Here is a 288,358-nt window from a genome sequence, read left to right on the forward strand (position 1 = left end):
TCCTGAGGCTTCAGTGTGTTAGTAGAACAGGTTTGTGAACTCAGCCCCAGGACCAGCTGGATGAGGGGACTCTTTTCTTTGCTCAGCTCTTGGCATTGCAGGGCTTGGTAATGATATGAGAGGGGGTCACTGTATTTTAGATGTTTCCAAAACTTACAGTGCCTTGCAAAAGTATTCATCCCCCTTGGCGTTTTTCCTATTTTGTTGCATTACAACCTGTAATTTAAATGGATTTTGCTATGAAGCCCCTAAATAAGATCTGGTGCAACCAATTACCTTCAGAAGTCACATAATTAGTTAAATAAAGTTAATGTGTGTGCAATCTAAGTGTCACATGATCTGTCACATGATCTCAATATATATACAACTGTTCTGAAAGGCCCCAGAGTCTGCAACACCGCTAAGCAAGGGGCACCACCAAGCAAGCGGCACCATGAAGACCAAGGAGCTCTCCAAACAGGTCAGGGACAGAGTTGTGGAGAAGTACAGATCAGGGTTGGGTTATAAATAAATATCAGAAATGTTGAACATCCCACGGAGCACCATTTAAATCCATTATTTTTTTTAAAATTGAAAGAATATGGCACCACAACAAGCCTGCCAAGAGAGGGCCGCCCACCAAAACTCACGGACCAGGCAAGGAGGGCATTAATCAGAGAGGCAACAAAGAGACCAAAGAAAACCCTGAAGGAGCTGCAAAGCTCCGTGGAAATTGGAGTATCTGTCCATAGGACCACTTTAAGCCATACACTCCACAGAGCTGGGCTTTACAGAAGAGTGGCCAGAAAAAAAGCCATTGCTGAAAAAAAATAAGCAAACACGTTTGGTGTTCGACAAAAGCCATGTGGGAGACACCCCAAACATATGGAAGAAGGTACTCTGGTCAGATGAGACAAAAATTTAGCTTTTTGGCCATCAAGGAAAACGTTATGTCTGGCGCAAACCCAACACCTCTCATCACCCCGAGAACACCATCTTGTTTTTCCAATCGGCAGGGACTGGGAAACTGGTCAGAATTGAAGGAATGATGGATGGCGCTAAATACAGGGACATTCTTGAGGGAAACCTGTTTCAGTCTTCCAGATATGTGAGACTGGGACAGAGGTTCACCTTCCAGCAGGACAATGACACTAAGCATACTGCTAAAGCAACACTCGAGTGGTTTAAGGGGAAACATTTAAATGTCTTGGAATGGCCTAGTCAAAGCCCAGACCTCAATCCAATTGAGAATCTGTGGTATGACTTAAAGATTGCTGTACACCAGCGGAACCCATCCAACTTGAAAGAGCTGGAGCAGTTTTGCCTTGAAGAATGGGCAAAAATCCCGGTGGCTAGATGTGCCAAGCTTATAGAGACATACCCCAAGAGACTTGCAGCTGTAATTGCTGCAAAAGGTGGCTCTACAAAGTATTGACTTTGGGGGGGGGGTGAATAGTTATGCACGCTCAAGTTTTAAATTTTTTGGTCTTTCTTGTTTGTTTCACAAAAAGTGGTAGGCATGTTGTGTAAATCAAATGATACAAAACCCCAAAAAATCAATTTTAATTCCAGGTTGTAAGGCAACAAAATAGGAAAATGCCAAGGGGGGTGAATACTTTCGCAAGCCATTGTAATTGCTCTTTTTTTGCATGTATTGTTTGTAGTTTTCCTCTGGACATGTAGGATAATCTTACAGAGCTCTGCATGCAGGGTTTCAATGGTGTGTTTGTCCCATTCGGTCAACCCCCCCCCCCTCATGATTTGGTTGGGTCTAATTGTGTTGCTGTCCTGGGGCTCTGTGGAGTCTGTTTGTGAACAGAGCCCCAGGACCAGCTCGCTTGGCGTTTATCCCATTCTCTCTGTCTGTAGCAGCCAGACTATGCAGCCTGTCTCAGAAAACAGTGCTTGCCTACTGAGGATGGAAAAGTACACTGAAAAAGATGAGTGCAGTTTTACAGGAGAATGTCAACACTGGTGGTGGTTGCACAGGTAAGGTAAGGAGAGATCATCTCTGAAGAACACACCATAACACTTAGTAAATAGAGAAGATTACTTCTACTACTAATCATTAAGATATTTGAGTAAAATGAATATGGTAAATTATGCTAATACAGCCAAATGTTTCCACATAATCCAAGCAATGGCAATCGTATTTTATGATTTAACACTATAACACATTGTAATGCAATGACTGGATTCTTTTATAGGAAGAAGAGTGAATACAGTACTTCTTTCATATGGAAAATGGAGCAACTACTTACCATGCAGCACTTAAACTGGTTCCCTCCTTTAGGGACAGTAGCCCTGCACGAAGTAGCACAAAAATTAACTTCAATTTCTACTCTGTAGACAGACAAATATTTGATGTGTTAATTCTAATCCGAAAACACCTAGATAGCCTTATCAGGATTTGTTGATGTTCTTGAGATCAGCTACAGACTCACTGGAAGAGAGTTTAGTGACATTTCCCAGGTGGCATGAGGACCTAGATTTTGAAAATACCAACCAATCAAATAGAAAGGGGGACAAAAGATGCGAATAGAGTTGAAGAAAAAAGTGCTCCACCCTCACAGACATCAAAACATTTTATAGGATAGATTTTTAAGTAGATGTTCAATCCAATAAAGAACAGACTTGATCAAATGTGTCAACCCTGCACAGGCCCTGACCACTTTGAAAATCAATGTACAGCAGTGCGGGCTGCTGAGGGGAGGACGGCTCATAATAATGGCTGGAATGGAGTCAATGGAGTGGTATCAACCACATGGAAACCACATCTTTGTATGATACCACTCCATTGACTCCATTCCAGCCATTATTATGAGCCGTCCTCCCCTCAGTAGTCTCTACTCATGTAGGAACTAGATATCTTAAAAATGTAGATAAGTGGAAGTTTTTATGACATCTGAATCCTCTTTTTAAAATGTTTTAGTGAATGCAAATAGGCTTCTACTGTACTGCCAAGATTTATTCAAAAGTAGTTCCTTTGTAGAGCATCAAGTTCTGCCCATCCTATGCTCATCTTGGCACCAGTAGACCATAGTTTATCCACACTAATCATAGATAATACCGGGCAAAATGCATTTAGAAGGCACTTCATTAGGTGACAATTCCAAAATTGTTGTAAAACAGTTACTGATCTGTTTTTAATGAAATATACTTGGCAGCTAATGCATAAACAGATGGCGATCTATTTATCAGGCCCATGTTTTGAGCTTTGCTATTTTCTCAATGTGTGAAACATGAAAAATTAACCTTTGTTGACACCAAGAAAGACTACTGTAGATTGCAGAAAAATTGCCCATGTTTCAAAATGTATACACTACCGTTCAAAAGTTTGGGGTCACTTAGAAATGTCCTTGTTTTCGAAAGAAAAGCAATTTTTGGTCCATTAAAATAACATCAAATTGATCAGAAATACAGTGTAGACATTGTTAATGTTGTAAATGGCTATTGTTGCTGGAAACGGCTGATAAAAAAAAAAAAAGGAATATCTACATAGGCGTGCAGAGGCCCATTATCAGCAACCATCAGTCCTGTGTTCCAAAGGCACGTTGTGTTTGCTAATTCAAGTTGATAATTTTAAAAGGCTAATTGATCATTAGAAAACCCTTTTGCAATTATGTTAGCACAGCTGAAAACTTGTGCTGATTTAAAGAAGCAATAAAACTGGCCTTCTTGAGACTAGTTGAGTATATGGAGCATCAGCAATTGTTCGATTGTGGTAGCTAACAGGTTAATGTTCAATTACAGGCTCAAAATGGCCAGAAACAAAGCACTGTCTTCTGAAACTCGTCAGTCTATTCCTGTTCTGAGAAATGAAGGCTATTCCATGTGAGAAATTGCCAAGAAACTGAAGATCTCGTACAACGCTGTGTACTACTCCCTTCACAGAACAGCGCAAACTGGCTCTAACCAGAATAGAAAGAGGAGTGGGAGGCCCCGGTGCACAACTGAGCAAGAGGACAAATACATTACAGTGTCTAGTTTGAGAAACAGACGCCTCACAGGTCCTCAACTGGCAGCTTCATTAAATAGTACCCGCAAAACACCAGTCTCAACGTCAACAGTGAAGACGCGACTCCGGGATGCTGACCTTCTAGGCAGAGTTGCAAAGAAAAAGCCATATCTCAGACTGGCCAATAAAAAGAAAAGATTAAGATGGGCAAAAGAACACAGACACCGGACGGAGGAAGATTGGAAAAAAATGTTATGGACAGACGAATCGAAGTTTGAGGTTTTCGGATCACAAAGAAGAACATTTGTGAGACGCAGACCAAATGAAAAGATGCTGGAAGAGTGCTTGATGCCATCTGTCAAGCATGGTGGAGGCAATGTGATGGTCTGGGGGTGCTTTGGTGGTGGTAAAGTGGGAGATTTGTACAGGGTAAAAGGGATCTTGAAGAGGGAAGGCTATCACTCCATTTTGCAACGCCATGCCATACCCTGTGGACGGCGCTTGATTAGAGCCAATTTCCTCCTACAACAGGACAATGACCCAAAGCACAGCTCCAAACTATGCAATAACTATTTAGGGAAGAAGCAGTCAGCTGGGATTCTGTCTATAATGGAGTGGCCAGCACAGTCACCGGATCTCAACCCTATTGAGCTGTTGTGGGAGAAGCTTGACCGTATGGTACGTAAGAAGTGCTCATCAAGCAAATCCAACATGTGGGAGGTGCTTCAGGATGCATGGGGTGAAATCTCTTGAGATTACCTCAACAAATTGACAACTAGAATGCCAAAGGTCTGCAAGGCTGTATTGCTGCAAATGGATGATTATTTTGATGAAAGCAAAGTTTGAAGGACACAATTATTATTTCTATTAAAAGTCATTTTCTAACCTTGTAAATGACTACATTTCCTATGCATTTTGCTATATTTACTATTCAAACTCATTTCATGTATGTTTTCATGGAAAACAAGGACATTTCTAAGTGACCCCAAACTTTTGAACGGTAGTGTACATCTAACAACATGTCTCAACTCCAATTGAATGGATTGAAGAGCTACTCCAAACTTTTTATGACTTATGTCGAATTTAAGTAACACATCATAAACAATTTTACTCATATAAAGAGTGTGGCTAATGGTAGGTAGCTAATGGTGTAGACAGATTACTTCAATACAGCCTTTGTGTAACTATTCAAGTAGGCTACATCACAGTCAACATGTCAGAGGATATTCATAAATATAAATTGACACAAACAGCTTAGCAGTAGCTACATTTAGGGAAGCAGTCTTACTGGATAAATTCTTCTCAGGCATTTCCTGGGGAGTAATCTGCTCTCACATTCCATTTGGGACATCGTTATCTGATGTATGAGGGTTTATATAGCTTCTCACAGAAACCAACATGTGCTTCTGGTTTAATAGTTAATTTGTTTTCTATAAATACATTACATTGTGGTCCAGAGATTTGTTGTATGTTCAACAAGGTGAGGGGTTAAAGGTCTCAATGATCGGAATTATGAAACAGATTGATGACTGTGACTCGATTTCCCTTTAAATTTAGCACTCAGCTTCTTTTTCAGTAAAAACACATTTCTAGATCCACTGTGTGTGGAGCCTTTAAAAATGGTAAAATAAATTTCTTTGTTGTAGCCCTGTTTCAGTAGTGGGAAACTTTGAAAGTCATCTACAAAACAGCTGCAAAAAAAACAGTTTTCTGAATGCTAGTCAGCATCTGAAATGATGCTGCGTGTGCTCATGAGGTCTGCATGTGTCTGTTTACTATTACAACCTCACTGGATGATCTCCTAGCAACAGTGGGCCATTGGGCCCTGAAAGGCATACAGGCAGTCAGTGGGCCAGCTTCCCTCCCAGGGGTAAAATCACAGCAGGCCAATGGCCCACAGTCCCCATGACAACACCTCAAACAATGTCTGAATGCACCAGTATCTTCAAATTTAAGGGAAGACAGGACATTGTACAAGCAACAAAGCACTCTAAAAATCATACTACAAGGTGGACAGCTCACATGATATCATGATGTTCAGCCCTCTGAAGGGCCAGGTATCGCAACAGATATGTTTGAATCATAGCACAGCTGTAACACATTTTTCACTAGGCCTATATACAGGTAACTGGCAAAATAAACACAAACATAAAGTTTCTTAATAGGGAGTTGGGCCATCACGAGCTGCCAGAACAGCTTCAATGTGCCTTAGAATAGATTCTACAAGTGTCTGGAACTATATTGGAGGTATGCGACACCATTCTTCCATGAGAAATTCCATAATTGGGTGTTTTGTTGATGGTGGAAAACAGTGTCTTTGGCACCACTCCAGAATCTCCTATAGGCTAAAGCCTTGTTCACACTGCAAGCCTTAATGCTCAAATCAGTTTTGTTTTTCAAATCCGTTTTGGACTACTGACTGCCCAAACAGCAAATTATAAGTGACCAAATCGGATGTGTGTGTGTTCAGACAGCAGTAATTTGCTGACAAGGCTACGCTAGTTGTCATAGTAACAACGGGTATGCGTGCAGTGGTGTAGGCTGATTGGTGGTGGTGCTCATGCTTCCTATCACTCAGAAGTTATGTAGCAAGCTAAGGTGACAATGTCTGCCATTTACGTTTCCCAGTTACTTTGAATGTTCAAAATCATAGTGTAAGAACACTTTTAAAGCCTTAAAGAATAAGATGATCCAACATTCAAGTCCTTTTTGGCTAGCCACAGCAGTCAACTAGCTAGCTAGGTAGCAGTTTAGCTTTATAACAAATTCACTAATTTGTTTGTAAACAATTAACAAGCTAGTTAGCTACCACATTTTTTGTCAAACTGTCAATATAGTAGCTATCAAGCAACAAGATATGCCAAATAAGTCTAAAAACCACTTGAGGGCAAATAAATTAGATCTGACCGTTCAGACAAGTCACATGGCCAGGAATCAGAAACCTACAAAGGTGATTTGAAATGTGGCTTGAAATATCTGATTCCATGTGCTTTTTGGTTGTTCAGACTGCAGGAAAATATGCAAATAAATAAGATGAGTCACTTCAAACTGCCAATGTGAACAGGGTTTTAGTGCTCAATTGGGTTGAGATCTAGTGACTGACACACACCCTTAAAACCCCCTATGCTCCTTTGAGACCCCTCTTTCAAAGTCACTGGCAGTGTCTGAATACCCATACTTGCGTCCTAAATAGTAGGCCTTTTGAGTATGTGGATTTGTTTTTAGTTTTATAGTATGTGACCTTTCGAAAACCGAGTATACTTTAAATGCCCGGATGTCATATTCATTATGGCTTTGACAGCAGCTGATAATCAGATATGGTGATGTGCTACCGATTATTAACCAACAACTCAATCGTGCATGACGCATTCTCAGTATTCGAAAATATAACGTTTTTCAGACTGTGCATTTTTGAAAATCGAGTATGGTTTAAATGCCGGGAAGTTATACTCACTTTTCCACAATGCATTGGAAGAGGTGGGTTGCGAGTGATAAGCCCAAGTTCTCTTCAAGTAGCCAAACAACAAAACTAGGCTACTTAATTGGGAAGATGCCGAAATAGCAAAGCTTCTGCAGTGGTGTTCAAATGTAGGCTAAGTAGTTTTTGTTCCCCTTAAAATGATCACGGGTAGGCCTATTGCATCGAAGGCTACATCTTTGAAAAAGGAAGCCAAAGTGGATTTCTGTTTTCTCATTGGAAGGTGTTTCTTGTTCTCTTGGCCTTCATCAGAGCTTTTAAACATCCTACAAACTGGGGCAGCTTGGTCTGACAAGAGAAAATCACAACTATTGTGAAGTCCTTGCTGAGAAACCACATGATCTAAATCACATCACTTAATTTGTGTGACAGAGGGTGGCAGTCAGAGCAAGCTTCAAACAGGAAGCTCACCCCGTGAAGAACATGGTAAGATCAGTGACATTATTTTTTTTCTGTTTTGATGTTAAGGTTATAAATAATGCACTGTGCGAAATTCTGATGTAAATGTGCATACTATGTATTGGTGCATCAAAATACATAAAGTTGCCAATATCATGTTTCAATTTTGTAATTGTCTTTTTTTTGTCCTGCTACCTAGCTAAAGTAGAGCAGCATGATGGAGTAGCTAAAGTGGAACAGTCTTAAAAGCTTTTCCAATGGAGGAAAGAGATCCCGTTTATATTAGGGAACCCCTGTACTTAGGTTAGGCAGGGCTATGGTTCTTCTAGTACTAAACTCAGCAAAAAAAGAAACGTCCTCTCACTGTCAACTGCGTTTACTTTCAGCAAACTTAACGTGTAAATATTTGTATGAACATAACATGAGTCAACAACTGAGACATAAACTGAACAAGTTCCACAAACATGTGACTAACAGAAATTGAATAATGTGTCCCTGAACAAAGGGGGGGGTCAAAATCAAAAGTAACAGTATCTGGTGTGGCCACTAGCTGCATTAAGTACTGCAGTGCATCTCCTCCTCATGGACTGCACCAGATTTGCCAGTTCTTGATGTGAGATGTTACCCCACTCTTCCACCAAGGCACCTGCAAGTTCCCAGACATTTCTGGGGGGAATGGCCCTAGCCCTCACCCTCCGATCCAACAGGTCCCAGATGTGCTCCATGGGATTGAGATCCGGGCTCGTCGCTGGCCATGGCAGAACACTGACATTCATGTCTTGCAGGATATCACGCACAGAACGAGCAGTATGGCTGGTGGCATTGTCATGCTGGAGGGTCATGTCAGGATGAGCCTGCAGGAAGGGTACCACATGAGGGAGGAGGATGTCTTCCCTGTAACGCACAGCGTTGAAATTGCCTGCAATGACAACAAGCTCAGTCCGATGATGCTGTGACACACCGCCCCAGACCATGACGGACCCTCCACCTCCAAATCGATCCCGCTCCAGAGTACAGGCCTCGTGTAACGCTCATTCCTTCGACGATAAATGCGAATCCGACCATCACTCCTGGTGAGACAAAACCGCAACTCGTCAGTGAAGAGCACTTTTTGCCAGTCCTGTCTGGTCCAGCGACAGTGGGTTTGTGCCCATAGGCGACGTTGTTGCCAGTGATGTCTGGTGAGGACCTGCCTTACAACAGGCCTACAAGCCCTTAGCCTTAGGCCTTAATGACCCTTCCACAGTTGCATGTTCATTAATTGTTTATGGTTCATTGAACAAGCATGGGAAACAGTGTTTAAACCCTTTACAATGAAGATCTGTGAAGTTATTTGGATTTTTACGAATTAACTTTGAAAGACAGGATCCTGAAAAGGGGACGTTTCTTTTTTTGCAGAGTTTATATCCTGCACATTTGTTCTTGTAGTACTGTTATTTGAGTGAATTCAGAAAAAGTGGGAGACCTTTTGCATTGCCGTCTTATGTAACCTCTTCAGACATTTATCCAACATACACTGCTCAAAAAAATAAAGGGAACACTAAAATAACACATCCTAGATCTGAATGAATGAAATAATCTTATTAAATACTTTTTCCTTTACATAGTTGAATGTGCTGACAACAAAATCACACAAATTATCAATGGAAATCAAATGTATCAACCCATGGAGGTCTGGATTTGGAGTCACCCTCAAAATTAAAGTGGAAAACCACACTACAGGCTGATCCAACTTTGATGTAATGTCCTTAAAACAAGTCAAAATGAGGCTCAGTAGTGTGTGTGGCCTCCACATGCCTGTATGACCTCCCTACAACGCCTGGGCATGCTCCTGATGAGGTGGCGGATGGTCTCCTGAGGGATCTCCTCCCAGACCTGGACTAAAGCATCCGCCAACTCCTGGACAGTCTGTGGTGCAACGTGGCGTTGGTGGATGGAGCGAGACATGATGTCCCAGATGTGCTCAATTGGATTCAGGTCTGGGGAACGGGCGGTCCATAGCATCAATGCCTTCCTCTTGCAGGAACTGCTGACACACTCCAGCCACATGAGGTCTAGCATTGTCTTGCATTAGGAGGAACCGAGGGCCAACCGCACCAGCATATGGTCTCACAAGGGGTCTGAGGATCTCATCTCGGTACCTAATGGCAGTCAGGCTACCTCTGGCGAGCACATGGAGGGCTGTGCGCCCCCCCAAAGAAATGCCACCCCACACCATGACTGACCCACCGCCAAACCGGTCATGCTGGAGGATGTTGCAGGCAGCAGAACGTTCTCCACGGCGTCTCCAGACTCTGTCACGTCTGTCACGTGCTCAGTGTGAACTTGCGTTCATCTGTGAAGAGCACAGGGTGCCAGTGGCGAATTTGCCAATCTTGGTGTTCTCTGGCAAATGCCAAACGTCCTGCACGGTGTTGGGCTGTAAGCACAACCCCCACCTGTGGACGTCGGGCCCTCATACCACCCTCATGGAGTCTGTTTCTGACCGTTTGTGCAGACACATGCACATTTGTGGCCTGCTGGAGGTCATTTTGCAGGGCTCTGGCAGTGCTCCTCCTTGCACAAAGGCGGAGGTAGCAGTCCTGCTGCTGGGTTGTTGCCCTCCTACGGCCTCCTCCATGTCTCCTGATGTACTGGCCTGTCTCCTGGTAGCGCCTCCATGCTCTGGACACTACGCTGACAGACACAGCAAACCTTCTTGCCACAGCTCGCATTGATGTGCCATCCTGGATGAGCTGCACTACCTGAGCCACTTGTGTGGGTTGTAGACTCCGTCTCATACTACCACTAGAGTGAAAGCACCGCCAGCATTCAAAAGTGACCAAAACATCAACCAGGAAGCATAGGAACTGAGAAGTGGTCTGTGGTCACCACCTGCAAAACCAGTCCTTTATTGGGGGTGTCTTGCTAATTGCCTATAATTTCCACCTCTTGTCTATTCCATTTGCACACCAGCATGTGGAATTTATTGTCAATCAGTGTTGCTTCCTAAGTGGATAGTTTGATATCACAGAAGTGTGATTGACTTGGAGTTACATTGTGTTGTTTAAGTGTTCCCTTTATTTTTTTGAGCAGTGTATTTGCCCAACGCATTATGCATTTCTGAAATCCTCAGATGTTGTCATTGGGGTAGAATTAGTACTATAATAATGGTGTCCCAGTTTATCTAACTTGCTGTCCCAGTCTACCAAATCCAAACTGAAAATATGGTTTTGACTCGGTGCACGCAAATGGGTGTGTCATGCCTCCTGTGAAAATGATATCAACATTTGTTTTTTGCGTGATTTTGGAAACATCTTGAGGATTTCAGAAATGTATAATTTGTTGGGCTAATATGTTGGATAGATGTCTAAAGAGGTTACAGAAGATGGTCAATGCAAAAAGTGTCCCACTTAATCCAAATACAGCGTATAGAGCCCCACAGTGGAGGTGTCATAATACCCATAAAACCTAGCGGTCAAACAGGGAAATGGAACAGGGAAAATTATTTTTCCCATAGGGAATTTTAGAAACACTTCAAATAAAGGCAGTGTTTCGTGTAGGCTTACCCTGGCGTGACGTTTTGATAACTATGAAAATCTCTCTTGGACAAGGTGACTTTTATCACTATATTAATCTCTATTTACTCTCAGATTTGAAAATGTTAATTAGCATCAAAGTAGACATAATGCAAGACTACAAATCCCTGCACATCATCTCTAGCTTATACCTTTGCTAACAGGTATTGTGTCAATTTAAAACTTGCACAAGACAGTTCACAGAATTGTCAATTTTAAAGAAATGTAACCAATTTATTCATTACTAAATTTAACATTAGATAGTTTCTTACCTTTGCCTCGATTCGGCAGTCTCGTCCAGCTAGGTTTATGGGTATTATGACTCTATTTAGTATGCTAATATGGGTATTCGGACAGGGTCACTGAGATCTCTTCTAGCCATTGTAGCCAAAATAATGGGCAACTACGCATTTGTATACATCACCCTAAGCATGATGGGACATTTTAATTGCTTAATTAACTCAGGAACCACACCTGTGTGGAAGCACCTGCTTTTAATATACTTTGTTTCCCTCATTTACTCAAGCGTTTCCTTTATTTTGGCAGTTACCTGTAGATCCTCTTGTCCTTTTTGCTGGCAGCCTCCCCTTTACTGCTAGGGAACTCATGAAATGCAGACATGAATCCCGAAACAAAGGTCAGTTGTGTTTCCTCTCAGAACGCCCTTTCACTCTCTGTTGTAAATCTCAGGTGCACTGTTAGCTCCATTACTCCATTGACTTAAGCTGGTTTCTCCTCTGAGATACAGTGGATTCCACTTATGAGGGTTTTCTTAGCAAAGCCTGCTGATAAGATCAGTCTTCACATTTTTTATGAATTCCAAGAATAGCTTCACCAAGGTACCATAAAGTGAGCCTTGTTGGTATTCAGCAAGTGAGAGATTACAGTAAAATGGACAGTGACTAGCGAGATCCTCAAGTAATTTAATTCAGATACATACATTAAATAATAATGTACAGTCTTTCGGCTAAAAAATTAACCAGATATGCCTCAATCCTTGTCTTTGGCTGCGTTTACACAGGCAGCCCAATTCTGATGTTTTTTCAACTAATTGGTCATTTGACCAATCACATCAGATCTTTTCACATCAGATATTTTTCAGAACTGATCTGATTGGTCAAAATACCAAAAAACATCACAATTGGGCTGCCTATGTAAACGCAGCCCATTGGACAGAGGCCCTCTGGAGTGAACTACTTTCCATGCCAGAACCACAGTTTGAAAAGGCCTGTTTTCTGTTAGAAAATTCTTAGTCATGTTATACAAATCTCTGAGGTCTTCATAGATTAAATCTTTGAAGTGTTTACTGATTATTTTCCTCAATGTTTCATATCTCTGCCAGAAATTATATTATATATACCATCAGTCAAACTTAAGACCACATCCAGATTTCCACTTTTGACTCCATGACTGGAAATATGCACCATAATTTGAGACTTTAATATTACATTACGTTAAGCAAATAATATATTCTATTAATTCTGAATATAGCAGTTCACTGTGTTATCCATGGGTTATTCACTAAGCCATTTTTTTTTTTTTTACATGATTTTGTCTACACTGTATTTTAAACATTATATACCATGTAACTATGTGGTTTAATGTCTTATTGAAAATTAACTTGTTGACAGTGGCCACTAATTCTTAGCCTATAGGGAGTGTGGCATAGTGTTAACTGGCCGGATGTGTCTGTCATATGGTGGTATGTTGCAGCTGGCAGTATGCAGTATTAGTGGAATGTGTGCTGTGTCCATGCACTGCATGCCTGAGCAGGAGAAGCTCATATGACCCCACCCCCCTGACCAATTCCAAATTCCACCTCAGAAGAGAAGGCGTAACTATGGTGATGACAGCAAACTTCTCTTCAGTTGATGGCAATTACAGTTCAGAAACATAAACTGTGGTTTGTCACCACCACAGATAGACCCAATCTATAACAGTAGATAAAACTTGACAGTGGTATTTGAGTTGTGGCCTGTGCACAGTTGGATAAGTATACAGTATTCAGAAGTTGGACATTAAAGGATGTCATGATGTTACTGGACAGAATGCAGCCTGATGGGTTTTCCTCAGAGAAGAAACGTTAAATGCTGCCATCTTCTGACAGAAAATGAAATGGCTGTGAACAAAAGGTGAGAGAGCAGAAATGTTCCGAAATAAAATCAGCACTATGATGATGGCAATGATAATCTCATGTCAAAATAGTAACTTTTTACAAATGTATACTGTGTAAGTGCCCTCGTTAATTAATATAATACCACACATTGTTTTTATTCCCAATTCAGGGAGGTCATTATGGACTAAAAGCGGGAATCAGATGGTACTTTCAAACACGTATTACAGTCTTGTTAACAAACACATAGTGGATTCAGGAAAATACTGCCACAGCTAGTGAGGCAAGATAAGATAGCCATTACTTTTACATTCCCATGTCTGTTTGTTACCAAGGCAACTCAAGGGAAAGACGAAGCAGTCTATGTAAGAAAAGTGATACTGTATTTAAACTCTATTTTATTTTCTCCATAGTCCCAGGCAGAGCTCAAACAGTCCATAAAGAAATTAGAAATTGAGTAGCCTGCTACTTCCAGGAGAAGAAATAGCATCTAAAGGTGAATAAAAATACATTCTATGGCCATTATAGCAGCCAAAGTATACTACAGAGCAGGCATAAGCAAATGTTATTCCCTGTCTGTCCTCACTTCCTGCTACATGACTTCACCGTATGGAGATCCAAATGTCACACTATACTCCTGCCTGCATGGCATACTAATATCCTGCAGCACAGAATTCCCCTGATGTGCTGACTGGCCATTTAAATCATGCTGTTTGGCACATCTGTCTTCAGCAGCTGCTGCCACTTGACTCCCCGGGTATAGCACATACACACCGTCTGGACCTTGGATATTGTATATGGGATACATCTGCAGGAGTGTGGAACCCTCCCCTCCTGCCAATCCAAAGACCCCATTGGGCTTGAGTTGCTTTTTCGGTGTTGTAGTCCGTGTGTGTTGAATGAGAACGACAGAGCCTGCAGCTAGCTACCGAAGGGCTCCTGTTTGATTGAACCAGAGTAATGTTAATGAGTGATTTTTGCTAAATTACAAAACTGGAATCTCTCTCGGGTTGCCAATTTAATAGCACCATAATTGTCCTGTGATCCACAGCTACCAGTGTGCCATTCCAATAGAGAATATTCCACTCCCATGGGCAGACTGCAGGTATTTTCTTACAGTGGATATAAAAGCATTTGACTGTTTCCTCCCACTCATTTTGCTGCAGTGCTGTCACTGTAGTGGCTGGCCTTCACAGCTCCTGTGCTGTTTATCGCTTGTCTGCATTGCTTTCTCACCCCCTCAACTCAGCAGCATCTCTCTGGTGGCCTTGGATTTAGTGTGTTTGTATAATCTACTGCAATCGAACCACCATAGTCATAATGGCTTTGTAGCCTACTCCAAAGTCTGCATTCTGGGGTGTCTGTCATTAAGGTGACAGACAACCCAGAACATTACCTCTGTTACATTCACCCCTACAGTTGAAGTCGGAAGTTTACATACACTTAGGTTGGACTCATTAACACTCGTTTTTCAACCACTCCACACATTTCTTGTTACAAACTATAGTTTTGGCAAGTCGGTTAGGACATCTACTTTGTGCATGACACAAGTAATTTTTCCAATAATTGTTTAGACAGATTATTTCACTTATAATTCACTGTATCACAATTCCAGTGGGTCAGAAGTTTACATACACTAAGTTCACTGTGCCTTTAAACAGCTTGGAAAATTCCAGAAAATGATGTCATGGCTTTAGAAGCTTCTGATAGGCTAATTGACATCATTTGAGTCAATTGGAGGTGTACCTGTGTATGAATTACAAGGCCTACCTTCAAACTCAGTGCCTCTTTGCTTGACATCGTGGGAAAATCAAAAGAAATCAGCCAAGAACTTTAAAAAAATTATTGTAGACCTCCACAAGTCTGGTTCATCCTTGGGAGCAATTTCCAAACGCCTGAAGGTACCATGTTCATCTGTACAAACAATAGTATGCAAGTATAAACACCATGAGACCACACAGCCGTCATAACGCTCAGGAAGGAGACGCGTTCTGTCTCCTAGAGATGAACGCACTTTGGTGCGAAAAGTGAAAATCAATTCCAGAACAACAGCAGAGGACTTGTGAAGATGCTGGAGGAAACCGGTACAAAAGTATCAATATCCACAGTAAAACGAGTCCTACAGTGAGGGGAAAAAAGTATTTGATCCCCTGCTGATTTTGTATGTTTGCCCACTGACTAAGACATGATCAGTCTATAATTTTAATGGTAGGTTTATTTGAACAGTGAGAGAATAACAACAACAAAATCCAGAAAAACGCATGTCAAAAATGTTATAAATTGATTTGCATTTTAATGAGGGAAATAAGTATTTGACCCCTCTGCAAAACATGACTTAGTACTTGGTGGCAAAACCCTTGTTGGCAATCAGAGGTCAGACGTTTCTTGTAGTTGGCCACCAGGTTTGCACACATCTCAGGAGGGATTTTGTTCCACTCCTCTTTGCAGATCTTCTCCAAGTCATTAAGGTTTCGAGGCTGACGTTTGGCAACTCGAACCTTCAGCTCCCTTCACAGATTTTCTATGGGATTAGGTCTGGAGACTGGCTAGGCCACTCCAGGACCTTAATGTGCTTCTTCTTGAGCCACTCCTTTGTTGCCTTGGCCGTGTGTTCTGGGTCATTGTCATGCTGGAATACCCATCCACGACCCATTTTCAATGCCCTGGCTGAGGGAAGGAGGTTCTCACCCAAGATTTGACGGTACATGGCCCCGTCCATCGTCCCTTTGATGCAGTGAAGTTGTCCTGTCCCCTTAGCAGAAAAACACCCCCAAAGCATAATGTTTCCACCTCCATGTTTGACAGTGGGGATGGTGTTCTTGGGGTCATAGGCAGCATTCCTCCTCCTCCAAACACGGCGAGTTGAGTTGATGCCAAAGAGCTCGATTTTGGTCTCATCTGACCACAACACTTTCACCCAGTTCTCCTCTGAATCATTCAGATGTTCATTGGCAAACTTCAGACGGCCCTGTATATGTGCTTTCTTGAGCAGGGGGACCTTGCGGGCGCTGCAGGATTTCAGTCCTTCACGGCGTAGTGTGTTACCAATTGTTTTCTTGGTGACTATGGTCCCAGCTGCCTTGAGATCATTGACAAGATCCTCCCATGTAGTTCTGGGCTGATTCCTCACCATTCTCATGATCATTACAACTCCACGAGGTGAGATCTTGCATGGAGCCCCAGGCCGAGGGAGATTGACAGTTCCTTTGTGTTTCTTCCATTTGCGAATAATCGCACCAACTGTTGTCACCTTCTCACCAAGCTGCTTGGCGATGGTCTTGTAGCCCATTCCAGCCTTGTGTAGGTCTACAATCTTGTCCCTGACATCCTTGGAGAGCTCTTTGGTCTTGGCCATGGTGGAGAGTTTGGAATCTGATTGATTGATTGCTTCTGTGGACAGGTGTCTTTTATACAGGTAACAAGCTGAGATTAGGAGCACTCCCTTTAAGAATGTGCTCCTAATCTCAGCTCATTACCTGTATAAAAGACACCTGGGAGCCAGAAATCTTTCTGATTTGAGAGGGGGTCAAATACTTATTTCCCTCATTAAAATGCAAATAAATGTATAACATTTTTGACATACGTTTTTCTGGATTCTTTTGTTGTTATTCTGTCTCTCACTGTTCAAATAAACCTACCATTAAAATTATAGACTGATCATTTCTTTGTCAGTACAAAATCAGCAGGGGATCAAATACTTTTTTCCCTCACTGTATATCGACATAACCTGAAAGGCCGCTCAGGAGGAAGAAGCCACTGCTCCAAAACTGCCATAAAAAAAGACAGACTACGGTTTGCAACTGCACATGGGGACAAAGATCGTACTTTTTGGAGAAATGTCCTCTGGTCTGATTAAACAAAAATAGAACTGTTTGGCCATAATGACCATCTTTATGTTTGGAGGAAAAAGGAGGAGCTTGCAAGCCGAAGAACACCATCCCAACCGTGAAGCAAGGGGGTGGCAGCATCATGCTGTGGGGGTGCTTTGCTGCAGGAGGGACTGGTGCACTTCACAAAATAGATTGCGTAATGAGGAAGGAAAATGATGTAGCTATATTGAACATCTCAAGACATCAGTCAGGAAGTTAAAGCTTGGTCTTCCAAATGGACAATGACCCCAAGCATACTTCCAAAGTTGTGGCATAATGGCTTAAGGACAACAAAGTCAAGGTATTGGAGTGGCCATCACAAAGCCCTGACCTCAATCCTATAGAAAATGTGTGGGCAGAACTGAAAAAGTGAGTGCGAGCAAGGAGGCCTACAAACCTGACTCAGTTACACCAGCTCTGTCAGGAGGAATGGGCCAAAATTCACCCAACTTATTGTGGGAAGCTTGTGGAAGGCTACCCAAAACGTTTGACCCAAGTTAAAGAATTTAAAGGCAATGCTACCAAATACTAATTGAGTGTATGTAAACTTCTGACCCACTGGGAATGTGATGAAATAAATAAAAGCTGAAATAAATAATTCTCTCTACTATTATTCTGACATTTCACTGTCTTAAAATAAAGTGGTGATCCTAACTGACCTAAGACTGAGAACTTTTACTAGGATTAAATGTCAGGAATTGTGAAACTGAGTTTAAATGTATTTGGCTAAGGTGTATGTAAACTTCTGACTTAAACTGTATTTACACCTTTCTTTGATCTCTTCCTCTCCCCATCAGCCCCAACATCTGACTGATATCAGCTCTCTGGTGATAGGAGTCAAGGCACCACTGTAACCAATTTCCATCTAACCTTGGTCGTCAGTGCTCGACACTCTTCTAGGTCCCAGGCAAGGTTTCACACCACAAAAGTCTGGCTTTAAAGGGGCAATCTGCAATTGAACAAAAATGTGGTCTTCACCCACTGCTTTTGGTAAACAGTTGAGGGATGGGGCTGCAGAAATATAAACATTATTTCATAGACAGAGCTTCAGATGCAAAGTCTGACCATCCATCATATCAAAATTATAGTTTTAACCATGTTTTGATGCTATACACTATACAGTGTTTGTTTACAATGACCTTGTTTACAAGCAAAATCTCCCAGGTCTTTATTATTTTTGGAAACCTGCCAAATGTACAGTTGTAACTCATAGCCTAAAAATTATCCTATAAATACTTTGTTTTTAGAATTTACCCCCATTCCAAATATTGTAATTTATTTTTAAAAATATATGCTTCAAAATGTTCCACTCAAGTCAACTATTACGTTAAAAAGATCACGAAAGGGCACCTGGCATGTTAGACAGCCGGAGCGAACAGGGGACGGTCAAATTCAACGATGCATTAAAGACCAGGAGCGAAAAGGGTATAGACCAATAAAAAGAGCTGCTGATGCAATTCTTCATTTCACCGGGTCTATGATCTCGCCGAAGATGGTGGCAGCGCACACCTCTGGCCATTCCTCTGCGTCTGCAGAATGGATTATTTGCCTTGATAAAAGGTAATTCCACATTTCTTTAAAATGTTTTTTGGAAACCAACTTCTGACTTTTCACAATACGCTATTTATTTGTAGGCATTTCCTTCCAATGGGATCAGTGAAGCATGTGTTTACTTGCCTTGCAGAATTAGGTTATCCTCCACATTGCCATATGTTGCCTAACTAGTGAATTTTATACATAGTTAGCCAGCGCAGCAGTGAATATCGCTAGGTTTATGCCTTTATAAATTGTCTTCATAAATATGTCGTATGAACCACCGCTCTAGGCTACGTTTTTATTTTCTACATCCAGCCCATTTATTCCTAAACACGATTTGAACTGACTCAGAGCGTGGATATTCATTCATTCCTCATTAGCTTTTTGCAATACTAGCTGATGATTCTGAAATAAAAAGTGTGTAAGTAGTTTTACATCAAATGTCACAAGGAGATCTACAAGAACCAGTTTACAAACACATACTGCTAAGGTCCCCACTGTTACTGCACCCCACGAAGTCTGAGTGACAAGGGAGCACCACTGGGTAAATGATTAGATGGAAATATCAGTCATTGAGTGTTGAATGTTCATACTATATTTATGACTGATACAGCAGGACTCGCCATGATGGTCACTTGACCATGGGATCGTCCCTCTACAAATCAATGTTTCTCTATTCCTACTTCTATTGCACTACTCTTCATACAGATTATAACCTTTGGTCAGAAATACATTAGTCATTTGATTCTTATTATCCAGTGAGATTTGTAAACGTTAAGTGAATACCTCCTGGACTCTGTGTGTTGGAACAGCATTGTAAAGGTGAAGAACCTGTCGGGAAAATAGAAAGGATATGTATTGAATCACCAAAGACCTCTATTAGGTGATACAGGTGGGAGGTTGTGGTGTTTCACTGTTGATTGCTCTAGAGTTTTAAACTTGCCATTCCAGCTTTGCCCAGAGTAATGATGCAAAGCTACCTTTCTGAAAGATGACTTCTAACACAGCGAGGAAAGGTGGGGGCGGGCATGGTTTATTCCCGCTGTTCTCCGGGCCCTCTAGCGGCTGCTCTGATTACTGAGCTGTGGATAAGGCTGCAGGAGACAGGAAGGAGAGAGGGCCCAGCGTGCCAGGAAACCTCCTTCTCTGTGGTCTCTCCATTCGGCACCATAACCTCAGAGAGGGAGAGAGAGTGCAAAGTGCATTAGCCACACGGCCATGAGACTCGGCTTGCCAGATGTGTTTACACAGTAAATGTCCCTTTGTCTGTAGAGAGGACTATGCACTTTAGGCAGTGCAGCTTAAAGGAGTTGCTTTTTGTGTGGCCTATCGTCACCTCCAGGCAAATATGACTCACCTTATGATGTAGACATTTGACATTTACAGTACAGACTTTTGATTAGATTTTGGTTGGTTGTATAATAAATTCGTCTGTCACTTTCCCCACCAAATGTAAGCACAAATACAATGTGAATGGCCAAATATAGCATTTCATATTTGCATTGTTCTACTCTTGCATTACATGTAACAGGAAGCAAAGGGCCTATACCAACTACCAAGACAGTTGGTAGTCTCTCAAATATTTATGATCCAATCCCATGGTTGGCTAGTAGGGTACGGAATAAGCAGCCATAATATGTCATGATGAAAAGATTTAACTCACATGATACAATTTGGGGCTGTTTCGGAAGGGAATGACAGGAAATGGGAATAGCTGAACATGCAACTGTGTCCCTCACATTTAGGAAGTATCTTCCTAAATCTACCTACAGGCATCTTGTTACACTTTTATCAGTGTGGGGAAGTTATCTCAACGCCAGGGAGTTGAAAGTGTGCCAGAAAAAAAAAATTCACCCCCAGGCTATACTGTAGCTCAGTGAAATATTCTGCCACTTTTACTGTGGCAAGTGACTCTACAAAGTAATGTGAAGGTAAAATAGTGGACCCTACAAGGTCTTGTCAGGGGGTGTGAAGCATCAGGAGTCAGACAGAATCACGTGCAAAATAGTTGTAGTGATTTACAGGTGCAGAAGGTGAGCTGGATCCATTAATATTTACAAGACTTTGATGAACACTGACATATAAACACAGACTTTCAAAATAACAGATAACTTAATGGCTTCTAAGGCAGATACCCTTCAAACTAGGCAGAGCATCTATAACTTTGACAGTGTCAATAATTCCTCAAATTGCTGAGGCTAAGAGAGCACTGGGACAACATGTCACTCCAGCCCTCCTTAAATGAGCACGCTGAACACTGGGATATTCCAAAATGCACCTAAACAGGTAAGCCTATTTAATCAATTAACATGAATTTCTCACTTAATAATGAATCCTTTTAAGTGGATTTCAATATCAATGGCCAATACATAATACATTCGAACATATCAGGACATAATATCACATCCACATTTAACAAATAAAGATATAAGAATATGCTTGAAAACGTTAGCAGACATTTGCAATCTGTTTTTGGCTCTAAACGAGAGGATATGAATGGAGTGGAATGTCCAAGGTGACAGGAGCTCTCCAGTGTCCAACGTCATACAGGGTTATTTTCCTAATTCTCTAATGTTGTGCTGAATAACTGACTGATGTGGTCCTCTGTAGCTCAATTGGTAGAGCATGGCGCTTGTAACGCCAGGGTAGTGGGTTCGATCCCCGGGACCACCCATACGTAAAAATGTATGCACACATGACTGTAAGTCGCTTTGGATAAAAGCGTCTGCTAAATGGCATATTATATTATATGTCCTCTCCATTTAGACCTGCTGAGCGCTCTGGGGAAGATGTGGACATCATCCTGGCCAGGCTGAAACGTGTGAAGGCCTTTGAGCGGTTCCACCCTAGCCTCCTACAACAGATATGCCTGTGTGGATACTACGAATGTCTGGAGAGAGGCATCACATGTAAGTCTTGCAATTACAGTGGGGAAAAAAAGTATTTAGTCAGCCACCAATTGTGCAAGTTCTCCCACTTAAAAAGATGAGAGAGGCCTGTAATTTCCATCATAGGTACACGTCAACTATGACAGACAAAATGAGGAAAAAAAATCCAGAAAACCATATTGTAGGAATTTTTATGAATTTATTTGCAAATTATGGTGGAAAATAAGTATTTGGTCAATAACAAAAGTTTCTCAATACTTTGTTATATACCCTTTGTTGGCAATGACACAGGTCAAACGTTTTCTGTAAGTCTTCACAAGGTTTTCACACACTGTTGCTGGTATTTTGGCCCATTCCTCCATGCAGATCTCCTCTAGAGCAGTAATGTTTTGGGGCTGTCGCTGGGCAACACAGACTTTCAACTCCCTCCAAAGATTTTCTATGGGGTTGAGATCTGGAGACTGGCTAGGCCACTCCAGGACCTTGAAATGCTTATTACGAAGCCACTTCTTCGTTACCCGGGCGGTGTGTTTGGGATCATTGTCATGCTGAAAGACCCAGCCACGTTTCATCTTCAATGCCCTTGCTGATGGAAGGAGGTTTTCACTCAAAATCTCACGATACATGGCCCCATTCATTCTTTCCTTTACACGGATCAGTCGTCCTGGTCCCTTTGCAGAAAAACAGCCCCAAAGCATGATGTTTCCACCCCCATGCTTCACAGTAGGTATGGTGTTCTTTGGATGCAACTCAACATTCTTTGTCCTCCAAACACGACCGAGTTGAGTTTTTTTTTCTATTTTGGTTTCATCTGACCATATGACATTCTCCCAATCCTCTTCTGGATCATCCAAATGCACTCTAGCAAACTTCAGACGGGCCTGGACATGTACTGGCTTAAGCAGGGGGACACGTCTGGCACTGCAGGATTTGAGTCCCTGGCGGCGTAGTGTGTTACTGATGGTAGGCTTTGTTACTTTGGTCCCAGCTCTCTGCAGGTCATTCACTAGGTCCCCCCGTGTGGTTCTGGGAGTTTTGCTCACCGTTCTTGTGATCATTTTGACCCCACGGGGGGAGATCTTGCGTGGAGCCCCAGATCGAGGGAGATTATCAGTGGTCTTGTATGTCTTCCATTTCCTAATAATTGCTCCCACAGTTGATTTATTCAAACCAAGCTGCTTACCTATTGCAGATTCAGTCTTCCCAGCCTGGTGCAGGTCTACAATTTTGTTTCTGGTGTCCTTTGACAGCTCTTTGGTCTTGGCCATAGTGGAGTTTGGAGTGTGACTGTTTGAGGTTGTGGACAGGTGTCTTTTATACTGATAACAAGTTCAAACAGGTGCCATTAATACAGGTAACGAGTGGAGGACAGAGGAGCCTCTTAAAGAAGAAGTTACAGGTCTGTGAGAGCCAGAAATCTTGCTTGTTTGTAGGTGACCAAATACTTATTTTCCACCATAATTTGCAAATAAATTCATAAAAAATCCTACAATGTGATTTTCTGGATTTATTTTTCTCCATTTGTCGGTCATAGTTGACGTGTACCTATGATGAAAATTACAGGCCTCTCTCATCTTTTTAAGTGGGAGAACTTGCACAATTGGTGGCTGACTAAATACTTTTTTTCCCCACTGTATGTTCGAAGACCAGTATGTTAGCAAGGCTCTTTCTCTGTGCATATCTAAAAATATGTTCTCACATCATGTCTTTTCTTCTCTAGTATACCGTCAAGGAGATATTGGTACCAGCTGGTATGCTGTCCTCTCTGGCTCACTTGATGTCAAAGTGTCAGAGACAGCAAATCATCAGGTAAGAAAGATTGAATATTCCTAGAATTATACCCCTTTAATGAAAAGCAATAGTATTTATTGAGTTGATGCCATAAACAGTCGATGGCATAAAAGATTGCAAATTAACAAGATTGCAAAACGAAACGCCATATTGAAACGACTTCCCTCACTTACTGTGAATTACTTTTCTGCGCAATATAAATCACTTGCCCCGTATCAAATCAATTCGTTGGTTCCAAAATAAATTGTACTATAGCTAAAGTTCATATTTCTTCATACAATCATTAGATACCAAATAAGATATGCGTATCAGAGGTGTGTCCACTTTCCTGCAAATAAATAATTGGTATTCCTTATGTATTGCCTGAGATGGGAGAAAATCTTTTCAATAGGCCTACCTTTAATTCTATTCGTTTTGATGGTCTCCTCTCACGTCAGAAAGGATGAACTGCTCTGTAACATGTGCATGAGGAGATCAAGATGCACATTAAACCTGGAGCTCATCTGAAGAGCCAACTAGAAAGGGCACTCTAGTTCACAATGATTTGTATCTGAGATTGCTAACCTTGGGGACACCAGGAGCCTTTTCCTATCATTACCAGTGCCCCGTATGTTCAAGTCTGCCTGGCCCTGTGTTGATTGGAGTGATTTTAGAAGCCCTCTGTCTAATGCAAGTGTTCAGAGCTGCTAGATTGCGCCCCACCATTGGGCATGATCTGATCACTGCCCATACCTAGCACTTTGAGTGCCTCTCAATGAGGCCCATTTTTAAGGGAATAAACACATTTGATTAGCATAGTCCTCCCTGTCTCCTCCTCTATTGAAAACCATGAGGAACCATCCAAGAAGAGATCATTTTCGGTGTCTGTTGTAGGATGCGGTTACGATTTGCACTCTGGGGATTGGGACAGCATTTGGGGAGTCGATCCTGGATAACACCCCTCGGCACGCCACCATTGTCACCCGGGAATTCAGTGAACTCCTCCGCATCGACCAGAGGGAGTTCAAGTCTCTGTGGGAGGTAAGCACCTCTGCAGTACTCCTCACTATTGTAGATTCATACTTTCAATACACCATCTAGTATGACTCACCCAGATAGTAGCTGTAGTTAAGTATCAGTGGACTGATAATACCCACACTGGAAATAATGAGGCTTTGTTGGGGTTCTTTGTCTGGGATTTTCTTTGATCTCTGCAAAATGAGCATGCAGACCTGTTGATAAGTTGTTTACCCTTTGAGGTGTGTCTCTGAGGCATTGGATTTGACTTGTGTTTATACACTGTGTATACATCACGTGACCAGGACATGAAAGCAGAAAGTAGACCACAAGAAATAGCCTTTTTATATATTTTAATTGGGATAGTATTTCTTCAGCCATAGTTGAAGCATCTGTTTACAGTTTCATTAGACCTTTTGACCACTAGGGGGAAGTGCAGAGTTATAGCGATTCAGTGCACTTCTTCATATTGTGTGGATACATTTACAATTGTGGTTAGGAGCCATTCTCCTCTTCAATTAGTCCAGGAAAAATAGTACCCCTGCGAAGATTCTTTGTCCATATCTGTGAAACATTGTTCCTTGTACTCAGGGCATAAGTATTCCATAGGAAATTATTTTGGAAGAGCAGTAATGATATCTGAATGTCCCACATGTTGGGTTAAGGAGGCATGAGGAGAAGAGTAAGGATGATGTCAGCAGCAGGTTAGACAGTTATATCCCTTGCCACTGTGTCCCTTCCTGCTCCACTAAGCTCCTATCCCCACCCTCCAACCCCCCAGCAGTACAGGAAGGCACTAAGGAGTGAGTTGGCCAGGATGGAGGTGCCACACTGTCCAGAGGCCCCTGTCTGTCCTGTCCTAATGGAGCCACTACATTGGCTTCCTGAGTGAGAGAGCTGGTTTCCTCTGAGAGCAGAGGGCAGGCAGGGGGCTGTTAGTGTTAAAGCCATGGACTGTATGTCACTCGTTGGTCCTCACTTGAACTGGAATCTGAGCCCTGTCTGGATGTAGCCTACTGTGTTTAGGCTGTGGACAACCACGTGGAAATACTACTATCTCTATCCAGAGGATAAGCTCTTCTGAAAGGTTGGTCTTAGATGAGCCTACCGAAAAAGGCTTTTAACTGCCAGACAGGAACATCATCATTGTGCATTTGCTGATGCTTCACTGATAGGGCATGTTTTTGTTCTGTGTTCAGATAATATTTTCTACCCACGGTTGCAGTTAGCTTTTTAGAGCTGGGATAAAAGGAGTACTGAGTGATATAATGACTGACTCGATATAGCTTTCAGTTTGATTTGAAGATGGTTTCAGCTCAGAACTTTGGATGAGTATGTCATTATGTTCAGGGATTTTGTTTCAAACGATTCAGCTTTACAATGATATCTATGCATGAATCTACTTGTTTGATGAGTTCAAACTTTTCAAATGGGAAGGAAGCTTGTGATGTTAGTGATGGTTAAACAACAGCTTGTCTCGGCATACAGCATTTTTGTCTGTTATGAACATTCTTTAGTGTCTAGAGATGTGTCCACATCTCCCCCACTATGATGTAAATGTTTTGTGTTTCATTGACTTTTTCCTATTACTAAAACAGCCAAGTCATTGGAGGTAGCAGCTCACATTGCAATGCTTAAAGAGATTATTTTGTACTTTTGTATACTTTTTAGCCAGTAGTTCTGAAAGTAGCACTCACGAGCCAAAAGTGGTCCCCCGAAATTGCGTACTATGTCATGTGCAGATACAGTATGTGCACCACATCATTGCTCTCTCTCTCTCTCCTGTGTCCACTGAGCCGTTGGTCCCGGCCCTGCAACCTCATTGGATAACGCTGGGCAGGCCTCTTGCTAGCTGTCACTAAAATGCGAGGGGCTGAAGCTCATTGGCTAGAACTTGACTTGCTAGGGGGCTGGCCCATGTGGGGGGAAATGTAGGGAAAATAGCGTGGCACAGCTTCAAGAAAACAGTTGCTTTCTAGCTAGGGATTTTGTGGCTAATTGAGGTAAGACAGTAATTCTGCTAATAGATTACTCATGTATGAACTACACATTGACACATCCAGCCCAAAGCTGGAGGTTTAAAAATACTTTCTTAGTTGCCAAAGTACTGGAGCTTGTCTTTAATTGCTGTCAATAGTGTTCAGTGAAAGCAATCTCCTTTGCTCCAGTCACACATGCCAATGACAGACCTTTGGTTCAGCAAAACATCACTCCATCATGGCTTTGTTGCTTGTTGTGCTGAGTTAGCTACAGTGAGTGGGAAAAGTATTTGGTCCCCTGCTGATTTTGTACGTTTGCCCACTGACAAAGACATGATCAGTCTATATTTTTAATGGTAGGTTTATTTGAACAGTGAGAGACAGAATAACAACAAAGAAATCCAGAAAAACGCATGTCAAAAATGTTATAAATTGATTTGCATTTTAATGAGGGAAATAAGTATTTCACCCCCTCTCAATCAGAAAGATTTCTGGCTCCCAGGTGTCTTTTATACAGGTAACGAGCTGAGATTAGGAGCACACTCTTAAAGGGAGTGCTCCTAATCTCAGCTTGTTACCTGTATAAAAGACACCTGTCCACAGAAGCAATCAATCAATCAGATTCCAAACGCTCCACCATGGCCAAGACCAAAGAGCTCTCCAAGGATGTCAGGGACAAGATTGTAGACCTACACAAGGATGGAATGGGCTACAAGACCATCGCCAAGCAGCTTGGTGAGAAGGTGACCACAGTTGGTGCGATTATTTGCAAATGGAAGAAACACAAAATAACTGTCAATCTCCCTCGGCCTGGGGCTCCATGCAAGATCTCACTTCGTGGAGTTGCAATGATCATGAGAACGGTGAGGAATCAGCCCAGAACTACATGGGAGGATCTTGTCAATGATCTCAAGGCAGCTGGGATCATAGTCACCAAGAAAACAATTGGTAACACACTACGCCGTGAAGGACTGAAATCCTGCAGCGCCCGCAAGGTCCCCCTGCTCAAGAAAGCACATATACAGGCCCGTCTGAAGTTTGCCAATGAACATCTGAATGATTCAGAGGAGAACTGGGTGAAAGTGTTGTGGTCAGATGAGACCAAAATCGAGCTCTTTGCCATCAACTCAACTCGCCGTGTTTGGAGGAGGAGGAATGCTGCCTATGACCCCAAGAACACCATCCCCACCATCAAACATGGAGGTGGAAACATTATGCTTTGGGGGTGTTTTTCTGTTAAGGGGACAGTACAAAGAGAGAAGATCTGCAAAAGGGAGTGGAACAAAATCCCTCCTGAGATGTGTGTAAACTTGGTGGCCAACTACAAGAAACGTCTGACCTCTGTGATTGCCAACAAGGGTTTTGCCACCAAGTACTAATTCATGTTTTGCAGAGGGGTCAAATACTTATTTCCCTCATTAAAATGCAAATCAATTCATAACATTTTTGACATGCATTTTTCTGGATTTTGTTGTTGTTATTCTGTCTCTCACTGTTCAAATTAACCTACCATTAAAATGTTAGACTGATCATGTCTTTGTCATTGGGAAAACAGCATGGGATCAAATACTTTTTTCCCTCACTGTATGTCACACAAGCTGTGAATGACTGAACGGCTATCAAAAGTGAACCCTGTGAGCTTTCCCGTTGACAAGCTTTAAATGAATTATGTTGTCAGCATGTTGTGTGGCCCTATACGTCTTTGGGTCGTATACTGTATGCTGTCACAGTATTTTGCTCATGATCACAGAACATAGATTGAGACCTGATTGAGTTCATCCCTTTCAGCTCTTTTGAGAATCTCCTCTCTCCTATGTGTCAAGGTGCTAGACACAACGTGTTATAGTATTATTCAGCCCTGCTTGTGCTTACCTGTGGAGCCTTGGTTTGAGATGGTCCAGGGGTGCCCATTTATTTCTGTCAGCCTTGCCGCAATTCAGAAAGTGCTCCTGATATCCTGTTACTAGCAGCACAGGGCTTTAGAAATTCTTAATTTTCTTAGTTGTTTATACCCTGCCTGTTTACGATATATCTCTTGTACTATGCTGTAATTGATTGTAAATGCAGACTAACTAACCAATTGGTCATGGGTGCACCTCAGCCACGCTCAAGGTCCTAAACAATATTATAACCGCGATCGGTAAGACAGTACTGCGCAGCCGTCTTCATCGACCTGGCCAAGGCTTTCGACTCTGTCAACCACCGCATTCTTATTGGCAGACTAAATAGCCTTGGTTTCTCTAATGACTGCCTCGCCTGGTTCACCAACTACTTCTCAGATAGAGTTAAATGTGTCAAATCGGAGGGCCTGTTGTCTGGACCTCTGGCTGTCTCTATGGGGGTGCCACAGGGTTCAATTCTCAGGCCGACTCTATTCTCTGTGTATATCAATGATGTCGCTCTTGCTGCTGGTGACGCTCGGATCCACCTCTATGCGGATGACACCATTTTGTATACATCTGGCCCTTCATTGGACACTGTTAACAAACCTCCAAACGAGCTTCAACGCCATACAACACTCCTTCCGTAGCCTCCAACTGCTCTTAAACACTAGTAAAACTAAATGCATGCTCTTCAACCGAACGCTGCTTGCACCCGCCCACCCGACTAGAATCACTACTCTCGGCGGGTCTGACCTAGAGTATGTGGACAACTACAAATACCTAGGTGTCTGGTTAGACTGTAAACTCTCCTTCCAAACTCACATTAAGCATCTCCAATCAAAAGTTAGATCTAGAATCGCCTTCCTATTTCGCAACAAAGCCTCCTTCACTCATGCTGCCAAACATGCCCTCGTAAAACTGACTATCCTACCGATCCTTGACTTCGGCGATGTAATTTACACTTAACTTATGTAATTTACTCCAACACTCTAGTCAGCAAATTGGATGTAGTCTATCACAGTGCCATCAGTGTTGTCACCAAAGCCCCATATACTACCCACCATTGTGACCTGTACGCTCTTGTTGGCTGGCCCTCACTACATATTCGTCGCCAAACCCACTGGCTCCAGGTCATCTATAAATCACTGCTAGGCAAATCCCTGTCTTATCTTAGCTCAATGGTCACCATAGCAACACCCACCCGTAGTCTGCGCTCCAGCAGGTATATCTCACTGGTCATCCCCAAAGCCAACACCTCCTTTGGCCGCCATTCCTTCCAGTTCTCTGCTGCCAATGACTGGAACGAACTGCAAAAATCTCTGAAGCTGGAGACTCTTATCTCCCTCACTAACTTTAAGCGTCAGTTGTCAGAGCAGCTTACCGATCACTGCACCTGTACACAGCCATTCTGAAATTAGCCCACCCAACTACCTCATCCCCATATTGTTATTTATTTTGCTAATTTGCACCCCAGTATCTCTATTTGCACATCATCTTTTGCACATCTATCATTCCAGTGTTAATTACGAAATTGTAACTATTCTTGCACTATGACCTATTTATTTATTGCCTTACCTCCATAACTTACTACATTCGCACACACTGTATATATATTTTCTGTTGTATTTTTGACTTTATGTTTTGTTTACCCCATATGTAACTCTGTGTTGTTGTTTTTATCGCACTGCTTTGCTTTATCTTGGCCAGGTCGCAGTTGTAAATGAGAACTTGTTCTCAACTGGCTTACCTGGTTAAATAAAGGTTAAATAACTGATAAAAAAATAAACTCCCTGCGGCATAGACAACCTGACTTCACATTGTGTGTTTTTCTGATTGAGTCAAACACAAAACTCATTAAAGGCGAAAGATCTCCCTCAGGCCATGACTTAAGAATTATTCAACAGCGTATTAGCTGTATTTAATTATTTGTCTGAAGAAACAAAGAGTAGCAGTTCCTTTAGGAGTAGCTCCTTTGGGAGTTGATGAACAGATAGATCTGTGAGAGAGAGAGGTCACGTTGAGGTGATGCTGACCGGAGTTGTCCTAACCCCAGGTCCATCCCCCGAGGAACAAGATGTTTAGGGTAAGGGAGGCCTTGACACGCACGAACATACACACAGACACACACAGACCTCCACCCACACAGATCTGAGATCTCTCTCCCTGCAGAAAGCAGAAAGTATTTGTGCTCAACACTCCTACAGACAGAGAACAGCACTGCCTGAATGAACTGGTGGGTATTATTCTTTATTCATAGTTGCCATGTTAAGTATTCAGAACACACTTTTCATCCAGTCTCTGACTTCAAAACATCACCAAAAAAAGTCCAGACAGTATGTGTATATTCACTTCAAATACTTTTCTACAAGTATTTTTACTGATGGCCTTTGCTCTCCGTTTGAACATCTTGCACCTTCAATCTTCTTCAAAGCGTTGCATCCGTCCATGCTGAAGTGAATGGGACACAAACCATTTGTGATTATGGTGTGATATACTGTCCCACTCGGCTTGACACTGAAGGTGGTGGTAGTCACGGAAATGTTGCTGGAACATGCAATGTTGGTTTTCTCTATTCCCTGACCCCCGCCTTAAACAACAACATCAACTGTCACTGCTATCAGACATGGCTCCTGCCCTGCACATCCGAGTCTGGCTTATGTTATTGGGAAAGGCAGGCATGTGCTTGTTTATTTAACAGATCAGACATGGACTGTGCTCTGCACACACAGCAACACTGGCTGAGGCTCCAATGACCTGATCATCAATGTACCCTACACTGTTCCCTGCTTCTGTCGGCCACCGAGATTGAAACAACACAATTGTGGTTTGTGCTTTGCTTTCTTGCACGACAGCACAATCTGGATCAGTAGCCTGTAGCCAGCAGATACCTGTCTCTGTTCCATGCGCTTGTGGTGCACATAGGATTCACTTTCATACCCAGGATTTTATTGTAGCCCACTTTGCTGTTTATATATATCTGTGCTGTAGGGTAGTGGGGAGACAGTGTTCAAAGGCATGCCTAGTTAGCATGTGTGCATGACAGGCGAGCCCATGCAGGGTTGAGGCGAGGCTCTGTTGGATGCAGGGCAGTGGGTGGGTGGTTGGCGGCCACTTTAAGCTCACTGGCTTTGGATGCTGACATGTAAAGTGTGAAATCATCCGCATACATAGGCAGTGTAAGACCAGTGGCCAAAATTATTTGTGTGTCTTACCGCATCTAAATGCCAGCAGACCCAAGTCCAACCACAGTCCTTCCCAGAGAACAGTGGATATACACAAGGAAAGAGCATGGAGATGATTGTATTAACAACACTTCTGTTTATTTCCTTATCCGTTCTCGCAGAGTCATTGCATAATAAAAAACTTTAGGACAATGATTTTCAACCTGGAAGAGAATCAGCTTTTCATGGCTGATTGTTCAATCAGATGGAATGATAAAAGATCAGAGGGATTACATCATCTGTAAATTCACAATCAGATGTGCACATTCATCACTCTCTCTCTCTCACTCACTCACACACACACACACACACACACACACACACACACACACACACACACACACACACACACACACACACTCTCCAGTGGATGATGTGCCAAGTAGAGAGGAGAATTGCTAAATCAACCAACTGGCACTCTCTCAGTTTTCTTGGTTGCATTTCATTGTTTTGCACTTAGTGGTGTTGTCGGGGCTTTGTGAATTGAATATGCATGCACTGCTATTACATGGGGAAACTAGAATAGAAATGGAGGGTATAGAATGACATATTTTGTTTATTCACTGTGGTCCATTATTTACTGCATTGTAGACTTCACAATTCATCATGCACTATTTCAGTCTCTGAAAATGTGGATGTAACCCAACATTATCTAATCAATTACTTTGTCACAAACAAAGTCTGTACAGAACTGTTCAAAATAGAGCTTTGCGTTTCCTGTCATGCCATATTCCTAATCTTTTGCAAACGCTTTATTGTAACCTCCCAGAGCGTTTGTGTCTAAAGCTGACTGAAAGTGTACTAAACCAATTTAGACAGCCCAGGCTTGGGGGTCACCCATCAAAGTGTGAATTTCGGGCCATTGAAAACCAAAAACAAGTTATGTGATTTACAATTATATGATTCTCTATGTCATCTTTTTCCAATCAATTCATGGTTATTTTGTTGTCTCCCAAAAAGTTTGTCGTGACAGACTGGGTGGCTCAGAGGCTGGGTATGAGGTGTCCACATTTACCAGAGGCTGGGTATGAGGTGTCCACATTTACCAGAGGCTGGGTATGAGGTGTCCACATTTACCAGAGGCTGGGTATGAGGTGTCCACATTTACCAGAGGCTGGGTATGAGGTGTCCACATTTACCAGAGGCTGGGTATGAGGTGTCCACATTTACCAGAGGCTGGGTATGAGGTGTCCACATTTACCAGAGGCTGGGTATGAGGTGTCCACATTTACCAGAGCTGCTCCACTAACACACATGCACCTGCTCACCTCCTTGCCTCTCCCCCTGTTTCACTCCAAACCAACTGACCGAGTGGTCATTTCACACAGACACCTTTCTGCAATTTCACTGTCTCTTTTTTAGCTGATTCATGGTTAACTTGGCTGCAGTCGAGCAGTTATGCAATACTGGCAATACTGTTCACACCCTGGGGCTTTGGTCTGTCCTCCCTGTCACATCAATCAATTGACACTTGTTATTACTATCTCACTGCTGTAGTGGGGGAGTTCCCCCTATGGCACTGAGTGTGGCTGGCCCCCCTCATTGTCCTCCAAATATTACTCTAATCTTCAATACATTTTTTGCAGTGGTCAGCCCTCAGATACTAACATATTTACAACCTGGGTAAATCCAACCAAATAGGGTCTAAGCTACAACATATGCAAATATGAAAAAAAATCGGCTTGCACACGTTTTTAGATAATTGCCGTTAAAGTCGCAATCAGCAGTTGAAACAATAACAAAGAGCCTTCCCCACGCCTGTGTCAGTAAAAAGCTGAAGTGATAGGGCTGGAGATATGTAACCACTCTCAAATTCATGGACAGAGCTATGGATGCATGGACTGACTATCCATGATATCAAAATTAGCGTTTTAATTATGTTTTTGAGGCTATAATTGTTTGTTTACATTTACTTTGTTTACAAACATTGGAGTGAAACAAGCTTATATTTTGGGTTCTGATGGGGTACGACAGTTGAACTAAGCTCATGAGGCATTTATAAGTACAAGTCTTCATGAATCAATCGGTACATTTCATTAATTTAGAAGTCCAAAAATTGATGAAGCAACTGCAGATTGCTCCTTTTAAAGGTCAAAACAAATTCAGAATTATTATAAATTACTTTGACAACCCTGTTTGTAAGCTTTTAAATGATATCAAACTCAACCGTTTATCTTTTCCAGTGATGAAGACATGGATGTCTCATGGTATGGTGTGGTATGCAAAATGGGTCAACTTTAAGCACCTTTATCTCTTGAATGTTTTGGCATTCAGGTCCAATAAGTCACTTTCTGACCACTTCTTCCATGGGCAAACATGTATGGAAAGTTTTGTTTAAATCAAAACGGATGCAGTCAAAAATGGATTGAATTCAAATGGATTTACCCACCTAACAATATTGTCAAAAACACTTATTTGTCTGTTGGCCAAAAGGCCAGAGTTAAAAGCTGCAGGCATGTTTGGCTCTAATCAGTTGGAAGGTCAAAGATTCCATCTGCCAACTGTCCTTGATGTAATGAAGAGAGGCTACGTAATAGAACCAGGAGTACTGAATGTACGGAACATTTTAGGGTCAGAACTCACTAAATAAAGGAGAAAGTATTCAGGGCCTCGAAAAGGATGTTCATTGTATGGCTCCTTGTTGCCCCTGAAGAATAGGATTGCTGAGTCCAAAAAGCAATTACTGCAGTTGGCTTTTTGCTTTGTTCTGGCTGTAATGTCACTTAATACCTTGCTGTAGGCCTAGTGTGCCTGGACAATACGAGACTGTCAGATTTGATTCGTTTCAACTGTAGGTTTGAACATGCAATTTTGAATAATTAATTTAATGAATGCCCTGCGTGGGAGATGACAAGATGGGTGCTGTTGAAGGTGTAACATTGAAGGGTAACTGCATGGAAGACAACAATTGTTGGTATCCTTTTGTGATACTATGATGAGTGTTTTCCCAAACCATTGTTCTAGTGTTATGTATTAACTTTGTATTCTTTGCAAGACTGGAGCGCACTTAAAATACATATCTGTGTGTTCTGTGTAAACATGACTTAATGGTTTAAATAATAGAGAAAAGCTCTCCTATGTCCCTGCCTGTTGGGACCACATGAGCAAGTTACAACTGTGTCTGCGCTGTGTGTGTGTGTGTAGTGTAGCTGTGTGCCGCTGCAATGGAGAGAGCGTCCGCTCATGAGTGCATGATGATTGGAGGAGTGGAGTAATCGCCTAGCAACTGCTGCGTGGGGGAAATCAGCTGGCTGGGAGGCAGGGACTCTACTGGGCACATGCAGGCTGGGCTCAACTCACTCTGCTCTGAGAGAGGGATGGAGGCTGGGGCACCAGGACTGGACCACACTGACAACCGGGGGATGTGGGGGAATTCAAACCAGTTACTGACACAGGGACTCTAAAAGGTGGATTCTACTACTGGGACTGTAGAATCATCTCATTAAGATAACTAGGCACTAACAGTCGTCTGTACATGGGACACTGTGAACACGTGTAGGTGAGTCTTGCTTTATCAAACCTTTGTGTAATGTTAATGTGGAGCTTAGAAATGGGATAAACTTCTAGACAATTAATACATTTTAATAAATGTTGAATAATGTGTATCTTGACGGATACAGAAACCTATCACAAGGATAAACATGCTTAACTTATAACTATAGTTATAACTTAAACTATAATGTTTGGGATAGTTTGCATGAAATGTCTCTGTTTGCTGAGAGCCTTAAGCTGCTTCCCCAAATAGTTTTCCAAGCAGCCTGAAGTCTGCCAGTCAGTGGAGGGTATGGACTAGTTAAGGAAATGTCTTGAGAGCAGGCAACGGTTTGTATTATGTATGTTATGTAATCTGGGGTGAATTATTCAACATACAACACCCATGCATAATGATGCTCAGAGTGCAAAATGTGCTCAAGCATGCAGGGCAGAGGAGGAGTGAGAACATGAGCTGTGAATGTAGTTATGTGACAGGTTGTTATATTTTTCATATTTCTAGACTTTGATTTGAAGATCCAGTACTACTGTAGATCCATATCATGCATATCATCACTATGATATTTGCAATGCATGTCAGCATTACTTTAGAAATGTTACTGTATGTTTTGACAAATGTTATTTTAGAAGCGTTTTAGTACTTTGAAGCATGCATTTATAGAAATAGTAACATAGAGAAGCCACAATGGTTGGAGAGGCGGAGCATGTGTGTGTATGTTTGTGAACAACAGTGTGCATCAGTGTAACAGAGTGGATGAGGCAGATCAGATAGTAGCTGCCCAGACCCCTCTTCCCCCCCAGAGAGAAAGAGAATAGATACAGCTGTCATTGCGTTGATAAAGCCTCGGTTTGTATGATGAGATAAATGATGTTTAGGATGAGTCACAGAGTAATAGTTGCACTCCTGTTATTATGAGTGTATTATTACATAGATGTGGGGCTTTTTAGGCCTGTCTTTATACTTGCGTCTTTATTTAATTGCATAGAAGAGTTTTTGGCACTATACGATGCAGTTGTATCTTTTATTTATGTAATCCGGGTTTGTGGGTTGGATTCTCTCCTCCACAGTAATTCACGTTCCCTTCTTCCAGATTCAAATCCCAGGAAACTTCCTGATCTGGTCCTAACATGTCCTCCAGTTCAGAGAACAGCAACAAAAAAAATCCTGTGCATGCCTTTAAATCCTTCCATTAACTCCAAGGAAATCCACTCTAACAATGCTTCTCATCACAACCTCCTAAACCTACTGCTATGATGGGATTACAAACTGTTTCATTATCTGGAGAAAATAATATCAGACAAAGAGTGAACTGTTTGACTTAAGCCTTTGTTTTGGCTGTTGCCTAGTTGTAAAACTGTCTTTAAAGACTTATTGACAGTGATTATCTCCATAGACTTTTGTAAGTCGCTCTGGATAAGAGCGTCTGCTAAATGATGTAAATGTAAATGTTGACTGCCTTTACTTTGAACGGTGACTACCAATCCTGTTGACTGCTTTAGTGGGGGTGAAGGCATCAGTGACTGTAACCCTTCTATGGTAACATTTTATTTTTATTTACTTTTGGCTATAGATAATTCAAACGAATTACTTTTTAATGTGAAAACAATTCAGCTTCTTGAAATGTTTAGCATCTTCTGAACTAACACTGTGGGATGGATAGATTTAGCATGTAATCCTACATCCTAACTTTTTGACCCCCATCTCCTCAATCTGATCTAGTCTAATTACTACTCCTAATGGACAGCGGGCAGGCAGCCTCTCTCAGTAAAGTGATACAGTAGGGCTGGCTAGGTAATCTAACATGATGATTAGGACACTTCCTTTGATGCTGTGGTAGGTGTGTCAGGCAGGCCATCAATGAAGCTCTGTTGACCTGTCATATCATGTTGCGTCAAATCTCTGCACACACATGGTTTGATGGTAGTCTTGTTGTGTAGCGCCACACATGTTCATATGAGTAACATTGATATCTATCTGGTGTGACTGAATGAGACTTGCGGTTAAAATAGAATAAAGTCATTTTGAAAGGTGCATAGCTTCCCACGCAATCGTTCAGTTGTTATGAAATATTGAAATACTGTTTTCTTGAGCAGCCATGCCTTTTGTGACCGCTTTACCTGCAACAGATGCTACAGTGCTTTGACCATTGTGTTGTTTTTCCAACCCTGATCACTCTACAGTAGCTAGTGTGTGTAAAAATGAATCGATATTATACATATAATCCCATGAGAGTTGAAGGAATGGAGGCTAATGTGAGACATCACTCTGATGGATTTTGCCGTTTTTAGTGCTCATTGTAATTACAGAGCTGAATCTCCGCTAATGGGATTTGGGCTAACTAATAGAATAAGGGGTTCGCGTGACAAGAAAGTTATCGAACAGTCTATTTTTCAGTTGTCCCACAACTCTTACTGTACTATTGTAAGATGGGCTGAGATATATAGTGTCTTAGTCAGCTGATGAATTCATTTTCACAGATGAAGAACAATCAAATATACATTATATTTGATGTAATTTTATATTCCTTTTTTCATTCAAGCATATTTCGTGTAGACTATAATAAGTCTGCCCTGACAAAAGGAATCATTGATAATGTATGATTGTTCCTCATCTGTATAGCTAGAGGCTTCATAAAGAAGCGAGTGCAGAGTACAGTAGGTCACAGGGGGAGAGTGTAGCCTTGTGAAAATGGAGCGTTTTCTGACACTCCTGCCATCAGCACTAATCCCCATCTAAAACAACACCCTTCTAAAACAAAAACCCCACCCACCATCTCTCCACACCCCACCCTCTCGCCATCAGTCAGCCAGTCCCTCAGGGGAGAGACTTATTGGTCCAGCAGGGTCATTTAAGTGTTGGAGGCGTCTCCTGTGCACTGAATGCTCATTTGTTGCTTAGTTTAAGTGCTCCTCTCAAGCCCAAGCCCTTTAATTGTCAACAAAGAAAGACGGGCATGTTTACAGTAACTGATCCTGAAGGCTTTTTTTCTGTGGCACTAATGTACATTGAATAATGAACCAAAAAAGCATGCTGTTATATAGGTTGTTCCACGAAATGAGTGCCCTTTGATATTTTAAGTAGAAATTGTGCAAAAATATAGAATTTTAAAAGCCTGTTATATTAAATGAAGTGCCCTTTAATATAAACCACATGGAAAATTCTATAAATCTGATTTTTAATATTAATAAAGACTTGCTAAAGTGCCAAAAGTCAGCATTTTGACATGTCCCTCTAAGCATCCTCTGTGACTTCTAGGAAGATTTTAACCTACTTAATCCCAGCATTTTTCCAAGTTTTCAACATCATTCTAAAGCCTTAGTTATTTTGTTGCTTTGACAGTCATTTCTGAAGAATATTATTTATTTCATGTGATTAGTGACTCATTTTAAGAAAAAACAACAACCTGTCCCTCATTTTACTTGCTTTGACTTTTTTTTCAAAGGAAACATTGAACATCTAATAAACATCATAGTGTAAAAGCAGGTGAGCTGGTTCTACTCTTTGACAATTTTCTGGTGTTTTGTGCTGGAAAACTGAGGTGAGTCGAGCATAACACGTCAACCCTGTTACCAATAGATTGACAGGCTAGAAATGTTAAAACATTTGTTGTTTTTTATAAAGCACCCCTCCCTGTTGCACACAACAACCTTCCATGCCCCGTGTCACAAGGGGATTATGGACGATTTAAGATGAAGTCGTCAACCCTGTTACGGTCAACCCTGTTACGGTCAAACCTGTTACTTTATTTGACACTTAATAGGCACTTACTGTAGTCATTTTTTATTTATTTAACCTCTTGAGATGGGAAAACAAGTTTTTTTAATGAAGTTGAACATGTGCTCTTTATGACAGAATGTAAACATTTGGTGAAATCAAACGTATTTTTTGTTACGCTAGTCAAAAGGCTCCTAATTGGTGGAACAGCCAATATGTGATGATTATGGTCAGTTCTAAGATTGAATACATGCTGATATACAATGTAAGTCTCATGGTTAAAGATAAAATTTTTGCTCATATTTCAGTAACTCTCAGAGGGCACAGAGTCAATTAGTGTTTTGGACTACATTAAGGGGAAATGCTTCTAAAATCAGAGGTCATTGAGACATTTTCAAAAGGCTTCTTAATTGAGCGAAAAAGCTGTTTGGCTCTGAGGGGATCTTAAAGTGATTAGCTGTGGGTAGAATTCAATTTAAAATTGACCTCTGGGAGCAAACTGCCATCTGGTAACACATGACTCTGTAGTTTGGGCTTTCATTAGGTCTGGAGTGACCAAAATATTATAAAAAGGATGTCAGGCAGCATTGATATGTTTGCTAAATGCTAAAACCAGCTTCTACGGAATCCCGCCCATCCTTTAGGCTCTTAGCCCATTGTATTATGCTTGTGTCCATTTACCTGTTTTTGGAAGTCCTTTAGCACATGCTGTTATAGGGTATTGATTTAACAGCAATCCATTCCAGGGATTTGGATGTGTTTGAATGATCACAATGGTTTTGTGAAGTGTATTATTGAGGAAATAACTCTAGCCAATCCAGTTAATATTAGTGAAATGGCATAAAGTACTTATCTAAATGACCCTTTCCTTGATTTTTAGTTTTTTTAGTTTTGTAGTTAAGGTCTAGTAAGGCACAGTACAAGCCTATAAAAGGTTAGCAGAAAGATAGAGACGCTCTCGTTTTATTCTACCAGACAAGCAGAGCTCTACCACACTGTCCTTGATATGGAAGCTTAACACATAGAATTACACATGCAAATGGTTTCATGCATGTTTGGATAATTGAAGTAATATTACTGTTAATGTTAATGTTCCTTTGACCCCTATAGGCCTGTACTGCATTGTCATGAGCTAAGATAAGGCATTTACAGTGACATGGGTATAATGTTTGTTACATAATAGTCCTGCTGCAAGGCACAGCTACAGTATAAGCCACTTATATCCTTATTGTCATGCTCTGATTCCTCAGAGGATCGCTCTACATGTAGGATGAGTGCACTAATGCTCACAGACGGATATGGGTTGAGGCGATGCCCAGTAGTAGGAGTCTGGGGAGCATATATAGATGGGCCTAATCTACAGTACACCAGAAAACCACAGGAACCAAACTGGAATATCAATGCAGTAAAAAGAGATCCAGACTAATTTTCAGAAGTTTGGATGCTTCCCTCTCGTGTGTGTGCCCTTACAAAAGAAACATGTCAAATTTGCATTTTCACATGTGAAATACCTTGAGCTTAAATTTCACACGTGAAACCATATTTTCACCTACAGTACCAGTCAAATGTTTGGACACACCTACTCATTCAAGGGTTTTTCTTTATTTTTACTACTTTCTACATTGTAGAATAATAGTGAAGATATCAAAACTATGAAATAACACATATGGAATCATGTAATAACCAAAAAAGTGTTAAACAAATCAAAATATATTTTATATTTGAGATTCTTCAAAGTAGCCTTGACAGATTTGCACACTCTTGGCATTCTCTCAACCAGCTTCATGAGGAATGCTTTTCCAACAGTCTTGAAGGAGTTCCCACGTATGCTGAGCACTTGTTGGCTGCTTTTCCTTCACTCTGCGGTCCAACTCATCCCAAACCATCTCAATTGGGTTGAGGTCGGGTGATTGTGGAGGCCAGGTCATCTGATGCAGCACTTCATCACTCTCCTTGGCCAAATAGCCCTTACACAGCCTGGAGGTGTGTTTTGGGTCATTGTCCTGTTGAAAAACAAATGATAGTCCCACTAAGCGCAAACCAGATGGGATGGCGTATCGCCGCAGAATGCAAAGCACTATCAGACCTCCTCCTCCATGCTTCACGGTGGGAACCACACATGCGGAGATAATCCGTTCACCTACGTGAGGGTGAATTCACGCAGTCTCCTCTGAACAGTTGATGTTGAGATGTGTCTCTTACTTGAACTCTGTGAAGCATTTATTTGGGCTGCAATCTGAGGTGTAGTTAACTCTAATGAACTTATCCTCTGCAGCAGAGGTAACTCTGGGTCTTCCTTTCCTATGGCGGTCCTCATGAGAGCCAGTTTCATCATAGCGCTTGATGGTTTCTGCGACTGCACTTGAAGAAACTTTCAAAGTTCTTGACATTTTCCGAATTGACTGACATTCATGTCTTAAAGTAATGATGGACTGTTGTTTCTTTTTGCTTATTTGAGCTGTTCTTGCCATAATTTGGTATTTTACCAAATAGGGCTATCTTCTGTATACCACCCCTACCTTGTCACAACACAACTGATTGGCTCAAACGCAATTCCACAAATTAACTTTTAAGAAGGCACACCTGTTAATTGAAATGCATTCCAGGTGACTACCTCATGAAGCTGGTTGAGAGAATGCCAAGAGTGTGCAAAGCTGTCATCAAGGCAAAGGGTGGCTACTTTGAAGAATCTCAAATATAAAATATATTTTGATTTGTTTAACACTTTTTTGGTTATTACATGATTCCATATGTGTTATTTCATAGTTTTGATATCTTCACTATTATTCTACAATGTAGAACATAGTAAAAATAAAGAAAACCTTGAATGAAAAATGTATGCGCTCACTAACTAAGTCGCTCTGGATAAGAGCGTCTGCTAAATGACTAAAATGTAAATGTAATGAGTAGATGTGTTTAAACTTGACTGGTACTATATATTACATTTAGAATTCACATGTTAACACCACCTTTTCACATGTGAGAAGAAAAACATGTTTCACCTCGCTTGTGAATTGTGGATTCACATGTTAAAAATGTTCACATGTTAGAATTAGATATATGCAGTTTCACGTGAAAAATGTTCACATGTAGAATTGCACGTTCACATGTGAAAATCAATCACATGACAATCTAAATTGCAGTTTCACATGTAAGAAATATTCACATGTGAAAGTCAAACTTTCACATGTGGAATTGCAAGTTGACATGTGGTGGTGAAATAGTGTTATTCTCCTCACATGTGAAAATCTGGTGTTACACATAGGGAATTACACATTCTGTAATTCCATTCTGTAAAAAGGTAACTTAGCCTACCTGAGTATAATAAAAAGTATGTTAAAAATAATATTTTTTTATTTCTGAGCCATCCATTCGGAGTGTTCCTGCTGCAGATGCACGCCTCTCTTCTTCATAAGTTGATCAGTGTTGGAAGAAACCCAGATGAAAAGAACAGAGATGCTAGGGCTCTCGGTCTCCTAATTGATCCCTTTTAACATGTTCAAATCAGTTAACTTTTTGTCATTTTTGTGCAATTAAAAACAAAAAAATCATATTGCCTGAAATCGTCCAAAATACACTGAAAACATCCAAATACATAATCTATACAGCTAAAAACAACAATGCGATGTCAAAAGAAGTTGACTTTGAGGTTAAAGAAAGTGTGTTTTAAAAATGTACCTGTTTTTGCTAACCTTTACTTTTGACAAAATCAAAACAGCAAATTATGAATTTGTGATTAATCGTGATTTATCAAAGCAAATCCTGCAATACATAATTTTTTTTATGTTGACATAATTGATATTAAAATGTGAAAACGCACATGTGAAAGTGTAGAGGTCATGGTTTCTCATGGTCACATGATGAGGTAATCCTGCCTGCGACTTCAAAATTAGTGTTTGCCCTCTTGGTCGAATGGTTAAGACGTTGACTTCTCCCGTTGGAGTCCTGGGTTCCAGCAGTTACAAAAGCACACATGTAAAACTAATAATATCACTTGTGAAATGTTGGGAAACCACGTGTCTGAGTCATGTGAAAAGGTGAATCTTCACACATGTCTGAAAACCACGTCTGACTCGTGAAAATGTCCCATGTTAATTTTTTTTATTCCTTTTTTATGTTACATTTTTCACGTGATTTGTTCACACGTGTCTGAAAACCACAATGTTTTTTCACGTGATATTAATTTTTTGTAAGGGTGTGTCTTTGTTGATTCTTGGTGTAATCTTTTGTAATTCCTTTTTATCTGTAAAGACCACAGATTAAGGGAATTTGATCAACTCTTGCCACACTGAGTCAATCTGCTCATCCCCAGTAATGACATCATTAGTCAAATAGAGCATGAAAAGCATAGATAGTTGAACATTTTACCATTTCCCACATCAATCCCTTACTATAGTTTTGGAAGCATGTTGTCCTGTATACCCGTCGGCTACTGTGGCCTACAGTAATAGGCTTTTACTTCAAATGAAGCTACATGAAACGTGTATTTTGTTCCTGTCCTTTGAAATGCACTGGTTTGTGAGATCAAGGCTCATTTAAATGAGGCTGCAGCAGTTGTAAAGCTTCTGAATACTCATAACTGCCAGCTGGGAGTCTCAGCTGTGTATTTACATAGTCCTCAATAGACACGTTGATTAAGAGAAGGGAGTATAAGGAGAGACGCATAATACTACAATCCGAATAATTCCATGGTTTAACATGACATAACCAGGTGACCGTAGTTCACAATTAATTACATCGTTATCTTGAATTGAATTGCATCGACACACTGTATAATAAACCTTGTAGTGTTGAGGATTTGGCTTGTGGCTTGTTCCACCATGTCTAATAATAAGACTGCTCTTCTGTCTCTCTGTAGAAATATCGTCAGTGCATGGCTGGACTGCTAGCCCCACCTTATGGAGTTATGGAAAGTGGTGGACCCAGCCCTGACAGTGAGTACAAGCTTACAAGCCTACAGTGCCATCAGTAATGTCAATCTACAATGCTCCTTACTGGCCTACCTCTTGCCTTTACTATGGAAAAAGCGATATCAGCAGTCTGAAAGTCAAGTCTAAGAAAAGGGGTAATTTCCCCTCAGATAAGGTTTTGAAGTGTAATAACTAATTATGTTTTTCCTGAGGGAAAAACATAATACACTCTTCTTACTGTACAAATCTCCCTCGGCGACTGATGACATTATGTAACTCACTCCTCAAGGAGATTCTAGTTGATACATATCTACATTCAACATAGCATTGAGTTTATGCATTAACATCTAAGTATATTTGTGAAAATGCACCAATTGTTGCAGAGAAATAAATACTGATGTATGGGATTTATTTTGTGTTGCCTTGGCTTTAAACTCAGACTTAATGTGTTACGAATGACTACGTATTTAAATGTTTTCATTCAGGAATGCCGAACAAAGAGAACATAAGTAGTACCAACTCTTTTGGATCCATCTCTAAACATCTGAATAAGGTACAGTAGAGTCTTCTGAATGCAAAAGTGAGACTTCATCATTACATATCATAATGACTTAGTTTCACCATCAAACATTGTCCACTATCATTATCCAAAATCATCCAAAAAGCACTGTGTGACTATGGGAGTAACCATGTAATATTGGCAACCCAGAGACAAAATCTAGCATAAATGACCAGCTACTCGTCTGGGTACGAGAGATTAGAACCACTTTATGTGAAGTGAATATCATCCAGATTGAAAACTGTTGTGAATGGAAGAGTGATAGTGGGTGGTAAAAGGATGGTTATTTCAACCTATTTACGTGCTGCTTACATGGGCCCTGATCTAACAACATCCTCTTTAGTTACCAGAAGCTCTAAATAAGTCTGGAATGTCGAGTTTGTTTAAAGTTTGACTAAATATAAACAAGGCAGCAGCTGAGACCTCACTTCCGTTTGTGTGCATCATGTCCTAAATAGTTCCCGTTCCACCTTAACTAAATTGTGACTTCCTTACCTCCATACAGATAACATGGTGCTATTCTGGGGTTTCATGATTTATTACGGCTTGGGCTTTGTTCCTGGTTTTTTTCCCAGACCAGCCAAAACATGTGCACTATATATAACTACAATGATAGTATAATTTTGTTGTTGTTTTTTACCGTGGAAGTTGTTAGCGAGGGTGTCAGTTGGGTATGGCCCAACACCAACAATTTAAAATGGGCTACTAAAATCATTCCAATCCTGATTTTATAAGCAAATGCAGTTCAGCAATATTAGCGGGCTGACTTTAGGACCATGCGAACGCCTGGGAGCGGGAGGGAAGGCTGGTTGAATGGCTGGCTGGCTTTATAGAGAGCGCATCTATACAGCTGTCACTTTGCCATACCCTAGGTTTAGCTGAAATGACACCCCTGGTTGATGGTGGTAAAGGCTACATCTTCACAAGGGCCTATTCTCTGTCATCATTGATAGGGAGGGAAATGTGACCATTCACTAAAGTCTGTATCGTGTGTCATACAATCTCAAATGTTCTTATCATCCTGTTCTTCATTTTGTGCTTTTATTTTGAAATCCATGATGTCTCCGTGTGTGTGTGTGTGCGTTTTCCAGTCATTGTCATTTCATTTTACTTTTCAGAAATCCTTCACAGAAAGCCCAGCCAAACCCCATCCTAAATCAATTTCTCAGGTAGTAAAGACCATCACACCAGTAGAGGCCATCTCTGTAGCTGTCCGTTGATCTCCTTCACTCTCCTCTATTATAAGGCTCTGCCTCTATTCCATCCTTCCTTCTTCTCCCCACAGGTCCCATCTGAGAAGATCATGCGAGCAGGGAAGGTTCTACGTGATGCCATCCTCTCCAGAGCTCCCCACATCATCCGAGACAGGAAGTACCACCTGAAGACATACAGGTGGGTTGGAATATCTCCTGTACCATGTACACCTGGTACACTCATATCACAGTACGTGTACATCTGTCTGTGGTTATGTGTGTATTGGTTATGTCTGTTTTTTGCTGTATGTATTTCCTGATGGGATGTGTATATCTCCTGCAGGCAATGCTGTGTGGGAACAGAGCTGGTTGACTGGCAGATGCAGCAGAGCTCCTGTGTTTACTCTCGCGTTCAAGCAGTGGGCATGTGGCAGGTGCTGCTGGAGGAAGGCGTTCTCAACCACGGTGAGCCAGAACAGTCCAGTAGACAGTACTAAGAGTAACCTCTCTGTCTGTGTGTGTGCATGTGAACGCCGGTCCATTTCTAAACCCTCTGTGTGTTCTGTCTGTTTGTTGGTTGCAGTGGACCAGGAGCTGACCTTCCAGGACAAGTATCTGTTCTACCGTTTCCTGGATGATGAGCAGGAGGACGCTCCCCTGCCCACTGAGGAGGAGACCAGGGAGAGCGATGAGGAGCTGCAGGATACCCTCGTCCTCCTCTCCCAGATCGGCCCTGACGCACACATGCGCATGATCCTGAGGAAACAGTAAGGACCAATCACAGAGATCGCCACCTGCGGGTAGGATGTATGCAGGTCTGGAAGGTTCGGGTTAGGAAAGATAAATAAGATATGTAAGCAAAGTGCAAAGCTGATGTGAAGGTCCTGTTCAAAGTGAATCAATTAGATTGTAACCAAGGTCAAATTATTTCCCCTTCCCCAGGCCAGGACAGAGGACAGCAGATGATTTGGAGATCATTTATGAGGAGCTGCTCCATATAAAAGCCTTATCGCACCTATCCACCACTGTGAGTGCAGATTCGGTTACATTCGTAACGCATTTTAGGCCTGTATATGATGTCAACCCTGTAACCTAGTTGTGTTTTCCCCCCTGCTTCTACAGGTAAAGAGGGAGTTAGCCGGAGTCCTGATCTTTGAATCCCATGCCAAAGCAGGAACAGTGTGTAAGTAGTTTAACACTGCCTCCATGACCAGAGTTCAACCACTTTAACTTCATAAACTTTGCACGCTATTCATTGATTTATAAATGCATTTTCTATATGGAGGCAGAAAGAAAATCCCGGATTATGTAGTAAATCCTTTGTGGTTTCTATTTCTGTAACTCATTGCATTGAGATGCATTCCTGGAGATGTTTTGTTGGAAAATATCAGTTTTGATATGTTATCATTTTCACTTACAGTGTTCAATCAAGGGGAGGAAGGCACATCGTGGTACATCATTCTAAAGGGCTCTGTAAACGTTGTCATTTATGGAAAGGTAAAATAAGATTGTTCAAATGTTATTTGAATCTCGCATCTCATACAATTCATCCCCATTTGATCAGTATTCAGCTAATCACTATAGCCAATTATAGAAAATATGAGAGTGGATAAATTACATAGCAGATGTAAAAGTATTGTATGCTGTCCCTTTAAGGCACAGACATTCTTTGTTTGCTTATTCTTGTCCTGTTTCACATAGGGGGTTGTTTGCACGCTGCATGAGGGAGATGACTTTGGGAAGCTTGCCCTGGTCAACGATGCCCCCCGCGCTGCCTCCATTGTCCTACGAGAGGATAACTGCCACTTCCTACGTGTGGACAAGGAGGACTTCAACCGGATCCTCAAAGTGAGTTATCTGGGGAAGTTCTGTTTGTCCTCAAAGAAGATAGCATGGCCCCCTACACCTCTCTGTCTACTAAGCTCAGTGAAATTCCACTTTATCTGTATTCAATGGTATAGTCTCACTCTATTGGTTGAGATTCGGTTCAACATTGCAGCTCCTAAATAAGAGAGGTGTAAACGTTCATCAGAATGATGCATACAATAACCAGTTGTATCAGTTAAGAGTCAAGTCCCCGTTTTCGTGTATAATGTATATATAATTGTTTTAATGATAGACTACTATCAACTTTGTGGTTCAATGGAGACAGTTGTTTGTAGGAGAGGTACAGTATAAACGCTAAAGCCAAACTGTCAGCTGTCAGTCTCTTAGTCCAAAGGCCGGCAGATGGCGATATTGAGACGTTTCCATCTTACCGTCCAAATGCATTGTATGCAGCCGGTAATACACTCGTATCCCCTGTGGACCGGTTCGTACCTAAAAATTCTCCATTCAGGCTGCAAAGGCGTTGATTTCCTCCTGAACCACCATGCTAAAGTGGTTAATACCTAGGAAGGAATGCTAGTCCCGGATGTTGCGTGTTGCGTTCAGCCAATCAGGTTGCAGCAGTCTGAATGCAGAGCGCAACATCAGGAAGTAGCATTAGCCACTAGCATGGTGGTGGAAAATGGTGTTTCATAAAGAAAGTACGCATTTTTCCCCCATTTTTTCCCTCCTTCTCGTCATTAAATCTAGTTCAGGAGGAAATCGATGCCTTTGCAGCCTGAATGGAGAATGTTTTAGGTATGAACCGGTCCACAGGGGATACGAGTGTATTACTGGCTGCATACAATGCATTTGGACGGTAAGATAAAACCATCAATACTAGATCAATATCGCCATCTGCCTGCGTTTGGGCTATCGGTCTCTCTACATTCTCCCTCCACAGCCTATTGTTTAGCCCCGCCCACGTGCAGCCTGCATTGGACTTTGATAGGACATCAGGGTCTTCATTGTGTGTACAGAAAAGCGGATGGATGATGGATATCTGTGTGATCCACAGAGGCAGACCCTCTGTATGAGGCTCATTGAGTCCTCCTCCTCCTCTGTAAATCTCCTGTTGGCTTTGGACTGATGGGCTGCTGGACAACACAGTTGCATCCCAAACTGCACCCTATTCCCTATAAAGTGCACTACCTGGTCAAAAGTAGTGCACTACATAGGGAATAGGGTGCCATTTGTGACTCAGACAAAATGCTGACCTCCCAGTCTCCCTGTCAGTTGTACAAGCAGACTAATCCACCATGCTTACAGTACCATAGTTCTGATGGGATGATGTAATGTAGTGCATCCTCTGCATGTCAACTACCAGATGCCACTTTAGAGTCGGAGAGAGAAGTCATCCCAACCATTTTGGGGGATGGTCTACTCTGCAGGATTTGCTACAGTACTATTCAGTCGGTAGTTACTTATTTATTCATTTTCAAAATCTTGTAATCCAGATAACAACCACTTGTAGTCATTAGGAATGGCATGTAATTTCATAATAAAACAAAACTACAGTACAATGATTTATGATGACATAATGATCAAGTGTGTGTGTTTGTGTTTGTGTTTGTGTGTCCAGGACGTGGAGGCCAACACGGTGCGTCTGAAAGAGCATTATCAGGATGTTCTGGTGCTGGAGAAGAGCCCCAGCAGCAGCAGCCAGGTTTCCACCCATGGCTCGACCACCACCTCCTCCTCCTCACACTACAAGTACTGAGCTAACTCTCTATCTGTGTCACCCAGTCATCCACTCACAATATGATTGAACTACTTTCTGTAGCAGCACTGTTCAATAGAGGTAGAGTTATATAGGAAGTTAAAGGGGACTGTGGGTTTGTGAGATAACCTCCCTCCCAACAGAAGAGAGTAATGTGTGTGATAATGTCTCTTGACGTTAGATTCATAAAGGGGAGTGAGGTTAGTGTGAGATACTCTCTTGAAATGTTGCACAGAGTGAGTGTAAAAAGTGGGTGAGTTTGTGAGAGACCCTCGGCTAAAGGTGTATAGTAGTGTGGATCTGGTGACTGCGAGGCTGCAGACGTGTGTTAGCTACTAGCTAGTCTTAATGGCGGCTGCTGTCAGTGACCGCGGCTGCAGTAATGGAGAGAGACACATTAATGGTAATGACAGAGAGATGGGCTCCCGGGGAGAAGGCAGGCCCCGCGGGTCACAATCACTCCATCAGGGTAGGCCTCTAATCAACTACAGCGCCAGTCACATATGAAGAGTGTGAGGGTGTCAAGCTCCTCTCCTTCCCACGTAGAGTGCCTGGCACACACCGACTGCGTCCCAAATGGCATCCTTTTCCCTACTTTTTTTTTTAGCAGGACCCTTTGGGGAATAGGGTGCCATTTGGGACGCACACACCTTGTCCTCTGTCTCCCCTGAACTAGCCAATCACAACAAGCCTGGCTGTAGCGTGTTGATTCTTATGGTCGAGTGGTGGTCTCTTCCTCTGTTTTACCTATGGAGAGGCTTCCACACCTTCTCTCACCCAGCCAGCCCACTATAACCTACAGCAGTGGTCAGGACCTCTTTGACTGTTGTTTGGATTATTATCTAATGTAGTAATCACAGTCAGGGACACAGGTCATTGAAGTGTGGAATATGAACAGTAGTGAGCACTAGCAGGAAACCTGTCTTGATTAATGAAGTAGGTGATTGATTGACACTGCCATTCTAGATACACTGTGATGTCAGGGACACCAGAGAAGATTCTAGAGCACTTCCTGGAAATGATGCGACTGGACTCTCACCTCAACGAATCAGGTAGAGTAGTGCACTCTGTCCCTCCAATAACATATCTTGCCACTGTGGACCGTTGTATTTCTGTGTAGGGACCAGGTGACCATTATTTCAACCCTATGTGATATTGACTGTAATGTCGATGGATGTGTTGTGTTCATCATGGCTGTGTGTTTAGATTGTCTCCTCTGTATCATCTGAGAGAGCGAGAGCATCCATCCTCCATGCTGCTGCTGACCTGTTTGTTCATGTCTATAATTAGCAGCGCATCACAGGGCTGATCTAATTACACTTGGTTGTGTGGGCTCCTGGCTGCTTTCATGTCCCAGCCGTCCGCGGTGACAGAGCCAGCAGCCATGTGTGATCAGGCCTGTAGTACTGTCAGCCTGATGGCCTGGTCTGGCACCCTTTCATCTGACATCACAGGTGCACCTCTTCCTCTCTCTCTCTGTCTCTCTTCCGCTCTCTCTCTTTCTCTCTCGCGCTCTCTCTCGCGCTCTCTCTCGCACACTCGCCCGCTCTCTCAATCTCTCTCTCTGTCTCTGTCTGCCCAGACCCAGCTCTGGACGACTTTGTACTCATGCACTGCGTCTTCATCCCTAACAGTCAGCTGTGTCCGGTGCTCATGGCCCAATATCCTTTCAGTCACTGAAAATAGCAAATTATGAGCATATAGGATCATGATCTAGGATCAGGTCCACCATGTCCAAATAATCATATTCATTGTGACTTAAATGGCTAAACTGATCCTGAATCAGCACTCTTACTCTGAGACGCTTGCTACAAACGGCCCCTGGACTAAGATGGGAGTCAGTGAATATGTAGCGCCTATGTGTTTCTGTCCTTAACTGCCCTGCACCTACCATGCTGAGGCGTCCCAGGGCTCAGAACAGGAGCGTCTGGACTACACCATGAACAACAAGAGGAGGGTGATCAGGCTGGTGCTGCAGTGGGCCTCAGTACATGGAGATCACCTGCAGGAAGAGGATGCCTCACTAGCCTTCCTAGAGGTCAGTGGATGCATCCCAAATACCACCCTATTCACTATATAGTGCATAGGGCCCTGGTCAAAATGAGTGCTCTATAAAGGGAATAGGTTGCCATTTCGGATGTAACCAGTGTCTTCCTCACAAACCTTTATTAATAGGCACACTTATTCAGCTTGTTGCTTAAAAACTTACTATTTGCTGTAATAGTGTAGTATTAGTGATTTACCATTTGATAATCCAAATTAGTTTGGGCTCATTAATCTCTCCTCATTGAGAGTGCGTTGTGTGTTGCAGGAGTTCTTTGTGTCTGTATCTGATGATGCCAGGGAGATTCCTGCTCTGAAAGATCAACTCCCAGAGTTAGAGAAGATAGTTAAAAACAAGTAAGTGTATAAATGTATTGTTACTGCGTTGTACTTATCTTTAGTGTCCCCGGTTTTAGCATGGTGTAATCTCATTTTGTTTACCTTCTCAGCTCTGATGTTGCCAGATCCTCTCAAAAAAAGGTATGTGACCCAGCTATGACCCAAGCACTGCAGTCATATTCTGTAGTTTTGTTTTCATTGTCAGCACGAGCTACATTCCCCCCCCCCCCCATGGATTTGTTGTCATGATGTTGAACCAACACACTTCTATGTTGAACCAACACACTTCTATGTCTGTCTTGTTCTGTTCCAGCACAAAGTCCTGTTGAGGCAGTTCAGCATGGGGGATGAGAAGCTGCAGAAACGACAGGCCATCAAGAGTAATGATGAGAGTAAGTATGGCATAGTGCAGGGTTTTCCAACAGCGGCCCGAGGGAAGTATTTGGCCCACGTGTGTATATATATATATATATATATATATCAAAATAATACTCCCCATGGGAAATATATATACAGTATATATATATATATATATATATATATATATATGTGTGTGTACACTGCTCAAAAAAATAAAGGGAACACTAAAATAACACATCCTAAATCTGAATGAATTAAATAATCTTATTAAATACTTTTTTCTTTGCATAGTTGAATGTGCTGACAACAAAATCACACAAAAATTATCAATGGAAATCAAATGTATCAACCCATGGAGGTCTGGATTTGGAGTCACCCTCAAAATTAAAGTGGAAAACCACACTACAGGCTGATCCAACTTTGATGTAATGTCCTTAAAACAAGTCAAAATGAGGCTCAGTAGTGTGTGTGGCCTCCACGTGCCTGTATGACCTCCCTACAACGCCTGGGCATGCTCCTGATGAGGTGGCGGATGGTCTCCTGAGGGATCTCCTCCCAGACCTGGACTAAAGCATCCGCCAACTCCTGGACAGTCTGTGGTGCAACGTGGCGTTGGTGGATGGAGTGAGACATGATGTCCCAGATGTGCTCAATTGGATTCAGGTCTGGGGAATGGGCGGGCCAGTCCATAGCATCAATGCCTTCCTCTTGCAGGAACTGCTGACACACTCCAGCCACATGAGGTCTAGCATTGTCTTGCATTAGGAGGAACCCAGGGCCAACCGCACCAGCATATGGTCTCACAAGGGGGTCTGAGGATCTCGTCTCGGTACCTAATGGCAGTCAGGCTACCTCTGGCGAGCACATGGAGGGCTGTGCGGCCCCCCAAAGAAATGCCACCCCCACACCATGACTGACTCACCGCCAAACCGGTCATGCTGGAGGATGTTGCAGGCAGCAGAACGTTCTCCACGGCGTCTCCAGACTCTGTCACGTCTGTCACATGTGCTCAGTGTGAACCTGCTTTCATCTGTGAAGAGCACAGGGCGCCAGTGGCGAATTTGCCAATCTTGGTATTCTCTGGCAAATGCCAAACGTCCTGCACGGTGTTGGGCTGTAAGCACAACCCCCCACCTGTGGACGTCGGGCCTTCATACCACCCTCATGGAGTCTGTTTCTGACCGTTTGAGCAGACACATGCACATTTGTGGCCTGCTGGAGGTCATTTTGCAGGGCTCTGGCAGTGCTCCTCCTGCTCCTCCTTGCACAAAGGCGGAGGTAGCAGTCCTGCTGCTGGGTTGTTGCCCTCCTACAGCCTCCTCCACGTCTCCTGATGTACTGGCCTGTCTCCTGGTAGCGCCTCCATGCTCTGGACACTACGCCGACAGACACAGCAAACCTTCTTGCCACAGCTCGCATTGATGTGCCATCCTGGATGAGCTGCACTACCTGAGCCACTTGTGTGGGTTGTAGACTCCGTCTCATGCTACCACTAGAGTGAAAGCACCGCCAGCATTCAAAAGTGACCAAAACATCAGCCAGGAAGCATAGGAACTGAGAAGTGGTCTGTGGTCACCACCTGCAAAACCAGTCCTTTATTGGGGGTGTCTTGCTAATTGCCTATCATTTCCACCTGTTGTCTATTCCATTTGCACAACAGCATGTGATATTTATTGTCAATCAGTGTTGCTTCCTAAGTGGACAGTTTGATTTCACAGAAGTGTGATTGACTTGGAGTTACATTGTGTTGTTTAAGTGTTCCCTTTATTTTTTTGAGCAGTGTGTATATATATATATATATATATACAGTGGGGAGAACAAGTATTTGATACACTGACGATTTTGCAGGTTTTCCTACTTACAAAGCATGTAGAGAGACGGAATCTAAAACAAAAATCCAGAAAATCACATTGTATGATTTTTAAGTAATTAATTTGCATTTTATTGCATGACATAAGTATTTGATCACCTACCAACCAGTAAGAATTCCGGCTCTCACAGACCTGTTAGTTTTTCTTTAAGAAGCCCTCCTGTTCTCCACTCATTACCTGTATTAACTGCACCTGTTTGAACTTGGTACCTGTATAAAAGACACCTGTCCACACACTCAATCAAACAGACTCCAACCTCTCCACAATGGCCAAGACCAGAGAGCTGTGTAAGGACATCAGGTATACAATTGTAGACCTGCACAAGGCTGGGATGGGCTACAGGACAATAGGCAAGCAGCTTGGTGAGAAGGCAACAACTGTTGGCGCAATTATTAGAAAATGGAAGAAGTTCAAGATGACGGTCAATCACCCTCGGTCTGGGGCTCCATGCAAGATCTCACCTCGTGGGGCATCAATGATCATGAAGAAGGTGAGGGATCAGCCCAGAACTACATGGCAGGACCTGGTCAATGACCTGAAGAGAGCTGGGACCACAGTCTCAAAGAAAACCATTAGTAACACACTACGCCGTAATTTATTAAAATCCTGCAGCGCACGCAAGGTCCCCCTGCTCAAGCCAGCGCATGTCCAGGCCTGTCTGAAGTTTGCCAATGACCATCTGGATGATCCAGAGGAGGAATGGGAGAAGGTAATGTGGTCTGATGAGACAAAAATATAGCTTTTTGGTCTAAACTCCACTCGCCGTGTTTGGAGGAAGAAGAAGGATGAGTACAACCCCAAGAACACCATCCCAACCGTGAAGCATGGAGGTGGAAACATAATTCTTTGGGGATGCTTTTCTGCAAAGGGGACAGGACGACTGCACCGTATTGAGGGGAGGATGGATGGGGCCATGTATCGCGAGATCTTGGCCAACAACCTCCTTCCCTCAGTAAGAGCATTGAAGATGGGTCGTGGCTGGGTCTTCCAGCATGACAACGACCCGAAACACACAGCCAGGACAACTAAGGAGTGGTTCTGTAAGAAGCATCTCAAGGTCCTGGAGTGGCCTAGCCAGTCTCCAGACCTGAACCCAATAGAAAATATTTGGAGGGAGCTGAAAGTCCGTATTGCCCAGTGACAGCCCCGAAACCTGAAGGATCTGGAGAAGGTCTGTATGGAGGAGTGGGCCAAAATCCCTGCTGCAGTGTGTGCAAACCTGGTCAAGACCTACAGGAAACGTATGATCTCTGTAATTGCAAACAAAGGTTTCTGTACCAAAAAGTTCTGCTTTTCTGATGTATCAAATACTTATGTCATGCAATAAAATGCAAATTAATTACTTAAAAATCATACAATGTGATTTTCTGGATTTTTGTTTTAGATTCCGTCTCTCACAGTTGAAGTGTACCTATGATAAAAATTACAGACCTCTACATGCTTTGTAAGTAGGAAAACCTGCAAAATCGTCAGTGTATCAAATACTTGTTCTCCCCACTGTATATATATATATATATATATATATATATATATTGTGACGTCACGAGAGGCTACACAGCTTTCAGCGGGATTGCTCAAGTAGTGCAAGGAGACAAGGTTCAAACAAAACAAGGATTTTATTATAGGTCTTGGGAAATTAACGAAAATATAACAAAATTCTGTTCTCTTGTGGCTCTTTAAGGGTTAACAGTTCAGGGATGTCTCTTCCACATCCAAAATCATAATTCTCACTCGCTCAGATAACTTTTCCCCAGCCTTACTGTAGTCCACGTTGCAGCTAGTGGCCAACCCAGCAAAAAGTCCTTCCAAATGTCTCTCACGTATTTCCACAGGTGCATATATCCAAAGGTGAGTATTTCCCAAAGGTAAGTATCTCCAAATCCTTATATTCCTCATGGAAGTGGACGTGCAGCACTCTTGTCCTCCCGAGAGCCCAGGTTGGAGACTGTGTCTCTTCACCCCCCACACACTCCCTCAGGGTGTCTCTTCCCTTCCCAAACCTTCAGCTCATCAGCTCCTCATTTGTTTCAGCTGCGTGGGAAGATTGGCCATAGAGGGGTGGAGTTCCCGACCATACCAGCAGATGGAGCCATAGCTGTCTGGGTTTGCAGCCACCTCAGGGGGATGTAACGTCCCTCCAGGACACAGCCTCTCGTGACATCACACATCCCCCTCCTCGGGACCGACGTCCTCGTCGGGTAAAGGCAGCGAAGAAGGCATCACGCCGGGAGAGGGCGTCCGCATTGCCGTGGTGCTTGCCAGCCTGCTCTCTCTTCAACTCCTCCACCTCTAGGACCAGGGACTCAGCCTCCTGTTGTCTCTCCTTGAGTTTCTTACTGAACGCATCAGCCTTGGTTTTAGCAGAGTTTAGCTTCTGTTGAGCAGCTTTCAGTTCCTTCTCTCTCTCTGCCTCCGCATTCTTCATCCTGTTCTCCAACACCTTGTACTTCTCCTCTGCCTTCTTCTGGACCTCCTTACTACTGCGCAGGGTCTCCTCACACTCCTCGATGGTCCTGCGCAGCCTCTCCAGCTCCTCCTGTTGCTTAGGGAAGGAGCTCTGTTGGAGTTTAGCCTGGAGGATATCTAACTCTTCTGTCTTCATGTCTAACTGTTGCTTTAACAAACGATACCTCTCAGCGGTCCCCTTCAGACCAGACAGTTCTTTGTCCAGATTCTGTAGCTCCGTCTCTGTGTCGGTCTGGGCACCTGCCATCCCTATCAGAGCCCGGGCGGGAATGAGTAACTCGGAGGATTGCACCGGAGCCTTCCCAGGATGAGTCTTGCCTCTCCGCTTCCGAGGTACTCGGGGTTATCCTCTCCTGAGACTCTCTCCAGAGTGGGTAAAAGGCTGGGCAGTCTCGTCCAATTAGGACAGGGACGGGGAGGGAATCAACCACCCCCGCCCGTCGTGTGTATGGTTCCCCGTGTGCTGGTCATTGTAAGTTCAGTAATGGGGTATTCTCTGGTGTCCCCATGGACACAGGAAACTGGGAGGACTTTCCCCGGGGTCAGACACGTTGGGCCCACCAAATCCTTACGCACCAGGGTGGCCCGGCTACCAGAATCCAGTAAGGCCTCCACATCATGGTGATTCACAGTTACCGGGCAGGTGGGGGGTCGATCTGGGCCGCCATCTACGACTCCCAAGAGCGAGGCAAACGGTGTGTGGGTGCTGAGCTGGAGGACTCCGCAGTGGGCATAGGTTCATCGGCTGGTTTCCCACACTGCCAGGAGATATGTCCCATCTCCCCACACCGGTAACACTGTCGAGTTTCCCCCTCCTGGTGTACTCTTCTTGGACCCGCCTGGTTTCTGGCTCCCCTGGAGCCGGGATAAGTCCTGACGTGGCTGGGTTCGAGACCTTGGGGTCCTTTGGACGGGTTCTTCCCATTTGTGGTGGGGGCCGCACTCCTGGGGTCTTTTTCGGGAAGCATTCAGCATCTCCGCTGTGGCCTGGTACTTTTCCACAGCTTCCACGGTCAGATCAGCCGTGGTCAAGGCCTGTTGACTGATGAACCGTTTTGCCTCATAAGGCAGGGCGCGTAGGTAACGATCCACCACAACGGCCTCCACCACCGCCGCTGCTGTATTCCTCTGCGGATCCAGCCATTTCCTTGCGATTCGGACAAGTTCATGCATCTGCGCCCGAGGAGGTTGGTCTGGTTGGAAGGTCCAGCTGTGAAAGCGCTGGGCCATACCAAACTTTGTGAGTCCATATCTGCTGAGGATCTCAGACTTCAGGCATCATAGTCAGTAACCTGGTCAGGGCCCAGGTCCCGGACAGCATTCAGCGATTCCCCGGTTAGAAAGGGGGCTAACAGACCAACCCACTGTTGCTTGGGCCAGGCTTCCCTAGTGGCCGTGGCCTCAAATGCATGCAGGTATGCCTCAATGTCATCGGTAGCTCCCATCTTAGATATAAAGTCACTTGCCTTTATTGGGCGGGTATTTTGGACAACCCTCTGTCTCTGCAACTGCAATTCCTCTGCCTTTAGAAGGTTGGCTTTCTTTTGCTCCTCCAAGAGAGCCACGTTTGCTTGCATCTGGGCTTGCTGGCCAGCAACAAGGGCTTTCAATATGTCCTCCATTTCAGTCGGGCGGGGGAGCCCTACGGCCAACTTGGAAAACTGGGTGATCAAACCTTCGGTATCCTCCTCTGACATGCACTATTAACGCTGAGCGTGCCCGCATTCTCCACCATCTGTGACGTCACGAGAGGCTACACAGCTTTCAGCGGGATTGCTCAAGTAGTGCAAGGAGACAAGGTTCAAACAAAACAAGGATTTTATTATAGGTCTTGGGAAATTAACGAAAATATAACAAAATTCTGTTCTCTTGTGGCTCTTTAAGGGTTAACAGTTCAGGGATGTCTCTTCCACATCCAAAATCATAATTCTCACTCGCTCAGATAACTTTTCCCCAGCCTTACTGTAGTCCACGTTGCAGCTAGTGGCCAACCCAGCAAAAAGTCCTTCCAAATGTCTCTCACGTATTTCCACAGGTGCATATATCCAAAGGTGAGTATTTCCCAAAGGTAAGTATCTCCAAATCCTTATATTCCTCATGGAAGTGGACGTGCAGCACTCTTGTCCTCCCGAGAGCCCAGGTTGGAGACTGTGTCTCTTCACCCCCACACACTCCCCTCAGGGTGTCTCTTCCCCTTCCCAAACCTTCAGCTCATCAGCTCCTCATTTGTTTCAGCTGCGTGGGAAGATTGGCCATAGAGGGGTGGAGTTCCCGACCATACCAGCAGATGGAGCCATAGCTGTCTGGGTTTGCAGCCACCTCAGGGGATGTAACGTCCCTCCAGGACACAGCCTCTCGTGACATCACAAATATATATATATATATATATATATATATATATATATATATATATATATATATATATATATATATACAGTCATGTGAAAAAGTAAGTTCCTCCCCTGGACAGTTGTCTTTTTCTTTACATATTTGGACACATGAATATGTAATCTTCACTTCAACCCTATTGGCAGATAAAGGTAACCTAATTTAACTCATGACACTGAAAGATTATGCTTTGCAATCATTTATTCATCAAAAATCAACAGAAATGCAATTCCATAGTGCGGAAAAAATAAGTACACCCCAAGCTTCAATAGCTTGTGTTGCCCCCTTTGGCTGAAATAACTTCATGTAGACGTTTCTTGTAACTGTCTATCAGTCCCTTACATTGACTGGGAGGAATTTTTGCCCACTCTTCTTTACAGTACTGCTTCAACTGTGTCATGTTGGAGGGTTTTCTTGCATGCACGGCCCGCTTCAAGTCCCCCCACAGCATTTCGATAGGATTGAGATCTGGGCTTTGACTCGGCCATTCCATAACCCTCCATTTCTTATTTTTGAGGCATTCTGTTGTAGCTTTGCTTTTGTGTTTTGGATCATTGTCCTGTTGCAAGATCTATGTTCGGTTCAGCTTCAGATTTTTGACAGATGGCCTCACATTCTCCTTAAGAATTCTCTGGTACAATATATAATTCATGGTTGACTCAATAATGGCAAGTTGACCAGGCCCTGAGGCAGCAAAGCAGCCCCAAACCATAATGCCACCGCCTCCATGCTTTACGGTTGGTATGAGGTTAGTCTGTTCAAAGGCAGTGTTTCGTTTTTGCCAAACATGGCGTCTGGCATTGCGGCCAAACAACTCCACCTTTGACTCATCTGTCCAGAGCACATTGTTCCTGTAGTTTTGGTCTTTACCCAGGTGTTGTCTTGCAAACGTCAGTCGTGTCTTGATATTCTTTTTTGAGAGCAGAGGCTTCTTCCTTCCTGACCTCCCATGTAGGCCAAGTTTGTGCAGTGGTGGAAAAAGTACCCAATTGTCATACTCAAGTAAAAGTGAAAGTCACCCAGTAAAATACTACTTGAGTAAAAGTCAAAAAGTATTTGGTTTTAAATATACTTAAGTACCAAAAGTAAATGCAATTGCTAAAATATACTTAAGTATCAAAAGTAAATGTATAAATAATTTCAAATCCCTTATATTAAGCAAACCAGACGGCACCATTTTCTTGTTTTTTAAATTTACGGATAGCCGTGTTGGGCACACTCCAACACTCAGACATCATTTACAAACGAAGCATTTGTGCTTATTGAGTCCGCCAGATCAGAGGCAGTAGGGATTACCTACTGTAAAGTAAAGTACAGATACCCCAAAAAACTACTTAAGTAGTACTTTAAAGTATTTTTACTTAAGTACTTTACACCACTGAGTTTGTGCAGTCTCTTTCTGACAGTTGACTCATGCACTTCGACATTGATTGTGGCAAGAGAGGCCTGTAGATCCCTTGATGTTACCCTGGGGTTCTTAGACTTCTATGAGCATCTTTCGGTCAGCTCTTGGGCTGAATTTGGTGGGACGACCTGTCCTAGGTAGATTGCCAGTGTAGGTATTTTGATCTTGGCATGATGTGTTACCACACACCCATATGGTTAAGCCCAAACCAGACCACGTTTCTAATCTTTATGGAAGGCTAAGTTTCTCTCTAATGATTTTCGAATCATTTGCATCTGTTTTGGTGCACCTGATTCTAATTATATTCATTTTATGTGATGGTAAAGGTAGGGGTGTACTAACTTTTTCCGCATAAGGAAAAGGCATTTCTGTTTATTTTAATTGCATAACATTTTCAAAGTTTTTTTTTTTTTTGTGATTTGTTAAATTTGGTTACCTTTATCAATGAATGTGGTGGGAATTTAGCTCAAATATCCATGTGTCCAAATATGTAGAAAAAAAAAAAAAAAATCCAGCGGGTGTACTTACTTTTTCACATGACTATATATATATATATATATATATATATATATATTGTGGAGTACAGCAGGTCAGCCACCAGGGGGAGTCTTGTCGAGGCCTGGTAACAGATGGAGTATACATCACGAGGCAGTGGCTCCATCTGCTGGATGTGCCAGGTCTCGACGGGCTCCCCAGACAGGACTAATTGGGGCTGATTGGGAGCTGGTGAGTAATTAAGGGTGGATTGCTCACCAGCTGTGCAAGGCCCATAAAGCTGCCAGAAGGGCAGCACACGAGGGAGGACTGGGGGAAGTAAGGTAACTTCCGGGTAGTTGGAGACGGTATCCTGGAGAGGGTCTCATGGGGGAGACCTAACCTTTTCTTTTGATTATTTTATTAATAAACAACATGGAAGACTACTGTCGCAGCTGCCAGGAGTGTCATCTCACAGCCCCGAAAGCACACTTCCGAAACCCTCTGGTCCCCCTGCCGATCATCGGGGTGCCCTTTGAACGCATCGCCATGGAAATAGTGGGACCCCTGGTAAAGACTGCACGAGGACACAGGTACATCTTGGTAATAGTAGACTATGCCACCCGGTATCCCGAGGTCATTCCCCTACGGGCGGCGGTATCCAAGGGAATTGCCCAGGAGCTGTTCCACCTCTTTAGCCGGGTGGGCATCCCGAACGAGATCCTGACAGACCAAGGTACAGAGTTTATGTCCCGCCTCATGAAAGAGTTGTGTGCCCTCATGCAGATCAAGGAGATCCGGACCTCCGTTTTTCACCCGCAGACGGATGGGCTCGGCAAGCCCTTTAACAAAACGCTCAAACAGATGCTGCGGAAGGTTATCGAGCAGGACGGGAAGAACTGGGACCAGCTGCTACCCCACCTAATGTTCTCAATCCGAGAAGTACCCCAATCCTCCACTGGGTTCTCCCCGTTTGAAGTCCTCTACGGAGGCCACGTGGCCTACTGGACCTCACCAAGGAGGTGTGGGAAGCTCAACCGACCCCCTTACGCAGCGTGGTAGAGCACGTGGAGACGATGCAGGAGCGGATGACAGCCATATGGCCAGTCGTGAGGGAGCATATGGAGAAGGCCCAACGCGCCCAAGCCCAGGTCTACAATCGGGGAGCTCCCGAGAATTCCAGGTGGGAGACAGGGTGTTGGTGTTGATCCCAATGGCCGAAAGCAAGTTCCTGGCAACATGGCACGGACCATACGAGGTGGTCGAGAAACTGGGACCTGTCAACTACCGCGTACGGCAACCGGGGAGACGGAAACCTCAAGAGATTTACCACGTGAACCTGTTGAAGAAGTGGCACGAGAGGACAGCCTTGGCCGTGTTATGGTCGGGACCCAGGACGCCAACGGTACCAGTGGTGGTCCCGAGTAGTGAGGACCTCGACCCGGCCCAGAAGCAAGAGCTCCGGGAGCTTGTTGATCGGAACACGCAGTGTTCTCAGAGAAGCCGGGCCGCACGACCCTCATTGAACACCACATCAGTACCCGCCCGGGGAAACGGTAAGAAAGAGGCCGTATCGAATTCCGGAGGCCCGACGGAAGGCCGTGAAACAAGAAGTGGAGGCTATGCTGAGGATGGGGGTTGTTGAAGAGTCCCGCAGTGCATGGTGCAGCCCCATCGTGTTGGTGCCCAAACCGGACGGTAGCCTCCGCTTCTGTAATGATTTCCGGGGTGTGAACGACATAAGCGTATTCGACGCCTACCCCATGCCGAGGGTGGACGAGCTAATCGACCGATTGGGAAAGGTCCGGTACATCGGCACCCTTGACCTGACCAAAGGATATTGGCAGGTACCATTGGCAGCCTCCTCCCGGGAGAAGACTGCGTTCTCGACACCAGGCGGTCTGTACCAGTACCGGGTGCTCCCGTTCGGTCTCCACGGAGCCCCACCCACATTCCAGTGACTGATGAACAGAGTGCTTCGACCCCACCAGCAGTACGCAGCGGCCTATCTGGATGATATCATCATCAACAGCCAAGGTTGGGAGGAGCACCTGACGCACCTCCAGGCAGTGCTGGACGCGTTCAGACAAGCCGGGTTGACCGCAAATCCCAAGAAATGCAAGCTAGAGTTCGAGGAGGTGGAGTACCTGGGGTATTTGATCGGACGTGGGAATGTCAAGCCCCAGGAGAGGAAGGTTCACGCGGTACGTGACTGGCCCGTTCCACGCACCAAGACACAGGTCAAGTCCTTCCTGGGACTGGCAGGATACTATAGCCGGTTTATCCCCAACTTTGCGGCTATAGCTTCCCCCCCTCACCGATCTAACCAGGGCCCGCCTCCCGAAAACAGTGAAATGGATGGACGAGACAGAAGCGGCGTTCAGCCGTCTGAAGGAAGCGCTGTGCTCCCATCCGATTCTCGTAACGCCCGATTTCCAGGTGCCGATGGTGGTCCAGATGGATGCATGTGATACGGGACTAGGGGCCATTCTGTCCCAGATACACGATGGGGAGGAGCACCCCATCATGTACATCAGCCGAAAGCTGATACCGCGAGAAAAAAAATAACTCAATTGTTGAGAAAGAGTGTCTGGCGGTGAAGTGGGCGCTAGACACTCTCAAGTATTACCTGTTAGGTACCCACTTCACCCTGGTCACGGACCATGCTCCCCTGGAAAAGACACAAACGATCGGGTCACCAGGTGGTTCTTGTCCCTTCAACGCTTCTCTTTTTCTGTTCTCCATCTGCTGGACGTGCCAGGTCTCGACGGGCTCCCCGGACAGGACTAATTGGGGCTGATTGGGAGCTGGTGAGTAATTAAGGGCGGATTGCTCACCAGCTGTGCAAGGCCCATAAAGCTGCCAGAAGGGCAGCACACAAGGGAGGACTGGGGGAAGTAAGGAAACGTCTTGACCCAACCCCCTGATCTGCCACAATACATATATATATATATAACTCAGCAAAAAAATAAATGTCCCTTTTTCAGGACCCTGTCTTTCAAAGATAATTCGTAAAAATCCAAATAACTTCACAGATCTTCATTGTAAAGGATTTAAACACTGTTTCCCATGCTTGTTCAATGAACCATAAACAATTAATGAACATGCACCTGTGGAACGGTCGTTAAGACACTAACAGCTTACAGACGGTAGGCAATTAAGGTCACAGTTATGAAAACTTAGGACACTAAAGAGGCCTTTCTACTGACTCTGAAAACCACCAAAAGAAAGATGCCCAGGGTCCCTGCTCATCTGCGTGAGCGTGCCTTAGGCATGCTGCAAGGAGGCATGAGGACTGCAGATGTGGCCATGGCAATAAATTGCAATGTCCGTACCGTGAGACGCCTAAGACAGCGTTACAGGGAGACAGGACAGACAGCTGATCGTCCTCGCAGTGGCAGACCACGTGTAACAACACCTGCACAGGATCGGTACATCCGAACATCACACCCGCGGGACAGGTACAGGATGGCAACAACAACTGCCCGAGTTACACCAGGAACGCACAATCCCTCCATCAGTGCTCAGACTGTCCGCAATAGGCTGAGAGAGGCTGGACTGAGGGTTTGTAGGCCTGTTGTAAGGCAGGTCCTCGCCAGACATCACTGGCAACAACGTCGCCTATGGGCACAAACCCACCGTCGCTGGACTAGACAGGACTGGCAAAAAGTGCTCTTCACTGACGAGTCTCGTTTTTGTCTCACCAGGGGTGATGGTCGGATTCGCGTTTATCGTCGAAGGAATGAGCGTTACACCGACGCCTGTACTCTGGAGAGGAATCGATTTGGAGGTGGAGGGTCCGTCATGGTCTGGGGCGGTGTGTCACAGCATCATCGGACTGAGCTTGTTGTCATTGCAGGCAATCTCAACGCTGTGCATTACAGGGAAGACATCCTCCTCCCTCATGTGGTACCCTTCCTGCAGGCTCATCCTGATATGACCCTCCAGCATGACAATGCCACCAGCCATACTGCTCTTTCTGTGCGTGATTTCCTGCAAGACAGGAATGTCAGTGTTCTGCCATGGCCAGCAAAGAGCCCGGATCTCAATCCCATTGATTACGTCTGGGACCTGTTGGATCGGAGGGTGAGGGCTAGGGCCATTCCCCCCAGAAATGTCCAAGGAACTTGCAGGTGCCTTGGTGGAAGAGTGGGGTAACATCTCACAGCAACAACTGGCAAATATACAGTTGAAGTCTGACATTTACATACACTAAGGTTGGAGTCATTAAAACCCTTTTTTCAACCACTCCACATATTTCTTGTTAACAAACTATAGTTTTGGCAAGTCGGTTAGGACATCTACTTTGTGCATGATACAAGTAATTTTTCCAACAATTGTTTACAGACAGATTATTTCACTTATAATTCACTGTATCACAATTCCAGTGGGTCAGAAGTTTACATACACTAAGTTTACTGTGCCTTTAAACAACTTGGACAATTCCAGAAAATGATGTAATGGCTATAGAAGCTTCTGATAGGCTAATTGACATCATTTGAGTCAATTGGAGGTGTACCTGTGGATGTATTTCAAGGCCTACCTTCAAACTCAGTGCCTCTTTGCTTGACATCATGGGAAAATCAAAATAAATCAGCCAAGAACTTTTAAAAAATGATGGTAGACCTCCACAAGTCTGGTTCATCCTTGGGAGCAATTTCCAAACGCCTGAAGGTACCACGTTCATCTGTACAAACAATAGTATGCAAGTATAAACACCATGGGACCACGCAGCCGTCATACCACTCAGGAAGGAGACACATTCTGTCTCCTAGAGATGAACGTACTTTGGTGCGAAAAGTCCAAATCAATCCCAGAACAACAGAAAAGGACCTTGTGAAGATGCTGGAGGAAACAGGTACAAAAGTATCTACATCCACAGTAAAACGAGTCCTATATCAACATAACCTGAAAGGCCGCTTAGCAAGGAAGAAGCCACTGCGCCATAAAAAAGCCAGACTAAGTTTGCAAAGTTTGCAACTGCACATGGGGACAAAGATCGTACTTTTTGGAGAAATGTCCTCTGGTCTGATGAAACAAAAATAGAACTGTTTGGCCATAATGACCATCGTTATGTTTGGAGGAAAAAGGGGGGCCTTACAAGCCGAAGAACACCATCCCAACCGTGAAGCACAGGGGTGGCAGCATCATGCTGTGGGGGTGCTTTGCTGCAGGAGGGACTGGTGCACTTCACAAAATAGATGGCATCATGAGGAAGGAAAATTATGTGGGTATATTGAAGCAACATCACAAGACATCAGTCAGGAAGTTAAAACTTGGTCGCAAATGGGTCTTCCAAATGGACAATGACCCCAAGCATACTTCCAAAGTTGTGGCAAAATGGCTTAAGGACAACAAAGTCAAGGTATTGGAGTGGCCATCACAAAGCCCTGACCTCAATCCTATAGAACATTTGTGGGCAGAACTGAAAAAGCGTGTGCGAGCAAGGAGGCCTACAAACCTGACAGTTACACCAGCTCTGTCAGGAGGAATGGGCCAAAATTCACCGAACTTATTGTGGGACGCTTGTAGAAGGCTACCTGAAACGTTTGACCCAAGTTAAACAATTTAAAGGCAATGCTACCAAATACTAATTGAGTGTATGTAAACTTCTGACCCACTGGGAATGTGATGAAAGAAATAAAAGCTGAAATAAATCATTCTCTCTACTATTATTCTGACATTTTACAGAGATCCTAACTGACCTAAGACAGCAAATATTTACTAGGATTAAATGTCAGGAATTGTGAAAAACTAAGTTTAAATGTATTTGGCTAAGGTGTATGTAAACTTCCGACTTCAACTGTATACTGTATATATACTTTTTTGAAGTTTCATTGTTGGACATAAAAGACTGTAAAAACACCAGGAAATCAGCTCCAAGTGATTTTAATTTAGGAAATCTGTTCCCAAGTATTTCCATGCATAATAGAGACACGTGATCGTATAGAAATATAAGCAAGGTTTGAAATTATTGCTTTAGTCAAATATTATATACAGTGGGGAGAACAAGTATTTGATACACTGCCGATTTTGCAGGTTTTCCTACTTACAAAGCATGTAGAGGTCTGTCATTTTTATCATAGGTACACTTCAACTGTGAGAGACGGAATCTAAAACAAAAATCCAGAAAATCATATTGTATGATTTTTAAGTAATTAATTTGCATGACATAAGTATTTGATCACCTACCAACCAGTAAGAATTCCGGCTCTCACAGACCTGTTAGTTTTTCTTTAAGAAGCCCTCCTGTTCTCCACTCATTACCTGTATTAACTACACCTGTTTGAACTCGTTACCTGTATAAAAGACACCTGTCCACACACTCAATCAAACAGACTCCAACCTCTCCACAATGGCCAAGACCAGAGAGCTGTGTAAGGACATCAGGGATAAAATTGTAGACCTGCACAAGGCTGGGATGGGGTACAGGACAATAGGCAAGCAGCTTGGTGAGAAGGCAACAACCTTTGGCGCAATTATTAGAAAATGGAAGAAGTTCAAGATGACGGTCAATCACCCTCGGTCTGGGGCTCCATGCAAGATCTCACCTCGTAGGGCATCAATGATCATGAGGAAGGTGAGGGATCAGCCCAGAACTACACGGCAGGACCTGGTCAATGACCTGAAGAGGGCTGGGACCACAGTCTCAAAGAAAACCATTAGTAACACACTACGCCGTCATGGCTTGAAATCCTGCAGCGCACGCAAGGTCCCCCTGCTCAAGCCAGCGCATGTCCAGGCCCGTCTGAAGTTTGCCAATGACCATCTGGATGATCCAGAGGAGGAATGGGAGAAGGTCATGTGGTCTGATGAGACAAAAATAGAGCTTTTTGGTCTAAACTCCACTCGCCGTGTTTGGAGGAAGAAGAAGGATGAGTACAACCCCAAGAACACCATCCCAACCGTGAAGCATGGAAGTGGAAACATCATTCTTTGGGGATGCTTTTCTGCAAAGGGGAAAGGACGACTGCACCGTATTGAGGGGAGGATGGATGGGGCCATGTATCGTGAGATCTTGGCCAACAACCTCCTTCCCTCAGTAAAAGCATTGAAGATGGGTCGTGGCTGGGTCTTCCAGCATGACAACGACCCGAAACACACAGCCAGGGCAACTAAGGAGTGGCTCCGTAAGAAGCATCTCAAGGTCCTGGAGTGGCCTTGCCAGTCTACAGACCTGAACCCAATAGAACATCTTTGGAGGGAGCTGAATGTCCTTATTGCCCAGCGACAGCCCCGAAACCTGAAGGATCTGGAGAAGGTCTGTATGGAGGAGTGGGCCAAAATCCCTGCTGCAGTATGTGCAAACCTGGTAAAGACCTACAGGAAACTTATGATCTCTGTAATTGCAAACAAAGGTTTCTGTATCAAATATTAAGTTCTGCTTTTCTGATGGGTCAAATACTTATGTCATGCAATAAAATGCAAATTAATTACTTAAAAATCATACAATGTGATTTTCTGGATTTTACATGCTTTGTAAGTAGGAAAACCTGCAAAATCGGCAGTGTATCAAATACTTGTTCTCCCCACTGTATTTTGGGGCTTCTTGCAGTCAATTTGCAGTCTACAAATTATTTGTAATTATGTTCCAAGGCTGATGCACTTGGCCTCTGACCTGTCTGTCCAGTACCCATCCCTCATTCCTAAATGTTAAGGGACCTGCATTGTGCTCTCTCCCCATGCAGTCCTGTTCAAAGTGTACTGCAGCGACCACACCTACACCACCATCCGGGTCCCCATGGCCGCCTCGGTCAGAGAGGTCATCAGCGCTGTGGCCGACAAGCTGGGGTCAGCGGAGGAACTCCTCCTGGTCAACCTCAGTTCGGCCGGAGGTGAGATGGGCTACAGCCACACGCTAATCAAATGGTGGTGGTTGACACAGTCTTTCCACACAAGGCCTGATATTTACAGATGCTATGATGCTCATTAATCAGGGCCTGATTTACTGGAAGTGATTGGGTTTTGGTGCTGGATCGGTCTGTTTCAGTATGTGGAGCTGTTATTTACTAGCATTTGTTTTGCTGCTAAGAATCTGGGCACAATTCTCTGCTGAGGATTCAGAGGAATATGGATGCCCCGTCTGTCATGTTCAATGCAATATTGCCAGTTCTAATGCTAACATAAATGCATCCTCTTCAAAGTATTTTTGACCGCTTTCTTTGATAATGAAGTTAGAGGACGACTCTGGGTTATTTCAGATGACTCAGGAGAGCGCTATGGCAACCGCAGCCAGTAAAACCCTATAGCAGTGTAACCGTATCTTCTCCTGTGATTAGGGTTAAGTAAAAGGCTGTGCACGGGCTATTTTGAAGCACTGTTTTGAAACTGTAATAGGCCTACAGAGGGGCATCTTTAGAACCTTACAAATCAAAATGTATTTGTCACATGCGCCGAATACAACAGGTGTAGACTTTACCGTGAAATGCTTACTTAAAGTACGAGCCCTTTCCCAACAATGCAGAGTTAAAAAGTAAGAAACATGTAGGTAGGGCTAAAAGTGACTAGGCAATCAGGATTTAAAATAAACAGTTGCAGCAGCGTATGTGAAGAGTGGGAAAGTGTGTTGTGTGTGTGGCGTCAATATGCAAATGTGTGTGTTTTGTGGGTGGAGTCCAGTGAGCGTGCATAGAGTCAGTGCAAGAGAGTCAGTGCAAAAAGGTTCAATGCAAATAGTTCAGGTAGCCATTTGATTAACTATTCAGCAGTATTATGGCTTGGGGGTAGAAGCTGTTCAGGAGCCTTTTGGTCCCAGACTTGGCGCTCCGGTACCGCTTCCCGTGCGGTAGCAGAGTAAACAGTCTATGGCTTGGGCGGCTGGGGTCTTTGACAATTTTCCAGGCCTTCCTCTGACACCGCCTGGTATAGAGGTCCTGGATGGCAGGGAGCTCAACCCCAGTGATGTACTGGGCCATCCGCACCACCCTCTGTAGCGCCTTGCATTCGGATGCCAAGCAGTTTCCATACCAAGCGGTGATGCAGCCAGTCAAGATGCTCTCAATGGTGCAGCTGTAAAACTTTTTGAAGATCTGAGGGCCCATGCCAAATCTTTTCAGCCTCCTGAGGGGGAAGAGGTGTTGTCGTGCCTTCTTCATGACTGTGTTGGTGTGTGTGGACCATGTTAATTCCTTAGTGATGTGGACACAGAGGAACTTGAAGCTCTCGACCCGCTCCACTACAGCCCTGTCAATGTGGATGGGGGGCGTGCTCGGCCCTCCATTTCCTGTAGTTCACGATCAGCTCCTTTGTCTTGCTGATGTTGAGGGAGAGGTTGTTGTCCTGGCACCACACTGCCAGGTCACTGACCTACTCCCTATAGGCTGTCTCATCGTCATCGGTGATCAGGCCTACCACCGACGTGTCATCAGCAAACTTAATGATGGTGATGGAGTTGTGCACGGCCACGCAGTCGTGGGTGAACAGGGAGTACAGGAGGGGACTAAGCATGCACCCCTGAAGCGCCCCAGTGTTCAGGGTCAGCGTGGCGGATGTCTTGTTGCATACCCTCACCACCAGGGGGCAGCCCGTCAGGAAGTTCAGGATCCAGTTGCAGAGGGAGGTGTTTAGTCCCAGGATCCTGAGCTTTTTGATGCACTTGGATGGCACTATGTGATCTGTAGTCAATGAACATCATTCTCACATAGGCGTTCCTCTTATCCAGGTGGGAGAGGGCAGTGTGGAGTGCAATAGAGAGAGCGTAATCTGTGGATCTGTTGGGGCGGTATGCAATTGGAGTGGGTCCAGGGTGTTTAGGATGATGGTGTTGATGTGAGCCATGACCAGCCTTTCAAAGCATTTCATGACTACAGATGTGAGTGCTACGGGGCGATAGTCATTTAGACAGATTACGTTGGACTATGGTGGTCAGGGACTATGGTGGTCTGCTTGAAACATGTATGTATTACAGACTGGGTCAGGGAGAGGTTGAAAATGTCAGTGAAGACAATTGCCAGCTGGTCAGCACATGTTCTCAGTATGTGTCCTGGAAATTCGACTGGCCCTGCGGCCTTGTGAATGTTTACCTGTTTAAAGGTCTTGCTCATATCGGCTACGGAGAGCGAGATCACACAGTTGTCCGGAACAGCTGGTGCTCTCATGCATGGTTCAGTGTTGCTTGCCTCAAAGTAAAAGCATGAGCTGGCGCACACCCAGAGAAAAGTATTTAGTGTAGTGGTGCTGACTAACGGTAAATAAACTGTAAACTATAAAAAATAAAGAGAGTCACACACTCTATGTGGAGTAAAGGTGGTCTAGAGTTGTGTTGCCTCTGGTTGCACAGGTGACATGCTGGTAAAAATGGGGTAAAACGGATTTCAGTTTCCCTGCATTAAAATCACCAGCCACTAGGAGCGCTGCCTCTGGATGTGTATTTTCTTGTTTTCTTAGGCCCTATACAGCTTGTTGAGTGCGGTCTTAGTGCCAGCATCGGTTTGTGCTGGTAAATAGACAGCTACGAAAAATATAGATGAAAACTCTCTTGGTAAGTAGTGCGGTCTGCAGCTTATCATTAGGGATTCTAACTCAAGGTAGCAAACCCTGAGATTTCCTTTGCGCACCAGCTGTTGTTAACAAAGAGATACACCCCTCCCCCCTTAACCTTACCTGCAGCTGCCGTACGGTCTTGACGATGCATAGAAAAACCAGCTAGATGTATATTATCCATGTCCTTGTTCAGCCACGGCTCGGAGAAACAGGATATTACAGTTCTTCAGGTCCCGTTGAAAGGATAGTCTCGAACAAAGTTTGTCCAGTTTGTTCTCCAGTGACTGTGCATTCCCCAAAAGAACGGAGCCTAGGGGTGGTTTATTTGCACGCCAACGTAGTTTTATCAGTATGCCCGCCCATCTGCCCCTTTTGTGGCGTCGCTTCCTTTTCCGAGTCCCAGGGATTAGGGCCTTGTCCGTAGTATGCAGAACATCCACAGTAGCTGACTTGTTGAAGTAGAAGTTGTTGTCCAAATCGAGGTTAGTGATCGCTGTTCTGATGTCCAGAAGCTGTTTTCGTTCACAGGAAATAATGGCGGAGACAATATTTACAAAAAAAGTAAAGAACAGCTACAAAAAACACACAAAGTAGTAGAATTGGTCGGGAGTCCGTAAAACGGCTGATATCTTTTCCTTACCCTTGTTATGCGACTTTAGAACATACCATAATAATATGCTAATGTACTGTATTTGATATGTTCATGTTTTTTTATTATCGCTTGTTTGTTGTTTTCCTTCAGATAAAGTGGTGCTAAAACCCAACGATATTTCAGTCTTCTCCACACTCAGCATCAACGGCCGTCTATTTATCTGTCCCAGGGATCAACTGGATTCATTGGTGGGTATATACCCCTGAGAAAAACATATTGCCCACCAAATTACAATGCAGAAAAACAAGCATTCAGACACACCCGACTAATTCCCAGAGGTTTCCCTACAAGCTACATCTCATGCAGCTGTTACTATGAAGCATGTTGCGTCTCATGTTGTATTTCTCTCATGTAATATATATTTTTTCATCGACTGACAGATGTTCACTGGCCTGAGGCTACTGTTGCATTTCGACTTGTTATAGTTGTATAACTGTCATTGTAGCTATTAAAACAGTCCTGTATTTCAAATGAGTGTTAATTGTATGATGAAGAATAATAATATTATACAGACAACTGTAAATTATATGGTATATTAATATTGCACTATATTTCAGACGCCCTTGCCAGAGCAGGAAGGACCCTCCACAGGCTCCATGGGCAGCTTTGAGTTGATGAGCTCTAAAGACCTGGCCTACCAGATGACTCTCTACGACTGGGAACTCTTCCACTGTGTACATGAGGTTTGTCAGACCAATGACAAATGAGGAATTACTTGATTCTATGGATGCGTCCTAAATGGTACCCTATGCCCTATACGTGTATAGTGCACTACTTTCGACCACTGACCTATGGGGAATAGTGCGCCATTTGGGGTGCAAGCTATGTCTTCCTACACTCTTCGGCTGTCTCTATAGGAGGTAGAACCGTTTTTGGTTCCAGGTAGAACCCTTTTGGGTTCCATGTAGAACACTCTGTGGAAAGGGTTTTACATGGTACCAAAAAGGGTTCTTCAAAGGGTTCTCCTTAGGGGACAGCCGAACAACCCTTTTAAGTTCTAGATAGCACCTTTTTTTCTAAGAGTGTATCGATCAACTATTAAACCAATATGTTGATACATTATTACAGGAACTATCAGGGACACGGTCATTGACCTTCTCTCTTGCCCTGTTCTACAGCATGAGCTGATCTACCATACGTTTGGGAGGAAGAACTTCAAGAAGACCACGGCCAACATGGACCTGTTCCTCAGGAGGTTCAATGAGATCCAGCTGTGGGTGATCACAGAGATCTGTCTGTGTGCTCAGCAGAGCAAACGTGTTCAGCTGCTCAAGAAGTTCATCAAGATCGCTGCTCAGTGAGTGGCCCTTGCCTTGTCGCCCTGTCGCCCTCTCTCTCATGCACGGACACATACACGTTTGCACACACACTCGGTCTCACCCTGACTGCAGAGCTGTAGTAGTAGAAATGCATACCTGTGTCACTTAGCTGTAGGGTTCGGTCAACCCTCCCAATCAATCCCTAAGGGAAAAGGTTTAAATGTCAAGATTAAAACGTGTGAATGGCTGAATGTACGGTACATTCGGAAAGTATTCAGACCCCTTGACTTTTTCCACATTTTGTTACAGCCTTATTCTAAAATTGATTTTTTTTGTTTTTTTTCCCTCATCATTCTACACACAATACCCCATAATGACAAAGCAAAAACAGTTTTTAAAATTTTAGCAAATTTATTAAAAGTAGAAAACGCTCTGGAGCCGTTTTTCATCAAGGATCTCTCTGTACCTTGTTTCGTTCATGTTTCCCTAAATCCTAACTAGTTTCCCAGTCCCTGCCGTTGAAAAACATCCCCACAGCATGATGCTGCCACCACCATGCTTCACCGTAGGGATGGTGACAGGTTTCCGCCAGACATGACGCTTGGCATTGGTTTCATCTGACCAGAGAATCTTGTTTCTCATGGTCTGAGAGTCCTTTACGCGTCTTTTGGCAAATTCCAAGCGGGCTGTCATGTGCCTTTTACTGAGGAGTGACTTCCGTCTGGCCACTCTACCATAAAGGCCTAATTAGTGGAGTGCTGCAGAGATGGTTGTCCTTCTGGAAGGTTCTCCCATCTCCACAGAGGAACGCTGGAGCTCTGTCAGAGTGACCATCGGGTTCTTGGTCACCTCCCTGACCAAGGCCCTTCTCCCCCGATTGCTCAGTTTGTCCGGGTGGCCAGCTCTAGGAAGAGTCTTGGTGGTTCCAATCTTCTTCTATTTAAGAATGATGGAGGCCATTGTTTTCTTGGGGACCTTCAATGCTGCAGACATGTTTTGGTACCCTTCCCCAGATCTGTGCCTCGACACAATCCTGTCTCAGAGCTCTACGGACAATTCCTTCGACCTCATGGCTTGGTGTTTGCTCTGACATGCACTGTCGACTGTGGGACCTTATATAGACAGGTGTGTGCCTTTCCAAATCATGTCCAATCAATTGAATTTACCACAGGTGGACTCCATTCAAGTTGTAGAAACATCTCAAGGATGATCAATGGAAACAGGATGCACCTGAGCTCAATTTCGAGTCTCATAGCAAAGCGTCTGAATACTTATGTAAATAAGGTATTTCTGTTTCTAATTTTTAATACATTTGCAAAGATTTCTAAAAACCTGTTTTCGCTTTGTCATTATGGGGTATTGTGTGTAGATTGAGGATTTTTAGGTATTTCATCCCTTTTAGAATAAGGCTGTAATGTAACAAAATGTGGAAAAAGGGAAGGGGTCAGAATACTTTCAGAATGCACTGTACGTGTATCATTTAGGTAATGAGTGTTTCATTCCTGACCCCCTGTGATTACTTATATTAGTCACATGTAACATGGTACCTGATACTGATACATCTTTGGACTACTTTCTCTCTGTAACAGCTGTAAAGAGTATAAGAACCTCAACTCCTTCTTCGCTATTATCATGGGCATGAGCAACCCAGCCGTGAGCAGACTGAGTCAGACCTGGGAGGTGGGTGTCTGTCTGTCACTGTGTCTGTCTGTCTGTCTCACTGTGTCTGTCTGTCTCTCTCACTGTGTCTGTCTGTGTCTGTGTCTGTGTCTGTGTCTGTGTCTGTGTCTGTGTCTGTCTGACACTGTCCAAAAACACTCACCTGTGTTTAGCACCTGCCAAAGAATATAGTGATTTCAACTGTTTGATAACTTTCCCTGTTATTTGTGTTGACAGAAACTACCAAGCAAATTTAAGAAGTTTTACAGTGAATTTGAAAGCTTAATGGTGAGTACAATTAACAAATTTTAGCCCCATATCAACCATTCATCCACCTACATAGTCTCTAGCCTTTCTTTCTATAGCTTCTATTTATTCAAATATTGAATTGAAACTTCACATTCTTGCATGGTCATTTGTCATCTAACAATGTATGGATTGAGCAGCACCACCCTTGGCTGTGACTGTGATATGCCCACTTAACATGGTTATGGCAGATCTCAGAACAGTGTGAGTGTTTCCACAGGACCCTTCCAGGAACCACCGGGCGTACCGGCTCACTGTGGCCAAGCTGGACCCGCCCATCATTCCCTTCATGCCGCTGCTGATCAAAGGTCATTGCAACCCAACACAGCTCTCTCCCACCATATACATGACCCTCCATGTTGTTTTAACCATTATCTTACCCATTGATTGACTATTGAGAAGTTTATCCTCACTGCCTCTTGTGTGAAGAAGTTATCAGCACGTTTTGATCTCTCTTTTTGGAGTGTCGACCTGCGACAGTGTAACTAGCTTCTATATTGTTTGCTCTTGTCAATTCCAGTCCTTGTACTTTTGCCTATGTTCTTTCTAAGTGTGTAATCATATTGCTATTATCTTTCCAGACATGACTTTCACTCATGATGGAAACAAGACATTCATTGACAGTTTGGTCAATTTTGAGAAAATGGTAAGGCCCTCCATGAGGATATTGATTTTGATATATTATATTGGAGGTCTAAATTCAAAATGGTAACATCTATTTGTGTTTTTCAGCGAATGATCGCTAATACAGTGAGAATAGTGAGATACTGCAGAAGTCTGCCATTCAGTAAGTAAACATAACTGTCTTTAAAAGGTTTCTAAGTGCTTGGGTATACAGGGCACTGTTATAATAAAGGTGGTATTTCTCTTTCCCATCGTCTCTCAGGTGCAGAACCATCTCAGACCAGTAAGAACCACCCGGACGTGAGGAGCTACGTGCGCCAGCTGACTGTGATTGACAACCAGAGAACACTGTCTCAGCTCTCCCACAGACTGGAGCCACGCAGGACCTGAAGCCTCCCTGGACACTGGACAGACACTGGACAGCTACAGTACATGTCTCATGCTGCTGCTCTACTGCCAAAAATAAGCTTGCTTTACATGTTGTACCAATACACACACATATCCACTCTGCTACATGGAACTTCACATTATTATACATACAGTATAGTCAAGTATGCTACAGAGTTCATCAGTTCCACCTTCAACTGTATTTTCAAATGTCAGTATAATTTCTGCTTCTTGTTTCCTTTTGTGTATTGTTCTCATTTTTTTAAACACTCTGCTTTAAATTTCACCAAGTATTTTCAAATTCATCTCATTCTCATGTCCCTGAAGCTCTAGTTGATTATTTGAAGTCACCAGCCCCATGAAAATGACACACTCTATAAAGTGAATGATCTTTTGGAAATAATCATCCATTCGATTGTTGTACAAGAATCTGTGAAGTTTATGTTAAACAGAGAACTTTTCCAGATGGAAACATTGGCTCTTACTTCACTCTCTGACCTCCTAAATTCAAAATCCTGATATTCAGTTGTGGTTTCCTGTCTTTTTTCTAAATCAGATTGTATTTATAAATATTTTAGTTTGAGGCTTTTTATTACACATGTTGTACAATGTATTCATATATGTATTATAACCTCAGCATGCAATGATTTGAGATGTTGGGCTGGATATACAGTATGTGAGCACATTCCTCTTTCAAAGTATGTAAGGTAACTGTTGTCTGCAATTATTTTAGACATGTTTATTGTGTAAATATTAAAAACAAATTAGATGTATCTGCTGATGATGCTGTCCATTCATTATTTTGATAACTATTTAGTATAATAGCTAATTATGAGCTAAGATGAAAATATATTTAGAGTAGCACGAAATAATATTTCAAATACACTTTTATGCTGTCATAGTATGTCTTTTGATGATAGGAAAACTAATTAAATTCCCTATTATTGCAGGTGTTGGTTGTTATATCATAGACTGCTACTTCTATTTAATGGTGTCGTTGGGGGTGTACCGATTTTGTCCATTGAGTGGAGCTGTTGTCATCAGAATTTGTGAAACTCTTCGAAAGATTTTAGGATACTTCCCTGGTTTTAATGTCTATGGCTATTTCTCTTTAGCGTTCAGCACTCAGCCCGAGTCAAGGAAGAAATTTGGTAACTAGACATGACTGTGTGGGGAAATCATAAACGTCACGCCCGGGTTCCCGGAAAGTGGGTTCTTTACAGTAGGTATATGTTTACCTGCAGAAGTTAAGCTAACCATTGGATCTGTCAAACAGATTTTTTGCTATTATTTGTTGGAAAATTCAAAGGTAGGCTAGGTACTAATATCGCATTATAATTCGGTGAGTAGGCCTACGCGCCATTACATGTTTTCCATTACATACTTTTTTTAAAAGTTGTGAATAACCCATTTTGTTCATGTTTATTTTATAGTTGTCTATGTTTGGCAAAAGCTTTGGTCTCGTGCGTTAAAGTGCTTCCACTTTTAGTAATACGCAACATGCGTGTCATCGAGGAAATGGGCAGTCTTGCCTTAAATTCGTGTTGAACCTGAGCTGCTGAAGTGTCTTAATTTGGCTAAATTATATTTAACAACATTTACACTAGCCTATACATGCAACATAAACAATGGACCATTCCCATCCAGTAGCGTACCCATTGTTTTCCTTGACATGGCAACCTGGGTAGACGTAACATAGTAAATGTAAATCCAGAATACTACAATTAGTATGATATGTAACGTTTCGTGTGGTATGTATTAATTTGTGGATGTCCATCATTTATTTTGTATGCTGCAAAGTAGCTAAAAAGTAGTAAGTAGTTGCAAAGTTGCTAATTAGCTAAAATGCTAAAGTTGTCCTTGTTGAGATTCAAACGCGAACCTTTGGGTTGCTAAATGTTCACTATATAAGCCTTCCCGTCCACCCCGACCAACCACCCTAAGTAACCTTCTGTCTTATCTAACCATACCAAATCTCTGAGACCAGGCTGGAGATAGGGTCTCTCCAAAGTAAACAGAGCACAGTAGTTTTAGACAGTGCTGACCTCTTGGGTGCACCAGTATTGTAGTAAATATTACTGTTTATTACACAAATTGCATATGATATTGTTCTTAAATCACATACATTTTCTTAGGGTTGTGGAGAATTTGAGGGGAATATTATGGACAATCTTGACCACCCAACATGTTGTCCACAATACAATGTTGATACACTGTAGCCTATTCAGTGTAATAGCTCTGTCATGAACACCAGTTTGTCATTATATCAGGTTGTGTTCTTTCATCATTAGTGTTGTTTTATCCCTGATTGAATTATTTACTGTAAATGCCTGGAGGCATTTTGATTATGTAAGTAACAGCAGTGAGACTTCTACTTAGTTTTGTTTTGGGTGGTAGTTTAAACACTGCAGCTTCTCTGAAACTGAAGTTTGTAATTCCTGATGGGACACAGTTTGTAATCATATCCACCACAGGGATGATATGGATGGGTAAAGCAGATTAGGTTAATTCAATACATTTGATTATTTCCGTTACATTTTTACATTTTCATCTGTAGAGCTCTGGCAGGTATCTACTTGCCTGTATATTTTCACATGGATATTAGTCCATTATTTCAATGCCTGCAGCAGAGTGTTTACTTTCCAGTGAGGACAGGCAAAAACGAGCTCCAATATCCCAGTAACCCTGGCGTCTTGAGTGGCTACAGAAAATGTCGGAGCTGCTCATGTACTGAGAAGATTGGTGTGAAGCTAAGTATAGCATGAATAGCCGTAAATCAGTAGAGAGCATTGGCTCCCCTCTGTGACAATGGAGGCATTTCCTGCTGGGCTGGATAGCAATCCTGAATCAGGTCAAGGTAACAGCCTCTTAAAAGCCATAATTGCTGAGCAGTAAATGGGAAACTTCTGAACAATAACCGAGCTACAATTTCCTGTAATGAAGGGGTTATTTCTTTACAAGATGCATTTAGGTTGTTATTTAAAAACAAAAGGAAGCACTAATTGTTTTCTGCAGGCACAAAGTTGATGGTTTGGTGTTCCCTCTCCCTATAGATTGCACTTTCATTTATATACATTAGGAAGACATAGTCCCTGTTATTTGAATATAGAATTAGAGGTGTGTAGCACCTTCTTTGGGTTTGTTTTTAAAACAAGTGTGTAGTGATAGTGTGTCATTAAAAGTTTGCAGTGATTCATGGGAGACTAGAGGATGCAGTCCCTTTACTAGCTCTGCTGTGTCTAGCTCAGTAGCCTTGTACAGACACTAGACTGTGCTGGAATAGTCAGTGACTTTGGCCGTGTGTATTTTGTGCAAACTGATCACAGTAGAGGGAGAATGCATGCCATGGATACCATCCATAGTTCTTATACAAGCAGAGGATCCTGGGACACTCACTTAGTGCTTACTGGTACTGGTGACTGTGTGGCGTAGGTCTGGGGCAGGCGGGCGTGTTGAATGTCCCGTAAATCACTGGCTGAGATCAGGGATATCACAGTGCCACTCCGGGCAGACATAGCCAATGACACAGAGGCCTCCCTGAGGTACTGTTAGCAGCACATCCAGCTTCTCAGTCACACGCTCTAATGATGTGCTCAAGTGTACAGCTGCTCTCTTAGTGTGTCACTGGTGCAGGACTTTTACCTTGAGGAATCAGAGGGGTCTTTTCTGGGAACAAGCCTATGACAGATTTGAGCATCGGTTCTAAACTGCTTTTTAGTGAACTCTGCTTATTATCTCCTTCCCTGTGGTCCTCCAGACAGACGTTGAGTTGGGGCTGAGTGTTATTATGAGATGTTGTCTCTCAGTGCCTCCTTTGTGCAAATCAAGTTTGATGACATCCACTTCTACGAGAACTGCGGCGGCGGCAGCTTCGGGAGCGTGTACCGAGCCAGGTGGATCTCTCAGGACAAAGAGGTGGCGGTGAAAAAGCTGCTCAAGATCGAAAATGAGGTAGGAGTCCTAATTGCTGAGGCTTTTCATATACTTTTTAATTGTCGGTATAGTAATCATTTTAATTGCTACCCCATTTAGTTATTATACTCCCCCTCGCCTTGTGCACAGAATTTCACATACTGTATGCTTTAAAAGAACGACTATTGCCAAATGAGGGATCATATTAGGCCCAATTAAAGCATGGGTTTCTGAGTCTGGAGATTTCTTGTAAGTGATAGCCTCATTGTCTTGAGACAAAAAGACATCTGATATACACTACATGACTAAAGGTATGTGGATACCTGCTCGTTGAACATCTCATTCCAAAATATGGGCATTAATATGGAGTTTGTCCCCCCTTTGCTGCTATAACAGTCTCCACTCTTCTGGGAAGGCTTTCCACTAGATGTTGGAACATTGCTGCGGGGACTTGCTTCCATTCAGCCACAAGAGCATTAGTGAGGTCGGGCACTGATGTTTGGCGATTACGCCTGGCTCGCAGTTGGCGTTCCAATTTATCCCAAAGGTGTTCGATGGGGTTGAGGTCAGGGCTCTGTGCAGGCCAGTCAAGTACTTCCACACAGATCTCGACAAACCATTTCTGTATGGACCTCGCTTTGTGCACGAGGGCATTGTCATGCAGAAACAGGAAAGGGCCTTCCCCAAACTGTTGCCACAAAGTTGGAAGCACAGAATCATCTAGAATGTCATTGTAAGCTGTAGCGTTAAGATTAAGGGGCGTAGCCCGAACCATGAAAAACAGCCCCAAACCATTATTCCTCCTCCACCAAACTTTACAGTTGGCACTATGCATTTTTTATTTATTTATTTATTTAACCTTTATTTAACTAGGCAAGTCAGTGAAGAACAAATTCTTATTTACAATGACGGCCTACACCGGCCAAACCCGGACGACGCTGGGCCAATTGTGCGCCGCCCTATGGGACTCCCAATCACGGCCGGTTGTGATACAGCCTGGAATCGAACCAGGGGGTCTGTAGTGACGCCTCAAGCACTAGAGATGCAGTGCTTTAGACCGCCTCGGGAGCCCAGGGCCAGGTAGCGTTCTCCTGGCATCCGCCAAACCCAGATTTGTCCGTCGGACTGGCAGATGGTGAAGCGTGATTCATCACTCCAGAGAACACGTTTCCACTGTTCCAGAGTCCAATGGTGGTGAGGTTTACACCACTCCAGCCGACGCTTAGCATTGCGCATAGTGATCTTAGGCTTGTTTGTGGCTTCTTGGCCATGGAAACCCATTTCATGAAGCTCCCGACGAACAGTTCCTGTGCTGACATTGCTTCCAGAGGCAGTTTGGAACTTGGTAGTGAGTGTTGCAACTGAGTGTTACGCGCTTCAGCACTCGGCGGTCCCGTTCTGTGAGCTTGTGTGGCCTACCACTTTGCGTCTGAACCGTTGTTGCTCCTAGACATTTCCACTTTACAATAACAGCACTTACAGTTGACGGGGCAGCTCTAGCAGGGCAGAAATTTGACGAACTGACTTGTTGGTAAGGTGGCATCCTATGTCTGTGTCACGTTGAAAGTCACTGAGCTCTTCAGTAAGGCCATTCTACTGCCAATGTTTGTCTATGGAGAGTGCATGGCTGTGTGCTCGGTTTTATACACCTGTCAGCAACAGGTGTGGCTGAAATAGCCGAATCCACTAATTTGGAGGGGTGTCCGCATACTTTTGTATAGCTTTGCACACCTGGATTGTCCAATATTTGCCCATTATTCTTTTCAAAATTCTTTAAGCTCTGTCTAATTGAATGGGGATCATTGCTAGACAACCATTTTCCAGTCTTGCCATTTTCAAGCAGATTTGAGTCAAAACTGTAACTCAGCCAGTCAGCATTCACTGTCTTCTTGGTAAGCAACTCCAGTGTAGATTTGTCTTTGTGTTTTAGGTTATTGTCCTGCTGAAAGTTGAATTTATCTCCCAGTGTCTGGTGGAAAGCAGACTGAACCAGGTTTTCCCGTGCTTAGCTCCATTCCGTTTCGATTACAAGCATACCCATAACATGATGCAGCCACCACTATGCTTGAAAATATTGAGATTGGTACCCAAATATGCCCCAAACATAACACTTTGTATTCTGGACAAAAAGTTAATTGCTTAATTTGCTTTGCCACATATTTTGCAGTATTACTTTAGTGCCTTGTTGCAAACAGAATGCATGCTTTGGAATATGTTTATTCTGTACAGGCTTCATTCTTTTCATTCTGTCAATTAGGTTAGTATTGTGGAGTAACTACAATGTTGTTGATCCATCCTCAGTTTTCTCTCCTATCACAGCCATTAAACTCTATAACTGTTTTAAAGTCACCATGGGCCTCATGGTGAAATCCCTGAACGGTTTCCTCTCTGTCAACTGAGTTAGGAAGGACGTCTGTATCTTTGTAGTTACTGTGTGTATTGATACACCATCCAAAGTGAAAATTAATAACTTCACCATGCCCCTTCAAAGGGATATTCAATGTCTGCTTTTTTTTTTTTTTTTTTACCCAATACCAATAGGTGCCCTTCTTTGCAAGGCATTGGAAAACCTCCCTGGTCAATTTAATCCATTTTAAATTCAGGCTGTAACACAACAACATTTGGAAAAAGTCAAGGGGTGTGAATACTTTCTGAAGGCACTGTACATATTTAGTATATTTTGTTTGTGAATTCTATGTTTGCCTGTGTGTCCCCTGTTCAGGCTGAAATCCTCAGTGTACTGAGCCATCGGAACATCATTCAGTTCTATGGGGCGGTCCTTGAAGCACCCAACTATGGAATCGTCACTGGTAAGTCTGTACAACCCTAATCTTGCCTGTTTGTCATACAATAGTAACCACAGCTATTATCTCCTCAGCAGCTTCAGACCACGTTTATATCTATTGTGTTAATGGGAAAAACCAACAAACACCATCTGTTCATGCTTATTTCACAGCTATTTGGTTTGCTTAGAACTGAATGGTGCTGTGGTCTATATTAACACATTAGTTAGTAGATGGCTTTATGGTTCAGGAAGATTACATGTTGCTGGCTTTTTGTTAATGTTAGTGACTGAGTTGTTTTTTGAGTTCATAACATGTGACAGTCCCTCGCCCTGTGGTATGGGGAACCCCCTCCTGCGCATATTCTGAATATCACATCACATGGCAGTCATAGGCAGACTCAATGCTTCCATGATTAGGATGTTAGCTATTCACTTTTCAGCCGTTGAGTGGTGAATGATACTGCCATTGATAGGAATAGTGCTCACTAGATATTTATTTACTGTATTGATTTATACTTTGTGGATTTTCACCTTTCATTTACAAATATGAGTTTTACTACTTACTGTACACCTCCATTTCCTCCCTTATCTCTTCCTTAGGGGTTTTTAAGCATGCAACTGCACTTATGGTGAACTCTTGTATACAGCCTTGCCTCAGACATGATTCTATCATTGTTCCCTATAACACATTTTTTGGGCAAGCTTAAAGGACAATAACACTCAAAAACGATATTGTGGTATTTGTTTCATTAATTACGTTTTCAAGATATAGAACTTTCCAAATACAGAAAGTAATGATGTGTCCAAACGCATGCTAACATGAAAAACATTTTGGGACTGTATCAACAGTGGACTAATGAAACAAACAAAAGTGGTATTTTCCTTTAAGTTTTTGTCCTTTTGTTCATGATCTACTTTCGCAGTTTGGCCTTACACTGACCTAAGCAATCAGGTCATTTTGGAAGTGTCCAACCACTACTTTTAGGATGATTTCCACAAAAGACATTTAACTACATGTACTCTTTCCCATTCAATGTTGGGCCACCCACACTCCCATGCTTACTCCACCTGCTCCTGCTCTGCTCCCATAGATCGTGGAAGGTTGTTGTATGGAAACATGCAGCCCTAGTTGGAAAAAAAACCTAAATCACATTGTATAACCATTGTGTGCGACTTCATGGATTGAGGAATTGGAAAAAATCTTTGTTAAAATCCGGTATTGCTCGGAGAGGAAAACAGATGCCCCTTTGATGTTTCCTCTGTCTGTTTGTCTTATAATACAGTCAGAAATGCCCTATAGTCGCTACGAGGCAGTAATGTTCAAATCTTTCACAGAGTTCTCATACTTTACCATTCACTCCTCTGGCCAGTGTTACATGAGTGCGAGAGATGGTGTTGGCTCAGTGTTTCCGTTGCAGTCGTTTTGCTGTGGCGCTGTGCCATGGCAAAATCATTGCTGCCACGTCCAAAAAATAAGGAACATGAAAATATATTTCTGCCGAGGCGCACTTTGAAGATGCTAGAACAGTCCACATTTACTTTTCCTCTGCAAACAAAACGAGTAATGAATAGAAAAATCTGACAACCCCATAGTAGAATAGTTTGCTAGATAAATATTCCCCTTGAGGTGCATTCAAGTTACGAGTGCCATAGGGATGGAAACATTGATTCTGACAAGCAGTCAATGCACAACAATTCTTTCAATCGCGAAAACAGCAGTTTTTATGGCCTTTATTTCCATTCCTAATTTATTTATTTCTCAACTCCTAAATATGCGCGAACTGCACCATTTAAACCTGGAGTTTTTAGCAGCTGCATGGTTAAGCAGGTTACTGCTCTGCAATTCACCATTAGGGCACAGGGGAGATTGCGGCTAAAGTCACTTGTAGGGTAACTTGTGGTAAAATGCCACCCTACCTAAAATCATTTTCTTGGAGTGACTTAAAAGATTGTGATGAGACAGATTGCATTTTTTGTTGCACAAGAGTAGTGGCCACCAGGAAAAGTGGTTTCAGTAAAATGTACAGGCGGGGGCGTGTTACCCCAAGTGGCGATATACCCCAAGTTACCCTAACAGGTAGGCAGACCGACATTATATTCACTGTTTATGCTAGTTTTTTGGGACATAAAATCTATCAATAGGATGCTAACTATTAAAAGATCACATTTGAGATCTAGCTAATGATTAGCCCAATAGGCTAAATGTAGATAGGCAACCCCATGCTTCAGACTTTTGATTTCTAGCCACTATGCTGCATCAGTTGGGCTACAGATGATAATGCTTATTGCTAATAGCATACCTGTCCAATATGTTAAAATAATTATAACAAATAATTTTACCAATATGTTATTGGGCTCATTTCTGGAGGTGGAAATTAAATGTTAGATGGTGTCAGCATAATTGTATTTTCATTCACTTTGGATTAGTGTCCTTTTAATAAGTTACCAGAACTGATCTTTTCGGATTTTCTTCACCCCCCCCGCAATATCCAGAGGAAACACTGGGTTGGCTGGTTGTCAAGGAGCTGCTGTCTCTATTTATCAAAGCAGAATCTAATTAGCACCAGGTAAAGGAAAATGTTTTATGACAATTCTGATCATGCCATTTCCACATCAACTCAGTTATAAATTTCTCCTGTCTGCTCATATATCAGGGGCTGGTGTCTCGTCTATCTAACAAACAATGTCTATCTGTGATGAGGTGTGAAAGAAGGAGTCAGGCGCAGGAGGTAAAATATCGAAGTCCAGAGTTTTAATCCGCCCCAAGCGTCAAATGAAACTGTACAAGGGAAAACATCCACCTTGGCAATAACACAGTGAAATGTAGCTCAACCGAGCTACACGCTCTCACAACAAAACAATCACTCACAAAGACAAGGGGAACAGAGAGAACACTTATACACATACTAATTAGGGGAATGAGCACCAGGTGTGTGTGATTGACAAGACATGACAAGTGGAGTGATGAGAATGGGATCGGCAGTAGCTAGTACTCCGGTGATGACGAACGCCGAAGCCTGCCCGAACCAGGAGGGGGGGCAGCCTCGGCAGAAGTCGTGACAGTATCCCCCCATTTTGGGCAGTGGTGTTCTACACTGCCTTTTTTTGTGTCCCAAATGTATTTATATAAAAAAACAATCGTGTTAACGACCCAATATTGTTAATCAGCCAGGTTGTCACAGACATACTTATAATATAATAGTAGCCTTACATTTTTATTTTTTATTTTATTAATGCCAATGCTGTTTTCTATGCTTGTTTTCACTTAATACTTTGGGTTACTGGTGCTATGTTGGATTTTATGAGGGTTGCCAGATTGGAGTAAAAAGCTGTATTTGTCCATTCTTTTTTGTGGTATCGGTGAAAGTATTTGATTTGGGAATGGGGATACATTTTCATGATGTGGGCAAACAGAAGACCTGCAAAAAATTCCCATGTTGCAACTGCATGGTATTTGCAACTATAACGAGTCTGGACAATTAAGCCATATCAATGCAGTTCAACAGGTTAATGTAAAATAATGAATTATGTTGGCTTACACTTATGGCACTTCCAAGGCCGTTTAATGATGATTATTACGGTCGTGTCAATCATGTTATATACTTAGGCTATTGTAACAAGGCATATGCCAGCATTGTAGGCCTACTGCCTCTACCCAGAGGCCTACTAGGCTTTCATGGTAACGGCCGTTAGAGCTCACTTTGCCACGTATGAGCCCTGGTTAGAGTCCCTGTTGCAGCTTTCACTTTCTTCCGCTACATTAGTGGCAGCGTTGGGATCACGTCCAGCTCATGTCTAGTTATGTGATCTAGTGGTGGGAAGCATTCTGTTTTTCCAAATTGTGTTGGGTGTAATTACATTGATATATCTAGTGAACAATGGATAAGCAACAATGGGTGTGACGGATAGAAGTTGTCACTACAGATGTGATCAAGCCTTACATCAAAGTTGCCTGAAGCTAAATGGAAAGTGTTATGTCCTGACCAGTTTTTCAGAAGAAAATCCTGTCTAATTTACATAAGTTAACTTACCAGTGTGGACCCAAAACAAACACATTATTCACATTTACAAACTACCTGTTTAAAGTGTTATTTCAACCATGGTGTTATTTTGTTACTAAAGCTTATATATTAAATAACCTGACAATGATCCACATCATATGGGTAGACAAATAATGTGTTATGCAGCAAAACACAACTATCCTTTTTTTAGGATGCAAACCGGAAATATGAATCACTGTTGATCCATCCTGTTCTGATCTAATGGATGTAGGATTTTCTACGGCCTAGAATCGAGGCCTTTCCCAGTCATGAAGGACGAAGCTAGGCCCCTGTTGGTTCTCATTGTCAAAGACTGAACTCAAGTTAGGGGTTATATGTCAGCCTCTCCTATACCACTTTGCCCTACATGCTATACCCCAGAGGTTGTAAATAAACCCTTTTTACGGTGATAGAACTTGTATCATTATTATAGGGCTGTGAAAACCAGCATTTCTCACTGGAAATTGACATTGAACATAGCTTAAGGTTAGGGTATTTAATTCATTTCAGACTCTCCTATGCCACTATTCCCAACATCTTATATCCCATAGTTTGTAAATTAACTATTTTTCAGCTGATATACAGTGGGGGAAAAAAGTATTTAGTCAGCCACCAATTGTGCAAGTTCTCCCACTTAAAAAGATGAGAGAGGCCTGTAATTTTCATCATAGGTACACGTCAACTATGACAGACAAATTGAGAAAATAAATTTCAGAAAATCACATTGTAGGATTTTTAATGAATTTATTTGCAAATTATGGTGGAAAATAAGTATTTGGTCACCTACAAACAAGCAAGATTTCTGGCTCTCACAGACCTGTAACTTCTTCTTTAAGAGGCTCCTCTGTCCTCCACTCGTTACCTGTATTAATGGCACCTGTTTGAACTTGTTATCCGTATAAAAGACACCTGTCCACAACCTCAAACAGTCACACTCCAAACTCCACTATGGCCAAGACCAAAGAGCTGTCAAAGGACACCAGAAACAAAATTGTAGACCTGCACCAGGCTGGGAAGACTGAATCTGCAATAGGTAAGCAGCTTGGTTTGAAGAAATCAACTGTGGGAGCAATTATTAGGAAATGGAAGACATACAAGACCACTGATAATCTCCCTCGATCTGGGGCTCCACGCAAGAGCTCACCCCGTGGGGTCAAAATGATCACAAGAACGGTGAGCAAAAATCCCAGAACCACATGGGGGACCTAGTGAATGACCTGCAGAGAGCTGGGACCAAAGTAACAAAGCCTACCATCAGTAACACACTACGCCGCCAGGGACTCAAATCCTGCAGTCCCCCTGCTTAAGCCAGTACATGTCCAGGCCCGTCTGAAGTTTGCTAGAGTGCCTTTGGATGATCCAGAAGAGGATTGGGAGAATGTCATATGGTCAGATGAAACCAAAATAGAACTTTTTGGTAAAAACTCAACTCGTCGTGTTTGGAGGACAAAGAATGCTGAGTTGCATCCAAAGAACACCATACCTACTGTGAAGCATGGGGGTGGAAACATCATGCTTTGGGGCTGTTTTTCTGCAAAGGGACCAGGACGACTGATCCGTGTAAAGGAAAGAATGAATGGGGCCATGTATCATGAGATTTTGAGTGAAAACCTCCTTCCATCAGCAAGGGCATTGAAGATGAAACGTGGCTGGGTCTTTCAGCATGACAATGATCCCAAACACACCGCCCGGGCAACGAAGGAGTGGCTTCGTAAGAAGCATTTCAAGGTCCTGGAGTGGCCTAGCCAGTCTCCAGATCTCAACCCCATAGATAATCTTTGGAGGGAGTTGAAAGTCTGTGTTGCCCAGCGACAGCCCCAAAACATCACTGCTCTAGAGGAGATCTTTATGGAGGAATGGGCCAAAATACCAGCAACAACAGTGTGTGAAAACCTTGTGAAGACTTACAGAAAACGTTTGACCTGTGTCATTGCCAACAAAGGGTATATAACAAAGTATTGAGAAACTTTTGTTATTGACCAAATACTTATTTTCCACCATAATTTGCAAATAAATTCATTAAAAATCCTACAATGTGATTTTCTGGATTTTTTTTCCTCATTTTGTCTGTCATAGTTGACGTGTACCTATGATGAAAATTACAGGCCTCTCTCATCTTTTTAAGTGGGAGAACTTGCACAATTGGTGGCTGACTAAATACTTTTTTTCCCCACTGTAACTTGTATCATTATTATAGAGCTGTGAAACCCATAGCCAAATGGCTTCAGACTGAGTATTTCTCACTGGACAAAAATGTATCCCTGTTCCCCAATCAAATACCTTTATCGATACCACAAAAAAATTAAAAATATTCTGCAATTTCCAACCCTCATAAAATTCGACAAAGCCTTGTATAAAATGCATTATAAAGAAAATGGTGTAATGTAGGTTCCAGAAAATATGAAATGCATTATGAAAAAAGGCCCTTTCTGACTACAAGTGCACTAGTATCCCAAAGTATTAAGCGAAAACAAGCATAGAAAACAGTTTTGGCATTAATAAATAAAAAAACAACATTAGGCTACTATTGTAGTATATTTCTTTACGTAATATGTAATTGTTGTAACGTATGTGTGTCTATAGTTTTGTTCAATGTTGTGTTAGTGTATGTAAGTAGTTTTGTCTGAAACTTTGTTCCCCCTGCTGCTGTTGGACCAGGTCTCTCTTGAAAAGTAGATTTTATGATGTATTGCTCTAATAACTTTCAAAAGATTGTTCTGAAGTTTGCCCTCCAAAAAAGTATTTTCCTACACAAAAAGTTGTGTATTTTCCTACGAGTTAAGTCGCACAAAAATGTGTCTTTTCACACAAATTAAAATGCACAAATTCTGCTGAAATACTTATGGTAAGTATGCTTTAGTGAAGAAGTGTTGGGATCAGGTACAACTACGTTTACCCACACTGAAAATGAATATTTATGAGCAATTCTCACTTGAATGCATTTTTTTATTTTTTATTTAAAGGGGTTGGGCAAAGGCTGAAATTGGGGTTGAGAGTTACCCTTAAGACCACAATGAAATCTGTAGGAGGTCTTGGTGTTCGTGTCTAAACCACATAATGTAAATGATTAGATCAACAACCTACATCCTTCCTGGATTTATATTAGGGCATAATATGGTCAGGTCATTCATATTATTAATTACAAGTACAGGCCTGGTTCCTTCCCTCAACCGTGATTCTTGTTTGCACTATTATCTGTGGTGAGATAGGAAATTGTGTTGCGCAAACATCAGACTCCCACTAGTCTAGCTGGTATCAGATAATGTCAATTTTAGCCATCTGTCTTTGTCAGGCCAGGCCACTCTATAGTTCATGGAGCGACTGGAGCGCTGTGTGTCTGTCTGTCTCTCAGTCTCCCCGGTACTGAAGTATCTCAGTGATTTAACAATGTTTATTGGCAGTGCTTGTGGCCTTTTTATAAGGAGGTGTTGCATGGACTATCAAAACATCCTACTTCCACATTATGCTTCTATGTTGTTATGTTAGTGTGTTTCCCTTCACTACTGGTCTGGGGAAACTATACATTAGAGTAATATGATGGGTCTGATCCTTCTTGAACATTATATCAAAATAGTTTTAAAGGGATAAAATGTTGACGTTGATAGTTTAAAGGGCGACTGCTCTTCCTGATTTGGCCTTGTTTTCCATCAATGTTTATAAAAAATGCTAGCGGTCATGACATATGCTAAATGGCATATTATTATTATTATTATTATGACTGAAGGCAAACAAGGGTTGTCTTGGGGGTGTGGTCTGATGTGGGTGTTTCTTGGGTGTGTCTTTGCCATTCAATCACAACAAGGCCAGTAGTGAGTACAGTGAGGTAAGCTAAGCTAGCTTTGCTACAGTGGGGGAAAAAAGTATTTAGTCAGCCACCAATTGTGCAAGTTCTCCCACTTAAAAAGATGAGAGAGGCCTGTAATTTTCATCATAGGTACACGTCAACTATGACAGACAAAATGAGAAAAATAAATCCAGAAAATCACATTGTAGGATTTTTAATGAATTTATTTGCAAATTATGGTGGAAAATAAGTATTTGGTCAATAACAAAAGTTTCTCAATACTTTGTTATATACCCTTTGTTGGCAATGACAACAAAGGGTATTTTCTGTAAGTCTTCACAAGGTTTTCACACACTGTTGCTGGTATTTTGGCCCATTCCTCCATGCAGATCTCCTCTAGAGCAGTGATGTTTTGGGGCTGTCGCTGGGCAACACGGACTTTCAACTCCCTCCAAAGATTTTCTATGGGGTTGAGATCTGGAGACTGGCTAGGCCACTCCAGGACCTTGAAATGCTTCTTACGAAGCCACTCCTTCGTTGCCCGGGCGGTGTGTTTGGGATCATTGTCATGCTGAAAGACCCAGCCACGTTTCATCGTCAATGCCCTTGCTGATGGAAGAAGGTTTTCACTCAAAATCTCACGATACATGGCCCCATTAATTATTTCCTTTACACGGATCAGTCGTCCTGGTCCCATTGCAGAAAAACAGCCCCAAAGCATGATGTTTCCACTCCCATGCTTCACAGTAGGTATGGTGTTCTTTGGATGCAACTCAGCATTCTTTGTCCTCCAAACACGACGAGTTGAGTTTTTACCAAAAAGTTATATTTTGGTTTCATCTGACCATATGACATTCTCCCAATCCTCTTCTGGATCATCCAAATGCACTCTAGCAAACTTCAGACGGGCCTGGACATGTACTGGCTTAAGCAGGGGGACACGTCTGGCACTGCAGGATTTGAGTTCCTGGCGGCGTAGTGTGTTACTGATGGTAGGCTTTGTTACTTTGGTCCCAGCTCTCTGCAGGTCATTCACTAGGTCCCCCGTGTGGTTCTGGGATTTTTGCTCACCGTTCTTGTGATCATTTTGACCCCACGGGGTGAGATCTTGCGTGGAGCCCCAGATCGAGGGAGATTATCAGTGGTCTTGTATGTCTTCCATTTCCTAATAACTGCTCCCACAGTTGATTTCTTCAAACCAAGCTGCTTACCTATTGCAGATTCAGTCTTCCCAGCCTGGTGCAGGTCTACAATTTTGTTTCTGGTGTCCTTTGACAGCTCTTTGGTCTTGGCCATAGTGGAGTTTGGAGTGTGACTGTTTGAGGTTGTGCACAGGTGTCTTTTATACTGATAACAAGTCCAAACAGGTGCCATTAATACAGGTAACGAGTGGAGGACAGAGGAGCCTCTTAAAGAAGAAGTTACAGGTCTGTGAGAGCCAGAAATCTTGCTTGTTTGTAGGTGACCAAATACTTATTTTCCACCATAATTTGCAAATAAATTCATTAAAAATCCTACAATGTGATTTTCTGGATTATTTTCCCTCAATTTGTCTGTCATAGTTGACGTGTACCTATGATGAATATTACAGGCCTCTCTCATCTTTTTAAGTGGGAGAACTTGCACAATTGGTGGCTGACTAAATACATTTTTTCCCCACTGTATAAGAACGAAGTTGAGGACTTCTCCCGTCCTGACTGACTTGCCATCTCAAGATGGTCAGCTAATTCAGTTCTATGTGTAGGCTAAAACCTGCGCTGACCTTGTGTTTAACCAAGCTGACAGCAGCTAGCTAGCATAGCTTGGTGATAAATGCAGCTGGCTATCCCCTTACAAAAAAAGATTGCAGTCAGAGTGCAGTATAACTGCAGTACACTGCAGTATAACTGCAGTTAAAGTGCAGTATAACTGCAGTATGCTACAAATACTGCGTCCAAAAGAACACCGTTTTTTTTACTGCAGTAATTTTGCAGCGTAACTGCAGTTAGAGTGCAGTATAACTGCAGTTCAACTGCAGTACACTGCAGTTATTCTTCAATTACTGCGTCCAAAATACCACAGTCAACTGCAGTTACTGCACTTTTACTGAAGTTTAAAAAATTCAATATTTTTTTGTCCTATCTAGCTGATATTTCTCTTGTCAAATCAGTTATGGCAAGATAGCAAGAGCCAGTGTCTGGAATGTGTTTCATAAGACACTCATTCTACAACACCTTGCTACGAAAGTAGCGTTCAACTTAGTTCCAGCGTTTCATCACATCATGTAAATACAGGTTACTGTGGGAAAGGTATCAACCGGGAGTTGCATGCCCGGCCTTGAGTCAGCTCAGCTGTCCTACAGCACAATATTCTATAACTGGCTATTTTTGTCTCTTCTCGTCTCACCTTATTTCCGCTGTTAGATCTTTCCCGGGGGACAAATCCAAGAACTACTAATATCCCTACAGGTGTAGGCTACATGTGGACATTGCACAATCATTGCCCAGCTTGAGTGTACGTACATTTATCAACAACAATGTGATGATTGTGTTCTTGTTACAAAGACAAAACATTTAATGATGTAATTATCATATTGATGTGCTTATAAAGACAGTATGCATACACTTACCTAGCAAATAAAAATATGTTTGTGTAGAGTAAACTTCAGCTGCCTAACCAGCACTAGAATGGCATTCTATTTGTCTATTTGGCCAAATCTAAGGATTTGGCTATCTAACCACACACTGACATGCACAGCTCTCTCTGGGTGAGGTTCTGTCTTCAAGTCTCCAGTGGGTGATGAAATCCATTCCGTCTCTGTAATGTATTGCAGGTTATGGACAGGTGCAGTCAGGTGGCGGAGGGGTGGAGTGCATGACACTCCATCCTGGATATGACAGAGTTTGGCTCAACACTTGGTTTCAGCAGGCAGAGTTCAATAACTACAGGCATATGTGAGATGCAGGAGGATGGCACTCTTCTCATACCACTCTGTAGGCTACTGACCAATTCAAAGCATGCCATGGACCTCACGATACGATATTATCACAATACTTAGGTGCCCTTACGATGTATTGTGATTCTCATGATTCTAAATGTATTGCGATTCGATACTGTAAGTTATAAATAAATAAATAAAGAGAGAGAGTCGCACACTCTATATATACAGTGGGGAGAACAAGTATTTGATACACTGGCGATTTTGCAGGTTTTCCTACTTACAAAGCAGGTAGAGGTCTGTCATTTTTGTAATAGGTTAAAAAAAAAATCCAGAAAATCACATTGTATGATTTTTAAGTAATTAATTTGCATTTTATTGCATGACATAAGTATTTGATAAAGCAGAACTTAATATTTGGTACAGAAACCTTTGTTTGCAATTACAGAGATCATACGTTTCCTGTAGGTCTTGACCAGGTTTGCACACACTGCAGCAGGGATTTTGGCCCACTCCTCCATCCTCCACCTGGACCCAGATCCTTCAGGTTTCGGGGCTGTCGCTGGGCAATACAGACTTTCAGCTCCCTCCAAAGATTTTCTATTGGGTTCAGGTCTGGAGACTGGCTAGGCCACTCCAGGACCTTGAGATGCTTCTTACGGAGCCACTCCTTAGTTGTCCTGGCTGTGTGTTTCGGGTCGTTGTCATGCTGGAAGACCCAGCCACGACCCATCTTCAATGCTCTTACTGAGGGAAGGAGGTTGTTGGCCAAGATCTCGCGATACATGGCCCCATCCATCCTCCCCTCAATACGGTGCAGTCGTCCTGTCCCCTTTGCAGAAAAGCATCCCCAAAGAATGATGTTTCCACCTCCATTCTTCACGGTTGGGATGGTGTTCTTGGGGTTGTACTCATCCTTCTTCTTCCTCCAAACACGGCGAGTGGAGTTTAGACCAAAAAGCTCTATTTTTGTCTCATCAGACCACATGACCTTCTCCCATTCCTCCTCTGGATCATCCAGATGGTCATTGGCAAACTTCAGACGGGCCTGGACATGCGCTGGCTTGAGCAGGGGGACCTTGCGTGCGCTGCAGGATTTTAAGCCATGACGGCGTAGTGTGTTACTAATGGTTTTCTTTGAGACTGTGGTCCCAGCTCTCTTCAGGTCATTGACCAGGTCCTGCCGTGTAGTTCTGGGCTGATCCCTCACCTTCCTCATGATCATTGATGCCCCACGAGGTGAGATCTTGCATGGAGCCCCAGACCAAGGGTGATTGACCGTCATCTTGAACTTCTTCCATTTTCTAATAATTGCGCCAACAGTTGTTGCCTTCTCACCAAGCTGCTTGCCTATTGTCCTGTAGTCCATCCCAGCCTTGTGCAGGTCTACAATTTTATCCCTGATGTCCTTACACAGCTCTCTGGTCTTGGCCATTGTGGAGAGGTTGGAGTCTGTTTGATTGAGTGTGTGGACAGGTGTCTTTTATACAGGTAACGAGTTCAAACAGGTGCAGTTAATACAGGTAATGAGTGGAGAACAGGAGGGCTTCTTAAAGAAAAACGAACAGGTCTGTGAGAGCCAGAATTCTTACTGGTTGGTAGGTGATCAAATACTTATGTCATGCAATAAAATGCAAATTAATTACTTAAAAATCATACAATGTGATTTTCTGGATCTTTGTTTTAGATTCCGTATCTCACAGTTGAAGTGTACCTATGATAAAAATTACAGACCTCTACATGCTTTGTAAGTAGGAAAACCTGAAAAATTGGCAGTGTATCAAATACTTGTTCTCCCCACTGTATGTGACCGACCGGCTCGATTCGGTCTTATGTAGCAAAATTTGAAATTGTGTTTTTTTACATTGGATAAAAGTAGAGACTAGAAAATGGTATATCATACACTACAGTTGAGGAACAATGGGAATGTAATTCTGCTTTGAAAGTTGATAAACTTGTAACCTCACTTTTGAGAAAATGGCCTTTGAATGTTTTGGTTACCTACTGGAGAGCTCTTCTTTGTCTACACCCATTCATCATCATTCACACCCTCTTAAGCTTTAGCCCCACCCATTTCTTTAAGGGTTGATCCGAGCGTTCTGTCCTAACAACAGCAGTCAAGCACCCAAGCTAAGCACGTTGTCTAGCTTGCTAGCTACTTCCAGACACAAATGAGAGAACAGCTCACTCTGACCATTTTACTCGCCCTAGCAGAGCTGGTTAGGCTGTTTTTATGTTATTCAGAGCATTGGTGACTGCAGCTGTGCTGCTGGCAACAATTTAATTACATTTTTTTGCCAACGTTTACTGACACCGGCCATATTCAACAGGTGTTGAGCGTTCGTACATTCGTCAGTTGTTCTGTGCTCTGGCACACTCAGACGAGAGTGCTCTGAAATCGGAGTAGATAGCCAGAGCGAATTTACCAGCTACGTCTGTCAACAGTTGTTGCAGTGACATCATGAACATTCTATTGAAATGGATACTTGCATAGTGGAGTCTTTTGTTAAGACATGTAGCTAGCTAGCTAGCTAAACAATTAACCATAATCCCAACTCATGACGTTACTACCCTGCATGAATCTGCAGGTAGATAACCAACCAGGTTCAATGTTAGCTAGCTAACATTAGGCTATAACTAGCAAAGCAAATGGCTCTGAGATACGAATAATATTACTACACAGATCATACACGTAACGTTAGCTAGCGAGCCAGCCAGCTAATGTTAGCTAGCTAGCTAACAGTACACTTTAACTTGAAATGAAAATTACTTTCTGACTAAATTAGAAACGTGTAATATCTGAAAATGTAGCTAGCTAGACTATCTTACCGGTATACATGGATGGACGCTTCTCTCTCTCTGTCTCTGTCATGGTTGCCCTTACATGTAATCCAGAGACAGGTTTTTTCTCCATCTCCTTAGCTATCATACTCTAATTCCACTGATTTCAAAACTCGGTCCTCCAGAAAGTGGAGAGCAACACTTATGCAGTTCTACTACGCGATATCTTTCATAAAAAGCTGCGTTAGAAAGGATTACCTACACATACAGACCAGCTCAAATAGACAGAAGCACGCTACATGGCAGACCAATCCGAACTCATCTCTTGGCATGTCCAGCCCACTCATTATCTCAGCCAATCATGGCTAGCGGGAAGGTTGCTGTCTTTTTCTTTGGCTAAACCAACTAGGCTCGTAATTTAGCAATTTTATTTGTATTTATAGATGGCATACAAGTTTGTTATTAAGTCACATGAAAGTTCACGTTCCAGAAGGCATTTCTGCCCAAAAACGCATTTTGATTTTAAAAAAAAGTTTACCTTCAAATGGCTCTCCTGTGAAGTAGTGACGTGCGACATACGCCTAGTTTCCTGAAACAAGTCACATAAACTCCCTTTATTTATTTTTATACCAAACATATTGCTCACCATATGTCTGCTACAGAGGGACAAGAGAGAGCCATGAGAAAACAAGTTTTGATCTCTATTTAAAAAGAAGATGGAGAACAAGCTATGAAGGAAAAATACTGGAGTTTTGCTGCAGGTACAGGCAACTAGCGGAAAAATTATATTGCGATATTGTCAAAACGATACGATATATCGTCAAAAATAATATCCCGATATGTACAGTGCCTTCAGAAAGTATCACACCCCTTTACTGTTTCCACATTTTGTTGTGTTACAGCCTGAATGACAAATGTATCAAATTGAGATTTTGTGTCACTGGCCTACACACAATACCCCATAATGTCAAAGTGGTATTATGTTCTTAGAAATGTTTACAAATTAATAAAAAATGAAAAGCTGAAATGTCTTGAGTCATTAAGTATTCAACCCCTTTGTTATGGCAAGCCTAAATAAGTTCAAGAGTAAAAATGTGCTTAACAAATTACATATTAAGTTGCATGGACTCACTCTGTGTGCAATAATAGTGTTTAACATGATTTTTGAATGACTACCTCATCTCTGTACCCCACACATACAATTATCTGTAAGGTCCCTCAGTCGAACAGTGAATTTCTAACACAGATTCAACCACAAAGATCAGGGAGGTTTTCCAATGCCTCGCATAGAAGGGCACCTATTGGTAAATGGGTAAAAAAAAGCAGACATTGAATATCCCTTTGAGTTGGTGAAGTTATTAATTACACTTTGGATGGTGTATCAATACACTCAGTCACTACAAAGATACAGCCGTCCTTCCTAACTCAGTTGCCGGAGAGGAAGAAACCACTCAAGGATTACACAATGAGGCCAATGGTGACTAAAACAGTTACAGAGTTTAAGGATGTGATAGGAGAAAACTGAGGATGGATCAACAACATTGTAGTTACTCAAAAATACTAACCTAAATGACAGAGTGAAAAGAAGGAAGCCTGTACAGAATAAAACTATTCCAAAACATGCATCCTGTTTGCAACAAGGTACTAAAGTAAAACTGAAAGAATGTAACTTTATGTCCTGAATACAAAGTGTTATGTTTGGGGCAAATCCAACACAACACATCACTGAGTACCACTCTTCATATTTTCAAGCATGGTGGTGGCTCCATCATGTTATGGGTATGCTTGTCTTTAGCAAGGACTATGGAGTTTTTTGGGATAAAAATAAACGGATTAGAGCTAAGCACAGGCAAAATCCTAGAGGAAAACCTGGTTCAGTCTGCTTTCCAACAGACACCGGGAGACAAATTCACCTTTCAGCAGGACAATAACCTAAAACAGAAGGCCAAATATACACTGGAGTTGCTTACCAAGACAACATTTAATTTTCCTGAGTGGCCTAGTTACAGTTTGGACTTTTAAAAAAAAATCTATGGCAAAAAAATCTATGGCAAGACTTGAAAATGACTAGCAACCAACTTGACAGAGCTTGAAGAATTTAAAAAAGAATAAAGTTCAAATATTGTACAATCTAGGTGTGCAAAGTTCTTAGAGATTTACCCAGAAAGAAAGGGGATTCTAACATGGGTGTGAATACTTAAGTAAATTAGATATTTCTGTATTTCATGTTCAAAACAATTGCAAACATTTCTAAAAACATGTTTTCACTTTGTCATTATGGGGTGATGTGTGTAGATGGGTGAGAAAAAAATATATTTAATCCATTTTGAATTCAGGTTGTAACACAACAAAATGTGGAATAAATCAAGGGGTATGAATACTTTCTGAAGGCACTGTATCTGTATCGAATTTCCCCCCCCATCTCTAGTCAGTATCCTACAGAGTAATATAAGAGTGCAATTGCTGAACTAATGTAGATATTCTAAACAAATTGTTTTGATATCTTTCAGGTGTAACAGTTCCATGTAGAAAAAAGCATACTTCACATAATACTTTAGAAGCAGTGTTCTGATAAAATAACAATGTGCAAATATTATACCTTCCTGTATGGTGTCCCGTATAAGACATGTTTGAAGAATACACATGAGCATGGCAGCGTAGATCAGCTCCAGGCCCCTCTCATCACAGATACTGGTCATGAAGGAGCCCGACTTCAGCTCCTATATCCGACCCAGCTCCTATATCACAGAGGGAGGGAGCGAGAGAGAGAAAGACTGTCACCGTACAGTCATGGAAGCCAACAGTAAATACACTGTTGAACATAGCCAATCAGAGATACTGATTCACAGCTAATTCACAAGGGACACGTGCCAGCATGGCACTGACTGGATGGCATTACTCACTCGGGCTCAGGAGTAGGGCATTGGCACAGTGGAATGGGGCCCCTCCTTACAACATACAAGACACAGGTGGTTAGGTGAATTCCAGGACATAGTATTTTGACCATTGACCAGATCAAATGTGACAAACCTGATTCAAGTGTCCTCCATTACTTTGAAGCGGGACTGATATCTGGCCACTGCCTCAGCCTTCTGTCACAATTCCTGATATAGTAGGGGGGTTCCTACGACACTGCTGAACAACAAATCCACCAGGTTTTTTACTTAGCCTGTTCATTCAATAAACATATAGCGAGAAAAATAACTTTCTCTAGTTTGGAAGTAATTTATACGCTAATAGAGGGACTACAACTACAGAATAGATTCAGGCTGGTGACGCTGACACTGTTACTATGCAACCAGCTGTGTACGTTGGTGAATGCTTGTTGATACATTTTGCTATATGCTGCCAGAGCCATAGCTATATTTGTAGTAGATAAGTACCATCCGTCATTTATTTTTTAGCAAACGAAGCCCCCGAATGCTAGCTAGCTAACTAACTTGCAAATCCCGGTTAGTTATTATATGTTTGTCTGAGTTTAAATAAACGTTACCTAGCCAGTTCGAGTTTAACATTATTGAAAGCAAGCTGGCTACATCCTATGATTAGCTAGCTAGCAAGTGCCTGCCTGTATAGGCCTTTCTCTTGCACAAAGGGGGGTGAAATTGCAGGGGACTTTCTGGGAATGACTGTTTCCGGTTTTTCGCTGCTGCAGTAATGGCAGCTGCTGTACACTACGTGTGCATAAAAAGTAATTTTCCTGTAGAAAATAAACATCAGTCTTTCTTCTAAACTAAGCTAGAGCTGGTTTTATGGGCATTTTTCTATTGCCTACACTTGCTTTTTCAGCCACTGTCACTTAGGAAACCAGCAGGCTGAGACCGGTAGCTAGCTAGCTAGCTAGCTAAGCTAACGTAGGTAGCTAAATATTATAGTAGGCCTAACTTGCTGCCAAAAAGCTTGCTAAGACTATGTACAGTACCTTAAGAAAGTATTCATACTCCTTGACTTATTCTACATTTTGTTGTGATTTTTACACAATACCCAATAACATGTTTTTAGATTTTCTTGCAAATGTATTGAAAATGCAATACAGAAATATCTAATTTACATAAGTATTCACACCCCTGAGTCAATACTTTGTAGAAGCACCTTTGGCAGCGATTACAGCTGTGAGTCTTTCTGGGTAAGTCTCTAAGAGCTGTAGTGCCTGTGCTTAGCTCCATTCCGTTTATTTTTTAACCTGAAAAACTCCCCAGTCCTTAACGATTACAAGCATACCCATAACATGATGCACCCACCACTATGCTTGAAAATGCGGAGAATGGGACTCAGTAATGTGTTGTATTGGATTTGCCATCAACATTTCACTTTGTATTCAGGACAGAAAGTGAATTGCTTTGCCACATTTTTTGCAGTATTACTTTGGTGCCTTGTTGCAAACAGGATGCATGTTTTGGAATATTTGTATTCTGTACAGGCTTCCGTCTTTTCACTCTGTCAATTAGGTTAGTATTGCGGAGTACCTACAATGTCTTTGATCCATCCTCAGTTTTCTCCTATCACAGCCATTCAACTCTGTAACTGTTTTAAAGTCACCATTGGCCTAATGGTAAAATCTCTGAGCGGTTTCCTTCCTCTCCATGCAACTTATTATGTGACTTGTTAAGCACATTTTTACTCCTGAACTTATTTAGGCTTGCCGTATCAAAGGGGTTGAATACTTATTAACTCAAGACATTTCAGCTTTTCATTTTTCATTAATTTTCGAAAAAACGTAATTCCACTTTGACATTATGGGGTATTGTGTGTAGGCCCGTGACAATACATCTCCATTTTTTATTTATTTTTATTCAGGCTGTAACACAGCAAAATGTGGAAAAAGTTAAGGAGTGTGAATACTTTCTGAAGGCACTGTGTATAGCGTACAGTATAAACAATCAAATAAATATATACTGAACAAAAATATAAACGCAACATGTAAAGTGTTGGTCCCATGTTTCATGAAATAAAAGATCCCAGAAATGTTTCATATGCTCAAAAAGCTTATTTCTCTTAAATGTTGTGCACAAATTTGTTTACACCCCTGTTAGTGAGCATTTCTCCTTTGCCAAGATAATCCACCTGGCAGGTGTGGCATATCAAGAAGCTGATTAAACAGCATGATCATTACACAGGTGCACCTTGTGCTGGGGACAATAAAAGGTCACTCTAAAATGTGCAGTTTGTCACACAACACAATGCCACAAATGTCTCAAGTTTTGAGGGATTGGCATGATGACTGCAGGAATGTCCACCAGAACTGTTGCCAGAGAATTGAATGTTCATTTCTCTACCATAAGCCGCCTCCAACGTCGTTTTAGAGAATTTGGCAGTACGTCCAACTGGCCTCACAACCGCAGACCGCGTGTAACCACGCCAGCCCAGGACCTCCACATCCGGCTTCTTCACCTGCGGGAGGCCATTGGCACATTGGAGAAGTGTGCTCTTCACGGATGAATCCCGGTTTCAACTGTATGGGCAGATGGTGTTGGGTGGCCGAGCGGTTTGATGATGTCAACGTTGTGAACAGAGTGCCCCATGGAGGCAGTGGGGTTATGTTATGGGCAGGCATAAGCTACGCACAATGAACAGAATAGCATTTTATCAATGGCAATTTGAATGCACAGAGATACCGTGACGATATCCTGAGGCCCATTGTCGTGCCACTCATCCGCCGCCATCACCTCATGTTTCAGCATGATAATGCATAGCCCCATGTCGCAAGGATTCCCAGAAGCTGAAAATGTCCCAGTTCTTCCATAGCCAGCATACTCACCAGACATGTCACCCATTGAGCATGTTTGAGATGCTCTGGATTGACGTGTACGACAGCGTGTTCCAGTTCCTGCCAACATCCAGCAACTTCGCACAGCCATTGAAGAGGAGTGGGACAACATTCCACAGGCCACAATCAACAGCCTGATTAACTTTATGCGAAGGAGATGTGTCGCGCTACATGCGGCATGGTCACACCAGATACTGACTGGTTTTCTGATCCTCGCCCCTACCTTTTTTTTTAAAGGTATCTGTGACCAACAGATGCATATCTGTATTCCCAGTCATATGAAATCCATAGATTAGGGCCTAATGAATTTATTTCAATTTACTGATTTCCTTATATGAACTGTAACTGTGTTCATATTTTTGTTCAGTTTATATGGTGGATGGCAACCAACTTTAAGGTGCATTGCTCCACAAACTGGACTGAAGTGTGGACCTCGTTCATCTTTCGTAAAAACCAATGAGTAGATGGGAGAGGCGGGACTTGCAGCATGTCAAGCATCTAAAATAGAACCAAGTTATGTTTTAGCGCCTGGCTACGCAGACACCTGTTGACGCGTGCGAGCAGTTTGGATGAAATGATTGAATAACATGTATGTGTACATTTATTTTGCAACGCTCACACACGCAACGCGGCTGGTTTGGTCAGTATATAAGAGCTGTTTGAAAAGACTGCCTGAAATTTCAGCCTGTTTTGGTGGGATGGAGTTTTGGCCTGCCTGGGGACATCACCAGACCAATAAGAAAGCGAGTTCCAACCCTCTCTGCCAATAACAGCTAGACCACTCCCAGACAGTGCTAGCAAAATTCTTGCTTCAGTAATTGCTCTTTGCTAAGAAGCTATTTTTGTTTCTTTTTGACCATTTTAATTGAAAACAATCACAGTAAGGTACTTAATTGTTACCCAGAAATGACTTGATATTGAGATAAAAATGGCTGCATTGGACCTTTAACTAAAGTATAAAGACATATTTGATAGTGCAGAGCAATGTACATGCTACTTTGGGAGTCTTATAACGGTATGTGTTTTCCTCACAGATTATGCCGGTGGAGGGTCCCTGTATGACTACCTGTCCAGTGCAGAGAGTGAGGAGATGGACCTGGGACAGGTTATGACTTGGGCCATGGAGATTGCCAAAGGTACAGTGATCATTCATTGTTTTAGCTCCTTTAAACCAGGCAATGGTACATCTTGTTGTGGAATTTTTGCATAGCCATTTGACTAAACTAAAACACTGACTGAGATTCCACATTTGTTTTAGCTCATTAGCAACTCAGCAGTAGAATATATTTCAGATATGCCCGCTCATGGTCTATTCCAACTCATTGTTATTCTAGGCATATGTTTCTAAGAATACGGTCTCATTGAGAACAAGTGAAGTCAAAACATGTAGGCCTACATGTGATTAATCTGTGTCCCTAGTCTACATAAGTAATGGGCATTGTGAGGAAGGCATGGATGAGGCAGATGAACACAGACTTGTTTATATCAGCCAGGTTGCCCATTGATCGGTCAGAGGAAATGTGCTTTATTTCCCCATCAGGCATGCACTATTTACACTCAGAGGCCCCAGTCAAGGTTATCCACAGAGACCTGAAGTCCAGGAATGGTAAAATTTCAGATTAATCTGCATGATCTAGCCTTCTGTTAGGTGTCTGAGTCTATACAAAAGACACCTCTGTTCTAACGGTTTACGTACAGTGGGGAGAACAAGTATTTGATACACTGCCGATTTTGCAGGTTTTCCTACTTACAAAGCATGTAGAGGTCTGTAATTTGTATCATAGGTACACTTCAACTGTGAGAGACGGAATCTAAAACAAAAATCCAGAAAATCACATTGTATGATTTTTAAGTAATTAATTAGCATTTTATTGCATGACAAGTATTTGATCACCTACCAACCAGTAAGAATTCCGGCTCTCACAGACCTGTTAGTTTTTCTTTAAGAAGCCCTCCTGTTCTCCACTCATTACCTGTATTAACTGCACCTGTTTGAACTCGTTACCTGTATAAAAGACACCTGTCCACACACTCAATCAAACAGACTCCAACCTCTCCACAATGTCCAAGACCAGAGAGCTGTGTAAGGACATCAGGGATAAAATTGTAGACCTGCACAAGGCTGGGATGGGCTACAGGACAATAGGCAAGCAGCTTGGTGAGAAGGCAACAACTGTTGGCGCAATTATTAGAAAATGGAAGAAGTTCAAGATGACGGTCAATCACCCTCGGTCTGGGGCTCCATGCAAGATCTCACCTCGTGGGGCATCAATGATCATGAGGAAGGTGAGGGATCAGCCCAGAACTACACGGCAGGACCTGGTCAATGACCTGAAGAGAGCTGGGAATGGGAGAAGGTCATGTGGTCTGATGAGACAAAAATAGAGCTTTTTGGTCTAAACTCCACTCGTAGTGTTTGGAGGAAGAAGAAGGATGAGTACAACCCCAAGAACACCATCCCAACCGTGAAGAATGGAGGTGGAAACATCATTCTTTGGGGATGCTTTTTGCAAAGGGGACAGGACGACTGCACCGTATTGAGGGGAGGATGGATGGGGCCATGTATCACGAGATCTTAGCCAACAACCTCCTTCCCTCAGTAAGAGCATTGAAGATGGGTCGTGGCTGGGTCTTCCAGCATGACAACGACCCGAAACACACAGCCAGGGCAACTAAGGAGTGGCTCCATAAGAAGCATCTCAAGGTCCTGGAGTGGCCTAGCCAGTCTCCAGACCTGAACCCAATAGAAAATCTTTGGAGGGAGCTGAAAATCCGTATTGCCCAGCGACAGCCCCCGAAACCTGAAGGATCTGGAGAAGGTCTGTATGGAGGAGTGGGCCAAAATCCCTGCTGCAGTGTGTGCAAACCTGGTCAAGACCTACAGGAAACGTATGATCTCTGTAATTGCAAACGAAGGTTTCTGTACCAAATATTAAGTTCTGCTTTTCTGATGTATCAAATACTTATGTCATGCAATAAAATGCAAATTAATTACTTAAAAATCATACAATGTGATTTTCTGGATTTTTGTTTTAGATTCCGTCTCTCACAGTTGAAGTGTACCTATGATAAAAATTACAGACCTCTACATGCTTTGTAAGTAGGAAAACCTGCAAAATCGGCAGTGTATCAAATACTTGTTCTCCCCACTGTATATAGCCAGAGGCAAATATTACTAAAGCTGAATTAGAAGAAAACTGAATATACATAGTTTTCCAGACTTGAAAAACATGTTTTCTATTGCAGTGGTTGTGACGGCAGACAAAGTTCTTAAGGTACATTTGTTTGCACATTCCTGAATGCATGGGATCTTACGTTTGCATACTGGTTTCACCCAAATCCTTTTTATCCCAACCCTTGCTAAATCCCGGGCCTTCACCAGTACCTGTTTCCCTGTGTAGATCTGTGATTTTGGGGCGTCCCGGTTCCACTCCCACACCACACACATGTCCCTGGTGGGCACGTTCCCCTGGATGGCCCCGGAGGTCATCCAGAGCCTGCCAGTGTCTGAGACCTGTGACACCTATTCCTACGGCGTGGTGAGTGACCAACACATAGGACACACACTGACCACAGATCAGCTGTTGATACTCAATCCAATAGTTACTGAGAATGGGCTATTTTTCTCAAGCTGATTCTGCAAGACAATCTGCTTGGGATGTTCATAAGTATCGGCTCATACATAGACTTTTATTTACTAAGTACAGAAACCATCAGAGAGAAACTTGTTTGACTAGGGACTGAACCAGCTTGGTAAGGAAGTTGCTTAGTTTGTAGAGGAAGCCAAAGAACAAGTATGGTTAAGAAATAGCTCTAATGTCGCTGTTGCTACTGCATGGCTGAGAAAGTAAACTGTCAATCAACCAGTACCTAGCACTTGAAAGAACAGACTTTCAGAGATGACATTTTCATGCATTCATTACTGCCTCTGGAAAAGTAGTCGTGAGCGGCATTATTGACCTTTGTAGAAGTGCTAGCAGCAATTCCATACGTTTTCTGCCACATTTCTATCACCATTAGAAGATGGAATCTGTCATCCCTGAGTAGAGAGAGAGTTTGAAGCCTGGGCATATTTCAGTGTGTGTGTGTGCATGCGTATGGCGTGTGTGTGTGCATCCATGTGTCTGTGCATGGCCGTGCGTGACTGTTTGTGTATCTGCCTGTCTGCGTGTGTGACTGCTCGGCTATATTCCTGCATGGTGACGGAGAAGGTGTGGAGTGTAGAGTGACAGAGTATATAGGGGACGCTCTGAGTCACCCAGCCAATCAAGGGCCTGACTCCTGAGTGCCATAAAGAGTCAGTGAACAAACAGAGCAGGGCCTGAGGTCAGGCCAGCCAGCGTCTGGGTCAACACACTGTTCTCTATCGCAATCCACTTACACTGGGGTTTATTTACCACACACAATGTAATTTACTGTATTGGTATAAATGTGTATTACAGTGGGGGAAAAAAGTATTTAGTCAGCCATCAATTGTGCAAGTTCTCCCACTTAAAAAGATGAGAGAGGCCTGTAATTTTCATCATAGGTACACGTCAACTATGACAGACAAAATGAGGAAAAAAAATCCAGAAAATCACATTGTAGGATTTTTAATAAATGTATTTGCAAATTATGGTGGAAAATAAGTATTTGGTCAATAACAAACGTTTCTCAATACTTTGTTATATACCCTTTGTTGGCAATGACACAGGTCAAATGTTTTCTGTAAGTCTTCACAAGGTTTTCACACACTGTTGCTGGTATTTTGGCCCATTCCTCCATGCAGATTTCCTCTAGAGCAGTGATGTTTTGGGGCTGTCGCTGGGCAACACAGACTTTCAACTCCCTCCAAAGATTTTCTATGGGGTTGAGATCTGGAGACTGGCTAGGCCACTCCAGGACCTTGAAATGCTTCTTACGAAGCCACTCCTTCGTTGCCCGGGCGGTGTGTTTGGGATCATTGTCATGCTGAAAGACCCAGCCACGTTTCATCTTCAATGCCCTTGCTGATGGAAGGAGGTTTTCACTCAAAATCTCACGATACATGGCCCCATTAATTCTTTCCTTTACACGGATCAGTCATCCTGGTCCCTTTGCAGAAAAACAGCCCCAAAGCATGATATTTCCACCCCCATGCTTCACAGTAGGTATGGTGTTCTTTGGATGCAACTCAGCATTCTTTGTCCTCCAAACACGACGAGTTGAGTTTTTACCAAAAAGTTATATTTTGGTTTCATCTGACCATATGACATTCTCCCAATCCTCTTCTGGATCATCCAAATGCACTCTAGCAAACTTCAGACGGGCCTGGACATGTACTGGCTTAAGCAGGGGGACACGTCTGGCACTGCAGGATTTGAGTCCCTGGCGGCGTAGTGTGTTACTGATGGTAGGCTTTGTTACTTTGGTCCCAGCTCTCTGCAGGTCATTCACTAGGTCCCCCCATGTGGTTCTGGGATTTTTGCTCACCGTTCTTGTGATCATTTTGACCCCACGGGGTGAGATCTTGCGTGGAGCCCCAGATCGAGGGAGATTATCAGTGGTCTTGTATGTCTTCCATTTCCTAATAATTGCTCCCACAGTTGATTTCTTCAAACCAAGCTGCTTACCTATTGCAGATTCAGTCTTCCCAGCCTGGTGCAGGTCTACAATTTAGTTTCTGGTGTCCTTTGACAGCTCTTTGGTCTTGGCCATAGTGGAGTTTGGAGTGTGACTGTTTGAGGTTGTGGACAGGTGTCTTTTATACTGATAACAAGTTCAAACAGGTGCCATTAATACAGGTAATGAGTGGAGGACAGAGGAGCCTCTTAAAGAAGAAGTTACAGGTCTGTGAGAGCCAGAAATCTTGCTTGTTTGTAGGTGACCAAATACTTATTTTCCACCATAATTTGCAAATAAATTCATTAAAAATCCTACAATGTGATTTTCTGGATTTTTTTTTCTCAATTTGTCTGTCATAGTTGACGTGTACCTATGATGAAAATTACAGGCCTCTCTCATCTTTTTAAGTGGGAGAACTTGCACAATTGGTGGCTGACTAAATACTTATTTTCCCCACTGTATGTGTAGTGATTTGTATGATTTGCATTTTGCCCTTCATTCAAGGTTTTTTGCTCTCCTAATATGGTAACTAATGTATAACTAAAGTCTTAGTCTGTGTTGTATCTCAGTTCAGTGGAAGACTGACCACACCATGCAGTCTGTGGTGTAGATGAGTCTTTCTATAAATAATGGGGCCAATGTGTGACATTGGATCAACATTTCAAAATGGTTTGAAACAAAAATAAAAAGGACTTTCATGCAGTTCCACATGTGCACTTAGAGGAATAAAAGTGAATTTATGCAAATAGGCCCATAACTCCACCTATTCAACAGCATAGGCCTAGGACTATACATCATTTAAGCAGGGTTCATACAGACATTGGCAAGTCAAATTCTAAGACTTTCAGGGACTTTTTCAAGCACTTAATTGTATTTCAAGGATCTCAATGTTATACAATTGTATAATTTATATAATTGTACATATGGGCCTGATATAGAACCCCCCCCTCCCCCCAAAAGTGTCAAAAAAGTAGGCCATTACCACTTTAAGAATAATGATTTTTTTTAGGCCTTGTCAATGCATTGGTATTCTAAAATATGTGAGAATAATGTGGACATTGCCTGACTAAATAGATTGGATGCATGCATGGTGATTTTTCTGTAGCCTGTGTGGTCGATGCAGGCACACATAATAAAGCCATGAATAGCGGTAGCATTAATCTCACCATTTGAATCTCACCATCGCTGTTTTTATAATGAGAAAGTGACCAAAAAACAGGTTCATTTTTGAATGGAAGGATTTGTATGGAAAGACAAGTTGAAGCCAACATTAGATGTCGTCCTCATAATAACCGCACGTGGTTTTACCGCAACAGAGTAGCGCAACGCCCTTCAATTGAAATGGCGGGAAACAAACGAAAGTGTCCACATCTCTCACAAAAATTGATCAAAAATGAAATCACAGATAATGATAAGGGAGTAGGAAACTTATAAATTGCCTACAATAATTAGAAAAACTTTTCAAGCACCAAATTGAGGAAATGTCTGATTTTCAAGGTAGGCCTATTCCAGTAGCCTACTTGAATTATTGAGCTCCAAATTCAAGTTCAAGTAGTCCTCGTATCATTTAAAAATGCAGGTCTAACATGGAAAACAAAATGTATTTGTGATGTTATTTCATTACCAGATTATATTGTGAATAAGCCCACAAGGCTATGTACAGTCATTTGTTGTCATTATAAATAGGGTGTACTCCCGAGTGGCTGGATAAGAGCGTCTGCTAAATGACTAAAATGTAAATGTAAAGAATGAGACACAAAAATATTCTGGACATTCCTCGCAAACACATTTTTTTCCAGCACTTTGCGCATGTGATGCAACAACAGCCTATCACAACAGCTGTTCGCCACTTGACTGTCATTCAGAAAATTCCTTCCTGGGTCAGATGATGATATGTGGAAATATCAAGGCATAACTATTCAGCTGGACACCAAATGCACATCCAACATGTATTATGCATAATTATTGAAGAACCACGTTAATAACAGTATAGATTTAGGTTTTAAGTATTAAGTTAAGGTGACTTTCGGTTAGACGCATTCGATTTTGCAATGCATTTGGATTTGTGTGCCCATGAAAACTGTTTTCACCCCATAAAATAAGGAGACACGAAATGTTATGTAGTTACACTGCATTTCTGAGATCTCTATACAAAAAACTGTCCGAGAGCTTAACTGATTAATATATGATATAACAACAACTTACACTGCCATAAATGCAAGGACAGAAAAGTTATGTTTTAAGTCGCACGATTTTAAACAAATCTGTCAAGACACCAACCATGATAAAGGGTTAAACATAGGTTTTAAATCAACTCGTGAATTTTATTGAAAATACACTGCTCAAAAAAATAAAGGGAACACTTAAACAACACAATGTAACTCAAGTGAATCACACTTCTGTGAAATCAAACTGTCCACTTAGGAAGCAACACTGATTGACAATAAATGTCACATGCTGTTGTGCAAATGGAATAGACAACAGGTGGAAATTATAGGCAATTAGCAAGACACCCCCAATAAAGGACTGGTTTTGCAGGTGGTGACCACAGACCACTTCTCAGTTCCTATGCTTCCTGGCTGATGTTTTGGTCACTTTTGAATGTTGGCGGTGCTTTCACTCTAGTGGTAGCATGAGACGGAGTCTACAACCCACACAAGTGGCTCAGGTAGTGCAGCTCATCCAGGATGGCACATCAATGCGAGCTGTGGCAAGAAGGTTTGCTGTGTCTGTCAGCGTAGTGTCCAGAGCATGGAGGCACTACCAGGAGACAGGCCAGTACATCAGGAGACGTGGAGGAAGCCGTAGGAGGGCAACAACCCAGCAGCAGGACTGCTACCTCCGCCTTTGTGCAAGGAGGAGCAGGAGGAGCACTGCCAGAGCCCTGCAAAATGACCTCCAGCAGGCCACAAATGTGCATGTGTCTGCTCAAACGGTCAGAAACAGACTCCATGAGGGTGGTATGAGGGCCCGACGTCCACAGGTGGGGGGTTGTGCTTACAGCCCAACACCGTGCAGGACGTTGGCATTTGCCAGAGAACACCAAGATTGGCAAATTCGCCACTGGCGCCCTGTGCTCTTCACAGATGAAAGCAGGTTCACACTGAGCACATGTGACAGACGTGACAGAGTCTGGAGACGCCCGTGGAGAACGTTCTGCTGCCTGCAACATCCTCCAGCATGACCGGTTTGGCGGTGGGTCAGTCATGGTGTGGGGTGGCATTTCTTTGGGGGGCCGCACACCCCTCCATGTGCTCGCCAGAGGTAGCCTGACTGCCAATAGGTACCGAGATGAGATCCTCAGACCCCTTGTGAGACCATATGCTGGTGCGGTTGGCCCTGGGTTCCTCCTAATGCAAGACAATGCTAGACCTCATTTGGCTGGAGTGTGTCAGCAGTTCCTGCAAGAGGAAGGCATTGATACTATGGACTGGCCCGCCCGTTCCCCAGACCTGAATCCAATTGAGCACATCTGGGACATCATGTCTCGCTCCATCCACCAACACCACGTTGCACTACAGACTGTCCAGGAGTTGGCGGATGCTTTAGTCCAGGTCTGGGAGGAGATCCCTCAGGAGACCATCCGCCACCTCATCAGGAGCATGCCCAGGCGTTGTAGGGAGGTCATACAGGCACGTGGAGGCCACACACACTACTGAGCCTCATTTTGACTTGTTTTAAGGACATTACATCAAAGTTGGATCAGCCTGTAGTGTGGTTTTCCACTTTAATTTTGAGGGTGACTCCAAATCCAGACCTCCATGGGTTGATACATTTGATTTCCATTGATCATTTTTGTGTGATTTTGTTGTCAGCACATTCAACTATGTAAAGAAAAAAGTATTTAATAAGATTATTTCATTCATTCAGATCTAGGATGTGTTATTTTAGTGTTCCCTTTATTTTTTTGAGTAGTGTAGATATGATCCCCGCTTATATCTTAATCAGAGGAGGCTCTTCAGAGGAGGACCATCCTCAGTGAATTTCATAAAAATAATAGTGAAACATACTTTTATCCTTTTTAGATAAAAGTATACAAAATATATTTACATGCCACCAAATAATTAATTAAAACTCACTGTTTTGCAATGAAGATCTACAGTAGCCTCAACAGCACTCTGTAGGGTAACACCATGGTGTAGCCGGAGGACAAATAGTTTCTGGGTATATTGACATCAATACAAAACCTAGGAGGCTCATGGTTCTCACCCCCTTCCATAGACTTACACAGTAATTATGTCAAATTCCAGAGGATGTCCTCCAAACAATCAGAATTCTTGCAGCATGAACTGACATGTTATCCACCCAGTCAAAGGATCAGAGAATGAATCTATTACTGAAAGCATAAGCTACAGCTAGCTAGCACTTCAGTGCATAAAATGTGGCGAGTAGTTGACTCAAAGAGAGAGAAAGACAATAGTTGAATAGTTTTGAACAAATTAATTTCTTCAAAAATGATGGAGAAGCAAGAGAGAGAGAGAGAGATTTCCTTGTATTTTTTTCACTTTCCCTTACTTATCTAGCGAATGCAGCTAACTAGATTAGCCTACTCAAACACCCGGCTCAAACAGAGAGGGATGCTATGTTAGCTAGCTGGCTTTGGCTATCCAATACTGGAACTCTTCCAAGTCAAGGTAAGCTTTTGGTTTTATGAATTTATTGCGACCGGGCCATCAGTGTAACTGCTAAACTGCTTGCTGTCTGTACACTGTACTGCATGATAGTAGAGAGTTTACTAACGCGTTAGTTCTATTAGCTATGTTGACTATGACGTTAGCTAATATGGTGACAGGCTGTAGGCTGTATGTAGAGGTTAGCAGTTATGATATGAAGGTTTGGCTTGGAAAGGTTTTATCGCCTGGTCACAGACAGCTGATGTGTTGTGCACTGAAGTCCACATGCGAAGGGAAAAGTTGAGAGGAGGAGAGCACGTAGATGAGAGAAGGAATTATACAATGAGCAAAGTGATCATTCTGTTTGTATGTGGCTACTATGAAAGTGAACTGTTTTTGCGTGTGATTCAAATAAAATAAAATTATATTTGTCACATACACGTGTTTAGCAGATGTTATTGCGGGTGTAACGAAATGCTTGTGCTTCTAGCTCCGACAGTGCAGTAATACCTAACATGTAAAATCTAACAATATATACAACATATACCCAATACACACAAATCTAGTAAGGAATGGAATTTAAGAATATATACATATATTGACAAGCAATGACAGAGCGGCATGGACTAGAATATGATAGAATAGAATACAGTATATACAAATGAGATGAGTAGTGCAAGATATGTAAACATTATTAAAGTGACTAGTGTTCCATTTCTTAAAGTGGCCAGTGATTTCAATAGGCAGCAGCAGCCTATAATGTGCTAGTGATGGGTATTTAACAGTCTGATGGACTTGAGATAGAAGCTGTTTTTCATTCTCACGGTCCCAGCTTTGATGCACCTGTATTGACCTTGCCTTCTGGATGATAGCGGGGTGAACAGGCAGTGGCTCGGGTGGTTGATGTCATTGGTGATCTTTTTGGCCTTCCTGTGACATTGGGTGCTGTAGGTGTCTTGGAGGGCGGGTAGTTTGCCCCCGGTAATGCGTTTGGCAGACTGCACCACCCTCTGGAGAGCCCTGCAGTTGCGGGCGGTGCAGTTGCCGTACCAGGCAGTGATACAGCCGACAGGATGCTCTCAATTGTGCATCTGTAAAAGTTTGTGAGGGTTCTGGTGCCAAGCCAAATGTCTTCAGCCTCCTGAGGTTGAAGAGGCTCTGTTGCGCCTTCTTCACCACACTGTCTGGACCATTTCAGTTTATCAGTGATGTGTATGCCAAGGAACTTGAAGATTTTCACCTTCTCCACTGCAGTCCCATCGATGTGGATAGGGGGGGTGCACCCTCTGCTGTTTCCTGAAGTCCACAATCATCTCCTTTGTTTTGTTGACGTTGAGTGAAAGGTTATTTTCCTGGCACCACATTAGGGGTGTCTTCATGCTGCCGATTCTGTTGAAAAACGTTTCTTAAAACATTTTACATTACATTTACATTTTAGTCATTTAGCAGACGCTCTTATCCAGAGCGACTTACAGTTAGTGAGTGCATACATTATTATTTTTTATTTTTTATTTTTTCATACTGGGAATCGAACCCACAACCCTGGCGTTGCAAACGCCATGCTCTACCAACTGAGCTACATCCCTGCCGGCCATTCCCTCCCCTACCCTGGACGACGCCGGGCCAATTGTGCGCCGCCCCATGGGACTCCCGGTCACGGCCGGCTACGACAGAGCCTGGATTCGAACCAGGATCTCTAGTGGCACAGCTAGCATTGCGATGCAGCGCCTTAGACCGGAAGCAAACGTAACAAAATGGGGATAAACATACCTGAATTTGTCCAATACAAACTCTTATTTGCAACTGTTGGACCAATGATTACACCCTAGATCAGCTACATGCAGGCAAGAGTGTGCAAGGTGGTATTGAATGTGTCACTGTTTGTCACCTTGATTACTCAAATTTATCTCGACCTGTGCACCTACTCAAATTTAATTAATAGGCTAGGTTATACCAACCTCATGATGGGTATAGGGAAAATTGGAGTATCATGTAGTAGCCTATACCTAACGATGGTACATTGAGCTGGGTGAATGGAATATGAATGACAGTATGCTGTAATAGAAATAAGGCCATGCTCATAAAAATAGAATCGTCCTCCCTCATCTTAAACGGCACCGACCGACACTGATCTTAATGTAATGACATGAAGAAAATTGGCAGATTATTATCAATGACTTATCAACAGCAGTAATAAGTTATCCAGTGTAGGAAATCCTCACTGGTACCCTAGTTTATAGAAAGACCTAGATGCATTTGCTCGTTGACTGACCATGACCCTTCTCGTTTCCCTGTGTCAGGTTCTGTGGGAGATGCTCACCCGGGAGATTCCCTTTAAAGGCCTGGAGGGTTTACAAGTCGCCTGGCTGGTGGTGGAGAAGAGTGAGGTACAGCTTCACTTCCTTTTTCCTTTTTCCTCATTATGCAGTCTTCTAGGAACAGATTGACTGTAGATGGATTGGAGCTTCCTCTATCTATGCTAATAGATGTTGTGAAGAGACAGATTCCTGACAGTTTTTCTTAATGAGCCAGTGTATCTTTACAGGAATCATTTCAGTCATCACACACCAGTATAGCTAGTTGGGGATCGTCATATGGGCCTAAGCCAATTGATCCCACTCATGCAAAATCTGCATTCTCAGAACGGAGTTGATACGCTTGTTGACTATATGGACATCTCTTGCATGTCTCACTCACCAGGTCTCCTGTCACATAAGTCATCCGTATATTTGACCTGCCTCCTGACATGCTCTAAATTCATATTCTGACCTCAGAACTGAAAGCTGAGACTACAGCAATCCTTTCAGTGAGTGTGTGTGTGACTGTGTCTGTCTGTTCCAGAGGTTAACCATTCCCAGTAGCTGCCCAGCCAGTTTCGCTGAGCTGATGATGAAGTGCTGGGTGACTGAGCCCAAGGTACGACATCCTCACGCACACAGAGATCCTATTAAATTATATGTAATTTTATGCTAACGCACACATACAAACTCACACATAGCCACTGTGCACAATAGACTCACAACAGACGCACACAAGTCAGTACTACAGTGGATAATACTAATGAGTTATGTTATGTTACATACAGTTACGAGGCCAGTCCAATAGTCATGAATAGATAGATATACTACATGTCTGCTTATGAATATCACACTTTTTTGTTTCGTTTCCATCTAGGAAAGACCAATGTTCAAACATATCCTTACAACCCTGGAGTCCATGTCCAATGACAGCAAGCTTCCCGAACAGTGCAACTCCTTCCTACACAACAAGGCAGAATGGAGGTACTGAGATCATACTGTACGACTGCAATCCTCTCTATCTCTTCTAGACAAACACTGCTAGAGTCTAAGGATATGCCAGAACTGTTTCAAATCAATAGGCCCGTCTATGTGCAAGTGCTGCTTTTGTGGGCCACTAAATGTATGAAGGGATTTTGGGAGTGTGCGTACAGATCTTTTATAATTGCACTGATAACATAAAGGCATCAAATATCTAAAGAATCCCCCATCTGGATCTCCTTCCTCTCTATACCCATAAGGTCTAAAAAATAATCAACATCTTTTTCAAGTCCAAGTGTTTAATTGGCCTGTATGAGCAGCTGGAGGATTAGTGGTGTTCAGCACAGCCTGGGTGTCAGCTGCTACTGATTTCTCTCTCTTTGGGCTTTTCTACGCTCACAACTCTTCATAGAGACGTGTCCAAGCAGGCATCTGCAAGTGAGCTGCTCAGTAGTGAGAGTCGATCAGGAACATGTGCGTTAGAGAGAGGGAAGTGTTGCACACCAAGGACAGTAGTAGTAGCTAGCTAGTAAGAAACAGGAGAAGAGTGGAATGGTGCGGCCTGAGCTCCTCTTGCATCAGAGGCAAACGTGTTGCAGGAGCGGTGTGTTATAGTTTCTCATTACCCTGGTCAGAAGGGAGTCCCTGTGCAGACAGATGCTGTTTGCTGACTGGGCTGGACCACCACAGGTTTGGGATACAGTCTGCCAGCAACGGTGTATTTATCCATGGTTCTACTACTAGGTATGTTACATACAGGGTGGCAGGTAGCCTAGCAGTTAGAGCATTGGGCCAAGGTCGCTTGTTCGAATCCCAGAGCAGAGAAGATGAAAAATCTGTCGATGCGCTCTTGAGCAAGGCACTTAACCCTAATTGCTCCAGGTTCGCCATTTAGTAATGGCTGACCCTGGCCATGACCCCACTCTTCCAATTCACACATGCATATAATACAAACTTGTACATGTGTGAAATAGGACAAATATAATCACCCACCAAATTATTATAATAAGCAACTGTCCCACTGATGAAGGCTCAAAGGTATTGTCAATTCTGGCGCTTGGAAACAAGTGTTACAGTAAAACCAGGAGTATGTCTCCTGTATTTGCGTCACAGGAGGTTGGTGGCACCTTAATTGGGGAGAATGGGCTCGTGGTAATGACTGGAGCGGAATGGTATCAAATACATCAAACACATGGTTTCCAGGTGTTTGATGCCATTCCATTTGCGCCGTTCTGGTCTCCACTGATTTGCATGGCTCCTGGTGTTGGCTATGTTAAATCTGGCCTCATGCTATGTTTCTTCTCTCTTATCAGACTGTTAGTCCAGTGAACAGTGGCTGTCTGTCTCATTAGCCATCAATGCACTCATTTGTGTAATAGTGTCAGTTAGAAGCTGCTCACTGCTCTGTAAGGATGGCTCTGAGGGCTCTTGTTGCAGTCTATATTAAGGCAGTTTGCCCATGGTCCAGTAGAGCATGAAGAGACTCCTCTTTTCGCTGTTTCTCTGGCACCTGTCTGGATCAGGGAGGAGGAGCAGAGAGGGGGGGTTAGTTGGGGAGGGAAAGAAAGGGCGAGTTAGAGTGCTGGGGGAGGAAATGTGAGAGGTATTAGAAAAACCTGTATACGAGCAGGGTAGGAGGACGAGAAATACAGAGTGTTTGTCTGGAAAGCGACAAGCAAGAGAATCAATTATGAGGGAAGTTTCGAGCATTAGTGGAAAGTCTTTGAGGCAGGGATGGGAGGGGGGAGGGGAGGGGAGGAGTGCGAGGACTGCGAGGATGCAGGAACATGGCAGGAGTTCCTGTCTGTGTCACATGCCTGTTTATAAGTAGTTACTTTGAGAGCCGATTGTCTTGGCCTCTGACTCAGCATGGCTACCCACGGTGCAACACACAGCCCAACACACAGCCCAACACACAGAACAAAGCAGACCAGACCATTCAGTAGGTAAACTGCATTAGCAAACACACTGGAAGATAAGTGTTCCTCTACTGTCTGTGGCCTTAGGGCTGTTACTAAAAGGGCAGAATCCAAACTTGAGAAACACATGCATAACTCTGAACTTTTGTGTATATTGCATGGATGTCAGTGAGAGATATGAGTTGGAATTTGAGTTAAGCACAATACCTCAAGTCAACGGTTAAACACCAGTATTATAAGTGTGAGTTGTATGTGATGAGGTGGATGATGTTGGTTACTAAACAAATCAGGGGTGTCATACCCTAGCTCAAGACCAAAACTGTAAAGTAGGCAACAACAAAAAAAGTAGACTAAAATCATTCCAATCCCGATTAAAATGCAACGTCTGTTTACTGTAATGGCTGGCTGGGGGGCTTTAGGACCATGCGGAGCATCGCTCGGAGAGCAGCTGCCAGCCTGCAGCCTTTTCTCTCACTTTTAGAAAGCAGAGACAGTGAGAGTTTGCTTTGCCTGTCAGCCGTTTAGGCAGTGGGCTGATTGGTTTGAATTTGATGTCGGCATTTGAACTCTGCCTTTTAAACCTTGTTGTAATCTGATAACCAGGGATTCATTGAATTGGGAATTGGGAGATGGGGGAGCCCTCCTTTTTGGTCACCATTTGCAACCAAAAGCTATACTGAACAAAATATAAACGCAACATGCAACAATTCAAAGATTTTACTGAGTTACAGTTCATATAAGGAAATCAGTCAATTGAAATAAATTAATTAGGCCCTAATCTATGGATTCCACATAACTGGAAATACAGATATACATCTGTTTGTCACAGATATCTTTAAAAAAAAGTAGGGATTGGATCAGAAAACTTAGTCAGTATCTGGTGTGACCACTTTTTGCCTCTTGCAGCGTGACACATCTCCTTCGCATAGAGTTCATCAGGCTGTTGATTGTGGCCTGTGGAATGTTGTCCCACTCCTCTTCAATGGCTGTGCGAAGTTGCTGGATATTGGCGGGAACTGGAACACGCTGACGTACATGTCGATCCAGAGCGTCCCAAACATGCTCAATGGGTGACATGTCTGGTGAGTATGCAGGCCATTAAAGAACTGGGACAATTTCAGCTTCCAGGAATTGTGTACACAGATCCTTGCGACATGGGGCCGTGCATTATCATGCTGAAACATGAGGTGATGGTGGTGCATGAATGGCACGACAATGGGCTTCAGCATCTCGTCACGGTATCTCTGTGCATTCAAATTGCCATCGATAAAATGCAATTGTGTTTGTTGTCCGTAGCTTATGTCTGCTATCTTCCCGGTACAGTTGAAACCGGGATTCATCCGTGAAGAGCACACTTCTCCAGCGTGCCAGTGGCCATTGAAGGTAAACAATTGCCCACCTTCGACGCCGAACTGCAGTCGGGTCAAGACCCTGGTGAAGACGATGAGCATGCAGATGAGCTTCCCTGAGACTGTTTCTGACAGTTTATGCAGAAATTATTCAGTTGTGCAAACCCACAGTTTCATCAGCTGTCCAGGTGGCTGGTCTCAGACGATCCCGCAGGTGAAGAAGCCAGATGTGGAGGACTTGGGCTGGGCTGGGCTTCTCTAAAACTATGTTGGAGGCGGCTTATGGTAGAGAAATGAACATTAAATTCTCTGGCAACAGCTCTGGTGGACATTCCTGCAGTCAGCATGCCAATTGCAGGCTCCCTCAAAACTTGAGACAGCTGTGGCATTGTGTTGTGTGACAAAACTGCATATTTTAGAGTGGCCTTTTATTGTCCCCAGCACAAGATGCACCTGTGTAATGATTATGCTGTTTAATCAGCTTCCTGATATCCCACACCTTTCAGGTGGATGGATTATCTTGGCAAAGGAGAAATGCTCACTAACAGGGAGGTAAACCAATTTCTGCGTAAAATTAGAGAGAAATAAGGTTTTTGTGCGTATGGAAAAATGTTCTACTTCATCATCATCTTCTGCCTGCATCCCTAATCCCTACATGTCTCTGATATAATGCATTTCCACCTCTCAGTCTATCAGTCTAGTTTGTCCATCTTCCTGAATTAAAAAGTAGATATTCTAACAGATCAATCTTGCTTGCAAAACGTCATTAAATATTGCGAAGTTATTTAGCTATAGTCAGTGCTTGACTTGGGCAGGAGCTCACCGGAGCTGAGTACCGGCACCTACACCTCTTTTAGAATATTAGCTGAAAAGTATTGTGGAGCTCCTGCACCTAAATATAAACAGTAGTGGCACCCAAAATGAGTACCGGCACCTATTTCAGTCCAAGTCAAGTACTGGCTATAGTGTAGATGTAGGGCTGTTTATTTTATTTATTCAGAATGAGCATTCAGATAGTGCAACTGCTGTGTAGGCAACACAATAATATCAGACAGAGATAAGCTGGTCCGGGGAAGAAATGTTCTCGGGCCAACCCCTCGTTGGCTACTATGCTGCAATATTAATATTCCGGAGCCACCTTGTTGATAAAAAATGTTTCAATATTCTCTGAGCAGCCTTGTTGATACAATGCTTCAATATTCACCGAATATTTCCCTTCCCTGGCGAATAATGCAAAAATGTGCTGGGCCACACACATTACGAGGCAATCAGAAGAAAATTGGACTACCTGAAATAAAATAGTTTATATCCGCGTCAGCTGTTTTATGCCCCGGTTACTTTCAACTGTGACACTCTGGCTCCACGGACCTTGATATTTGAGCCAGGGTTGTTTAGTTTCATTGTTTGGGTGTATTTCTATGTTGGGGATTTCTGGTTGTGCATTTTCTATGTTTGGTTATTGTTCTTGATTAGTCGTATGACTCCCAATCGGAGGTAACGAGTGTCAGCTGTCGGCTCGTTATCTCTGATTGGGAGCCATATTTATACTGTGTGAGTTCACTTTGTGTTGTGGGTTATTGTTTCTTTGTTGCTGTTAGTAGTATTCAGTATAGAACTTCACGGATCGTCATTTGTTGTTTTCTTCGTGGTTGCTTTAAGTTAATAAAGTCATCATGTTCACTCGCAACGCTGCGCATTGGTCTCCTCCTTCAGACGAGCGTGACAGAATAACCCACCAAAAAAGGACCAAGCAGCGCGTCCAGGAGCAAGGGGTCTGGACACAGGAGTTATGGATGCCTCCTAAGGACTTTTGGACATGGGAGGAGATTCGGGCTGGAAAGGGTCCTTGGGCACAACCGGAGGAACATCATCGCCCTCGTGAAGAGCTGGAGGCAGCTGCAGCCGAGAGGAGGTGGTCTGAGGAGGAATATCACCGCCCTCGTGAAGAGCTGGAGGCAGCTGCAGCCGAGAGGAGGTGGTATGAAGAGGAAGCGCGGAGTCGAGGCTGGAAGCCCGTGGTTACTCCCAAAAAATTTTTTTTGGGGGGGGCACATGGCTTGGCGCCTGGGCAGCAGGAGGCTGCCACAGGGAGAAAAGGAGAGAAGGCTATCGGATTACGGGAGCCATTGGCGAGTAGAGGGAGGGAAGTTGTTGTGGCACGGCATGAGAGACTGAAGTGTGTTCCCAGTCTGGTCCGGTCCGTTCTTGATCCCCAGTTAAGGCCAGTGGTGGGTGTTCCCGGTACGGTCCGGCCTGTTCCTACTCCACGCACCAGGTCCACGATGTGCGTCGCCAGCCGGCCTGAACTGGCCGTCTGCCCAACGGCGCCTGAACTGCCCGTCTGCCCAACGCCGTCTGAACTGCCCGTCTGCCCAACGCCGTCTGAACTGCCCGTCTGCCCAACGGCGCCTGAACTGCCCGGCTGCCCAACGCCGTCTGAACTGCCCGTCTGCCCAACGCCGTCTGAACTGCCCGTCTGCCCAACGCCGTCTGAACTGTCCGTCTGCCCAACGCCGTCTGAACTGCCCGTCTGTACTGAGCCTGCAAAGCCGCCCGTCTGCCATGAGCCTTCAGAGCCGTCCGCCAGACCGGGAGCCGCTAGAGCTCTCCGCCAGACAGGATCAGCCAGAGCCTTCCGCCAGACAGGATCAGCCAGAGCCTTCCGCCAGACAGGATCAGCCAGAGCCTTCCGCCAGACAGGAGCAGCCAGAGCCTTCCGCCAGACAGGAGCAGCCAGAGCCTTCCGCCAGACAGGAGCAGCCAGAGCCTTCCGTCAGACCGGATCAGCCAGAGCCTTCCGCCAGACAGGATCAGCCAGAGCCTTCCGCCAGCCATGAGCAGCCAGACCCGTCAGCCAGCCATGAGCAGCCAGATCCGTCAGCCAGCTATGAGCAGCCAGATCCGTCAGCCAGCCATGAGCAGCCAGATCCGTCAGCCCGCCAGGATCCGCCAGATCCGTCAGCCAGCCAGGATCCGCCAGAGCCGTCCTGCCAGGATCCGCCAGAGCCGTCCAGCCAGGATCCGCCAGAGCTGTCCAGCCAGGAGCCGCCAGAACCGTCTAGCCAGGATCCGCCAGAGCCGTCCAGCCAGGATCCGCCAGAGCCGTCCAGCAAGGATCCGCCAGAGCCGTCCAGCCAGGATCCGCCAGAGCCGTCCAGCCAGGATCCGCCAGAGCCGTCCAGCCAGGATCCGCCAGAGCCGCCCAGCCAGGATCCGCCAGAGCCGCCCAGCCTGGATCCGCCAGAGCCGTCCCGCCAGGATCCGCCAGAGCCGTCCCGCCAGGATCCGCCAGAGCCGTCCCGCCAGGATCCGCCAGAGCCAGCCAGCCAGGATCCGCCATCTAGTCAGGTACTGCCCCTTAGTCCGGTACTGCCCCGTAGTCCGGTGCCGCCCCTTAATCCAGTGGGGTTTAGTTGGGGGGTGGTCATGAGGAAGGGAATACGGAAGCGGATAGTGACTAAGGTGGGGTGGGGACCACGACCTGGGCCAGAGCCGCCACCAGGGACAGACGCCCACCCAGACCCTCCCCGAGACTGGATGCTGGTGCGCCCGGAGGTCGCACCTTTAGGGGGGGGTAATGTGACACTCTGGCTCCACGGACCTTGATATTTGAGCCAGGGTTGTTTAGTTTCATTGTTTGGGTGTATTTCTATGTTGGGGATTTCTGGTTGTGCATTTTCTATGTTTGGTTATTGTTCTTGATTAGTCGTATGACTCCCAATCGGAGGTAACGAGTGTCAGCTGTCGGCTCGTTATCTCTGATTGGGAGCCATATTTATACTGTGTGAGTTCACTTTGTGTTGTGGGTTATTGTTTCTTTGTTGCTGTTAGTAGTATTCAGTATAGAACTTCACGGATCGTCATTTGTTGTTTTCTTCGTGGTTGCTTTAAGTTAATAAAGTCATCATGTTCACTCGCAACGCTGCGCATTGGTCTCCTCCTTCAGACGAGCGTGACATCAACGTTGATGTCGGCATTTGAAGTCGGCCTGGTTTTGACTTTATAACGTATATTATGCATCTATTTATAATAATAAATAATAATAATAATAATAATAATTACATCTATTTCATGTTGCACTGTATGCGCCGTTCCACAAGTAAATTTGTCAATTTATGATGAGGTTGAGTTGATTAGTGGTTGACATTGTACACACCGTTCCACAGACCTTTAAACCTAATATTGCAGTAATAATTAATGGCTGGGGTCGTTTTGTTTTTGCTGTTCTCCAAATAGCATTTGAGAGTTTTTAAATGATGTAGAAATGCAGTATCGCTCACCCCACCCCACTTTGTCATACCCTAGGTTTAGCTGAACTGACACCACTCAAACACATCCATATGCTGTATGTACTGTAGATGTGAGATCGAGGCCACACTGGAGAGACTGAAGAAGCTGGAGAGGGATTTGAGCACCAAAGAGCAGGAACTGAAGGAGAGAGAACAACGCCTGAAAATGTGGGAGCGCAAGCTCGTCGAGCAGTCCAACACCCCGGTAAGTTCCTCAGTAGCCGATACCACCTGCACACCACCAACACCCTCAGCACAACCACAATCCCCACACACTGTCTAGTCACTGAACGTGAACAGCACCCCACCTTCACTGTGTTGGTCCATGTGTCACGGCCCACGGTCCTGTCCACATTGTCACAAGGGGAAGCAAAGAATTAACTTTACTTCAGACCGGGGTCTGTCTGGAATGAAGGGGAATGGAATGGAGGGAAAATATAAAAATAAGGCTAGGTTCACTGAGTCTCACTGATGGGTGGTTGTGTTGAGTAGAGGCATTAGCTCATTCTGCTACTCTGTGTGTGGCTATGTCATTGAGCTCCCATTGGCCATCAGTGATAATTAGAGGTCAGTGTAATTTTAACGTTGGTAATGCCAATGTTGTCACTCAGATATAGGAGTCTTCGCTGCTTGTGTGTATTTGCTTATACTACCCTTTCTATGTGAAGCTTCCAAAGGGACACCCCACTAGGCCTTGGCTTCCTGTTTCTGTTATTGCTTTGGCATGCAACACATTTAACCTAAATATTACCTTTCTAGTTGGATTTATTGCTTGGATTTGGTTTCCACACTTCCACATTGTAGCACTAATACTTTGTGATGCACTGCACTAGATCCTTTGTTATGTCCATTGTATAATTGCATTCTACAGCCATGCATTGGGAATGTCTTACAGTGCTTTGCCTTGGTATACATTTGACATTAGTTTAAATTGATACATGTACTGATGTATTGGGTAAGAATCAGCAGCGTCATCCTGAGAGATGTTACCATGTTAGCTATCTCTTTATTATTCGTTTTCTCCTTCCTTAATCTGTCCTGTAGACTCCAATCGTTTCAGTCCAACCTTCTCTGATAATCCAATTTAGTATATCTCTGAACTATACTCTTCTAGTGTTTGACAATCACCTTTTATATTGGGTAAAAAAGTATTTCACATTGAATAATTCGTCTTGGTGTATGTGGTCTAAGACTGAGTTCCTTCCCTCCTTTTCTTTCCTGTCCTATTTTCCTCCCTCTTCTTCCCTTCCTATCCTCTCTCCCCCATCTTTCCCTTTCAGCTGTTCTTACCTGTGATGGCTAAGATTAGCGCTGAGTCGTTCTATGAGTCTAAGACGGAGGAGTCGAACAGTTCGGCGATGTCGTGTCAGATCAGATCCTTCAGTAACGGGGAGGTGGAGGGGATGAGTCTGCAGACCATGATGAAGTGCTTTGGGGACATGTTTGCCTTGGACATGGGGGGCCCTGTCCTGCACTCTGGCATGCAGGTCAACATGCAGGCCAAGCAGAACTCTTCCAAGTCCAGCACGTCGGAGAGGGCCGCAAAATCAACATGGTCTTGGGGATGTCAAACTTCAACTGGTCAGACGACAGTGATTAGAGCGACCTGATTGGTAGCATCAGTAGCATCTGTCAATCAATCACTTTAGACTGTGTCAAAACTGTGGTCTTGTAGTACACTCCCATGCATATTCATTTTCACATCACTGGTGTTATGGTACATTAGTTAATTCATTACTAATAGCTTTTTATTCCTTGACTGTTTTTTTTGTTGTTGGAACAATCCATTTTCTTTTGCCCACGTTCTTTTGAAAAACGATAAAGCATATCCTAAGATACAATACTTGTTGTAGAACAGAGATGTTCTTCTCGCTGTATGAACAGAATGGATTAGAAACCTTCCGCCTACATGGCACTCATGGATGGCATTTATGCCTAATGTACTGGATGTATAGTGCCATGCTGTGAAGAAAGAGCCATGGGAGCAAGTTGCATTGAGGAGGCGAAGCTTTTATGATGAAGTGACATTCTGCTGACATTAAGATTGGCCAATTTGTTCTGAATGTGGTGGAGTGCAGTTGCTCTGATTGAGTCTCTCACCAGGACGAGAAAGTACATGTTGTGTCTCTCGGCTGACCCAGACTCATGTCAGCAGAAGAGAGAGAAAAAGTTTCCTGATAGCCATGTTAAACTACAGACCTCCAGTGCCCTTTTCTGTATACACTGTGTTAGGAAGATTTGGATTTCAGGCCCGCATACATGGCTTATTGGTGCACTATAGGTGTTTGTGTAAAGTCTCACTTCGTGTGCTGGTTGACAGCTGCATGTTACAGATACATATAATCACGATGTTTGTGAGGAGTGCCATAGACCTTAGACTACAACACCTTGACAGGGGTAAGTTCTCATAGACAAAAGGCAACTGTATAGGACCTTTATTCCACTAACACTGTTATTCAGTGGTAGAAGGTTAGCATTTCATTAAATTATTTATAAAGTAATAACAGTATTTCATTGGAGAGATGATATGAAATACTCTTTAGAGGGCTAATGACTATCTATCAGCTAAACATGTTTGCATTTGCACCAACAGTTTTGACCACAGACCAAAGTGTGTTTAACAACCCCCAAAGTGAGCCTATTGAAGCTCACCTAACAAGTGCCATCACCAAATGCCCTGTAAATTCTGCTATTTATGGACATATGGGAGCTCTTCTCTTCTAAACATATCCAATATGGAGGATATTTCTGTCTGACTCTGGCCCTGCAGGTTTCACCTCTTTCTACTTTGTTGATGTATGTTTTTGTATTCTGTTGTGTAGTTATTAAACCTAGTCACTCCGAAACACATCCATTGACATTTACATTTACATTTACGTCATTTAGCAGACGCTCTTATCCAGAGCGACTTACAGTTAGTGACATAGACAATAACCAACCAATACACTTCCTCATGTGAAAGTCAACCACTTTGTAAGGTATTTTCAAGACATCTAATTGCAATATAATCTATGCAAGCTTCAGCACCTTGGATTAGTCCAATTCCTTGGATTATTCCAATAGTGTCTCTTTAATGGTGTGCCATAACTTTATTAGACTGACTGCTTTTTGATATGAACATATTTTGCTGCAACCTCTACTGTTCCTTGTTTTTCAATAAACATTTTCTCATTAAACTTCCTGCTTTGGTTCTTTATTCTCCCTGTTTTCTTAAATTTCCTTCTTCTTCGATGAGGTTTAACGGCGGTTGGCATCCAATAAATGTTGCATTACCGCCACCAACTAGACTGGAGTATAACTCCCTTATACTGTGCTTGAAAAAGGAAAATAAATCAACAAATACCCTACCATCTAACCCTACACTAATTAAAAACCCACCACCCTACTCCACTATTTAAACCTATCTAGTCCTACCTCAGGCCAACAGCCTGAAAGGACGGTACACCACCACTCAACAAACCCTTTAACTCTGTAACTCTTATTCATACTGAAGCATATATCACTTTTTGGCCTATCCCTCTGTACTGACACAGATCTACTACTCACACGAATCCTCTCAGAATCCCTCCCCCTTGACCCATCTTCCTCAACTTTCTTCACTGCCTCAGCATACGACACCCTCTGCTCTACTCTAACCCTGGTAACCTCAACCTCCCTCTTGCACTGGACATTTCTGATCCCCAGCCCCATGGGCACCCCTACAATTAACACACACCACATCTTTCCCCAATGCTACACATTCCTTTGTCTCATGCCCTTCTGCACACTTCTCGCACCTAGGAACCTCCCACCTACACACTGCTACCACATGCCCGTAAGCTTGACACCTGTAACAATGTAATGTATTCGGCACATAAGCTCGTACGAGATAACTGAAATATCCTAACATTACTTTGTCAGGCAGAGACTCAACATCAAAACTCTAAAGAACAGACAATGACTCTTCTGTTTCACCACTCACGCCACCCTGTCTGCGTCGCACCAAACGACGAGCATCACAAACACCAGGAATCTTTCCCTTCAGTTGGTCCACTTTCACTTACCGCTACCCCAGTAATCACTCCTTTCAATGGCGCCCTTTTCTTGAGAGCAATACAATTCACATCTCTTGTCCCAATTTGTTTGGCTCGAAGTCCCTGCTCCCTCTGACCAGCAGAAACACAAACAATTATCACAAGACCACTTCTGGGATACCTTCACCGATTCCACAGCACCCAACTCCTTTTTCACTCACTCTGAAACCATAAATGGATCAGCCAAAAAGCAGGGGTCCACTTTCTCCAAAAATGTCACTCTTACGGTCACAGACTCATCTTTATCCTGACCATCAGTGCAAGCCTCGGGATCCAAGGACTTCACCACACCTGCCACCTCCGATAATTCGGCCTAACTCACTTCCATTTCTCATCCTGTCTTCGATCCGGCGTACGGTTCACTCTGCCTACACTTTCTACCATTCTTCTTCGACAAACCATCTCCCTTTTTTCCAAAATGTTTACCCGACTCAAGCTCACCCTCTTCCTCCGTCTCTCTCTTCGACCTCCTCTGCCTCTCTTTTTCCCTCCATTTCTCCTCCGTATATGTATATGTCTCGTTATGATAATATTGAACTTCTCCTAACATACATCTCGTTCTGGCCCTCTTAAGGGATGCCATTCTCCCACTGTTATCATCCTCAACCTTTATTGTCTTCTCACATTTCCTCTTGGTCTTCCCAGTTCTGTTTACCTTGAATCTAACAACTAATTCAATAATGTTACAATAACGTCACAACAAAGGTTTGTCAACCACAGAATTCCAAATGTGGCCAATAAAATAAGAGAAACATTTTGTGCTAGGAACAAATTAACAAAATGTGACTGGTGTTAGAAATATACACTACCAGTCAATAGTTTGGACACACCTACTCATTCAATGGTTTTTCTTTATTTAAAAAAAAAAAAATTACATTGTAGAATAATAGTGAAGACATCAAACTATGAAATAACACATATGGGATCATGTAGTAACCAAAAAAGTGTTAAACAAATCAAAATATAGTCAAATAGTCACCCTTTGCCTTGATGACAGCTTTGCACACTCTTGACATTCTCTCTACTAAAGGACACCAATAAGAAGAAGATATTTGCTTGGGCCAAGAAACACGAGCAATGGACATTAAACCGGTGGAAATTTGTCCTTTGGTCTGGAGTCCAAATTGGAGATTTTTGGTTCCAACAGCCGTGTCTTTGTGAGACGCAGTGTGGGTGAACGGATGATCTCCGCATGTGTATTTCCCACCAGGAGGTGTTATGATGTGGGGGTGCTTTGCTGGTGACACTTAACGAGCATGGCTACCACAGCATACTGCAGCGGCGATATGCCATCCCATCTGGTTTGGGCTTAGTGGGACTATCATTTGTTTTTCAACAGGACAATGACCCAACACACCTCCAGGCTGTGTAAGGGCTATTTTACAAAGAAGGAGAGTGATGGAGTGCTGCATCAGATGACCTGGCCTCCACAATCCCCCGACCTCAACCCAATTAAGATGGTTTGGGATGAGTTGGACCGCAGAGTGAATGAAAAATGCTCAGCATATGTGGGAACTCCTTCAAGACTGTTGGAAAAGCATTCCAGGTGAAGTTGGTTGAGAGAATGCCAAGAGTGTGCAAAGCTGTCATCAAGGCAAAGGGTGGCTATTTGAAGAATATAAAATATAAAATACATTTAGATTTGTTTTAATTTTTTTTTGGTTACTACATGATTCCATATGTGTTATTTCATAGTTTTGATGTCTTCACTATTATTCTACAATGTAGAAAATAGTAAAAAATAAAGAAAAACCCTTGAACGAGTAGGTGTGTCCAAACTTTTGACTGGTACTGTAGCTTCAGATGAGGTCTGGAATAACTATGTTTTAACATGTAAGACCTGAAATCATTGTCATATTACATTAATTTATTTGCATTAGACCCATGTTCACTGTGGTCCTCAAGGCTTCAAAAAATACATATAGTCAATGACGGGATTTCTATCATTAGCTAACTGGGCACCACTCATACTTGGCACATGAACACCAATTTGTATTGTATACGTTACACTTACTGACAATGCCTGCTTAATTGCCCCCTCGGGGATTGACAAAGTCGTATTGAATGGAGTTGAATGTGTGGTGTAGCCGCTAGCCAACAGGTTTCCAATGCTTGTCCGCCTCTATACTGTAATCAACTTGCTACAGTATACTCCCATTCCACATGGGGGCAGAGTGGTGTGAACTACTGAACTCCTCTTCCCTGCCAAAGGAATCCCAAAGGCTGAGCAGTTTCTGTTGACTTCCCTCCTTCCCCTCCTCTCATCAATTAAGATCTGTTTCCATTTGTCAACAGTATGCTTTGGATTTTATTAAACGATTTGAAGTAATTTGTGAAAAACAATATGGCTCCTGTAAATGCAATATTATGTCACTTTAATTAGGCAGTATCTGTGATGGAACTTTGGCAGTAGGGTAGGGGTGGTGTTTTTTTTATGTGTTTACTTCCAAACCATACCACTGGAGTAGACGAAAAATGCAGCTGGGGGTGAGGGACTTTAGAAGGAAGTTGCAAAGAAGTGTATCGCGCTAATTCTAAAACGGCCCTCTTTGAATGCGATCTGTTGAGATTGCCATTCAGCTCAGGCTCTGGGCTGTGATAAGATTCCGTGGGAAGCAAATAGAGAATGCGCCGATTAGTAATTAATTGAGTCATCTTCCCCTCAATTCTCCTGGTGCATCATTTCTACCACCACATAGCAGCCTCACGATCATAATGATGAAATTTGTATTTTGGCTGGCTACTTTCTGCCTGATTACACTTAATGAACAGTAAATTATTTATCATTAAAATGCATCATGAAAGAAAAGTCAGATGGGCACTGGACACATTTCAGTTTGAGTTAGACCATTAGGACCCAGTAATCTTGATTGCAGAACACAATAGCTGCAAAAACCATTGCTATAAGACATGGTAAACGTGTCTTGGAATGAAGTAAGCCTATATGTAATGTATTTTGTCATGTATACTGTATGTAATGCACTGATGTTCATAATTTTTTACTTGCACACACGAATGCTAAATGCAAGATCTGTGTTGAGTCCAAACATCAAGAATAGGCAGCACATTTCTTTATTTGAGCTGGACACATTTTATTACATGACCATTAGAGCAGTATTCCCTGGTACTAATTCAGTTTTGTCTTTTTTCTTCACGCAGCTCCTTCCCAACCGTCATATTCATTCCTGGACAGAGGAACATGTGGTCAGTATCAACACATATCAATCAACTACTTCCTTTGTGTAATTAGCCATTAATAGCCATTATGGCTCCATTGTTTACGAATATTAATGCTTTTCCAATTCCATCCCCACAGTACTTTTGGATGCAGCAGATATTTGGGGCAGGTATGTTCAAAGTCACCTTATAGACTTCTCATACTGTAGGTATGGTCAAATGAATAAACGCATCATTTTGGCATGTATGTGTTTAATTAGCATTTGTTTTCCATGTTCTCAGGAGAGGGGGCATATGGCATGCAGCTGTATGGTGACCTGTTTAAGGAAAACCACATCACTGGCAAGAGGCTGCTGCTGCTCACGGAAACAGACATGCGAGACCTGGGGGTCAGGTCCAAAGGTCACATCATGCACCTCAAGGTACCATACTACCTTTCAAACTAGCGTGAACTAGCAAGTCATTTCACAATGTGTCCATATGGTATAATTATTGAAATTGAGCTATATGCTAATACAAATTATTTTGAAGTTTGAAGGCTATGTATAACATGCTTTCCCCAACAGAGTGAAATTGAGAAGCTAACCAATGATTACATTGGGCTCTTCCACTTCCCTCCACTAATAAAGGTATTGTATTTATTTCCCCTTTAATGTTATGAAATGGTTGGCATTGTTTACTGTTACAATATGTTCAGCCTGGAAATCTCTGTTCCACAGGATGAGTGTGCAGAGGAAGAGGGGGAGGAGAGGAGGAAGATCGTTAATCTGGAGCTGGTGTTTGGGTACCACTGGAAAGCAGGGACAGGTCACTCAGTAGGTTTTCAATGGACACTGAAAATATTATATTACAAATAACCAAGATGTCTTGGTACTTTTTTAGGTATTTTGTCCCTGCATTTTCAAATGTATCTGTAAAATAATTTAGTCTCAGTTCTGGTTTGGTTCAAATGCATATAGTAATAGCTAACTTGTTGTCAGATAAGATTGAAACTTGTATGTCAAGATGGAAATGCTCCTCTTCAAGATGCTGTTTCTCTAGGTAAAGATGCCCATATGGTCCCCATCAAACTCAAGCAAACACTGACCACTGTTGCACTGAGCATGCTTTGCCTTCAAGACAAATCCTTGCAAGAGAAACAGATGAATAAATATTTCATCTAAAGCCATCCATCCCACCCACCCCCACTTGCTCATCGTCCTTTGTTAGGGTCTCAAACGCTGGAGAAAGGCTGCTTCTCCACTTGCTTTTTGAATTTCATCAAAAATAGCCCATTTAGCCAGAAGTCATTTTCTTTTTAAAAGGCAAATGTTATTTAATCTTTCAGCTGTTCATTGTCCCATCATAAATAGTCCCCTTTCAGTGAGTTCGGCGGGGCTGAAACGAGCATGCTAATTGCCTCCCATTTCTTCTGACATGTGGTGCTTTAGTGGGTAGAAAACACAGCAGGGAGAAGGAAACAGGAGGCTGAGAAAATGAGAGCTAATTATTTTCCCCTGCCTGGTGTCAGGTTCTGTGTCAGCCTTGTTTTTACAAACTGGAAGGTTTTTTGCACTAAATAAAACAAACCCGCACTGCTTTTTTCCCACCTCTCTTTGCTGGCGGTGTCATGGTAGCAGCTGCACTTCTCAAAGACAAAATGAGGGCCTGCGATTGTGCGGCCACCATCTGACAACCACTGAGGGTCCCCTACTAATGAGGATATCACCACGCAGCCAAGAGAAAGGTGCTGAATTATGTATGAGTTGTCATTAGACCAGACGCACTCCGGTCTTGGGCATCATTATCAGACATTGTTTCTACTGGAGTGATTAGACCAGCATAGACCTGGGGGCCCTGGTGCGACTGGCCAGGGCCGACACGGTGCTGCTGCCTGGTGTGTCTCGGAGCCAGAGCCTTCCTCATGCTAGCTCCCCCTTTGAGCCCCGGCCAGTCCCTGGGGACGGTGCAGGAGTGGGCTGAGGCTCCTCAGACGAGTGTGTTAGTCGCACTTCTTTGATGTCTTCTTCTGTGATCCTCCACACAATAGATTGGTCCACACCGTGAACCCTGTGTGGTTAAGCAGTGACCTGTGGCTTCATGGCTGGCTTTTGGGGATGGCAAAATCATTACTGCTTTGTCAGCATGCAATATTCAGTAGGAGTATGGCGTTGGGGTTTTCTCAGATTTGTATTTCCTAGTGAGGATTTGATCCCTATGTCCCTTGTGCAGCAAAGATCGAAATACTGAGTTTATTTTCAGCTAACTGGAATAACATTAGCATTATACTGTATTTTTCACAACAAATAGCACCATGTGTCAAGATTCTGCAAACCATATCCACTACAGGAAATAATACTAGATATTCACCGTAACAACTTATGTTTACCCCTGAAGTAAAATAAATGTCTTTGCAAAGATAGGTTGTTAATATTCTCATTATTATTATTAATGTTTGACCACTTGTTATGTCATTCTTCATGCTTTGATAATTCAAGAGACATGCTATCATCTATGATTCTGAGTGTACTTCAAAATAGAGTGTGGGGAAAGCACTCAATCTCCAAACATTTGTCTTAATTGGATACTAGGTGAAAGCAGGATTAAAATATAAATGTACAACATAACTTGTGCTTCTGTCAAATTTGATCAAAATGTCATATAAATTCACATTCCAGAAATGTTCAATTCCAAGGAACTACCTCTAGGCTGTGCTGTTGGTTTAGGAAAAAATGAAGTTAGGTTCTCAACGGACAGCAGTTCTATTTTCTATTTTGTTATTTTTTTTTGCGTAAAGCAACATAGTTTGGGGCCAGGGCAGGGATAAATAAATATACTCTAAGACCTACAATCTCTATTTTTTAGGACTGCAAATGGAAAACGTACATGGAACTTGACGGAGATGAAGTTGCAATAACATACATCAAGGATGTGACCTTTGATGCCAACAGACAGGATGTGGATGTCCTGAAGATGACCAAGGTGTGATCATAAGCATTACGCCATGCAATGTGCTGAAAGGGCATCCGGACTTAAAATCAACAGTCACTTGTCCTTTACATTTCTTTGTTGAAGGTTTTTATGACCATTGAAGGAGCATACCCTTTTGCTAAATGTTATGACATTTAAAATCGCTCTTTGTATCTCCAGATAAATGTAATTATTCCTTGAATTTATGTCATTGCAGTGTTGAAGATGCACAGTGCTAGCTAGCATATGCATGATGATTAATTACCAATATCAAACTATTTACTTGCAGCCCCCATTTGTGATGGACAAATGGGTAGTTGGACTACAGGACAATCAGGTTGTTGACTGCATTGTTAATTATGAGGTGAGTCATTCAAAACATTGCTATAGGGAGACAGTCCTACAATGACCTAACCATTGCACTACATAGGCCTACACTACACCACCTTTAGGCTAATCATTACCAATAATAAGAATTCTACAGTAAAATGTAGGTCCACAGTGTACTGTATGGTACGCCTTCAAAAATTAAATACATTGTGAATTTAATTTGACATGTAGATGTGATCTGATGTTTAAAATCACCTACAGTGATTGTTGTGTCCCTACATTTGCCACTAGAATGATGTGAGATCACCAAGGTGTACGAGACATAGCCATGCAGTGATGTGGAACCCCACCAGTGGACGAGATGAGATCAAGACTGTGGAGCTGCTGATAGAAACAACCCAGTTGAACATAGAAGGGAATCCCAGAAGCAGATCAAATTCAAAAGGTCAACTTTCCTTTCTATGGTGCTTTGGATGCCGATTTCATTGACAAATGGTCTATTTAAAGCTGTGTTAAATACAGAATGCACAAATGTATGCACACTTCTATGTAGCCAACCCTACCAGTGGATGTTCTTTCTTGTTCCAGATGTGGATCCCAGATGGATGTACAACCTGAGACAGAGGCAGCTGAAGAGCCAGTCAGCAGCAGAGCAGCATGGTTCCCGGACCCCCACCGGTGGCTCAGAGACCCGCACCCTGTCTCAGTTCGTGTCTGCGTATGGAGACCAGGCCTCTTCCTACGCTGCAGCAGTGCGGAGGTCTCCCAACCGCAGCTCCCTCTCACCCTGGTGCTCCCGCAGCTCCTCCCCCACCACCGGCCTGTCCGCCATGCTCTCCCCCCTCTACCTGGGGTCAAAGGGCAGCAGCCCCTCCAGCACCACCTCAGAGAGCGCATTGGAGCATGAACACCCGCTCAGTGCTGGGGTAGTGCATGGTTACCGCAGGCACGGCAGCTACTTTAAAAACTCAATGACTGTGACAGAGGGCCACAACAGAGACACATGGTCCCATACAAGGGGCAACTTCACACAGAATAAGTCCAGCAGAACCTCACAGCAAACGGGGTGGCCTCGGTCCAATAGTTATAGTGTAGCCGCTCATAACCGGCCCAGGGTGATACCGGGCATATCAGCGCCTGTGGAAAACCCCAGTACAGAGCAAGAGAGGGCTAAAGTCAGTGAGGGGGGGTGGATCAAAGTGGAGCGCCAGAAAAGGTTACTTCGACAGGACAATAAACAGGTCAGGGGAAGACCGAGGAGAGGGGGTAGAGATGGCCATGGTGGTCGAAGTTGAGGATAATTTGCTGTTTGAAACTGTCTGAATAGACTGGACAGCAGGTTTACTTTGAACATTATCCTTCACACTACTTCAAAAATATAAATTTTCTAATTTTCTCTCTGGAGGGATCTTTCTAGGGGTCATTTGAGCTAGGGAGAATAGTGATTTAGGGAATGCACACAATTCAGTCTTTTAGGGCTGAATTCTGAATTGTACTCAAATATATTTTATATTTAGCATGTAAGCCTACATATAATTTGTAGTTGTATATGTGAAGTGTTTTATATAAGGCTATTGTAAATTGTATAGACTACATTGTTGTAATATTTGTATTTATGAGATCGAGATATTTGTGCCTTTTATTACCATATTGAAAAGTTAATGTACATATTGATTCTTAAAAGGAATATATGTTTTTAATAGTCAATAACTATATGTAGGGTAAAAAAACAACAACAGAAAACAAATATGAAGTTCATAGTATTCTCTCATTATCCAAGGACATGACCACCACACCTGGTGGCATGGACGCGGGAGTTTTTCTATAAACCCACCCCTTTATGCACATTTCTACGCTATGATTTCGCGCCAGGGCGTAGTACTTGAAAGGTTACAAGTTGGTGGATCAGTATATTACATAATATTTTAATATATTTGTTTTGAAAAATAAGTGTCTAACACCGGTATTTTGTAAAATATTTTTTCTAATTTGTTGTGTCGCATATTTGTGTGTTCTGTTTTCCTTTTAGCTCGTATTTTAAAACAAAAGTGTATATACCTTTCAAGACACTTTCCTGGCGCGGGAAATTTCTCTGCCCCCATTTGCAAGTCCGGAGGTGTTTCTCTGTATTCATGAAAGGACTGCAGAAACGTCTACACGAGTTTCGATTGAGATTCTTTGCAGAAAACTTTCAAGAAAACAAAATGCGTCCTTCTTGCTCTAAGGTAAGGAATGTATCTTGAAGTATAATAAATACATATTTATCTTAATAACTATATCAAAAAATTACAGGGTACTTCAAGTTCTGATTTTATAGTTAGTTGCAGAGAATGATAGCTACCTCAAATTCTGCTGTGGTAAACTTGTAGCTAGCTAACGTTGACTTCTATTTTCTTGCTCACATTTTAGTCAACCTGTTGCATACTTTCAGCAAAAGCTGCTGCAAACTGCCTGCAGTCTCATTGGAGTTGCAGTGCAACCATTGCTTTGCCTTTGCTTCAAATCAAGTAACCATGTGTGAATGTAGCCCGTTTTTTTTATATTAGGTAGCTAGTTATGTTTTTATCGTAACTATTTCAGTGGCTACAAACTAGTTATACCACAGTTTTGGCTACACAGATTCAGATTTTATCCTGACAAGTTTTGTAATTTAAAATGTCGGTTGTATCCACAATCAAAGTTAGTGAATCTTCCTTGGCTACTACTGTAACGTTAGCTAGCTAGCTACTCACTGCTTTTTCTATAGCTAACTTCAATGACCTTATAAGATACATTTGTGTTAGCTAATGTACAGCTATATCACGGCTAACTTACCTTGTAGTGTCTGGAATGAATCTTGCAGTCACACCCCTACCATCATAGGTATTGCTGCTTCTCTCCCTGTCCAGGAGGGCGGCAGTGTGCAGGCAGTTTCTAAAACTAATAGTACTTACTGTGTTTATATGTCTATGGTATGAGCTTCTATCCATTGTTGTTCCTAACTCTTTCCGCTTGTCTCTCCAGCGCCAGCGGGTCCCCCAGCCTCCTTCCATCAGGATGAGTTTGCGGAGCTTCCGTAACGTACCTCTGGTGCCCATGGAGACATCCTCTTCCTCCTCAGATGACAGCTGTGATAGTTTTGGCTCAGACGGTGGCTTTGCAAACACAGTAAGCCAAATTGTTACGTTTCCATCCAGTTACAATTCATGTTTTACCATATTCACTCATCTAATGAGTTAGTTGTTAATGAAGGTTGTGGTTTCACTTTGTGCAGAAAAGTAGCTTCAGAGAAGCTAAGAAGGTGGCGGAGAGAGCCAAGGTGTTTGAGGCCAGCTCGGAGGAAGAGTCTCTCACTGGGTTCGAGAATGCGTTCAGCAGTGAAATGAGTGCCATGGTGAGTTTTTTTGTCTCGATATTACCAGCTTAATTTTATTACACAATGGTGGCTACTATACACAAAAACCTTTCAGAATGTGTGCTCAGACAAATGTACTGTGTGTTTCAGAGAGTGGACTCTGACTCGGAGGAGTCAGTGGGGCCTCGGAGGAGGGGCCGTCGGTCCCAGACCCTGAAGGTGGCCATGAAGTTCCCCACAAGGAGGGCCATCCAGAAGACCACTGCAGCAGAGCCCCCTAAACAGCCCAAAGTCTCTACCAAACAGACCAAAAAAGAGTCTGAGTCCGACTCCAAGGAGGGAGACAACTTCATGGACAAGAGAGCGCTTAACATCAGGGAGAACAAAGCAATGGTACAACGGGCTCATTCGCTGGAGTCATTCTGGCAGTCGCCTACTGAGTGACATTTGAGTGCTAATGTAATTTTTTCTCAATTATTTTAATTAGCTTGCAAAGCTGATGGCAGAACTCAACAAAATACCTGGCTTCCCCAGAAGAACATCCCTGCCTATGATGAATACGGTAAGTGACACAAGATGGAGGATGAGGCTGTACTATAAAACACATATCAGGAAACAGAAGATTTGACTATTGATGTGATGTCTAGCTACCATGTTTGTTTTTGGACTGTATTTGATTGGGAATGTTTTAATTTCCTCTCAAGCCTCGCCGTGCCCCCCGCCAGTCTCTGGGAGCCTCAGGACCCCACAGGAGGAACCCTGAACGCACCTCTCGGCCCCACACTCGCTCCCGCACCCTGTTGGACGGCCCCCCCAGCCCCCCTCCAGAGGAAGAGGAGGACAAGTTCAGCCTGGTGCGCAGGAGCCGCTACTACGAGGAGGTGGATGAGGCGGTGAGTGGCACACCATACCCTTGTTGACCTCACTGTTTGGTTGGTGACGATGAGAGTCAAGTAAAGGTCCATTTTTAGAAGTTTCCTGATCTGTCCGTTCAACAATAGTGAATCTGAACTCCAGGAATTGTCTGTTTGGTTGATATATTTGTGAATGTGTTTATAGAAGGCGCCCCGTCGGCGCAGCTACAACGGGGTGCTGTCCATTCCTCATGTAATGCGGCCTGTGGAGGACATCTCCCAGATGGAGCTGGACCTGATCGCCAACAACGTGGGGGAGAAGGTGTACAACAGCTCCACTGTAAGTTCCCATTCTTCTACAGTGGTACTCAAACGCCTGTCTTCAAAGTTTCACATTCATACTGCCACGTTCACCAAATTCACCCCTCTGATTTGTTTGACGTAGGGATCCACTTGCCACCAGTGCCGCCAGAAGACAACCGACACCAAGACCAACTGCCGTAACCCAGAGTGTGTGGGAGTGAGGGGTCAGTTCTGTGGCCCATGTCTCCGTAACCGCTACGGAGAGGAGGTCCGAGATGCCCTTCTGGATCCTGTAAGTACTGCACTTTTCTACTCCGAGCCATCAAGAGACGGTGACACATTCTTTGACTGTTGTGTTAAGAGACTGCAGCCTTGGTTGAACTGGTCTTGGTCTGTTGCAGGAGTGGGAGTGTCCGACATGCAGAGGGATCTGCAACTGCAGCTTCTGTAGAGCCAGAGAGGGTCGCTGTGCCACTGGAGTCCTGGTCTACCTGGCTAAATACCACGGCTACAACAACGCCCATGCCTACTTAAAAAGGTCAATGCTCTTTCTACTGAAACACTTCAATCGTATTAGTACTGTGATTGCTACTGTGTTGGGAATTCAAACATGGCTCTTTTTCTCTGCAGCCTTAAGAAGGAAATGGAAGAGAGCCAGTAAACCATGGAGGGCGTAACCTGATTCTGGACCTGACTGACAACGTTCTAATGTTATATGGCTTTATATTCCATAATGCAAAACTGTTAATTCTTCTATTGCTCCTGATTCTGTATTTTTTGTTCTTACATTGTTTTAAATGTATACGTTTTAACGTCAATTACGCAATGTAATTTATATGAGTCTTCAATGTTTATGCTGTTATGATGAATTTCTTTAATGTTTATACTTGTTATGTTTGCTTGTGACGTTCTCACTTTTAACCTGCAAGTTCTGAAAAAAACAAAAGATGAAATATGTAAAGGTTGGTTGGCCTCTATGGTAATTGTATTCAAGATTCATCAATTTTTCTATAAGGAAATGTGCTTTTGACTTCAGTAAGGTTTATCTGCTGTTTTTAGTCTCAGCTGTTGGAAGTTTTTTCCCCAGTCTCACACAGTTACTCTTGACTGTTTAGTAGTCCACCATGCCCCTGCGGTGGTGAGAGTGGAGAGGACACAGTGAGCAGGGGGGCATTGCCCTCCCCCTGAGCAGAGAGGGACTGTGTGAAATACTACAGCGCCTGGTTAAATCCTTCATTAGATAACTGTCACTAATGGTGTGGAAACAATTAGCAGTCTCTAATGGGAATCTCATACCTGTAAATCAATTCTATTAAAGCACTTTCTCGCTCTGCTCTGCTTTTTCCTCCTTTCATTTTCCAGCTATGTTTTACAGTGCAAATAGTAATGTTCTCAAGTGTCACTCAAGTGGCAATGGAGTTATTGCTGGTATTTTCTGTTCAGTAGTGTGTGTGTGTGTGGTACTACACAGGAAATGTCTTGAGGTGAATCTTGGGTGGTTCATGGCTATTAAGCCTTTGAAAATGTACTACATTTGACCTGCAACATTTCCAGTGAGCATGCTCTCATTAACACTGACACTTACGTACCTTTTGAAATTACAGTCTACACTTGAGTGTTTGCTAGTTTGGTAGGAGACATGCTCTCTTATTACAAGAGTAGCTACCCTAATTCAGAGTGCACTGCTTCTCTTTTTGGAAAACAGTTGGAAGCTTGCCCTGCTGGGTTTACAGAAGGATACACATTTGGTCACAACAGGTTGTAGTAGTCCATTGCCTTCTGTCATTTGCAGTAGAACATGGCTTTGGCTTGCATTGACATTGGAAAAAATCTTTGAGACCTTTTCAAACAAGCTGATCAAAGCTCGCCACAGATTTGGTCTGAATAGCATCCTCGGTTTATAAAAGTAGCCGTTTTTTATCTGAAGATGCGCAAAGAAAGAACCGAGTTCTAATGATTTTAACGGCTGTTCTCCACAAATCCATACAGTGACACTGTGCTTAGGTCATCTCCCTGTTCCCTACAGAATTTACATCACACTGTTAAAAATTTTTTTTTGCTAATCTTTCTTTTTCTCCCCCAGAAACAAATCTTTCAAAATCTATTATTAGCATAATAAAGATGCACTTGAAAATACTGGTATTAAATACCAATGATCATCCACTTTGGGGTGATGAATATTTAGGGAAATAATTGTTTACGACGCGCAGGCATTGAGCTGATCTGGTAATCAGGCTATGAAATACAATATTTATTCATTAGAGCGGATTTAATGAGGCCTTGCGGCGCTAATTATGAAAACCAGTGTAGCAGTAAATGAGTAGTGCACGGTGGTGGGCTGTCGCGTACCTGTAAGGAGGGAATGGGGGTTGAAGTGCCCTGAGTGCCATGCCACACTGAGCAACACAGAGCCACAACCCTTCCTTGGGCCTGCCTGTCTGTCCAGCCCCCAGCACTACATCACACAGATGGGCCCTCAGCCCACAATCCCCTGTTCTACCGGGGCTGGAGGAATTAGAGCAGTAATGATGACAATCTTGTTACATTAATAATGATAGTGATATTGTGCTGGTTGAACTGCATAGTTATTATCCTGCAGGTTTTCAGATTACATAGAAGGATTTTTCATGCTGGTGTTTTTCTTCTGCAGTTGTTTGATTGATTTATATTTTCATTATGGCTGCAGGGTTGCAAAATTGCTTTTACTTTCCTAGAGTGTCCCGCCGGTTTCTAGTGATTGTTGTGGAGCCAGAGGAAGAACAGCTGAATAAATTGAACACACAAGGCATGATCACAATGGAATCTGTAGGTCAAAATCAACAGATTAATTACAATGTAGAATACATCTGTCAGGCCTCCGCAATAAACCCCCTTTTCAGCTCACTGCCATGGAACGACATAACTAGATTGTCATGTCGTTCCATGTTAGGAGCTACAGTAAGGCCTGGATCATACAAGCACAAAAAGAAAGCCAGGAGAGCCCATTCAGAGGTACTAAGATGTCCTCAGTACTCTCTCTTTTCTGTGATTTCTTGTGCAGGTGGACAGAAGTTTCTAGACAATAATATTCCTTTCCCCCAGACCTCTGTGTCCTGTAGAGTGGAGAGAGTGTGCTGCTGTTGAGGAACAGCAGCGAATGACTCTGGGTGGCAGGAGGCTTATGACATGTATCTTACCTCCGACTCCAGACTGTGAGGAAACAGCAGTTTGGTCCAGGTGTCAGGGACATTATCCAAGAAAAAGGCTGCCTGCAGTTGCTTCATCTCTGAGGAAATTGCCAACTCACCCTAACAAAGGAAGGCATAAGTGCACTCGCTGCCGCCTTCAAAGAACGCGTGATAAGATTACGTTATAAATACAGACTTCTTCACAGAAGGGGGGAAACACATCATGCAGCTGAACTTGTCAATTCTGTTATTTTTGCATGCTTCCTTAAAGTTAAATTGTTGGGGAGCATTTAAGGCATATGTTAAATATCATGAATAGTTTACTTGTCTGATTATTTGGATATTTCAGATATAAGTGATACATCTAAAAACTAAATTTCTGAAGAGTAACAAGGTTGTTCATCTCACACAGCTAGGCTATATGAGTCAATGCACTACCTCTACTAAATTACATTCACCTTTGACCCGTCTCCTCTCCTCACCTAACTGCTCTGTGATCACACATGCACCACTGTAGTCAAACACAAATTATCATTGGTGGTCAGTGCTGCATGCTCCACATTCTTAACCATACATACCTGATTTTTTGCAATTTAGACAGACATAGCATGGCTTCTCACACCCTCACCAGATTTTGAATGCTTGATTTCTATCTATTCACCTCATCTGATGGAAGATACCCAATATGGTGTTCCTGAAGGGGGAGCTCCAATACAGGCAACTCAATAGACTGCCTCATCTTCTGACAGCTTCAACTTTCAGTGACTCTTCCACAGAGTTGGTGGAGAAACAGAAGTATCTTATCATTGAGGTTGTGGTAATGGTTTACCTGCAAGTACAGGAAATGGACAGATACATTTGTCTTTAGTCAATGAGAGTAGTACTTTCACAGATATGTCTCCAATCCATGTAGGCTAAGTACATACGGTAGCTAGCATAGTGCTTAATTTAGAGTACCATTTCATTGCTGTAGCTTATTGCCCCAAGAGACTGATTTAGAAGGGACTTGAGGAGACCAAGAGAGCTGAGGAGGAGGAGGAGGAGGAGGACTAGTCTGGGTTCTTTGTCCCTCACTTTGTCCCACGAGTGAGGGCTTCACACATGCAGGACCTAGAGCTGGGGACTGAGAGGGTGATGACATTGTCAGTGCGCACAGCCTTGTGAAAGTTCCCATAAATTTTGTGAGGAGCAATAGGGAGATGAGGGGAGTCCAGCCTGCCACTATGTCCCTAGTAGTGGGAGGGGCTAATTATGATGTAGGGAAGTGCAGAGCCGTAATGTGTAAATCTAATCTTACCTTAAGTGAGAACAGGTACATTGGATTGATTGAATTGAGATCATACATTATGAAAAGGAGCATGGAAGGAGCTTACCGCCATGAGTTGGTGGTGCTCACGTGCTTCATTAATTTACTTCATTAACTCTCTCCTCCAGAGCTTACAACACACAATTCATTGCTGGTCATGAATCCAGAACGCTGGCAAAATGGACAGCAGTATCAGATACATACAAGATAATGCAATGGATACACTGACTAACACAGTCTAAACAAATCACAAACACATGCAAAATACAGAACCTCAGAGGCATTTGGTATTTATGAGTTAGGTCACTACATTTGATCAATGTCTTCACATTTGGAAAACATGTCTGAAAAACAAAGCATTCTTTACTCTAGCTAGTTAAATTAAGCATTCAAATTAAACTGCAGAAATGATATAATGATGTCTCAAATAAATCCTGTTGTGAAAGCGTCTTTATATCCACAATGCTGTGAGGACCGAAAACAAAAGCTAGAAACAATCCCAGTACTTGTCTAGGGACTGAAGTTAAGTATAAATGCTGTCTGGAATTAATATCCAGTGTAATTTACTGTATGTTTGTTCTGTGGAGGTTAAAATGGAGCAAAAGTCATTTTCCATGTTTTCAAAAGTTAAACACCTTGATAATTGGCAGAGGAGTCTACATGTTTGTGAACTATGTTGAGTCATGATGACACTACATCAATAAATTGCAGACCCTTGTTCCCACATCACAATATTTAATCATAGACATTCCCGTCAAAAGGCCCTCTTGCCTTGACCAAGAAAAAGCAGTACATTAATGAATGAATCATGTATGAACTATTGTTTATTCAACGTTGTGGACGCACAGAGCTGAAAGACACACAAAGTCAAGTCTCTCATGAGCTCTCTTGGTTTACTCGTCTGTATACACAACATCTATGGACATCTAGCGGTCCCTTTTCCCTCTGCAAGGATTTCAATGGACCATTTGTTTAATATTATAGTCGTATAGTCTTAAACCCAACAATATAAATCAGTCATGAAAGCACCTGCATGCTTCTTTGCCCTGTAATATCTACTGTCTCTATTAACCCATGGTGGTTGACTATACTGGTTTACAGCAGAGAGGAAAGTGGTGGAGGCAGGACAGCAATACAGTGTGACTTTCAGATTCATCCAGTGTGACCTTGTAGATTGACCACTAAGTCCAACAGCTGGACATACAAGTCTTACTAGTGTTGGATCTGACGCTTGACTTGGAATATTGTCTAATACTGGAGAATAAGGAAAGAGTCAGACTCTAAATAAGGTGGGGTAGTAAGAGGAGCAAATACATCATATTGTCTGTCTGTAGACTTCTGCAGAGACAGTACAGTCTTCTAAAGTTTCTGCATTTCAAATTATTATTATTATTTAGAACTGCCACCCTGAAGAACATTATGTATCATCTGTTTCACCACACATGCTGAAATAATGTTTCTGTCATGGTTGTTAGCCAACTCTCAAACAATATCTCCACAAAGCTATCAGTTGACAAAATAAACAGCGAAAACAATTGAGGTAGCCACTCTAAAGTACAGAGAAAGAAAAGAGCTCTTAGATAATTAGCACCAGAAACCACTCTATAATCTTAAGATCATTCTCACCACTTAAAATCAGCACAGATGGTTTGTGTTATTGTGGTGAAACAGAATGAACAACACTCGACTGGATCTGATCCCCTAAATATGCTTTTCCTTTAACATGTCTTTCCTCTGTTCCTTAATATCACTGTTGATCTGACCCAGCTGGCCTAACCACTGTGTCAACATTCCACAGTTAGTCTATTGCAACGTCCAAGGATTGTTCCCAAGAACAAGCGTGAGAGATTTGTTGTCCACATAACATGTTGTACCTCCTATACAACACACCTCTCATTGATCAGATCAGGTAGTACATGTTTGAGTCAGTGAGTTCAACATTCACTTTCACTCAGAGATTCAATGTTACACATCCATCTGTTTTGACCACATGCTGCAACAACAAGAGAGGGTTTAGCACCAACGTCAAAATAAATGATGGTTATACATCCATTAGCCAGTAGCCTATATGCCACTAATTCACATATTGACAGTTTAAGCTACCGAATATAAAATCCTGGAAGCATGATCCCTGAAACATCCCAAAGCTATGATCATTTAAATAATGCATTACATTTTTGTTTGAAAAAAGAAACCCTGTAATTGCAAAATATGAAATTTAACCCTGGAGCATGGTTGCTTAACCAAACATGCTTTGTCTGGTTAGGCTTCGTCGCTGAGGAAATGTCTGGCTCACAGATTAAATTTGTTCTCTCTAGAGTCAAAGGCAAGAAAACAATTAAGTGTCTGCAACACATTTCACTGTATGCCACTTAACACAGTTTTCACATCATTGGGGCAATTGTCTGCAGAGGGCTATGAGACAAAGTCATTATTTCCAAAGTCTCGGAAAGATGGCATTGTCATTTTCCTGATTTTGAAACATTTCAATTAAGCTGCTGATGGTGTAATAAACATAATGGTGTGAGACTTCCAGTTTTGTCTTTTGTCCTGTCATGTCCCTGTCAGGAATCAGGAGGGTAACTGCTGTTGGGCCAGAGGTGGGAGGCATCGCTGACACCCAAGGGGCTTGTGTGTGTCCCCACCCTTGAGGGTCCCCCCCAACCTTCCCCTTTCATTCAGCGTCTAGCCCTTTCAAAACAAGGTGAAGTTCAGCAAAGTTTCTCTGCAGCGATGATCAAACAGTCACATCACTTATGGAGCTGGGTGACGGGGGCAGTGAATACAGATCAGCTTTAATTGTAGCAGGCCTTACTGCCACTGTCTGTCAATCAGAGCCTTTGAATTGGGGGAAATTTGCTCTGTTCATTCTGTTAAATGATGTATCCAATTAAACGTGTTAGAAATCATGATCTTCAGTCAAGGTTAAATGAAAGCAGTTACTCCTGTCAGTAAGGTGATTAAATGCTGCCTACATCAGGCACATTTTGTTCAAAATTCAAATGTTGGTCTAAAGCATGAATCTTTATTAATTATCTTGCAGTCCTGCTATATAAATGCCCGGCACATTTGCTCTTAATCACCATGTTCATTTTAAATCTTTGCTTTAGTCTCTTTATTAAAAGGGATCTCAATCCTCAAATGATAGTGTTTTACATATTCAGTGAGGAATTGTGGCCAGGTCGATTGATGTTCAAAGACGTCTTTCAACAGCAAAGATGAATCTTTTACTTGTGTTTATGCCTATAGGCTTAGTTTATTTACTTGGTATAAAAAAGGTACTAAATATATTAGTAGACAAAAATATGATTTGCTTAAAAGTAATGTTTCAAGGGCAATTACACTGAACAAAAATATAAATGCAACATGCAACAATTTCAAAGATTTTACTGAGTTACAGTTCATATAAGGAAATCAGTCAATTTAACTACATTCATTAGGCCCTAATCTATGGATTTGACATGACTGGGAATACAGATATGCATCTGTTGGTCACAGATACCTTTTTTTAAAAAGGTAGGGGCGAGGATCAGAAAACCAGTCAGTATCTGGTGTGACCACCATTTGGCTCATGCAGCGCAACACATCTCAGGCTGTTGATTGTGTCCTGTGGAATGTTGTCCCACTCCTCTTCAATGGCTGTGTGAAGTTGCTGGATATTGGCGGGAACTGGAACACGCTGTCGTACACGGCGATCCAGAGCATCCAAAACATGCTCAATGGGTGACATGTCTGGTGAGTATGCTGGCTATGGAAGAACTGGGACATTTTCAGCTTCCAGGAATTGTGTACAGATCCTTGCGACATGGGGCTATGCATTATCATGCTGAAACATGAGGTGATGGCGGCGGATGAATGGCACGACAATGGGCCTCAGGATCTCATCACGGTATCTCTGTGCATTCAAATTGCCATCAATAAAATGCAATTGCGTTCATTGTCCGTAGCTTATGCCTGCCCATACCATAACCCCACCACCAGTAGATGAGCTTCCCTGAGACGGTTTCTGACAGTTTGTGCAGAAATTCTTCGGTCATGCAAACCAACAGTTTCATCAGCTGTCTGGGTGGCTGGTCTCAGACGATCCCGCAGCTGAAGAAGCAGGATGTGGAATTCCTGGGCTGGTGTGGTTACACGTGGTCTGCGGTTGTGAGGACGGTTGGACATACTGCCAAATTCTCTAAAACGACGTTGAAAGCAGCTTATGGTAGAGAAATGAACATTCAATTCTCTGGCAACAGCTCTGGTGGACATTCCTGCAGTCAGCATGCCAATTGCATGCTCTCTCAAAACTTGAGATATCTGTGGCATTGTGTTGTGTGACAAAACTGCACATTTTAGAGGGGCCTTTTATTGTCCCCAGCACAACCAATTTTCTAATGACGTCCTTGTTGTGCATAGACCTTTGAAATCTGGTGGCAAGGTAGGAACACAGAATATTGGGCAAAATGAAAAATTATGCAATAGGAGGGAGGATAATTTTGCTTTTGTAAGATTCATTGTGCGTGGTGTTATTAATGTGCATACAGTGCCTTCAGAAAGTATTCACATTCCTTGACATTTTCTTGTGTTACAAGGTGGGATTAAAATTGATTTAATTGTCATCTTTTTGTCAACAATCTACACGGAGACATTTGAAACTCCACCTCTTTAAGGAATACCTGGGATAGGATAAAGTAATCCTTCTACCCCCTAAAAAAAAAAAAAAAAAAAAAAAAATTGTAAAGTGGTTATCCCACTGGCTATAGGGTGAATGCACCAATTTGTAAGTCGCTCTGGATAAGAGCGTCTGCTAAATGACGTAAATGTAAATGTAAATGTAAAATACTCTGTAATGTCAAAGTGGAAAATTCAAACATTTGTAAAACATTTATGAAAAATAAAACACTAATACTAATTGATTACATAAGTATTCAACCCCCTGAGTCAATACATGTTAGAATCACATTTGGCAGTGATTACAGCTGTGAGTCTTTCTGGGTAAGTCTCTAAGAGCTTTGCACACCTGGATTGCACATTATTCTTAAAAAAATTCTTCAAGCTCTGTCAAGTTGGTTGTTGATCATTGACAGACAGCGATGTTCAAGTCTTGCCATAGATTTTCCAGCTGATTTAAGTCAAAACTGTAACTAGGCCACTCAGGAACATTCATTGTCGTCTTGGTAAGCAACTCTAGTGTATATTTGGCCTTGTGTTGTAGGTTATTGTCCTGCTGAAAGGTGAATTTGTCTCGAAGTGTCTGTTGGAAAGCAGACTGAACCAGGTTTTCCTCTAGGATTACGCCTGTTCTTAGCTCTATTCCATTTCTTTTTATCCAAAAAAATTCCCAGTCCTTGCCGATGACAAGCGTGCCCATAACATGATCCAGCCACCACCATGCTTGAAAATATGAAGAGTGTTACTCAGTGATGTGTTGTGTTGGACTTGCCCCAAACATAATGCTTTGTATTCAGGACATAAAGTTCATTTCTTTGCCACATTTTTTGCAACATACACCGTCTACACGTTGTTCCTACGACAGGCGTTGCTCGGTCCCCCTAGCGAGCCTTGTTCCTCTCAATGGCTACTGCTATCTCATCCCAGGACAAGCCTAGCACTCTAATCCCCATGTTCTTGTGCTTGCAGTTCCATGATTGCAGGGAACGATGCATCAATTGCTTTGCTAAGGTACATGACCAAGAGACCAAGAGTGGCCGTCTCCTGTAGGGGCTCAGGGCCTGTCAAGAGACCTATACGATGGGAAAAGACTCCCGTCCCATACAGCTCCGATTAAGGAACTGCCCCCCGCAGTACCAGCTTGCCTCAGGGAAGCTCAGAGCTTGTGGAAAAAAAACTCTCAAGCAAGATTTTTACCACCTCAGCCACTTGTACCGTGTTGCTAACGACACCAGTGCCTCAATCCCTGGGAAGGTGAAGCACTTTACTGCCTCCGTTTTTTCAGAAGACGTTCAAGGCCTCAGCCCAAGCAATTAGAGCTCTCAATGTGACCTCTTTATTGTTGGCGTATCAGGCTGAGTTACTGGAGGAGGTGGAGAAGCAAATGAACTCGAACACCCTAGACCCAGATGCTTAGGAGATCTGAATGATTACAGACCTGAACCTCCATGCCTCCCATAGTGTCATCCAAGGCTGTGGTCGTACCATGAGCCTACTGGGAGTGGGAGACAGGGCGCTTTGGCTGAGCTCATCCAGCTTAACAGACAAAGAAAAAGTGGACCTCCTGGATGCTCCAGTGACACTCAAGGAGTTGTTCGGGCCCACAGTCATCGCCATGCGGCAGAAGTCTGACATGCACAAAAAAGAAGACGAAGCCTTCAACTTCTGCCTGCCCTGCAGATCTGGGCCCGTGGCAACCCGTTGGTTTCTGCATCTTGCCCCAGCCTCACAGCTGGGAGAGGACAACAAGCTGGCGGGGGACTAAGGTCCCTGGCGACGCAGCAGTCTGCCAAAACTCAGGTTAGGCCCCTGAACCGGGCCAAACTTGTAGGGAAGCACTCTTACGCCCCTCTAACCCTCTTAAGGGAGGTAAGAAGGGTCGGCCAACCTAGGTCGTAGCCCTGGCGGCTGAGGAGAATAGTGTGTAGGGCCTACGGCTATCTCCCCTACTTTCTCTTTTCAGGTTTAACGGTTGCTCCTCCTGGTGTGGAAGGCAGGGCTATGTTAAGACAATACCCTACTCTCTGTGCAACTTTTGTGACCGTGCTCACATGAGAAAATGGAGGAGATGCACTTTTTGTTCCCCCCAAATGCCTCCCTCCCTCAGGCTCTCCCCTCAGGTTTTCAGTCAGGGGCAGAAGTCAGCATGTTAGCCCTCCCTCTGGTCTCACAGACACATGGAGCAGGGCGGCAATGTCTTTCGCCATTCCGGTGTGGCCCATTTTCCCAGTGTCTACGACCTTTTGCTTCTGACTGCTATGGCGCAAGCTATCACAGTCAAGCCAGTTCTGGTGTGTGCCGCTGTCCTACTGCCCAGGATTAGGAATACTGCGCTGCAGTTGTTTCCTTCTTCTTTTGGCTATATTGCCTGACGTCTGACGTCATGGTGCTGGCTGCTCTGTCCCGAGACAGTCCGCTTCCCGCATCTATCCAGACTGACTTGCTGCAGCCTGGTAGAAGCGACGACCCTATGAAGGCCCAAAACACGGGGAACACGCCGTTTGGGGTGGATGAGCTGACACACCCAGGGAAAATTTGGTGATGCCGTATGCTTTCCCTCCTCATCTTCGAGCCCCTCGATGACCAGTGATTTTCCAGTCAACCCTGCTTACGACCAGTCCTGGCAGCTATCGTCATGCAGGACTTATACCCTAGCGAACAAAGCAACTCTCTATCCTCACCCGGATGCTTTAGCCTTCGGGGCATAGCCAGTGAGAGAGAAAGAAAAAAAGGAAAGAGACAGGCCCACGACTCTTGGAAAAGAATGCCAGCCCATTATGTACGCTCTCTGTTTTAGTTGGTGTGTTTTTTTTAGGAGAAGTGGTGTGAATATACAGATTGTTTCTTCCTACACTCTGTTTTCCCATGGTGCTATGATCCTTGCAGGATCTTTTGGACGGAGAGAAGGTTAATTGTTGTTCAGTGGCTGGTAGAGCACAGTCCACACATACACTTAGGGACGCCAAGGGCAGTAGCAAAGCGAAAGATCAAGGAATATTACCTCTCCACGTTTTTCAGTGGCTAGTAGCTGCTGTGAAAAGATCTTAAGCACAATAGACACATCCCAGGAAGAGCTAACAACAATGAACCTTGTCTCCATCCAAAGGATCCTGCAAGGTGCATAGGACCAGACAGGGATACAGTTTACCCATAACTGTTGTGTTGTCTCTTAGGGGGTTACGGGTAAACTATATTGCTGTCTGGGCCATGGCAGGCCGAAAAAGCGGCTAAAGGACCTTAACAGTCTCTAAGCCAGGGATCATCAACTAGATTCATCTGCGGGCCGATTTCCTTCTTGAGCAGATGGTTGGGGGGCCGGAACATAAATACAAATAATTTGTAGCCTGCAAATTGACCGCAAGAAGCCCAAACAGATATAATATTTGACTAAAACATAATAATTTCAAACCTTGTTTACATTTGTATACGATCACGTATACTTGGGGGGCCAAATAAAACAACCCACGAGCCAAATTCATCCAGCGGGCCGCCAGTTTGGGAACCCTGCTCTAAGCCTTTAGCTCGTCCTGGGACATGTCTATTGTGCTTAAGATCTATTCACAGCAGCTACTAGCTGCTGAAAAGCGGAACATGTCAAATGCCTTGATCTTTCACTTTGCTACTGCCCTTGGCATCCCTAAGTGTATGTGTGGACTGTGCTCTACCAGCCACTGGTCACGCCCACAGTCTACCCCGTTTTTTTTTTTTCAGGTTAATGTACCTAACCCCATCTTTGGCTCGGGGCAACTTTTTCGTATTGTCGCACCTTGGAGCCTAAGGCTTTTCAGCTGTTGCCTTCCCTAGAAGGCTGTCATTGTCCAGTACCCGCAGTGTGCATCTACTTGGATTGTAGGCGTGCTCGGGCAAGGGTGTCATGCTCTTCGCTCATTGGGCAACCACCCTCTTTGACGTTATTCTGCTGGATCATGGGGACTATTATATAGATTTATAATGGCAAGAGGGTGATAGCCTTCGGAGGGGCCTGGAAGGGCCCAATCCTACAGAGGAGTTTACCTCTTGGGCACTGTTTTGGGACATATCTCATTAAACTGAGATTGTGTGCACCTTGTATTGGGCTTCCCCTCACTTTGTTATGAGGTGTTTTCCGATGGGTTGTCTCTGCACCTTTTCGGAGCGTACCTTTGTTTCGGGACCTCTGAGGGATGCTGATGTTGGGACTGGGACTACCCTGGCTTCGGAGAGCATGTCTTGCGATATCGGAGTTGGCCATATCCCCCACATGTGAGATATCAAAACGAATAATTGAAAGAGAACTTAAGTTTACTTGCGTAACCCCGGTTCTCTGATATTGTGAGTGAGGTATCTCTCAGCATTCCCCTGCTCACAAGAGCGTGAGGAAGAGAAGCATGCTTGAGAATAACCAGAGGGTGGAAGAGTGCTCCTTTTAACTTAAACATTAAGTCCTTTTTGGGGGATGATTTTGAGTAGTTCTGGACCAGTTCCGACCAAAAGGTTTGTGTGAATGGCGCAACATCAATTGCTGTGCACTCCGTGACAGCTCTGATCGCTTCACAAGCAGTTCTCATCTAAAATGCAGTATGTGAAATCTTACACCTAATTTGCATAGGGAGCGAAACATCACATTTTCTGGCCTATCCAGACAAAGGATCGAACTACCCTCCGGTTACAATAAGGCATATGAACGGGAGACTAGCGATTGCAGCATAACACAGTTTCATCTCGCTGTAATATTCTCAGATGGATTTAGAGCTCTCAACATGAAAAAAAATACAAAATAATCTCATAGAATTTAAACAAGACCACTTTCTCTTAGTCACAGAGGGAGGAAATCCCCTTGTGCTTCAAGCTGAAGTTATAACAAGTCAGCAGGCATTTGGAATTGCGTCTGTGTGTCGCTCACAGGATGCTGGGCATAAAATGCTCTGTCATCAGTTATATGAAATGGTGCCAATTTTGTTCTGTCACTAAGTGTGATCATATTTATTTTACATTTATAAGACAGGGGAAATATTATAGTAAGTAGTTTATAATTTGATTGTTACTATATTTAGAAAGCATTTCAATCATTTCAAGCCATATTCCCCCACTTTGTTGCAGATCATTCATATTTGTAGTGTGTACTTGAGCTTGTGTCCTCAAAAGTGACTACACCTCGGATATTTCTAAAACTATTTTTACCAAAAAGGTGATATTTTAATATTTCTGGCAGTATAAGCATTACTGGGTATTGTTTATGGCTCTCTTATGATAAATCATTACTTTTGGGTATGTCTATTTAGGTGGAAATCTAAATTTTTTACATTACATTTTACAGGTTGGGGAAGTGAGGGTCTCACCTTATTTGCCAATCGCCACTCTACCTGTCTGTCTCCAACAGACTCTTTTGATAGGTACTTCCAAGAGAGTAGGTAATCCTTAGTGAACCCCACACATGAGATATCTCACTCAAAATATCAGAGAACCGGGGTTACGTAAGTAACCTTACGTTTTGTCTGAAACCACAGAGGGCAGCTACGCTAACCAGGCCAGGGGGAGATGGATGGTGCTCAGCCTTGTCCTAGACAGGAGAATAATACCAACAATATATCAACATAAAGGAGGAAGAGGAGAACAACTCACCTCTGTGTATTCTTGACAAAAGTTCCACACAACTTTGCAATTTAGAGGTATAGAGGGTCAAACAGATCAAATATAAGGCCTAATGGTTGCTTCAACACCTCATACCACTTCATACAGCAGCTATATGGGACATTTGGCAATGGACTTACTGTCTTTGAATGAGTGCCAAATGCTTGAGATAGTCTTTCTCAGGGGTCCAACATGAATAAATAAGACTTTGGATTCCACTGAGCCTGTCCTCTAGCCACTGCTACCCACCACTCCCCTTTAGACTCTAGAAGGGACCAAACAGCAGCAGTTGGTCTCATTTAAACAAGTCTAAGAAAAGTAGAAAATAAATAAAGCCCCCGGCGCTCTCCTTTAATGCATTCAATTAACTGTGGTCCCTCTAGAGAACTCCAGCACACACTTGGATAAAGAGAGAGGATATCGCCTGGAGATGAATACGGTGAATGCACTCATTCTAAAGACCATGATTGGAAATCTTCCTCAACAGGTTCTTACTTAATTAAACTTCCCTTCATCTGACTTTCTGACGCTTTCGAAGGAAAATTGGTAGAGGCATATTCAAAAGCGGTGAAAAACATTGTATAATATGGCATTTTGTTTACAGATTCATTCAGAAACGTGTAGAGGCTGAAATAATTTCCACTGGTATTGTGTAAGGGAAAGTGAGCTTATATGAACTGTATATAACATTTCCCACCCATTCATCGTCAATTATCAGATGGAATGAAAGGAATCCTACAGCCTTCAACACTGAGTGGGTGAGATAATTACCTGACATCATGGGAACATTCTCAACTTGTTCTCTCAAGAAAAATATGTGTTAAAAAATAATAAACTGGAAAATACTATGAAATATGTTGAAAAAGTACACCTGAAAGCATAACACAGTCAATAGCCTTGTTAGCCCTGTTAATACCTGCCGTTAACATTCGTCCTTCATCTTGTCCTGATCTTGACCTGATTTTGTCTGTTTACACTTTTAAGATATGATCACAATCAGATCACAATGAGTCTTTTGATTCTCTACGTCTAAAAATGAGGGCACAATCAGAATGTGGACAAGATCAGGACAAAGGCCACATGTTAGAACCAGGTATAAACAGGGCTAGAGTGTGCTCAGCTAAATGAGAGATGGTATTCATTTTTCGTAATTATCTTAAATATGTCTGGTAAGAATTAATTTAGCATCCCTTTGTACCTTACACTAATTTCCCCTCCAGTCCCATTGTGTTTCAAAGCCCTACAGAATTTGCTATCTATTAAAATGAATCTCTTATTACATCGTCTACATCCACCGTTTGCTACTTCATTTTCCCCCCATAACAAATCAACTTAATCAAGCTCATTAAGTGTCATTACTAGCCATTTATTGTTATCTTTCCCAATGTACTCCTGACAGGCATACCACGCCCACCCGTGTCCCCCTGACACCGGGGCCCTCGCTTGTCCCCAGCACCTCACACACGCCGCCCGCCACTGCCATGACACCGGCTTCTAATTGGCCTTCATTGTGTTGGGCTCTCATCAGATGAAATAAATATGACATCGCTCAGCTCAGGAAGTTTTACTTCTACTTCTCACCAAAACGAACACACTTTATCACATACACTACTCCTAGATTAAATATCAGGCCTTTATACGTGCCAACATCCTGTGGAATAAAAACAAACTATAAAACATCAACACCTTCCCGGATATTTTAAATGCTGGAGAATACGTTGGCAAAACTCTTAAATTGGACACATGCATAGTTACCCCAAGGGCAGAGTTTGAGTTATAGGTTCCTTTTGTGCTTAAAGTGCTGTTGAACACAGCGGATGCTTTTAAATACTGCTTGGTGAATGTATTTCCACAGCTGTCAAAATGATGGACAGAGAGGCTGGGAATTCCACAGTAGCTGCGTGCTCCTACCTGCACACAATAGCCCTGCGGGGACTCACTAGCGTGTGTGGAGCTGGCTGAGGGAGGAGGGAAGGAGGAGGTGAAGTTTGTCCCATTGCAAGAGCTATTAAGTTTGTCTCTAGGACACACTTGGTTTCACCAGGGTGCTCGTCCCTCATTCATAATAGATGCTAATCTGTTCAGGGCTGACTGATGACAGAGCTTCCTGCCCTTCACAGAATTAGTCCTCAGCTTTATCAAAGGACCCAAACTGCCTGCTAATTAGACTCATTTCCCCATCATGAATTATTTATTTCCATTGTAACTGATCGTATATGGGCGATGGTAACGCATCCTGCTGCTGCACCCAGGTTTCACACAGATGCATGCACATGCCAACACAAGTTTATAAACTCTCTCTGCATGCCTCAGAGTTCACTATGCATGGTATGGGAAAGAGAACCAGAGGGAGCTATGTTTTAGAACCTGAGTGAATTGTTTGCTTATTGAGTATTCCCACTTGTACAAAACAGTTCATGCAATAACTGGTGTGGTTTGGTCACTAGTCTCTAACAACAGCACTAACATCGAGTAGCTGATTTGGTTCTGGGTGCTGAGATTAGGTCACAACACAATGTTAATGAAACAATAGAAAACAATGCAGTCTATGCTATCACATAATTAGTTATCTTCTTGTCAACCAACCAATTTGAAATGGTATACCATATGCTGAGGGGTCTTTTGTGACAAGCAATGAGGTTGACTCTCAAACATAGGAATTCACATTTAGTAGACAACAGAGTTATCCCACATTCACTCGGATTTGCTCAAGCTAGTAAGAAACGCAATTTACTATTTGAAAAATGAACAGGGTGTCCTACACAATAGAGGTTTATGGCTATATTCTTTAAGTTCTGTTCCGCTCATCACCACGTGTACTTCGTAATTACATCTACTTAAGCAATTTTGTGGCGAGAATTTTTTTGGGTGCCTAATTGCATTACTATCTGGAAGGCAGAAATATGCAGAGCGAAACAACGTATAGCAACGTGAGGGAATTGCTAATTAGACTGATATTTCTCTGGCATTACTAACTAGCACAGCCAGACCAAAACAGATAGCAGCATGCTGAAGAGTTTGGGCTCCATATATTTCCTGTCAACAAATGAAACTAAGACAAACACAGATGTACAGACAAACACCTCAAGCGGTTAATTGCCTCTTAGAATCCAGGTTATATTTGGAAGTCTAAAGTATATCTCATTATCAGCAGCAGTTTAAGGCCTATACTGAGTTCTTCCTGCCATAAATATAGAATATATGGAGATTGTAGGTAGCTAGGTCAGTGTTGTCTATCCCAAACACCAAAGATAAAATATGCAAAGGATTTAAAGCTATCAAAGGATTACTATGGCACCATGAGATTACATTTACATTTACGTCATTTAGCAGACGCTCTTATCCAGAGCGACTTACAAATTGGTGCATTCACCTTATAGCCAGTGGGATAACCACTTTACAATATGTTTTTTTTTTCTTTCTTTCTTTGGGGTGGGGTAAGGGGGGGTAGAAGGATTACTTTATCCTATCCCAGGTATTCCTTAAAGAGGTGGGGTTTCAAGTGTCACCGGAAGGTGGTGAGTGACTCCGCTGTCCTGGCGTCGTGAGGGAGCTTGTTCCACCATTGGGGTGCCAGAGCAGTGAACAGTTTTGACTGTGCTTCCGCAGGGGTAGGGGGGCCAGCAGGCCAGAGGTGGATGAACGCAATGCCCTCGTTTGGGTGTAGGGACTGATCAGAGCCTGAAGGTACGGAGGTGTAGTTCCCCTCACAGCTCCGTAGGCAAATTGAAATATTCATGAACTTGTACAGTACAACATTTCAAAAGCTTATATTTACAAATCAGCCCAATAGAAAAGGTGCTCAAGAAGCCTGCCACTTTCTCTCTCATCAAGGGTCGGTGCATAATAAGAATACATTTCAGCTCACAATTTGAAAGTTTAATCAGACTTTCAAAGCTGCAATGTGAAAGTGTCTTAAACAGAGGCCCTGCTCCCCACAATAACACTTAAAACTGTTCTTTTGTGTGGCTTTTTTACACGAACAATAGCAAATTATGTCAGGGTAAAAAATATTTTATAATGAATCCCACATTTGCTGATTGCAAATAATTGCGTTAAGCGGCTTGGGTCGCTGAGGGTGACTGCAGTGTAACTAATATGAGGATCTGATCCCTCACCCTCGCTGATGAGGTCTATTCACAGCTCCACTGACCTGTGCCCCCTCCCGGCTCCCCACACTTCACTGTGATGAGGAGTGTGTTTGTCAAAGTTTCCAAGTGAGGTGTGATTATTCCCAAGCCCCCCTTCTCCTTCTCAACCCTTCACTCACCCCCCCATACCTGGAGATGGCTTTACAGAGTGCTGAGATGTAATGATTAGGCACTGCTGCTTCTGGCCATTGGTGTGGAGGAGGACGGTGATACTTGTAGACTTTGTGGAGGGGGCAGTAGTACCAGGCTGTTCTCATAGACTAGAGAAAATTCGTGACACTGAAATTTGAGTGATATGTTATGTTTGGTACGGTTACATAAGACAGAAGATTATTTAAGGCAACGCGAACATCTAGATGTAACATAGAAAACGACATTTCAGGACACTGAAATGATTATGATACACTTTATATACAAAAGTATGTGGACACCCCTTCAAATTAGTAGATTCGGCTATTTCAGCCACACCCGTTGCTGACAGGTGTATAACATCGAGCACACAGCCATGCAATCTCCATAGACAGAAATTGGCAGTAGAATGGCCTTACTGAAGAGCTCAGTGACTTTCAACGTGGCATCGTCGTAGGATGCCTCCTTTCCAACAAGTCAGTTCGTCAAATTTCTGCCCTGCTATAGCTTCCCAGGTCAACTGTAAGTGCTGTTATTGTGAAGTGGAAGTGCCTAGGAGCAACAACGGCTCAGCCGCAAAGTGGTAGGCCACACAAGCTCACAGAACGGGACTGCCGAGTGCTGAAGCGCGTAGCCGAGTGCTGAAGCGCCCACTCAGGCTAGTGCGGTGGAGGAGATCTTCGTGGGCTATACTCAGCCTTATCTCAAGGTAGTAAGTTGGTAGTCTGTTGATATACCTCTAGTGGTGTGGAGGCTGTGCTTTGGCAAAGTGGGTGGGGTTCTATCCTGCCTGGTTGGCCCTGTCCGGTTGGCCCTATCCGGGGGTATCGTCGGACGGGGCAGAGCCCCACCTGTTTAGCTAACAAATATAAACTATATACAGTGGGGAGAACAAGTATTTGATACACTGCCGATTTTGCAGGTTTTCCTACTTACAAAGCATGTAGAGGTCTGTAATTTTTATCATAGGTACACTTCAACTGTGAGAGACGGAATCTAAAACAAAAATCCAGAAAATCACATTGTATGATTTTTAAGTAATTAATTTGGATTTTATTGCATGACATAAGTATTTGATACATCAGAAAAGCATAACTTAACATTTGGTACATAAACCTTTGTTTGCAATTACAGAGATCATACGTTTCCTGTAGGTCTTGACCAGGTTTGCACACACTGCAGCAGGGATTTTGGCCCACTCCTCCATACAGACCTTCTCCAGATCCTTCAGGTTTCGGGGCTGTCGCTGGGCAATACGGACTTTCAGCTCCCTCCAAAGATTTTCTATTGGGTTCAGGTCTGGAGACTGGCTAGGCCACTCCAGGACCTTGATATGCTTCTTACGGAGCCACTCCTTAGTTGCCCTGGCTGTGTGTTTCGGGTCATGCTGGAAGACCCAGCCACGACCCATCTTCAATGCTCTTACTGAGGGAAGGAGGTTGTTGGCCAAGATCTCGCGATACATGGCCCCATCCATCCTCCCCTCAATACGGTGCAGTCGTCCACTCCCCTTTGCAGAAAAGCATCCCCAAAGAATTATGTTTCCACCTCCATGCTTCACGGTTGGGATGGTGTTCTTGGGGTTGAACTCAACCTTCTTCTTCCTCCAAACACGGCGAGTGGAGTTTAGACCAAAAAGCTATATTTTTGTCTCATCAGACCACATGACCTTCTCCCATTCCTCCTCTGGATCATCCAGATGGTCATTGGCAAACTTCAGATGGGCCTGGACATGCGCTGGCTTGAGCAGGGGGACCTTGCGTGCGCTGCATGATTTTAATCCATGACGGCGTAGTGTGTTACTAATGGTTTTCTTTGAGGCTGTGGTCCCAGCTCTCTTCAGGTCATTGACCAGGTCCTGCCGTGTAGTTCTGGGCTGATCCCTCACCTTCCTCATGATCATTGATGCCCCACGAGGTGAGATCTTGCATGGAGCCCCAGACCGAGGGTGATTGACCGTCATCTTGAACTTCTTCCATTTTCTAATAATTGCGCCAACAGTTGTTGCCTTCTCACCAAGCTGCTTGCCTATTGTCCTGTAGCCCATCCCAGCCTTGTGCAGGTCTACAATTGTATCCCTGATGTCCTAACACAGCTCTCTGGTCTTGGCCATTGTGGAGAGGTTGGAGTCTATTTGATTGAGTGTGTGGACAGGTGTCTTTTATACAGGTAACGAGTTCAAACAGGTGCAGTTAATACAGGTAATGAGTGGAGAACAGGAGGGCTTCTTAAAGAAAAATGAACAGGTCTGTGAGAGCCGGAATTCTTACTGGTTGGTAGGTGATCAAATACTTATGTCATGCAATAAAATGCAAATTAATTACTTAAAAATCATACAATGTGATTTTCTAGATTTTTGTTTTAGATTCTGTCTCTCACAGTTGAAGTGTACCTATGATAGAAATTACAGACCTCTACATGCTTTGTAAGTAGGAAAACCTGCAAAATCGGCAGTGTATCAAATACTTGTTCTCCCCACTGTATATATAGTACCAGTCAAAAGTTAGGACATACCTACTCCTTCAAGGGTTTTCTTTATTTTGACTATTTTCTACATTGTAGAATAATAGTGAAGACATCGAAACTATGAAATAACACATATGGAATCATGTAGTAACCAAAAAAGTGTTAAACAAATCATAATATATTTTAGATTTTAGATTCTTCAAAGTAGCCACCATTTACCTTGATGACAGCTTTGCACACTCTTGGCATTCTCTCAACCAGCTTCATGAGGTAGTCACCTGGAATGCATTTCAATTAACAGGTGTGCCTTGTTAATAGTTAATTTGTGGAATTTCTTTCCTTCTTAATGCGTTTGAGCCAATCAGTTGTGTTGTGATAAGGTAGGGGGGGTATACAGAATATAGCCCTATTTGGTAAAAGACCAAGTCCATATTATGGCAAGAACAGCTCAAATAAGCAAAGAAAAACGACAGTCCATCATTACTTTAAGACATGAAGGTCAGTCAATCTGGAAAATTTCAATAACTTTGAAAGTTTCTTCAAGTGCAGTCGCAAAAACCATCAAGCGCTATGATGAAACTGGCTCTCATGAGGACCGCCACAGGAAAAAAAGACCCAGGGTTACCTCTGCTGAAAAGGATAAGTTCATTAGAGTTACCAGCCTCAGAAATTGCAGCCCAAATAAATGCTTCACAGAGTTCAAGTAATAGACACATCTCAACATCAACTGTTCAGAGGGGACTGCGTGAATCAGGCCTTCATGGTCGAATTGCTGCAAAGAAACCACTACTAAAGGACAGCAATAAGAAGAGACTTGCTTGGGCCAAGAAACACAAGCAATGGACATTAGACCAGTGGAAATCTGTCCTTTGGTCTGATAAGTCCAAATGTGAGATTTTTGGTTCCAACCGCCGTGTCTTTGTGAGACGCAGAGTAGGTGAACGGATGATCTCCGCATGTGTGGTTCCCACCGTGAAGCATGGAGGAGGTGTGATGGTGTGGGGGTGCTTTGCTGGTGACACTTTCTGTGATTTATTTAGAATCAAGGCACACTTAACCAGCATGGCTACCACAGCATTCTGCAGCGATACGCCATCCCATCTGGTTTGCGCTTAGTGGGACTATCATTTGTTTTTCAACAGGACAATGACCCAAAACACACCTCCAGGCTGTGTAAGGGTTATCTGACCAAGAAGGAGAGTGATGGAGTGCTGCATCAGATGACCTGGCCTCCACAATCCCCCGACCTCAACCCAATTGAGATGGTTTGGGATGAGTTGGACCGCAGAGTGAAGGAAAAGCAGCCAACAAGTGGTCAGCATACGTGGGAACTCCTTCAAGACTGTTGGAAAATCATTCCTCATGAAGCTGGTTGAGAGAATGCCAATAGTGTGCAAAGCTGTCATCAAGGCAAAGGGTGGCTACTTTCAAGAATATAAAATATAAAATATATTTTGATTTGTTTAACACTTTTTGGGTTACTACATGATTCCATATGTGTTATTTCATAGTTTTGATGCCTTCACTATTATTCTACAATAGAAACTAGTAAAAATAAAGAAAACCCCTTGAATGAGTAGGTGTGTCCAAACATTTGACTGGTACTGTATATAATATTTGTTTGCTTGTTTTGCTTGTTATTTTGGCATTAATGCATATCACATATCAGTTTGCAAAAAATGTTTAAAAAAATATTATCATTGAGTTAATAAAGCCACATACAAACATGGTCTCTTTAATGCTTTCTTGAGTAAGGCAGCTCAGTTCTTTCCGTGGTGGTGGGGCAGCCAGCGGAAAATACGAAGCGTACTGGTTGGTAATGTTCTCTAGTTGCGCCGTGATTGGCTCAGTGTTATGTCACTCATCTGGACAGTACATCACCGCAAAATCTACGGGGAGAGCTCGAAAATTCAAGCCCCTCCTTGGGTGCTGCCATAGATTTACATTAGAAGTGCCCATCCAAGAAGGCTAAAGGTCATTGGCCACAGATAAAATGATGTCAAATCACGTTATATCTACCGTAGCTTTGATTGGACTGATCATGTCAACATCATACTTTCAAAATCTTAGTTAGCAAGCAGTCATCATCATGAATGAAGTCGACAATCTACTGGCAAATCCTTTTCAATCCTTGTCATATGAGAGAAATTATAGATAAAACGTATCGGTGCTCATCGGCCATTGGACATAAACATTACACAACAAGTTGGAAATCGCAAATTCAACAATGAGCGGTTTTAGAAGGAATCAGTGGCTAACTGCAAGCTTTGCAAAGCAATCACTAGCCTGCTATTCAGTGGAAAGGGTGTGTGGTCCAAGTCTGGGTTTAAGGATCTCTTTCCATGTCACGACTTCCGCCGAGGCTGCCCCCTCTCCTGGTTCGGGCAGGCTTCGGCGTTTGTCGTCACCGGAGTACTAGCTACTGCCGATCCCATTCTCATCACTCCACTTGTCATGTCTTGTCAATCACACACACCTGGTGCTCATTCCCCTAATTACATTTAACATTTTAGTCATTTAGCAGACGCTCTTATCCAGAGCGACTTACAGTTAGTGAGTGCATACATTTTCATACTGGTTAGTATGTGTATAAGTGTTCCCTCTGTTCCCCTTGTCTTTGTGAGTGATTGTTTTGTTGTGATAGCGTGTAGCTCGGTTGAGCTACCTTTCACTGTGTTTATGCCAAGCTGGATGTTTTCCCTTGTAATAGTTTCATTTGACGCTTTGGGCGTTTGATTTATACAAACGGATTAAACTCTGGACTTCGGTATTTTACCTCCTGCGCCTGACTTCTTCTTTCACACCTCGTCACATTCCAAGCTTAAAATGATAAACATTCACTCGCAAACACACCATGGGCCAGAAAAGGTTGAATATATTGGCCATGCTGTCAATCCAGCATGACTTCTGCCGCATTCAAAACAACTGGAAACTCGGAACTGGAAAATCTAAGACTTCAGTGAGTTCAAGACAACTGGGAACTCTGGAAAAAACAAGCTCCGACTGGGAAAATACGTTTTGAACGGTCATCCAGCTCGGAATTCCAAGTCGGGAACTCAGGCCTCTTTCTAGAGCTCCGACCTGAAGATCACTGACGTCATGATTCAACCTTGTTTTTTTCCGAGTTCTGTAGCTTTGTGGCAACAGTTTGGGGAAGGCCCTTTCCTGTTTCAGAATGACAATGCCCCTGTGCACAAAGCGAAGTCCATACAGAAATGGTTTGTCGAGATCGGTGTGGAAGAACTTGACTGTCCTGCACAGAGCCCTGACCTCAACGTCATCGAACGCCATTGGGATGAATTGGAACGCAGACTGCGGGCCTAATCGGTCAACATTAGTGCCCAACCTCACTAATGCTCTTGTGGCTGAATGGAAGCAAGTCCCCGCAGCAATGTTCCAACATCTAGTGGAAAGCCTTCCCAGAAGAGTGGAGGCTGTTATAGCAGCAAAGGGGGGACCAACTCCATATTAATGCAGATGATTTTGGAATGAGATGTTCAACGAGCAGGTATCCACATACTTTTGGTCATGTAGTGTATGTTACGTTTGGTACGGTTACATAAGACAGAAGATTACTTAAGGCAATGCGAACATCTAGCAACCCAAAGGTTGCATGTTTGAATCTCGTCATAGACAACATTAGCATTTTAGCTAATTAGCAACTTTGTACTTTTTAACTACTTTGCAACCACTTAGCATGTTAGCTAACCCTTCCCCTAAGCCCTGCAGGGCTTTGAACCGGTGAAAAATCTGTCTGTGCCGTTGAGCAAGGCACTTAACCCTAATTGCTCCTGTAAGTCGCTCTGGATAAGAGCGTCTGCTAAATGACTTAAACGTAATGTGACGTGCCATCCCTGAAATTCCCTCAGGATGGACCTAACTTCCAAACAACCAGGATACATCACAACATTCTGCGATATCAGTTTACAAAATATAATTAATTGTTACTAATTACCAGAAATGACTACAATGGGTTGAGTAAAATTAGCCATAACAGAAAACCTCTTTGGAAAGGGTCTGTTCATCCTGTATTGATGCTTGTGGCTTCCCCTCATAGCCAACATCTGTTTATCATGCTTGGCAATTTGCTAAATAAACCTGATCTGTTTGTTTCAAATGTTGACCTGGTCATTTGACTGTGTCCAGTTACAGTTAACCATTCAAAAATGTGCATGGTTTATTAACTGCATTTTGAATGATGATGAAAAACAAACAAATAATTGTACACATTGTCCTGGATTTGAAAGGAAATACCGAGGGAAATCATCAAGAGAACAAAACATCTTTCAGATGGATGCTACCATAATTACTTTAGTGTATCCAATATTCTCTCATGGAATATCTGTGAGGCCGCCATGTCTGGTTTCTGACCTGAATGTGCTAAGAAAGCCACAGGCAAAACAAGGGACAAAATTAACAACTCCCATTGTGGGCTGCCACATTCTTCCCAAGAGAGATGACTAACACACACAGACTTCACACTAAGCGTTACACAGAGCCCTCCTACTACCCCAACAAACTATTTCCTATTCTGGATCATCATTTATGTAAGCTGTATAGGTTTAGGCAGGGGAGCCAGTGACCACTAAATGGTTAATGCTATAAGAAGTAAGAACACATATTCAGAATCTATAAACCAGTATGACATATTTTAAAGTAACAGGGTACGGCCATCTCCAAAAGAGAACTACAGATGTCATCAAGCACAATATTTTACACCTTGGATGTCAAACTTCAATAATAAACTCAATAAACACAAGTTGAAAAACAATTACAATTACATCTCTAGTCTAGTTATTCTTTTAAAACCAGCAATTTTAATAATTCCCCAAAGTGTGATTGCGCATACATTCATACATTTCCGAAAACTGAAATCAAGTAATTACTGATTATTTGTAAACCATTTAACATACACTTAATGGAATAATTAAAAAAGAAGGAACAGTTTCATCTTTAATTCATATTTGTAAAGTTACACAAGGGCTAATATTTTCAGATGGCATATGTGTGTTTAATTCAGGGAGCATAATTTCTGAGGTGATTAAAATAATGAGCGGAACTGAGAGGAGGGAAAAAGAGGGAAAGTTATACAGTTCATGCATAGCCTCCTCAGGAACCAGTGCTTATTAGTTACCCAATGGAGGACTGGCACCAGGGCAGCATGCAATTAAGTGTCTCCATGCAGAATGAGCGCTCAGGTCAGCTTTAATGGGCAGAGAGCTAATAAAGGTTGGCCAAGGCGGGAGGGGAGGTGAGTCACCCATACCGTAGCACTGCAAAGGTGTTGCACAGGCAGAAAGGGACCGTGGACATCATGCAGTCCCTCTCACAGTTCAGGACAGGCACCTTATCATCTCCCATCGCTGTACCAGGTCTTTGGTAGAGAAGACCCCCGGTCTTCATAGAGCTGCTCTGAAATTATAAAGCTCTTTCCATTGTGGAGGTCTGGAAATTACATGAGCAAAATATGTGAAAGGGTTCATTATTAGCTAAACAACTGGAGGAAGCTGCATGATAGCTCCGGGTTTAACTTGCCATATTAGCTATCAACAATGCATCAACAAAACATGTACTACTCTTCTTATGATATACATTTATGAATGAGGCATTATCTTAAGCACAAATAAATGGTTGTTGTTCTTCACATGACCTACAGTGAGGGAAAAAAGTATTTGATCCCCTGCTGATTTTGTACGTTTGCCCAATGACAAAGACATGATCAGTCTATAATTATAATGGTTGCTTTATTTGAGCAGTGAGAGACAGAATAAAAAACAAGAAAATCCAGAAAAACGCATGTCAAAAATGTTATAAATTGATTTGCATTTTAATGAGGGAAATAAGTATTTGACCCCTCTGCAAAACATTACTTAGTACTTGGTGGCAAAACCCTTGTTGGCAATCACAGAGGTCAGACGTTTCTTGTAGTTGGCCACCAGGTTTGCCCACATCTCAGGAGGGATTTTGTCCCAATCCTCTTTGCAGATCTTCTCCAAGTCATTAAGGTTTCGAGGCTGACGTTTGGCAACTCGAACCTTCAGCTCCCTCCACAGATTTTCTATGGGATTAAGGTCTGGAGACTGGCTAGGCATCTCCAGGACCTTAATGTGCTTCTTCTTGAGCCACTCCTTTGTTGCCTTGGTCGTGTATTTTGGGTCATTGTCATGCTGGAATACCCATCCGCGACCCATTTTCAATGCCCTGGCTGAGGGAAGGAGGTTCTCACCCAAGATTTGACGGTACATGGCCCCGTCCATCGTCCCTTTGATGCGGTGAAGTTGTCCTGTCCCCTTAGCAGAAAAACACCCCCAAAGCATAATGTTTCCACCTCCATGTTTGATGGTGGGGATGGTGTTCTTGGGGGTCATAGGCAGCATTCTTCCTCCTCCAAACATGGCGAGTTGAGTTGATGCCAAAGAGCTAAATTTTGGTCTCATCTGACCGCAAACTTCAGAGGGGCCTGTATATGTGCTTTCTTGAGCAGGGGGACCTTGCGGGCGCTGCAGGATTTCAGTCCTTCACGGCGTAGTGTGTTGCCAATTGTTTTCTTGCTGACTATGGTCCCAGCTGCCTTGAGATCATTGACAAGATCCTCCCGTGTAGTTCTGGGCTGATTCCTCACCGTTCTCATGATCATTGCAACTCCACGAGGTGAGATCTTGCATGGAGCCCCAGGCCGAGGGAGATTGACAGTTCTTTTGTGTTTCTTCCATTTGCAAATAATCGCACCAACTGTTGTCACCTTCTCACCAAGCTGCTTGGCGATGGTCTTGTAGCCCATTCCAGCCTTGTGTAGGTCTACAATCTTGTCCCTGACATCCTTGGAGAGCTCTTTGGTCTTGGCCATGGTGGAGAGTTTGGAATCTGATTGATTGATTGCTTCTGTGGACAGGTGTCTTTTATACAGGTAACAAGCTGAGATTAGGAGCACTCCCTTTAAGAGTGTGCTTCAAATCTCAGCTCGTTACCTGTATAAAAGACACCTGGGAGCCAGAAATCTTTCTGATTGAGAGGGGGTCAAATACTTATTTCCCTCATGAAAATGCAAATCAATTTATAACATTTTTGACATGCGTTTTTCTGGATTTTGTTGTTGTTGTTCTGTCTCTCACTGTTCAAATAAACCTACCATTAAAATTATAGACTGATCATTTCTTTGTCAGTGGGCAAACGTACAAAATCAGCAGGGGATCAAATACTTATTTCCCTCACTGTACAGGACCATCACCAAGAATGCAGTAATATGGATTTGTGGGTGTATGATTCATATTCTCTTAGTAACCGAGGGTAAGACACTGACACACCGTTGACAATGTGACCTATTGACCTCTTAGCATTCTACTGATGGAGAAAAATGAAAATATCAATAGAAACTCATTTAAAATTGTGTTCTGTGTCAAATTACTTATTGCTAATTGATTTCAACAACCTAATGGAAAATGTATTTAAAAAATCTACTGAAGGACTTCAAGTAAAACAGAGAAGATGTGGTCAGCTGGTGGAGAGGGCAGGAAATCCAACAGATGACAGCACAGAGAACATAATATCATGACAGTTGTTTCTAGGAAATAGCACTTTCTCCTTCAACAACAGCCTGAATCCTAGGAGTCAGTAGGACTACTTTAAACACTACCTACTGTGCACTGACGTCAATTCAATGGCTATTCCACGTTGGTTCAAAGTAATTTCGAAATTACGTTGAAACAACCTTGATTCAACCAGTGTGTGGCCAGTGGGTATTTCCTAAAAAAGCGTGAGGCAAGTAGCCTAACCAGAATAAATATCCTGGTAAATGTTATTATAGACATGGCCATAACTACATACATATGAAGACACAGATGTCCGGACCTCTGTAACTTTTTAATAACAATAAATAAAACATAAAATAAATATATATATAAACTACCACTCAAAAGTTTGGACACACCTACTCATTCAAGGGTTTTTCTTTATTTTTACAATTTTTTTTACAATGTAGATTGTAAAACTATTAAATAACACATATGGAATCATATAGTAAACAAAAAAGTGTTAAACAAGTCAAAGTATATTTTATTTTATATTTGAGAATCTTGATGACAGCTTTGCACACTCTTGGCATTCTCTCAACCAGCTTCACCTGAAATGCTTTTCCAACAGTCTTGAATGAGTTCCCACATATGCTGAGCACTTGTTGGCTGCTTTTCCTTCACTCTAATGTCCGACTCATCTCAAACCATCTCAATTGGGTTGAGGTCGGGGGATTGTGGAGGCCAGGTCATCTGATGCAGCACTCCATCACTCTCCTTGTTGGTCAAATAGCCCTTACACAGCCTGGAGGTGTGTTGGGTCATTGTCCTGTTGAAAAACTAATGATAGTCCCACTAAGGCTGTGATAGTCCCACTGGGCGGCAGGTAGCTTAGTGGTTAAGAGCGTTGTGCCAGTAACCGAAAGGTCGCTGGTTCTAATCTCCGAGCCGACTAGGTGAAAAATCTGTCGATGTGCCCTTGAGCAAGGCACTTAACCCTAATTGCTCCTGTAAGTCGCTCTGGATAAGAGAGTCTGCTAAATGACTAAAAAGGTAAAAAAATATGTAAAATGTAAGCCCAAACCAGATGGGATGGCATATATCTGCAGAACGCTGTGGTAGCCATGCTGGTTAAGTGTGCCTTGAATTCTAAATAAATCACAGACAGTGTCACCAGCAAAGCACCATAACACCTCTTCCTACATGCTTTACGGTGGGAAATACACATGCAGTGATCATCCGTTCACCCACACCGCATCTCACAAAGACACGGCGGTTGGAACCAAAAATCTTCAATTTGGACTCCAGACCAAAGGACAGATTTCCACCGGTCTAATGTCCACTGCTCGTTCTTGGCCCAAGCAGGTCTCTTCTTATTATTGGTATCCTTTAGTAGTGGTTTCTTTGCAGCAATTCGACCATGAAGGCCTGAAACACACAGTCCCCTCTGAACAGTTGATGTTGAGATGTGTCTGTTACTTGAACTCTGTGAAGCATTTATTTGGGCTGCAATTTCTGAGGCTGGTAACTCTAATGAACTTATCCTCTGCAGCAGAGTTAACTCTGGGTCTTCCATTCCTGTCGCGGTCCTCATGAGAGGCAGTTTCATCATAGCTCTTGATGGTTTTCTTGAAATGTTCCGTATTGACTGACCTTCATGTCTTAAAGTAATGATGGACTGTTGTTTCTCTTTGCTTATTTGAGCTGTTCTTGCCATAATATGGACTTGGTTGTTTACCAAATAGGGCTATATTCTGTATAGCATCCCTACCTTGTCACTTCTTTTTATTTTTTTTATTTTTTTTATTTCACCTTTATTTAACCAGGTAAGCCAGTTGAGAACAAGTTCTCATTTACAACTGCGACCTGGCCAAGATAAAGCATAGCAGTGCGATAAAAACAACAACACAGAGTTACATATGGGGTAAAAAAACATAAAGTCAAAAAAATACAACAGAAAATATATATACAGTGTGTGCAAATGTAGCAAGTTATGGAGGTAAGGCAATAAATAGGCTATAGTGCAAAATAATTACAATTAGTATTAACACTGGAATGCTAGATGTGCAAGAGATTATGTGCAAATAGAGATACTGGGGTGCAAAGGAGCAAAATAAATAACAATATAGGGATGAGGTAGTTGGGTGGGCTAATTTCAGATGGGCTGTGTACAGGTGCAGTGATCGGTAAGGTGCTCTGACAACTGATGCTTAAAGTTAGTGAGGGAGATAAGAGTCTCCAGCTTCAGAGATTTTTGCAATTTGTTCCAGTCATTGGCAGCAGAGAACTGGAAGGAATGGCGGCCAAAGGAGGTGTTGGCTTTGGGAATGACCAGTGAGATATACCTGCTGGAGCGCAGACTACGGGTGGGTGCTGCTATGGTGACCAATGAGCTAAGATAAGGCGGGGATTTGCCTAGCAGTGATTTATAGATGGCCTGGAGCCAGTGGGTTTGACGACGAACATGTAGTGAGGACCAGCCAACAAGAGCGTACAGGTCACAGTGGTGGGTAGTATATGGGGCTTTGGAGACAAAACGGATGGCACTGTGATAGACTACATCCAATTTGCTGAGTAGAGTGTTGGAGGCTATTTTGTAAATGACATCGCCAAAGTCAAGGATCGGTAGGATAGTCAGTTTTACGAGGGCATGTTTGGCAGCATGAGTGAAGGAGGCTTTGTTGCGAAATAGGAAGCCGATTCTAGATTTAACTTTGGATTGGAGATTCTTAATGTGAGTCTGGAAGGAGAGTTTACAGTCTAACCAGACACCTAGGTATTTGTAGTTGTCCACATACTCTAGGTCAGACCCGTCGAGAGTGGTGATTCTAGTCGGGTGGGCGGGTGCCAGCAGCGTTAGATTGAAGAGCATGCATTTAGTTTTACTAGTGTTTAAGAGCAGTTGGAGGCTACTGAAGGAGTGTTGTATGGCATTGAAGCTCGTTTGGAGGTTTGTTAACACAGTGTCCAATGAAGGGCCAGATGTATACAAAATGGTGTCGTCTGCGTAGAGGTGGATCTGAGAGTCACCAGCAGCAAGAGCGACATCATTGATATACACGGAGAAAAGAGTCGGCCCAAGAATTGAACCCTGTGGCACCCCCATAGAGACTGCCATAGGTCCAGACAACAGGCCCTCCGATTTGACACACTAAACTCTATCTGAGAAGTAGTTGGTGAACCAGGCGAGGCAGTCATTTGAGAAACCAAGGCTATTTAGTCTGCCAATAAGAATGCGGTGGTTGACAGAGTCGAAAGCCTTGGCCAGGTCGATGAAGACGGCTGCACAGTACTGTCTATTATCGATCGCGGTTATAATATCGTTTAGGACCTTGAGCGTGGCTGAAGTGCACCCCTGACCAGCTCGGAAACCGGATTGCATAGCGGAGAAGGTACGGTGGGATTCGAAATGGTCGGTGATCTGTTTGTTAACTTGGCTTTCAAATACTTTCGAAAGGCAGGGCAGGATGGATATAGGTCTGTAACAGTTTGGATCTAGAGTGTCACCCCCTTTGAAGAGGGGGATGACCGCGGCAGCTTTCCAATCTCTGGGGATCTCAGACGTTACGAAAGAGAGGTTGAACAGACTAGTAATAGGGGTTGCGACAATTTCGGCGGCTAGTTTTAGAAAGAAAGGGTCCAGATTGTCTAGGCCAGCTGATTTGTAGGGGTCCAGATTTTGCAGCTCTTTCAGAACATCAGCTGTCTGAATTTGTGTGAAGGAGAAGCGGGGGGGCATGGGCAAGTTGCAGCGGAGGGTGCAGAGTTGGTGGCCGGGGTAGTGGTAGCCAGGTGGAAAGCATGGCCGGCCGTAGCAAAATGCTTGTTGAAATTCTCGATTATTGTAGATTTATCGGTGGTGATAGTGTTTCCTAGCCTCAGTGCAGTGGGCAGCTGGGAGGAAGTGCTCTTATTCTCCATGGACTTTACAGTGTCCCAAAACTTTTTGGAGTTAGTGCTACAGGATGCACATTTCTGTTTGAAAAAGTTAGCCTTTGCTTTCCTGACTGCTTGTGTATATTGGTTCCTAACTTCCCTGAAAAGTTGCATATCGCGGGGCTATTTGATGCTAATGCAGTACGCCACAGGATGTTTTTGTGCTGGTCAAGGGCAGTCAAGTCTGAGGAGAACCAGGGGCTATATCTGTTCTTAGTTCTGTATTTTTTGAATGGGGCATGTTTATTTAAGATTGAGAGGAAATTACTTTTAAAGAACAACCAGGCATCCTCTACTGACGGAATGAGATCTATATCCATCCAGGATACCTGGGCCAGGTCAATTAGAAAGGCCTGCTCGCTAAAGTGTTTTAGGGAACGTTTGACAGTGATGAGGGGTGGTCGTTTGACCGCGGACCCTGATTGGCTCAAACGCATTAAGAAGGAAAGAAATTCCACAAATGAATTTTTAAGTAGGCACACCTGTTAATTGAAATGCATTCCAGGTGACTAACTCATGAAACTGTTTGAGAGAATGCCAAGAGTGTGCAAAGCTGTCATCAAGGCAAAGGGTGGCAATTTGAAGAATCTCAAATCTCAAATATATTTTGATTTGTTTAACACTTTTTTGGTTACTACATAATTCCATATGTGTTATTTCATAGTTTTGATGTCTTCACTATTATTCTACAATGTAAAAAATAGTAAAAATAAAGACAAACCCTTGAATGAGTAGGTGTGTCCAAACGTTTGACTGGTAGTGTATATACAGTGCATTCTGAAAGTATTCAGACCCCTTGACATTTTCCACGTTGTTACGTTACAGCTTTATTCTAAGATGAAATCAAGGATCTCTCTGTACTTTGCTCCGTTCATCTTTCCCTCAATCCTGACTAGTCTCCCAGTCCCTGCCGCTGAAAAACATCCCCACAGCATGATGCTGCCACCACCATGCTTCACCGTAGGGATGGTGCCAGGTTTCCTCCAGACGTGACGCTTGGCATTCAGGCCAAATAGTTCAATCTTGGTTTCATCAGACCAGAGAATCTTGTTTCTCGTGGTCTGAGTCCTTTAGGTACATTTTGGCAAACTCCAAGCGGGCTGTCATGTGCCTTTTACTGAGGAGTGGCTTCAGTCTGGCCACTACCATAAAGGCCTGATTGGTGGAGTTCTACAGAGATGGTGGTCCTTCTGGAAGGTTCTCCCATCCCCACAGAGGAACTCTGAAGCTCTGTCAGAGTGACAACCGGGTTCTTGGTCACCTCCCTGACCAAGGCCCTTCTCCCCTGATTGCTCAGTTTGGCCGGTTGGCCAGCTCTAGGAAGCGTCTTGGTGGTTCCAAACTTCTTCCATTTAAGAATGATGGAGGCCACTGTGTTCTTGGGGACCTTCAATGCTGCAGACATTTGGTACCCTTCCACAGATCTGTGCCTCGACACAATCCTTTCTCAGAGCTGTGCGGACAATTCCTTCAACCTCATGGCTTGGTTTTTGGTCTGACATGCACTGTCAACTGTGGGACCTTATATAGACAGGTGTGTGCCTTTCCAAATCATGTCCAATCAATTGAATTGACCACAGGTGGACTCCAATCAAGTTATAGAAACATCTCAAGGATGATCAATGGAAAGAGGATGCACCTGAGCTCAATTTCGAGTCTCATAGCAAAGGGTCTGAATACTTATGTAAATAAGGTATTTCTGTTTTTTAATTTTAATTAAAAAAAATAAAAAATCCAAAAATCTGTTTTCGCTTTGTCATTATGGGGTATTGTTTTTTTTTCATAATAAGACTAAAGTAACAAAATGTAGAAAAAGTAAAGTGGTCTGAATACTTTCCGAATGCACTGTATATATATATATATATATTTATTTATTTATTTTAATATATTGTACAGTCGTGGTCAAAAGTTTTGAGAATTACACAAATATTAATTTTCACAAAGTCTGCTGCCAGGACCGTCTCCTAAAGTTGATTCAGCTGCGGGATCGGGGCACCACCAGTGCAGAGCTTGCTCAGGAATGGCAGCAAGTGAGGCGAAGACTTTTGGAGGATGGCCTGGTGTCAAGAAGGGCAGCGAGGAAGCCACTTCTCTCCAGGAAAAACATCAGGGAGAGACTGATATTGTGCAAATGGTACAGGGATTGGACTGCTGAGGACTGGGGTAAAGTCATTTTCTCTGATGAATCCCCTTTCCGATTGTTTGGGGCATTCGGAAGAAAGCTTGTCCGGAGAAGACAAGGTGAGCGCTACCATCAGTCCTGTGTCATGCCAACAGTAAAGCATCCTGAGACCATTCATGTGTGGGGTTGCTTCTCAGCAAAGGGAGTGGGCTCACTCACAATTTTGCCTAAGAACACAGCCATGAATAAAGAATGGTACCAACACATCCTCCGAGAGCAACTTCTCCCAACCATCCAAGAACAGTTTGGTGACGAACAATGCCTTTTCCAGCATGATGGAGCAGGTGATAACTAAGTGGCTCTGGGAACAAAACATCAACATTTTGGGTCCATGGCCAGGAACCTCTCCAGACCTTAATCCCATTGAGAACTTGTGGTCAATCCTCAAGAGGCGGGTGGACAAACAAAACCCCACACATTCTAACAAACTCCAAGCATTGATTATACAAGAATGGGCTGCCATCAGTCAGGATGTGGCCCAGAAGTTAATTGACAGCATGCCAGGGCGGATTGCAGAGGTCTTGAAAAAGAAGGGTCAACACTGCAAATATTGACTCTTTGCATAAACTTAATGTAATTGTCAATAAAAGCCTTTGACACTTATGGAATGCTTGTAATTATACTTCAGTATACCATAGTAAAAATATCTAAAAACACTGAATCAGCAAACTTTGTGAAGACCATTACTTTTGACCACGACTGTACACAATAAAGAAAATCAATTATGGGTCAACATCTAAATATTGCTCCCAGCGTAAACTCAGAACATTCATATTCTTGATCTGACTGAGTTCTAATAGCACCTGCCTCTTTGCGAACGAGTGGAATCATGAACAGTGGTTTGTTCATTATGTTCCCCTGTGTCCACCGGATTTGCCTCCCGGATTTATATTTTTAGCAGCACATTCACCACTCTCTTAAACAGCTAACTCCGCCCTCTTCTGGCACAGGCCGAGGGTCTGAGACGTGAAACGAACTACCCGAGCTTGGCAGCGGCTCAATAGAGAAGGATCCAAAACTAGAGACGCTGCTGACAGTTTGTTTGCAAGATGCCGGACAAAAGGCCATTTTAGAACCATCCGGCGACTCCTGCCGTGTCTACAGACTTCCCCGAAACAAACAAAAAACTACTCTCGGAATATGAGTGCACAACTCGTAGTCACTTATGTCAGTCAGTCAGGTGGCTAGCTTCCGGTAGAGACTTCTACTGCAGTAACGTTGAAGGGCTCTGGCTATTTTGACTTAGCCAGCTAGAAGGATGAAGTAAGAAGCTAACGTTAAATGGAGCCTACATCAACAGGAGCAAAAAATAGGCTACTAAGTTCTCATAATAACTTTGCTTTACAGAGAGTAGGCTACACTCTTAGAAAAAAGGGTTCCAAAAGGGTTCTTCGGCTGTCCCCATAGGAGAACCCTTTTTGGTTCCAGGTAGAACCATTTTGGGTTTCATGTAGAACCTTCTGGGGAAAGGGTTCTACCTGGAACCAAAAGGGTTCTATCTGGAACCAAAATGGGTTCTTCAAAGGGTTATCCTATGGAGACAGCTGAAGGACCCTTTTGGGTTCTAGATAACACCTTTTTTTCTATGAGTGTACTGAGACCGACATTGATGTGGCGCTCAGTGGTGAGACTGAGGCAGGCTACAATGCATGCAGGAGGAAGCAGAGGATACAGAGAGAGAGAGAGGTTAGTACAGTGGTTCCCAAACTTGGGGTCCCTTTAGAAAATCTGTGCTAATCTATTTATTAATTTTTTCTCAATTGTTTTATTGAATATTTAAAACATACAATATACTTGCAGTGAAGCCGCTCAACAACTATATCACATTAGTCATCTAACAGACTCCCATCCAGAGCGACACACAGAAGCAACCAGGGTCAACGTCCTGCTTAAGGTCACGTTGACAGCTCTCCCACAAGGTCAAAAACGGGGACCCTGAACCAGCGATCCATCAGCCACCGGCCCAAACTCCCAAACGGCAGGAGGAAGCAGAGTATACAGAGAGAGAGAGAGAAGTTAGTACAGTGGTTCCCAAACATGGGGTCCGGGCCCCTTGAGAAAATCTGTACTAATCTTATCAAACAAGTTAGGAACTTAAAAAAATAAGATATGTTTCAATATGAACATCTCGACATTACCTATTTTCCCTATAGGCCTACATTAAAATATTATCAAGAAGCAAACAATACAGTTCTAGAAATGTCATACGTTTTTGTTTATATAGGTGGTTGCTTGTCTTATCCATTACCCACCTTTTTTCACCACTAGATCACTGATATAATATTTTAATAATTCATGTGAATGTGATAATTCGGTCATCTTTGTGCTCCATTGATGTCTGTTTGTGCAGAGCTTGATTATGTAATCCCTAGGAATACAAATGTGAACGCTATGTAATTTGAGAATAGAGATATCTACGTAAAGAGTTGATGATTTTATGGAATTCATCATTACAACTAACTGAACAGATGCTACGTGTCAGTGTGAATCATTTCTCATATTTCCCCACTTTCAGGGGTATGACATTACAATTGTATAGCTAATAGGCTATGTGTTTGTAGATCGACTGAGGTGAATGAACCTACTACAGCAGCCAAGGTGATAATGGCTGGGGTCATTTTTGCTTGTTTTTGCTGTTCTCCAAATAGCATTTCTATTGGTTACGGCAGTGATTATAGAGAATAGGCCTGGGCCATGAAAAACCACAGCAGAAGAACAATCTGCACAGAGACCCCTCTGTAAACCGTTTATCAACTTGAAATGCTATTTCATTCATTAATACTCCACAAACTGCCTTCCCCCCAACATTTTCTGAGCAAAAAGCCCCCCGACTTATGATTACCAGTCAACTAAACAATCCCTTCTCACCCCCGTCGACACCACTTCCACTACCCTCACCCTGAGCATGTCGCCGGGGCCCCTGCAGGTTTGGGGACAGGGCTGTCAGGAGTAATGTGATGAAGGTGGACGCAGGCCGAGAGGGGCTAAATCGTAGGAGAAGGATGACGTTCTTTGATTTTTAACCATTACAGAGTTTTCATAGAGCTGCAGTCAATTTATTTTATTTATTCTAATGAAGAGCATTAGGAGTGCCGTAGTGTGCTGCGGCGCACATTGATCGCCTCGTTAATCACACTTTGCAGACACTCGCAAATCAAGTTCTAACAGCAACCACTGAATCAAGGGCAATGAAGCATAAGCTCCTTCACAATTTATGATCTTTCAAATTGCATCTTTTCAACCATTAAATTGCAAGATATCATAAATTTTTATCCTCTCTACTTCAGTCCTGGTATTGATTGTGCCGTGTGAAAAATAGAATAGTAGTAAATTCAGGCAGTTACACCAAATTTAAGCCTTGTCTTCCGAAAAGAAACTGAATGGCACAAGGAAGGCTGTTAATTTGCCATTGAGAACAAATATCAGGAGTGATAAAATTTAAAAGCCCAACAGGGGTTTAAAAGAGCCGGCTAAGATGGGCTGCAGTCCTCTGCAACCTTGACTTCTTCTCTCTTCCTTCACTAGCTCTGAAATGCCAAAGCACCTCCAAGGCCTTTCGCATTCCATTTTTTAAGATTAGTTACCTGATGTCCTGCTGAATTAGAATTCACTTCACATTATGGAGATTATGGTGGATGGATGGTGATAGAGGAAGCAGTGTCAGGTAATGGTAGACTATATGGGGTGGGTGTGTGGGTGGTACAACAAAATGACATCTGTCACGACTGAGTCAACATGACACTGATCAGATCGTTGTCACAGATAGGATTCAAGGATCCACATGATCCTAAAATATCAAAAAGCACACACAGGAAGGGTGAGGAAATTGAGGAAATGGTCACACAGTAGCTATCAGTCTCCAGAAGCGGCCGTGGCTGCAATGAATTCCATCCACTCTAAATCAACTTGAAAAAGTTGCCGGAAATTCACCAACTTTGAACAGGCACAAGCACCACCATTAATCACAAATTAGTTCAAGGTTTGAAGAGGGCTAGAGTAAAGCCATTACATTTAACCTGACGAAAGCTGAAACACTTCTTACCTGCCCCATACTGTTCTCAGGAATTGACATAATTGTTTTTAGATTACATCTCAGTCACTCCAAGCTGTAAGGAACACACTTGTCAAACAATATAGTCAGATTAGCTCTTTCTGATTGAGCGTGTTGAGTATCTATCCAGCTCCTTACATACCTAAGAAAAGAAACAAAAGCACTGTTAAAGTGACTCAATTACTGGGATAAAGCAGGAGTGACAAAGCCAGCCTGTGGGCTCTAAAAGTGAAGTATTAACCCCTTCACATCTGTAAGGAGAACAACACTGCTATGATTTCAGAAGTCAGCATGCTGGTACAGGTTCCAGAGACAAACAATACCTAGAAGACCTGTCAGTCTCTGCCTCTCAGTGATCAACTCAAGTCAAGGTCTTCTCCCCACCTTCTCCTGTATAGCTAGACACCTGTAGGGTTCACATGTGAATGTGAAGAAGAACCGTATCTCATATCATATTATTTCGAGGGAGGCTGTCTGTCTCTGAAACGTCAGCCCACAGCGAGATCTGCAAGTCTCTTATGCTCTCAGCTTATGCTGCAGTGTTGCCATAACATACACAAGACCACAGTCATGAAGCGATATCTGACTACTCTGCAGCATTAAATTCCTAACACAGGAGTTGGGCTCCAAGCCAATCTGTGTCGCACAACATCTGTATCAGGGACTGAGCGCCTAACTTCTGAACAAAAAAAAGTGACCGAAAAAACAAACGCCCCAAAAACTAGCCGCTTCAGAGACAGAGGGGACATTAGCCATATGCTGCTGGATGTTGCTCTCCGTGGTGGGCATTAAAACCACAGCAGCATGGCCAACAGGCATGGAGGATGGGGCTCCGGGCTGCTCCACTTGCCTCCACTGGAGGTCCAGCCAGAGAGAGCCAGAGCTAGCCCAGGGGGCAGGTCATGGTCCTGGCCCTGGCAGAGGCAGTGATTGCCGGGCAGATTAACTCTCTGGCCCTACCCAGGGGCAGACAAATCACCAGAGGAAATTACACGTAAGGAAAGCAAACCATAATAAAAGGCATAAAAACCCACAAACATTGGATTGATCAGGCGATTACAACCCATCTGGCTTGTTAAACTCAATCTGCTATCTTACCTATGCACACAGTTTGGTTTTTGTCGTTGCTATCAACGCTGAGCACTTCTGCATCTGCAGGACAACTGGAAGACCTGGTGATGAAGAGGACTGAAGTAATACTTAAGGCTTGCTTGTGCCAGAGGTGCTGTCTACACCAAGTGGAAACCAGCAGAGTATAACCTGGTAACCTTGACCAAGAGATACCAAAAACTTCACCAGGTGAGGAACTGAATACAATGAAGAAAGATCTCATACAGCCGATTCAGGAAAGTGCACTGACATCGACTTAGGAAAGTGCACTGACACCTGGTTCTTCACCATGGTTACTGCATAGTACAGTATACATTGTGTTCCTCAGAATGAATCAAATAGTGGGTGCAGACACAGGAGCGTAGGTCTTACTCCTGTCCTGGCTGTACAACCACATCAACAAGCAACACAATAGCACACTCAAAAACAAACATGTACACAGGGCCAACAAAGGGTGATGCTGCAAGGTGTGACAACATCAAGCCAATGACAAAATGCAACCTGACAAGCTTTCAAGGGCTGGTTGAGCTCCAGCAGATTACAGAGATCTTTATCTTTTCATCAAACGGAGTGCAGCATTTAAGTGCCAATGACTGAGAATACAATCTGAATTGTAAAGCGTGTCACAGCCGTTCCATGGAGCTGTAGGGCAGTAATGGTGAGAGTAATTGTGTGATGACAGTTTCACTGCACAGTGGCGTTCTTTGGGACATTGTTGATCATCCCTGACAGGTGATGCAGCACTGTTAAGAATAGGTATATCTTACAGCAGGAATCTTCCCTTCACAAACACACATCCCCATCATATCTGCAGCTCTGTCAACTCCACTCAGCACATGCTATGGCTTTTCAATACAGCACTTCTATATACAGTAAGTTCATTTGGTACACTTCTCCGCAGCAGCTATGTGTAATACGGGAGCATCAGGGGGGAGATACATAGGGAGAAAGACAGACAGACAGACAGACAGACACAGCACTACTTTCCGAGTGAAGGGCACAATTGCTCAAAAATCAAAACATGCTGTCAGCGGCTCACCTAAGCAGCAGAAAATGCCCCGACAGTAGAATACATTAGTAAGGTAATTGCTCGGACAAAATTACCTTCTGTGTGATGAGCTTGGCCACACGTCTCTGAGGCATGGATGTCGATAGTCTCAATGTCGTGATCATCTGCTGGGCTCAAATCAAGGGCTCTACAGTCAGAGAATAATAGGATGTAAATGGGGTAAATTGACAATAAACATGGCATGTCAGACAGTTGTGTCTGAAAGTCCAGTTGTTGCATAGAGACCCAAATACTGACATAAGATCAGACCCAATTGACATAGTGGAGTGTTTGTACATTAGCCTATACTGTATAAACCCCACAACTTTCTTAATTTATTGTATTTTTTAAAATCCAGACAGTTGATATAGCTGTCTAGACACATTAATACATCTGAGTGTCAGTTTGTTATAGAGCTCCAGTTTAGGTTGGAGCTCCTAGTTAGTAGTGAGCCTGTAGATCCAGTGCTCTTTGTGATGTATCTTAGTGTGGCTAGCGAGTGTTAAAATGCCTCCCATGTCTGTGATCTGATGAGGATCACCTATTTCAGACTAAAAGGTGATTTCAAAGCAAAATCGTTATCCGAACTCACGCTGCTTGAGCCGAGAGCACATTTTTCCAGCATGTTAACAAACATGTAATTTCCATAAACACGTCCGGTAATTGACAGCTTGATTTGGGCTCTGCCAGGGAGCTGACAGCTAGGCATGCAGGCCGTGGCGCTGCTGGGCTGTTTTAATGGTAACGGTACCGTACCACTAGCAGCTCAGGGCCTCGCAAGGCCATAATGAGCTTAACAGGGCTTTGTGAGGATTAGGCCACCTAACAAATTGGTGCAAACAAAATCTCCTAAAACATCCCCATCTAATATGCTTTATTTTATTGGATTAAACAGATTAATGCACCGCTATTCTTAATGATATAGTGGAAATTGATAAACCGAGAGGAATTCAAAGACAGGTTTTTAGCTCTGTGTGAAGTGACTGAGCTTTATAATCAACAAATCAAACATTGATTAGTGAGTCAATGCTATACTTTCAGAGATTTAGGGATCCCACATATTCATACAGTTCTGCAATAAAGTATGTTAGGGGTTTAAGTCTTCTATAGAACAGAAAAACAAACTTAAAGTAAAGAAGGGGCTGTTCAAAGAAACCCCATAGAGAGAGAATGCACAGTAGTATCTGGTATCTTACAGCAAAAGCATGTTGCCTCAATATTAGCACTGAAAAGAAAGCTCCACGGTTACAGAGTAGGGTGAGATGACAGTGCATACAAGAGGAAAAAATAGAGTCTGATAAATCTGTATTGAACACTGTCTGAAGAGTGTTAATACATATTAATGGTGACAGGAGGATTTGCAAGTGAATACACTGGCAAAGGGATTAAACATAACTCTCCATAGAAGGGGAGGTATCATCACTCCCATTCTGGCGTGGGACTCTAGCTTATCTGATTCATCCCCAAGCACACAGTCAGCAAACACTAAACCCTTATCTCTCCACTGGGCCTCTCTGGAGAGTTTACAATTTCTCGCTTCAATGGAGCCTGAGCTGAGCTTGTTACCACGACAAAGGCAGAGAGGTGGCCTGGTTGAGAGCACAAAGCCCCCCTCACCTCTGAACGGACACATTTCCCTCTGATAACAGACAGCTTGTTGGACAGCACCGAAGTATCCCCCTGCCTCCGTATGGCGGACACCATGAAAAACATGACAAACAAATAAGTTGCAAAAGACCAAGGTTATATACATCAAAAACAAGACTTAGTGTATATTTAAAACATGAAGGTGTTCTCCAAATGAATGAGTTGACTTTGAGGAAGAGAGGTTGAGAGACATGAAGCCAGCAGCAGAAGTGTCCTGGTCCCAGGCTGACTGTTACCTGCTCCCCTCTGCCTGGTGCTTGATATGCTATTAGACCTGGATCACAAGGGCCAATGGCAACACAGAGGTTTGTCTGAGGACAACAGCTGATTCCCTTGGTCCCTAATGGTATTAGCAACAGTCATAAAACACATAATTCAATTACTTCTTCACACCATAATACACAAAAACCCACAGTCAGATAGACCCACAGTCTTTCAGGCCTTTGTTGGAAGTGCACCCTCGTTTATTTTGGCTTATGCTTGCCCTGTAGTTGCCTTGTATCGTCCAGGCTATTGGTTCAAAGCCCATCTCTGGCTGTCTAAGCTCAAACTCTACAATCAATATGTTTTCCTAGTGCGCCATAATGTGCTATCTAAATGATAGAAGTTGTGAATTTGGTTGTGTATGTTTTAACTACGCAAGAACATCTTGGATTGATGCTTTCTCCCAACCAAGCGTGATTACCAGTCACAGCAATTTCAGCAGACATTAAAAGAGGCTTGCTGAGACAGCTCCGGCTTTGTTTTCTTGTGCCCTGCGAAATTCTATTTTCAGTTTTACTTGGTGCAGTAATTATCTGCATTGTTGGTGAGAATAAAGAAAATAAAGTGCATGAATATGTGCCGGTCAATTGGATTCTGTCAGTTCAAGCTGAATTGGGTACACATGCAAGCAGCTTGCCAGCTTGTAATAACGATGGTGTTTGCGTGGAACAATTTCCCCTCTAAACAGCTCATCAACAGGAGAGCGAGTCTGTCACCCGGGGTACGGAGTGACATGTCTTCCGCGTCGACGTCTGTTATTAACATGTCTCTTAAGACAAGCTCAATTATCTGACACTGCCCGTAATTTCCATTCCTTTTCTGGCACAATGTAAAGTTCCTCTCCTTTCTCTTCCAAGCTGGTCGTTTGGATTCAGAAAAGAATTATATAAGACATGAGTGGGAGGAAAAGAAAACTGAGGGAAGAACATCTGGAAGTCAAAGTGAAGTAGTTACAAACTTGCTCTGTTGGCCAAAATCTTCTCTTACATTTTTGACATGTCTATGCTGTGAGGTTAGCTGGTAAGCCTTTAACACAGCATCACCTTGTCAGTGTACAAATTAGCTTACTTTAAAAAAAAGGGACATTTAGACAGCCACTAAAGTGATAAGAACTGCACCACATTTTTACAATCTCTGGTGTACACTGTTCTTTCTCTCTTCACAATTTAAAGAGGGGGGGGGGGTAGAAAAAAAACGTGTCATAAACTTTCAATGTGTTTATTGGATTGTATCTCATTTGGAGTGAGCATAGACTTACCCTGAGGAAGAAGGCCTGTGAGCTTTGCTCGCTGTAAATGAGAGCACTAAAACGACAGTGCTGCGATACCTTTACATTGCTGTTCTGCATGGCTTTAAGTGGAAGGGCCTGGGTTGCCGTGGGAACGTTAGAGGAAGTGGTAATGATGACAGCTCTAACTCAGTGCAGGTGCAGTAAACCGTGGCAGGTTGGTCAATTGCCCAGAACCCATTACTTCTCCCTGGAGACTAACCATCTAATGTGCTAGGTACCTTCTGCAAAGGAGTGACCTATTGTCAACAGAGAAATCTCTTTCATTTTAAAGAGAGACTAATGTAAGAAACAAGGTTACAGGGACAGTAAAGTGCATGTAAAACAGCTGAAGTTTGCTCCCAAGTATGATATATTAGGCACAGGCCTCTGTGATTTCTTCAGACTGCATATTAAAGGAAGAGGTCTGCTGGCAAACAAAAACAGTATTGCAAATACAGTAAATCAGCATACTATTAGCTGTATTGTAGATTGGTCTATTGGCCAGAGGCAGGGTCATCTTTCTCTGGCCTGTGGGCCCAGAAGAGAGCTCTACCCACCATTCAGCCATTCAAAACACAATGTCACGGATGTAATATTCATTACACTGTCTCTTCCTATTCGTGATTGGCTGCTTTGAGAGAGTGTGCATGTGCAGTGCACGTAATGATGAGAGAGAATGGGATGACCTTGGGAGTCAGATACATCTCTGTGCTTGTGTCATCTGCAGACAGTCACTGTTTGACCACTATCCACTGCGATGCGTTCCATCCACCACTTGTAACAATAGTGTAAATGGGACTAAAATTGAGCTCACCTTAGAGGCAGAGTGCAGTCCTCTCGAAGGCTGAAAGCCCAGGATGAGCCCGGTGCCCAGCGGCAGTTCAGAGTCCTTGTTTTGCTCCCCGAGACAGAGACGTGTGTAATCAGAGAGAAAGTCCAGCACAGATTACAGTCTTCAATCAGCCAGGGAGGAAAATGATATGTACATCATTGTCGCCGGTGCACATCTCCGGCTCTGTCAGACTGCATGCATATTACCTGTGTCAAACCTGCCAGGGACATGACGAGAGATACTGAGAGCCATCACCGCTCTGCCACTCAGAGGGGCGTTGAGTCTCACCGCCTCCTGAGCCCGAGCCACCCAGCCGCTGTCTGTCTCCATGGGGACTCCACGCTGACCCCTGGGATATTGTTGACACCGTTTAATGTACATTTTCACAGACATAAATGGTTCCGTTCTACACTAAAATCATTTTAATCAAGCTGAGTATTATTAAAGGCCAGTTCTTGTCACTTGCAGAGAGCCTAGAACACATACGTAGATGACTTCAGTGCTCCTCTGCATTCACAATTTGAAAAATGTTCATACTTGATCTTTAGCATCAAGAATACTTTAGCTCTAGAATACAGAAGGTCATCACCAACCACAGGACATATGGCAACACTATACTGGTAGCAAAAGGAGGAGAGGCATAGAATCCATCATACACCCACTGAAAGTTAAAGGAGCATGGACTACAATACATTCAAATCTATAACACTTTTCTCAGAATCTATTCTGTAAGAAACTGAAAACACTCACAAAACACAGCTTTAAATACTTGTGAGATGTCACTTAACAACTCTTAAACAAACAAGTATGACAAAGAATAATACCATTGAAATTCCTCCTTCCAGTAAGAGAACAGCGATGCAAACCAACAATTTTCCTGAAAAGAAGAAAGCACCTAATTAGACCCTGTGAATAACACACCTCGCTCTGCTGGGGAAGCTAGATGAAACAACTGCAACCCCAATACCACAACCCCCCTCCCTCCTCCGCAGTCTGCATCTTTCAATTTAACATCCACCCAGACACCTCAGATAAACGTTGATGACAAATAATGGCAGGACACAGGAGCAAAACAAAGTGCAGAATATGCCGCTGCTGGTGGCCACTATCAGGTTTGCATAATAGCCCCCCTGTCCCACCACAGGTATCTTTTCACCTTGAAGAGGCCTAAACACAATGTCAACACAGCCACTCTTTTCCTCTACCTCTCCACTCTCTCCTATAGCGCTGCTGGTACTCCCGAGGTAGGTCACCAAATTGTCTCTGGAATAGAAATTATCACTGACCTTCTGCAAAATTGGCCATATTCAGCAGACAGGGAATATCAGGTTATTGAGTCGATCCATGCTGTGTTTTCTTGCCAGGGGAAAATGATCTGCTCCATTGTGTGCTGCCTTTTGCAGTTGATCAAGGGCAAGAGTGTGTCTGGAATGTAGAATGGAGAGAGAGCAAGCAGGAGACTTTCAGAGTGTTTTCACTTTCCTAACTTACTCAGAAACAGAGTGCCCTAGCGGAACAAGAGGTACATTGAGCAGCACATTGAGAGCTTGGGACTATAAGGTTCTATCTGCAAAAAGACGGTTCTGAGATAATTGGCTTTAAAGTTCCGAACCCTGACTGATTTGAATGGTGTCAACAATTTGTATCTTGTATTCTTTTGAACTTAACAACCTGAATTGGGGTATTTAGAGTACTATTTAGGTAGAGAACATTGAACAGAACAAGGCTGTCAACTCAACTTTGACAAAAATGCAGATAGAACCTTATAGTCCCAAGCTCTCGACATTGCATGTAAAGCATAAAGCAGCCGTATACCTATACATTTTTTAAAGAACAAATAGAAAAGGACTTTAAATGCTAAGTGTGTTCACAGCACAGTAATTCAACAAGATATACATACGTTAAATGAGCACAGCTGTTGTGCCTCGATGATTTTCGGCACTGTACTTTGACGTTGTTGATTCTTCCCTGTGAAAAGCGGAATAGTAGTGATTTTGTCAAATTGCGGGCAAGTCTTTCAACAACACTGTGGGACATAGTTAGTCAAAATGGGCCATGGATAGAGATGAAACACTCCTCTTTTTGAAGGGTGCTGTATCTTTGGGATGGAATAATGAAATAAGTCATTTCTGCCAACTGTTCTCATTACCTCCCTGTGGCAGAGATCCATAATCCCTATGGAATTTTAAAATGTTATCACAAATACAGTGGGAAATGTAATTACATTATTATAGCATGTGGTCTATGCCTTCTTTATAGTTATTGTATTTATGTATTTTGCACATGAATTGGAATGATTGAAGTTGAGCACCATGTACAATTACATTGCAATTCAAATAGAGTAGGCTTGTTGAGGAATCTATCACAGAAAAGCCATTTTGCCCTACAAACCAAAAACAACTTAAAGGATGAACACTTGGAATTATACCTTTCTATCCCAAATCAGACTAAATTGCAACCACTGGAAAATCTTTTATTTTACTCTTCAAGTATGCATATTTTACTTAAGATTTCCCTTGTCCATTGATTCCTAGACTTTTTCACTATAGTGCTGTCATTTGTTTAATAAGATATTTACAGTATTATACTGAGAAAGTTTCCTATTTGTAACTTTGTGCTACAGTCTTCTAGTCAATCAAAGCAGCAGATTGCCCTACCTGCACCAAATTTTCTTCAATGTCAACAGGATAGTAAGTGCTCATCACTTTAAGTGCAATGCTTTCAAATATACTCACAACAACAAAGGTACTTCAATGGCAGTACCATCTCTGTACTGAAAATTCTCCTTAGAGACAATCAGTGGATGGAGCACACACCATCCTGATGGTTCCTGTATGGCTCAGGTCAAACAGTTACAAAATACAGCTAATATAGCCTTGAATAGCTCCTAAACCTTGGATGAAGGTCAAGACTGTGTTAGGAAAAAGGTATTGTCTCTCCACAACATCTCAATATTTCCACCTTCTTTGAATTTCAATCTGATCTAAAACCACACATGATTTCTTTTTGTAAATCAAGACAGTTCTACTCCTATGATAAAATGAGTGGTTCAGGCGAGACGAGTGAATACTAAGTGAACTTCCACACGACTGTAAATGCTTCTGTAGAAATGGAATGCCAGTATAGTCCGGTGTCATACTCAGCTTCTCTATTCCACCTTCACTGCCGAGAAGGATCGTTCGGTGACAGCAGCTTTAATCTGGGAGGTCCAGCAGAAACATCTTCTCCTCTGTGGCACTGAAGCGCTTCTACTTATCAGTGTTGAGGTGCCCGCAGGTGAAGGCCTACTACTTTTGGGTGAAAGTTTCACACCACCACCACCACATAGGCCAAATAAGTGCAGAACAGAATGAAGAAATTATTTATGGCACCAGAAGAGTCTCTCAACACCACTGATTTTATAAAATGCCACATTATTGTCCAAATTCAACTGACCAATATTGGGCTACCAGCCAGTTCCTCTTAGTAATCTTTTATGAATGGATGAACATTCTGTCTTTCTCAAGATTTTCCAACTGCAAACTTATTTTATATTACAACGTAGGGATGCTTTAATTGTAACCAATAATAAAGGATACCATAGGTAAATCTTCAAGATGCTGTGTGCCATGACTGGAAAGTCCATGATTCTCTGAGCAGATTGTCCTCTCCCCACACGTCGGTGTATCACAGATTTCATTCCTGCAGGGGAGCAAAAGATTATTACAATATTCGTATTACTGAGCAGGGGAAATAAATTAGACTAATTAACAGTAAATTATGATACCACATTTCATTAACTCAAACTGTCATTGTATGTTCGTGGTGCACTTGGTGTTGCATTACAATGAATTGAATTCATTAAATTAAAATGAAAGGTACCACAAAACAGACGTGTCCTTTCAACGTTTATAGACCCCATTTTCAGCAAATTGACTCAGATTCAAAACCATATGTGCTTTTCACTCTGATTTGTCCGATATAGGCATTCATACAGCAAGGTTTTAATTATGTTCCTATGCAGTACTGAGATAACTGTGGCCAGGCACAATGCACATGCATTTATATCAGCTCCAGAGAAAAGGCTTGATTGTAACCCTATGCTGGAGAGCTTTTCCACACAAACGAGAAGTTACATTTAAACCACTACAAAACAACCTTAAATTGTGGAGCAATCTAAAATAATAATGTTGCGGTATGACAGATATACACTGAGTGTACAAAACATTAGGAGCACCATACTAATATTGAGTTGCCAGTAGTTCTGAAAGTAGCGCACAAAAGTGGTCCCCGAAAATTGCGTACTACATCACATATTTGCAGATATGTGCACCACGTCATTGCTCTCTCTCTCTCTCGCTCTGCTGTGTGTGCATCTTGCTAGCTGTCACTGAAATGGTGAGGGGCTGAAGCTCATTGGCTAGAACTCGAATTGCTAAGGGATGGCCCACGTGGGGGGAAAATGGCGCAGCACATCTTTCAGAAAAACAGTCACTTTCAAGCTAGGGACTTCGTGGCTACTTGAGGTATGAACTACACATTGACACATCCAGCCGACAGAGGGAGGTTTAAAAAAGACTTAGTAGTAGCCAAAGTGTTGGAGCATGTCTTTAAAGTGAGCCTCTTTTAAATGCCTAGTGGACACCTTTCAAACGCCTCTTGCGACAAGGCTTGAGAGGAGTGCTGCAAGTATTACATGTTTTTTGATAATATATTCTTAAACTTTCATAAATTTGTATGAGTAAAATACATCATATACCTTTCTCCTATTATATTGATTCCACACGAAACCCAGACAAAAAAAATAACATGATTTGGGGGATTGTCACGAAATGTAATCCATACAATAGTCTTTTGGAGGAATGATTGTTGGCATATTTATGACATTTTGGCCAGGCCTCCTTTAAGACTCCATAATGTTTCATCTGTAGATGCTGCAAAGCAAAACATGTGTGTCATATTAAGCTTTACCGCCTGCTCTGTAATATGAGTAGTATTTTGATTTCAATAAAACATTTTTTAACATACATTCATGAATATTGAAAAATATAAACATGAATATAGAAATTATACCATTTTTGATTTGGTAAATGTTTCAATATAATGTTGAAAATAATATACTCTAGGGGCTATCAAAGTTCCAGAGTGGGATTTCTGCTAGTTTTAAAGTTATGTTATGGCCCATTTTATACAGAGAAATTGGCATAGTAGGCAATGTAACCAATCACAGTCCTTCTTTTACTTGTATCATTGCACATCCTGCAAATCACCAGCAGAGGGCGAATATTTTGAATCCATTTTCACATTCACTCTTTTGGTAATGCTTACAAATTGGATCCTAACTCTAAAAGTACCAGAGATCCCACTCTGGAATTTTGATATGCCCGTAGAGTATATTATGTTCAACGATTTATAGAAAAATAAGCCAAATCAAAAATGGCATATTTTCAATATTCATGTTTATATTTTTCAATATTCATAACTAAATGTAAAGTAAGTTATTGAAATCAAAAGACTACTCATATTACAGAGCAAGAGGTAACGCTTCATATGACACCAAAATGTCATAAATAATTTCTCAATTATGCTTTAAAATACAAATGTCAAATATATGTCAACAATCTTTCCTCCAAAGGACAATTCTATGGATTACCTTTCGTGAAAATCCCTTTTTCTGTTTGGGTTTCATGAGGAATCACTACACAGAGTTGAAGAAATCTACATATTGTGTTCAAAGTCAGGAAACTGGAATTCATATACTAAGAAAGGCATATTCATGGTCATTACATTAACTATTTTTACCTCCTGTAGGCTTCAGTGGCTAGATGAGTGAAATGGCAGGGGGCTCTAGGAGGGTCAGAAGGTCAGTTTGTCTCCTGCTCCTTTGATTGCAGTGACATCTACTGGACTGGACTGCCAACAGAAAGGTGCCAACACTTTAGAAGTCCAATGAAAGCGTGCAGAAAATCTATGCGAACTGCCGGCCCTTGTGGCACTACCCCAATAACTTTATCATATTTCACAAATACTGAATTTCTCGTTTAAGAATGATTATGCCACTTGGATGCAGTCGTAAAGCCACGTCTGGAACGCATTTTTGACCAATCAGATTGCGTGTCCAAAACTAACCGCTTCATAGTATAACATAATATCATAATAATTTAATAACAAGACAACATACTACCAGGTAATATTTAGTCATTTTTGTATGAAATAACAAGCTGCCCTCAAAAAGTGGACATTGTACAATTGTTTTCCACAAAACAGAATAAAATCAATGAAATTAATACCACGTTACAAAAATGTTTATAATGAGCCATGACAAACATCTGGATTGAAACTTTTTGAGATTGTAAAAATGACGTTCACTTCTAAACGTGAATCTGTGAGGTATACTATAGTGTTTTGTTAATGACCACACAGGGTATTATACGTTTCAATGATATCATGGTGGACTTAAAGCCACTGGTGGCCTTATGAGTTGAAAACAACTTTCCAGAACCAGTCACTACAACAGCAGATACAATGCACACAATTCACTTTTTTCAATCTTACATTTCATAATCCGAATAAAAACATAGATATTACTACAGAAAAGGGAGTCAAAATAACACTCTGATTAAAATAAATTATAAGACAGAGAAATAAACTTTTACTGACAGAGATAAAAGAGCATAACCAACAGTTTCATGGGCAGTATACAAAAACTTTTATACAAAAAGATAATTATCAAACTACAGGTGAAGAGAACAGTGCTATTAAAAGAGTACCGTCTACTGCGATACAGTGACACCATTTCACTTCTGTCCTTGAGGGCTGATTGAGCGAGGCGCGGACACAGAACGCATCTCTTTACCTAACTATTTCATAAAGGTAAGGGGGGTTGTCATCTAAAGACCCTGGCATACAGTTTATAGAGCATAGATAACATGGTGACAGCATAATTCAACTCTGCTTTTGGTCCATCGAATAACATATCTCTACACAACACCCCACACCAGCTCTAGCGGCTACTGGGGAGGATTGCTCTATCGTGCATGACCAAGTCACCCTGAGATTAAAGTCAAATTTGGCAATTCAACCCCTTAGCATGGCTTTTCTTTTCTCATAAAAATGACTCGCCTTTTTAAATTGTGAATCATTTAGAAATCATGTTTTTACAAAATAAACACATTTGAATATTACACTATACACATTTAAAAAGCCATTTAAAGAGCTTGGAGTTTGAGATACCATAAAACCAGTTTACGATGCAATAGCTGTTCACTAAAAATACTTGATTGGCAAGAAATGCATATTACAACATCTGATCAATTGTAGAAGTTCAATAGGAATTATTATACAACATTTTAAATACGCAATTGTTATTTTTTTGCCACCTGCAATATTATTCAGGATGCAACTGGGCAGGATGTGGGTAAAGCTTGCTGATGGTTTTAGGCAAGCACAAATATGACACAAACATAAATCAGGAAGACAGTACTAATGTTTTGACACAGACCTAACCATGGCTGTCATTAGAACACATAACAAGGGCTTTAGACTGGCAATAACCAATCGCTTAATTTCTGTACCATTCTTTTTACACACATTTAACTCAAACCTTTAAACAATTGACAGTAGCTTAAAAACTACACGCCGTTCCTCCTTTTCAACTCCACAATATGAAACAAAATAAGGCATTTCAGTGAGTATGTTTTGGAACCACATTTAACGATTTCTTTGCACCCCCACCCCAGTAAAAAAGAATGCTTACGGACTTCAACTGACTACTCTTCTTCTTAATATATATACAGTCCCAGTCAAAAGCTACACCTACTCATTCAATGGGTTTTCTTTATTTTTACAATTTTCTACATTGTAGAATAATAGTTAAGACATCAATACTATGTAATAACACATGGAATTATGTAGTAACCAACAAAGTGTTAAATAAATCAAAATATATTTTATATTTGAGATTCTTCAAATAGCCACCCTTTGCCTTGATGACAGCTTTGCACACTCATGGCATTCTCTCAACCAGCTTCACCTGGAATGCTTTTCCAACAGTCTTGAAGGAGTTCCCACATATGCTGAGCACTTGTTGGCGGCTTTTCCTTCACTCTGCGGTCCAACTCATCCCAAACATCTCAATTGGGTTGAGGTCGGGTGATTGTGGAGGCCAGGTCATCTGATGCAGCACTCCATCACTCTCCTTCTTGGTAGAATAGCCTGGAGGTGTGTTGGGTCATTGTCCTGTTGAAAAACAAATGATAGTCCCACTAAAGGCAAACCAGATGGGATGGCGTATTGCTGCAGAATACTGTGGTAGCAATGCTGGTTAAGTGTGCCTTGAATTCTAAATAAATCATAGTGTCACCAGCAAAGAACCCCACACCATCACACCTCCTCCTTCATGCTTCACGGTGGGAACCACACATGCAGAGATCATCCGTTCACCTACTCTGCGTCTCACAAAGACACAGCGGTTGGAACCAAAAATCGCAAATTTGGACTCATCAGACTAAAGGACAGATTTCTACCGGTCTAATGACCATTGCTCGTGTTTCTTGGCCCAAACAAGTCTCTTCTTCTTATTGGCGTTCTTTAGTAGTGGTTTCTTTGCTGAAATTCGACCATGAAGGCCTGATTCACACAGTCTCCTCTGAACAGTTGATATTGAGATGTGTCTGTTACTTGAACTCTGTGAAGCATTTATTTGGGCTGCAATTTCTGAGGCTGGTAACTCTAATGAACTTATCCTCTGCAGCAGAGGTAACTCTGGGTCTTTCTTTCCTATGGCGGTCCTCATGAGAGCCAGTTTCATCATAGCGCTTGTTGGTTTTTGAGACTGCACTTGTAGAAACTTTAAAAGTTCTTCAAATGTTCCGGATTGACTGACCTTCATTTCTTAAAGTAATGATGGACTGTGTCGTTTCTCTTTGCTTATTTCAGCTGTTCTTGACATAAAATGATTGGCTCAAACGCATTAAGGAAAGAAATTCCACAAATTAACTTTTAACAAGGCACACCTGTTAATTGAAATGCATTCCAAGTGACTACCTCATGACACTGGTTGAGAGAATGCCAACAGTGTGCAAAGCTGTCATCAAGGCAAAGGGTGGCTACTTTGAAGAATCTCAAATATAAAATATATTTTTGATATGTTTAACACTTAACTTACTTTGCTACTACATGATTCCATATGTGTTATTTCATAGTTTTGATGTCTTCACTATTATTCTACAATGTAGAAAATAGTAAAAATAAAGAAAAACCCTTGAATGAGTAGGTGTGTCCAAACTTTTGACTGGTGCAGTATGTATGTATGTATGTATATGTATGTATATGTATATACACTGCTCAAAAATATTAAGGGAACACTTAAACAACACAATGTAACTCTAAGTCAATCACACTTCTGTGAAATCAAACTGTCCACTTAGGAAGCAACACTGATTGACAATACATTTCACATGCTGTTGTGCAAATGGAATAGACAACAGGTGGAAATTATAGGCAATTAGCAAGACACCCCCAATAAAGGACTGGTTTTGCAGGTGGTGACCACAGACCACTTCTCAGTTCCTATGCTTCCTGGCTGATGTTTTGGTCACTTTTGAATGCTGGCGGTGCTTTCACTCTAGTGGTAGCATGAGACAGAGTCTACAACCCACACAAGTGGCGCAGGTAGTGCAGCTCATCCAGGATGGCACATCAATGCGAGCTGTGGCAAGAAGGTTTGCTGTGTCTGTCAGCGTAGTGTCCAGAGCATGGAGGCGCTACCAGGAGACAGGCCAGTACATCAGGAGACGTGGAGGAGGCCGTAGGAGGGCAACAACCCAGCAGCAGGACTGCTACCTCCGCCTTTGTGCAAGGAGGAGCAGGTGGAGCACTGCCAGAGCCCTGCAAAATGACCTCCAGCAGGCCACAAATGTGCATGTGTCTGCTCAAACGGTCAGAAACAGACTCCATGAGGGTGGTATGAGGGCCCGACGTCCACAGGTGGGGGTTGTGCTTACAGCCCAACACCGTGCAGGACGTTTGGCATTTGCCAGAGAACACCAAGATTGGCAAATTCACCACTGGCGCCCTGTGCTCTTCACAGATGAAAGCAGGTTCACACTGAGCACATGTGACAGACGTGACAGAGTCTGGAGACGCCGTGGAGAACGTTCTGCTGCCTGCAAATCCTCCAGCATGACCGGTTTGGCGGTGGGTCAGTCATGGTGTGGGGTGGCATTTCTTTGGGGGGCCGCACAGCCCTCCATGTGCTCGCCAGAGGTAGCCTGACTGCCATTAGGTACCGAGATGAGATCCTCAGACCCCTTGTGAGACCATATGCTGGTGCGGTTGGCCCTGGGTTCCTCCTAATGCAAGACAATGCTAGACCTCATGTGGCTGGAGTGTGTCAGCAGTTCCTGCAAGAGGAAGGCATTGATGCTATGGAGTGGCATTGATGCTATGGACTGGCCCGCCCGTTCCCCAGACCTGAATCCAATTGAGCACATCTGGGACATCATGTCTTGCTCCATCCACCAACGCCACGTTGCACCACAGACTGTCCAGGAGTTGGCGGATGCTTTAGTCCAGGTCTGGGAGGAGATCCCTCAGGAGACCATCCGCCACCTCATCAGGAGCATGCCCAGGCGTTGTAGGGAGGTCATACAGGCACGTGGAGGCCACACACACTACTGAGCCTCATTTTGACTTGTTTTAAGGACATTACATCAAAGTTGGATCAGCCTGTAGTGTGGTTTTCCACTTTAATTTTGAGGGTGACTCCAAATCCAGACCTCCATGGGTTGATACATTTGATTTCCATTGAACATTTTTGTGTGATTTTGTTGTCAGCACATTCAACTATGTAAAGAAAAAAGTATTTAATACGATTATTTCATTCATTCAGATCTAGGATGTGTTATTTTAGTGTTCCCTTAATTTTTTTGAGCAGTGTATATATATATATACACTACCGTTCAAAAGTTTGGGGTCACTTAGAAATGTCCTTATTTTCAAAAGAAAAGCAATTTTTTTGTCCATTAAAATAACATCAAATTGATCAGAAATACAGTGTAGACATTGTTAATGTTGAAAATGGCTATTGTAGCTGGAAATGGCTGATTTTTAATGGAATATCTACATAGGCGTACAGAGGCCCATTATCAGCAACCATCAGTCCTGTGTTCCAATGGCACGTTGTGTTTGCTAATCCAAGTTTATCATTTTAAAAGGCTAATTGCTCATTAGAAAACCCTTTTGCAATTATGTTAGCACAGCTGAAAACTGTTGTGCTGATTAAAGAAGCAATAAAACTGGCCTTCTTGAGACTAGTTGAGTATCTGGAGCATCAGCAATTGTGGGTTCGATTACAGGCTCAAAACACCAGTCTCAATGTCAACAGTGAAGAGGCGACTTCGGGATGCTGACCTTCTAGGCAGAGTTGCAAAGAAAAAGCCATATCTCAGACTGCCCATATTAATATTTTCTTTTTATTGGTCAGTCTGAGATATGGCTTTTTCTTTGCAACTATGCCTAGAAGGTCAGCATCCCGGAGTCGCCTCTTCACTGTTGACGTTGAGACTGGTGTTTTGCAGGTACTATTTAATGAAGCTGCCAGTTGAGGACCTGTGAGGCGCCTGTTTCTCAAACTAGACACTCTAATGTATTTGTCCTCTTGCTCAGTTGTGCACCGGGGCCTCCCACTCCTCTTTCTATTCTGGTTAGAGCCAGTTTGTGCTGTTCTGTGAAGGGAGTAGTACACAGTGTTGTACGAGATCTTCAGTTTCTTGGCAATTTCTCACATGGAATAGCCTTCATTTCTCAGAACAAGAATAGACTGACGAGTTTCAGAAGAAAGTTATTTGTTTCTGGCCATTTTGAGCCTGTAATCAAACCCACAATTGCTGATGCTCCAGATACTCAACTAGTCTCAAGAAGGCCAGTTTTATTGCTTCTTTAATCAGCACAACAGTTTTCAGCTGTGCTAACATAATTGCAAAAGGGTTTCTAATGATCAATTAGCCTTTTAAAATGATACATTTGGATTAGCAAACACAACGTGCCATTGGAACCCAGGACTGATGGTTGCTGATAATGGGCCTCTGTACGCCTATGTAGATATTCCATTAAAAATCAGCAGTTTCCAGCTACAATAGCCATTTACAACATTAACAATGTCTACACTGTATTTCTGATCAATTTGATGTTATTTTAATGGACAAAAAAATTGCTTTTCTTTCGAAAACAAGGAAATCTCTAAGTGACCCCAAACTTTTGAACAGTAGTGTATATAAAAACAACAAGCAGGGAAAATGAGTGATGCAGAATTTCATGAAGAGTTATTGAGCAAGAGAGTGTCACTTTGACTCGGCCATCTCCAGGACTTCTCCGGCTGCTACAGTGACCAGTTGCAGGGGGATCTCAGCATTGGCCAGGATGTCCTGGGAGTTACTGGAGCCCTGCTGGATGTTGGTGAGGATGAGGGTGGTGCCGCCCGCCGTGATGATGCTGTCTGACGAGCCGGCGGATTCCATGGAGGCCACCACCGCATTGCTCACTGAGTTCATGCCTCCTTTCTTGTTCTGGTGAGTTTTAATGTGCTTGGCTAGGTGGTCGCTCCGCATGAAGCGCTTGGAACATTCTGGGCAGACAAACTTCTTCTCCCCTGTCACAGACAGAGAGAGACCAGAAAAGTTTTAACAGTAGGACAGACCAAACCATGTCACTTCTACATCACTACTATGAACTCATTATGTAATCTGTTTTACAGGACTAATGCTTTTATACTGAATGATATCTTTCCGAAGACAGAAGAGTACACTTTACATGGGTGAAAAGCGCAACCTACAGGGTAGGTTTTCAAATGTAAAATGTAATGCAAATGTTGAGGTGAGTGAGGGTGCACCTGTGTGTGTCCTCCTGTGTCTCTGCAGTTCGTCGCTGCGTGTGAACCTCTTCCCACAGTACATCCAGCTGCAGACGAAGGGCCGCTCCCCAGAGTGCCAGCGCAGGTGCGCTCGCAGGTGGGACGTCTTCCCGTACACCTTCCCACAGCCCGGAATGTGACAGATGTGTTGCTTCTTCTTCCCCATGTTGGATCCTCTGAGAGAACACAAACAAACACACTCATATACTGTATTTACAGCTATATAGACATGAACTTGCTCTGTTTTTTGGGCCTTTGCGCGCCAATGCTGGTGACCGGTCAACAGTCAATATTTGCAACTTTTTTTGGGGGGGGAGGGCGGAGGGGTACAGTAGGACTGTGTTAGTAACCAGACAGAGGGCAATGGAGTTAATACAAAATGTATGAAAACATTTATCTTTCCCATTCAGACCCCAAAACCTTGAGAACTAGTCATTTAAACACCAAATGTATAGGAAAGACTCTATCTAGCGTTTTCTGACCACTATAAGCTGTTGAGCACTGTAAGCTGGTCCTCTGTAGCTCAGCTGGTAGAGCACGGCGCTTGTAACGCCAAGGTAGTGGGTTCCATCCCCGGGACCCCATACACAAAAAAAAAAAATGTATGCACGCATGACTGTAAGTCGCTTTGGATAAAAGCGTCTGCTAAATGGCATATTATTATTTATTATTATAAGCGTAGTCGCTATAAGCAGGGTACACGGTATGAGCTCACTCACCTCCCCCCAGCCTCTTTGCAGTTGGGGCAAGTGCAGGCCACCCTGCGTAGCCGCTTGCCCCCCTCGCCGAGCTGGTCCTCCTCATCCCCTAGCCTGACACGCAGGTGGGAAAGGTCACTGGTGTTCAGAGTGGAGTCACTGCCCAGCTGCCAGTCCTCTGAGTCCGGCTCCTCCTTTATCTGGACGTCTGGAGGGAGACCAATCAATCCACACATCAATATCAACACAAGCTTTAACAATTGCATGCTAAATGGACTGCAAAAGCCTCACAGTGAAAAGTGCTTCTTCGCTAAATGCTTTAAAAAAGATTTCATGACAGTTTGGCTATGAACAAATTAAAAACCCCTGTTCAAACTTGACAATGTGTGGATGGATAGCTTGACACAAAACCATTTGATGATTTATACTCCCTTCAAATCTTCAAAGAATTTATAATATGCTTGTTTACATTATATCTCACAGATCTATAAAGGGTGTTAACTACCTGGTCAGAGAATTGTTTACATTTTTTTATTTTAGTCATTTAGCAGACGCTCTTATCCAGAGCAACTTACAATTAGGGTTAAGTGCCATGCTCAAGGGCACATCGACAGATTTTTCAGCTATTGGGCTGAAAATGTTGTTATTGTTACACACACACACACACGTGTTCTGTTGTTAAATGTTTGTTCTTACAATAACAAGTTTGCAAATATTTTCTTATAAAGAAAACAACAACCAGACAATAATATACAGCTAATAATCCTCCCCAGAGCAGCGTAAATCATGCCTGATGCCTCAGGAGGCTTACATCATGTGACTCAATAATTAAATAGTCTACTTTCTGCGGATTATCTTTTTTTTCAGACCCCCATGTTTTCATACATTCAGTGCATTCGGAAAGTATTCAGACCCCTTGACTTTTTCCACATTTTGTTAGGTTACAGCCTTATTCTAAAATGGATTAAATAAATGTTCCTCATCAATCTACACACAATACCCCATAATAATAAAGAGAAAACAATTATTTTTTGTTTTTTTGCAAATGTATATACAGTACCAGTCAAAAGTTTGGACACACCTACTCATTCCAGAGCTTTTATCTATTTTTACTATTTTCTACATTGTAGAATAATAGTGAAGACATCAAAACTATGAAATAACATACATGGAATCATGTAGTAATGAAAAAAGTGTTAAACAAATCATCATTCTTAAATGGAAGAAGTTTGGAACCACCAACACTCTTCTTAGAGCTGGCCGCCCGGCCAAACTGAGCAATCGGGGGAGAAAGGCCTTGGTCAGGGATGTGACCAAGAACCCGATGGTCACTCTGACAGAGCTCCAGAGTTCCTCTGTGGAGATGGGAGAACCTTCCAGAAGGACAACCATATCTGCAGCACTCCAATCAGGCCTTTACGGTAGAGTAGCCAGACGGATGCCACTCCTCAGTAAAAGGCACATGACAGCCCGCTTGGAGTTCTGGAGGAAACCTGGCACCATCCCTACGGTGAAGCATGGTGGTGGCAGCATCATGCTGTGGGGATGTTTTTCAGCGGCAGGGACTGGGAGACTAGTCAGGATCGAGGGAAAGATGAACGGAGCAAAGTACAGAGAGATCCTTCATGAAAACCTGCTCCATTACAGCTGTGAATCTTTCTGGGTAAGTCTCTAAGAGCTTTCAACACCTGGATTGTGCAACATTTGCCCATTATTCTTTTCAAAATACAGTCAAATTGGTTGTTGATCATTGCTAGACAACCATTTTCAGGTCTTGCCATAGATTTTCAAGCAGATTTAAGTCAAAACTGTAACTCTGCCACTCAGGAACATTCACAGTCTTCTTGGTAAGCAACTCCGGTGTAGATTTGGCCTTGTGTTTTGGGTTATTGTCCTGCTGAAAGGTGAATTCATCTCCCAGTGTCTGGTGGAAAGCAGACAACTAGTTTTTCTCTAGGATTTTGCCTGTGCTTAGCTCCATTCTGTTTCTTTTTTATCCTGAAAAACTCCCCAGTCCTTAACGATTACAGTTATACCCATAACATGATGTAGCCACCACTATGCTTGAAAATATGGATAGTGGTACTCAGTAATGTGTTGCAATGAATTTGCCCCAAACATAACACTTTGTATTCTGGACAAAAAGTGAATTGCTTTGCCACATTTGTTGCAGTATTACTTTAGTGCCTTGTTGCAAACAGGATGCATGTTTTAGAATATTTGTATTCTGTACAGGCTTCTTTATTTTCATTCTGTCAATTAGATTAGTATTGTGGACTAACTACAATGTTGTTGATCCATCCTCAGTTTTCTCCTATCACAGCCATTAAACTCTGTAACTGTATTAAAGTCCCCATTGGCCTCATGGTGAAATCCCTGAGCGGTTTCCTTCCTCTCCGGCAACTGAGTTAGAAAGGAAACCTGTATCTTTGTAGTTTTGTAGTGACTGGGTGTATTGATACACCATCCAAAGTGTAATTGATAACTTCACAATGGGATATCATTTTTTAAAACCCATCTACCAATAGGTGCCCTTTACGAGGCATTGGAAAACCTCCCTGGTCTTTTTGGTTGATTCTGTGTTTTAAATTCACTGCTCAACTGAGGGACCTTACAGATAATTGTATGTGTGGGGTACAGAGATGAGGTAGTAAAAATTCATGATAAACACTATTATTGCACACCAGTGGAGGCTGGTGGGAGGAGCTATAGGAGAACAGGCTCATTGTAATGGCTGGAATGGAATGGTGTCAAACATGTGGTTTCCATATGTTTGATACTGTGACACTCTGGCTCCATGGACTTTGAGTATTGAGCCAGGGTTGTTCATTTTCTTTTGGGTGTATTTCTATGTTGGGTATTCTGGTTGTTTCATTTCTATGTGTGGTGATTGTTCGTGATTATTCAGGTGACTCCCAATCGGAGGTAACGAGTGACAGCTGTCGGCTCGTTATCTCTGATTGGGAGCCATATTTATACTGTGTGTTTTCTCGTGGGTATTGTGGGTGTGTTCCATGTTTCTGTCAGTGTTACAGAGGACTTCACTATCGTCATTTGTTGTTTTTGTGGTTGCTTTATTAAATAAAGTCATCATGTTCACTCAACGCGCTGCGTATTGGTCCGCTTCCTCAGACGATCGTGACAGAAAAACCCACCATAGAAGGACCAAGCAGCGTGTCCAGGAGCAAGACAGCTGGACATGGGAGGAAGCGCCTGGTAAGGAGATCGAGAGGCTGGCGATGGCCCAGGTGGGCAAATCGTGGTCCTGGGAGGACATGCTCGGGGGCAAGGGACCTTGGGGGAAGATCAAGGCCCTGGCGAGAGAGGAGCAACGGGCGTCAGCAGGGCCATCATCGTTGGAAGGACGAGAGGCAACCCCAAAAAGTTTTTTGGGGGGGGCACATGGCTTGGCGGCTGGGCAGCAGGAGGCTGCTACAGGGAGACGTGGAGAGAAGGCTATCGGATTACGGGGAGCCATTGGCGAGTAGAGGTAGGGAAGTTGTTGCGGCACGGCGTGAGAGACTGATGTGTGTTACCAGTCCGGTCCGGCCCGTTCCTGATCCCCAGTTAAAGCCAGTGGTGTGTGTTCCCAGTACGGACCGGCCTGTTCCTACTCCACGCATCAAGCCCACGGTGTGCGTCGCCAGCCCAGCCCGGCCTGTTCCTGCTCCACGCACAGAACCTACGGTGTGCGTCGCCAGCCCAGCCCGGCCTGTTCCTGCTCCACGCACCAAGGATACGGTGTGCGTCGACAGCCCTGCCCGGCCTGTTCCTGCTCCACGCACCAAGGATACGGTGTGCGTTGACAGCCCTGCCCGGCCTGTTCCTGCTCCACGCACCAAGCCCACGGTGTGCGTCGCCAGCCCAGCCCGGCCTGTTCCTGCTCCACGCACAGAACCTACGGTGTGCGTCGCCAGCCCAGCCCGGCCTGTTCCTGCTCCACGCACAGAACCTACGGTGTGCGTCGCCAGCCCAGCCCGGCCTGTTCCTGCTCCACGCACAGAGGATACGGTGTGCGTCGACAGCCCAGCCCGGCCTGTCCCTGCCACCCGCACCAAGTCTACGGTGCGCGTCGCCAGCCCGACCCGGCCTGTTCCTGCCACCCGCACCAAGTCTACGGTGCGCGTCGCCAGCCCGACCTGGCCTGTTCCTGCCACTCGCACCAAACTGACGGTGCGGCGTCGCCAGCCCGGTCCGGCCTGTTCCTGCCACCCGCACCAAGTCTACGGTGCGCGTCGCCAGCCCGGTCCGGCCTGTTCCTTCTCCCCGCACTAGCCCTGAGATGCGTGTCCTCGGCCCGGTACCTCCAGTTCCGGCACTACGCGCCAGGCCTAAGGTGCGCCTCAGACGGCCAGAGTCTGCCGTCTGCCCAACGGCGCCTGAACTGCCCGTCTGCCCAACGGCGCCTGAACTGCCCGTCTGCCCAACGGGCGCCTGAACTGCCCGTCTGCCCAACGGCGCCTGAACTGCCCGTCTGCCCAACGGCACCTGGACTGCCCGTCTGCCCAACGGCGCCTGAACTGCCCGTCTGCCCAACGGCGCTTGAACTGCCTGTCTGCCCAACGGCGCTAAAGCCGCCCGTCTGTACTGAACCTGCAAAGCCGCCCGTCTGCCATGAGCCTTCAGAGCCGTCCGCCAGACCGGAGCCGCTAGAGCCTTCCGCCAGACAGGAGCCGCTAGAGCCTTCCGCCAGACAGGAGCCGCTAGAGCCTTCCGCCAGACAGGATCAGCCAGAGCCTTCCGCCAGACAGGATCAGCCAGAGCCTTCCGCCAGACAGGATCAGCCAGAGCTTTCCGCCAGACAGGATCAGCCAGAGCCTTCCGCCAGACAGGATCAGCCAGAGCCTTCCGCCAGACAGGATCAGCCAGATCCGTCAGCCAGCCATGAGCCGTCCAGCCAGGATCCGCCAGAGCCGTCCAGCCAGGATCCGCCAGAGCCGTCCAGCAAGGATCCGCCAGAGCCGTCCAGCCAGGATCCGCCAGAGCCAGCCAGCCAGGATCCGCCATTCAGTCCGGTGCTGCCCCTTAGTCCGGTGCTGCCCCTTAGCCCGGTGCTGCCCCTTAGCCCGGTGCTGCCCCTTAGTCCGGTGCTGCCCCTGAGTCCGGTAATGCCTCTTAGTCCAGTGCTGTCCCTTAATCCTGTGGGGTTTAGTGGGGGGGTGGTCATTTGGAGGAGGCTACGTAAGCGGGTAGTGACTATGGTGGGGTGGGGACCACGACCAGTGCCAGAGCCGCCACCATGGACAGACGCCCACCCAGACCCTCCCCTAGACTGTATGTTGGTGCGCCCGGAGTTCGCACCTTTAGGGGGGGGTACTGTGACACTCTGGCTCCATGGACTTTGAGTATTGAGCCAGGGTTGTTCATTTTCTTTTGGGTGTATTTCTATGTTGGGTATTCTGGTTGTTTCATTTCTATGTGTGGTGATTGTTCGTGATTATTCAGGTGACTCCCAATCGGAGGTAACGAGTGACAGCTGTCGGCTCGTTATCTCTGATTGGGAGCCATATTTATACTGTGTGTTTTCTCGTGGGTATTGTGGGTGTGTTCCATGTTTCTGTCAGTGTTACAGAGGACTTCACTATCGTCATTTGTTGTTTTTGTGGTTGCTTTATTAAATAAAGTCATCATGTTCACTCAACGCGCTGCGTATTGGTCCGCTTCTTCAGACGATCGTGACAGATACCGTTCCATTCCAGCCATTACAATGAGCCCGTCCTCCTATAGCTCCTCCCACCAGCCTCCACTGTTGCACACAGAGTGAGTCCATGCAACTTATTATTTACATTTACATTTTAGTCATTTAGCAGACGCTCTTATCCAGAGCGACTTATAGTTAGTGAGTGCATACATTATTTTTTACATACAGGCCCCCCATGGGAATCTAACCCACAACCCTGCCATAGCAAACGCTATCCTCTACCAACTGAGCTACATCCCTGCTGGCCATTCCCTCCCCTACCCTGGACGACGCTGGGCCAATTGTGCGCCGCCCCATGGGTCTCCCAGTCACGGCCGGCTACGACAGAGCCTGGATTTGAACCAGGATCTCTAGTGGCACAGCTAGCACTGCGATGCAGTGCCTTAGACCACTGCGCCACTCGGGAGACCAATGTGACTTGTTAAGCACATTCTTACTCCTGAACTTATTTAGGCTTGCCATAACAAAGGGGTTGAATACTTATTGACTCAAGACATTTTAACTTTTCATTTTTAATTAATTTGTACAACTTTAGAAAAACATAATTCCACTTTGACATTATGGGGTATTGTCTGTAGGCCAGTGACAAAAAAATCTAAATGTTATCAATTTGAAATTCAGGCTGTAGCACAACAAAATGTGGAATAAGTCAAGGGGTGTGAATACTTTCAAAGGCGCTGTACAACCACCAGTGTTTACATTTTACATTTTAGTCATTTACAGTGGAGAAAAAAAGTATTTAGTCAGCCACCAATTGTGCAAGTTCTCCCACTTAAAAAGATGAGAGGCCTGTAATTTTCATCATAGGTACACGTCAACTATGACAGACAAAATGAGGGAAAAAAATCCAGAAAATCACATTGTAGGATTTTTAATGAATTTATTTGCAAATTATGGTTGAAAATAAGTATTTGGTCAATAACAAAAGTTTCTCAATACTTTGTTATATACCCTTTGTTGGCAATGACACAGGTCAAACGTTTTCTGTAAGTCTTCACAAGGTTTTCACACACTGTTGCTGGTATTTTGGCCCATTCCTCCATGCAGATCTCCTCTAGAGCAGTGATGTTTTGGGGCTGTCGCTGGGCAACACGGACTTTCAACTCCCTCCAAAGATTTTCTATGGGGTTGAGATCTGGAGACTGGCTAGGCCACTCCAGGACCTTGAAATGCTTCTTACGAAGCCACTCCTTCGTTGCCCGGGCGGTGTGTTTGGGATCATTGTCATGCTGAAAGACCCAGCCACGTTTCATCTTCAATGCCCTTGCTGATGGAAGGAGGTTTTCACTCAAAATCTCACGATACATGGCCCCATTCATTCTTTCCTTTACACGGATCAGTCGTCCTGGTCCCTTTGCAGAAAAACAGCCCCAAAGCATGATGTTTCCACCCCCATGCTTCACAGTAGGTATGGTGTTCTTTGGATGCAGCTCAGCATTCTTTGTCCTCCAAACACGACGAGTTGAGTTTTTACCAAAAAGTTCTATTTTGGATTCATCTGACCATATGACATTCTCCCAATCCTCTTCTGGATCATCCAAATGCACTCTAGCAAACTTCAGACGGGCCTGGACATGTACTGGCTTAAGCAGGGGGACACGTCTGGCACTGCAGGATTTGAGTCCCTGGCGGCGTAGTGTGTTAGTGATGGTAGGCTTTGTTACTTTGGTCCCAGCTCTCTGCAGGTCATTCACTAGGTCCCCCCGTGTGGTTCTGGGATTTTTGCTCACCGTTCTTGTGATCATTTTGACCCCACGGGGTGAAATCTTGCGTGGAGCCCCAGATCGAGGGAGATTATCAGTGGTCTTGTATGTCTTCCATTTCCTAATAATTGCTCCCACAGTTGATTTCTTCAAACCAAGCTGCTTACATATTGCAGATTCAGTCTTCCCAGCCTGGTGCAGGTCTACAATTTTGTTTCTGTCCTTTGACAGCTCTTTGGTATTGGCCATAGTGGAGTTTGGAGTGTGACTGTTTGAGGTTGTGGACAGGTGTCTTTTATACTGATAACAAGTTCAAACAGGTGCCATTAATACAGGTAACGAGTGGAGGACAGAGGAGCCTCTTAAATAAGAAGTTACAGGTCTGTGAGAGCCAGAAATCTTTCTTGTTTGTAGGTGACCAAATACTTATTTTCAACCATAATTTGCAAATAAATTCATTAAAAATCCTACAATGTGATTTTCTGGAAAAGAAATTCTCAATTTGTCTGTCATAGTTGACGTGTACCTATGATGAAAATTACAGGCCTCTCTCATCTTTTTAAGTGGGAGAACTTGCACAATTGGTGGCTGACTAAATACTTTTTTTCCCCACTGTAGCAGACGCTCTTATCCAGAGCGACTTACAGTTAGTGAGTGCATACATTATTTTTATTTATTTTTCATACTGGCCCCCCGTGGGAATCGAACCCACAACCCTGGCGTTGCAAACGTCATGCTCTACCAACTGAGCTACATCCCTGCCAGCCATTCCCTCCCCTACCCTGGACGACGCTGGGCCAATTGTGCGCCGCCCATGGGTCTCCCGGTCGCGGCCGGCTACGACAGAACCTGGATTCGAACCAGGATCTCTAGTGGCACAGCTAGCACTGCGATGCAGTGCCTTAGACCACTGCGCCACTCAGTGTTCTCCACTATTATGTTGTGCATGTCTGCTTGATGTGTGCATGATGCAGGAGGAGACCATACCTCCAGGGCTGTCGGTGTCCTCTGCCTGCTGGTACTGAATGCCTGCCTGGACCAAAGAGTTGACGGTCACAGTCTGCAGGTTGGGGATCTGTTGCGCTCCTCCCTGGCCCAGAGACAGGGTTTGCAATGGGGCAAGGGTGATCTGCTGGGCTGGGTTGGTGGGCAGCTGGAGGTTCTGGAGGTTCTGGACCCCCTGCACCTGAAAGGTTTGCCACTGGATCTGCCCTGAGGCCGTGACGGTCTGGGCCTGGATGATGAAGGTCCCTGGGTTGATGAGCTGAACGTTCTGCATGGTCTGCCCCCCTGCTGCCTGCACCACCTGACCATCACTGGTCTGGACTGGCACCTGCTGCAGCTGGATGATGGACTGGCCGGAGGACACCTGGATGTTCTGGACCTGGTTCTGCTGAATGTAGCCCTCCTGGAGACCAGAGGGGTCTGTCTGATCTGTGGCGTGGGTTAGAACACCCGTCTCATCCATGGCCTCAGGCAGCTGGGCGGAGGACGTTGGCACATACATGTCTGCATTAGCATTCGAGTCATTTACAGATAGTGTTTGTGAGAGCTGGTCACCTGTCTTCTCCAGACTCTCAGAGCTGTCCACAGGCTGACTGGTCATAATGAGCTGGCCATCAGAAGTTACCCCTGTTGCTATAGTCTGAGCACCAGAGAGGCCCAGGGAGTCCAAGTCCACACTGCTAATGGGGACAAAGGTGATGTTCCCTGGCAACCCCATAGGCACATTAGTGACAACCTGACCCTGGTTGTTAAAGGTGGAGCTGCCGATAGAAACTCCCTGGATATGCTGGACCTGACCAGTCTGTGATATGAGGTTCTGGTTGTTAGTAAGGATGTCTACAGCCCCAGTCACACTTATAGTCTGAGTTCCTTCTGGCAAGATCTGGATCTGCCCTGTGGCATCTTGGCTCAGAGTGGCCCCCTCCACACTGGAGGTGGAGAAGCTTAGTTGCTGTCCATCAGCTGTCTGAATGTACTGAATGTTAGGCACTGCGTTGGCGGAGGTGTCGCTTCCTGATGTCACAAAGATTGGTTGGCTCTGAAGGTTCTGGAGAGGAAGAACATACTGTCCATTTGATGTCCCGATCCCCTGACTCTGGAACATGCCAGGTTCCTCCTTCCGTGTTGTTGTGGGGGTCAAAACCTCCCATCTATCTGGGTTCCCTGTTAACTGGATGGATGTTAGGTCTGTCGTCTGCGGAATAAAAAATATTGTTTTGGTGAATAAAAACAATTCATTTGCAGAGAAGGTGCATCATTAAGATGCAGATTGCAACATTGACATTAATTATGTAATGTTAGACATAGCAGTGAAATATTTACTTACATAAAAAACAGCAAGCCAATTATTTATTGTATTTATTGTATTCAGCCAGTTGGAAAAGGCATAGCATGATTAGTTATGAATCACCACAGCATGATTAGTTATGAATCACCACAGCATGATTAGTTATACATTTACATTTACATTTTAGTCATTTAGCAGACGCTCTTATCCAGAGCGACTTACAGTTAGTGAATACATATATATATATATTTTTTTTTTATACTGGCCCCCCGTGGGAATCGAACCCACAACCCTGGCGTTGCAAACGCCATGCTCTATCAACTGAGCTACATCCCTGCCGGCCATTCCCTCCCCTACCCTGGACGACGCTGGGCCAATTGTGCGCCGCCCATGAGTCTCCCAGTCGCGGCCGGCTGCGACAGAGCCTGGATTCGAACCAGGATCTCTAGTGGCACAGTTAGCACTGCGATGCAGTGCCTTAGACCACTGCGCCACTCAGGAGTGAATCACCACGTGCATAGAAATCACAAAAGGTATTACCATTCATGAAGAATATTGGAATAAGAGCTTGGTGCTGCTTGTTCACACGATTTAGCAACATATTTGAAGATTGGTTTAGAGGTGTTTAATGACCATAGTAATGTTTGTCTAGAGGTGCATGAGAACCCTAACTTTATAGTGTGTGATCCAAATATGAGCACACTACATGATGGCCTTTGGGCATATCTCTGCCGACACAACTCGCGTTCTATTGATTAAAGATAGCTACATTTTGGGGTCGACTACATTCTAGCAGAGCCAGAGGTGGTGACTTACCACTACAACGGCAGCACCGTTACCCCCATCTGATGATGCCGACTCGATCTTGCTGCAGGTAGCTGCCAGCAGAGCAAGCGATGACGACTGAGTGTCCTACCCACAATGGGCGGGTTTAAAAGGAAGAAAGTGGGTGGCCGTTAGTCCGGAGCCACACAGGAAGTTCTACTTTTACTACAAATGTTAAAACGTGTGAACTTCACAAAGCACCACGCACTTACTGAAACGCTAACCGAGAAGCATACGAGGGCAATTTCTAAATAGTAACGGTAGCTACCTGATCTCCTGTGCCACAGTCTTGCTGCAGAAACTTGCTTTGACTGCTGTCCACGTCCAAGGCAGCCATTTCCTCTTGTTTCACTGGCTGTTCTGGGGCTAACGTCACAAGGTACAAAAAGAAGGAAACGGAGCAAAACAAACCAGAGTTAAGTTAAATCTCCACACGGAAAATGTGTTTCTAGCTATTCCACTAGCTATAACGTAACACTTCAAGCTGGACTGACCTCCATTACAGCTGCGGTGTGGAGTTGATCAAACTGTCTGAAGCCTTAGCTAGCTACGTATGTGGTAGTTGTGGCTAGCATGCACGCTAACGTTCACTCTTGGCTAAGCTGTTGGAAAAAGATTAGCCAGCTAGCTAACATTAGCTTAGCTAAAGGGTGCAAACATACCGATGTTTAGGTTGAACATTACATACCAGTCATTGCGTCAATTATTTTATTTCGCAGAATCTGTATTATCACAAGCGAAACATGATTACAGTAATCGAAGGCTGGCTGCAATCGGTGATTCTAGTCAATCGTTTCTATTTTGATTGACGGTGCGGGAAACACAAAGGGTGGGGCCTCCAAGATTGGGTAACGCACAGGAAATCCCGCCGTTCTTCTTAAACCCAATTGGATACCGTATTTTATTCCCTGCATTAGCATTCGCCAGTGTACATGTCAGTCATTTTCTGACTAATTCTCTTCCTGTTTATTATTCTCTTAACAAGAAGAATATGGTACCAGGAGCTATGCTGTACATCGATAATCGTTCATGTATCCAAGCGTTCTGCAGCCACAGTGGATTTTAAACATAATCTTAATTGATTTCACTTACCTCTCAATTTAGGTAATTTATGCCTAGCTAAACTTAAAGCCAGCTAGTGTAACTATTTGCCAATTAAACTGTCATTGCATGGGGATTCCAGAGGCAGGTCGACCCTTGGTTTTACAAGATAAGATGTGATGACTGCATTTGTAGCTAGATACTTGCCTTGTGTTGGCAGCTGAATAAAATAGATTGGCCCAATTTAGATGTACAGTTTCACTAATCATAGCTATCGATTGTCAACTGTTCATCACAGTGATTTTGACAGTCTGACAGTAGTTGTGATTATGCGCAAAGGCTAGGAACACCAAAAGTAGACATCATTGTACACTGTTATACTCTATGTACATTTTAATATTTTGCTTTCTCTAATAAGTAAACTGTTCATTTATATAATGAAATATGGCTGTGGTATTTTATGTTCATATTGAATGGTGATTTTGGAATTCTTACTGGGGTGAGCTCATGCACCAAAGGTGACCTTTCAAACAGTAAGAATAATACATTCTACCATACTTGCCATCATTCCTAAGGAAAGGTTATTTCCACCTTGTTTCTATCATGGAAGTTAGCACAGAGGTCCTTGAAAAATACTGGTAGGGTATTAGGCAAGGGTACAATAGATAAACAGCTGCTATCCAGTTCACTGCTAGTGCTTCCCTGTAAAGTGAGTTATAGCATGTATCACATTTTTTCATTAACTATCTTGTACATAGAATGCAATATTGACAAGATTGCATTGAAATCTAATATAATTGTGTTGTATTGCCTCTCCTCTGTCTGTGATGCAAGGCCCTCACTTCTTCTCCAGAGTATTATTTGCGGTGTGTCAGTTCCTCACAGAGTGCGACCAGAGTGGGGCCATTTCTCTCAACCTTCAATTCTAACTTGGCCCATTACAAGCAGACTACAAAAGCACTTTTCTGGCACTCAGGAGCTCACACCAGTGAATGGTGGATATTTCCAATCACTCTGCTGTCAATCCAAGTGTCAGGTAAACACAGGCCTACGGAAACAGCCTTTAGAAATTCTTGCAGCTATGTCTGTCGGTCTTACTCCAGTCCAAGGAAAGTTATCAGCAATTTCAACAAAGAAATCCAAGTTAAAAGGAAAAGTCGAATATAGATCCTAATAGGAGCATACATCTAATCCACTTTTTTTTTGTTTCCAATTCCAACTGCACCTATGGATAAGGAACATTAGATTGTATTGGTTTTATTGACTGGTCCTATATTCAACATACACCTGCTGAGAATGTGATGAGCAGACTATCTTTTCATAGCAATTACCCAGTGGGAGTTTTGATGCAACAACAAGTAAGCTGTTCAATACAAGGGTCTGTATAGCTCTTTACAGTTCCATCAATATTCAGTTTATCTTTCAATATTATATTTACACCAAATGTAAGTTGAATTGAATGGCATCACATCTTTCACTACTACTGTATTTTAGCACTGCAATTGATTGTGTATTCAGTAACAACAATAGCTTATAGTGTGTTAAAGGGGAAAATGAGATAACCACAAGGTTAAACGATGCTGGATAAGATTAATCATATTAATTAAAGCAGACAACCCTTGGGCTCCCGAGTGGCACAGCGGTCTAAGGCACTGCATCTCAGTCCGGGTTTGGCCGGTGTAGGCTGTCATTGTAAATAAGAATTTGTTCTTAACTGACTTGCCTAGTTAAATAAAGGTTAAATTAAAATATCTGTCATTGTCCAGAATGAAGCAGTGAGGCACAGCGTGTACTTGGTCAGCCAGGAAGAAAAGAACAGGATCAAAACACAAGCTGTGAAGGTGTCATATTAACATATTGACAGTTGTTTCCATGAGGTCCAAGAGAGAGGTGACCCCATGGGGAGAAACTGCCCTGCTGGAGACACCTTGTGGGACACTGTAAATGGCGCCTCAGAGGGAAAATGTAAAATGGTGCAAGGAGGAAGAATTGTGGATAGAATACCAAATGGATCTGGATTACAACTTTGAGAAAGGCATAAATATAGACACAGAAACATTATCCTGGATTTCTATGAGTCACTCCGGTTCAGCTGTGGAGCAGGAGGTCCAAAGTGTAGGTAGGTACCCACTTATCTCCTGTATTGTAGAAGGTTGGACATATTCAGTTGGACAAGTCACTCCCTGATCGTCATTTACACCCAATGAAACCCAGTTTACTATATCAAGGGCAAATAACACAGGCCTGCAATGTACAAAATGGCCTCCTCTCATAAATTGAACAAGGGATATATTCTGGAATGATGCCCCTTTTGAAAAATAATCATATTTCTTTCCATTTTGAGTATAAAATTTTACTTAATACTTTCTGGGGGAGAATCATATTCAAATGATTTCCAACCCATCTGTCAGGTCAGCTTGTGACCTTTGGGCCTATCAATAAACAAACAGATTTCAGTTTCGTAAATGTAAAGGAATGTCGCTCTGGATAAGAGCGTCTGCTAAATGACATAAAAAAATAATTACCTATTTGGGTGGTAAATGTCAATGTGTGCCTTAGTCAAATCATTAATTTAATCTGATTTTGACTCCTTCTAGTCTGAAGTACAGAATAACCTGAGCGGGTCCATCATGTGGATGTTTGAAGATTATTTTGTACTGTGTTTAGTTAAAAAATAAAAAATAATCCTAAACAGACACTGGGATCCCCTCAAGAACCATTGAATGCAATTATTCAACAGTACCATGGAATTTCCAAACACATATCCCTTGTGTGTGCATTGTTTGTACTCAACATGTCAAGGTTATTTATGTGTTTATTTATCATCCCATAAATTCTTTGTAATTTCTCAAGTTCTTTTGGGGTTAAGCCTGAACTATTGTGACTATTGTGGCTGCAACCTGGACTCAGGGGTAGACGTAACATAGTAAACACAAATCCGGACACCCAAATTAGTATGCTATGTTACGTTTGGTATGGTATGTATTAATTCGTGGATGTCCATCATCCATTTCGTATGATATGTTGCGAATTACAATTCGCATTATGTTATTACAATTAGTTGTTGCTAACGTTAGCTAGGTGGCTAACGCTAACATTAGCTAGGTGGCTAACGTTAGCTAGGCTAGGGGTTAGGGGTTAAACGCCCACATCAGTAGAAATCCACTTTTCTGAGCTGAAAGACGATGCCCAGAGCTTACCCATGATGTAGCACTACCACTTAAGTCAATGAGTCATCGTTTTAATCAAAGTATGATATATTTGGGCTTGAATGCCAAATCCGAACTGCCCACTTCATGCAAATCCGTGTGAATGCGGTGTCTTTCCCTATGATATGACATACAAATAGTTTTCAGCCTGCATTTAGTTTCAGGGCTGGGTTTTATTTGAACATTACCCCCACCAGTATGGCATTGTTTATTAATCAGAAACGGCTGCAAAGTTATTCCTCTTCGTGACTGAGATGAGCCAAACAGCCTTGTGTCCAATTGGCCGCCTGAGCCAGGGAGCAAATAAAAATAGGGTGTGCAAACTAATGTTTTTGCACCTCCTTTTTTTAACCAGAAAATTACAATACAATTGGCTAATTTGTCAATTTTCACTTATTTTTTAGGTAGTCTGTAAATGTAAAAAAATATATATATACAGTACCAGTCAAAAGTTTGGACACACCTACTCATTCCAAGTTTATTTTTTATTTTTACTGTTTTCTACATTGTACAATAATAGTGAAGACATCAAAACTATGAAATAACACATATGGAATCATGTAGTAACCAAAAAAGTGTTAAATAAAAAAATACACTACCATTCAAAAGTTTGGGGTCACTTAGAAATGTCCTTGTTTTTGAAAGAAAAGCAATTTTTTTGTCCATTAAAATAACATAAAATTGATCAGAAATACAGTGCAGACATTGTTAATGTTGTAAATGGCTATTGTAGCTGGAAATGGCTGATTTTGAATGGAATATCTACATAGGCATACAGAGGCCCATTATCAGCAACCATCAGTCCTGTGTTCCAATGGTATGTTGTGTTTGATAATCCAAGTTTATCATTTTAAAAGGCTGAAGATCTCGTACAACGCTGTGTACTACTCCCTTCACAGAACAGCGCAAACTGTCTCTAACCAGAATAGAAAGAGGAGTGGGAGGCCCCAGTGCACAACTCCGGGATGCTGACCTTCTAGGCAGAGTTGCCTCCCACTCCTCTTTCTAATGGACACCCACTGTTATTTTAATGGACAAAAAAAATGCTTTTCTTTTCGAAAACAAGGACATTTCTTAGTGACCCCAAACTTTTGAACGGTAGTGTATATATTTGAGATTCTTCAAAGTAGCCACCCTTTGCCTTGATGACAGCTTTGCACACTCTTGGCAAATGATAGCCCTATTTGGTAAAAGACCAAGTCCATATTATGGCAAGAACAGCTCAAATAAGCAAAGAGAAACGACAGTCCATCGTTACTTTAAGACAGTAAATCTGGAAAATGTCAAGAACTTTCAAAGTTTCTTCAAGTGCAGTCGCAAAAACCATCAAGCGCTATGATGAAACTGGCTCTCATGAGGACAGCCACAGGAAAGGAAGACCCAGAATTACCTCTGCTGCAGAGGATAAGTTCATTAGAGTTAACTGCACCTCAGATTGCAGCCCAAATAAATGCTTCACAGAGTTCAAGTAACAGACACATCTCAACATCAACTGTTCAGAGGAGACTGTGTGAATCAGGCCTTCATGGTCGAATTGCTGCAAAGAAACCACGACTAAAGGACACCAATAAGAAGAAGAGACTTGCTTGGGCCATGAAACATGAGCAATGGACATTAGACAGGTAGAAATATGTCCTTTGGTCTGATTAGTCCAAATGTGAGATTTTTGGTTCCAACCGCCGTGTCTTTGTGAGACGCAGAGTAGATGAACGGATGATCTCCGCATGTGTGGTACCCACCATGAAGCATGGAGGAGGAGGTGTGATGGTGTGGGGGTGCTTTGCTGGTGACACTGTCAGTGATTTATTTAGAATTCAAGGCACACTTAACCAGCATGGCTACCACAGCATTCTGCAGCGATACACCATCCCATCTGGTTTGTGCTTAGTGGGACTATCGTTTGTTTTTCAAGTGGAAAAAGACCCAAAACACACCTCCAGGCTGTGTAAGGGCTATTTGACCAAGTAGAGTGATGGAGTGCTGCATCAGATGACCTGGCCTCCAAATTCACCCGACCTCAACCCAATTGAGATGGTTTGGGATGAGTTGGACTGCAGAGTGAAGGAAAAGCAGCCAACAAGTGCTCAGCATATGTGGGAACTCCTTCAAGATTGTTGGAAAAGCATTACTCATGAAGCTGTTTGAGAGAATGCCAAGAGTGTGCAAAGCTATCATCAACGCAAAGGATAGCTACTTTGAAGAATCTAAAATCTAAAATATTTTTAGATTTGTTGAAAACTTTTTTGGTTACTACATGATTCCATATGTGTTATTTCATAGTTTTGATGTCTTCACTATTATTCTACAATGTAGAAATAGTAAAAATAAAGAAAAGCCATTGAGTGAGTAGGTGTGTCCAAACTTCTAACTGGTGCTGTATATATACAGTGAGGGAAAAAAGTATTTGATCCCCTGCTGATTTTGCCCACTGACAAAGACATGATCCGTCTATAATTTTAATGGTAGGTTTATTTGAACAGTGAGAGACAGAATAACAACAAAACAATCCAGAAAAACACATGTCAAAAATGTTATAAATTGATTTGCATTTTAATGAGGGAAATAAGTATTTGACCCCCTCTCAATCAGAAAGATTTCTGGCTCCCAGGTGTCTTTTATACAGGTAACGAGCTGAGATTAGGAGCACACTCTTAAAGGGAGTGCTCCTAATCTCAGTTTGTTACCTGTATAAAAGACACCTGTCCACAGAAGCAATCAATCAATCAGATTCCAAACTCTCCATCATGGCCAAGACCAAAGAGCTCTCCAAGGATGTCAGGGACAAGATTATAGACCTACACAAGGCTGGAATGGGCTACAAGACCATCGCCAAGCAGCTTGGTGAGAAGGTGACAACAGTTGGTGCGATTATTCGCAAATGGAAGAAACACAAAATAACTGTCAATCTCCCTCGGCCTGGGGCTCCATGCAAGATCTCACCTCGTGGAGTTCCAATGATCATGAGAACGGTGAGGAATCAGCCCAGAACTACACGGGAGGATCTTGTCAATGATCTCAAGGCAGCTGGGACCATAGTCACCAAGAAAACAATTGGTAACACACTACGCCGTGAAGGACTGAAATCCTGCAGCGCCCGCAAGGTCCCCCTGCTCAAGAAAGCACATATACAGGGCCGTCTGAAGTTTGCCAATGAACATCTGAATGATTCAGAGGAGAACTGGGTGAAAGTGTTGTGGTCAGATGAGACCAAAATCGAGCTCTTTGCCATCAACTCAACTTGCCGTGTTTGGAGGAGGAGGAATGCTGCCTATGACCCCAAGAACACCATCCCCACGTCAAACATGGAGGTGGAAACATTATGCTTTGGGGGTGTTTTTCTGCTAAGGGGACAGGACAACTTCACCGCATCAAAGGGACGATGGACAGGGCCATGTACCGTCAAATCTTGGGTGAGAACCTCCTTCCCTCAGCCAGGGCATTGAAAATGGGTCGTGGATGGGTAATCCAGCATGACAATGACCAAAAACACACGGCCAAGGCAACAAAGGAGTGGCTCAAGAAGAAGCACATTAAGGTCCTGGAGTTGCCTAGCCAGTCTCCAGACCTTAATCCCATACAAAATCTGTGGAGGGAGCTGAAGGTTCGAGTTGCCAAATGTCAGCCTCGATACCTTAATGACTTGGAGAAGATCTGCAAAGAGGAGTGGGACAAAATCCCTCCTGAGATGTGTGCAAACCTGGTGGCCAACTACAAAAAACATCTGACCTCTGTGATTGCCAACAAGGGTTTTGCCACCAAGTACTAAGTCATGTTTTGCAGAGGGGTCAAATACATATTTCCCTCATTAAAATGTAAATCAATTTATAACATTTTTGACATGCATTTTTCTCGATTTTTGTGTTGTTATTATGTCTCTCACTGTTCAAATAAACCTACCATTAAAATTATAGACTGATCATGTCTTTGTCAGTGGGCAAACGTACAAAATCAGCAGGGGATCAAATACTTTTTTCCCTCACTGTATGACCATTTTATAAATTGTATAATTGTGTGATATGATAGCATTGCAAACCCACTCCCCCCGTCGCCCCAAGATGAATGGTTTTGGCCACTAAAGTTTTACTTTGCTACACACTCCACTGCTTTGTTTGGTGTAACGTTAGCTAGAAACCACAAGTGTCTTTCCAGATAATGAAAAGGCACCCACAAAAGAAAATTCAAGGAACTTATAGTTACAAGTAATGTGCGGCGTGCATGATCATGAGCAAAGTCATTATAGCCTATCATTTCACTTCCCATGTGAGAACCATGAGCACAGGCTGACTTGGCTTTGATGTACCGAAGCCTGCCAGCAGCCTAGCTACCAAAGGTTGCACCGTGCCCATTACAATGTAGAAAAACGCATATCAGCTATCTTTCAATAGTTATCCATATTACTGGAGCATCATCTTTTTCTTTCAAACTATTTCTATGGCAGATTTGTAGTCGCAATTTATGGAAGATGCCAAAACTTTGGAGATAACAATAGATGGCGAAGTGTAAAATAGGCCAGTGGTTTCCATCTGTTTAAATCCAGCTCCAGAACCAGCCATAGAGCAAGCTGGCTAATCTTTTGAATATGGTGTAGTTAGATAAAAAGAACATAGGTTAGCAAGATAGCTAGCTAGATAAGGTTAGCATGGTAGCTAGCTACACTCACAGCTGTCAGTGCCCTATTTGTTGATGGTTATCAATTCCACGAGGAAATTCTCACACCCAATTTGTGAATATGTATAAGTAGCCTTCGTCATTCTTCGTAGGTGGAACCTAAACGTGCATTTCCTCACTATGACAGGAAATTAGGTCAAAAATAAGGGTGGCAACTTCCTCTGGGGGGTCCTTTAAGGTTAGGGTTAAGGTTAGGGTTAGGAGTTAGGTTAAATGGTTAGGGTTAGGGTTAGGGTTAGCTAACATGATAAGTAGTTGCAAAGTAGCTCAAAAGTAGTTGCTAATTAGCTCAAATGCTAAAGTTGCCCCTGATGAGATTCAAACATGCAACCTTTGGTTTGCTAGACGTTCACATTATTTGTCATAAGTAACCTTCTGTCTTATGTAACCATACCAAACGTAACATATCATACTAATTTGAGTGTCCCGGATGTTCATTTACTATGTTATGTCTAGTCTATGAGACCAGGCTGGTGATTTACAATGGCAGGCTTTGGTCTTTCATGAGTGCACTTTTTAGAACTGGCTTTTTACTCTCTGCCATTCTTGGTTTGGTGCCATTGTGGTTAGCCTCTGGGCGGAGTGGCACCACTTGATTAATGATGCTGACAGAATGTTTGTACCAATAGACAGAGAGGGCCCAAACAGCTACTAATCTCTGTTGATATCCCTACATCCAACTACTGTCCTAAATTCATTGGAATTGATCTAGACTTAAAAATATAACTACTTTCAACACATGAAATAATATAAATGTCAGATATGATACCACAAAGTGTTTCACCAAGTGTGAAATATGAAAATGGGAATCATTTTACAGTAAAGCAAGCAGAGAGCTCACTGTAACATCGAAGCTGTTCTCCAATAAAGTATAAAAACATTCATTTAGAATAATTACTAAATTAGACAGCTTGAATTATTTGCCATCTGCTAATGGAAACTATTTAACAAGACATGATATACAGGCAGATGTGGAGTTCCCTTACAGAAAGGAGATCAAATTAGCCCTGCTCTGGCCCTTTAATAGCGAGCTTGTTGGTATTAAACCATAAGATTGTTTACTTATGACATGATTAAAGACCAGAATACTTTTATGGTGTTTTTTCTTAAGGGGTACATCTGTATGATTCTAAATAACTTTATTACCTTTCCTAAGAAATTTACTGTCAGTACATTATATGAAAAACAAAACACTGAAGGCAGACCACAGAGAACAACTTGTCAATCAAAGGCCCTTAAAACTACACTAGATTAATGGGCCTTAAAGTAGGGTTTGGGTGTTGGTTAACGCCAACAACACCAATCTTGCATAAAAATAATGTTTTTGGAATGCCTTTAGCCCCCACTGTAGTCCCTGGAGAAACGTCAGGGTTTCACTCACACAATGATTAACCTAAAATACCCCCAGTAGCTTAACTTCGACAAACATATAGAACATACATGGCAACTATGATGGCTAGTGAGAGTTGTTGAGTGTTCTTATTGGAGCTACTGTAGGAGGAAAATGTGTACTGCTGCCAGACCTACCGTGCCGTGAAAAAGTATTTGCCCTCTTTCTGATTTTCTCTATCTTTGCATATTTTTGATACTGAATTTTATCAGACCTTCAACCAAACCTAATATTAGATAAAGGGAACCTGAGTTTACAAAGAACAAAAAATATATATACTTATGTTATTTATTTAATTAACAGAGTTATGCAACACCCAATTCCTCCGTGTGAAAAAGTAATTGCCCCCTTACACTCAATAACTGGTTGTGCCACCATTAGCTGCAATGACTGCAACCAAATGCTTCCTGTAGTTGTTGATCAGTCTCTCACATTGCTGTGGAGGAATTTCGGGCCAATCTTGCATGCAGAACTGCTTTAACTCAGTGACATTTGTGGGTTTTCAAGCATGAACTGCTCGTTTCATGTCCTGCCACAACATCTTGGGATTAGGTCTGGACTTTGACAAGGCCATTCCAAAAATTCAAAATTGTTGCTTTTAGCCATTTTTATGTAGACTTGATTGGATGTTTTAGATCATTGTCTTGCTGCTGACCCAGCTGCGCTTCAGCTTCAGCTCACAGATGGATGGCCTGACATTCTCCTGTAGAATTCTCTGATACAGAGCAGAATTCATGGTTCCTTCTATTAAGGCAAGTTGTCCAGATCCTGAGGCAGCAAGCATCCCCAAACCATCACACTACCACCACCATGCTTGACCGTTGGTATGAGGTTCTTACTGTGGAATGCAGTGTTTGGTTTTCGTCAGGCAAAATGTGACCCATGTCGTCCAAAAAGTTATACTTTTGACTCATCTGTCCATAGAACATTCTTCCAAGAGTCTTGATCTTCCAGACACTGCATTTACCAACGGTCAAGTATGGTGGTGGTAGTGTGATGGTTTGGGGATGTTTTGCTGCCTCAGGACCTGGACGACTTGTCTTAATAGAAGGAACCATGAATTCTACAGGAGAATGTCAGGCCATCTGTTTTCCCCACCCTCAACATCCCCCATCAAACATGTGCCCAGTTTTTGGTCATGATTCTATTTGTCAATATATCTTGAAGACAGTAATACAACTTTATTTCAATGCCAAACACTGCTTTGTAGTGTTTGTGCAGTCAACAAACAATTTCTTTAAGCTAGTGCATGCAATACACTTCCTGAGAAATTACAATTTTTATTCAATCTTTGTGCCTCCATCAGAAGGCCATTTTGTTATCTGCAGAGAGGGGTATTTATAGAGGCAAGATATTCAGCGAAGGAGCATGATCCGCTCTGTGTTCTCACTCCTGTGGAGCAAGCAATTTCACTTTGCAGCACCGTCCGCAGCTCCAGCCATACCATTCCATCAGCATAAATGCCTCAAAAACACTTACACACAAACTATACAGGTGAGAAAAACACTACTTCAGTGGGACTAGGAATGGTTTTTTAGAGATGTACTCCTGAATTGTGACTTCTATTTTCTTTTCAGAATTTTATATAAATAAAGACTTCTGTGAAGACTATTCGAATGGATGTTTTTTTGTTGAGTTGTTGCGGTTTCCCTATCATTCAGTAGCATCGAGACACAGAGGAATTATTACAAAAACAGCCTTCAGGCATACCTAAATGTAATGATAATGGCTAATGGCACTCTCATTAATAACGGGGTGCACATTTATAAGCAGTCTCTTTAAATACAGAACATCTCAGAATATCAGGACTAACCATGGAGAGGAAAGGTTAATTCAAACATAATTTCACCTGACCAATTCTCTTGTATGAAATAATCAATATCCCACACTTAGCCCTCTAAAATAAGAATCACTTTACAGATACAATTATGGTTGTCCCCTCTCTGCCAGAGCCACTGTCAACTGTGTCTTTTAATTCTGTAATCAGTTGCCAGCAGGACCCACTATCGCCGTCTGCATGCCGCGCGCCAGTCAATACAGACATCCCCAAATACACACAGGCTGGTTTTGTCAAATGTTTTATTGAGTGTAGACATCTGGGCTACTGTAAAACATGCATTATCTCTGGAAGGAGGAGAGGAGCAGGTTGCATTGTCCCTGCTGTCAGCTGTGTCAGGCCTGGCACCAGTGATGGAGATTAATGAAGTATCAAGAGAGTAATACGCTTCTTCAAATGCTCCTACCATTTGGAGAGGGGGGCCATCCTGATCTTAAATAGCAAAATCTGTCAACGTTTAGTGGACCTGTGCTTTGGCAAGGGGGACTGTATGGAATTCTCCTGGACAGAAAACAAACAGGGATAATGTGGCAGTGTGGGCAGTAGGTAGGACTGAGACAACCTGGCAGGTAGCAATCACAATCTCCAGCTTCATTCTGTCTAAAACAAAGAAGACGAATTATCTAACGGCACAGTCCATTCTGGTAGCCGTCAGACTGCGACTGAGTCACTTCTTGGTCTTGGGCTGGTTTGGTGTGTTGAATTTGAAAAATATGATGTCTCCGTCCTCAACAACGTAGGTTTTTCCTTGTTCTCTGTATTTCCCTGCTGCCTGTAAAATAGAGAAACACAACACCTAATTAATGACAGTAATGAAAAACAAGAAATAGCTATAAATAGCAAATTAGCAATGAACACATGAACATCTCACTCTCTCCTGAAAACAGTATATACACACACACAGACGTGGTCATGTTTTATTCATGGGTTGACTAAATTCCCACTGAGTGAATAACCCTCTTCTCTGTCAATTTCCATTCATATGTACAAGTAAAATGTTAATAACGTTGTTTCATTATAGCATCCTCATACTTCTCAAGGAAACAGAATAAGTTCCAACATTTCTTTTGTATACATTAGATGTGTTTGTTCCCCTTCCCGGCAAACTCAAAATAATTGACTTGAAGTGCTAATACGGACGGGTTTATGCATTCTGGTTCTGCACAGAGCACAATTAATTAGAAGAATCAATGTCCCTTTAAAGGCTCAGGAGACCATTTAATCCAGACTCAATACCACCAGAAACACTGCTTGGGGAGGGAGACAGGGGGAAAAAATCAATGGCTATTTGTGATTCTTGAGTATGTATTAAACCAGACACGTCTAACTGGTTCATTTGCACTTGAAAGCAGCCATCTGGAGGAGCAAGCTTGGCTTAAGCAGATATGATTACTAATAATGTGATATCCCTGTACGCTGGCCTATTCAAACAGCCCATTCCCACAACTGGCATTAAATAGCATTGGCCTTAATGCTGCAGTCAGAAATGCTCCTTGTCCATATATATACGAGGGAACAGGGATTTGAAAGAGAGCATGCAACAGGACCTGAGGCTCTGATGTCAGGCTTCTATAACAATAATGTTCTAACCCCCAGAGCCCCGCACATTTCACCCTCTACTGACACTTTAGGAACTAGTAACCAGCGATACATTGCAGATGATTTATACACATTTTACAAAGACTTGAGGTAAAATATTATTGAATTATTAAAATGTTTTGGTACTTTCCAGATCCCTATAGGGCTAGTAATGTAGTGTATGAATATCTGCCAGACAGAGGATTTGGCTGGCCTTTGAATGAGCTGAGGGTGAGATCTACTGGGTGATAATAGGAGTCAGTATGCCAAGCTCTCACTGCATGCCAGTGCTATCACACATCTCCTGCACAGGATTTAGGAGGGATTACTGCCTGACACTCATCTAGAAACTCTGATCTCCACTTTGTCCACATCCCTAATTGTTTAATCCATATATTCCATTGGTGCTAAATGACTAAAATGTAAAATGTAAAATGTGAAACAAATACTTACTGTTACTTTTAGACCTGCTCCCTTTTAAACAGAACCCGGGCCAATTTCAGGTAAAAAGTATTCAATTACATCAAGGTTTCATCTCATCAACAGCTATTGGCTGGTGGTCAAGTTTAATCGTGTTTTAAGCTTAAGTACCACGACTATCTACATAATAGGACTGAAGGGCTTTGTACCCACTAATAACAGTTGCCAGTCAATGTTCTGGGGGTAAACCAATAGAGGCACTTCCTCCAGACACGTGCTAACCACTGACACGGACAGATTCATGTCCTGCTGTGTCAAGGGCAGGACCATACAGAACAAACCAACAGCGTCAGACACGCTAGTCACGGTGGGTGTCGGGAAATTGCTACAATCCATTGTGTGACATGGAACACTTTGGAATGTTGTTCCTTGCCCCGAGCTTTCTTCTGGAAAAAGAAAACGCAATACCAAATAGCATTACCTCAACCAGGCGGATGAGAGGTGTTACAGATGAGGCTAATGTCTTACAGTTACCGTGAGCATTACCACACAATCACAGACTGAGGGGAAAAAAAAACATTTTAAAAAGGTCCAACGCAGCCGTTTTTATCTCAATATCAAATCATTTCTGGGTAACAATGAACTACCTTACTGTGATTGTTTTCAATTAAAATGGTCAAAAAGAAACAATAATAGCTAGGACCGTCGGGGAGTGGTCTGAGTGGGGAGGGGAAAACTGAAAACTAGCTGTTATTGGCAAAGAGATTTGGACTCTCTTTCTTATTGGTCTATTAACCAATTTACCGCCTGGTGATGTTACCAGGCAGGCCAAAACTCCATCCCACCAAAACAGACTGACATTTCAGGCAGTCTTTTCAAACAGCTCTTACACTAAAAGGGCATTATCATCATTTTCACCATTTCACAGTATTATTCCAACCTCATAGTGTGGAAATATATAAACCATGGGAAAATCATGTTTTGACTGCACTGGGCCTTTAAGCATTCAGCGACATAACCTGCTGTATTTATCGCAGAGCTATTGTCTTCACAAATTCACCATGAAATACAGTGATTATATTTGACAGAGCAGCACCCATTTAAAAGCCACATCCCAGTAAAAAGGTCAAAACAAACATTGGCAGTTATAAAATAAGATATGCAGGCCACATTTATGTGCTGTTCATCCGTGAAACAGTCCTTATGTAAAAAATGTCACACTTTATTTAACTTGCCTCTTTATATCACTGTAACAGTGCTGCTACAGTGGCTTGGGGATTTGGCAGCAAAAAGTGTAAAGCTAACGGTCTGCTCTATAGATGTGGCTGGTTAAGGCCTGGTGGGGTACAGAGAGCTTCCTCTGAGCGGCTGGTCTGAGGTACAAGAAAGGCCTACCATGAGCCTGTTAGAGTAGATTGGGATAAAGATATGCACAGCAGGAGTAGAATGGCAGTGTTTAGAGATGGAATCAGTTGGCTTGTCAGGTGTGCTGGCGGAGTGTGTGCAGTAATTTCTTCCCCTGAGTAAAGGTGAAGATCATTTGCAGTGCGAGCAGTGTAGTGACTGTCAGCTCCGCTGATCACAGGAGACTTCCCTCATCTCCTGGCGCACCCGGACGGCTCACCTTGACAGCGTTCTCACTGCCTCCCTCTTTAAAATCCTCAAATTTCATTACTTCAGCCATAATGAAGCCCTTCTCAAAGTCTGTGTGGATCTTGCCAGCTGCCTGTGGAGCCTTGGTTCCTTTCTGTCAGGAGGAAGAAAGAGAAAGGACACACAAGGTAAATGAATTGTTTTGGAGAAGATGGATTACAGCACAGGACTGACATGCTGTTTGATAGGGGGATGGTGACGTGAGCATGGCTAGGGGGTGTGTTGGGGGGTTATTCTTGCCTCGCTCCTGATTTTTGGATAGCACAACACACAGTTGTGCATTGGTAGAGCAGCCTTGAGGCCGATAAGGAGTCAGAGCTGCTATCAATGCCCACCAGCAATTTCTGATTCCCATTCCAGGGTGCTATTGATTTCTGTCCAAGCAATCTTGCCTCATTGTGGGTTGCAACTCTGGCCTCTGGTCGTCAGAGAGAGCGAGAGAGAGGCAGTGTTGCAGTGGGAGAGACACTGTATTGACCTGGCTGTATCATACCTGGCCATTTTAAAATATAAACTTTTACTATATTTTATATACAGTGTACACTGTCTGCATATGTATTTGTAGAATATAATGCCGTTCCCCCCTTTGTCATGTTTGAACTTCCTCAAAATGTTTTCATAACACAGCAGATGATTGAAAGGACATGTAAAAGATCCCTTTATGGAATATACATTTCAATTTACATTATAATGGAATGACCATGGAAAATATAACATTGGTTGTTTTTTATGTCCATTCCGAGAACCAAAAACAACCGTTTTCCCTAACTGTTTTAGAAATTCTTTCTACATTAAATCCCATTTAACACTAGAAGTCACAACTGTCTCTGATAAAATACGCAATTTATATGCATTGAAATAATGCCGGGGGAAATTGACAAATGACCCAAATAAGTGACATCCCTGCTCTGCATCATTATGACTTGTGCCTGTCGACCTGCTCTCCCTCTCTCTCTGCTCTGTAGCACTGTGCTCCGAAACTGTTGAGCACCTTTAATTACGTATATAATCAGGTTGGGGTCAACATATTTCATGCCAAAAGAATGATGTGTATTTAATGACTCCAATACATTACCATCCCTATGCAATCTCATTGACGGAGTGCTTGTAAGTTTAACTACCATTAATCAGCATCAAGGTTTGTCTAGGTGGAGAAAAATAGATTAGGGGCTGATTCTGTCCTATGGCACACTACAAGAGATACACATCATAGTAGTTAACAGCTATGCAGAGCAGCCTGATAGATAATGGTCACCTCGAGGCTGCCTAATAAAGCATGCTAAAGGGCTTAGCAGCACCACGTTACAGAGTGTAGTTTTTACAATGTAAGATGTATTGGGTTAATATAGTTACTCACTGATGCTTACCTGACTAAATGCCTCTCACACACAATCAAGGCTAGCTGTAATCAGTTATATCAAAGGAGACAAGCCCATAGGAGAGAAAGGCTTGGAGGAGTTCTGTTACTTTCCTAAATACACTGAGGACATCACTCATGGCTGGGAAGGTTGGCTCATATATTTAACCACTATGTCTCCCAAATAAAATGTTGCGTTTATTGTCAATCTAAAACTTTCAACTCAATGTTGTCTTTTTCTTAAGAACATCCTGTAAATACTTTCAGTTTAGTTAGTTGTCATAAATACTGCTCACGTTACTTACATGTGTTAGGATGGACCAATGCATCAGTATGCTACTCCTGACAGGTAAAATACATTATTGGGATGGCCCTTAATCCTTTTATTCCCTCTAAAACATTTGCACAATACCAGTGTGCCGAACCAACATCTGTATCGATGTAAATCCTCCTGTGATTCAGTGTCACCCAGCTCTCGGTGGGCTCAGTAAACTGAGACACAGGGAGGAGGAGCCCCCAGCAGGGCCCACAAATGGTCAAATGAAAAGCCACATCAATTTCGGCACAGACAACCCCCGTCACACAGATTAGGCAGGCACAATGCTAGGCCCCCTTATCTCCCGCGGCAGGAGGAGGGCAGACAGATCTGCGCTGGATGGAAACATTCTCAGGACGTAATGGGCAAAATCAATTGTTGCCCTCCTCAATCAATGTAGCCCCCACTTTCACTGTTCAGCAGCTCAGCAGTAATTGAAGTTATCCTTGGCCTGTAATGACTAGCTAAAGCAGGACCATGACAAAGTTGAAAGTGGCTGATATCAGGCTGGATGCCAGCAGGGTGGAACGGTATGCGGCGCGGCCAGCTACTAGGGCAGGGTCTTACCCGGATGGTCCATGCATGGACCTCATCTGGTCCAGCTGTGAGAAGTACTCCAACTGTAGGGCTCCATAGCCAGCCTTGATGATCCTTGTCAGAACGCTGTCAGAATAAGCAGGGTGAAAGCAATATCAATTTTCATGTTGTTCACGGTGCTGTAAATGCTAGGTCATTTTGGGTATTTTAGTATTGCTTTGATTCGTAGCCACCTCTGTGGCAAGACCACATCAATCCCAATGTATAAACTCATTAAATAAATAAAATAGGATCACTTGGTTTAACATAGAGCATTTAATTCTCCAGTGATTTGTTTGATTAATTGGCAAGCTTGCCGTCTCATTTAGCACCTTTAAGAATTCATCCCAACGTCTCTCTGAGCTCGGGAGAAAAAATCTGCTGTCACAATTTCTCTTCCTCCATAGAGGTTTTCACATACGAACAATACACCCAAAATGTCCAAGTTATAATTATACCTGTAGATGACAGATGACAGTTAAAAACTTAATTTAGAAGAAAACCCTTTGACTGAGTTGTTCCCGTAAAGAGGGATCCTTGCTTTATAATGGTAATTACTCTGCCATTTATTATTCTATCAGCACATGCAATTAAAGGAGTGCGTGGAGGGCACAGTTGATAATAAAGTGTGGGGAGACTGAATGCTAATTAACCTCTGAGCCTTGTGCTCGGTGCAGTACTTCTGAATCTCCTCTTCACTCATGTCCTGCAGGACACTCTCCACTCCTCCGCTGAAGGGGATGACCAGCGCCCCGGGGTCGTGACTGTCCACCCACGTTTCACCAACCTGGACAGTAGACACAACAACACAAGCAGGTTGGAGCTTCATAGTGTTGGTGTTGACTGACAGGACAGAACAGAGCAGCGTTTGTTATCTGTCGGCTGGCCTATGCATATTCATGAGAGAACAGCCGGGCCTGTTTATCATGCCGTTTCGGAACATTGCCCTCCCAAGGTCGCCCTGCGATTGAACAGTTTCACTCTGTTGCTGAGTTTCTGTTATTAGCAAGTTCCCAGTTCAGGAATACGTTTATGTGACATGTCATGTGTAGGTATGAAAGAATACATGCAATGACATCCCATTAAGAAAAAGCAGATTGTTGACAATTATATAGTTAAAATGGCAATGTTTTACTCCAAATCCATTACTGTAGGTTTAATCTTTACTGCAAAGGACAAGTAGATTTATTTCAAACCGTTAGCACCCAGTCCAATAATTGCTCTAAGGCCTGGAGGACGGATGTAAGTATAGTATTCCCACTTATGAACGTCTTAGTCATTCACTTCCTTTAAAGCCCTTTTAAGAGGGTTTTTCTGCCCTGCGACTCAGCGGGACACCTGACATTGCAGGACAAAGATATCCTCACAGTTAATGGTAACTCTCTGCCAGAACAATGTGTGAGGAGGGGGGTCGGATAATTATGAGATTAGCCCCACACGCTTTCAGACTGGCCTGGGATTGGACAAAACCCAATGAGCAGCATCACATAGACCCATTTTCACACTTTGGGCCCGACAGAGAGAGTTCTTTAGAATCTCGATTGATTCTAAAGGCCCCTGTCATTATCTGTAATCCTACTTTCCTGTTTAAAAACATATAAGAAATCAGGGAGTGACCGCACAACCTCAATACCACAGCTATTCCAATAACAATGTCACCCGATTATCATCTAGCTATTGGATCACTGGTTCAGTCAATCAACTCTAGTGTATTTCTACCGCTTACAACTGAACAATACAATCAATGCTAAATATCGGACAAGAATGACAACTTCCGGGAAATGTCATAGCAGTGTCATAGCGGCGGTTGCTTGGATGCTTTTTTTATAATTTGATTTATCTTACTGAGTGATGCCGGAAGTGCTTCTTACACCATCAATATATTCTCTCTGCAGTAAACATAACTATCTATCATCGCCTAATATTTCACTTCCTGCTAACACTGAGGCTGTGATGCCCTAAAACTAGAGTTGAGGATTTGACAGCCGCCACTATGAGCTGGTCACCACTTCTCATGAAGGGAAAGAAATTACATTTAGTAGAAACCTCCAACTTGAAAGCCAAGGAGATGACTGCCTCTCCAAGAGGGGAAAAGAATCCAATCTGGGATAATAACAGCTGTAACCTGTCACTTTTAGGAGCCCAGCCGTCTATTCGCTGGCAGATTATTTGCATTCCTCAGGTATCGCATTCTCTACAGGCAGCTGAATAATGATTCACAAATCACTCTCCCCACACCAGTCAAGGGCTGTGATCCTGTGAATAGACCATTGTACCTGCGACTGTAATTGGTGAAGACTTGACAGAACCGAGCTTCGCCAGCCAAGTAACAAAGAGGCTCTTGGTGGAGTGCTGAGGGATGATTTTAATAATGCGGAAGCCAAGATGGAGAATGTGAGCGCCAAATGAGCACGAGGGTCCCTGAGTCCTCGCACTGAGTGACACAAGAGCAGACAAACACCTTGCCACAGGAACAAGGTACACCCCCTTATCCCAACAGAGGGAACGCAGCACTGTCAATTAAGAGATTTGATGTTCTGTCAACATGACTTCGCCGACCAATTTCACGAACTTCACCACTGTCTAGTCACGCCACTTTACAATCGTATTTACGTCCTCTCCAATTATTTGTGTGAGAATGCATCTTGACAAATGAATTGGGTAAATGTTAATGCCAAAACATAAAAAATATTGCTTCTCTCCAAATCAAGAGGCTATTCCATCACGCATACATTGGTAAATAATGATGTAAAAAGTGTCATGTGATGTCCCTCATGTCATAGGGGGGGACCATGCAGTTAATAAGTGAAACGTTGTCTGCACTCAGATGGGCCTAGGTAGGTCCTGTATCTTAATGTGCTGACAACTTGATACTGAGTCAGGGCCATCTGTCTCAACTATGCACTCTACAATCTAAGCAATGCCGAGCTTAATCAGAAACGGACAAAATGTTTCACTTTCCATATACAGTTTACACAATGTTGACTCTATCCAAGAATGCTTCAAAGTACTCGTACAATTTGAGAAGAAAATATGTTCCTTAACATACTGTGCAATTGAGAGTTCAAATGTGTTGTTTGGAAAAGCAGGGTGACCACTTTCAAAGATGCCAAAATATCAAAGTAGTTTCAATACATTACTGGGGGAGAGAACAAAAGACTGTGAAAGAAAATACACTGTGTGTGTGTGTGTGTGTGTGTGTGTGTATGTGTGTATGTGTGTGTCTTGTCACTGTCCCATTATGCCTCAGTATAGAGTGCCATCTCTCACAGCTCTGCTAATAGAAAGATTCAGCACTTTCAGGTCTAGATCTCCTTCTCTGAACAAATGATGCCTGACATTTTTATTCTTTTTATAATGGAATTTCAATGGCCTTCGCTGCAAATCTAGTGGAAACTTTAGCATATCAAGTAGGAAAAATTAAATGTTAACCACGTTTTAATGTGATTAAGGGTGACAGGGACATTATTTCTGCTAATCACTCACCGACCTAAAAGGCTCAAACAAGACTGGGGAACAAGCCATGTTTCTGCTGCTTTTCCTGCTAGTCTCATAAATAAATACAAATATATATAATTTAAAGGAAAATATAATATATCAATATCTTCTTTAAAACCGGCCTCCTCCAACCATTTCTATTCCTAAATGTATTTATTTTCATCTCTATTCAATCTAATATATATTCATGCAAATTATGCATATTTTTGGTATATGTCTTAATAATACTCTAAAGGTCTTTTTATGTGGTCATGTTGTTTAGATTATTCAAAAGAACCACATCCTAAACATGCTGTTATTCGATACCCTAATAGCCTTTTTGTGCGTAGCCTTGATATTTTATTCCACAATACCTACACCTACAGTAATATACGTTATCAGCTCTACAATAGACGCCTGCAGCAATTACAATACGTCTGTCTATTCAACGGAACAACCGTTATAAAGTAATGACAACCTACTAAAAACAAAAGAGCTTCCAGCACAGAGTAGGCTGGAATGAACACTTCCCACAGGGGTGCCTTGTCTATTTCTCTTGTTCTGTGAGAGAATCCTGAAGGGGGAATAATTCCTGTGTTTCCGCCTGCCTGGGGCTGCCCTGGGCTTTGTCACAGCTTTGATATGCTTAAACGACTCAGGAGGGGGAGACAATGGGAGCTCCTAAAGTACAGGTGCAGCTACCTGAGCCTGTGACCTGGGCCTGTGTCTGACCTGCATTCATACGGACCGGCTTTATTATCACTGCTTAGTCAGGTAAGCCTGTAAAAGGTGGGGACAAAGGGACCCAGCACCTAGGCTCGGAGTGCCTCCTTTCAGATGCAATTGAATTCTGACAGGACTGAGAAGTAATCCTCTAACAATCTCTTCCTCTCCACTACATTACTGACCCACCCACAGGTGGACAGACACACAGCCAAAAAAAGCTCCTCAGCACTTGAACCTGGAAATCGCACGCACATACACACACACACACACACACACACACACACACACACACACACACACACACACACACACACACACACACACACACACACACACACACACACACACACACACACACACACACACACACACACACACACACACACACACACACACACACACGTGCTGCTGAAGGATTCCCCATCTGTCTGCTGTTGCTGGCTTGCATGCCATGCACCAACTAATAAAATAATAACCCAGAGGCTTTGTTTCCCCCCTTCTCTGTTTCTCAGTTCCCGCTGAACGCTCTGGAGCACACAGCATCTCGACCAGCTCTCCACCCCTCCTCCCTCAGTGGAGGGGGGAAATGAGAGGTATGAGCTCATGGTGCCGTTTAAGGCTGGGAAGTCAGGGGCTCTGTGGGACACTTTTCATCCTCCCAGTGGAGCGCTCCTGTGAGGACATGAGTGCAGAAGCTCTCTTCTCTCCGTGGCCACGGCTGGATGGAGAGGTGAAGAGAGGCATTACACACAGCCCTGAGAGGCAGGCAGCCAGCACAGAACCTCAGCCTCTCTCACATCACAGCCAATATTGTGAACTTGTTTCCCTCTTCACGGCTGAGGGAAACAGAGCAGTACCGGCACAATGGGAAGAGACTTAATTAAGAGTATCCTCTTGCCTCTCTTTTCTAACATTGCACAACAAGGCCATGCTGACAACAGGCCTTTTCGACTGTTTCTTCGCTAACAACTTTCTTTCTTGAAATACAAATACTTGAAAACAAACATAGCTTTATTGAATGAACAAACACTCCCTTTAAATATTGTCCTTTAAGTGACAGAGGTCGCACTACAGTAGAATAGCTCCAACCTAGCTTACTGCAATTTGTACGGGGTAAAAAAAAAAATACGATCAGAAATTCAAACAGTAACTCCCAGGAGTACATACATACTACATCACCCTAAATAATTCTGTATATGGGGCAGCAGGGCTGTCAGTCATTGCAATTGACTGCGAGCAAGAACACGAGGGGGGAGAAAGTCATCAAGATGTGACAATTGTGACAAGAGCAGGCAAAGTGTAGCGCAGGCAGCAGAATGTGGCGCGGTGGATTTCTCCATCTCTCCCTCTCTCTTCCTGGATGACAGCTTAATGTGTACCACATGCAATATTTATTCTCATCTTGTGTCAGACTGTCTACCCGTCCAAGGGAGTACAAAGAATGGCACTTATTAGAATAAAAGCAGAGGGAAGGTAATCAAGGACATATGGAACATCAGCCAATCACGCCCCCCCCAACACCCCCAACACACCCTGTCCCTTTTCTTTCCCTCCGTTTCCTTTTTCCATTCATAACAGTTCAACAATCACTCTGATAACAAGCTTTCAGGAACTGTATGTGGCAACACTAAATTCATTTATTTATCTCATTAAAGCTGGCAGGCTTCAGGACACTTGCTGTGACATGTGTGTTTTGTTTTAACCCTTATCACAAAGATAATAAACAACACAACTTGCCACAGCCATCAAAATATATAATTAGCCTGACTTAAAACACATGGAGATTCTTATGCTCTCAATAGCACAAAGAAGTCTTCCAAGGGCTTATTTTTTCCCATCACGGAGCCGCTTCTGAATGCTTTGGAAGAGGTTAGCATATTGTGTTACAACAGAAATGGCTATTCTTATTAAAAGAACAGGGACTGAATGAGGCTGTGATTATGCATTATATGCTGACACATGCTTTATGAAGCGGATTCAAACCAAATCCAGTGTTGTCACTGCAGTTGATCTAGTTAGTAACACAGAAAGTATGCCAAAAAGTAGTGACACAATAATCAATCATTATGTGTCCTATGAGAGGGTCAAGAGCAAGAGGTAAGAGATCTTTACTCAGTTAAATGGGACTTCTGATCAGTATCTAACCTGAAGCTATTCCCTCTGGTCAAGTATGTAGCCAGGTTCACCCACATGTCATTGTTCCAATCTTTATTACACAAGGGGATCGTTTTGGGGAACAAGTCGCTGTCTTGTGAGGTCAACGGAGAACAAACGAGTGTCTGCTTTGTTCCTATGGCCAGGAAGGAAGGCTGTGACACTCACCGTTAGGATCTCATTAGTGATAACAACAACCGAACAGAGCCGTCCCTGCCTGCATGTCTTCCCCAACAAGCCCCATCAGACCCAACCAGACCAGACCACAACAAAGGCAGCAAGGCTACCCAATGTCTTCTACTAATCCAAAATGGTGAACAACGAAAGTGTGATAGACCAGGCAGACAGACCAGGGATGGTCAATAACAAAGCCAAGTGAACTGATCCTCTGGGACTTTATTAGAAACCATCTGGTTTTGGTTTACTCCTCTCTGAGCCTCTCAAAGTCGTTCACACTCATTACAAAGCCTAACTGAAGGCTTCCATTAGGAGTTAGTGTGGGCAGCAGGGTACATGTCTTCCTACCATGGGAACGTTTTTTCAGGATACCACAGTACACAAGGGGAGAGGGGACGGCTGTGCACAGAATGAAAGGGGACCCACTGATCATATATCTCCCACATCGCTTTGAAAGGCAAACCGTGACTCCCTAGACAGCAGTTCCTTAAAACTTGGATGGAGCCAGTGGTTTTGCACTCAATAAAGATTCAATTCTGTTTATGGGAATTATGGTTTGGAGTAACAGAAGTGGCCTGCTGCCACTGCTTTCCTGTAACGGTTTTCTCAGCAGATCACAACAATGCTTTCCCTCTGTGACAGTCTGCCTCGAAATCTCATGGGGACCAAGATGTGCTCACTTGCCAGTTCATTAACAAATCCTCTAACATTAAAGAAAATGTACAGTTATCATTACTCTGCACCAAAATAAAAGTTCAACATAAAGTCAATCCTGAAATCAAATGAATAGAAGACCTGAACAAAACATGGATGAGTAGGTTGTAGAGAGAAACCGAGGGATAAATGGAGCACATCCTCTAATGACAGTGAGATCTTAAAACTAAACGTGGCTAGACCATCACCCTGCTGAGACTCACTGCAGAGGTACCTTTAATTTAATTGCCAAAGCACCATCTACAGGCTAGCTGGGGTAGTTCACTAAGCAAACATACCTGCTGGTTCACTTTCCATATCAAGAGAGAAATGCACAGACAGGCAGTAAGAACAAAGTAACATGTCTGGAGACACAGGACATATGCAGAAAGAAAGCAATAAACATACGTCCATTCCACAGACAGACAGACAGACAGTCACGTGCCTGACACTCACACACAGACAGATACACCCCTTGTATGTAAAAAGCCCCCTGTGAAGAGCCGTACTACCCTGCCATTCCTCTCCCCGCTCACGGTACAAACGCTGCACACTCAGAGAGGTCACGCTTTCCGGTTTTCTTAAAGGTCAACTTAAGAGGCTCCAATTTACTTTAAAGCACTTCATGAAAAAAATAACTCTTCAGAAAAACAGGCTGGCTCTCAAGTGGAGCTTTGCATTTCCTAAATGTGATGGCAGTTGTTTTTCTGCTAAGGACATTGGATTAACTATCTAATCATATCAAGCCTAATGAAAATATTAAAGGTTGAAAACTCCACCGACCAGGAGCTTTTAAATTACCAGCTTGTGCCTTGACAAGTGAAAACATACAAACAGCAGACAAACACCCATATTATCAACTGAGGAGTAATGACCCTCTCTAACACACAAACAGCAGACAAAACACCACATTATCAACTGAGGAGTAATGACCCTCTCAAACATGTTCCAGGCAGCCTACTGACGCCGAGGGAAGAGGAAGCCTCTTGGTAGACTCTTGTAGATGCCATTCCCTATCACGCAATGCCTCTCAGTCATAAACACATGACAAATGCGGCCTTCATCATTTTTTACGAGCGGGGATGTGCAGGAGGCAGCTCATGGCTGGAGGGGAGAGGGGAGCTGCGCGAGCAGCAGGCAGCCCCCGCTCCACAGAGGAAAGCTGCATGGTAAAGGCTCCTCTGGAACATCACTCGGCCAGCCAGCCTTTGATCTCCACACCGCAATTACGCCAACATCCAAATGAGCATGGAGTCGCCTCCGAAACAGACTTCAAACATGCACATGTACACATTCTCATACACACGCACTGTACTGTATGGAATTAGACCCACGTGCTCCTCTCTACAGTAAATGATGTACCGTCTCCAGCAGAGAACCTGTGGATGAAAGGGGGCCCTGTTCCCTCTCTGATCCCACCATTAATGATGGCTGCTTGCTAACGCTAATACTGTTCATTCTTGTTGAAATGGGGTCAGCTTGGTATGGAGTGGTTACAACACTGCACTCCAAACAGGGAAATCATGGTCTAGCAAAAGGACGTGGGCTACTAACTAGAGATGAGATGAGTGACATCCGAAAAGTGTCTAACATAGCGAACAATTATGTAAATCTGCTAGTTAGCTAGCTAGTTAGCCATGCTGTCAAAACAAACTATTTTACTTAATGTCAGTTTGTTCTGCTGCTGACATCTGCCTCTTACTAACAAACACTTGAATTGGCCCCTTCTCTGTCCATAACAGTGAGAGGCACACGACAGGTCCAACTCAAAAGTAGCCTACCAGTAGGCCTATTCAAACTCTCTGCCTGGCGCCCGTAGCCAGCACAGTGCACTGCATGCAAAAGTCAGGTGAGTGCGCACTTCAGGCGAGAGGGCGGGGGAGGATTTCTTTTCGAAGTTTCAAGAGACATTTTATAAGCTAGTTTGATTTGCAATTCATTACATAAAAAAAAAATCTATTTTTAAAGAGACTGAATAAAATAAAATAATTCCACCTAGCTGCAAGGGTACTTTCTCATAGGAGGGCAAAAGGGAAAGTGCTCGAGCGCTGGTTGAGCCCTATCTGTGCACGTGCTTGTCTGTCACTCAACAAAAGGCCTTTTTCATTTGCAATGCTATCTGAGCATTGTGATCAAACAAGAAATTATTGAAATGGAAAGTGTGTAGCGAAAACGTATGCTTGTGACAGAAATATGACAACATACTATCAACAATAACAACTGAAAAGTCTGCCTGAAAGTGAATATGTGATTAACAGACATTGCAAATACTGTACTATGTACAGTTGAAGTCGGAAGTTTACATACACTTAGGTTGGAGTCATTAAAACTCATTTTTCAACCACTCCACAAATTTCTTGTTAACAAACTATAGTTTTGGCAAGTCGGTTAGGACATCTACTTTGTGCATGACACAAGTAATTTTTCCAACAATTGTTTACAGACAGATTATTTCACTTATAATTCACTGTATCACAATTCCAGTGGGTCAGAAGTTTACATACACTAAGTTGACTGTGCCTTTAAACAGCTTGGAAAATTCCAGAAAATGATGTCATGGCTTTAGAAGCTTCTGATAGGCTAATTGACATAATTTGAATCAATTGGAGGTGTACCTGTGGATGTATTTCAAGGCCTACTTTCAAACTCAGTGCCTCTTTGCTTGACATCATGGGAAAATCAAAAGAAATCGGCCAAGACCTCAGTTTTTTTTTTTTTGACCTCCACAAGTCTGGTTCATCCTTGGGAGCAATTTCCAAACGCCTGAAGGTACCACGTTCATCTGTACAAACAATAGTACGCAAGTATAAACACCATGGGACCACGCAGCCATCGTACCGCTCAGGAAGGAGACGCGTTCTGTCTCCTAGAGATGAATGTACTTTGGTGCGAAAAGTGCAAATCAATCCCAGAACAACAGCAAAGGACCTTGTGAAGATGCTGGAGGAAACGGGTACAAAAGTATCTATATCCACATAAAACGAGTCCTATATCGACATAACCTGAAAGGCCGCTCAGCAAGGAAGAAGCCACTGCTCCAAAATGGCCATAAAAAAGCCAGACTACGATTTGCAACTGCACATGGGGACAAAGATCGTACTTTTTGGAGAAATGTCCTCTGGTCTGATGAAACAAAAATAGAACTGTGTGGTGCAGTGGTCTAAGGCACTGCAACGCAGTGCTAGCTGTGCCACTAGAGATCCTGGTTCGAGTCCAGGCTCTGTCGCAGCCGGCCGCGACCGGGAGACCCATGGGTGGCACACAATTGGTCCAGCGTCGTCCAAGGTAGGGGAGGGTTTGGCCGGCAGGGATGTGGGTTCGTTTCCCACGGGGGGCCAGTATGAAAAAAACAAACAAAAAAAACATGTATGCATTCACTAACTGTAAGTCGCTCTGGATAAGAGTGTCTGCTAAATGACTAAAATGTAAAAATAATGACCATCGTTATGTTTGGAGAGAAAAGGGGGGCCTTGCAAGCCGAAGAACACCATCCCAACCGTGAAGCACGGGGGTGGCAGCATCATGCTGTGGGGGTGCTTTGCTGCAGGAGGGACTGGTGTACTTCACAAAATAGATGGCATCACGAGGAAGGAAAATTATGTGGATATATTGAAGCACCATCTCAAGACATCAGTCAGGAAGTTAAAGCTTGGACGCAAATGAGTCTTCCAAACGGACAATGACCCCAAGCATACTTCCAAAGTTGTCAAAATGGCTTAAGGACAACAAAGTCAAGGTATTGGAGTGGCCATCACAAAGCCCTGACCTCAATCCTATAGAACATTTGTGGGCAGAACTGAAAAAGCATGTGCGAGCAAGGAGACCTACAAACCTGACACAGTTACACCAGCTCTGTCAGGAGGAATGGGCCAAAATTCACCCAACTTATTGTGGGAAGCTTGTGGAAGGCTACCCGAAACGTTTAACCCAAGTTAAACAATTTAAAGGCCTCCTGTAGCTCAGTTGGTAGAGCATGGCGCTTGCAACGCCAGGATTGTGGGTTCGATTCCCACGGGGGGCCAGTATGAAAAATGTATGCACTCACTAACTGTAAGTCGCTCTGGATAAGGGCGTCTGCTAAATGACAAAAAAATGTTTTTATAAAATGTAAAATGCTACCAAATACTAATTGAGTGTATGTAAACTTCTGACCCACTGGGAATGTGATGAAATAAATAAAAGCTGAAATAAATAATTCTCTCTACTATTATTATGACATTTCACATTCTTAAAATAAAGTGGTGATCCTAACTGACCTAAGACAGGGTATTTTTACTAGGATTAAATGTCAGGAATTGTGAAAAACTGAGTTTAAATGTATTTGGCTAAGGTGTATGTAAACTTCTGACTTCAACTGTAAATTAATACAGTGCTGTACGCCTGAAAAACGGCCCTGAGTGTCCTGAACCAAAAAAAGACAAGACTGGCCTGTGTGCTTTCTACTGCGCTCCTATTTCTTCTCTGCTCACATTAAAAGCTGAGATTGCAATTTGTCTTGCTGTTTGCTTTGAATAGTCCTTAACCGTATCATCATCTCAACTGTTCTGGGGAAAAACACGGGAGCATGGCGACAGCCAAATGGCAGTCTGGCGTCTCAACAGCAGACTGCCTGCTATTAGGGCTGAGAGCAGCATTTAGTGTACATTTAGGGGCAGCTAAATCTATCTGTAATCATCTCCATTCAGGTGTGGGCTCCACTCTGGACAAGGGAAGTGACCCATCACTTGTCAATCAGAAACACTTTGATGTCTGCATTGTTCCACGCTAAGCCCTCAGGACACAACGGCACTACTGTTTGCCCATTCGAAAACGCCCGAGATTTATTGCATTTTTCACAGTTTAAAAAACCCCAACAGGTAACATGAAAAAAGTATTCCTGCCCATGACTGATGTTCCGCACGTCATGAATCATCTGATTTATGTGTTTCTGCTGCAACGTTCCCTCCTCCCGCTGTCAGACAGACAGACAGACAGACATACTATCATGTCAGGAACATTTGAACAAACAGTCATCGGGTAAACAACTTCCCTCCGAATCGAACGCGTCTGCCAAACAAAGCAGATATAAACAAACGCAGAGACAAACTGTTTGACACCAAATCCTAGAGGGCAATTGAAAAAGTGTGATACCAATCCACAAGTTAGTGGTTATTGACAGTATGTGACTGTAGCGTAGATAAGACAAGTATTCCTTTGACCTGTAATGGCAATCTCCCACTCTGCTCTCCCTGTGGCCAGATCACAGCTCCACTCTCCCCAAGGTGCTCAAGTGAAAAAGCCCTCTCTCATCACTCATATGGCCACACTAACATTCTGCAACAGCCCACGGCTACACCATATGGCCCATATCTCAGGTACTACATGAACGGGACATCGAGCCACTGTTTACCAGACCAGAGCTAAACAAATAGATTTGGAAACATTCTGACACAATCTCGTTTAGTATGAGGTCACCTCTAGAGTTTATGAGACAGAGATAAGTCAGGCCGGGCTTGAGATGACAAGTCAAATAGAACCATCCCCCTGATTACACCAAGAACCCCTCTGACGTGTTTATTAGGAAAGAAATATGGTAGGTTAAAGCACATGTTTGTGAGTCACTGTGAAATTCTAAGTTGCAGTTGTCATTCTGATCTTACTTGAATTCCATGTAAAATATTTATTTGGACATGGAGAGTCAACCCAGTAAGACATAAAGTATTCATATTTTCGAAGAAAAGCAAACAACATCTGTAAACAGTGAACTCTTCAGACAAAACCAAACATTTGGGGGAAAACAATTGTAGACATCACAATATTTCAAGAGAACCATCCTTATGATTTATTGGCCCTCTCCATACGACATTCATTCCTTTTTTGGCTTTGAGTCTATGAATGTAAAATGTTTTGCCATTTAAAGCCTTTCCCCCTTTGATTTCGTATGGAAACGAGACATTTTTGATGGAAAATGGAAACCATATGGTCTTAGTACTTAATGAAGTGCAGAGGTTGGGGCTGCTTTGGGTTTGCAGGGTTGGCTGTGACTGGAGTGTCAGAGGGGGCTGAGTGCCATCTCATTGGTTTGGTGTCAGTAGAGCAGCGTGGGAAATGTAGTAGTAGACAAACTAACTCCACAGTGACTGGGGGATCACTTTAACATGGGGAGAATGAGGAATCTTCACAATAGGACTTTACTCTGAGCACTGTAGGCCTATTGCATCTAACATCACTCATAACTATCTGCAGTTACTGGTTAGAAGGGGGACACGCTTTAAAACTGTTATTTAATATTGGAAATTGACAATGGCAGTTATTTGGAAAACATTGGTTAAATGTCTCACAGTTTGAGCTGATATTACATAAAATGATAATAGGAGCCATCAATTCATGGTTATGGATGGGAGAGATGTAAGGGAGTCAACAATTAATAAGAAAATACACATTTGTAAAATGGGAAGGTCCATGGTTGTCCATGCCGCAAGTAAAATCAGTGGGGTTCCACCCTATTTCTGAGGACTGACTTACCATTTGTTCTTTCGTCTGATGTAGTCTTTCTCTGAGAGGTTAATGAGGTAAATCATTGGCTTGGATGTCAAAAACAAGTATTTGTTCAACACTTCGATCTGTGACAGAGCGAGAGAGAGAGAGAGAGAGATAGCGAGAGAGAGGACAAGAACTGAGGTACCAAATTTTCCAAAGTAGCCTTTGAGGAGGATGCGGAGTAAAAAGTGAAGCCAAATCAAATTAGGATCTTGTCTGGACTCTGCAGGGAGCCTCTATAAAGCGTTTAGATCAATATTAGGCCGGACTGATTTCATTAGTTTGTTAAAAAAGTAAGATAGAAATTCCTCCCAAAAAGACAGCATGCACATTAAATTGTGATTTGCTTATCAGACCCGTTTTGCTCAAAAGCAGCAGTCTGACTTTCAGGCCAGATGAAAAGATGAGCCTGATAAATGGCATTAATACATTTGAGTGTAACATCAAAGTCTTACCTCCTTCTCAGTCCAATCGCGACAGTAGCGGGCATGTTTCTTTTCATCCGCTACCCAGTTCTTGATTTTGAGCATTACATCCTGTTTGGGATTGAAAGAGAATGAACAAGAAGCCATTAAAGGAGATGAAAAAGAATATAAACCCAGCAGGGTACAGGGTAATTATTTCCTAAATGCATGGCATCCTGATGACCAAATGAACAATACCTGCTCTTATTGAAACAGGAGAGGCCAGGCTTTGACAGGGATGGCACGCAAAGGCCCCCCTCGCTCTCTTAAAACATAATAAAATGCCCTCTAGTGAGTCTCACTAAGTTCACCTGTTTGGCACACACTATATTCAATAAAGGCCATCCAATAATAAAAGAATGAGGAGAGAAAGACAGGAAGAAAGAGAGAAAAGGTAAAGCTAGTTGGTTAGTAATGTGTGTATTATTTTCTCTGCAGTGAGCAGTCATATTGATATGCACTAGTCAGGTACTAATTACACACTGTTCCTACTGGAGAAAATATTAGGCTTTTTCAGCAATGTTTGCCACGTTCATTACTGAAGCAGTTGTGGGTTGAGATCCCACAGGCAAGACTGGGCCATGACAGGATCTGGGAGCGGGAATGGGTGGGAACATGGGAGGGAGGCAGTTATAAAATGTGTAATAAAGAAATTGAGCCTATTATTGTTGATCCGGCCTCACAGAAATTAGCGGAACACATTCTTTTTGTTCCTTTCAACTTAACCTCCCCCTTCATATAAAAACTCCTCCTCCCGATGCAATACTCCCCCTACCTCCTCTTTCCTCCCAAACCCTCGCAGCACTTCACAATCACACTCCCCTTTAAAGAACAGAGGAAAAGAGCCTGCTAGAGCCTCAATTACACAATGGCAGAAAAAGCTCCACACACTGACCCCCAGCCAGCTGCATTCACTCTCTGCACATCTCTCTCCGCAGGAATTCTAAAGGCCTTTTAGTCAGGCAGCCAGAGTGCAGCCAGCAGGGGAGAGAGCAGGAAGAGCTTCACACACTCCACCCGCGCCGGCCCAAGTCTTCACAGAGAGATTAATCATGTGTGAAATGGAAACAGCAAACGGCCAGCGACATAGGCTGAACCCGCTCCAGGTTTCCCTCATCAGCTCTGGGCCTCCGTGCAGCGCTCCTCTAACAGGCAGGTGTTAATAAAAGGCATATGGGTCCCACAGGGGTCAAACACATACGCCTGCCACCAGGAAACACTGCTGGGGGTCCTAGCTGCTGAATATTATTGTTTGTTACGGACAGGGAATTCTGGGATTTAGCGGACAAAAGCAATGAAACATTGTCCTTGTTCAATGTACATTATGATCTCAAATGGATTTAAGTGATCATAACAAAAATATTTTAATATGAGTTTGAATTGCCCATTATGTTGCAACATAATGCCTATTGTGTTTCACAATATATAAAGACATATTTGCTTGTGAGCCCACAATCAGCCAGTTGAATTCATGCTGAATAAATACATGCATGGTTCAACTGGCCGAGTATTCTCAGAAAAAGGCAGATGGCATGGTTTCAATCACTCTTGAACAACTGTCTATTTTGTAACAGGAATAATCAAGCTCCAGTTATAAAACACCCCATGTTTGTCTCAGTCCTATCAATATCCAACACATGTAGGTAGCTATAGAATATTGAGTAACATAATTTTTTGTATAGAAATGTGTATAATATGTCACACTACAGAAATGTAAATCTGTATTTAAATGTGTGTTAATTCAGAATTCAGGCATATTTTCGAAAGAGAGAGGACTAAGTGAGGAGCTCTGGCAAAACAAGCTGCAGCTACAGAAATCAGTGCCTAATTCTAAGTTCTCGTTAATTACTCAGTAAGTGCCAATTATTACAGTTTAAATTCAAATACATGGTATTTACCTGGTTACTTTATGGTAGTCAAGGCACTATAAAAGGACGTGCTGCTAAACCATTTGTTTCTTTACATGAAGGAGAATCATGGTATAAGGTGGCGGAAGTACTGCCTACATACCCTTCCCTAAATCTGGACATAAACAGAAGAATGAAGGATGCTCTCAGTAAACCCCTCCCCCCAAAAAAATCAAACTCAGCTGAATGTGTCAAATACCAAATTCAGCCTGTAAGAAATGCAGCCTTTGATAAGGACCATTCTCTCACTTCTAAAGGGGCTTTCTATAGATTTAGCTTGGCAAGGCATACACAACCTTTGAAAAGTAATGTAGATTATTTTTATTCATTGCCTAAAATTGTCAGCAATTATGTGCGTCAGCGGCCACCTGCCTGGCCTGAATGGCTGCCCGTCTGCCGGGCTGCTAAGGGGGATTACTCTGAGGGGGACCGACCGGCCGGGGCCCCTGCAGCAGGTGAAATGGCCATGCTCGTTAGTGTAATGAGCGGTCAGAGGCTCCATGTTCCGGGGTTCTGAAATTGGGCACGCCGCTCCCTCTGAAAGGCCAGATTACCTCGCTTACTCGCCCATTCTGCATCGGGGTCACACTCACTCTGCCCTGCACAGAGCACATCATACAATCACAACAGAAGCAGAACTACCGCAGTAAATACTGCAAAGCTTCATTATATGTCAATATGATTATGTAGCTTTGGCTCCGCATGCATTTCGACATGATATACAGTATATTTCGATGGCCTCTAATCTTACACAGTCTATTTTGTGTCTCACCGCGGAGAACCGAAGAATGTTCTGTCAAAGCACATTTATTGTATTCATATCTAGATGTGGGATTGTGGGTCACCCATTGTATGGCCTCACCCAATTTCCAGAAACTGCTGTGGGTGAGAGAGCGAGCTAGTGAGAGCTGTGCTGTGATTTGAGTATTACTTCAGATGAAAAGAGGCTTGTGGAAACACTTTCATTAGCCCAGCACTGTGACCCAAGGTTAGCAGCTGAATAAGTAACTCTCTATTAATGATTTCTACAGCAGAAAACCCCTGACCCCTGATCACTTTCAATCTCAGAAAAAGAGAAAGAAATAGCTCAAAGGGAGGAAGGAGACCCTATGAAAGGGGGAAGAAGAACAGAAAATAAAATAAAAATACATTTTTCCTCATTGACAGTGTGTGTGTGGAACGCTGGGTTATTATTTGTGCTTGTGTGCTGTGTGGGAGCTGCAGTGGACATGATGGAACATTGACTCACGTATTCAGGTTTGAGTTTCTTGTTGCTTCCCCTCACGGCCACCTTCTCCAGCTTCTCCATAATGGACTCGATCATCTCCTCATCATTCAGCCTCAGCTCTACATGGATGATCTCAATGTCCCCTCCACGTGGACAATGTCCTTAAAACACACCTAGAATACAGCAACAGGATCACATCACTATAACACACTACCACATACACAAGTACTTGAACCTTTGCTGTAGCTACAGAGATACACACGCACACACATACATACCACAGGAAGTTGGTGGCATCTTAATTGGGGAGGACAGGCTTGTGGTAATGACTGGAGCGGAATCAGTGGAATGGTATCAAATACATCAAAAACATGGTTTCCAGGTGTTTGATGCCATTCCATTTGCGCCGTTCCGGCCATTATTATGAGCCGTTCTCCCCTCAGCAGCCTCCACTGATACCTACATACATACACGCACATGCACACACACACACACACACACACACACACACACACACCTGCTGCATCATCAGGATCAATGGCATCGACTGTTTCCCAGGTCACACGTTGAACTATGAGTATTGAGATCCCCAACAATGATTACATTCTCAGGGGAAAATTGGAAAAATAAATGCATCCTCTTCAAAAAGCACAGTGGGAGAAAACCATGGTAAATGTAATAGCCCAATCACAATCCTTTTGACCATTCTACAAAATACATACTGTATTACTGTATTTGTGAGCACTACTATGAATGATCAACTTGCAGTGTCATGGTAAATTCTTTTAACCGTTATGGGCTCCCCTTTTTACTTACATGGAAAACTTCAGCTCTTTGCCAACTTTAGTATCAATATGTGAGTGTAGCCAAAGGCGTTTCTGTTTTTATTGTGCTGTGAAACAAAACAACTTTCTGTACCTGTGCCTGTGGCAGAATGTAAATCTGTATGGTGTGTAGCTAGTTATTTTCTAAGAGTGTCTGGCACAGCCTCTAAAAATGGTGAGCTATAAACCAAACACAAACAGTTAAATAATGCCCACCTAAAAAAATACAAAAATGTATTCATAACTAAAATGTTACTGTAAATATGAATACATAAATAAAAAGTGCCTTCCCTCTGCTAATCAATGGCCTAAATGCAATTGGCTTGACGGTGATTAGATAATGAAGCACTTAACCACATAAAATAGCCAGCCACTGATGATGTCCTCCTCCTGATTCTGGAGAAGAGGGTTCCGGCCATGGGGCAGGAAGGGGGGTAGTTGGGTGTGGGGGTTATCTGTCAGACGGGGACTGACATCCTTTAACACCAGTGATGGCCATCTCTCTGGCCCACTATCCACCATGTCATTAACTAGTGTCAGCACAGTGATCGTTATCATTCACCCAACTGGCAGCTGACAAAAATAATTTAAGGCTTCTCGGACATCCGGCTGATATATAAACCTGTTTTCTGAAACTTTTACTTCTATTAAGCAACATGTAAAACACCATGTAACTAAATACTAAGATGTTGTTTCTGTGTATGGTTAAGCTCATTAGCAGTATACCCTACACGTCTTCTACCTGACAAGCATTAACGATTCGTTTTTTGAAAATCATTAAAACTGTTTTAGTTAAACACTGACATCTTCAGTCACGATAATATGAAGCTTTATCATCCACCTGTGTAGCAGGGTTGTGCTACATTCAGAGTTGAATTGAGAATGCCTCATAAATTCCAATTCAATTCTATAAGTTGAATTAAATTTGTAGTAAACAGGACACAGAATTGCAATTTGAATTTGAATGAAAGGAAATAGAATTGAATTTAGTGAAATTAAATTAAAATGCCTCTTCTATTCTATATTAGGTGTAATCTATAACAAAATACATATTGTACATAAAACATCAAACACATCGTTATATACATGCATATAAAATATTGTTGAAACAATAGATTTTCAGGACAAACTCTTAAAATGAATGATTAAGGAAAACAAAACCTATATGCAAATATTCAAAGTTATTATATTTAATGAATCACTTTTTAAAAAAAAAGTAAAATGGGGAAATGCTACATTTTCCAGAATCCATTAGTTTAACCCTCAAGTTGGCCCTAAATCTTTCAAAAAGAAGCCAAACAAATGAAATGGTTTGTGGACATATAACTGCTTATTTTAAGCACTAACATTAAAAGAGTACAGTATATGAACATTGTTTCCAAAGAAAAGTGATATACTATTTGGTATCTAGTGACCTGTCAGATTCAATGAAACGCTCGTGTTCTATGACTGAGTGGAATTTATTTGAATTGCACTGAATTAAATTCTACTTCCTGTCACTCAAATTCAAATTCTACATCACGTGAGGTTTGGCCAATTCAATTATAATTTTAACTCATGAGTTGAATGGGAGTCAATTCCAAAATTCTGAATTGAGCACAACCCTGCTGTGTAGTGTGTCTGTCAGGACATTGAAGCTCAGGTTAAAGCAATTGCTGTGTTGATGGATGATGCACGCTATGTTAGGCATCTGCGTGTTGCCAAAGAGTTACAATACTTAATTCGAACAGCACTCCTGCTTGAAGTGTTGACAATTCATTGGAGAGGACTGTTGACAGTTGAGGCACGGTGAGGAAAGTACGTCATTTGATTGATTCATGCCACTTATCATGGCCGTCATACTTCTGATTCTGAACAAGTTTCAACTATGATTCTTGTTGGAAATGCTGATGATTCATGGCACGGACGGGTGTTTTAACAGGTATTAGAACACCACTGCAGTTTCCTGAGTCTTCCTTGTTTTTTAAACAAATTGAGTTACGTACTGTGTTATATTTAAGCAATAAGGCCCGAGGGGGTGTGGTATATTGGCCATATACCACAAACCCCCGAGGTGCCTTATTGCTATTATAAACTGGTTACCAATGTAATTAGAACAGTAAAAAGTATTTTTTGGTCATACCCGTGGTATACCACAGCTTTCAGCCAATCAGCATTCAGGGCTCGAACCACCCGGCTTATAATGAGTAATATGACTCTCATAGTTCTCAGCTACAGTTGAAGTCGGAAGTTTACATACACTTAGGTTGGCGTCATTAAAACTCGTTTTAAAACCACTCCGAAAATTTCTTGTTAACAAACTATAGTTTTGGCAAGTCGGTTAGGACATCTACTTTGTGCATGACACAAGTAATTTTTCCAACAATTGTTTACAGACAGATTATTTCACATATAATTCACTGTATCACAATTCCAGTGGGTCAGAAGTTTACATACATTAGTTTGACTGTGCCTTTAAACAGCTTGAAAATTCCAGAAAATGATGTCATGGCTTTAGAAGCTTCTGATAGGCTAATTGACATCATTTGAGTCAATTGGAGGTGTACCTGTGGATGTATTTCAAGGCCTACCTTAAAACTCAGTGCCTCTTTGCTTGACATCATGGGAAAATCAAAAGAAATCAGCCAAGACCTCAGAAAGAAAATTGTAGACCTCCACAAGTCTGGTTCATCCTTGGGAGCAATTTCCAAACGCCTGAAGGTACCACGTTCATCTGTACAAACAATAGTACGCAAGTATAAACACCATGGGACCACGCAGCCGTCATATCGCTCAGGAAGGAGACGCATTCTGTCTCCTGGAGATTAACGTACTTTGGTGCGAAAAGGTGCAAATCAATCCCAGAACAACAGCAAAGGACCTTGTGAAGATGCTGGAGGAAACAGGTACAAAAGTATCTGTATCCACAGTAAAACGAGTCCTATATCGACATAACCTGAAAGGCCTCTCAGCAAGGAAGAAGCCACTGCTCCAAAACCGCCATAGAAAAGCCAGACTACGGTTTGCAACTGCACATGGGGACAAAGATCGTACTTTTTGGAGAAATGTCCTCTGGTCTGATGAAACAAAAATAGAACTGTTTGTCCATAATGACCATCGTTATGTTTGGAGGAAAAAGAGGAACGCTTGCAAGCTGAAGAACACCATCCCAACCGTGAAGCACTGGGGTGGCAGCATCATGCTGTGGGGGTGCTTTGCTGCAGGAGGGACTGGTGCACTTCACAAAATAGATGGCATCATGAGGAAGGAAAATTCTGTGGATATATTGAAGCAACATCTTAAGACATCAGTCAGGAAGTTAAAGCTTGGTCGCAAATGGGTCTTCCAAATTGACAATGACCGCAAGCATACTTCCAAAGTTGTGGCAAAATGGCTTAAGGACAACAAAGTCAAGGTATTGGAGTGGCCATCACAAAGCCCTGACCTCAATCCTATAGAAAATGTGTGGGCAGAACTGAAAAAGCGTGTGCAAGCAAGGAGGCCTACAAACCTGACTCAGTTACACCAGCTCTGTCAGGAGGAATGGGCCAAAATTCACCCAACTTATTGTGGGAAGCTTGTGGAAGGCTACCCGAAACGTTTGACCCAAGTTAAACAATTTAAAGGCAATGCTACAAAATACTAATTGAGTGTATGTAAACTTCTGACCCACTGGGAATGTGATGAAAGAAATAAAAGCTGAAATAAATCACTCTCTACTATTATTCTGACATTTCACATTCTTAAAATAAAGTGGTGATCCTAACTGACCTAAGACAGGGAATGTTTACTAGGATTAAATGTCAGGAATTGTGAAAAGCTGAGTTTAAATGTATTTGGCTAAGGTGTATGTAAACTTCCGACTTCAACTGTACCTGGTTTATATAAACATAGGCTACAGAGTTGTCAGTTCACCTGAGGAAACATCGTAGGTTCATACTCTCTTTGGTAGACTTTGAGATTCAAACCAAGCCACCTACCCAGAGTCCTCTCTACACTCTTAGAAAAAAGGGTTCCAAAAGGGTTCTTCGGCTATCCCCATGGATGCGGTAAAGAGGTCAATGGAACGCAGACCGTGGGGGGTAGAAGAAGGACGCCGGATTGGCGCACATTCAACAAATCTGATCTAACAAAGTGGATATTCGTCCAATCCGTCATGATTGATGCATTGTAACAGGCCCAAAATGTGGTTACTAAAGTCTGATTTGGATACATTAGTCTGTTTTCGCTGCATAACATTTAGAAGTAGTCCCTTTTCTGCATTAGAAGAAGTCACTGCTAAATACTAATTCCTGTTCGTATAAGTTGGTAGTATAGCTAGCATAGAGAAATCGGTGGTGGTAGTCAAAGTCGTTTTTTAACTGTAATGCAGTTGATTGGTGACGATGACGTGAACAGGTATAGGGGTTGACATCCATACAAGCATTATACTCCGATTTTTACCTCAACATAGTGTGAAATACACATATAAACAATATCCTAAATGTGGGCTAATTTTGCTGGGGGGCAATGAGGAGATTCAGGATCTTTCCTCCACTGCATCTTTCCCCCACACGTTTCCATTGTTTTTGTCGAGTTTTGTTGACCTCTTTCCCACATCTATAGGAGAACCCTTTTTGGTTCCATGTAGAACCCTTTTGGGTTCCAGGCAGAACCCTTTTGGGTTCCATGTAGAACTCTCTGTAGAAAGGACTCTACATGGAACCCGAAATGGTTCTACCTGGAACCAAAAGTGTTCTTCAAATGGTTCTCTTATGGGGACAGCCGAAGAACCCTTTTATGTTCTAGATAGCACCTTTTTTTCTAAGAGTGTATGTCCAGGTTATTGCCCAGCTGAAAGGACCATTACACAGTACCTCCACAGCCCAATCCCTACTCCCCACCCTTACCCCTGGGGAGGGACAGTCTTGTCTGGAAGCCAGACTCCCTACTATGCAGAGAAAATCACATCTCTGACTGACCAACAACATGCCTAAATCCCTGCAAGTCCTGCTTGCAGTATAAAAGTGGGGAAAATTACTTTCCATGAACATAATCAAGAGAAACAATCAACATAAGTCCATTCTTTATGTGCTTGTTCCACTGTCTTCTTCTGACACTCGGACATTACACAACAGTATGTGGATTAAAAGAAAACAAGCAATCTATGGATATGCAACTGCTTACATCGCCATTCAATCATTTTGAACTACGATAGCGTGATTAGATCGACAACAAAATTACAGATGCACATGAAATCAAACTTTCCAGTCTCATTCGAGTCAACCGAAGCTCTACACTTTGGTGCAAGCTGTCATGATCATGCGTGTCGTTGTCGTGCTCATGGTAAAATGAACTTATCCAATTACACTTTGCCTAATCAGGCTGTTTTGGTTCCTCTCCTCTTCCAGAGGTACTCCACAGTATAAACAGTTCACTTACGCCACACAGAAAAGGGCTAATCAGTGGAATTATTGTTTTGCTGCTCCAATTTGCCAGCTCCCAGTTCTACACTGATTGGACTGAAAATGTGCTATTGTGTGCACGGTCCCTCCATTAACTTAAAGTGAAAATAATGCAATGTGAATCATTTGTGAGAGTCATAAATGTATATACAGACAAAGGATTCTGATTCTTTTTTGGGATAGATAAAACAAGAATGCTTGTGAGGGTTAATTGTTCTATAGGCTATATCTCTAATATATATTTGTTGGAAAGGCTGGACATAACAGTAATATAACTATAATAATAATATTTTGACACTGTTAATCTTCTAAATAAAAGCCCTCACAACAAACAGATAAATACTATATCAAGAAAAAGCTACATTAAAACAAAGAGCATAATTCTAACTCACTATTACACACACAGAATTCCTAAGTGGATTGTGATTTTGGCCACTATTTGATCAAGATCAAAGCTAAAGAAAGAAGCTCCTCTGTACTTCTAGGTTTAAGAGCAGCTGATCCACCACCCCTTCAGTGATCTACCGACAGTCTTTACTGAACACTACATTCCAAAGTAATTTACTTTTATTTCCTATAATTTCACATTTACATCACACCAGGCCCATTCAGGCCTTAGTAACTGGGCTACTATCTATGCATGAGGAGAAAGAAGGAAGAAAAAAACAGACGAGGTAAATCTCCACAATTAGGCCTTTAACGACTGGGTCTGGGTAGGCCTCTGTGAAGACGGCACTTATGAGACTGCGGCGCCACACAAAGCCACAAGGAAGACAGTAAAGAAAAGAAGAGGGGGGAAGAGAGCCTGGTTTCAGGAGTCAAGTCTATCTTCCAATTAACATTTTACTGCTTCATTTCAAATACTGTATGTTTTGTAGAGACCATTAGCAGGTGTGCCTTTATTGACAGAACAAAGGGCTTTATCTTCTAAGGGCCCGCGTGGCTCAACAATGCTCTGACCAGAGGACGGCTGAAAGGAGTGGAGTCTGGGGAAGCCTTGCCTCAGCAAAGTCATGGGATAGGACTCTTATGCTAGACCACCAGTGAGAGCACCAGTGGGAGCACCAGTGGGAGCAACAGTGAGAGCACCAGTGGGAGCACCACTGAAAGCACCAGTTGGAGCACCAGTGAGAGCACCAGTGGGAGTACCAGTGTGAGCATCAGTGAGAGCACCAGTGGGAGCACCAGTGGGAGCACCAGTGGGAGCTAGGGACTTTAGGGGGAAACAAAGCAGCAGAGCCTATCTCTCTAACATACAATTCACAGACATAAGAAATTACAAATAGGTATTAAACAAGGTTTGTTACGTCTCTAGTTCAAATCATTTGGCACAATAACGGGCTCATTGTTTGTCTGTACAGCTTGTTTCTCCTCTGGGGTGCTGACATGTGAGCTTTCAATGAACCAGGGTGACAACTGTTTCAAGAGGCCACATATTTTCAGTTTGTAGAGGTGAAACACTTGAAAACATGCAGCTAGGGGCTGATGTCATGACTTTTCTGTCAAGTACAAAGACAAGGAGAGACAGGAGAAACATGTCACAGGTAAATACTGATCAAACTGACTCCTCTAATGTTGCTACCTGGAGAGGCTATGTTGTCAACATAATTCAGTCAAATTACAGTCCTCACTGGGGCCGAGCTCCCTGCCATCCAGGACCTGTACACCAGGCGGTGTCAGAAGAAGGTAAAAAAAATTGTCAAAGCCACTCAAGCCATAAGACTGCAAAACAAGACTGTTAAATATCTAATCAAATGGCATTGACCCTTTATTGCACTAATTATCTTGCACTGACTCTGTGTGCACACACTGGAACCTACCCACAAACTCACACATACTTACACTGAGATCCCAACACACACATACAGATGTAGGATCTTAATTTGAGCCAGTTTGCTACAGCAGGAGAATAATCCTGCAGCAACAGGAAATGTGAATTATTATGTGGATTATAATGAATGCACATTTTTGTAGGGGTTGATACATTTTTCATTAGGTCAAATTGAGTCTGAAATTTCAAAGTGGGAAAGACAAACTTTAGAAGCCTTTTTAAAACTCAAATACACTAAAAGTTTGCATTTCTCAGCAATAAAAGAGCGATCAAATTAACATCCTACATCTGTACACGCATACTACATAGGCCCCGTGTAGCTCAGTTGGTAGAGCATGGTGCTTGCATGTGTATATATGCCCACACACACATAGCACGCGCACACATACATACTGATGCCACACTCACACACACATTCACGCTGCTGCTACTGTCTATTATCTATCCTGTTGCCTAGTCACTTTAAATCAAATCAAATCGTATTTGCCACATGCACCGAATACAACAGGTGTAGACATTACAGTGAAATGCTTACTTACAGGCCCTTAACCAACAATGCATTTTTTTTTTTTTTAAGTGTTAAGTAAAAAAAATTCAAGCAAATAACTAAAGAGCAGCAGTCAAATAAAATAACAGTAGGGAGGCTATATACAGGGGGGTATCGGTGCAGAGTCAATGTGCGGGGGCACCGGCTAGTCGAGGTAATTGAGGTAATATGTACATGTGGGTAGAGTTAAAGTGACTATGCATAAATAAATAATAAACAGAGTAGCAGCAGCGTAAAAGCGTAAAAGAGGGGGGTGGGGGTGGGGGGGCAGTGCAAATAGTCTGGGTAGCAATGATTAGCTGTTCAGGAGTCTTATGGCTTGGGGGTAGAAGCTGTTGAGAAGCCTTTTGGACCTAGACTTGGGGCTCCGGTATCGCTTGCCGTGCAGTAGCAGAGAGAACAGTCTATGACTACGGTGGCTGCAGTCTTTGACAATTTTGAGGGCCTTCCTCTGACACCGCCTGGTATAGAGGTCCTGGATGGCAGGAAGCTTGGCCCCAGTGATGTACTGGGCCGTGCGCACTACCCTCTGTAGTGCCTTGCGGTCGGAGGCCGAGCAGTTACCATACCAGGCGGTGATGCAACCAGTCAGGATGCTCTCGATGGTGCAGCTGTATAACTTTTTGAGGATCTGAGGACCCATGCCAAATCTTTTCAGTCTCCTGAGGGAGAATAGGCTTTGTCGTGTGCAGATGTTGCCTGTAATCCATGGCTTCTGGTTGGGGTATGTACGTACGGTCACTGTGGGGACGACGTCATCGATGCACTTATTGATGAAGCCAGTGACTGATGTGGTGTACTCCTCAATGCTATCTGAAGAATCCCGGAACATATTCCAGTCTGTGCTAGCAAAACAGTCCTGTAGCTTAGCATCTGCATCATCTGACCACTTTTTTATTAACCGAGTCACTGGTGCTTCCTGCTTTAGTTTTTTCTTATAAGCAGGAATCAGGAGGATAGAGTTATGGTCAGATTTGCCAAATGGAAGGTGAGGGAGAGCTTTGTATGCGTCTCTGTGTGTGGAGTAAAGGTGGTCTAGCGTTTTTTTTCCTCTGGATGCACATTTAACATGCTGGTAGAAATTAGGTAGAACGGATTTAAGTTTCCCTGCATTAAAGTCCTCTGCCACTAGCAGCGCTGCCTCTGGATGAACGTTTTCCTGTTTACTTATGGCCTTATACAGCTCATTGAGTGCAATCTTAATGCCAGCATCGGTTTGTGGTGGTAGATAGATAGCCACGAAAAATATAGATGAAAAGTCTCTTGGTAAATAGTGTGGTCTACAGCTTATCATGAGATACTCTACCTCAGGCGAGCAAAACCTTGAGACTTCCTTAGTATTAGATTTTGTGCACCAGCTGTTGTTTACAAATATACACAGACCGCCACCCCTTGTCTTACCGGAGTCAGCCGTTCTATCCTGCCGATGTAGCGTATATCCTGTCAGCTGTATGTTGTCCATGTCGTCGTTCAGCCACGACTCAGTGAAACATAAGATATTACAGTTTTTAATGTCCCGTTGGTAGGATAACCGTAATCTTAGGTCGCCCAATTTGTTCTCAAATGATTGAACATTGGCTAATAGGATTGATGGAAGAGGCAGTTTACTCGCTCGCCGTCGGATCCTTACAAGGCACCCCGACCTACGTCCACGATATCCGTCTCTTTCTCATGCGAATGACGGGGATTTGGGCCTTGTCGGGTGTCTGTAGGATATCCTTCGCGTCCGGCTCATTGAAGAAAAAATCTTTGTCCAAAACGAGGTGAGTAATCGCTGTCCTGATATCCAGAAGCTCTTTTTGGTCGTAAGTGACGGTGGCAGAAACATTATGTACAGAATAAATGACAAATAACGCGAAAAAACACACATAATAGTACAATTGGTTAGAGGGCTGTAAAACGGCAGCCATCTTCTCCGGCGCCACTTTGAGGCTATGCTACCTCAATTACCTCGTACCCCTGCACATTGACTCGGTACTGGTACTCCCTGTATATAGCCACGTTACTTTAACTCGTTATTGTTATTCGTTATTCAATGTGTATTTATTCCTTGTGTCACTATTTCTATTTATTTTTTATCTTGATCTTTAACTCTGATCACATCTTTACTAATGCTGCAGAAATGTGCTTGGAAGCAGCATCCAGATCCATTGGATGTAGTGATCACAATATAGTAGCCATATCTAGGAAAACCAAAGTTCCAAAGGCTGGGCCTAATATAGTGTATAAGAGGTCATACAATACGTTTTGTAGTGATTCCTATATTGTTGATGTAAAGAATATTTGTTGGTCCATGGTGTGTAATGAGGAGCAAACAGACGTTGCACTTGACACATTTATGAAATTGCTTATCCCAGTTACTAATAAGCATGCACCCATTAAGAAAATGACTGTAAAAACGGTTAAATCCCCGTGGATTGATGAGGAATTGAAAAATTGTACGGTTGAGAGGGATGAGGCAAAAGGAATGGCAAATAAGTCTGGCTGCACAACCGATTGGCAAACGTATTGCAAATTGAGAAATCATGTGACTAAACTGAAAAGAAAGAAGAAGAAACTACACTATGAACCAAAGCTAAATGACATAAATAATTATAGTAAAAAGCTTTGGAGCACCTTCAATGAAATTTGGGGGGGAAAAAGGCAAACTCAGCTCCATCATCCATTGAATCAGATGGCTCATTCATTACAAAACCGACTGATACTACTTTAATGATTTTTTTCATTGGCAAGATTAGCAAACTTAGGCATGACATGCCAGCAATAAACACTGACACTACACATCCAAGTATATCTGACCAAATTATGAATGACAAGAATTGTAATTTTGAATTCCGTAAAGTGAGCGTGGAAGAGTTGAACAAATGATTACAAAAGTAATTCTGCTACCTACGAATAGTAAAGCCCCATTTACTGGCTCAAATAGCCAACCAATCATACTGTTACCAACCCTTAGTAAAGTTTTGGAAAAAATTGTTTTTGACCAGATACAATGCTATTTTAAAAGTAAACATATTGACAACAGACTTTCAGCACGCTTATAGGGAAGGACATTCAACAAGCACAGCACTTACACAAATGACTGATGATTGGCTGAGAGAAATTGATGATACAAATAATCTAGGGGCTGTTTTGTTAGACTTCAGTGCAGCTTTTGACATTATCGATCATAGTCTGCTGCTGGAAAAACATATGTGTTATGGCTTTACACCCCCTGCTATATTGTGGATAAATAGTTACCTGTCTAACAGAACACAGAGGGTGTTCTTTAATGGAAGCCTCTCCAACATAATCCAGGTAGAATCAGGAAATCCCCAGGGCAGCTGTCTAGGCCCCTTACTTTTTTCAATCTTTACTAACGACATGCCACTGGCTTTGAGTAAAGCCAGTGTGTCTATGTATGCGGATGACTCAACACTATACACGTCAGCTACTACAGCAACTGAAATGACTGCAACACTTAACACAGAGCTGCAGTTAGTTTCAGAATGGGTGGCAAGGAAGAAGTTAGTCCTAAATATTTCAAAAACCAAAAGCATTGTATTTGGGACAAATCATTCACTAAACCCTAAACCTCAACTACATCTTGTAATAAATAATGTGGAAATTGAGCAAGTTGAGGTGACTAAACTGCTTGGAGTAACCCTGGATTGTAAACTGTCATGGTCAAAACATTTTGATACAACAGTAGCTAAGATGGGGAGAAGTCTGTCCATAATAAAGTGCTGCTCTACCTTCTTAACAGCACTATCAACAAGGCTAGAGGCTCTAGTTTTGTCGCACCACAAAGAGGGACTTAGGAAAATTGCAATTGGCTCAGAACAGGGCAGCACGGCTGGCCCTTGGATGTACACTGAGAGCAAACATGAATAATATGCATGTCAATCTCTCCTGGCTCAAAGTAGAGGAGAGATTTACTTAATCACTACTTGTATTTGTGAGAGGTATTGACATGTTGAAAGCACCGAGCTGTCTGTTTAAACGACTAGCACACAGCCAGACATCCATACATACCCCACAAGACATGCCACCAGAGGTCTCTTCACAGTCCCAAAGTCCAGAAAAGACTATGGGAGGCGCACAGTTCTACATAGAGCCATGACTACATGGAACTCTATTCCACATCAGGTAACTGATGCAAGTAGAATCAGATTTTAAAAAACAGATAAAAATACACCTTATGGAACAGCAGGGACTGTGAAGCAACACATATACATAGGCACAGACAAATGCATACACACACATTATAACATACACACTATACACACACGTACACATGGATTTTGTGTTGTAGATATGTGGTAGTGGAGTATGGGCCTGAGGGCACACACTTAGTGTGTTGTGAATTCTGTAATGAATGCATTGTAATGTTTTTAAAATTGTATAACTGCCTTAATTTTGCTGGACCATAATGGGATCCATAATAAATACAAACTCTGCATTGTTGGAAAAGGACCCGTGAGTAAGCATTTCACTGTTAGTCTACACCTGTTGTTTACGAAGCATGTGACAAATAACATTATATTGATTTGATTTGATTCACTGGCTGCTAACTTCCTGTGCATGTTTTCACATGCGAGAGGGGAAGAGCACATCTAAAGCGCTTGCATTCCTGTACCGCAATTCTCCTGGTATTCAAAGCAGTAAAACTACTTTATGAGTGAGTCTGTCAGGAAAAGCACATTATGGCCGTCTTCCCTACATCAAAACACTGGCAATGCAGACAGGATTATTTATGTTGATATGTTTTTATATATATAATGAAAAAAATGTTGATAGCAGACTTACATGTAGGACTCATCTCACTTGTTTTGGGTTATTTTGTTTCTCAACAGATTGCAAAAATGGAAAATACATCTGTATCTTAAAAAACAGTTTAAAGACATCAGAAATTGTGTGTTTGTATATCTCAAGGACATACTCATGTTTCCGGCAAAATACCATATTTCAGAATTGATTGTAAAGAAATTACAGTATTTCATCCTATGAATATCAGTCGGCTACCTCAAGGTATCTCCCATTCCAATTTAATCTCAAGCCAATTGCAGTACATCCAAACAAACCAATGTATCAAATGCGTATCCTTTCAGCAATATTTTTGTTACTGAAAATGGGTGCCAAAGTGAAGAGCTGACATCTGACTGGAAAGATAACCTCTCAGTCTAGTTGGATATTTATGCAGTTGAAGAATGAATGTACTAGGGAGGCTCCAGTTTTCATTAACTCTGATAGACAATAATGGTGTTCATTCGCTTTTCATTTAAGTCCCCTCTGTCATTTATTTTAAGCCAGTGGGTCCGAGAGCGCCTTGATTGAAAGGAACCATCATATGCACATCACTGTTTTCCCACATCATTCAGAGAACAAACCATTTTAGATTCTTAACTACCATAGCGGTGCTGATTGCACAGGCAGCAGCAATTTCCTAACCAACCGCCACCTGAACAATGATGTGTTCGGCTTTCAGACCCTTCAGCCTTTCAAAGGTGAATCATTTCACAGTTTGGAACGAGATCTCCATAGCAACTCCTCTTTGAGGGGTTTAGAATCACCATCCAATAATTCTATGATCATCGGACCCAGCCATTCCCAATGGTTCTTTTCACAGCAGACAGGGAAGGGGGGCAGGAGGAGGAAGCAGAAAAATTCTACAGTCTATTTCAGGCAATTCATCCGCCAGCCCCATTAGAATTCAAAATATTTCGACCTTCAATCACCAAGCATGTTATCTGGAGATGCTGTGATCTCCAGTCAAGATGGGTAGACGTTTTAGTCTAATCACCCACGATGAGTGGAGGCTGACAAAAACTCTTCATTCTGCCAGAATCCAAATGCTCATTTAAACGGTGAGACAGTATATATCAACACAGGCCACAAACACACTGGAGGAGGATTCATGGACTCCACCGGTAAATAGAGCAAAATGCTGTGGATCCGCTCTGTGTCTCTAGGAAATCACATCACTCTGTAAAACAGCAGATGATATAATTGCAGGAGCATACACAACAGCACACAGGCTGCATTTCTAAAATAAATGATTGTGCTCTTACAGAACATAAATAGGAAGTAACTTATCCCATCATTTCTTTGCTCTGCCGATTAAATGCAACTCTGAAAAGGCTGTAATAATTTAATATACATATGTAGAATAGCTGGGGTCACTTCAGATACTATTTCTCTGAATACTGGAAATAGTTTGGAGTATGTTGTAATGACTACGAGTACAAATCCCACCTTATTCAAACTGCTCAACAAAGCAGTGACAAATGCTCACACATACAAAACATGAGTCTAGACTCTAGTTCAACATGAAGTACCTCTCCAGTAATGTAAACAAAGGGAAAACACAACCACTTGCACATTTTGTGGCTGTCCCACTGAACAAACATTTCTGTGGATGCAGTGTGACTATCTACAAGCATTTCGCTACACCACAAGAATTCCGCTACACCCGCAATAACATCTGCTAAATATGTGTATGTGACCAATAACATTTGATATGATTTGATTTACTAGGACGCTACAGAGTGCTGCCAATTCATTATGCTTTCATCACAGTTGTTTCCTTTCCATCATAAACAGTATTTTACAATGTTACTAGTGGATGATTCTGTTAGTCATATTTCTAATCAGGGGACACAGACACTAGTAGTGCCTAAAGGTCAGAAGTTGGGAATATCATTAAACAAAGCCAAAGAAATAAGAGGGTGAGTTGTCATCACCAGAGCTTCCTGTCTACAACTTCTCTGTGAGTCACATGATCACCCTCCACACCAACACCAGGGCGGCCTCCACACAGGAAGGCCAGCATACAGTCTCATTCCCAGACTCCCTTTGACATAATTTGGCAGATGGGTAAATAAAGACTACCAGTATCTGGGTTGTTGACTGGCACTTTCTTAAATTCAGATTTTCAAATTCAACGTTTTTATTTATCAAATTACAGACAGCAAGCACTCTCTGAAATACTTAATATTACTGTAACAGATTCAATACTTTCTCAATATTTCCACATGTAAGGTATAGTAATGCCTTGCTCTGCCTGTTTCTGCTGGTTTAAGTAGAATCTTGTTTAAACGTGTTCAAGGCATTCACTTAGAGTGAGAAGAGTGTGAGCCAAGAAAAACAGCTGTTTTCCAATTGATTGACCACATCCAGTCTTTGCGGATGAATGTACTACAGTATATACTACTGATTTGGCTACGCACATTGAGCAATTAATACACATGGATGAGAATGACTCACAACTATGTACAGTATCAGGCTATGGTAACAGACTATTCATAAGCATACGATTTCTGATACTGCCTTTGGCCTGCTCATGCAACGACTAGGGACTAGTCTGTGAGCATCCTGTTTCTTCAATAAATAGTTGGAGATCAAACCAGTGTGAATTAGGCCATGTGGGGAAGCATGGTTGCTGGTGAGGGACACAAAAGAGTCGAGCAAGAACGTGTCTGTGTCTCAGGAAGAGGATCCAACAGTGTTCCAGTCACTGCAGAAGCACTGGGAGCACTTACTCTTCAAACCATTCCCTTACGAAATGTGGGAAACTAAGGCATTCAACAGAATCAGCTTTCAGGATGCCATAATACTCCTTAATAGTTTTTGGAAGGTTTCGTTAAAAGCAAATTCAGTGTTTATACAGTTTTTTCAAAACCATAGGGGTTAAAAAATATTCATAACATGCGCACTACTGGGAGAATTGAGCAACTAGATCTGACTTGACTTCAAAGTTCCAACGCTAGGCTGAAAAGCCTGTTTGACAACTGCCTGGCTTCAATAAGGCTACAGCTGAGGTATGTAAAGTCGGAGAATGCACTGTTTAGAGTATAATCATGCACTTCATCAATATGCCAACAAGTTAATGATACAAATATACATCAATGCGAGAGTGTTGTTTGACTATAAAACAAATCAAAATAGGAACCTATCGCCCTTGACAATAATTGAATTGAAATTCGGGGGGGAAACTATTGTCTATGTCATTTAAGCTAGCCCTTTGTCTCCAAGGAATATGAAACAATAGCATGTAGGCCTACATTTACAAAGGGTTTCCATAATGGTAATTGGGAATAAACCGAAAGTTAAAGGGTTCCGTTTTACGGCTGATCTCCTGTACAGTATGGTTGAGGTTTCACAAACCTCCACTTCATTTGATCAGGATCAGTTCAACCAGTCCTCCAGTTTGGCACAGGCACATGCACTAACAAGCACTTCACTGACACTCAGTGAGCGCTCTGCTCTGCAATGGAGCAGTAGCCCTTTGTAAGATGTTTGGAGAAACTCATTTCTAATTTTCAGACAAACATACCGTTCCAGACAAGAAAAAGTGTGCTCACCCCAACCGTATAATCAAGCAATATAAAAGAAGTGCCTGGAATATTGCAGCCTGTACTGCCTAACACCAGATAAAACATTTCTATAATTGCAATACAAAACCAGCAATGTTTAATGGTTAACTTGTGGAACATACCGCTTTGTCTCTAAGGAGTCCACAGAGGGAAAACAATGGTATGTCAAAACAGATAGTCGTAAAGTCACAGTAAAAGCATCCACATCATTTCATCCCTATTTAGAAAGACTGTTTTCTACACACAGAAACAACAGAGTTGGCTTTGGTTTGAGGATCTGATTCATTCTTCCTGTCAATACAAAAGCAAGCACATACAGTGCCTAGTGAAAGTCTACACAACCCTTGCACAACTTGCACATTTTGCTGCCTTAAAATTAAATTTAAATTGTTTTATTAAATTGGGGAGTTTCCTAGCGATCTAAACAACTTACTCCACACTTTTAAAGTGAAAGAAAAATAATAGAAAATGGTCCAAATTAATACAAATACAAAAATGAAGAAGTCTTGATCGTGTATGTCTTCACACCCCAGAGGTAATACTTGGTGGAAGCACCTTTGGCAGCCATTACAGATGTGAATAATTTTGAATACGATTTTACCAACTTTGCACAAGTCTTAGGGCAACATACAACATACAAAATTGCTCAAGCTCAGTAAATTTGGTTGGCTCAGTAAATCATTGATGGACAGCAATATTCAAACCTTGTCTTTGATTTGCAAGCAGATTTAAGTCAGGACTGAGACTGGACCATTCAAGAACAATCAACACCTCTTGGAAAGCCATTCTTGTGTGTCTTTTGCATTCAAATGTAATTGTCCTGCTGAAAAATACAACTCTATCCCGGGGTTAGGTATTCAGAAGACTGAGGCAGGGTTTCCTCTAACTTTTTACTGGGCCTTTGCTCCTTCCATATTTATTTTGATCCTGACAAACTCCCCACTCATAACATGATGCTGCTACCACAATACTTGAAAATACAGAGAAGCAACATTGCATTCACTCCACATTACTGGCCTGTATGGCAAAGTGAAAAGAAGCCTGTGTTAAAAAATCCATTCCAAACCATCCATTATGTTTGCAACAAGCCCATTAAGTAATAGTGCAAAACAACACAGCAAAGAAATCCACTTTTTGGTCTAAATAAAAAAACTAAAGGTTTGGTTAAAATACAATACAATACAACAGAGTGAAACCCTCTGTATTTTCAAGTATTGTGGTGGCAGCATCATGTTATGGGTATGCTTGTCACCGGCAGGGACTGGGGAGTTTGTCAAGATCAAAGAAAATATAAAAGGAGCAAAGCCCAGGTAGAAAGTTAATGGGAAACACACCTCAGTCTTCTGAAAACTCAACCCTGGGATAGAGTAATATTTTTTCTGCAGGACAATTACACACAATTGAATGGCAAAGACACACCAGAATGGCTTTCCAAGAGGTGTTGAGTGTTCCTGAGTGGTCCAGTCTCAGTCCTGGCTTAAATCTGCTTGAAAATCGGAGAAAAGGTTTGAATATTGCTGTCCATCAATGATTATCGACCAAATTGACTGAGCTTGAACAACTATGACAAAAACAATGGATAGACCTATATGTTGCTACGCGACGCTCCTCAGCTCGGCAACAAAAACAACAACATCGGTGGTGGGGCAGTCAGTGGTGCTGTTTCCCCCTACTGCGGATTCAATCTCTAAGGCAGCAAAATGTGAAGACTGTGCAACGGGTGTGTAGACTTTCACTAGCAACTGTACATAAGCACATATCATTTGACGCAAAACCGAATAATAACATCTTGGAAATACATTTCAATGCATCTATAAGTACAATGTCAAAACAGAGACATTCAGGTAGATATAAATATAAGCCTCTGGGAAGCCTCTAAACGGTGTTTAGAAACAATATTAACATGGCTGCTTCTCCCTGAGGCCACTGCAAACAGGAGACAACACAGTCTCACAGGAAACATATTGTACCTGTATCTTTAATCTGAATATCACACATTTATCTAGTGATGTAACGTCTATATAGTACATGTTATACCAGTTAAAAACAGTACAACCTCACTAGAACAGTGGTTTCCCAGAGACTGTAGACAAAAGTAATGATTACAACGTATCCTCTGTAGGCAAGTCTCACCTAACATGACTTTGTCCTAGTGAATAAATCATTGCTATAGCTTAGTTACAGTGGGTGGTCCTCAATTGCATCAACAAAAGCAGACAACCTCCTCTCAGACCTATTCTCTAAGGAAACGATATCCTTCCATACCCAACACACCCTTTCATGGAAGTCATTTTCTTTACACTCTGGAGCGGCCACTTGATACTGTACAGTATATTTCAATGGTTTGTTACAATAGCTAGGAAAGGAGGCTGCATTGTGATGTGTTTCTGTGTATTTGAAGAGAAGATAAACTAATACCTTTTTAATCACTGGATGAAATAGTAGCCATGTAGAAAGCAAACGGCAGTGTGATATCTGTTCTACGGCTGTGAAGAAACATGAAAATGTCACAAGCAACACATTTGAGATATTCATCAGAGTCCTGAGGTAGTTCACAATGTACAGTCTGTCACACAAAGTCAGTTGAAAGGCTATTGGAAAATGGCCTCGGATCTGAAATGACACACTTATACTGTCCACCAAGTAATCCCTTGCAGAGAGGACCTTGGAAAAATATGAGAAAATTGTCTGTATTTTAACCCTGTCCATTTGGCTGATCTCTGCCTGTCACAGCCCAGTCACTAATCAGAGCTCTTTTCATATAATGGCAAAGTCAATAGCTGCATACAATCAGTAAACACATTTTAAAAATAGCCTCCATCTGCATTTTAGTAGCAGCAATTTCAATTATTCTAGCGTGTAACACTTTAATTGTGTAAGACAAAGACTATGTCGGAGGCACAAAAGAACTTCAGGCATTGACCTAGACAAGTGAGAAGTATTTTGTGGGGGTTGTTTTGTGGATGCACTCACATCTGTGTATTTACTGAGTATACAAAAGGCAGTTAGTGGGCATGATAAACCGAAAGCAATGCTGAATTGTACCTGACTTACAGAAATGGCCTTTCAGCTTTCACTGAACAGTGTCAACTAACCCTAAAAAGCCATTTATCTGCACAAAAATGAAGGCAAACTCAGCAAAGTTTCAATATATTTAGTGTGATGCAGGCTGGTATTGCATTGATTTCATATAATCTATAGGATATTTCATATAAAACACAGAAAAAAAATCTTAAAGTCCCAGTGCAATCAAAAATGTGATTTTCCTGTGTGTTATATACACTGGAGTATACTAAACATTAAGAACATGCTCTTTCCATGACATAGATTGGCCAGGTGAATCCAGGAGAAAGCTATGATCCCTTATTAGGAAGGTGTTTCTAATGTATGGTATAATCAGTGTATATTTCCACACTATGAGGTTGGAATAATACTGTGAAAATGTGAAAATGATGATAATGCCCTTTTAGTGTAAGAGCTGTTTGAAAAGACTGCCTGAAATGTCAGTCTGTTTTGGTGGGATGGAGTTTTGGCCTGCCTAAGGGGTATCCTACGTACCTGGTTTGAGGAGTTAGCGAGGTAACTTTGGTCAACTCTGAGTTCAACTCGGGATAACCAGTCATACATAAGTGGCTCACCTTTTAGCCAGGTAAATTTCAATGGCAACGAATCCATCAGAACTAACCTGCTCCGTGGCAGGCTAACTCACGGCTGAATACACTTACCTTGAATGAAATCACTGAGCCGCAAGTTGATGACCAATAAAATCAGATTCCCTCCCTCTTGCAAAGATTGCATCATCATCCCTTCATTTGAGGAAGACGACTGATTAAATATTTAATTAATCAAATGTTTTTTTGTGTGTTAGAAAATAGTAAAATGGTAAAACACCTATCACATTATTTAGTAATGACAGAATGCATTTCAAACGTAAAACTTTTGTATGACCTAATACGATTATTTTATCGATAGGAGTGGGATGAAAGTTGCTCATGCATTGTAAGCACACCAAAGCACATCAAAGATGGCATTAACGATAAGTAATAAAATAAAGATGCCACTTCTAAAAGCCTATTTCACACTGCTGAATTTGCAAGATACATTTTCCTTCATTTAGATTTTGGCACAAATGAAAACGTGGCACTGACTTGCCCATGGATTGATGGTTTCAACATTGTCTCAATGAAGAGTTCGGTGTTCGAACAGCGACATGCACGCGCAGCTACAAGCCTGCTAGAGTTAGCGGCAGGCGGACAAGCAATATCCACCATCGTAGTACGGATGAAGCCTGAGCTGGAATGTGATGCTAACTGAAGCTGGTTAGCTTTAGAAAACCCTGAGTAGATCTAGCTTGCTTCGCAGGATACCCCTCTGGTGACATCTCCAGGCGGTAAATTAGTTAATCGACAAATAAGAAATAGAGTTCCAAACCTCTCTGCCAATAACAGCTCATTTTCATTTTACAGTCCTAGCAAAAGTCTTGCTTAAGAAATTGCTCTTTGCTAAGAAGCTATTTTTGTTTCTTTTTGACCATTTTAATTGAAAACAATCACAATAAGGTATTTAATTGTTACCCAGAAATGATTTGATATTGAGATAAATACAGCTGCATTGGACATTTATTCTTACTGTATTTTTGCATATAGGCTACTAACCTTTCTTGTGCTCAACCATAATCAACTGTGACATTTTGGGATCAAGTTACAATAATCTGTGGTCACAGGAAGCCACTAAAGACTTCCCTCTGAGTCTAGTTTTATTTCCCAACCTAAGAGTATGCTACCGATTGTGTGCAGTGAGTCTACCAAACCAGACACGGCCCCTTTCATTCCCTTTTCTCTGAGTCCAGTTCAGGGGAAAACTCTGCATAGGAATGTGAGTTTTGGGTCTGCACTATCCCTGAATGTTGTGTTTATCTTGGAACCCAGCAGACAGAACCATATCGGCCTCAGTAGAAAAGCTCTGTCAACTGCTTTCAACAAGAAACTACAGGGAGTTATGAAGTGCATTTTCTCTTTGCTACCTCATGTAAATTTACATCGGAACACTTTCCTAACCAGATGAAAAGTGTGTCATTTTACAGAGTGACATGCAGAGCGCTATAGTCTGACAGGAGGGACTCACATGTCATGTGGAAGATGCCATCGAGGGCACTGATGTGGGAGAGGAAGGCGTTGCCCAGGCCCTGGCCAGCATGAGCTCCCTTCACCAGTCCTGCTATGTCCACCACGTTCAGGAAGGCTGGCACCTTGCTGCAGAACAGGCAGTGGGGTTAAGGCAGTGGAAAGGAAACAGGGGTTATATAAGTCAGCTAATGTTTAATATAACCAACAAAATACAGAAACAAGCCCACAGTTTGTGAATCAGTCTTTCTTAAGTTTTTGGATATGGATCAACACTACCAGGGTAGATTATTGGTGGTCAAACTTTCTAAGATTTCAATGAAAAATACATATCCCCCCAAAAAAGATGTTTGTCTCTGGCTATTGGGTATTAGCTATTTATCAGAGTAAGTGGTAGCCCTTGAGCCTCATGTCTCTATCAGCCTTCACACTCAACGTGGATAAATGAGAATAAAACCCAGCACAAGCCTGTACACTAAGACTGGTTCTACACCTCGCAATCATACTCCTACTACAACAACAGAGGTCGGTAGTAGTGCCATACGTTGATTTCATCATCAGGCACCTACACTCTGGAATGTATGGTTTGAGACACAAGAGCTATGACTAAAGGGTGCTAGTGTTTATGGCATATTGCTCATGGAAAAGTCATAGCAGAGTCATAAAGAAACATTTCACATTGCTCAGTGCTGAACATGTTATATTGCACTACCGTCAACCCCAGAGACAGAGAGACGTTGATTCACTGCTGTGATTTATGTCCCTCTCACATTAAACCAATAGGCTGGTCTAACCTCGCTCATAATGACATATGATAGCCAGCCACTGACACTTAAATGCTATGGCCTCTTACGTAAAAGACCAAATAACATGACAAACTGCAGTTATCCTTATATGTATAGTAAAGGACTGGCAACTCAATGTCAACAACATTTCTGTATCTTCTTGCCGTGACCTATACATATTTGCCAGAGAGCCCAAGTCTGAAGTGTGAATAATATGTGAACAGTGAGACCCCATACCTGACAGGCTTGTGGAATTGGCACAGGAAATCATAGCGTTCATCTGGAATGGGCACTCGGCTTTCATTTGGGTCAATGGTGCAGAAGGGGAAATTTTCAGCTGCAACTTGACTCTTTGTCAGTATGTTGAAAAAGGTTGACTTCCTAGAAATAAAAACAGCACAGAGGTCAACACATCCCAGAAACTGTTGGTGGATCCAGATGGATTGAGAGTATGATGTTGGTTTATTCAAAGACCTCAGTAAAGCCTACAGGGCAGGAAGACAATTTCATCTCCACTATGAGAAAGAGGTCAATCTAATATATTGAACATTTGATCTTCAGAATCATAAATGGCCTGATTGTGAAACATTAAACCCAATTACAAGGTCAGATAATCCCATAATAGATCAATTGTGTTTGGAATCCAAGGGAAAATTACGTTCCTGACAGATCTGAGCTGTTGAACGGGTACAGCCAAACATAGCCCCATGTCGTGCTCACTGAGAGATTTCTGTTCCACAGCACAAGCACCTTAAGAGTGCTTCAGGTTGCGCTGACTACTCAATGAATGCAAGTGTAATAATGGCAAGGCAGTTAAATATAATCCATCCCCTCACCTGGTGCGCTCCACATTTCAAGGATTGGTTGGTTTAGACTCCAAAGCCTACAGGACTGGAATTGCCCAGATATTGCTGTGATGCAGCATGGATTCATCATATATCACAGGATTGTTCCAACTGTTATCATATATTTCAAGGATGTTTTAGATCACCCTCAGAAATATACAATCTGCCTTAGATTTACATTTGTTATTCTGCCTACAGTGGTGGACAAAAACATGTCACTTCAATCAGCTCTCATGTTGCTATTCATCAGCCCGTCACAGTGCATGAGGCCAGGTCAACAGCAGTGGTGGCTAGGCAGGGTGGGGAGCAGGGTGAGGACAGTGGTCATTTTGAAGCCCCAGGCCTGCTACTATTTCATACAGGAGAAATGATCTCCAATGGACACTCATGTTACCATCCTGATCCCTGTACAGTGGAAATTACAAGAAAAAGCCGAATACCATAGCGTGAGAGCTGTTGCTGCTTGGTAGGCTTTAGGATTTTACACCATGGTATCGTTTGTTGTATGTCTTTATCTGGGTAGGATCTTATAATACCCATTTATCAATCCAAAGCATTTTGTGTCTGTTTGTTCTAATCTTTTACGTTTAAGAGTGGGTCAATATTCTGAATTATTGAATGAAATTAGGCTAATATAATCCCAGACATTACTGGTGCAGGGTTTGCGACCTTTAGGTTCACGTGTACAGGAAATGCATGCACTGAGAGCCTAATGGCATGTGGCCTGAAATGAACTGGTCAATGAATGAACAGAATACCTTTACACTGGGTCATGGGGGCCATAAGAATACATTTAGTACTGTACTTAAAAATGCATAGGCCATGTTGTTAAGCAGTCCAATCTATATTTCCAGTTTACATGTAAAGACTATAGACATACCCTACATTGGGCAATCCTGCGATTCCTACTTTCAAAGAAGTCCCAAACCGTCCAATCAGTGGTGGTGGCTGCTGTCTATCACCTCCCTTCTGCCAAAAAAAACAATGTGTCAATGTCCATAGAGAGTGAGAGCTCATGGCATTATGTAATCTAGGTGACACATTCAGTAATCTAGGTGACACATTCAGTAATCTAGGTGACACATTCAGTAATCTAGGTGACACATTCAGTAATCTAGGTTACACATTCAGTAATCTATGTTACACATTCAGTAATCTAGGTAACACATTCAGTAATCTAGGTGACACATTCAGTAATGTAGATGACACATTCAGTAATCTAGGTGACACATTCAGTAATCTAGGTGACACATTCAGTAATCTAGGTGACACATTCAGTAATCTAGGTTACACATTCAGCAATCTAGGTTACACATTCAGCAATCTAGGTTACACATTCAGTAATCTAGGTTACACATTCAGATTTGGCCTGAGCTACTGTAGTATACACAAAACACACCTTCTTGGGAGCCATGTCTTTTTCTTCAGTTTTCACTGCCTACTAAATCTACTCACAATTTACAGTGAAAAAACATATATTGCTGGTAATGTAAGCTCTAGAGACATGAAGCTAATAGCTGTCTAGCTAACACCATTTTCAGTCGACCGCACTCACACTGGATGGGAGGAGATTCGGGCTGGAAAGGGTCCTTGGGCACAACCGGAGGAACATCATCGCCCTCGTGAAGAGCTGGAGGCAGCTGCAGCCGAGAGGAGGTGGTCTGAGGAGGAATATCACCGCCCTCGTGAAGAGCTGAGGCAGCTGCAGCCGAGAGGAGGTGGTATGAAGAGGAAGCGGAGTCGAGGCTGGAAGCCCGTGGTTACTCCCAAAACATTTTTGGGGGCACATGGCTTGGGCGCCTGGGCAGCAGGGAGGCTGCCACAGGGAGAAAAGGAGAGAGGGCTATCGGATTACGGGAGCCATTGGCGAGTAGAGGGAGGGAAGTTGTTGTGGCACGGCATGAGAGACTGAAGTGTGTTCCCAGTCTGGTCCGGTCCGTTCTTGATCCCCCAGTTAAGGCCAGTGGTGGGTGTTCCCGGTGCGGTCCGGCCTGTTCCTACTCCACGCACCAGGTCCACGATGTGCGTCGCCAGCCGGCCTGAACTGCCCGTCTGCCCAACGCCGTCTGAACTGCCCGTCTGCCCCAGCAGCTCTGCCCGTCTGCTTAGGCGCCTGAACTGCCCGATCTGACCACCGCAGTCGTCTGAACTGCCCCGTCTGCCCAACGCCGTCTGAACTGTCAAATCTGCCCAACGCAAGAGCCTGAACTGCCCGTCTGTACACTGAGCCTACAAAGGCGCCCGTCTGCACCACGAGCCTTCAAGAGCCGTCCGCCAGACCGGAGCCGCTGGAAAGCTCTCCGCCAGACAGGATCAGCCAGAGCCTTCCCACTTCGAACAGAGGATCAGCCAGAGCCTTCCGCCGAACCTGGGGATCAGCCAGAGCCTTCCACGCCAGATTAGGATCAGCCCAGAGCCTTCCGCCGGGCAGGAGCAGCCAGAGCCTTCCGTCGGGCAAGAGCAGCCCAGATCCGTACAGCCAGCCATGAGCAGCCAGATCCGTACAGCCAGCCGCGCGAGCAGCCAGACCCGTCAAGCTGACGCAGAGCAGCCAGATCGATCAGCCCCAGCCGCGAGCAGCCAGATCCGTCAGCCAGCCGCCAGGCAGCCCGATCGACACTAACGCCTCACTCTCAAAATAGGACATGCGTCTGGTCGAAATGAAAGATGACACTGGTAAATGGCTAGCTGATCCATGTTTCTACATTTAGAACACACTTGTTAATATTAGGCCTACTGTATTTATGAGCTGAGCCAAGCTTAATTTTGTCATAGAAAATCTCTGCCCACATTGGCAAATATGCACTATATGCACTGGAACATTGGTAAATACTTGTCATATGTGCTTGATTGTGTTGTCTGACACCACAGAACATAGACAACATATGCACACACCAATATCAGTAACCATAGTAGTTATTACAGGAGTCTATCCAAGTGTCAGGCATATAACCAAAATGACAGTCCCTCACACACAATATGACAGTGGCAGGGTGTGCTGGTTAGGTTGCACCTCTTATCAGGGAGAATTTAAATCGGTACAAGTAAGCAGCTGTTGGATTATAGCTCCTTTAACAAGGCGAACAGGGGCCGGGTGGCCATCTGGCATTTCGGGCAAATGCCAGATGGGCTGGTCCATTTTAGCCCAGTGGGCTTGTGTGGGGGCCTCAAGGAAAAAAATGGGCTGTGTGTTTGAAATGTCAGGGCCGATTTCTGGTTCCATTCCGCCCCTGAAGGTGAATCTTCTAGCCTACTCCTTGCCACAGCCTGGTTTATCAGTATGGTTTATCTCCCTCCCCAATAAAATTATATTTCATACTGAACACGAATTGGATTCTATGTCTGCCTGTTATACACCATTATATAGTGAATATAAGTCTTTCCCCACATATTGTTTTTTTTTTTTTACTCCCTTGATAACCAGAAAAATTACAAACATCGGATGCAAAATGTGAAAGGCGTCCAACAATCCTTACCGTGCAAGAGCAGGGCTGACACGGAGGAGAAACAGGTTGAATACTGTACATTGAAAATTCATGGAGAACAGCATGGCATGCAAGTCTTTGCATATGCAAAATAGACTCACATCGATGATCTGGTGCGTTAGTCTACAAATCGTATAAAAAGAGATACATCTTGATACAGATTTTACAAGACACAAATAACACGAGTTTATGAGAAAATATTGTTTTCTATATAAAATAGGCTACCATCACCATGACCCAAACAAGCTTGTAGGCTAGGCCTACTTTATTTAAAATTTCTGTCGGTTTTTGTAGACTCTCACACACCTGTTTTCAGATAATGATATCAATTAACATATAAAACTACTTACAATTCAAGCATGGCATCATTGCCCCTAAATTGTTTCCCCGCTTAGACAGAAACAGGTGTAGGCCTGTGGACCTCCACCACTCCCGACCATGAGATTACACCGATTAGTTAATTGTCCACAAATAAACTTTCCTCAAAGCCAAAGCAAATTAATCCGTGCAGGGACCGACCAGAAAACGTGCTCTAATCCAGCACCCTGAGTCGTTTAACATGCAGAAAACGAGCCTCTAATAATCTAGATTTGAAGCAAGTCAAAGGCCTTTTGTACCAAGAGTTTAAATGAATAGGTTTGGATTAATCATTTATCTTTTCTCGTTGAACGCCTTGATGGATGCACCGTCACTTAGCCTCACCACAATAGATGCACAGCGTTTTGTTCTACCAAATAAATCATTCTCATTGTTTAAGGTACATTGATCAATCTAATGACTTGTAATAGGCTCCTAATTGCCACAGAAAAGTGCTCTCGGATGGAGTCCTGCATGCGAGATTAAACTCAAAATTCCCACTTGAATGACACTGTTTAAATATTTTCCATGACAAGATTTCGTCAAGGATGCTGGCATTGCGTAGGCCTACCAACTATTACGCAGGCTATCACATTGTTATTATGGTAGGCTTACATGACGAAATTCCAATTTACACTGGCATTCAAAAAGGCAAAAAAGTCAACACAATTCAAAATGAGTATGTGCAATCATATGTGAACCAACACCTGTCATTTTGAAAGATAATCTAATCCTAATTGTTTTAGTGCTATTTTGTTACTATCTGCCTGCACCTCTAAAGTTTTTGTTCGTTTTATATTTCCTTACTTCTTCATAATATTTCCAGAAGTGTTTCAATAATGAGTTAGATGTTGAATAATGTGGGAATAATCACTCTAATTAAAAGCGAGCACTCCATCGAGGGCCTTATCTTCGCCTTGCTCATTGATAAATTATTTCTCTTTATTTAGAGCCAATACATAGAAATAAAACACAAAGAGACAGATAATACCAGCATATCATTATACATAGCAAAAATAAATAACAAATAATCAACAATGAATGACATGGTCCTCATTTTAACCAAAGTTGCATTACACTACAAAACATTTAGAATTGTAGTTTAAAGAAAAGAAAAAGAGAAAGAGAAAATAATAATTATACACATCAGACACTCACGCTGTTCGAGACACTTTGGCATTACAATCAAATTTGTTAATGCAGAATCGACATTTAATAGTGCTAATAGCACACCACAAAAATGGCCATGATTGCAAAAATGAAGCACTTTTCTTGGCTCCGTTCGTTGGATTTGATGAAATTGTTTTATATTAACCGCTCCAAAGGTGGGGATTTAAAGCAGAGAGAGCCTTTTTACAAATTGCGCTTGGTTGACTGGCAGCATTCAAGCTCAATAATGGTGCATTATTCGCCCGTTTTTAATACTGTAATGCACAGCTTTCGGCGAAGCCTTTCTCTGGAAAATTGCTTTAAATTTTGAAGGGATGATAATTCACACCAAAGCAGGCCATTGTTACATTATGTCATTACCCCGAAATGTTTTAACAAGCTGTGAAACACGTTGACATATATTGCATTGTGATCTTTAAAAAATGTATCAATTCCAGGGAAGAAAAAATATATAGTCATTTGGCGGAAAAAAAGGTTAACGTTGATGCGCTCCCCATGTTTTCTCAATGGTTCAATTGTATCTCCAAACGTTATATTCAGATAGCCTAAATCTTTAGTGTGCAATGCTCTATGGTTTCATTGTGCCATATTAAATCAGCCTGCATCGTTGAATGAAATGCATTCGCCAGGCTGACATGAGGGAAACAACATCTCATGTGATTATTATGACAATGTCTGCAATATTTTTCTAATCATTTTATTTTGGTACAGTTTACAGGCTGTAGCCCTTAGAACATCAACCACTCATCAAGTTAATTGTCACTTTTTAATTAACCCAAAATCCCAACTGTACAGCCTCAACACACGCGCGTAAATTGGCACAGACAGACAGTGGGACGGGCGCGAGCGCATTCCGCACACACACACATAGATTAAAAACATGTCCACAATAGCCTCTTAAACGCACACATGGCAACACCGCTTCAGCCTATGGAAACTTTTAAGATAATTCACCTGTTGTATGACATACCTTGTATTGCAAGCGTCTCCACTTTAGTCAGCCATTATTCATTGATAATGGGTCGGCTTATTGCACTTCTGGCCGGCTGATGAGTGTATGGGAACTTCTGCTGAACTTAATGGACGGTGTGAGCAAGCACATGCCCTGCGCCTATGAACACGATTCCATTCCTGAAAGTGCATGACAGCTTTGGTTTTGACAAATATGAAGGCACTGCAATTCGCATAGATATCTTTTTTTAAATAATCACCAATCCCCTCATGTCATGTCATGAAACATAAAACATTTTTGGGACTCCACGAGGGATAAAAGCAGGGGCAGCTATACATCAAAACATTATATTTTACAAGTATGTGCATATAGGCCTAGAGAAAACAATTTATATAAGAACCTGCAGTTGAAATAAATAAAAAATACAATTGGTCAGAAAGCTTTATGAAATGCAACAGAATGCGGCTTCATGCACCGGAAACAAAATACCTCTAAATAAATCATATCAAATTCTTACCTCTGGCAGAGAACTAGCTTACACCAAAATGAGCTCGATTCTACAATAAAGAGCACATTGAGCCTTGATGGGAGAATACATAAAATGTATAAAAATACCAAATCGTATCTTGCTTGACAGTCAAATCCGCACAACTGTTATTGATTGACGTGAAGCTTTAGCGTTTCTGTCCTTGGTCGAATCTCTCATTGGCTGACTTCGTCCTCTTGCCAAGAATCCAGCGCTTAGATTGGCTGCTTGCTTTTGCCAGCTGTACTTCAAAGAACGCGCTCTCTACAACTAGGTAGTGTAGGAGCTCGGAGCTCGGAGCCAAGAGAGAAATCGTGTGACTACGGAAAAGCAAAGTGCCTGAGTCGAATTGGAAAAGTACACTATTGCAGAACTGTGACCAATTCAACATAGCAAAGACCCTGGATATGGCTACGTCTATACTTGGGGTAAGGCGACAAAATATTGGTTTTCAATTCCGTGCGTAAAACATGCCTAAAGTAGGCTTTATACTTTCACACTTACTAAAAAGTATAGGCTACTTTGCGGTCATTATTCTTTTATCGTTGAGTTTTGTTGTTACTGTAGGTATTGAAAGTGCTTGTTTAGATGTAATTGTGACTCAAGTATCTGTTTATAGACAACTTTCCTCAATCAAAATAATTTGAGCTTTTGCTAACTTTCATAATAGGTTACCCACATGAGCAAACTTTCGAGACCTGCAGTAAACTCTCCACTGAGTAACATTACTGTATTTCCTCCATGATTGTGTCTGTTTATTTGGTTCAGTGGATATTTAGCTCACATTTCGATACACTCTTTATGAATGAACTTTTTTCACTAATTGCTATCCAAACAAGCACAACAACCGAACGGTTAGACGACCACATAGGCAGACGCAAATTATACTTATAGAAAATACATGTATCTTATTTACAGAAAGAAAATTGTAAATGTTGCTTGCAATGTTCTAAAGTACATTGATGTATGTCTTTGCAGGAAGAACCACGATTTGGAACTACACCTCTAGCTATGCTGGCTGCTACTTGTAACAAAATTGGCAATACCAGTCCCCTTACCACTCTACCTGATTCCAGTGCTTTTTCAAAAGGCGGATTTCATCCTTGGAAAAGATCCTCTTCTAGTTGCAACTTGGGATCCAGTCTCCCTGGATTCACTGTAGCAACAAGCCGCGGATCGACCGGACTAACATCAACTACTGGCACAGGCAACAGCGCGTTCTGCTTAGCCTCCACCTCCCCGACCACCTCTGCGTTTTCCACAGAGTACAGCAGTCTGTTTTCCAACTCAGCGAGCATTTCGTCTCAAGAGTCTGGGCAATCAGCCTTCATCTCCAAAGTCCACACATCAGCAGAAACCTTGTACCCGAGGGTAGGGATGGCACATCCGTATGAGTCGTGGTACAAGTCTGGTTTCCATTCAACCATCTCGGGCGATGTTACTAATGGGGCGTCCGCGTGGTGGGACGTTCATACCAACCCTGGCTCATGGCTCGAGGTCCAAAACCCTGCAAGCTCGCTGCAGACCTCCCTGCACTCCGGGACCCCCCAAGCCATACACTCTCAGCTCAGTGGCTACAACCCTGACTTCTCCACTTTGACACATTCGGCATTCAGCTCAACCGGTATAAGTCCCACGGCATCGCATCTTCTATCAACTAGCCAACACCTGTTAACACAAGAGGGATTCAAAACAGTCATTCCAACATACACGGACGCCTCTGCCACCAACGCTATGATTTCGGGTTCCAGTTCTGGTTCCTCAAGGTCATCCAGGAGGTACTCCGGCAGAGCCACATGCGACTGTCCGAACTGTCAGGAGGCTGAGCGGCTGGGGCCTGCAGGGGCCAGCCTCCGGAGGAAAGGACTTCACAGCTGTCACATTCCAGGCTGCGGTAAGGTGTATGGCAAAACCTCTCATCTTAAAGCGCATTTGAGATGGCATACTGGCGAGCGGCCCTTTGTCTGCAATTGGCTTTTTTGTGGCAAAAGGTTTACAAGATCAGATGAACTTCAGAGACACCTCCGTACCCACACCGGTGAGAAAAGGTTTGCTTGCCCAGTATGCAACAAGCGCTTTATGAGGAGCGACCATTTGAGCAAGCACATTAAAACCCACACTGCCGGTGGTGGAGAAGGCAAAAAGGGAAGCGACAGTGACACCGACACCAGTAACCTGGAGACCCCCAGGTCCGAGTCCCCAGAACTCATTTTAGACGGGGTAAACCCGAGAATCAAGGGCCCATCTCCTCATGACGAGCCCTGAATGGCTGTTATTTGAATGACCTTGAAACTAACTTTATAAAGCAAATTACCAGTAGGCTATCAAAACTGGTACATGTATTAAAAACGGGTCTGGGTTTGAGAGACAGTATTGGACGAAAATAAGATTTTACGCAAAGCATTTGAAAATAATAATAATTTGATCTTAATTGAATATGTTCAACTCGTTATTCACCATCAAACGAAAAGGATAATTATTCTATATTATATGAAATTACTTAACTATAAAGCTGTCAACTTAAAAATTAACCGGAGTACTTTTTACGATCAGTGCGTAAAAGGGGCGAGCTAACCCAAATGAACTTGGTTGGCCCATGTGAGTCGCCATCATATTGTACATATTGACAACAAACGATGTGTTATTTTCATGTAAATGTGAATTATGATTGTTTCATTCGTGTTTGGGATCCTGGAATTCAGGGAGTTTACTTTCAATGCACTTTGTGGATATGTATGTACACAGCTTTTTCAATTCAGTTAACCATTTCATTTCTTTGCTACAAATATATAAATGTTTACTTGTATAAAGTCACACGTATAAGCCTTTCATTTTGTCATAATTAAAATGATCTCAAATCTGAGGCAGTAGTCGTGTGATGGGAATGTTTCACTATATTGTGTCCCATATTTGTTTTCATTATGCGAAATGAAAATAAATGATAAACAAAGGTAATTTATTTGATGGTATAAATTGTAAATATGAACGATTGCCAAACGTAAAATGTAGATAGGCAAGAGTGTTCCTTTACATAAAATCAATCATACATTGCTGATATAGGCAATCGCACATTGACGTGCATTCTCTCTGAGGAATAAATCAATAGTTAATGCCCCGGAAAAGACATTTCATGCCCAAATGAAAATCTTGTTAAATGGTATTAATTATGACTTGGAGCACATTGCAACCCCATGTGTCTTGTATTTGCGATTAGAGATTCGTGTATTATCAAATATCTAATTAATCTCCGAGACATCATTTGTTCAGCTTTACTTTATCTGGGGGCTTCCAGGGGGTTTTGATGACAAAGGCCTCCTGAATATTTATTTTAATTGTCCAAATTAACTGATTTAATTTGCATGTCAAACGGAAAGATGGCAGTCCAAGAATAAGGATAAAGCATCTCTAAGCTTTCCTTTAAACTCTACACTTGATTTGATGTTATGGGAACTGTTTCTAAACTTTTGAAAAGAAGAAGGGGTAAAAAGCCATATGCAAATGATGAATTTGAAATGCTCTTGTCGCGGCGCAGTCAAATGGTTCCTGCATGTTATTTGAATATCAGTGGCCCCGTATTGAAAGGGTTCAAGGATGCTCTCTGACTTCTTTGTGCTTACCCAGTGCAGCGTCCGATCTCAAAGAAAAACCCGGGGAATAATTACAGCGTGAGCCCAGGCCTGGGAATATGTTAGGGAGAGGCATCTCATCTAGATAACCTCTTTCTGAAGAGGAAGTTAAATTGACCAGAAGGCAATAGAGGAAAATTATTTTCATTTCCTTTTGTGTGGCTGGCTTTGAGGAGATCACGAAAATAATAATAAAAAAATAAAATGTAAATTTTTCTATAACCACGAATTCGAGTTTAAGAATAAACAGCTTAAATTGTCAAAGACTAGAAAAGACAACGTATTATAGCCTATATTTTGCATTTAATATAAATGTGAACTTTTAAATGTAGCCTACAGGTGAAATAAAATAGGCCTATTCAATAGGCTATTATAATATAACCGAACATTAATGATAAATTAATGCAACCTGCAGTTAAAAGTTGATGTTTATTTGTGATAAAATAGATGTTTATTTGCAGTGACTTTCTTTATGTTCTTTTTATTTATTTTTTGAAAAAATTGTTTTGGTTATTTGGCCGCATAGGTACATTAAGTAAATTACTGTTTTTCTTGTGGGCAAATATAATATTTTCATTACACACTTTAGTGGATTTGAATTTCGTTCCATTTTCATGAAGACATAAATAAGTATTAGGCTGTAATTCATTAGCATAGTTTGCTATTATATGGCTACAAAAGGGCGTTAAATTCAACACGAGCCAAGTGCGTCAAAATGCTTCGGGGAGAGAGACGCCTGGGGTTGCGGACAGTAAAGTGCTGTCATTTATCGCTTTGTTGCTTTTCCATGGAATGCCCTCTCGCTGAGCATTAGGCAGAAGTCATCTTTGTTTTCAAGACACAATAAAGAGAGATCAAAGAAGAGAACCAGTGCGACTTTACCGGACACGGGAAACATCTCACTGCTCAAGGCCTCGGGCCATTCTCCTCTTGTCCCCAGGGTCAAAAAATGTCAATTTCACAATGGAAGGTCACGAAAAAATATTTGTATTGTGATAATGATAAAATCCCAATTCATCAAACCAATTGCCATAGGTCTACAGCATTTAGGTACACACCTCGCAGCATCATTGCAAAAGGTTAAATAGTCTGTCTATACAGAATATACTAATCTGAAGCGACTGAAATAAAATAAAACATGCAAGCAATTCTCGACTTTCCTTTTCCTGATCAGGAATTCTTATCAAAGCATATCATATCGACGCAGTAATTATCAATCTCATTGTTATTGCTTTGCCATAAAATATATGGCTCCAAAACAAATACGGACTGGTAGGTTACACAGTTCAATATGTCAAATCTCAAATGAACCCCAATGACCTCATTCTTTCTTCTGTTTTATCCGTCATGATGATAATGTCATGCAGGTAATGCAACAAGTAATCTCCAAAGGCCGACAGGCGCGCAATGTTGCGTAAATCATGGGCAGGAAGAATAAAGTTACATGCATTGATTTCGATTCAGAATTGGGTATTCATTGTTAAATATTTGAAACAAACTTGATGTCTACACACTAATCACTTACGCAGGCCTAATCGTATGCATCGCATAAGGAACAATCATAGATTGATTGTCATTAGTCAACCATGCCCCCGTTTAGGGCACTTCCAAAAGACCACTGTGAAACAAGCCTACATAATTAGGCTAAACTTGTAACACATGTAATGAAGCACGGTCACAACCATGTGAGCACAGTTGACTATATTTAAAGTTCGAGGTGCAATAATATTCTTATAGTATGCTGAAGCGGGTTCTCGGGACTGAAGTGACAACCATGAATAATAGTGCATGCAAGACATGCATTTGTTCAATAATCTGACAAACGGAAAACATTTCTGTGGTTCAAGTTATTTTAGGTATACTGCTGCCCTCTAGTGGAGGAAAATAAGAACTGTATTTGAGGAGCAGGGTTGTAATCACTAGTCCAAACAGTTGCAAAAACTGAACGTTTTTCAACTAAAACAATAGTTTCTATTGGACACATTCAGGTAGGTCCCTCCCCCGTTTAATTCCGTTTGCTTCTGTTCAACATTTTGCAACAGAATCGGCATAGTCTGAGTCACTGCTGCTCCCACGGGGGTATGAAAAAAAAGTGTGTGCACTCACTGACTGTAAGTCGCTCTGGATAAGAGCGTCTGCTAAATGACTAAAATGTAAAATGTAAATGTTGTAATGAATACGCCCCTGCACTCATTTTACTGTAGCAGCCAGCTAGCAGGTAACACCAAAACATGATGGATACTATAGGCTACTAAAACGTTGGTTTCTATGTGTTTGTTTAATGTTTAATAAGTGGGCCCCCCAAGAAAAATCTACATATTAACAATAGCATCATAAAACCTTCAAAACATTACACTTTCGTGTCAAAAATGTTTACATCAGCAAAATAAAAAGGTATCACTGGCCCAATTTGTAAGATTGTCTACTCTCACAGTTCAGTGTTTTCTCTCAGCTCTCCCTCTGCTTCTGGCTCGTTTCTGCATCTCCCTCCCTCCCTCTGCTCCTACTCCTACTCCTCCCTTTGCCTCCCCTCTCTCTCCCTCCCTCTGCTCCTACTCCTCTCCTTCTCCTTTGCTTCATCTCTGCTCCTACTTCTATTCCTCTCTCTTCTACTTTTCATCTCTCTCTCTCTCTCTCTCTCTCATGCTCTCCCTCCCTCTCTGGGAGCTGCTACTGGTTCTCTGCCTCTCCCTGCTGTCGTGTCTGTGTCTCTCCTGACCTTCATCTTTCTCTCTGGACAGTACTTTCTGGCCTCGCTCCTGCCTGGCTCAGTCCTTGTTTCTTTCTCCTCTCTGGTATCGTCTTTGTGCTGTTTCTGTCTGGAGGTTGGGCTCCGTGACCTGCTCCTGTGAGAGGAGCCCTAGGTCTTACTCTTGACTCATCCATCACTCTCCGTGTTGTTATCACCACAGGAGTAATTTCTCTTGCCCTTCTTCTTTCTCTTCTGGCTCTCAGAGTCTGAGTCACTGCCGCTCCTACTTTCACTGGAGCTGTCAGAGTCTGAGTCACTGCTGCTCCTACTTTCACTGGAGCTGTCAGAGTCTGAGTCACTGCTGCTCCTACTTTCACTGGAGCTGTCAGAGTCTGAGTCACTGCATCTCCTACTTTCACTGGAGCTCTCAGAGTCTTTGTCTTATTTTACAATAAGCATATTATATTCTAAACAACTAAATCTATGAATGGTGGTGCTCTCCTACCTGAGGAGCTTCTAATTTCTGTTTAGTGGTCAACGACTTCAGGAATTCAACCTCAGGATCCTCCTCTTCTTCATTGACAACATACTCCTATAGCATAAAAACAATTCGTAATAAATCAAACAATTAAAATAAAAAAGCATGCATCAAATACTAACAAAACATGAATAAAACTTCATAAAGAAGAGGTCACAAATGTTTAGAAGCGAAGTAAGTAAGAGTAGAACAACCCCTGCTTCTGTTTGAGGGGGGATTATGGGGGAGGGGGGTTAAACTATATACTATTGCATCTGGTGTTGCAACACTCCTATAATTTTAGCAGTTAGTCTCATCACATCTGCCCAATTGACTAAACTTGCAGCGACTGGAAGAGCTCAGTGGTTTACTCTGATAATTGGCCATTTTTCAGCAATCACATTTAGACCGGGGATCTGCCATGGATATTGTTTGTCTTTTTCTTCAGGGTGGAAGAGGAACAGAAGATTACCTGCGATGGATCACAAACAGTAGAATTTCTTCCAAGGACACATTTCTTCAGGGCAAACACACTGTTTCACATCTCCACCATTAACTCGGAGGGGTGCATCGACGGACCTGTTAGCACAAATCACAGCCTCAAAGTCCCATTGATGTCTGTCCACATCCGTCACTGCTTCCACAGTGGGGAATTCAGGGGCGGCTTTGTTAACAGAAAGGGACACCAAATCAACTCACTCGTCTTCAGGCTGAGCAAATCATACAATATCACTCTCCCAAAGCAGTGGTTAGTGGAATCAGAATACACAAGAATTGCATTTTTCTCCCAGCACAGGAGGGGCTCCATTATGGCCCTCCACCATCAACACCATGCGCAAGACTCTCCCGCGGTAAACATGAATTTACTACTTCACTTCCTGATTGTAGGAGTCAGAATCAGCTCCACTCTGGAAGCTCTACAGGACACCAGGAGTGATGAAAACTACTGCTACAACATGTTACAAGACTTTCCACAAATGTCCAATGTAATACTGAATGCCCATTCTATTGGACAAATTATTATTGCAATTAGGTTCTTTATTCAAATTATTTCAAAGTCGGTGCAAAAAAAAGAGAGGATCATTTCATTGTTAAGAATGAAAATATGAATATAAACGTCATAACATTTAGTTTAAAATAAACAATTAGCTACATCTGTGAAATATTATTTGGAATTAGCAGTCAACCTTTTTCCTCTATTTATCCAGGTAGGTCAGATTGTTATTTGTACCTGCTTCCTCTGTGGGCGCAGCGCTGGCATTGATCCCAGACAGGCGGAAGAGAGGGCACTCTGTCTGTATTCACATGGCCCTATTTGTGACACTTGACGCATCTCACGTTGCGCACCTGAAAATCACAGGTCATTAGACTGGACTTATCCATTCATTCCATCACTTATAACACCTCCCATACGACCCAATTGCAATGACGACAAGCAAAGCATATATACTACATAGACACCTGCCATAATGTAAATTAACACATCGTTATCCCGAGTTAAATATAATCCTTTACTTTAGCACCACCAAGTGTCAAATGCCATCACATTTATTTTGTTAATAGGATAATATTTAGCCTAGCTCTGAGGGTAATCACATTTAACAGCAGATTGTCATAAATAGGTATGTCATGAGTTAATTCAACACAAATGGGAAAACGGCACAATATTAATCTATGCAAAAGTTTCATATATTCACCTGAATTCCAAATGGTTGATCTCTAACAGCCATGTCATCCTTGGCATACGTACAAAGATGAAAGCGAAAGTATCACCAAATGCAAAGGTAAACTAATAGTAGGACTCAAGTCATCTGAATATTTATTTTGATCAACACAATTCGCAACTTACTTCTCTCGAGGGGACGTCTTTTGCCACGCAAACTTGATTTCTGATTCTCCTTCCTGTAAAATAATATAAAAATGTTACATTTTGAACAATAATAAACTAACATATGCCTTTAAATCTACAACATTGACCAAACTAGCAATGCTTGCTTTGAGAAACAAGTATGCAACTGTGAACAAGAGAGGGACTCTTATTAAACATTGCACCTCCTTGGTCTCCTCTTCTCAGTATTGCAGAGTGTGGGAGGACGGAGTGCAGTCATATGGTTTCATTTGTATTATTCAGTATGGTAAAGATGCAGAACCAAGATGGATGTAGTTAACATTGTCTGCCGCAGGTGGAACTTCATACATGAAGTTGAGACCATTCTTCACACGATCATCTCCCATCAACAGTCTATGAGAAAGGTTTTAACAACTCAAAAGGCAGACAATGGTTATATCTGTTATATTATAAATTAGAGCTGTGAATTTACACAAGACAAACTATATGGTCGAAGCACGGGACATGCGTTCGAGTTCGTCTGATGCAGTGTAGCAATCCTAGCGAATTATATTATACATTATAATTCCCACCAAGTGGGTTAACCCAGCCTAAATGGCACGATGCGTAGGTTGTTTGCCTGTTACTCTGCGACCAGAGTTTGCCTCCGTACGCCACAATTTATTTCAGTGGGGAAATAATGAGACTAAATAAAAAGGCCTATGTAAAGGCATAGATGGAACAATGGAGATCAAATGTATCTCGAACATGTTGTGTAGCCACAGATCATTGGACCATCTGTAACCAACCTGTTGTTCTAAGCGTCTTGTTCTTTTAGGTACGAATTCATTAGATCCTCCTGCTTTTTCGCGAATGTTATTTTCTGCTCTGCTATCCATACCTGTGTGATGATACAAGGGATAAAGTTGGCGAAACATAACCAAGTCATATATTTTTTAGATAGCTATGCTATCTAATTTGCCATAATTGTCCTCATAACCAATTTAAATCCTAACGTTAGCTATCTATGAATCAACGTGATACATGTCAGATGGGCCGCAATTCATTTACCTAGTAACATTTAACAAGTATATTGTCGGCTACAATTTGTGATCCGGTACTTGGCTGCAGCGACAGGTAACATGCACCAAACTGAAGTCAACTGATTATTTCAGATTGTAGTCTAGCAATGTCCAGTGTATGGTTAAATGATCGTGTGTGGGGGGCAGAGAGAGTATTGGAAGAGAGTGCTGAGGAGGATGACTGAGAAGGCCCTTCTTGGCATGGATTTTGTCAAGTGAATATCTGCCAGCTGAGCTCCAAAAGTATTGGGATAGTGATTTTTGTTGTTGTTTTGCTCTGTACTTCAGCACTTTGGATTTGAAATGATACCATTTAATATGAGGATATTTTCATCCATATCGGGTGAACCGTATAGAAATTACAACCATTTTTATACATAGTCCCCCCATTTTAGGGACCAAAAGGATTAGGACAAATTCACTTATGTGTATTAAAGTAGTAAAAAGTTAAGTATTTGGTCTCATATTCATAACATGCAATAATTACATCAAGCTTGTGACTACAAATTTGTTGGATGCATTTGCTGTTTGTTTTGGTTGTGTTTCAGATTATTTTGTGGCCAATAGAAATAATGGTAAATATTAATTTGTGTGTCTGTAACTTTCTCACTCATCATTATTCACGATTCATTCAGGATGATCAGTAATCATGGTAGCATCCACATTAATGTATACGTGTTTAGAAACATATTATATTCTTATTTACAATAAAAGCAACTTCAAAATGCCACAATACATTATTAACCATTAATTTCTATTGGGCACAAAATAATCTGAAACACAATCAAAAGAAACAGCAAATGCATCCAACAAATTTGTAGTCACAAGCTTGATGTAATTATTGCGTGCTATGAATATGAGACCAAATACTTAACTTTTTACTACTTTAATACAAATGTAAGAGAATTTGTGCTAATACTTTTGGTCCCCTAAAACGGGGGGACTATGTACAAAAAGTGCTGTAATTGCTAAACGGTTCACCTGATATGGATGATAATACCCTCACATTAAAGCTGACAGTCTGCACTTTAACCTGTCCCATGTGGCTCAGTTGGTGGAGCATGGCGCTTGCAATACCAGAGTTGTGGGTGCGATTCCCATGTGGGACCAGTATGGAAAATAAACTATGAAAATGTATGCACTACTGTAAGTCGCTCTGGATAAGAGCGTCTGCTAAATGACTCAAATGTAAATGTAACCTCATAGTCATTATCCTTTCAAGGTGCTGGAGTACAGAGCCAAAACAACAACAAAAATACTGTGCAGTATATGTTCCTGTCTGTAGTTTGTCATTCTTCAACTAAGTATTGCTCTGGTATTTGTTAATTATTGCTGGTAAAATAAAAATGCATTGCACTATGAAGCACAGAATGAGGACTCATCAATGTGATGGTTATGTCTTGGCAGACTTGGTCTGGAGAGAGCTGAGACTGCTCAGAAGACTGTGGATGTTATTGCTGAGCTGCTGGAGATATATGGCATGGGAGCAAACTGCATGAAGGACCAGTCTGGCTTTACCTACCACAATAGCTTCCTCATCTCATACAGGACTGAGTCCTGGGTGATTGAGACGTCTGGGAAGTACTGGGCAGCAGAGAGAGTGGAAGGTAATTAGCTATCAGGGTTTGAGTTTGCCCAACTTGAAAACTTTTTTTTGTTGGTAATATGTTGTATCCTCCTCTAGATGGATATCGTAAAATCTCCAATTAATACTCAATAACAACCAAGATAAATAAGGAACACCCTGGGAGTATGCCAAGAGCCAAGGCTGGTGGGATGGGAAGGCCCCGTTCAGTTTCGCTGAGACGTACTCTTTCATGACTACAGCCAGAATAGAGATGTCTGGCAGCCATTACTGCGAAGTGCGGAACCTACTGGAGAGAAGCAAAGGTTAGTTGGTTAAATATGAAGATTATGTACATCTTTAGGTTTAGTTGTTTGGGTCAAGTGTAGAAGAATTGGGTTTGATGAGATAATTTGAAACAGCATTGAATCCATATAGCATGCGAACAATTGACAATGAATCAGAGTATTTAGGACATATCACAGCTGAGACGATGATGGATATCCTGAGGGACAAGGACAGTTGCATCAACATGGAGGGGATGTTCATGACAACAGGAAGCATGGTGTCTGTCGTACCAACAGACCCCACCCTGCTGGGGGTGCACTACATCACTGGAACTCCTGACCCTGAGAGGTACAGTATGGAGCTGACCACCGCTCACACACCCTACCTAGCAATGTTATTGTTCCATCTCAAGTTTATGCAAATGTATGTCAAATTAAGGATCCTTTCTCACCCAACAGGTCGGTTTTCAAACCTTTTGTCTTTGTGAAAGACATTAAACAGTTGAAGCAGACTAGCTCTCCATGTCATGGTCCTGATGACCCTGTGAAGAAGATACCCCACTTCCAGAGCAAGCCACATCGCAAACATCCATTGTTTGTCGAACATGAGGGGGTGGTGGTGGCTGCTGTCAGAGTGCTGTGTGTGGATGAGTGAAAGGAATCAAGCGCAGGAACCAGGATGACTTCAACAGACTTTAGTAATGTCCAACACATGAACAATGAGTCGCCAACCCAACCGGGTGGCGCGAACAATTACGCACAAACACAGTGCGGATAAACAAGAAAAGCGCACGCAGTGCGAACTCTCGAAAAAACAACAACGAGAGATACAAACTCCTCTGAGGCAGGCTGACAATAAACAATCACGCATAACACCTGACCCAAACAAACGAAACTAAATAGGGAACATAATCAAACACAAACAAGGGACAGGTGTTACAAAGAGACAAAACCAAACGAACATGAAACGTAGAACGGTGGCAGCTAGTACTCCGGAGACGACGACCGCCGAAGCCTGCCCGAACAAGGAAGAGGAGCAGCCTCGGCCGAAACCGTGACAGTACCCCCCCCCTTGACGCGCGGTGCCAGCCGTGCGCCGACCCGGGGCTCAGGGACGACCCGGACGACGCGGAGCAGGGCGCGCAGGATGACCCCGATGGAACTCGGTCAGCAGGGACTGGTCCAATATGTCCCTCCTTGGCACCCAGCACCGCTCCTCCGGGCCGTACCCCTCCCACTCCACGAGATATTGAAGACCCCCCATCCGGCGTCTCGAATCAAGGATGGACCTCACGGTGTACGCCGGAGCCCCCTCGATGTCCAACGGGGGCGGAGGAGTCTCCTCTATCTCATACTCCTGGAGTGGACCAGCTACCACCGGCCTGAGGAGAGACACATGGAACGAGGGGTTAATATTCCTATAGTCAATAGGCAGTTCTAACCTGTAACACACCTCGTTCAACCTCCTCAGGACTTTGAATGGCCCCACAAACCGCCGACCCAGCTTCCGGCAGGGCAGGCGGAGGGGCAGGTTTCTGGTCGAGAGCCAGACTCGATCTCCAGGTGCGTACACAGGCCCCTCACTGCGGTGGAGATCGGCGCTCGTTTTCTGCCGACGGATGGCCCGCTGCAGATGTACGTGGGCAGCGTTCCATGTTTCCTCCGAGCGCCGTACCCATTCATCCACCGCAGGGGCCTCGATCTGGCTCTCGTGCCAAGGTGCCAGAACCGGCTGGTACCCTAACACACACTGGAAAGGGGTTAGTTGGGTGGAGGAGTGGCGGAGAGAGTTCTGTGCCATTTCGGCCCACGGAACGTATCTCGCCCACTCCTCCGGCCGGCCCTGGCAATAAGACCTCAGAAACCTACCCACCTCCTGGTTAACACGTTCAACCTGCCCATTACTCTCCGGGTGGTAACCCGAGGTAAGGCTTACCGAAAACCCCCAACCGTTCCATAAACGCTCTCCACACTCTGGAGGTGAACTGGGGGCCTCGGTCAGACACTATATCCTCGGGTACCCCGTAATGCCGGAAGACATGGGTAAACAGAGCCTCAGCGGTCTGTAGGGCAGTGGGTAGACCCGGCATGGGAAGGAGACGACAGGCCTTCGAGAACCGATCCACAACGACCAGGATGGTAGTATTCCCCTGTGAGGGGGAAGGTCGGTAACAAAATCCACCGAGAGGTGGGACCAGGGTCGTTGTGGAATAGGCAGGGGTTGTAGCTTACCCCTGGGCAAATGTCTGGGCGCCTTACACTGGGCACACACCGAACAGGAGGAGACATAAATCCTCACATCCCTAGCTAACGTTGGCCACCAGTACTTCGTGCTAAGGCAGTGCACTGTCCGGCCGATACCCGGATGGCCAGAGGAGGGGGACGATGAGCCCAACAAATGAGGCGATCGCGTACCTCGAGCGGAACGTACGTCCGACCCACTGGACACTGTGGAGGACTTGGGTCGGTGCGTAACGCCCGCTCGATCTCGCCATCAACCTCCCACACCACCGGTGCAACCAGACAAGACTCTGGTAGTATGGGCGTGGGCTCAACGGACCTCTCCTCCGCGTCATACCGCTGAGACAGAGCATCTGCCTTCCCGTTCTGGGACCCAGGGATGTATGTGATTTTAAACACAAACCGGGCTAGAAACATAGTCCAGCGGGCCTGGCGAGGATTCAGTCTCCTAGCCGCCCGGATGTACTCCAGGTTACGATGGTCAGTTAGAATGAGGAAAGGGTGTTGAGCCCCCTCGAGCCAATGCCGCCACACCTTTAGGGCCTGTACCACGGCTAACAGCTCCCTGTCTCCTACGTCATAATTCCGCTCCGCCGGACTGAGCTTTTTAGAATAAAACGCACAGGGACGGAGTTTAGGTGGAGTGCCAGAACGTTGGGAAAGAACGGCCCCTATACCGGCCTCTGACGCGTCCACCTCTACCTGGAACGGTAAAGAGGGATCCGGATGCGCCAACACCGGCGCCGAGGTAAACAGGTCCTTCAGTCTCCCAAAAGCCCTGTCCGCCTCAGCTGACCACCGCAAGCGCACCGGACCCCCCTTTAACAGAGACGTTATGGGAGCTGCCACCTGTCCAAAACCCCGGATAAACCTCCGGTAATAATTCGCAAAACCCAAGAACTGTTGCACCTCCTTCACAGTGGTTGGGGTCTGCCAATTACGCACAGCTGACACCCGGTCTACCTCCATCTTCACCCCTGACGCAGACAACTGGTAACCCAGAAAGGAGACCGACTTCTGAAAAAACAGACATTTCTCTGCCTTGACATATAGGTCATGCTCCAACAGCCTCCTCAATACTCGGCGCACCAGGGCTACATGCTCTGCTCGGGTAGGACTGTACACCAGAATGTCGTCGATGTACACGACTACTCCCTGTCCCTGCATGTCCCGGAAAATCTCATCGACGAAGGATTGGAAGACTGAGGGAGCATTCATTAACCCATATGGCATGACTAGATACTCGTAGTGTCCGGAAGTCGTGCTAAACGCTGTCTTCCATTCATCGCCCTCTCTAATGCGCACCAAGTTATATGCGCTCCTGAGATCCAATTTTGTAAAGAACTGCGCACCGTGCAGTGACTCCGTCATAGTCGCAATCAGAGGAAGTGGATAGCTGTACTTCACCGTAATCTGATTGAGACCGCGGTAATCAATACACGGGCGCAGACCTCCATCCTTTTTCTTCACAAAAAAGAAACTAGAGGAAGCGGGTGAAGTGGAGGCCCGTATGTATCCCTGTCTCAGAGACTCAGCGATGTACGTCTCCATTGCTTTCCTCTCCTCTTGAGACAAGGGATACACATGGCTCCGCGGGAGAGCTGCTCCTGACT

At 42.8% G+C, this 288,358-nt stretch overlaps 5 protein-coding genes and 3 pseudogenes across 12 annotated transcripts; 5 read left to right on the forward strand and 3 right to left on the reverse strand.

The window, feature by feature from the left end:
* Positions 1-18,811: 18,811 nt before the first annotated feature.
* Positions 18,812-76,590, forward strand: LOC121536783 (rap guanine nucleotide exchange factor 4). 4 transcript variants are annotated; one of them, XM_041844324.1, is made up of 31 exons: positions 18,812-18,913; positions 21,656-21,798; positions 23,498-23,586; positions 24,442-24,588; positions 43,713-43,788; positions 44,250-44,317; positions 45,442-45,492; positions 45,609-45,715; positions 45,860-45,981; positions 46,100-46,283; positions 46,459-46,543; positions 46,639-46,699; positions 46,937-47,013; positions 47,218-47,364; positions 48,965-49,095; positions 50,069-50,154; positions 50,685-50,763; positions 50,990-51,140; positions 51,414-51,502; positions 51,595-51,625; positions 51,798-51,876; positions 68,137-68,283; positions 71,673-71,770; positions 72,140-72,265; positions 72,701-72,879; positions 74,431-74,521; positions 74,738-74,788; positions 75,027-75,114; positions 75,388-75,452; positions 75,539-75,593; positions 75,693-76,590. In XM_041844324.1, exons 1-31 carry the CDS (start codon positions 18,831-18,833, stop codon positions 75,818-75,820), a joined length of 3,114 nt encoding a protein of 1,037 aa, XP_041700258.1. In that variant the 5' UTR covers positions 18,812-18,830; the 3' UTR covers positions 75,821-76,590. The 4 variants fall into 4 exon arrangements, with proteins under 4 accessions (XP_041700258.1, XP_041700259.1, XP_041700260.1 ...); XM_041844325.1 differs by lacking the exon at positions 45,442-45,492; XM_041844326.1 differs by lacking the exons at positions 18,812-18,913; positions 21,656-21,798; positions 23,498-23,586; positions 24,442-24,588 and adding an exon at positions 25,566-25,651.
* A 315-nt stretch (positions 76,591-76,905) lies between these two features.
* Positions 76,906-136,510, forward strand: LOC121536781 (mitogen-activated protein kinase kinase kinase 20-like). 2 transcript variants are annotated; one of them, XM_041844322.1, is made up of 21 exons: positions 76,906-77,039; positions 79,575-79,768; positions 82,452-82,539; positions 102,838-102,939; positions 103,344-103,409; positions 105,050-105,078; positions 105,205-105,342; positions 114,300-114,386; positions 114,841-114,915; positions 115,174-115,280; positions 122,904-123,039; positions 130,067-130,111; positions 130,224-130,254; positions 130,367-130,506; positions 130,651-130,713; positions 130,804-130,899; positions 132,929-133,045; positions 133,323-133,397; positions 133,655-133,808; positions 133,952-135,588; positions 136,367-136,510. In XM_041844322.1, the coding sequence occupies exons 2-20, from the start codon at positions 79,610-79,612 to the stop codon at positions 134,656-134,658; spliced, it is 2,415 nt and encodes an 804-aa protein (XP_041700256.1). In that variant the 5' UTR covers positions 76,906-77,039; positions 79,575-79,609; the 3' UTR covers positions 134,659-135,588; positions 136,367-136,510. The 2 variants fall into 2 exon arrangements, with proteins under 2 accessions (XP_041700256.1, XP_041700257.1); XM_041844323.1 differs by lacking the exon at positions 76,906-77,039 and adding an exon at positions 77,051-77,159.
* Positions 135,568-140,912, forward strand: LOC121536117 (cell division cycle-associated protein 7-like). Its single transcript, XM_045206408.1, has 9 exons — positions 135,568-135,588; positions 136,367-136,510; positions 136,617-136,736; positions 136,848-137,090; positions 137,185-137,259; positions 137,402-137,590; positions 137,757-137,891; positions 137,997-138,146; positions 140,895-140,912. The coding sequence occupies exons 1-9, from the start codon at positions 135,568-135,570 to the stop codon at positions 140,910-140,912; spliced, it is 1,095 nt and encodes a 364-aa protein (XP_045062343.1).
* Positions 140,913-195,376: 54,464 nt separating this feature from the next.
* LOC121536780 (transcription factor Sp3-like) lies at positions 195,377-208,156 on the reverse strand. 4 transcript variants are annotated; one of them, XM_041844318.2, is made up of 7 exons: positions 207,985-208,156; positions 207,565-207,662; positions 207,288-207,374; positions 205,166-206,378; positions 196,796-196,982; positions 196,056-196,252; positions 195,377-195,815 (listed from the first exon to the last, which is right to left on the reverse strand). In XM_041844318.2, exons 1-7 carry the CDS (start codon positions 207,989-207,991, stop codon positions 195,508-195,510), a joined length of 2,097 nt encoding a protein of 698 aa, XP_041700252.2. In that variant the 5' UTR covers positions 207,992-208,156; the 3' UTR covers positions 195,377-195,507. The 4 variants fall into 4 exon arrangements, with proteins under 4 accessions (XP_041700252.2, XP_041700251.2, XP_041700253.2 ...); XM_041844317.2 differs by having other exon boundaries at positions 207,288-207,383; XM_041844319.2 differs by having other exon boundaries at positions 207,288-207,383; positions 207,791-208,155.
* Positions 208,157-219,666: 11,510 nt separating this feature from the next.
* On the reverse strand, positions 219,667-273,124 carry LOC121536779 (annotated as a pseudogene).
* A 63-nt stretch (positions 273,125-273,187) lies between these two features.
* Positions 273,188-275,771, forward strand: LOC121536778 (transcription factor Sp9-like). The gene is made up of 2 exons (XM_041844316.2): positions 273,188-273,336; positions 273,887-275,771. Exons 1-2 carry the CDS (start codon positions 273,316-273,318, stop codon positions 275,171-275,173), a joined length of 1,308 nt encoding a protein of 435 aa, XP_041700250.2. The 5' UTR covers positions 273,188-273,315; the 3' UTR covers positions 275,174-275,771.
* A 3,641-nt stretch (positions 275,772-279,412) lies between these two features.
* LOC121536116 lies at positions 279,413-282,520 on the reverse strand (annotated as a pseudogene).
* Positions 282,521-282,830: 310 nt separating this feature from the next.
* Positions 282,831-288,358, forward strand: part of LOC121536115 — an 8,151-nt pseudogene continuing 2,623 nt past the window's right edge.

Source organism: Coregonus clupeaformis, chromosome 23, assembly GCF_020615455.1.
Source record: "Coregonus clupeaformis isolate EN_2021a chromosome 23, ASM2061545v1, whole genome shotgun sequence".
Taxonomy (NCBI): Eukaryota; Metazoa; Chordata; class Actinopteri; order Salmoniformes; family Salmonidae; genus Coregonus; species Coregonus clupeaformis.

Coding starts and splice junctions, on each gene's coding strand:
- LOC121536783 (XM_041844324.1), top strand. CDS start 18,831: ATGATCTCGCCGAAGATGGTGGCAGCGCACACCTCTGGCCATTCCTCT. Junction 45,716..45,859: donor TACCACCTGAAGACATACAG/GTGGGTTGGAAT, acceptor TATCTCCTGCAG/GCAATGCTGTGTGGGAACAG. Junction 51,503..51,594: donor GAGAAGATAGTTAAAAACAA/GTAAGTGTATAA, acceptor TTACCTTCTCAG/CTCTGATGTTGCCAGATCCT.
- LOC121536781 (XM_041844322.1), top strand. CDS start 79,610: ATGTTGTCTCTCAGTGCCTCCTTTGTGCAAATCAAGTTTGATGACATC. Junction 114,387..114,840: donor TGGTGGTGGAGAAGAGTGAG/GTACAGCTTCAC, acceptor TGTCTGTTCCAG/AGGTTAACCATTCCCAGTAG. Junction 130,900..132,928: donor AAGCAGGGACAGGTCACTCA/GTAGGTTTTCAA, acceptor TCTATTTTTTAG/GACTGCAAATGGAAAACGTA.
- LOC121536117 (XM_045206408.1), top strand. CDS start 135,568: ATGCGTCCTTCTTGCTCTAAG. Junction 135,589..136,366: donor TGCGTCCTTCTTGCTCTAAG/GTAAGGAATGTA, acceptor TTGTCTCTCCAG/CGCCAGCGGGTCCCCCAGCC. Junction 136,737..136,847: donor GCAGTGAAATGAGTGCCATG/GTGAGTTTTTTT, acceptor TGTGTGTTTCAG/AGAGTGGACTCTGACTCGGA.
- LOC121536780 (XM_041844317.2), bottom strand. Junction 207,384..207,564: donor ACTGTGGCACAGGAGATCAG/GTAGCTACCGTT, acceptor CATTGTGGGTAG/GACACTCAGTCGTCATCGCT. Junction 206,379..207,287: donor ACGGTGCTGCCGTTGTAGTG/GTAAGTCACCAC, acceptor TTTATTCCGCAG/ACGACAGACCTAACATCCAT.
- LOC121536778 (XM_041844316.2), top strand. CDS start 273,316: ATGGCTACGTCTATACTTGGG. Junction 273,337..273,886: donor TGGCTACGTCTATACTTGGG/GTAAGGCGACAA, acceptor ATGTCTTTGCAG/GAAGAACCACGATTTGGAAC.